General features: G+C 41.8%; 8 protein-coding genes and 1 long non-coding RNA gene across 18 annotated transcripts; 3 read left to right on the forward strand and 6 right to left on the reverse strand.

The window, feature by feature from the left end:
• Positions 1-44,686: 44,686 nt before the first annotated feature.
• mrpl22 (mitochondrial ribosomal protein L22) lies at positions 44,687-49,043 on the reverse strand. The gene is made up of 7 exons (XM_010870968.5): positions 48,928-49,043; positions 48,804-48,846; positions 48,561-48,693; positions 46,682-46,747; positions 46,287-46,364; positions 45,493-45,562; positions 44,687-44,992 (listed from the first exon to the last, which is right to left on the reverse strand). The coding sequence occupies exons 1-7, from the start codon at positions 48,953-48,955 to the stop codon at positions 44,784-44,786; spliced, it is 627 nt and encodes a 208-aa protein (XP_010869270.1). The 5' UTR covers positions 48,956-49,043; the 3' UTR covers positions 44,687-44,783.
• An 836-nt stretch (positions 49,044-49,879) lies between these two features.
• Positions 49,880-75,062, forward strand: gemin5 (gem (nuclear organelle) associated protein 5). Its single transcript, XM_010870969.3, has 28 exons — positions 49,880-50,154; positions 50,259-50,413; positions 52,346-52,527; positions 53,495-53,646; positions 54,296-54,397; positions 54,532-54,664; positions 55,513-55,678; positions 55,824-56,036; positions 56,132-56,217; positions 56,348-56,430; positions 59,176-59,312; positions 63,494-63,567; positions 64,208-64,389; positions 65,206-65,345; positions 66,081-66,252; positions 66,384-66,602; positions 67,855-67,962; positions 68,131-68,253; positions 68,529-68,624; positions 68,839-68,976; positions 69,177-69,324; positions 69,541-69,660; positions 71,776-71,986; positions 72,344-72,601; positions 72,706-72,868; positions 74,020-74,494; positions 74,623-74,707; positions 74,797-75,062. Exons 1-28 carry the CDS (start codon positions 49,992-49,994, stop codon positions 74,959-74,961), a joined length of 4,449 nt encoding a protein of 1,482 aa, XP_010869271.2. The 5' UTR covers positions 49,880-49,991; the 3' UTR covers positions 74,962-75,062.
• A 996-nt stretch (positions 75,063-76,058) lies between these two features.
• Positions 76,059-82,950, reverse strand: cnot8 (CCR4-NOT transcription complex, subunit 8). 2 transcript variants are annotated; one of them, XM_010870970.4, is made up of 7 exons: positions 82,832-82,950; positions 81,867-82,063; positions 81,540-81,733; positions 81,202-81,363; positions 80,889-81,033; positions 78,577-78,687; positions 76,059-76,928 (listed from the first exon to the last, which is right to left on the reverse strand). In XM_010870970.4, exons 2-7 carry the CDS (start codon positions 81,981-81,983, stop codon positions 76,800-76,802), a joined length of 858 nt encoding a protein of 285 aa, XP_010869272.1. In that variant the 5' UTR covers positions 81,984-82,063; positions 82,832-82,950; the 3' UTR covers positions 76,059-76,799. The 2 variants fall into 2 exon arrangements, with proteins under 2 accessions (XP_010869272.1, XP_019904057.1); XM_020048498.2 differs by lacking the exon at positions 82,832-82,950 and adding an exon at positions 82,410-82,429.
• Positions 82,951-85,401: 2,451 nt separating this feature from the next.
• Positions 85,402-96,821, reverse strand: fam114a2 (family with sequence similarity 114 member A2). Of its 2 annotated transcripts, none has more exons than XM_010870971.3 (14): positions 96,736-96,821; positions 94,665-94,967; positions 92,432-92,531; positions 91,498-91,599; positions 90,790-90,893; positions 90,564-90,698; positions 90,291-90,449; positions 89,500-89,623; positions 89,252-89,337; positions 88,904-88,999; positions 88,667-88,806; positions 88,432-88,504; positions 86,582-86,635; positions 85,402-86,483 (listed from the first exon to the last, which is right to left on the reverse strand). In XM_010870971.3, exons 2-14 carry the CDS (start codon positions 94,953-94,955, stop codon positions 86,388-86,390), a joined length of 1,560 nt encoding a protein of 519 aa, XP_010869273.2. In that variant the 5' UTR covers positions 94,956-94,967; positions 96,736-96,821; the 3' UTR covers positions 85,402-86,387. The 2 variants fall into 2 exon arrangements, with proteins under 2 accessions (XP_010869273.2, XP_019903310.2); XM_020047751.3 differs by lacking the exon at positions 96,736-96,821 and adding an exon at positions 96,469-96,723.
• Positions 96,822-98,743: 1,922 nt separating this feature from the next.
• Positions 98,744-101,849, forward strand: LOC105011144 (microfibril associated protein 3). Of its 3 annotated transcripts, none has more exons than XM_010870972.5 (3): positions 98,744-98,945; positions 99,331-99,659; positions 99,783-101,849. In XM_010870972.5, the coding sequence occupies exons 2-3, from the start codon at positions 99,380-99,382 to the stop codon at positions 100,559-100,561; spliced, it is 1,059 nt and encodes a 352-aa protein (XP_010869274.2). In that variant the 5' UTR covers positions 98,744-98,945; positions 99,331-99,379; the 3' UTR covers positions 100,562-101,849. The 3 variants fall into 3 exon arrangements, with proteins under 3 accessions (XP_010869274.2, XP_034148973.1, XP_019903621.2); XM_034293082.1 differs by having other exon boundaries at positions 98,745-98,945; positions 99,468-99,659; XM_020048062.3 differs by lacking the exon at positions 98,744-98,945 and adding an exon at positions 98,979-99,123.
• A 10,760-nt stretch (positions 101,850-112,609) lies between these two features.
• Positions 112,610-114,998, forward strand: LOC109615903. The gene is made up of 5 exons (XR_002196923.3): positions 112,610-113,589; positions 113,795-113,944; positions 114,055-114,099; positions 114,217-114,274; positions 114,752-114,998. It is a non-coding gene; the product is annotated as an uncharacterized LOC109615903 (long non-coding RNA).
• A 6,743-nt stretch (positions 114,999-121,741) lies between these two features.
• On the reverse strand, positions 121,742-131,679 carry LOC105011149 (solute carrier family 46 member 3). 3 transcript variants are annotated; one of them, XM_020048106.3, is made up of 11 exons: positions 131,614-131,679; positions 129,964-130,123; positions 129,604-129,746; positions 128,474-128,655; positions 126,072-126,133; positions 125,695-125,746; positions 123,590-124,516; positions 123,170-123,416; positions 122,846-122,929; positions 122,245-122,401; positions 121,742-122,012 (listed from the first exon to the last, which is right to left on the reverse strand). In XM_020048106.3, the coding sequence occupies exons 4-11, from the start codon at positions 128,648-128,650 to the stop codon at positions 121,895-121,897; spliced, it is 1,824 nt and encodes a 607-aa protein (XP_019903665.2). In that variant the 5' UTR covers positions 128,651-128,655; positions 129,604-129,746; positions 129,964-130,123; positions 131,614-131,679; the 3' UTR covers positions 121,742-121,894. The 3 variants fall into 3 exon arrangements, with proteins under 3 accessions (XP_019903665.2, XP_019903666.2, XP_012990014.2); XM_020048107.3 differs by having other exon boundaries at positions 129,604-130,123; XM_013134560.3 differs by lacking the exon at positions 131,614-131,679 and having other exon boundaries at positions 129,964-130,286.
• Positions 131,680-134,111: 2,432 nt separating this feature from the next.
• mtus2a (microtubule associated tumor suppressor candidate 2a) lies at positions 134,112-229,710 on the reverse strand. 3 transcript variants are annotated; one of them, XM_020048435.3, is made up of 16 exons: positions 229,443-229,710; positions 204,103-206,874; positions 198,961-199,243; positions 180,709-180,954; positions 158,492-158,662; positions 150,367-150,465; positions 149,244-149,425; positions 148,313-148,438; positions 147,151-147,217; positions 146,511-146,725; positions 146,162-146,267; positions 145,398-145,471; positions 144,680-144,778; positions 144,440-144,559; positions 142,875-142,975; positions 134,112-142,777 (listed from the first exon to the last, which is right to left on the reverse strand). In XM_020048435.3, exons 2-16 carry the CDS (start codon positions 206,539-206,541, stop codon positions 142,231-142,233), a joined length of 4,875 nt encoding a protein of 1,624 aa, XP_019903994.2. In that variant the 5' UTR covers positions 206,542-206,874; positions 229,443-229,710; the 3' UTR covers positions 134,112-142,230. The 3 variants fall into 3 exon arrangements, with proteins under 3 accessions (XP_019903994.2, XP_019903993.2, XP_012990002.3); XM_020048434.3 differs by having other exon boundaries at positions 142,875-142,972; positions 158,492-158,665; XM_013134548.4 differs by having other exon boundaries at positions 158,492-158,665.
• Positions 229,711-232,022: 2,312 nt separating this feature from the next.
• LOC105011146 (NLR family CARD domain-containing protein 3-like) lies at positions 232,023-242,230 on the reverse strand. 2 transcript variants are annotated; one of them, XM_020048436.3, is made up of 11 exons: positions 242,135-242,230; positions 241,141-241,246; positions 240,904-240,977; positions 240,489-240,531; positions 237,502-237,586; positions 237,189-237,417; positions 234,925-236,737; positions 233,888-234,061; positions 233,598-233,771; positions 233,393-233,439; positions 232,023-233,096 (listed from the first exon to the last, which is right to left on the reverse strand). In XM_020048436.3, exons 2-11 carry the CDS (start codon positions 241,212-241,214, stop codon positions 232,549-232,551), a joined length of 3,261 nt encoding a protein of 1,086 aa, XP_019903995.2. In that variant the 5' UTR covers positions 241,215-241,246; positions 242,135-242,230; the 3' UTR covers positions 232,023-232,548. The 2 variants fall into 2 exon arrangements, with proteins under 2 accessions (XP_019903995.2, XP_010869276.2); XM_010870974.4 differs by having other exon boundaries at positions 232,332-233,096; positions 240,489-240,602; positions 240,843-240,977.
• Between the last annotated feature and the right edge of the window lie 1,563 nt (positions 242,231-243,793).

A 243,793-nucleotide genomic window follows, 5' to 3' on the forward strand; every position in this document is an offset into this window, starting at 1 on the left:
GTGCATGATGTGTAATGAGGAACAGGTGCAGGTGATTGGAAGGGTGCGTTTGGTTGATGACCGCTAGAAAGCCGGCGAGGTGGAGCGCCTGGGCGGGGTGGGGAGAGCCAACTGTGACATCAGTTCAGTCCTTTGTCCAAACAAACAGTTCAGGTTTTACCTCAGCTGAGCTCAATAATGAGAGGCTGGACATCATTCATCCCCTTACTTGTTCTTGTTGAAAACAGCACTTCCTGAATACCGCACTCAGTGACCTCACACGTGTGAAATTGTATACGTTTTTGATTAAATGAGAACTTGATTCTTTCATTTAATCCCGCAGAGACTTCACAAGCTAAAGAAGTGGTCCATCAATGATATCTTTTCAGAATCCTTTCTGTTCATGAAGCATGTTTTTCAACACTGTGAGGCTGTTGGTAATCTACATATACATGGTAATCTACATATGGATGTGCTGTTTTAAGTTTTCAGAAATTGGAACATTTCCTTTCGACTCCATCTCTGTCTCCCTCTAAAAATCCATGAAATGAGAAGGCCAGTAGTGCATTCCCTAACCTCTGACCCTGTTCTCCAAATGGTATAAAAAAAGTTATTTAATGTGATGGCTAAACCTGAGCAAAATATTAATGTTGTCGCCAGTCGCATTTCCTAAACATATTCTAACAGTGGAATTAACAAATAACTTTCACACACTGTGTGAAATTACAGATCTTAGCTAATTAATGTTTTTACTGTAGATGAACATTTCTGGTCACCTTGCCTACCTTATGCCTCTTGCCTATTATTCAAGTAACCAGCTGGATGCATTTACTTGAATTTGGAAAATGTATGCCCAGATAAGGCAAAGCAGTAAATGTGAGGTGACACACACATCCATAATACTTATGAAAGGTTCTCAAATGAATTGAGACAAATGGTTGTTGAGCTTCATAAATTAGCAAATGTTTATAACAAAACAATTCTACACACCTGAAAATACCCATCTTCACTATTAAGGCAATAATTAAGAAGAGTTAGAGTCAGAGTTTTAACTAGCTACATACTGAAAAATGTGGGCATGTTAGCTACCATATTGTCAGTGTGGGAAGCAACTCATTGTCTGTATCGGTACCAGTTATGTGATCTGAGATGTGCCTTATCTCAGTTTTGGTCCACCTGAACATTATTTACAAGACATGTATCCTATTGTGTTTGGTACAGTATACAACAATGATATGAGCTCCTAGGCTGACAGCTAAGTCTGAGAATTGTGATCTTAACAATGTGTCTTGTGAAAAAGGACCAGTACAATACACTGACAGTTTCTCTCTGAGACATTTCAAACTTGCTCTGTCCTCTCATGCCTCAAATGCACCTAAATGTACACACACACACACAGTCAAACCTAACTATACATATAGACACGAAAATATATTTCCTGAATTACTTGTAATCCTAAACCAAATGTTATACTTTATGGAGACAATAATTTGCTCCCACCTTCATCATCAGTTTGTTTTTAAATCAACTCTCCCCTTAGTACGCACTTGCAATTCACACACATCTCTTCTGGTTTGAACAACTTAAAGTTGTAAAAATAAAATGATGTACGGTTGCATCTTTTTAATTTGACAACAGCTGTCTGGTAGGTTTTACACTAACACAAATGATTTATGTTTAAGCCACTGGTTTAACTGGAAATTAGACACATACACACAATGTGGCATGGCTTACTGCTGTACTTAATCAGATTTCATGCCTGAAGAGTATCTAAATACATAGAGGGAGTCGTCCTTCTGGACAGCAATCAAAGCAATGGTGTCAATGAGCAGTGGTTAGACATAGTAACTGAGAAAATGTTAACATTGAGCCAAGATTAAAAAATACAGTACAGACATAGTATGCTATGTTGGATTTGAAATTGAAAAGTTTAACTAAATAGAATTTTTTGAGAAGCACTGGAGGTTTTAATATATGGGGAATAAAATGTAGTTGGAGTAAATAATTAAGACAGTGCCTGAGGGTATAGACAGCTCTCTCTGGTTCCCATAAATTAAAAAGATGTAATGAAGACAGGCACCTTGGAGTAAAGTAGTGGGCCCATACACATATATGATCTCACTGGAAATACGGTTCATTTTTAAGACCATGGAGGATGTCCGGTGATGCTCTTGTCATAGCCTGGCACTGGAAGACAGGGTTACACCATTGTTGTAAAAAGAGAGTTATTAAGTGAAATGTAGAGTTGCTGATGGGGAAAATGTGAATGAAATATTTTCTCCAATTTGTGACGACCTCAGATTTCTTTCATTTACTACTATCCACAGGTGAATGAGTGACTCTCTGCAGTTTCCATAGGCATTTGCATGCATTTTGTGCAGCGGGGAACAGAAGACTATCTGAGCTTTTCATATTCTCAGCAGTATTGACGGTTATTTACCTTCCCATACGTATGTTTGTATTAATAATTTATAATGATTGATTTCACTTCAAAACTATTTTAGACAGCCTAGTGGTTTTAACTTGAAATATTGTGATCGGAAAAACCGGAGCTTGAAAATACATCACGGCACTTAACCTGAATTGCAGGTATCCCTGTTCTTAAATGTGTAATCTAAAGCAGGAAAGAAGTCCATCACTTGGTGACCATACAAAACAAGGCAAGTTGCAAAACCCTTCAATGCAATAAGTAACTGCCCTATTTCAGCAGAGCATGGTGGTCCCTCAAAGGAAAAAAAACAAGTTTCTATAATAAACACATAGGGAGTTACATACCTATCACTTTTCTTTCCCATTCTGACATTCAGTTTGGAGTTCAGGAGATTGTCTTGACCAGGACCACACCCCTAAATGCATTGAAGCAACTGCAATGTGATTGGTTGTTTAGATAATTGCATTAATGAGAAATTGAACAAGTGTTCCTAATAATCCTTTAGGTGAGTGTATATTGGAAGTGATGATGAGGGCTAAATAGTGTTGTTAAGCCACTTGTGTAGGTGTTTACTTCTTTGCCCTGTTAGTCTCATATAGCCACACCTCAAAAAATTACAGAGCCTACCCTATAGAAAAATTGCAGAAAAAAGGAATAGCCCCCTCGCCATTTTTAATTGCCTCCTCAATCACTTCTTCCTGGAGCCAGGCCTGCACAGCGCCTGGTTCTCAGGGCTAGTTCAGTGTTGATGCCACTTTCTAGCACTACCGCTTAAAGTGCGCCATTTAAAGTTAGAGATTCTTATTTATTTTTGTTCACAGTAGATTCAACCCTTTTTCATCATATAAATAAGTCAAAATAATAACAGGAATAACACAGCGTAGGAGGCACAAACCAAGAATGTTCCAGACAAACAAAATGTTCCAAACAAACAAAATGTCTCACTTACCTCATTCAGTAGAATACTGGTAAATTATTGTTTTTCTTTAAAACAGTTTTCCCGTAACTGAGGTTTCTCAGAGGTGCACCTGTACCTTAAATATATGGAGACACACAGCAATCAATGAGGCCAGCTTTAATCATTTGAGGAGTACTCTGCTTACCAGCCCCCAGGTGAGGTCACTGTTGGCCAGCTTTTCCCGGAAGGCCACTGAACTGTCAAAGTGTAGTTCAATATGTGTACATATTGAACTACGATGAAGCCTAAGATGAAGTAGCTAGTCTGTTTTCACAACTAATGATGGCAGAAAAAATGACAATATCAAATTTTTTGCAAAGACTTTAGTATTTAGACATTTATGTAGAGATGGTTTGGAACATGTTGTACATGTTGTACATGGCTTGTGGAATAAATATTAGAAATTGAACTTGATTGACACAATTCTGTGGGTGATTCTTAGACCCTGAAGGAACTAGAAATGAGCAAGCTAAAAACCAGAGTATCCCTTTAAAGATGCATTCTGTGATTTTGGGCCACTGGTTGTAAAACTGCCCTGTTGAGTCAAAAATGCTCCACAAACATTTTGTACCATCATCAAAACCACAATTGTTTTAACTTTCATGGCTAACTGAGGTATAATACTGATTATATTGACAGATTATACACATTAAATTCCACAACCAGCCCAAAATGGGTGGTTTATACAATAACATATACAGGTGCTGGTCATATAATTAGAATATCATCAAAAAGTGGATTTATGTCAGTAATTCCATTCAAAAAGTGAAACTTGTATGTTATATTCATTCATTACACACAGACTGATATATTTCAAATGTTTATTTATTTTAATTGTGATGATAATAACTGACAACTAATGAAAATCCCAAAAGTATGAGCATGTACAGCACTCAATACTTAGTTGGGGCTCCTTTTGCCTGAATTACTGTGGCAATGCGGCGTGGCATGGAGTCGATCAGTCTGTGGCACTGCTCAAGTGTTATGAGAGCCCAGGTGGCTCTGATAGTGGCCTTCAGCAGTTCTGCATTGTTGGGTCTGGCATATCGCATCTTCCTCTTCACAATACCCCATAGATTTTCTTGAGGGTTAAGGTCAGGCGAGTTTGCTAGCCAATTAAGAACAGGGATTCCATGGTACTTAAACCAGGTACTGGTAGCTTTGGTACTGTGTGCAGGTGCCAATTTCCTTCCCTTCGCCGCTCTATTAATGTGCTTGGACACAGAGCTCTGTGAACAGCCAGCCTCTTTAGCTATGACCTTTTGTGTCTTGCCCTCCTTTTGCAAGGTGTCAATGGTCATCTTTTGGACAGCTGTCAATTCAGCAGTCTTCCCCATGATTGTGTAGCCTACAGATCTAGACTGAGAGACCATTTAAAGGCCTTTGCAGGTGTTTTGAGTAAATTAGCATGTGTCTTCAATATTGAACCTTTTCACAATATGCACATTTTCTGAGATACTGAATTTGGGTTTTTTATTAGTTGTCAGTTATAATCATCAACATTTAAATAAATACACACTTGAAATATATCAGTCTGTGTGGAATGAATGTATACATTATACAAGTTTCACTATAATCAACTTTTTGATGATATTCTAATTATATGACCAGCACCTGTACAGCTCTGGAAAGAAATCAAGAGACCACTCATGTATGGCAGCCATTCTATTCTAGTGACGGTTCCAACACAGGCACACCTAATTTTACTTAATGAGCTTCTGATTAGGTGATTACCTGAACCAAATGTAATTTAATGATGAAAAGTATAAAAACCACTGCTGTGGTCATCACTGTTTGTCCACTTTGGTCAACGAAAGTTGTTTTAAATGTGCTTTATAAATAAAGTTGACATCCTTTTGCAATAGGACCAGCTGGATGGCAAAAACAGTGCAAGTAGTACCTCAAAGGTAATTAGAATTAAATAATGACTATTCAGCATGACAAAATAATTTTAAAGATGGCAGGTCATAAGAACATGGTCAAGCAACAGACATTGTGGACAACAAAGCTACAGACTGGCAGAGGGCGAAAACGACCACTGACCGAGATTACCGTCAACTCATTCAAATGTCACTCAACAACCATAGGATAACATCAAGTGACCTACAAAAAAAATGGCAAACAGCAGCTGGGGTGAAGTGCACGACGAGGACGGTTAGAAACAGCATCCTATGGGCAGGGTACAAGGTTATCCTGGAAGAACATCTGCTTCCTACTGCTCTGACAATGTTCCCCAACTCTGAGATTTGGTTTTTCCAGCAGGACAATGCTCCATGCCACACAGCCAGGTCAGTCAAGGTATGGATGGAAGACCTTTGTGGAAGATGTTTGTACCCTGATGAAGACAGCGTGTCTGTCAAAACGTTGGTCTTATTAAAAACATTTTTTTTATATGCATTTGAGTTTAGAGTGTGCAGCTTTTTCATTGATTTTGTTTCCATTTCGTACCCTTTAGCCAGCCCCTCGTCAACTAAGGTGTGTGTTTCTTCTACCTTTATCATGGATGGAAGACCACCTGATCAAGAAACCGTCATGGCCAGCCCAATCTCCAGACCTGAACCCCATTGAAAACCTCTGGAATTTGATCAAGAGGAAGATGGATGGTCACAGGCCATCAAACAAAGCCGAGCTACTTGACTTTTTGTGCCAGGAGTGGCATGAAGTCACCCAACAGCAATGTGACAGACTGTTGGAGAGCATGCCAAAACGCATGAAAGCTGTGATAAAAAATCAGGGCTATTCCACCAAATACTGATTAAAAAAATACACCGCTCAAAAAAAAAAAGGGAACTCTAAAATCACACATCACAGATGATGCATGTTACCACAATTAAATTCAGATGGCAGTTTGATCAGATGAAAGGCAGGGAGGACAATGATACCGCCCGGAGAGATTGCACGCCTTGCCATCAAAGGAGTACAATGAAAATTAGTCTTTACTTAGACAGCGATGAGCAAGATGCAATGTGAACACTTACAGAATACGGGCCATTGCTGATTGGGTCTCTACCATTGTCGACTGCAGTCAGAAGGGAAGAAAATGGGAGGAAAGTCACCTTTTAAAAGGATGTCTCTTATTATATTCTCTGTGAGGAGGAAAGGACTTCAGGTACCAAAAGTAATGAAAAACCGCATTGCAATTATCTTTCTTGCAAAACTGACAATCTAAGGATCACAGGATGGTCTTAGTGCAGCTGGGTGGATAAATGGTTTTGTTTAAGGAGATGAGGAATGCTGTAGCACATCAATTGCATTTGATATGATTGAGACGCCTCAAACCATTACACAAACAAGACCACAGCTTCCATCAAAGCGTCTCCTTAATTCAGTCCACCATGTTGTTAAGTATTGGTAGGGAAATGATTGTTTGCCTCGTTGTATGGCAAACATAACATACCAACACAGCGCTTACCAGTAAACAATTATGACATTACTACAGAGAGATGCACTGGAATAACCCACTTTCCTCTGCCTCTCAAGCCAAACAAAACAGTATATACTCAGGTAAGCTCAAATGGTTGTTTACTTATATTTTGTCAAATTATCCTAAGAGTTGTCGATCAGACTACATCTTCTGGTTGGTCATAAACATCTTTTGAAATTGGACCTTCAAAAACAGCTATTTTGTTTATCTTATTTTTATTAAAAACCTACCACCAATCTCAATTTTAATATGCAGTACACAATTGTTTTAAAATGTTCATATTGTTTTTTGCTGTTTAAATTAGTATTTAGTCAAGTAGTAACCAACATAAAAATCATAGTATTTTAGTGCTATTTTCAAATTCATTCACTGGTTGATTATTTTACCAATTCCATCTCATAAGAAAATGTACAGTATGTTTGGCATTCTTTATAGGCACAGCAGATAAACATTCTCCATGAAATATTGAGAAAAAGATTATCTTTACATTTTGCAAGTCATTTTATTAGGCTCTATTGTTCCATCAGTAAGAGTCTGGTGCATGTAATGACAGGGCTATTGTTCAATTTCCATAATTGCTCAGGATTAAAGTAGGCCAATGTGATATGATTTCTCATGTTAGGATCTTTGTAAGACAGCATGAATTCGCCCGTTCCCTCTTTATAGACTTTAGGTTTTGCAATCCATCCACAATTTCTGTATTACTGACTATGTCTAATACAGAAATTGGTGTGCGTTGTCACCAATCCTGTTTAGAACTTTTATGGACAGGATATCGAGGCGTAGTCGGGATGGGGGGGGGGGGGTTGCAGTTCGGTGGGCTGGGGATCTCATCGCTGCTTTTTGCGGATGATGTGGTCCTGATGGCATCATCGGTCTGTGACCTTCAACACTCACTGGACCGGTTCGCAGCTGAGAAGTGGTACCTCTAAATCTGAGGCCATGGTTCTCAGCAGGAAACCGATGGAGTGCCTCCTCCGGGTAGGGAATGAGGCGTTACCCCAAGTAAAGTAGTTCAAGTATTTCGGGGTCTTGTTCGCGAGTGAGGGCACAATGGAGCGGGAGATTGGCCGGAGAATCGGAGCGGGGGGGCGGTATTGCATATGCTTTACCGCACCATTGTGACGACAAGAGAGCTGAGCCGGAAGGCAAAGCTCTCGATATACTGGTCAATTTTCGTTCCTACCCTCACCTATGGTCATGAAGGCTGGGTCATTACCGAAAGAACAAGATCGCGAGTGCAAGCGGCTGAAATGGGTTTTCTCAGAAGGGTGGCTGGCTTCTCCCTAAGAGATAGGGTGAGAAGCTCAGTCATCCGTGAGGAACTCGGAGTAGAGCCGCTGCTCCTTTACATCGAAAGGAGCCAGTTGAGGTGGTTCGGGCATTTGGTTAGGATGCCCCCAGGACGTCTCCTAGGGAGGTGTTCCAGGCACGTCCAGCTGGGAGGAGACCTCGGGGTAGGCCCAGGACTAGGTGGAGAGATTATATTTAGACACTGGCCTGGGAACGCCTTGGGATCCCCCAGTCAGAGCTGGCAAATGTGGCTATGGAAAGGGAAGTTTGGGGTCCCCTGCTGGAGCTGCTGTCCCCGCGACCTGATACCGGATAAGCGGATGAAGATGAGATTACTATGTCTACTCAAGATTTCACAGGGAGCATAAATGCAATTCTAAAAGGTTATAGAGTATCCCATGTAATTATCCAGTATATTTTGGACTATTTTTCCATGGCTCCAGTGACATCAGCCATACACATGCGGCCCTCAAGTGAACTTAAAAAAATCTAGGATAGTACAGAATTATTTTAGGAAGTATAGGCAACTACAAAACTTGAAATAAAAAAGCTATGAACTTGTGGAGAGATGTTCTGGAATGTTGTGCATTTTGTGAGTTTGTTTAGGAAGATGGATTATATTTTCTCTAAGAATTTGTGAATAGTACTACATTAAATTCAAAGTACATTTGCTTCAAGACTTTAAGGTAATTTCATAAAAACTCAAGTAAGCTCCATGCAGATATTTTCCTAAAAAGATACTAAAAACCCACTGAATGGAAACGTTTCATCTTTAACAACCAAAGTAACAGCCCAGCAGATGTGCCTGTGAACATATGTCCTCTGGAACTATAACTCCCATTTTTAGTCAGCCTTACCTGTTGGCTGGCATGTTAAACCTAAATACTATCTGTTATAATTTATTTTTATTTTAATGACAGAGGTCTGGCTCCGAAGGTGACTCCATTATATTATACATTATTGCCTCATATATCAAATCTTTGGAGCCACAATTTTAGGCAAGGTTTTTTGGCTGACTGTGAAATTGACTGCTCTCTATTATGAAATAATTAGACTGTCCCACTGGTTCTCCATAAAACAAGTGCAGAGTAGGTGGGCTGGTCTCCTGGGGCAGCTGGCAGAGGATGGATTGCTCCTTATGTTGATGAGGGTGAGGCTTTGGCAGTTTTTTCTTTTAAGGAAGAGTTTATATTTGTAATTATAACGGCAGGTGTTCTTAACCTTAAAAACAAATAATATTGATGTTCTAAAAAATTATGCATTTAGCTAATTTGTTGTTTTGTATCATGACTGGGCCTCAAATGCTTTTCATATTCAGAAAATATAATGGCATTTGTTGCTGAATATGAAATACCTACTTTTATTTATTAGTTTATTTAAGCTACTTAAATATACTACCTATCTAGCCTTATATAACAACCAAAGAAATACTCCACAACTTATGTTTTTGGGCTAGAGGGTATGAATTAGCGTATGCCTAGCTGAAATTTTTAGATATCTTACCTACCTTATTAATTTGATCGAATTTGGGAATCATTTAATAAAGACACAGGTATTTTATTGTGGCCAACCAGCAATCAGGAAAGCTACTGTATGCGAGACCCCACCTGAACACATTTCGAACCTCATTTTAGCCAAAACATCAGAGGACCATACCTTAAAAAGCTTAGGTGTGATTAAATGTTGGATAAAACGCTTTTACAATCAGGAGCTGGCCAACTAAGAGATCTGATTGATGTGTTTTAGACAGCAGCCTAACATCGCTGTAATTGTACAGTACTTGGAGCTTGATCAAGAGCACACTAGTGGGAGAATGGGGAACTATGGGATCAGAAACCAAAACCGTTACAGTACATGGGTTACACATAGATGCTGCCAGTTAGTATGGTCATTTGAGGGTAGATATTCAAGGGCTGACACACTCTAATTCTAATGGACCGACTTGGAAAAAGCCCCTGTTCTGATCTAAGGTCAAGCACAGTCAATAGTACAATAAATCATAGTAGGTCATTAACATCATTTGGGACACATTTGATTAAATGCAATTACTTATTTGAAATGTTTGAAATAATTATATGATTAACTTACCGATATTAACTGGATACCTGCCTCTAATGGGTATCAAAAGTAAAACAAAAATATTGCATTAACTCTAATAGAAAAAAATAAGAAGTCATCTTTCCTGAATGTCAAACTATATATCTTTTTATTGTATGCCCACACGCTTCCAAACACAGGCCCTGCACTCTAAAAACTGAAGGGAACCCCTAGAAAGCTTTTAAGGAAACATGTAAAGGGGTATTGTAAAGAATTACTTATAGGTGTTCCTCAAAGGACCATATGAGAAACCTAACCGCTCAAAAATCTACCCAAAAAGATTGAGGAAAAAAAGAACCAGGTTCTTGGAGAACAGAGTTGCATTTTTACTTTGAAGGAGCCCTAAAGTACCCTCTAAAAATGCATAATGGCTAGCAGAGGAGCTTTTAGAAATGTAATGTTAAGGCACCATCTTCATGATCAATAATAATATTTTATTGATCTTCCTCTACTCTTGAAGTGTTGTTCTTGCATGAATTGGTCACACACCATGACAGGACAGTGCACAAAGAGCTCAGGGATGAAAGACTGGCAAAAGTCAAAGGAAATTGTCTTTGTTTTCCAACACAAATCAACACTTTTCAAAAACAGTTTGTAAACACACCAAGTAAACACAAACACAAGTAAATACAAATTGGGCTTAGGCAAGGCATACTGGGAGGTACCAAATATATAACATAGCTGGGCTTACCAACAAGTTTATATTTACTGCACAATGTTATATCACCGTGCAGACTGAACCAATCTGTTCCTTACCGGGTTTGGTAGGAATACATGTACGTTTACACTCCTCTGTTGAGCATTGTCTAGCAATGTAGGTGGATTGATTTCCTGCCTGTTGGGCCCTGTCCGGGGCCTCCCCCGGGTAGGGCCACAGTGTCGCCGGACCCCCCTGTCTCTCCCTGACCCTCCCTGTCCCAATGTCTTACGCTGCTATACTATTGTGCTGGGGGATTGGGTCAGTTCTCCTTCCTCACTAAGTTCTCCTTCTCCACTACTGCGGAGTACCTGGTTTGAGGGGCCAGTTGCTGTCCCTGTCCTTGTCCATCTGGTCATACTTCTGATTAAAATTAAAATAGACTCTGGATTTAGCCCACATGCATTTATAAATTATTCCAATTGGACTAATATCTCACCCGGCACAGCCAGAAGAGGACTTGTCACCCCTCTGAGCCTGGGTCCTCTCTAGGTTTCTTCCTAAATTTCATCCTTCTTAGGGAGTTTTTCCTAGCCACTGAAATTCAACACTACTGTTGTTTGCTCCTTGGGGTTTAAGGCCGGGTGTTTCTGTAAAAGTGCTGTTGTAAAAAGGGCTTTATAAATACATTTGATTGATTGATTGGTCTACAGCTGGCTCTGCCTATGGTTCAACAAATAAGATAACAATGGGCATCTATTCCTTTGATTGTATTAAACTCTCATAAGGTGCCCTTACTGTATTTTCAATTTTTCCCCCCCAAAGCAGTCAATAAGATTATGAATAGAAGCATTTAGTGTACTCACACAATGTAGCATTGCCATTCAAATTATGTTTAATCGTGCAGGATCTATCGCTGGGTAACTACTTCACGGCTGCTACTCAGAATGCTGGGGCAAGCACTTTTTTGTTCAAACAAATAGAAACTGTCACAACCTCCTCTCCCATCTCTCCCCAGCACTAGACCCACTTCTGAAATTATTCACCCAGAATTCTTGTCACCTTCAGCCCTCTGTCACTCTATCTCCAGCAAGGTGTTCTTGAACCTGTCCTCCTCCCTGTCCATTCTCTTCATTAGACCTTCCTTTCCCAGCTGCGACCTGCGTTCACATGTCAATTGTAAGCACCTGTTCAAAGAGCTGCAGCATCGGTTATAATCTTATGCATATGCACACATAAAACACTCCACTTTAAAATAAAAGCAAGTCACCTACCCCAGTGCATACAGCATTACTAACAGCAAGTCAGGTTAAGCACTTTTCTCTTTGCACTAGCAATGTGTGTGCATTTTGCATAGTATGCATGCTGGTCAGAGTAAGGTTGCGACACTATTTAGATATTATGCACATTTTAGGCAGGACCTTAAAATCAAATTAGTGGATTTATCCTGCTTTTACCGGCACCGACAGTATGCTTGATATGTGCAGGCTAATGTCAGTCTACCAGGGTTGCCCAAACTCTTTTTAAGAATTAGTGCACAATTCTACTCCAAGTGCTGCAGCTACATTGGGTTTACCCAATGTAGACTTGTATAAAGCAAGCTCAGCCTTTGTAAAGGAAATCTCTCTGTTAGTCTATTTTTAAAATAAAATTAAGTTGTTTGACAGGATTATAGTATTCCCTTATAGTCAGGATTCCTTCTGGCTGCCAACCTGGAAGGAGTCTTTGTCCACACTTTGTGCCTCTACCATACATGGTTCAAAAGCTAGATACAATTTATTCCAACACTGTTTCCCAAAACATTGGGACGCTGTGTAATAAAGTGGGGAGAACAAGTATTTGATACACTGCCGATTTGGCAGGTTTTCCTACTTGCAAAGCATGTAGAGGTCTGTCATTTTTATCATAGGTACACTTCAACTGTGAGAGATGGAATCTAAAACAAAAATCCAGAAAATCACATTGTATGATTTTTAAATAATTAATTTGCATTTTATTGCATGACGGCAGTGTATCAAATAAAGATACCATTTTGAATTTGATGCCAGCAACACATTTCAAAAAAGAAGTGACGTCTTCATATATTCTAGATTCATTGCACATAAAATGAAAGTTTTCAAGCCTTTTTTGTTTCAATATTGATGATTACGGCTTACAGCTCATGGAAATAAAAAAATCCAGGATCTCAAAATATTATAATAAAGAATTTATAATTACAGAACTTTTCCAAGCATTTCTTGCCCTTGTCCCAGCTGGCATCAAATGCAATGTGGGGATATATTTTCAAGAAACAATAACATTTCTCAGTTTCAACACTTGATATTTTGTCTTTGTATTATTTTCTACTAAATATAGGGTTTAAATGATCTGCACATTCTGTTGTTCTTTAGATTTTGCACAGCGTCCCAACATTTTTGGAAACAGGGTTATATAATAATTTCTCAAATTTAGAATGAAAAGAACGCCATCCCAGCGACGATGGAAAAGTGGTTATAACTCAGTGGAAAGGAATTCTAGTTTCAGCTCATGCTGGAGCTAGAATGCATCCGAGTGAATGGAAGACAACAAACCAGCTGCCAGCATCAACACTATCTGTGGTGTCATAGTGCATGAAATTGGAAAACCGGTCTATTTTTCTTGCATGTACACTTGCAATTCTGCTTAAATGAGCCGATAAATTGACAGAAATGCTTTTTTTTGTGCAGTGTTACCTATATATTTATGTAAAAAATACTTATAGTGTGGATGGTTTAACTGTCAATGTCAATTTTAAATGTCTATGTTTATTGCAATGCATTGGTAATCACATATAGTCAAGAGATTTCACTGGGTCTTCGTAGATAAATAATAATAAGAAATCCCCATGCAATGCAATCTTACCTATGCCAATTAAAAATATTAGCTATTGTTTTGAATATTGAAAATATTGAAATACTGAATAAGGTTCCAGATGTTTTTGCGCCAAACATACCTTTTGGAATTATGGCCAAAAAGTTCAACCTTGGTTTCATCAGACCATAACACATTTTCCCACGTGCTTTTGGGGGACTTGATGTTTGTTTTTGCAAACTTCAGCCGGGCTTGGATGTTTTTCTTTGTAAGAAAAGGCTTCTGTCTTGCCACCCGACCCCATAGCCCATTTATATGACGAATACGGGAGATTGTTGTCACATGTAGCACACAGCCAATACTTGCCAGAAATTCCTGCAGTTCCTTTAATGTTGCTGTAGGCCTCTTGGAAGCCTCCCTGATGAGTTTTCTTCTTGTCTTTTCATAAAATTTTGGAGGGACGTCCATTTGTTGGTAGTGTCTCTGTTATGCCATATTTTCTCCACTTGATGATGACAATCTTCACTGTGTTCCAGGGTATATCTAATGCTTTGGAAATTATTTTGTACCCTTCTCCTGACTGATATCTTTCAACAATGAGATCCCTCTGATGCTTTGGAAGCTCTCTGCGGACCATGGCTTTTGCTCTGAAATGCAACTAAGTTTATTTGTGCAATAATCAGAGTCACTTTAAATGATGGCAGGTGTGTAATGACTTCTATTTCACGAGTTTGGATGTGATTCGTTAATTCTGAACACAGCCACATCCCCATTTATAAGAGGGTGTGGTGTGCACACTTATGCAACCAGGTTATTGTAAGGTTTTTATTTTTCATTTTTCCCCCTCGAAGATTTCAGTTTGTTTTTCAATTGAAATGTTCACATTATAGGTCACATTAAAAGTTAAAACATTTCGGACATGATTTATCTTTGTCTCATTCTTTTACATCACAATAGAAAAACTGCCATTTTCATAGGGGTGTGTAGACTTTTTATATCCAACTATAAACATGTATATAAACATGTATGAAAGACAATTGTAGATGAGCTAGTTATTGGTAGGTAAACAAAGACCACCATATGCAGAACAGCTGCACGCCTGACATGAACTGACAAGTTTAAACCTATGTGTGCAGTAATGGCACAGTTAACTTTCGCCATTAGTGTTTTTCCAGCTTCAGTTGGGACTGTCACAATGAACAAATAAACACATTATTTACATTAAGCAAAGCCAGTACCTGTGAATATACATTTCCTAACCTGCTGGATTAATTCACCTTTACGCAGGATTGACAGTACAACTGCTGCAGGGAGAGCCCTACAATCAGAGACAAGTGACTGTTTCTGAGGAAAAGCAGCTTGCATGTGATAGTTGAACTCAGCTCCGAAAAAGCGCCAAGGATTTTAAGGGGCAATATGTAAGATTTTGATCATACTAGTAGGTCAATAAAAACAAGCAAAAATGACCAGCAGACATCTGCAGTTAATGTTTTAAATGTTTCAAATGATCTTTTTCTACAAAATGTATCCGAAAGCCTGAGATATTCCCCATTAACCCCCTCGCCAGTTTGCTTGTAATCCATTTATACTCGCTTTAGACACTCACAGAATTATTCTTCCCACCCCTAATCACCTTGGACCAACTCACTTTTTATGTTAGTAAACAGTGATGACTGAAATCTGCCCATGTGCTGCCTCTACACAAGGGTGGAGACACTAGTCTCCACTAGTCTTCTTTTTTCTAGGAACATTGACAGGAGTCTCACTCCTATAGCCTCCCCATGAGATAGGGTGCAGGACAGGCCTCAGGCTGTTAGCCAGCCTGCTAGCATATTGGAGTCTGTCGATATCATAGCCAGAGTAGTTAGTACAGTTTTGCCTATTCCAACTGTGACTCGTTCCAGGCTGAGAAAAGTTAAACATGGTAGTGCTAACAATAGCAACCTTATAAAGCCTTCCTCCACCTTGTTCACAAATAAAAATTACTGTATTACCTCGCATCTCAAAATAGAACTCCTAAATGTTAGATCCCTTGCTCCAAAGGATGTGTAGCAAACTCATTAAAAAACTCATTGAAAAATGTGTTTCCCAACAACTGAATGCCTTCCTGAAGACCAATAACATTTATGAAATCAGACCCCATCGCACTGAGACTGCACTCGTGAAGGTAACAACCTGCTAACGGCCTCAGATAAAGGTCCATCCATCCTGTTGCTTCTTGATCTTAATGCTGCCTTTGACATTATTGATCACTCCCTTAGAGACTGAAAACCCATATTGGGCTACGTGGACATGTTCTAGCCTGGTTTAATATTGATGCTATCCGTAACCGTAGAAGTTAGATGCTTCATTCTCCACGTTAATAGGGATATTCTGCTGCAAATAACAATGTGTACTTTCGTCAACCAGAAGCCCCACAATCGCGATCACAAAAGTTAGTTGACGTGCCGGCGCGTCCAGGTCACACATTTTTATTCATTGCTACGGAACGGTAGAAGTTAGAGTCTTCATTTATTTTCCACGGGAACGACATTCCGCTGCAAATAACGACATCTCCTTTGTGTACTTTCGTAAACCAGAATCCCCGCAATCGTGATCACAAATATTGATCACCTATAGTCCGTCAGGATTTCAGCAGCAGCCCTAACTACTTATACTTGATCTTTTTTTGTTGTTTAGAAGTTTACAATAAATAAACCAATCCAATGTGATGTCAATGCACGTCACCCCCCTCCCCAAAAGAGAGAGGAAGAGCGAGCAAGCACGCCACTTGGATTGCATTGAAGACGCATTGAAGTTGCTACAAAGCAATTATTTTGAGAAAAAAGAAATGGTCAAACGGCGAAAGAAGTGGAATAAATGATTATGGAGAGCGAGGATAGTGAAAATGGGTCTGAACACGATGAAAAGTATCAGGACGGAATCGACCTATTTGTAAAATAGGGTAAGTGTAGCCTAAATGCTATTCTATGATAATGTTAATTATTATTTTGAATTGTTTTAGTGGAATTACTAGGCCTGTATGATAACTTGATATACCAGTACGGTAGCCTGTGGTCAAATGTGCGCCTATGCTGTGTTTCTTTAGAGTGTCACCTGTGGATATAACCATCCAAAGGAAGACTGAACACATCCATGTTCTGATCACCACCACTTCCAGATATGGCACATGTAATTCCAAAGGAAATCAAGGCACCCCCTATTCAAGACACCCCATAAAAATAAAAAAATCTCAGAGATAAAAAAAGAAGGGACTTTTGGAAGTACAATATGACAGAATAAGTTACCAGAATATAAAGCACTTCCTTCTTAGAAGCCAAAATGTTAATATAGTGACAGGTGGATTTGAAAACCCTAGCTGTCAGGAGGTTGAATCTTATTTATCTTAAAGATCTCAGTTCGTATGAATGGATGGCATATCCTCTGACTAATCAAAGGTATGTTTTGGTGTTCCTCAAGGCTAGGTTTTGGGCCCATTATTGTTCTCACTATATATGCTGCCTCTGGGTGATGTAATCCGTAATCACAATGTAAATTTACACTGTTAAATTGATGACACAGTTATGTATTTCGATGAAGCTTGGAGAAGCCCCAAAATGAGCTACTTTAGAAGCATGTATTCTTGCTTTTAAACTCAAGAAAAACAGAAATGCTTGTTTTAGGACCCAAGTAACAAAGAGCATTGTTAGCAGATCTCACTGTGAACCTCAACGGCTGCATGGTCGTATCCCAAAAAAACTGTAAGAAACCTCTGCGTAACCCTTGACCCTGACCTCTCCTTTGATGAACATATAAAATATGTCTCAAGAGTTGCTTATTTTCATCTTCGAAACAGAACTAAAAAATGTGAACAAATTACTTCAGTACTTGCTCTTTACACTGGCTGCCTGTTAGGGTTAGGGCTGATTTTAAAAGTTTTATTATTAACCTATAAATCAATACATGGACTTGCTCCTACTTACCTCGCTGAAATGATCCAGCCATACATATGTACACATAACCTTAAATCGCAAGATGCAGGCCTAGAATTTCTAAACAAACTGCCGGAGGCAGGGCCTTCTCATAGAGCTTCACTACTGTGGAATGATTTGCCAATTAAGACTAATCTCTACAGCATGGTTTATGATTAGGTGAACAGAAAGGCTTGATACTGTCCACCCTTGCTGTCTTGCCAGGTGGGCTCTCATCGCCACTGGGATGCCCTCCCTCCAATGCCGTTCAGGGGCAGAGTCACTGGCTTGTTATTGTCTCTCTGTTGCACACTTGTGCAATTGGGCTGTACTCTGCTGGCAATACTCTGCCCTCATTCAGGGTGGTTGCGGTTGGTGGGTGTCCCTTTGGTTGATACTTGGCAATGTGGTTGGACTGATTTCCTGCCTGTTACTAGACCCCCATCTCAGCCCCAAGGTCTTATATTACTGTGCTTTGGGGAGTAGGGACAGTTCTCCTTCTCCACTATAAATCCTTGTAGATCTAAGGAATGCATTTTCTAAATGTTCCCTGTCTCCTGCCCTATTTAAAACTTAGGAGGACATGAGGTCTTGGCCCATACCTGCGGAGTACCAGGCTTGAAATACTCATTGCTGTCCCTGTTCAAATTCTCCTGGTTGTGTTGCAGATCAAGACGATACCTGACCTGAATTTTTTTATAACTCATCCTTTTAAATTATATTAAGTCTTAAAATTAGAGGGCGTGGCCTATTGAGTGACAGGTGTGGTGCTGGCGCTGTCACTCCTAGTGGTTTGTCCTTTCTGGTATCACCTCGGCTAACTCCAGTCACTAATAAGTAACGTTATAATCAAGTGACATCCAAATAATGACCCGTAACCATAGTCTATGCTCATAACTAAAGTTATGTGAAAATCGAATATCCAATCTGCGTGTCTCGACCTATTATTTCCAGTCAATTGTTTCGACAAAATCTAGAGTTGCAAAATCACCACATTTATATATAAAAAAACACTGACGCCTTTTAATCATTTATGTTTTGTTTTATAGTTTCAGGTTAACTTGCCTTTAAGTATAAGCTGGTAGTGTTACAGTGACTGGCTACCAACCACCGGCTAACAACCGCTAGCAGAGTAGCATACTGGTAACATTTAGCTTAGCTTTTTAGTCTTTGCTAACTTGGTACCTTGGCAAACAGGCACCACAGCTGCACCCACGCCCCACCTCTTTGCCCATTTTTGGTTATTCTGTAGTCAGGGCGAGTGATGCGCTGCCAAAATGGCAACGGCCATATCCGTCAAAAATTACCTTCAAAATGGGTCTTAAGACACTTATAGGTGACAGTTACTATGTCCATATTTTTACAGCCTATAGAGGAGGATATTCCAGTACTGACATTTCTGAGACCCAAACTCAAGTACTGTAAGCACTTCAAGGACCTTGTGTGAAACCGGAATACCGATTGTATACTTGTGAGGAATATTTAAAGCACCATTAAAAAAAGCTATTAACGAATCAATAACCATGAAGTTTTCCAGAATTACCTCTATGAATTCTGGACATGGAATGATATTATAAAGTGTGAATTATGTCATGGGAGTATGCTGTGTACAGAAAATACACAAATGCCATGATTATTATTTTTATAGAACAAAGTCTCAAGTTAATGTAATTTCCTTATACTGTCCTGCTTGTCCTAATGCATTCTGATTCAGTACAAAAAACTGCGTAGTCAGCACATTAGTCCAATAAGATTAGAGGAAGTTATCTACAGTTGTGCTCAAAAGTTTGCATACCCTTGGAGAATTAGTAATATATGTACCATTTGTAAAGAAAACATGAGTGAGCAGGCAAAACATGTCTTTTATTTCTTATGGGATTCACATTCAACTGTACGTCATAACAGAATGGCACAATCATAAAACAAAACATGGCAACTAAGAAAAGAATGAACTGACCCCTGTTCAAAAGTGTGCATACCCTTAGTTCTAAATACTTTGTATTGCCCACTTTAGCATCAATGCCAGTGTCCAGTCTTTTGTAATCAATGTCTATGAAGTGTTGAATTCTGGCAGGTGGTATAGCTCCCCATTCATCTTGGAAAAATGCCTCCAGGCATGCAGTTTTTGGTCGTCTTGCATGAACCGCACATTTGAGATCTCCACAGAGTGGCTCGATCATATTAAGGTCAGGAGACTGTGATGGCCACTCTAGAACCTTCACCTTTTTCTGCTGTTACCACTGGAGTGTCAACTTGGCCTTTTGCTTAGGGTCATTGTCGTGCTGGAAAGTCCAAGATCCTCCCATGCATAGCTTTCGTGCAGAAGAATGCAAATTGTCTGCCATTATTTCTCATAACATGCTGCATTCATCAGTTTTCACAAAATTCCCGTGCCTTTAGAGCTCACACACCCCCAAAACATCAGTGAGCCACCACCATTTTTGTTCAAGTCTCATCGTATTGTGCTCCTTGAAACAACCACACACTCTTTTTCAAGAGCAGCTTGTATTTCTCCTGAGGTTACATGAGGGATCAGTCATATTTTCTAAATCAATGCAAAAATGTCACAATTTCGGCCCAGGTATGCAAACTTATGAACACAACTGTTTTGTGCATTTCTGAAAATCTGTACAATTGCCACAACAGTGAAATGGATCAGGTTTGGCTGTACTCTTAGCCCAGCTTCCATTTCTGTCACTCCATGTATAAGAACGTTATCAAGTACAGTCTCATTAGAGATCATTGTTCTACTTTCCCTGCCTCATCTACCTCTTCTCATTACTCTTTCTCTACCTTTATATATATATATATATTTATTTTTGAATCATGCCAACATCCTGATTGCTTGTTGGTCAAATAAAGCATTATGATTGGTTGAAAGGCATTCTACAGTAAACAACAATAAAAAACAGTTTAACACAGGTAATCCTATTTACTTTTCAAATAAATCACTGGCATCCACTGTCTAATCAGCCTAGCCAGGGCAATTAATAAACACAATCACCTCAGTAATAAACATTTTGGCATTATTTCCCATTGCTTCTAATCTCGCAATTGATACTTTTTGTTTTACAAACACTGCAATGTGCTCACCGCAATGTGCAAAAAACACATCCAAGCTAGCACGTTAAACTTAGTTGCTGATACATTGTGTTCAGAAGCTATTCTTTATCCACATTTTGTTACATTACAACCTAAAATACATTAGAATTATTTATTCTCCATGAATATACACATAGAAGGGGTCTAAATACTTTCCAAATGCATCAGTAAGACAGCCTGATTTCTCATCAGATTTTCACGGCTTCTTAATGTGTACCACACACACAGATTTAGGTGTAGCATATCATTAGTTTAGCACAGTTGCACTCCCCATGTGAAACTTGGTTTGGGTTTGTATACAAAATCACCAGGGAAGTTTAGCTATTTCTCATTCAGAGGTGGCTAGCTTTCTTTGTTAAATAATCACAACACTTGGAAAGAGATGCCAGAATTTGAAGTAGAAGAGGAAGAAAATTTTTAGTGTAATTTCCCTGCTTTAAGAATAGCTGGCTAGTAATTAGTTGTTGATAACAACCAATTGAGCTAACCTAATAATATGCTACCCCTGAACTTTCTTTAAACAACACGCAGAGACATTTAAATGGTATCCAACAATTTATCTAACTCTGGGTAAGTAAGAAAATAAGCCAAATCTCAAAATCCCTTTCAGCTTTTTCTCCTCTATCAATAAAATGCTAAATGCCAAAAACATGATGCACTGAGCAGTGGCCTGCTACTCCAAGTGAGAAATCCAGCCTGGCAGGATTTATGTCCATACACTCTTCAAGCCCAAGGTTGTCATCAGCTGGTTCATGGGCAAAGCTAGGCTGTGATAAAGTGAGCCTGGTATCCCCGCTTTTACCGTATTCAAGCCTTAACCGTATTCACGCTGTAGTGTGTGGAGGTCAAACTCCTGGCAGGGAATCACATTTACAGCTACCTTCATAGTGAACAAAGAGAAGAGTAAACACGTTACCTCACTTGGATTAGAACATGATCATGGTCACAAGCATAAACCATTAGACACACGATCATTGCTCTCCCACAAATCTCAAAATTCTTTTCAGCTTTTTCTACTCTATCAATAAAATACAAAATGCCAAAAACATGATGCACTGAGCAGTGGCCTGATACTCCAAGTGAGACGCCAGCGTGTAGCCTGCTACACCCACACGACGCCATACACGCTGCCTGCCATCTGCCCTGCACAGTGAAAACCGGGATTCATCCATGAATAGAACACCTCTCCAAAGTGCCAGACGCCATCAAATGTGAGCATTTGCCCACTCAAGTCAGTTACGACGACGAACTGCAGTCAGGTCGAGTTCACAATGAGGACGACGAGCATGCAGATGAGCTTCCCTGAGACGGTTTCTGACAGTTTGTGCAGAAATTCTTTAGTTATGCAAACCGATTGTTGCAGCAGCTGTCCAGGTGGCTGGTCACAGACGATTTTGGAGGTGAAGAATCTGGATGTGGAGGTCTTGGGCTGGTGTGGTTACACATGGTCTGTGGTTGTACTGCCAAATTCTCTGAAACACCTTTGGAGACTTATGTTAGAGAAATAAACATTCAATTCACGGGCACAGCTCTGATGGACATTCCTGCAGTCATGCTCCCTCAAAACTTGCGACATATATATATTCTATATATATTAGAGTGGTCTTTTATTGTGGCCAGCCTAAAGCACACCTGTGCAATAATCATGCTGTCTAATCAGCATCTTGATATGTCACCCCTTTGAGGTGGATTAATTATCTCGGCAAAGGAGATGTGCTCACTAACACAGATTTAGACTGATTTGTGAAAACATTTTGAGAGAAATAGGCCTTTAGTGTACATAGAGAAAGTCTTAGATCTTTGAGTTCAGCTCATGATAAATGGGGGCAAAAACAAAAGTGTTGCGTTTATAATTTTGTTTGGTGTATTTTCCAGTGTTCAGTTTACATTAGTGGTGGGGCCGTAAGGGCCAGCAAGGCCTTCTCTGCTGGCCTAAAGATTGTCAAAATCAGAAAATATTATTTAATATATATATTAACTCTATATGTATTTTACATAGTTCTCCCCCTCAGTTATGCTGTTCTAGTGCAGCTCATAAATTAAAGCATCCAATAAATTTTTAACTGTGCTGTCTCCGGGTAAACTGGAGCCCTTCACAATTAGGAGTGAATCCCTACTGTTGTTGAAGCGAACAGAAGCATGTTGATTGTCATATTATTTAACCAATCAGATTGAGTTTGCCGTGCTGGGCGTATTCTTTGACACACGAGAGCCTTCTAGCTGGCCTAGGCTTACGTCAGCGTTTTTGTTGTTGCTGATAGGAGTGGCAGTTAGCTAACTGAAGAAAACTAGCGGACACCTGACCTAGCATTTTCTCCGGTTGTTTGAAACTTTAACTTTATAGCTGTACAGTAGTGCTTTAGATTTGTTGTTTAGATTTTAACTTTTGACAGAATGGCAGATGGAGAAGAAATAGATATGGGTGCGAATTTACAAATTCTATCTATATCCATGTTCTTACAGTAAAAAAAGCAAGACTATTTTAGATGCAATAAAATTGTTTGATACAGACATAATTTTTCTTCCAGGAAATAAACAAGACGGTGCATTACGAGGAAGAAACCAGGCGCCGCAAGCTTTGAGGAACCAATTAGAAGAGGGGTAGGGTTGCCGCGTTCCATTTCCCTCGGAAGTCGGAACTGGGAATGACGTCACACCTGAATGAACTTCAGGCCCAATTTGGACATTTTCACTTAGGGATGTACTCACCTTTGTTGCCAGCGGTTTAGACATTAATGGCTGTGTGTTATTTTGAGTGGACAGCAAATTTACACTACTACACAAGCTGTACACTAACTACTTTACATTGTAGCAAAGTGAAATTTTTTCAGTGTTGTCACGAATATATAATCAAATATTTACAAAAATGTGAGGGAGGGAGATACCTGGCTTTCTCGCTGGAAAACACCTTGCCCTATTCCGCGTTCTCAGGTGGGATGTTGGCTGGAAGGATGCTCTCCGGGCTCTCCACCAACATAGCTCCACACTTGATGGTAAGGTAGGTCTTCCAGCACTCTGTGGACCATCCCAGGATCTTCTGCATGCTTCAGATGATGTTGGGGTTGTGTCACTGGAGCCACAGAAGACCTAGGGGTGTATGGACGTCATCATCACCATCAGTTTCAGTCTCTCTCGATGGCAGCCGATGATGGTGAGAATAAGCGGGCGGGTCATGTAGGTAATTGAACCGGACCCCACGGTACAGCCATCTAAAGCCTGGATGGGCATCGACGATCTCAAACGACTCAATGGCAGCCCGAGAGCAGAGACCAGGGAATGGTTGATGAAGCACCCTGCAGCTCTGGAGTCAATCAGGGCTGTGGATGTATGAGAGGGAAAGTCACCTGACAACATCACGAGCAACAGAAAGGGCTTGCTATGTTATGTAAACGCAATGCACCTACTGTGCCAGCCTGTGCTGCCTGGCTACTTCCTGTTCCGCGCTAGGGCTGAAGCACACCCCTTCCAGAAGTGCCCCTTCTCACCGCAGAACAGACAGAGCCTGAGCCTTGTAATTCTCAGTTCCATGGGCTCAGGTTCCAGCTACACCTGAGAGGAAAGGAGATGGGCACGGCATGTCAAACGGTCACGGTCTCGAAGCAATAGCCCTGGCGACGTAGACATCCAGCGGCATGGCATCGCTGACACGCCCCTCTGTGGGATGGTCAAACACGGCTCGGAGCTGAGAAATGAAACCGGGAAACAACCTCAATTCCCCAGACCCACTGTCCCATAACGCTGTTGCCCATTCAAGGTTGCGCCCAGTTAAGAGGGCGATTGTCATGGTCACCTACTCGTAATCTGTCTAATGTTCATCTCCAAAATACAATTTGCATTGGAGAAGGAAACCACGACAACCCTCCGGTTTACCATCATATTTTTCTGGCAAGGCTCTCTGGAATTCTCTGACCTGGGCGCAGCTAGACTCCAAAGGGCTGACAAGGGGAGGCGCAGCAACAACGGCTGGCTCAATAGGGCTCTCTCCTCCTGACTGTGCTGCCATGTGCGTCATCTTACCTATCCACCGATCTGTCCCTCCATAGCGTGGAGTCTATCCTCTAGCTACGGCGCACGACCCGAGGCTCCAGCCCCACAGCACCACACTGTCACAAACAACATGGACACAATTACCTCTGAGGTGCGGGTGAAAATGAGAAACAGAAATAGACATCATAATTGCTAACTGAAAACAGGTGTGTGGGTGTGATGGATGCGCTGCTGCCATCCGCTCCAGCCAGTGGTTACTACACCGGCGAGGTGGAGCACCGGAGGGGGTGGGAGCACGCAGCGCCACGTGGAGCAGCCATTACACATACAACTAGCCAGGTTAGCCGTTGTTAGCAACACCAGTTGATAAAAGTGCATTAAGTTGTATTTCAGGCAGCAGTTGGAGAGTTCTGTGTATGACAATTTTAATGAAACAAATATTCAGGATTGCAAAAATAAACAGTGAAACTACAGCTTTCAATTACTGTTGATACAAGGTGCTGCCATCTAGGATTATGAGCTCGGGGCTAGTGGGGTTCTTCAGACTTCCCGAGTTGGAATTCCGTCTTGAGGGAGCATTCCAGTTGAAACATCCGATTTGGAACTCGGAAATACAAGTACAACAGGAATGCACCAGGTGTTCTATATGGGCAGAGTTTCCCTGGGTGGATCTTCCTTGCTGCGGGCCGTGGACAGACCTTTCTCGATATTTCAGAAATGCTAATTAATGACACACTACCACTGACGACTTGATCACATTTTTACTCAGTTCAAGAAGATATTTCATAGCTGTTGGCTATGCCAATAATAGGTGGTTCTACTAGGGCTGTTTGGAAAAGAACCGGTAACCTAAATGTCACAAATTATCATTGGTTGTATGGCATGCCTGTAGCCTATAGAATACTGTTTCGTTTTATAAAGACATTTATATTTTCGATGCTGCCCAATACTGTACTTTACTAATTACTACTGGGAATGTAGCTATCTTGCCTTGATCTGCAAATGGAATCAAAGTTGTGTTTTATTAAGTGATGTGAGCACTAAGCTACAAACAATGTGTAACTATTGTAGTTAGTGAATGGTTTCGAGTTTGACAGCTGTGTATTGTGGGGTTATACTGTATATTTATCATCATCAGTTTTGCCACTTACATACAAATAGATCTAACGGAGCTAAGGAAAGGTTGGGAAATCTTAAAGAGTCACAGCTCCTAAAACCCAACTATCTTACCAACATTTCCAAATCCTACTAAATTAGATGCCACTGTCTGACACAACATTATTCACAAAGAGTGTATTCATACATCACCTTTGAAGAAAAGATTTTCTACCTAGTCTTTCATGATAAAAAATGAACTTGATCAAAAACATTTGACTGTAGTGTTCCTAAAAAAAAAAACGGATGCCAATTTTGGCCCACTGACCTCCCATATCCAACTCCTGCTCTCTTATCTAACTGCTTCGCATTCTGCAATATGGTCTGAGTGACTGTCAGATGTGGAGGCACAGCCTTAGTGGAAGATTTTGTATTCACATTATATGACTGAACAAATAAAGATCACACTGATTTCACATCAACCATAGAGAACACCCTACCATTTTCTTTGCAGAAATATTAGCAAAAGAACACTTCATCTCTCCAGTAAATGAAATATTGACTTATATTGTAAGCCTCTGAAAGCTTTAAAGTGCTTAGTGCATTTGCGTTGAGACAATTTCATCTACTTTTCAGTGGTGTACATTCAAAAACTAGAAATTGATCAGTTCCATTTTGACATAATTTCCTTATGTTTTGTTTGAGTGATTAGTGCCATATGCTTAGATTCTGGGGAACACAGAATGTCTATTAAAATATATATGTAGAAGATAAATGAAAATGGCAGTAGACCATCAGACATCCGGTGACGTTCAAATAAATATCCTGTCAGGCCTGGCACTAGAACAAACATGTTGGACGGCCATTTGATTTTCATGGGAGGCTATGTTTATCTTCACAATATTGATTAGTAACTTTAGCACAAGACACGGAAAGAAAATAATTGTATTTCTTGCATGGCTTACTAAGACTATACTGTATATATATATATCTAGTAGTAATGACATGGTATATATTTTGTTTACATTTCCTCAAAGTATTTAGTGCATACACCATCATTCTCCTTTAGCCCTTTATACACACTCAATATTTGCTTCAATTTAAAAGGGGCAGACAGTTTCACGCTTATTTCATCATCCTATTAATCCCTTATACTCTCAAAAGTACATAACATTGTTTTAGGTCTTTGCATAAAGTGCTGCAAACTGTACGTACAACAAAAAAAGCCAAGACAAAGCCTGCTCAACAAAGCTGCATATTCGGTTTTCTTACCGCTATCATATCCATAGCATGGCCATTTGTTATTGAATATATTATGGTACTCAGTTTGACTTAACAGTCTCATTAGCTTGATACTAGCTAAATTGCATGACTATATCTAAAAAACCTGTGTCATTAGTAATGTAAAAAGGCCCGAGCCATGACTTCTCTACCTTTTCTAGACATTGTTGAACTAGCATTTAATTGGTTTAAAGCACGTCCATCACTAGGAACAGAACGGTCAGCCACATCTGATGCCCGGGTGCACACCAATTTATTGTAAAAACATACATTTATGGTATACTACCATAACTTACCAAGATATTTATAAAAATAAAACGCATCTTGCTATGTCTGAAAGGCTTTTGGCAGCATTGCGATTTAGATTAGGGTTTGTGTGACAATTAAATGTATACTACTTGGGTAATTAGGTGGATGGCTAGTTGATCAAACGTAATATGCATGCTAGGTGGTTTGGACAATGTAATTACTCTCTTTAATTAGACATCACGCACAGAACTGTGAGATTTTCCTTCAGATGTATATGGATACATTATGTGTTCAGAACTACATGATTCAGATGGATGGCCTATTTGCTTTAATCTAAATGGCAATTATTGCCAAAATGTGACATGTTTGCATGTCTGGATTCAAGAAATGGATGTAAGTGTGCACTAGTGTTCAGCCCATATGGCTAACATTGGCAGTAGCAGCATACAGCTGGCTTGCCATAATGTGCCATGTGAGTCGGAATAGTGCTTTGTGAAGCACTATGAAGGTGTGAACCAGATATAAGCCAAACCTGACATGCTGGGATGAAGAGCGTGACACACATGCAGACAAAACAAAAGCAGTGGTGTTGCATGGCTTTGGGAGCAAAACCAAAAATGCATCTTCTATATTTTACATAACTTTTCTGTAGATAGAAAACTTAAACCAAAAAGTAGGTTTGCAACATATCTATCACACGCACTGTGACTAGCTACCTATACACATGTGGCATTGGTGCTCAGGTCAAGAGGTAGCAAAGCCTTCTTCCAGCAATACACAACCAACCACCACCTGCTTAACAAACCACAAAATAAATGCCACCCAAACAAAATACCACAACACTGTTTAATTGTAAATATATGCCTTTTGATATGCTAATGCTATGACAACTAATCAGACTACCGCAGTCAATTAAACGGCACATGCTGAAGAATAGCCTTTTTTTCAGAAATGCAGACAGCAACCAATACCCACCGTGGCAAAATGCCCTTTTTGAAGATTCTTAACTTTTCCAGCTTGTTCGGCCGTGGCCAGAAATCCTGGTCCCCCTGAAAACATATGTCTGGGCCCTCTCACTTATTGACAACATTGACATTATTACAATCAGTGGGCCCCTACAAGCCATGGGCCCTGTTAATCATATCCACCTTTCCCCATGTTAGCTATGGCCCTGGCCATACCACCCCACTTGATACGGTAGAGCATTCCATCTTTGTTGCCCGGCAAAAGAGTATTGGGGTCTGTGAGCAGTCTTTGGCCTGGTTCGCTAATTACCTCTTTCAAAGAGTCCAAGATGGAACACCTGTTGTCTGAGCCCCAATCTGTCCCCAAGGGAGTTCCACAAGGCTTTATTTCAGGCTCCATGCTTTTTTCTATTCACATAAATAACACAGCACCGGGAGTAGGAAGTTCACCCATCCATTTAAATGCAGATTGTACAGTGTTATATTCAGCTGGCCCCTCCATAAATGTGTTCAGTGCTCTGTGTAGCGGTCCCAGTTGAAAGGATGGTCTCTTATAACTGATGGTTCATGTAATGTTTAATTCTGGGTTTCGTTCACATAAACACACCATAAGAGCTGAAACTAATGAAATAAAATATCACTAAAAGTGAACCTAGCCATCTATTTCTCCACATGCTAGCATGACATCCACGCTGAGTGACTACACATATCTGGCCCACAACAAATTAAAGAAATTCTTGTTACAAAGGAATACTTCTTAATAAGAACTAGTTTTACCAACCTTGTTCTCCTTACTCAACATAAGGCGCTAAATTAGCAATCTTGTGCATCCTTTTTCTTCTACTCATGAGCCTTTAGAACATTATACATTTTCAATTTTATTTATACTTTGGCTTCAAAATAAAGGTTCTTCACAATGTGAATTTATACAATAACAAAAACTTTTTAATTCACAAATAAATTCTGCCAACAATAATATCCTTTTATATTCCCTTTAAATGTTGTTTACACTCTGCAACAAAGTTTTCTTAGTATCCATCAAGCATTCTCTGCCCTTAACAGTGTTATGCACATCTCTAAAACAGGTTTTGTAGGAAGAATAGCCCCCCTTTTCATGGTGTGATTACCACAGCTGAGGGGTTGGACCTTGAGGAAGGCACCTCATATAAGTCCTTGGGAGTTTGGATAGACACCACACTGACCTTCTCTCATCACAGGCATAGGTGAAAGTTAGACTTGGGTTTAGTCCACTACTTGGCACTACTGGTAGCATGAGTTCATGAGTCCAGTACAACAAATTTGCCTCAGGGACCCACAAAATCCGCCTGGATCGACTTTCCAGCATTTAGAATTTTGTAAGAAACACACAAAACGCTACTCCTCTGGCACTGAATGATCGATTTAAATGATCCCACTGTACATATGCCATCATGTCCAGCATTTCTCTTCCCGCTCATCAACTCTTGCTAACCTGCATGCTATGGGGTTATTTTTCTTCCACTGTTACTGGATCACCAGAATCCCAACACAAGGACATTAGCTAGAAACCCTGCTTCTGTCTGCCTGAAACTTAGTCTAACGTGAAATTATAGCAAAAAAATACAGTATTCTACCTATCGAGAAATAGTTATTTGAGGAACCGCAGCAATTGCTTTTCCTCCTAAACAATACAGTTTGGACCATATCCATAAAGTTAGAAATAAAAATAGATATTTAAATTTTTCCCAGCTTATCTGCTTCAAATGTAAAATCGGAACACTTCTTGAAAATAATTAAAATAAGCCCCATAACTTTACTTGTTACTTTAAGAATATCCTTTTGTATTTAATTAGCTGTGTTAATCAGTTAGAACAGGTAAGCAGATTAATTGGTGTTGTATTGTCATTATTAAAAAAGATTGCACAGACCATACTATTTCTATGTTTTTTGCACTCAAGTAACTGCAACGTAAGCCCAAAACTCACTTTCAACTTTGATTATTCATTTATGCACTTTTTTTCGGGAAGAGGCAACCTTTTGCTTATTCACGAAGACAAAAAAGAAAGACTGTGCTATGACATTGCCTTATTATGTTTTGACCTGTGTAAAGCACTGCTGAAATCCCTCAACCATGGTATCAAAAGGAAAATCTTGTCAGAAGTCACATCATCACAGCTGAATAGACATTTCGGTTTCATCCATCCACTTTGCAAATGTAACAGCCAAATCCCCTTCAAGTCTAGACTCCCCTGACAGTGTCTCGTTTTGGATGACAACAGTAACCAAGCCATTTCCCCATGCTCAATACTGTCACACCAGCTCCCATTTATATGCTCCATTTACTTCTAGATCTGTGACTATTATAAGTGTGGACAGGGCTGTCCTAGGGGCCTGACTACATTTACAAAACGTTGCAAATTGTCTATGCTTTAAAATGAAGTAGAAGCAGTCTGGTATTGAAATGGAATCTTAAAAGATCCAAATGGTAGGCATGAGGTAAATTTGTATTTTTGTAAGCCATTGATTCTAATGTTAACATTGACTTTGCATTCACCTTGACATTTTGACTTTGCTCCATCGCTGTGACAACATTGTTTACACTACCTGAGGGAAATCATCAGCTCGGTCACTGCTGTTTTTAATTGCTCTTTAGTTTTCCAATCCTTATGTTACAGATATGGCCACTCTGTCTGTTCATTCTGTCACTTCATCCTGCCAAAGCCCCTGTCAACTCCAAATGGCTTTGAGTGTATATTCAAGTAAAATGCCATACCCTGGCCCCAATTTCAGTTCATAAGTGCCCTCAATTTCAGGTTAGAGACCAAAACTACTCCTTTGTTCCCAGAGCACAACACTCAGCTGTTACCAAATGCATGGTGGCTGTTTTTGCACCCCTCCCACACAAGCTGTTGTACACCGCAATAAAAAATGCATACATCAGTTTTATGTCTAAAATGTTTTGCCCTGACTGACACATTTGTAAAAGGTGTCTATTTACTTTCTCCTCCATATAGGGTGACTCCTTGCCGCTCAGTTAGTGCAAAAGAAAATGTGTCTTTACCAACTGTCTGGAGAGAGACTCGCATAATGTCTACCCAGTTAACTGATCCTTGTGCTGATGATTGTGTCCATCCACCTACAGAGAAATACCCAATTGCAGGGGGGACTGGGACCAGAAATCATCTCTGGCATTTGTAACACATCTGCCTGCATTTTTGCTTGGGGCCCTCACAACATTTTTTTTTTTTAGAAAGCCCTGTACTGGCCCATTTTACACTGTGAGGGCCCCAATTTCAGCCAGTTAATTAGTTAAATAGGTGTAACAAGTGTGAAATCGCTAGTCACATAGCCTAGTCAGCACACAGAATTTCAATCATTTACGTCACTGGCTGAGTCATTGAGGTAGTTGTTTTTTCTCCTGCTCAAGTGCTGTGGCTTTTATGGGACAACTTTGTGGTTGACCGGGTTACCGTCTGAATGATGTAACCCGGTGGGGGGACAGATTGAATAGAGTTAAGGGTATGATACACACTGCTGCGGAAGTGCACCTCCCATTCATTTCCAAAGAAAAGGTCATGTTGACAAGTGATCTGTGTAGCGTGACGTTGACCTGTGTGATTCAGGCTTGGGAAGCAGTTAACCATTTTATGCAAAGTCGCCAGCTGTGAACGCTCAGCGCTAACAGTCACCGGGTTTCTTCCAGTGTTTTGCTAGAATCTCTTCCCTGTTGTGAAACCAAAGTTTTATCCCAAATCACTCTATAAATGCACAGTACACCGTACTGTGCAAAAGCCTTAGACACCTGAAAGTTGAACTGAGGCCATTTATTTGGGTAGTTAGTGTTGTCTCAAAGATGGCGCCGGCGATGGCTGCCTCTGGATTTTGCTCCTTAGTGCTTTTCGTGTCCTGTTTTCTGCCGTCCGTCTCGGGTCACATTTACCAGAGATGAGCTCTTAAATATTGGACTTTCAGCTGCGCTTACTATTCCACCATTTTTTATCGATCCTGTGACTTTCCCGGAATTGTTTGTTGGAGGTGCAGCTTTGCTGTATGGTCGGAGATGCGGGAAAAAGAGCAGGCGCGCTTGTTAAGCTGAGACAGCCGGGCTTTCGCACAGCACTCCCGTCAATCCACCTGGCGAATATATGCTCTCGGGCCAACAAAGTGGATGAACTGCGGCTCCTCATCAGGACTCTGAGCACATCCAGTACAGCGCAATTCATCTACCGGGATTTAATCTCACCTGCACGGATCGAGTAAAGAGGTAACGGGAAAAAAGAGTGGAGGCGGACTCTTACTCTACATGGTTGGTGCACAGATGTTACAGTGTTGGTAAAATCATGCAGTCCTCACTTAGAGACATTATTCATTAACTGTGAACCGTTTTATTCACCGTGGGAGTTTTCTTCATTCATTCTGGTCGCCGTGTACATCCAGCCTCAGGCTTGTGTTAGTGAGGCATTACAGCTGGCTGATAAGATAACTAATGTGGAGAAAAAACATCCAGACTCCTTGCTTATTATTATTGGGGACTTCAACAGAGCAATCCTCAGCCGTGAACGTCCAAAACACAGACAGCATATTAAGTGCCCCACCAGGGAATCTAACACATTGGACTACTGCTACACAGTATTAAAGGACGCCTATCACTCTGTCCCCCATGCAGCTTTGGGTCTCTCTGATCACTGTTTGGTTAATCTTATCCAGACCTACAGGCAGAAATTAAAATCTGCAAAGCCTGTGGTCAAGTCTTTAAAAAGATGGACCAATGAGTCTAAGGTGGAATTACAAGCCTGCTTCGATTCTACTGATTGGAGTGTCTTTGAGGCTGCAGCCATAGACCTACATGAACTCACTGACACTGTGACATCTTACATCAGTTTCTGTACAATCAGGCCAGAAACACACTGACAAGGGAAGTCAAAGCAGCCAGGAAGAGCTATGCTGAAAAACTGGAAAACAGCTTCACAGCCAATGACCCCTCATCAGTGTGCAAAGGCCTGCAGGTACTCACCAACTACAGGAGATCATCTCCCCACACTGCTGGATCTCAATGACTGGCTGACGAGCTGTAGTTTTGAGCAGCCCCCAGCCACACCTCTTCACCTCTTCAGCACCATCTTCAAACAGTCACCTTCCCCCACTGCTACCATGTCACCTCCACTCAGCGACCCCCCACCTGCACTAACGATCTGTAAAGAGGGTGTACGGCAGTTCTTTCAGAGGCAGAAGACAGAGCCTCAACCTGTCAGTGGATCACAAACTTCCTGACCAACAGGAGTAAGCAGGTGAGGCTGGGGAACACCACATCTAGCCCCCGAACAATCAGTACCGGCACCCCCCATGAGTCTGTGCTCTCCCCACTGCTCTTCTCCCTCTACACCAACGACTGCACCTCAAGAGACCCATCTGTCAAACTACTGAAGTTTGCAGACGTCACTACGGCCATTGGCATCATCTGGGACGGTGATGACTCTGCCTAGAGCCCCCCAACTCTGCCCCCATCACCATTCTCAACAGCCCTGTGTCTGCAGTGGAATCGTTCAGGTTTCTAGGATCCACTATCTCCCAGGATCTAAAGTGGGACCCCAACACAGATGCCATCATTAAAAAGGCCCAGCAGAGGATGTACTTCCTGTCCCAGCTTAAGAAGCTTAACCTGTCCATGAAGCTATTGATCCACTTTTACACAGCCATCATCCAGTCTGTTCTCTGCACATCCAACACTGTTTGGTTTGGATCTGCCACGAAACTGGAAAGGAACAGATTACAATGGACAGTCAGAACTGCAGAAAAGATCATTGGTGCTAACCTGCCCTCCATCCAGGACTTATACAAAACCAGAGTCAGTAAAAGGGCAGGAAACATCACTGCACATCCATCACATCCTGGGTACAACCTGATCCAGCCCCTCCCCTCTTGTAGGTTTTACAGAGCACTGTACACCAAAACAAACAGACACAGGAACAGTTTCTACCCACAGGCCATCACTCTGATGAACAGTCAACTGCCAGGCACAATCCCTATATAACCACCCAATAACTCTGACCCTAAAATCCACCTGTCTACTACTTTTTCTTTTTGTCATCCTGATATTCAGTGCTGTTCATACTGTATATATACTGTATTAATCATATCCACCTACCTCATGTACATTACACCAGCACAAAAATGACGTATTTATTAATTCCAGCATAATTTGCACTCTGCTCCATTACACTAGATAAATATATAGATTATATCCATCGTCCTTATGTAAATAATAATAATACCGGTACAAAAATATTTATTTCCAGCCCCCATTATACCCTGCTCATTGCACTATTGTTTCATCAGTCTTACTATGTTGCTTTGGTTTATTATGTGTATTTATGTGTTCTGTATATTGCAATCGGTAACTCTTGTTAAGTGTCCTTTAAGTTTTTTTATGAGTAAGCACATGAGCGTATATAATCCAGAGTCAAATTCCTTGTATGTGTACACATACCTGGTGAATCAAACTGATTCTTATTCTGATTTGCAACAAGTCATTTGCAACATTTGTAAAAAGTAAATATAATTGAACAAAATATAAGAGGGTAGATTATTCGGGACGGTGGCCGATAATATAGGATCATATTTTTTTAGCTACATTGCTAAGCAACTAGCTCAAAATATTAATATTTTCACTGATATTTCCAATAAGGTCTGCCTGCAGCCCACGGCAGGGAAGATCCACCCAGGAAAGCTCTGTCCATATTGAACACCCTCCCCTTCTAATAAATTCAACTGTGGTCCACGGCAAGGAAGCTCCACCCAGGGACGCTCCGTCAATATAAAACACCCTCCCTCTCTTCCAATTTGTTCTTCACGGTGCCTCAACGCTTATTGTTCTTTTGCACTACCTCCTTGTTCTATGGGTCGCAGTAACAGCCAAAATGACAGGTCAAAGTATTTTGTTTACTTACATGTCCAATTTACATTGCCAGCTTAGATTGTTTATCGACAGCACAGATAGCATATCTAATGGCCTATATCAGTGATTTTCCCTAATATAATAATATAATAGATGGTATCCAAATGGTACAGTACAGATTCGTGTTCCGTTACACCCCAAATGGATATCCGTTTTTTAGTATCCGATTTTTTATTAATTGCCATATTTTGCCTGTTACTGCACGTCTATTCTTGCATTCCAACGTCTTTGTAACAAGAAGAGTTTATCTCACACTTCCTGTGACAGTGCAACTTTTCCGATTTTACATTCCGCAACTCATAACATACCAAAGTCTAGAGAAACATTTACAAACTCAAAAGGACTTTATCATATCGACTGTGCACTACTTGAATTATAAAAAAACTAAATAAATAAAAAGGCTTTTGCTGCTAACAAAGCCAGACGTCATTCAGTTTGAATTCAATCACTGAGTTGGGCCGTGAGGGCCAGCAAGGCCTTCTCTGCTGGCCTAAAGATTGTCAGAATCAGAAAATTATATTTTTATTATTTAATATGTTTTCATTAATGCTATATGTATTTTAGATTCCCATCAGTCTATTCATGTAATTTTAATGCTACTCTCCCCCTCAGTTGTGCTGCTTCTAGTGCAGCTCATATAAATTAAAGAATCCAATCCGATTTTTCAACTGTGCTGTCTCCAGGTTAAACTGGAGGCCTTCAGAATTTGGAATGAGTCCTCACTGCTGTTGAAGCGAATAGGACCATGTTGTTGATTGTCATATTATTGAACCTATCAGATTGAGTTTGCCGTGTTGGGCGTAGACTTGGACACACCAGAGCCTCCTAGATGGCCTAGGCTTACGTCAGCATTTTGTTGCTGCTGATAGGAGTGGCAGTTAGCTAACTGAAGAAAACTAACTGACACCTGACCTAGTGTTATCTCTGGTTGTTTGAAACTATCGCTTTATAGCTGTACAGTAGTGTTTTAGATTTGTTGTTTAGATTTTAACTTTTGGCAGAATGGCAGATGGAGGAGAAGAAATAGATTTGGTGGCAAATTTACAAAAAAATAAAGGAGGGTGGAATTTGTCTTCAAACAATTAAGCAGCTGTGGTAAGTTTGATGGATTTTACTAGCAGGGCCAGCACCATGAGGGGTCTTAAGGGGGCTTAGTGTTTTTGTATTCAGTTGTATTTACGACTGAAACACAGCAGGAGGAGATAGATAAACAGACAAACTTAATCCTGGCAATGGGCCGGTTAATAGCTATTTATTATTATTGCTTGCTTTAGATCGTTGCTGCTGGTATGAAGCATGCTCACTTTCAGTGACCTAGCTGGCTGTGCCTTTGAGTGTGCGTGGTGGCATATGTGTGCTTTCAAGGGAAGGCTTGATTGTGTTGTTCCTCCTGGCATTTTTGCTTGCTTCTTTGTTGTATGAGTAAATGTGACTGGTTGTTACATCTTCTTGTGTATTTGGTAAGGACATTGATTTGGGCTATGCCATGGCTATGTGTGATGATGCAGCATCCTGTCATACTACGTTGTACTGGTACATTCTTAATGGGTTCAGTTACTGTGTATTCATGTCATGTCAATTAGTGTATTGTAAGTCTCATAGGTGTTCAGCCTTGTGTGTAATCAGTTTATTCCACTCGATAAAGGTTACTGTCACTGTGAATATGGGGTGGTCACGCCAAATGTCAATAGCCAGTAGTTTTATATGGTGACGTTATTAGAATGCGGTTTAATCACAGGAAAATTGTGAAGGCCAAAATGCACACCCCGCCACTGGTTTACATATGTCATAAACTTGATTGCAGCAACATGACAAGCCCCTTATTGGGGATTTACATTAGAGACTTATACATTTCTTTACACTGGCACTGTGTCTGTCCCATGAGTCTCTCTCATTACACAGGTAAATAAATTAAGTCAGTAACAGGTTAATAGTGTAACCTACACTTCCCTGCTGTCTGTGCAAGTGAATTCTCTGATCCTCCTAGTAGCTAGCTGTCCTTTTGAGACTGGCGGAAAAAGTGATTTTGACCAGAGTTACGGCACCAGATGAGACCCATTGATTCTAGTCTGCTGTACAAGATAGAATCACATACATACGCAGCATAATGGGTTTAGGCGAGTTTATTGGTGATTGTTGTCATCTGGTAACAATCAGCATTCAAGTTTTTTTTTTTTCAGCCCCATCTTCGCCATCTACAATGATGAAAGGGCCACAGAGATTGTACAAGAACCCTTTTTTCAAACGGTTAATAAAATAAATACCTGGTAAAAATCTTCACACACTACCGTTTCTAAAGTTTGGGGTCACTTAGAAATGGCTTTGTTTTCAAAAGAAAAAGCATTTCTCGTCCATTAAAATAACATTGAATTGATCAGAAATAGAGTCCTGTGTTCCAAGCACCTTGTGTTTGCTAATCCAAGTTTATCATTTCAAAAGACTGTGATCATTAGAAAACTCTTTTGCAATATTGGTAGCACAGCTGAAATGTTTGTGCTGATCAAAGAAGCAATAAAACTGGCCTTTATATTAGTTGAGTATCTGAAGCATCAGCAAATTTGGGTTCAATTATAGGTTCAAACCAGCCCTCTGCACAGTTTAAGAGCCCTCACAGAGACAAATCTTTTATTGTACATTGTAGGCAAGAGAAAGATATTAATCAAATTTCAACACAGCTGCAATACAGGGAGACAGAAGGCCTTCTTCCCTTGTGTTACTCATCCCCTTTTCCTTGAACTTCAGGAAATGAACTGATTACATTTGGAGTGTTCATAATGCCACCTAAAGTGTCTCTGGAGGAGCCAGGCAAATTAAGTCTCCATGCCTCATTCTCAGCCAATTACTTTATCCCTTGATTTATGGAGAAGGGGCATTTAATGGGAACATAAACCATGAGTTTTAAGAGGGGAAAATGTGAATATAACGTTGTTAAAATGCTTTGGAAATTAACAATAGACTAAATTATCATTGTTTGTTGATTAGAATTCATAATTATTGGCGCTGGATCATTCAAGGAGCACTTCACTGTGGGGGGACTTTAGGTGGTCTGTATCAAGTCTGATTGATTTGCAGGATTTAGTCATGTTTTGTTTCATTTTGCAAATACTCCATGTTCTACCAATTGCGCTACAAGTCAACTTTATATGTAGTTGCTGTTGGCCTTGAATGATAGAGCCATCAGATGCATTTCAGCAATGTTCATATCAGCAGATATATTGATGAATGTACAAACCTGATTCCAAGAAAGTTGGGACACTGTACAAATTGTGAGTAAAAAAGTAATAATTTACAAATCTCAAACTTATATGTAATTCACAATATAATATAGATAACATATTGAATGTTGAAAGTGAGACATTTTGTAATGTCATGCCAAATATTGGCTCATTTTGGATTTCATGAGAGCTACACATTCCAAAAAAGTTGGGACAGGTAGCAATAAGAGGCCGGAAAAGTTAAATGTACAGATAAGGAACAGCTGGAGGACCAATTTGCAACTTATTATGTCAATTGGCAACATGATTGGGTATAAAAAGAGCCTCTCAGAGTGGCAGTGTCTCTCAGAAGTCAAGATGGGCAGAGGATCACCAATTCCCCCAATGCTGCGGCGAAAAATCGTGGAGCAATATCAGAAAGTTTCTCAGAGAAAAATTGCAAAGAATTTGAAGTTATCATCATCTACAGTGCATAATATCATCCAAAGATTCAGAGAATCTGGAACAATCTCTGTGCGTAAGGGTCAAGGCTGGAAAACCATACTGGATGCCCATGATCTTCGGGCCCTCAGACGGCACTGCATCACATACAGGAATGATACTGTAATGGAAATCACAACATGGGCTCAGGAATACTTCCAGAAATCATTGTCGATGAACACAATCCACTGTGCCATTCGCCGTTGCTGGCTAAAACTCCATAGGTCAAAGAAGCCGTATCTAAACAGGGTCCAGAAGCGCAGGCGTTTTCTCTGGGCCAAGGATCATTTAAAATGGACTGTGGCAAAGTGTTCTGTGGTCAGACAAATCAAAATTTGAAGTTCATTTTGGAAAACTGGGACGCCATGTCATCTGGACTAAAGAGGACAAGGACAACCCAAGTTGTTATCAGCGCTCAGTTCAGAAGCCTGCTTCTCTGATGGTATGGGGTTGCATGAGTGCGTGTGGCATGGGCAGCCTACACATCTGGAAAGGCACCATCAATGCTGACAGTTATATCCAAGTTCTAGAACAACATATGTTCCCATCCAGACGTCGTCTCTTTCAGGGAAACATGTTGTGCAATCGAAATAACATGGAGGATTTACGAAAACAAAACATGACTTAAACTCACCTAAAGGATTATTAGGAACACCTGTTCAATTTCTCATTAATGCAATTATCTAATCAACCAATCACATGGCAGTTGCTTCAATGCATTTAGGGGTGTGGTCCTGGTCAAGACAATCTCCTGAACTCCAAACTGAATGTCAGAATGGTAAAGGTGATTTAAGCAATTTTGAGCGTGGCATGGTTTTTGGTGCCAGACGGGCCGGTCTGAGTATTTCACAATCTGCTCAGTTACTGGGATTTTCACGCACAACCATTTCTAGGGTTTACAAAGAATGGTGTGAAAAGGGAAAAACATCCAGTATGCGGCAGTCCTGTGGGCGAAAATGCCTTGTTGATGCTAGAGGTCAGAGGAGAATGGGCCGACTGATTCAAGCTGATAGAAGAGCAACTTTGACTGAAATAACCACTTGTTACAACCGAGGTATGTAGCAAAGCATTTGTGAAGCCACAACACGCACAACCTTGAGGCGGATGGGCTACAACAGCAGAAGACCCCACCGGGTACCACTCATCTCCACTACAAATAGGAAAAAGAGGCTACAATTTGCACAAGCTCACCAAAATTGGACAGTTGAAGACTGGAAGAATGTTGCCTGGTCTGATGAGTCTCGATTTCTGATGAGACATTCAGATGGTAGAGTCAGAATTTGGCGTAAACAGAATGAGAACATGGATCCATCATGCCTTGTTACCACTGTGCAGGCTGGTGGTGGTGTCATGGTGTGGGGGATGTTTTCTTGGCACACTTTAGGCCCCTTAGTGCCAATTGGGCATCATTTAAATGCCACAGCCTACCTGAGCATTGTTTCTGACCATGTCCATCCCTTTATGACCACCATGTACCCATCCTCTGATGGCTATTTCCAGCAGGATAATGCACCATGTCACAAAGCTCGAATCATTTCAAATTGGTTTCTTGAACATGACAATGAGTTCACTGTACTGAAATGGCCCCCACATTAACCAGATCTCAACCCAATAGAGCATCTTTGGGATGTGGTGGAACGGGAGTTTCGTGCCCTGGATGTGCATCCCACAAATCTCCATCAACTGCAAGATGCTATCCTATCAATATGGGCCAACATTTCTAAAGAATGCTTTCAGCACCTTGTTGAATCAATGCCACATAGAATTAAGGCAGTTCTGAAGGCGAAAGGGGGTCAAACACAGTATTAGTATGGTGTTCCTAATAATCCTTTAGGTGAGTGTATATCTAGATATATATATATATATATATATATATATATATATATATATATATATATATATATATATATACATATGACAAGTATGCCTATACTTTATAATGACTGATTTGGCACTCTGCACTCTATTTTTAAGTCATTTCAAAGATCTATCATTTAGAAACTAAACCATGGTGAAGCAACATACTTTTCCTTTTAAGAAAAAAAACGATGTATAAAACTATGTATAACTACAATAAAGATAGGATGTCCTCTTAAGTGGGGTTGTGGCAGTGTTGTGTGTTTTAAACAGTTAAAATGTACTTTAATTATTTAAAACATTTCCATTTAAGATTAGGCTAAATCAGTTGGAAATATATAAAATTGCTGCATTGTAGCCCTGTATAGTAAGGCACACAGCGAGAAAAGATCCTGCCCCATCAACATGTTGTATTATATAATGGTGCTGCAGTTACAGGTATACCATTTCACAAAAATAGCTATTAGTGTTCAAATGTTTGCTTCCTGCAACACATGGTCTTTTTTGTACTGGGCCATTACTTATTAAATATGTACATTGTTCGGTGTGCACTGCTCTACCACTGCTCTGCATTGCACTACCACTGCTCTGCACTGCTCTACCACTGCTCTACCACTGCTCTGCACTGCTCTACCATTGATAGTACAAGCCTTTAAATGTGTTTTATTGAAAATGTTGTAACATAGTGCAGTGCAGACACTTTATTCCTGTAGAACACTGAATGCCACAATTTTCTGTATCTGAAAGTGCCGCTGAGGTTATTTATACAAGCCCAGTACAGAATTCTCTCAGTGACAGCCATCACTGAAGTTGGTTACAACTCAAAACTGCAGTCAGATGAAGACCTTGGTGAGGACAACAAGCAAGTAGATGAGGTTCCTTGAGACCGTTTCACCAGCTGTCCAGGTGGCTGATCTCAGGAATTCTCAAAGGGGATGAAGCCAGATCTGGAGGTCCTTGGATTAAATGGTTAGGCATGGTCTGCTGTAGTAAAGCTGGTTGGACATAATGACAAATTCTCTCAAACAACATTAGAGGTGGTAGAGAAATTAACATTCAATTCAGTCATCTCATGGATGGACATTCCTGCAGTCACCATGCCAATTGCACGCTCCCTGATAACTTGAGAATTCTGTGGGTTTGTGTTGTAAGTAGCCTTTTATTGATCGCAGCACAAGGAGCATTTACATAATGATCCTGCTGTTTATCAGCGTCATGATATGCCACAACTGTCAGATGAATGAATAAACAAGTCAACAGTTTATCTTGCTTATGTAAGTATCTTATTTTCTTTACCGCACTACAATGGCACTGTTGACAGCAAATACTGTGTGTAGACAACAAGTTTCCGCATAAGTAAAAATCTTGAGTCCTCAAAGGGAGCTATTGAGTGCTATAACAGGAGCAAAGAAGGTTTACCTTTTGGGACAGCTTAAGCCCTAAAAACGGGTGACTAAGACTAATACAGTAAATCGGGAGCTTACGTAACAGTGGAAAGGAGCAAGTATTTTACAACAGTCCACAATGACAGGTGTGTCACGCCTAAGTCGGCGCTAATCTAGTGGAACAAGTGATAATGAGAGTCCTGGTAGCATGGGGGAACCACCGTCTCCTCCACGTCTGGGCACTTCCATTTCTTCAGAACCAACTGCTCCTAGTAGCATGGAGGGTTACTGTTGTGCTGCAGGTTATATCTGATTGCTCATTACTCATGCTGGGCGGGACTGCTGATAGACTGTGCTACTGAATGAAGCCAACATTATAGCTCCCAAACTGCTCCCAACACTCCCTAGTATTTATATGCTCAAGTTAAGTCACATCCAAGTCATTACAGTATTATCCATTCTTTAAGATACACTAAAAGCTACCCTCAAGAAAATATAGTTTACTTAACTAAATAATCTTTGAAAAAGTAGTTTACTTCAAAGCAAATCAAATTACATCATACAACATTTTAAAATAACTGCAAAAACCGATTGTTATGGACGTTAACAGAATGTGTCCTTTTATTAAACACAAACTGTTTATAAGTGCAAATCGAGAAGGCTATCCTACCGAAACACATCTGAGTTTTTACCAAGTTTGTGGTAGTAGGTTTCTTGAAATGTAACATGTACATTTGTAAAAGCACTTTAACTGCAGATGTCACAAGGGCTTTATAAAATAAATTTGATTAAAGTCCAATAGAAATTTAAGCGCTAGGAGCCTGTGTAATTCAAACAATTTTGTAATAGTTACCAGACCTACAAGGTGGTGTGACGAGTTAAAGGGTTTTGAGATGAGAGACTAACTGAAGGGTAACCAATCACCATCAAAATCACACACCAATTTAATTGGCCACCCAATTCCCATGATTATTGTTCCTCAGTTGGTAAGTCAATTGCCAAGCAAATGCTCAACTATGCAGACAAATGCACTTACAAAAGAACTAAGAGACAAAGTTGTACAAAAATCCAACCTGGTCTCAGAATGATGGTGTAGACTATTTTAAGTACATTTTAGGCAGGGTATTTTGTAAGATATATTGCGTGCAATAAAATAACAAAATAGAGTCAGAATAAAAAATTTTTAAAAGCAGCGGACCGGCGACCTTCCCCATCTTACCCAGGCACGCTACCCACTGCTCCACTGGGGAACCTGTAACTGGTCCTGGCGAGTGGTGTTTTTCTTTGTAATCCTAACCCAAACCATAACCCTAACCTTAACCCCAGTGCTGTGATAGCTAACCTTTATCCAAACCCTAACCTGAACTCCAGAGCTGTGAGACGTAACCTTAAACTAGCCTTTTTTGTTTCCTAAAAATGGTTAGCCCAAACCTTAACCCCGGTGCTGTGAGATCTAACCTTAACCCTAACCCCAGTGCTGTGATGCCTAACGTCAACGTAATGTTGACGATAAAATGCTTTTATAACATATACTAGCGACCTTGCTATTGCTGTTACTCATCCTAAATCCCCATGTCTAGTGTCGGTCAGTGGGTAACATGGCTGCCTTGTAATCCAAACGTCGCCGGTTTGAAATACAGGTCTAACATTTTTGGTCTTACATAGCGTTCGTAAAATATCATATTTTTGTCTTGCATTCTTATTCTATTTTACGTTTTAATAGCGGTCGTAACATTTGATACGTTGTAATATCGTTCGTAAGATATGTTACGTTTGAATAATTTCTTAATGTATCATACGTTTTGGTGGCGCATTGTAATGTAACCTAACGTAACGTCACATATCATACGAAATCGGGTGCCATGGATTTACGTAAAATAGTCTACATAGGTTCCTGAGACCAGGTTGAAAAATCAGGTGATGGTATAAAGATTTCAAAGGCCTCAAATATTCCTTTGGTGTATGGTAAACGATTATTAAGTGGAAAGTCAATGGCATTACCAAGGTCTTGCGTAGATAGTAAAATATTTTATTGTTTGAGGAAACAAAAATTGACATTTTTGGCCCAAATGCAAAGAACCCAAACCTAACATGACATGTCTCCCAAACACCACCATCCCTACTGTGAATAATGGTAGTGGCGCTATCGCAATATGCTGATGTTTCTCATTGCTGGACCATTGTCAAAATTCAGGAGGGTGCAGACTTATACAATTTTTATTTCAGTTCTGTATTTTGTTATTTCACAGTAAAAAAAAATATACCCTAAAGATTGGACTATGGTATCTAGTTAAGTGCGGGACATCATAATTTAAATGCATGAATCTGAGCCACTAGCTCATGCATTTTTATACATTCACAGGAGTAGGCTTTCTGAAGGCACTGTAATTCAAATACCTACAGTAGTACTGCTCCATTTAATTAAGTCATAAATAGGTAATCTGGTATTAATGGTGTATGATGCTTGTGATTTTGCCAAAATGTTAGACTACCACAGCTGTTTGCAACAACATGATAGTGAGAAGACAGGACAAAATAAACTAGCCAGAATTGTAAAAACAACCCAGCAAATATAATTACACAATATTTATTTACAACAGATATCAATTACATACATAGAGAGACATTAGTTGATCTATAGTGAGTGAATGATGGTGCGACTCTTGAGCTGTTCAACATACTCCTTGGCCTGGTCAAAGCCTGTCTTCTGTTCCACCTTAGGTGGGGGCCCCTCCACCAGCTTAACAAAGTAGTGGCAGTGCACTTTATCCATGACTCCGCACATTCCTCTGCCATGGTAACGAATACGTTTCAAGTACTTCCCCTTGTTGGAGAATGATTCCGCTTAAGAGGGAGAAGGCGATAGAGAGAATGAGTGAGCGAACAAGCGATTAAACAATTGTGCAAGAGTTTGAGAGCGAGACAAAACACAGACATGTTTTATTTGAAGGTTAAACATAAGAATAAAAGTGTTTCCATTTATTTATCAAGGAAAACCTGTACACAACATTTGCATAAATCATCCTCAGTCTTGAGGTCTCTAAATAAGTCTTTATTTTCAGGTATTTGAAATGACATCCCTATTGTGATTTCTATGGCCCTCTAAATCTTTTTTGCCTTTTCTATCTGTAACCATCAGGATATAATTAATATGCACTATTTCATTGATCAGCATCACCTTGTGTTAAAACAATTACATCCAAGCTAATGTACTACACATCCAGTAATGAATTAATACAACTTTGGGCAACAATGGACAATTTCTGTCATGTCTTTTATTGTAAGGTCAATCTAATGAAGCAATGTGTAAGATTTCAAGAATATGTATCATAGTTGACACTTACCAACATATAAATTTGACTTGTATTCCACGTTGTGATTTCTGACCGCCATCTCCTGGGCTTCCAAGATAACCTTAAAAATTCAAAAATTTATCACATTATTAAACAAATACAGTGCCCAAATACTGGCTACAATTGTAACTAGTGTATTACTATAGAACTAAACTTGATTAGATTAGACTAAAGCAAACTGCATAATTTTTCAGATAAAATCTATTTACTGTATACTGAACAAAAATATAAAATGCAACATGTAAAGTTTTAGACCCATGTTTTATGAGTTGAAGTAAACACACAAAAATAAGTTGTGCACAAATCTGTGTATGGGGCTTGAACACTACTAGCCAATTAGGCTAGGGTCCCCATGTAGGTGGTGCAATAAGCCAGCACTGGCCTACTGTTGAACGATCAGCATGATATGAACCTGAAACAACACTGAATGTGCTTCAGAAGACATCTCAACATGGACCGTAGTGAATCCACTGGGAGTTGCCGCGATGAACAGTAAGGCGGGTAAAGGTGAAAGAAAAGAGCATTTCTCCTTTGCCAATATACTACACCCACCTGACAAAATATTTTAAAAATGTCATGTGGCATTTAGATTTGTTTAGTGTATGTTCATGTCCAAGGATGTAAACAGTGTAATGTCTAGTGGTACGTGTTGTGATCGTGGAATTTAAGAACCTATTTAGCTGTGTAAGTTAGTAGCACAAATATTTCCTCCCCAAAGGATGGGTGCTATAACATACCTCTTTCATGATGCTATAACATACCTCTTTCATGATGCTATAACATACCTCTTTCATGATTTTTGCACCCTTTTTGTCATTGAACTGAAGCTGTGTAAGGGCCTCATCAATGGTCATTCCTCTGATCTGTTGGACGAATGCAGAAAATATATATTTATTCGGGACTAGGCTTAATGTCTCTGCAAAACCAGCTCCACTGCAGGTTCCTCATATCAATCCCACCTAGCTTCACTTCCTGTTGTGGTAAAAGTCCTGCATGTGGGCCTTGTGTGCAAGCAAGCAAATTATTCTGCGTAAGAATTGGTGGGCTTCCAATATATACAAGAATAAAAACCAGGGTCTACTGGTAAGATGCAAATCCCAGTTTAGACCCTCCCTAAAGAAAGATCTCCTCATACTCCCAATATTATGTACAGGCTGGTTTCATATGTTACTTCACAAACCATTTTTGCTAGATACCACATCTTGTCCTTGCTGTACTTGATTTGTCTCCTGCAGTGGTGGACCTCCTGTGGAACAGACATCTGAATTTAGTACAAAACTACAGAAAAACACTTTTTTAATACAGTTGTGGCAGAAATGAGCTAGACTCGCAGAGGTACAGACATGTTCTGGATTCAGATGTTCCTAACTCATTCAGCTGCAGCCGGAGAGCCACAGACTGATACATCAGATAGTGGTTTAACACAGAGGAATGGTGTTAAAAAGGGGTAACAGAAGAAACTGCCTTTTTATACAGAACTGACTGAAGGATTACCATGCCTTGCTGAGCAGTATCTGACACTGCGTGTCCAAATGGGCCCAGCCCAGAAGACTACACCCAGTTTAGCACTCATAGTAGTCTTGACTGAAGTTGTGAAATGTCCATTTACTTTCTAAACATTTGGTAGTAGGGTGCTACAGAAGGAACCTTATGCCCATGTCCACCTTCTGTATTGTAGTAACCCACCTTAAAATAAGCTCCATGGCGGGATTATTATTTAAAATTTTCCAAATACAAAATACACCCCCCCTCTCTAATTTCAACAACACACTCCACCATAACTACTGTAGTGAACATTTTGTGAACATTCATAAACAGCGTAGTCACCTCCCATTATTGCCATTCTTCAAAAGTTAGCAAGAAAAAAAAAGAGCTTTCATGTAGTAATTTTCCAAAATGTGAAATATATTGTACTACACCTGACTAGAAGGGAATCAAAATAAACAGACCTCTGAAATTATAATGTATTGCCAAAAACATAAATTGGACACCATTGGTATTTTTTTTATTACAGTTCACCCTCCCCTTGTAACATAGTTGAGAGACTTTCCTCTGAACATAATTTTACCCTACTTGGTAGACTTCATGATGCAGTTGACCATAGGACATTGGATACGTAACCTTTCAATGCCACTTTGTTTTGTGACCATAGCACTAAGCTTATTTTGTAGCAATCTTCCCATATGGACTTTGCATGAAGGTGGCATATAAATTGTATATTTATTTGTCTTCACCCATGGTGATAGATTAGGTGTTAACTCATTTTCACATCCCAGTTAAGCAGGAAACCCTGGAAGGTCAAAATATAGTTTTTTAAATGTTTGATGTACTTTAAAAAGTAGGATGTTAATGCAGATTACATTTTGACGCTATTAATAACAATCCTAGGGTGCCAATATTTTTTTACACATCCTGAAAAAGAAATATTACTGGTTAAAATGGTTTTCTCTCCGCAATTAGAATGGTAATAAATATGTTTTCAGATAAATCATCATAGAATAAAGCGCATTATCTGTGTTTTTTATTTTATCCAGTACTTTCAGCTCCATCTTATAGGATGTAAATAATTTAAGTTCTTAACTTTCACAGGAGAGCAGAACCATTGTTGAGGAACTACATAAGCTTCTTTTTTGTGTATCCCATCACTGACCTGGTGTTTCAGGCAGAAAAAAAAGGCCGGTCCCTGATGAAGGCATAAGCTGAACCACATTGTTTTTTGATGATCTAGTCAGCACATTAAAGGCTCTTTGACTTTAAATCCACATGAGTGCATGGAATTCAATGTTTCATACAAAAATCTTTCCTTGCTTTTCATCCATTATGTCCCCTCCAAGTGCACCTGAGGTAGTTTTACAATTCAGGAATTCCTGCCGTGCTCTTGCTACACTTTCTTCTAAAATCATAAAAGCAGCCCAATTGAGAACACATTCACATATAGATAAAATATTTGGTTGTTTGGCTGTCAGAGCCAATCGGTGAATTGGTATGAAAATACCATGTAAGATTCAAACTAAAAGGTAAGCTGTGATGTATAGTATCTCTTGGTTGTAGGAACTCACCGCAGGTCTTTGTGCTTCCCCTGGCTGCTGTGGTGGGAAGACTTGCAGGTTCTTCCTGTCCCAGTTCTTGTTAACGTCTAATGAGACACTGGTGTGGATGAAGTGCTGCTGGGGTTTATGAAAGGCAAATAACCTGCAAGAATAACATGTAAAATAATAGGTACAATATGTAATTTGTCCTAACGTCATTTGATTCCTTGATATGTCCTTTTCACTAACATTCCGTTAGCTGGTGTTCCTTACCTTAAGTGTATCTGCCTTGCAACATTGCTAAATAGTGTAAACCCTGTGAACATATAACCGTTGTTTAGTTCATTCTAACCCAAAGAAGAAGACAATAAAACAAATTAAATATTATTGCACTTACCACCCCTTGACATTACGGAGGTCGCCATGTTGCATATTTTTACGTCGTTGGTGCGTTTTTCTTTACGGTAACTTCATAATCTCGTCGTAGATATTTGAAACTCAGAGGCGCGTCTCCGCTAGCCTTCCGCGAACGTATGCGACACATACTTAAACGGACCGGGTTTAGGGTTTCAATAATTCCTCTTTCTGTTGAAATTTAAATGCAAAACGTAATTCGAGTTAAACATTTGGATGGATAAAACAGCCATTACAAAAACCATGTGAAAATCACACCATTTTCATTTTTGTCAAAATCGACTTTTTATCGAATTAGTGTCTTAGTCGTCTCGTTGAATTAAAATGCATATTATTTATATACAAATACACTCTTATAGGAAACAATCAATACAATAATTATAAAAGCAGAAGAATTAATCAAGTAATAAATATTGTTTTGTTACGCCAGCCAACTGATAACTATATGACCAAGGACATGTATTGATAAGAACAGGGGTTCTAACGATATAATTAGAAATTAGACTAGTATGTTATTTATCAAACCCTTTCAGATCTCCATAGATGCTGGCTTGAACCGTTGCATCTGGCATTTTGGTGTGACTAAATACTTAATTTTCTTATTCCTCCTGAGCAACCGACTGGAATCATATAATACTGGGTCATCATTAAAATAATCTTGTGTTTTAAGAGGACCACATCTGGATAAGCCAAAAACCGTTTATTATGAGAATACACAATAACTATAAAAACCAAACATTATTTTTGGATCCAGGCAGGACTAGACTACACCAGCCGACCAGAAAAAACACAGACATCTCTAGCGTTGGGTCTACCCTTAGTGGGCGAGGCAATAGAAAATGGGGGTGGGTCTTGGATTGTAGAAAGGGACGTCTCACTTTTTGGACTGTCTCTGGTTGAAGCCTTCGCAGTTTCCGTAGTTTTTACGACAATTTGGTGAACCTTACGTTGTTCATTCTGTGTTTATCATGCAACGTGAAAGCTGCAATTGAAGTAGGCATGTGCATCGTTGTAGGTTACATTAATTTCTGTTCATTACGTTTCTGAATGTCGACCACTCCTTTCAGAATGCACGAAAGACTTCTTCCAGCCTCTCCGAACTGGTACTGTTCGCGATGTAGTGACACGAATGACCAGGGTATATTGGGGTTTGGAGCTAAAAACATAATCTACTTGATTGACGTTACAGCAACATCGTCTACAGTTGTTGGTAAAGTATCATAGTTACTCTTGTATCAGCCATTTTGTTGTCAGTCGTTGAACTTCTTTTAATTATATGTTTACGTCTTATTCCTATTCACTTATGTCTTACAGGTGAACTAGTTGGTCACAGAGAGAGAGTCTCTGGCTTCTCATTCTGCCAGCATCCCGGCCAAAGCCATATTTGTGCCAGCTCCTCTGATGATGGGACTGTTAAATTTTGGGACACTAATGAGAAGGTCCTATTAAAGGAGCATAAAGTTCACCAGGTGAGATTCACTGTGGAGTTGAATCCGTCTTGTCGGTCTCGAGGTATACAATACATTTGTTAATGGAAAATGACAGTTATTTTAAGATGCACATGGTCATCCATCTGAAATGTTCTAGCTCAAAAGTTCCAGTTTGCAAACAAATCGTTGGTTTAGAAGACAAAATTAGAGTGACATAGAATTCCAGTCTGTTAAAAACAGAGCAGCACACCCCCTTCCCGAAATAACATCTTACACATCGGGACCTCATTTTAGGCTAGACAGATTACATTTTTAACAATACTTACCAGGTGAAATGTAGTTGATTGCGTTTGTAATGAAGAAAGGTTTCATAATTTTGTTTATGTCCATTCTGCTTGCTGTTGTCTTAAAGTAAAAACAGGCCTTATTTCATGGCTTTTTTGAGCCATTGGTTTCCTATGGAGAGGCCTGCAGGTCTACTAAGGCAAATGTGTAATTATAAGGCAAAAATGTCATTTTAATCAAGAAAATCTCTTTGAAATAAAATATGACTGACCACTCAGAAATTCAGTCATAAATCCCTAGACTGAAAGTAGTGTTTTTTTCTTCTTTTTCTTCTTCCTTGTAAGGCAGATGTAATTGTAATGGAGCAGGTGTTTCCATCATATGCAAGTTTTGTCATGAAAGTAGATTATAGTAGCAAAATAAGGAGACCTTTGTTGGTGCAATTTTGGGCAAATAGAATTATAAGCTTCACTCATGCCGCGAGAGCCCCATAGAAGGTTCATTTCAAATCATTTGCTATGACCTTGCGCCAGAGTTCCAGCTCAGCCAGCATTTCTTGGAGGTTTTACAGTAATGGGTGAATTTATATGCGTTCTATTGTCTAGCCTACTCATTTTGATTGGGATTGTAATTAGTGGTGATTAGGGGTATAACGGTAGGAGTTTTTCATGGTATGAGAACCGTCTCAAAAAATATCAATGTATTATGGTGTAGGCCTATTGCTAATAGTGTTAGCAATTAAATTGTTCATGTTTTAAATATTTGTTCATGTATTAAATATGTTTGATTAACAACATTAGTTAAAACAATGGTGTTAATTTCTTAGCAGAGAATCAATTACTATAACCAAATGTATTATAAGTAGTATTAACCGTGTTGCAATGCACTCCAGCAAATTAACCAATGAACGTACAGTTGGTCAATCGCAACGTTGCCTATGAGTGTAACTCTGTTTGCTGCTGGTGTGTAAGACAGCGTGAATAACGTTAGCTGACCTATAAACATGAGTCATTACAAAACTTGGAAAATGTATTGTATCTGGCTGTGTTATTTATGAAAGGGGATATAATATAATTTGCCTATACAGTATTTTCACTTACATTGATCTCTGCATGTTCCTATCCACTTAAATTCAACACTACTGTTGTTTGCTCTTTGGGGTTAAAGGCCAGGTGTTTTGTAAAATCATTTTGTGACAACTGCTGATGTAAAAAGTGCTTTATAAATACATTTGATTGACATTCTGTGGGATGATGCTCACGGAGATGGAATGTCAGGTTCAAAGTGTTCCCCGCCTGGGCCGACACTTTTTTCTGACATGCTTTGCAAATTGGGTAACCATCAACATTTCACTAGTAAGCCTATGGTGTCATGAGTGTTTTCAAGTACCCCCTGTGGAGAGACCAAGTACCCCCCTGGTTGGGAACCACTGGATTAGAACAAATCAGAACAAATCATGACTTTATATTAATGCAATTCCTTGAATGACAAAATGGCAATAGTATGAGAACTGTTTGTTTTTACAACCAAGGTGCATTGTGAAACCATTATATCAGTATTGATTAGTCTGAGACTGTGAGAATATTTTTTTCAACGTGTGTTTTAGAAGCAGCTTCCCTATTTTAATGGATGGATCATGTGACTGCAGTTCCCCCTTTAAGTATTTGTATGCTCTATTGCCAATAGAACACCATCACAGCCCTCCATTGGTCCCCTGAGGAGAAGAACCTTGTGGTGTCAGCGGATGAGAAAGGCATTCTGGTCTGCCACTGGTACAACACGGGTGAATCTCAAAGCTTTTTCCCCGAACCAAGGAATATCTTCTGCCTGTCCTGCTCCCCTCACAACTGGCACTACATTGCTGTGGGGTAAGATACCTCTGGTGGTGCTAGCCCAAGAGTTACACCTTTTTATTTGATGTATCTATGGAATGAGCTCTATATGACATCATAACTGCTATAAACAGCAAGCAGTATTGTGTGGCTGTTTTTATTGACCTGGCCAAAGCCTTTGACTCTTGTGAATCCACTAATCCTAATGAACAGACATGACTTTTGGTTGAAACGGGTGTTCCTCAGGGTTCAATTCTCAGACCAGTCTTAATCTCGATATAACTACATCCATAATGTTGCACTTGCTACTAGTGACTTTATTTGATTGTGATATGAGGTGCCGGTCCAATTTACAAAAGCCTCTGCCTTAGCCCTTGATGTACCTTCAGCGATTTCACAATTCTATAACTGTTTCACAAGCTGACATTAGCTATGTTTGATTGTGTTTGACACAAAGGTAAGTTAGTACTTAGCCAGTCAGAGCTCTCGACCAATTTCACCACATATATGTTTGTCATATATTTGCTCGTTATATCATGGGAATGTGTTGTTTGCCTTGAATTAACTCTTCATGTAATTATGTCATGTTAATGTAAATATCCTCTGGACCACAGGAGCAAGTCCAAATTGTACATCTTTGAGAACGTTGACTAGAACAAACTCTCCTCAAACCCTCGTGTCAGCTGAGCTGAGAGACACTTTGCATTATGGGAGAATGGAAAAGAAAACAATGTGGTCTGATGAGACCAAAATAGAGCCTAACACAGCAAATCCTGAGAACACCCTCCCTACCATGAAGCGTGGTGATAGCAGCATCATTCTATAGGGATGTTTCTCTGTATCAGTGCCTAGAAAACCTGTCACAATAGAGGCAGAAATGGATGCAGTAAAGTACAGAGGAATTCTTTAAGAAAACATGCTCATGTCTGCTAGAGCTCTGTGATTTGGGAGGAGATTAATCTTCCAGCAGGACAATGATCCCGAACATTTCTTTATTTCTTAGATACAAAGATGGCATGATTGTGCTGATTGACATAAGTAAGAAGGGCGAGGTGGTGCATCGTTTCCGTGGCCACGATGATGAGATCCATGCCCTGGCCTGGGCACCCGTGCCCAATGAGGAAATGCTTTACAACAGGCTGGACGATCACACAGGTGGGTAATGGAAGAGACTGCTGATTCCACTTAACATATTCAGTCAATACAAAATGGCACGATGAGAAGACTGCCAATAACAGGAAATGTTGAGGGACGTGCAATTAAAGGCATCAAAATAAAGACTTATTGACCTTTATGTGACGTCAAGTTAGCAATTACGGCCTTGCTTCGCAAAATCTCCCCAGCAGGTTTGGTGAGGTTGTCCTACCACAGGTGTCCTCATAGCACGACCAGAGGCATCTTGTCCAACAACCAACACGGGATGGTGCAAAGACTATTTTCACTGCCATGTCCAAGACTCCTGTGCACACCAAAATATGACATAAACTCCTACCTGCAGTTATACTGCAATGCGGTGACTTCGCCACCTGAAGTTTGACTACTATTTAATTATTTAATTTAGGATCACCTGGCTTAAACCCTGTTCCACTCAAGGGCTGTTGGTACATGAAAACATAAGCGAAATGTACAGCAGCAAGCTTGTTTGGTGGAAACATCACTGATGAGCAAATAAACATTTTCTTCATGCAGATTGTAGTACTTCCATGAAAATATATTGCCAGTTGGATGGAAACCCAGCTTTTGTGCAGTCAACCAATAAAATCAATAGAGTGAATGTTTCCCCTTTGATTTACATATTTTTCAGAAATGATCAGTGAGGTGACCGAGGGCACAGAGAAGGGATGCTATCTGGCATCTGGGAGCAAGGACCAGACAATAAGAATCTGGAGCATGCTTAAGGGCAAAGGTGAGATGAGCGGAGTTATCAGTCTGAATCATCCATCGTTTTTTGTGCTCATCGTTCTACTATGGAGTCGGTCCTGTATGCTCTTATGGAGCCCCCCATCTCTTGGTGTTCAACATGATTATGTCCCCCCTCAGGTGTGATGACTATGAAACTACCATTCCTGAAGAGGAGAGGGATAGGTGTAGATCCGGCGGTAAAGGAGAGACTGTGGCTCAGTGTGCACTGGCCCAAGGGGAAGCCAACCCAAGTCGTGTCAAGCTGTTTCGGGTAATAACTGTGACCAAAGAATTGAGGGGTAGTATGATTCATTGTAAAGGGTAGGGGTGTAAATAGTACATCTTACGGTACGTATTATGGTTTTAAGGTCACAGTTCAATACGGTTTTGATACAGCGCTGTATTGTCAACAGTTACTGGAGATCAGTTTTTAGTTTATTGCACTCCCATTGCTCTTGTAATTCCTTTAGCCGAATTGGACTGCTGCTACGTGCTGCTTGAAAGCATTGCAAAGGCCAAGTTGTTTTGTTTCTCTGCGTTTCTGTATTGCTCAGTGGATATTGATACTGGGGTGATGTCGGCATAGATGTCAACATGTTTGTGGTGTTAGTAACCTCGTAGGTTCCTGTCATCAAGCAGCGGCAAAATACAGTTGATGTTTCATTTTAAGAAACTGTCTGTCATTTTTGTAGTTTACTGGAATGTCAAAATGCTGCCAAACTAGAGATCTTGACAAAGCTGGATGATTATACAATGTTGATTCATCAATACCACCACTCAGCATTATAGAACTAGCTGTTCCTCCTTAAGTTTGCCTCAAAAAACAACCGTTGGCAAAACACCAACAATTATATAATATTTTTGATTATGGTCTTCCCAAAGTCACACTTTTAAACAGAAAAAAAAATAAAAAGATTCTAGCTCAATCAGATTTCATTTTAAAATGTTTTCATTTGGGTTCACAATTCTTTAAGAGCCCCATATACTGTACTGTACGGTATGGTATGGGTACCAGTACTTGTGCCAATTCAGGCCTAGTGAAGAACATGATTTAGTTGCCAACTTGCTAATACTTGGTCTATTGATCAATCATTTTGCCCAAAATGTACTGTTGTGCAGGGGTGAGCTGATCTTGTGGGACCTCACCAAGGGAGGCAAGCAGAAGTGGTGCCTGTTGGGAACATCGTCAGAAGGGCAGAACCACAGCAGGATTGTGTTTAACATGAGCTCAGTGTGTGTTCTGGACAACAGAGAGCTCTTGATCAGCACTTCCATGGACAGACAGGTGATGTAGGGTTTATCTCACTCAATGCAGTTTTAAAGCAATTTACTCTCGTTTGCAACACTTTCAATTTGAGGACCGTGTGAGTTTGAGAACTTATGTGAAGTTAGTGCATGATTTTTGGGGGATGGCATGTGTTATGTTACAGATAAAATGTTGGGACCTATTGTCATTGGACTGTTGCTGGACCTTGCCCACCCTGGGGGGCTTTGTGTACGCCCTGACCTTCTCTCCTGTGGGGACTGGCTGCCTGGCCTTGGGAGTGGGAGACAGCATGGTCCGTGTGTGGAGCACCCTGTCCATGCAGAACAAATATGACACAAAGACCTTCTGGCAGGGAATCAAGTCCAAAGTCACAGCGGTAAGAGATTCTTAGGGCATATTATTACCAGTTATTTTTTTTATTGTTGTATTGTAGAAGTGAAGATGGCTAGTGCAAATATTTGCTCATTGCAGTTATCCTGGCATCCAACCAAAGAAGGATCCTTAGCTTTTGGAACTGATGATGGCAAAGTTGGTATCTATGATGTTTTTTCTAACAAGTAAGAGAAACTTTTTAAACAAGTTGACGGTTTAATCAAATGTTACCTTTGGTAATTATCATTTCTCAGCAAAATAATTGTATGTGTTTTGTATTATGACGTTATTGAATGGTGTTTTGTGTTGTTCCAGGCCTCCTCATGTATCCAGCACATACCACAGAAAGACTGTGTACACATTAGCCTGGGGTCCCCCAGTCCCACCGCTGTCATTTGGTAAGCTCTTATTAAGTTTATCTAATTGTGTGTACTTTATGCAGTGCACTCTCTTACCCAGCAACTTCTGAAAGTGGGCGTTTTGCCAAAGCCATGAGTCAGCAGAAGCATCTCTTGACGCTTTTGTAATATACTGCATAATTGAATGAGTTCAGAAAACGCTTATCTCTCTCCCTGAGCCATACGTTGGGAAATCAAGATGGTGGAAAGTTAATTTTTACCAGCTACCAGCAGATGACATTTTGATTACCGTATCCGTCATTCCGTTTTTTTAAAGCAGTAAAACATAATTGCCCCTGTGTGATGGATCTGCTGATGGTTTCTAAACCAGAAAAATACCATTTGTTGATTTTACTGGTGTGGCACCTCCTGCTGGTGTTGCAGAGGGGCATGCAGGCATTTGAGATGTGCATTATCTTTACGACTGGTGTTTTCTAACTCTGCAACCGCCACTTTATCAAATAACACTCTAATTTACTTTATACGATGTGCATTTGTGTTTGTGTACAAGTCACGTACGTTATGGAATGTAACCCGGTGTTGCTATGTTGTGTATTGCCATTAAAGGCTGGCTCTTTGTAGTACGCTGATGATTGATGTAGATTTGCACCGCCTTGGAAGATGTGACGCGCTGCTGTATAAGTGCTTGCGAAGTTGTCGTGGCAGTGTTGCTACTTGTTTCTTGATGTATACGGTAGGCTATGCATTATTATAATTTTTTCTCTGTTTATCGATTTCCCAGCATTAACCTAATTCTCTTCAAACAGTAAACATAAAAATATTGTTGACATTATTTTGTTTAAAAATAATATAAAAAATAAGGGATTCTAGTGTGAAATTGTGAAAGGAAACTTATGATGCCACCATCGTCCTTAAGTAAACCTTCCAGGCATTTTTAGAGAACATTCTGGAAATCTATGACTGTGCATGCAGCTTCCAAATGCATTCTCTAGATCAAAAGCTATAGCTTCTGCTGAAAGGGATAATTCCAAGTGGCTTACATTTTCACACTGAGAATTTGACTTAATGTTGGTTTGAGTTGGATGGTGCTGCCAGCCAAAAACAATATACAAACAGAACACAGAATACATTATCGGAACATAAAACTCTGGAGTATAGGCTGATTCATCAGTTTTGCAAGTGAACAAACACATTGAGGAACATGCCATGAAGCATAGGCTGGGCACCATCTCCAAAGCACATAAGAGTCTCTGCTTGAGACCCCTGGGTGCAGTTGATATTTTTTAATTACTTTTCTGTCTGTAAGCATGGAGTTGTAGCGTCAAATGATCTGAGCTCCGAAGGGGGCTTGAATGGTAGCATGTTATGCTGCTTTAATAGTGCTGTGAAAGTAGTCCAGGATTCTATCATGACTTGTTGGATCTTGTTGAAGACTTGTGTGGTTAAAATGTCCTATTATGGCTAATCTGATTGCTAACTTTTAACCTCCGAGATTTGATCACCAGTAGTTGTTGTGCTTTGGACTGAAAATGTAAGCTTAAGCTAAAATGACTGAGGAGAATTTTCCAGTTGAACAGAATGTTTGCAGTTAATGAAAATAGATTTCAGGTATGGAGAGCAGGATGTAGCCACTGTAGTGACATCACTGCACCAACTTTGGTTGACATGAAAACACTAGTTCAGCCTTGGATTGGAAAGACAGCTATTTCCACCGCATCGTCAGTTATGGATTCTTCAGCTGAGATTCCTTAAGGTAGCAAACCGAGGTGAAAGAGAAGTCCTTTTTAGCTTTCATCAGGAGTTGCAGCTCTTTTACTTAGTTAGTGAATGAGTTTACATTTCAAAGAAAGAAGAACTATACAGGGATATCATAATAGTGTGCGAATTACTTTATAGGTGTGGTCCTGATGTTTCTATTGCTGAGTTATTTAACTGGTTTCTTGGTTCTGACAGAAGTGTGTTACTGATATTGGTCGTTTTGAAACTGTAAAAGCAAAATAATGTGTTTGTTTGACAGGGGGTCACTTTGGGGTCACAGAAATGTTCTTGCTTTTGAGGAAAAAAAAATGTCCATAAAAATAACATCACATTGATCAGAAATACAGTGTAGACATTACGTTAATGTTGTATATGACTGTTGTTGCTGGACATTTTTTTTATGGCATATCCTCATAAGCGTACAGAGGCCCATTATCAACAACCATCAGTCCTATGTTCCAATGGCATGATGTGTTTGTTAATAATGGTAATTTTGATCATTAGAAAACCCTTTTGCAATTATGTTAGCACAGCAGAAAACTATTGTGCTGATTAAAGAAGCAATAAAACTGGTCTTCTTTAGACTAGTTGAGTGTCTGGAGCATCAGTAATTGTGGGTTCACATACAGGCTCAAAATGGCCAGAAACAAAGAACTTTCTTCTCGCCAGTTGATTCTTGTTCTGAGAAAGGAAGTCTATTCCATGTGAGAAATTTCCAAGAAACTGAAAATCTTGTAGAACGCTGTGTACTACTCCCTTTGCATAACTGTGCAAACTGACTCTAACCAGAAGAGAAAGAGGAGTGGGAGCCCTTGTTGCACAAATGAGCAAGAGGAAATGTACATTACAGTGTCTGGTTTGAGAAACAGACGCCTCATAGGTCGTCAACTGGTAGCTTCATTAAATAGTACCCGCAAAACACCAGTTTTGTAAATAAAAACCTTACAAAATCTTACAGATTACCTCAACCACACTTATGCACTTAAAGACTAAAACACCATCTAACTATCATTTTGCCTTCTCCAGGTGGGGCAGGCGACCGGCCATCGTACAGCCTGTATAGCTGTGCTGGAGAGGGCCTCATCCTACAGCATGACCCCTGGAAGCTGACAGGAGAGGCCACAGACATTGACAGGCTCATCAAGGACACAAACAGCATCAAGGTGAGGCCTGACATTTATGTATTTTCAGCAGAGACCATTATATCAGGGGTTCCTGGGTTTGCTGTAGTGAAAGATTTTTTTGTGCTATCATTATTGATGTTATGTTATGCAGAAAGTGATTAGATCATTTATATTAGGGCTGCAACAACTAATCAGTAAAATATAATAATGTTGATAACAAAAAATTGTTGCCAACGAATTTCATTACTGATTTGTTGGGTCTATGTAAGACACAAAAAGAAAAAACATTGAAAGATGGAGGACACTTTGTAGCCCAGCAATGTAACTTTGTAGCCCAGCAATGTAACTTTGTCTGCTTTTCATAGACCTCTGTATTAGTTTGGCGTCATTCCATGAGTGAGTTAAAATGAAAAATCTTTCTTCTCAAATGCATTCTTTGGTGCGTTAACGTAACGTTCACAATAGCAACACTTAGTATTCCCCACATTACTAATGTGATGGATCATGCCATGTGTGAGCAAAATGCATCCCTAGTCAACCTTTTGTAAATTAAAGGGATATTGTCTGTGCAGTTCAGGCTATATTTCAGCTATTTGAAGATTTTCAGCAACATCCTGCATTTCCTTATTACTCCTTATTGCAATTCTAGGTGAATATTAACATGTTAAAGTATAACATTTTGAGGTATTTTCAAATACTGTTTTACATTAATTCACTATTTTATTCATTATTTATTAATTTATTGAATTACAAAAAAATCTGAGTCAGTAAAAAGACACAAAGTTCCCATCACTAGCTGACACTCCAGTATAAATATACCCGGAGTAACACGGAAACGCTAAGAAACATCCTACTTTCCCAATTTATTCAAGCAGCTCTTAGCAGCAGTTTGATTGGGCTAACATAATGGCAAGCTATGTGCCCGTACTCCATGGTTGAGAATAGTAAGTTTCAGCATTATTTCAGCAAACCGGTAGTGCCCACACTTTATGATTATATAAAACTGTTTGTGTTCTGTTTGCACATTGCACTGTATTTCATTTTTTAATTAAGAGACAACTGCACTTTTCTTTCCTTTCGAAAAAGTTGAAAAGGAAAGTTTTGATAGAAAAGACATCATCAAAAAGTTGATTTATGTCAGTAATTCCATTCAAAAAGTGAAACTTGTATATTATATTAATTCATTGCACACAGACTGATATACACTCACCTAAAGGATTATTAGGAACACCTGTTCAATTTCTCATTAATGCAATTATCTAATCAACCAATCACATGGCAGTTGCTTCAGTGCATTTAGGGGTGTGGTCCTGGTCAAGACAATCTCCTGAACTCCAAACTGAATGTCAGAATGGTAAAGAAAGGTGATTTAAGCAATTTTGAGCGTGGCATGGTTTTTGGTGCCAGACGGGCCGGTTTGAGTATTTCACAATCTGCTCAGTTACTGGGATTTCCACGCACAACCATTTCTAGGGTTTACAAAAAATGGTGTGAAAACGGCAGTCCTGTGGGCGAAAATGCCTTGTTGATGCTAGAGGTCAGAGGAGAATGGGCCGACTCATTCAAGCTGATAGAAGAGCAACTTTGACTGAAATAACCACTCGTTACAACTGAGGTATGCAGCAAAGCATTTGTGAAGCCACAACACGCACAACCTTGAGCGGATGGGCTACAGCAGCAGAAGACCCCACCGGGTACCACTCATCTCCACTACAAATAGGAAAAAGGGGCTACAATTTATGGTGTTCCTAATAATCCTTTAGGTGAGTGTATTTCAAATGTTTATTTATTTTAATTGTGATGATTATAACTGACAACTAATGAAAATCCCAAATTCAGTGTCTCTGAAAATTAGAATATTACTTAAGATCAATACAATGTTGGCCAACTGAAAAGTTTGAACATGAAAAGTATGAGCATGTACAGCACTCAATACTTAGTTGGGGCTCCTTTTGCCTGGGGCTCCATGTGTTGTTTACTGCAGCAATGCGGCGTGGCATGGAGTCGATCAGTCTGTGGCACTGCTCAGGTGTTATGAGAGCCCAGGTTGCTCTCATAGTTGCTTTCAGCTCTTCTGCATTGTTGGGTCTGGCGTATCGCATCTTCCTCTTCACAATACCCCATAGATTTTCTATAGAGTTAAGGTCAGGCGAGTTTCTTGGCCAATTAAGAACAGGGATACCATGGTCCCTATACCAGGTACTGGTAGCTTTGGCACTGTGTACAGGTGCCAAGTCCTGTTGGAAAATGAAATCTGCATCTCTATAAAGTTGGTCAGCAGCAGGAAGCATGAAGTGCTCTAAAACTTCCTGGTAGATGGCTGCGTTGACCTTGGACCTCAGAAAACACAGTGGACCAACACCAGCAGATGACATGGCACCCCAAACCATCACTGACTGTGGAAACCTTACACTGGACTTTAAGCAACGTGGATTCTGTGCCTCTCCTCTCTTCCTCCAGACTCTGGGACCTTGATTTCCAAAGGAAATGCTAAATTTACTTTCATCAGAGAACATAACTTTGGACCACTCCGCAGCAGTCCACTCTTTGTCTTGTTCAAGAGTGACTTGACACAATGAATGCGACAGCTGAAACCCATGTCTTGCATACGTCTGTGCGTGGTGGTTCTTAAAGCACTGAATCCAGCTGCAGTCCACTCTTTGTGAATCTCCCCCACATTTTTGAATGGGTTTTGTTTCACAATCCTCTCCAGGGTGCAGTTATCCCTATTGCTTGTACACTTTTTTTTTCTACCGCTTCTTTTCCCTCCCTTCGCCTCTCTATTAATGTGCTTGGACACAGAGCTCTGTGAACAGCCAGCCTCTTTAGCAATGACTTTTGACACAAATGGTTGCCTTTGGACAGCTGTCAAGTCAGCAGTCATCCCCATGATTGTGTAGCCTACAGAACTGGACTGAGAGACCATTTAAAGGCCTTTGCAGGTGTTTTGAGTTAATTAGCTGATTAGTGTGGCACCAGGTGTCTTCAATATTGAACCTTTTCACAATATTCACATTTTCTGAGATACTGAATTTGGGGTTTTCATTAGTTGTCAGTTATAATCATCAAAATTAAGATAAATACACACTTGAAATATATCATCTGTGTTGAATGAATGGATACATTATACAAGTTTCACTTTTTGAATGGAATTACTGAAATCAACTTTTTGATGATATTCTAATTATATGACCAGCACCTGTATATATAAATATATATAGATTGGCGCTTTCCAGAAGGATTATATATAAATAAATAAATAAACATAAACAAACATAAACATGGTGGCGGATCCATAATTGTATGGGCAGCCATCTGATGGGAGTCATTGGGTTTGATAATTGGTCTGCACGTTTGTATTAAAAATATATATTATTTATTTTTTTAATATATATTTTTAATACAAACATGCAGACCAATTATCATACCCAATGACTCCCATAAGATGGCTGTCCATACTATTATGGATCCCCCACCATATTTAACAGTTGGCAGCAGACACTGTGGGCTGATGATTAGCTTTCTCCAAATGTAAACTTATCCAGATGTAGGAAATGGTGTGAAAGATGACTTATCAGACAATATAACATTTCCATTGCTCAGGGGTACAGGTTTTTGGTCCTTGGATACAAGTGGTTTCCGAATGGCAGACCTGCCATAAAATCCAGATTTGTGAGGTTCACAACGTACAGTTTTTGTTGAAACTTGTTCGCAAAGGTTGTGATTCAATTCTGTGGTCATTTCAGGGGCTTTGCCAATGCATTATGACGATGTTCAGCAAATGCTGTCTTGATTCCCATTGACACATTATTGAATATAAATTATTTAGCGTTTTTTGTGACCGATGTACTTACCCTCTTTGGAACTGTTATTTGTCTCATTACTTTGAAAACTCACAAAATTTATAATTTTCAGGCTTTTTTTATGCCTGACATATGTACAGTACTGCTCTTAGGCAATCAACCTCATGTGACCTGTGTATTTATAATTGTGATTCAGTCACTTCAAAGTAACAGGCCATTTCCATGTGTTGTTTTTGTTATTTTGTCCACCTGGTGTACAATTACAAATCACAGATTATGAATTATTTTGTCACATTTTACCCCTCAAATCAAGTGTGGTCCCTTTAGTCTGAGAACCCCTGTTCTACATAGCGTAAGCATTTCACCCAGTTGTGGCATTATGCACAGGGTTTGAAGGTCACTTTTTCTTTTTTACAGCACAAGCTGTCACCCCACACAGATCTCAGCTGGAAACCAGATGGAAAATTTCTGGCCATTGGCAATGAGGATGGGTGAGTCAACATTATAAAGTGCCATGAAAACGTGTTCACTCCCCTGACCAATTCTCAAATTTTACAGAAGTACAAATAATAAATAAAACCCTAACCCCCATTTTCTCCTGAATTAGGTGCTATACAATTTGTAATTAAAGCCCTGCTTCATTGTAGAAACACCCAGGTCTATGGGACATTCAATGTCGAAACATCTGATGCTCCTCTGGTTCTTGCGTCGTTGTACTTGAACAGTTAATTCATGGAATGTGCTTTGGAGCATCTCAAAGTTGACCGCAGGTATTTGCTGCATTGAGGCAGGGCCTTAATCACGAACTGAATATCACAAAGTTGTAGAGAAAAACGGGGTAATAAAATAGAGTAAATGTTTTTGTTAACTTTTTTGCCAATAAGCAGATGAATGCAAAAACGATTCTGTCAGAGTTGTCGTGGAGACATTATCCTATTTAAAAGTGATCGGGGGGAAAAAAACAAGAAAACAATTGTCGCTTTGTTTTGATTCCCTTTTCTGTAAGCAACGTATTGAGTTCGTCTCATGGGATAGTAACACAGCTCTTATATTAAAATGAAAGCGGACGTGTGCTCTTTAACTTGGACATAAATGAGTCTTTTTAATTGGCCTTAAATGTTTCTATTAAAGGTCCATTGAGGTGTACCAGGCCCCGAACCTCAAGCTGCTGTGTACCATCCAGCAGCATCATAAGATCATCAACGTGCTGCGCTGGCACCATGACCATGGCTCCCAGCCTGAGCTGCAGTACCTCCTGGCGTCTGGCTCCAGCAACGCTGTGGTCTATGTCCACGACATCCGCACTGTCATAGGTGCGGTTCCTCTAGGGCCGTGGTATTCAGATCTGGCCCTTGAAGCAAGTTCTACTCCAAGATTTGAATTCCACTGCCCCGGGGTGTATGCTTGGGCCAAATCTTGTTTTTCTTGCGGAACAATTTATTTGGTTAACTTAAACCCACTTTTTATAGCCAATACAACAACTAAACCCACATCTAAACACACCCACGTACACACCCTCTTTACAAATAGATTGCTGCTCCTTTTTTTATTTTTTTTGACTGGATATAGTTCTTAAGTCGTAAGTGACATTCAGTTCCCAAATAAGCTTCAGTTTCCAGAACATTCACAAGATGAAAATGCTGAAACTGTAAGAAGAGGAGAGACAGGCACAAATTGCTCACAACAGGGTGACTAAAAGTAATGAACTAATGAACACATTGTTATGTGGCTCTTATAAAAAAATATTTGGCACCTGTTTTTTCCCCCTATAGGAGCCAATGGCTCCTTAATTGATTTTTTTGTTTGGAGACCTGAATATTCAGCTGGCTGTATGTATATACTTTTCTGTTCATTATTAACCCTTCTTTTTCCAAACCCAACTGAAGAAATTAAATCAGTAGACAAATTAAATTATTCAAAAGATGAAATCAATGAAAAAATGCAAAATCATTATAGAAATATGTTTCCCCAAAGTGTGTATATTTAAACAATATGCAGTTAGGGCAAGTAGAGGTGCAGAGGCAGCAATTGGTCACCAGAGAGCGCTTTCGGGAATGATATAACGTAAAGCTAAAGTTCTCATGAGATGTTATCTATTCATAACTTGACAACCGTTTCCCTGTGCTCAGAGTCCCCTCCAGTATGTCCCATTGTGATGACCGAGGCATATCGGAGCCTGGCGGGTCACACAGCCAAGATCACCAGCTTGGCGTGGAGTCCCCACCACGACGGGCGACTGGTCACAGTGTGTTATGATGGTACAGCACAGGTCAGTCCCATATATCCACATCACAGAACCAGCATTCTGTGAACATTTAAAGCTAAAATCAGACTTTATGGGGTCAGTCAGCTTTATTTTGAGGTTATTGTTATCTGAATCCGATGAATTAGAAATTACAGCACGTTCTGAGCACCCCCCCTTTTAGGGTACCAAAGGTATTTGGCCTATTGGCTTCAAAGATGTTTGTTTGTGATTTTGTGCATGCACAAAAAGGAGGACCAAAGAACTGTTAGTTTAAATAACATAATTAATTTGAATTAATCCAAAACATAGACTAAACATAAATCAACTGTTTATAAAAAAAAAAGAAGGCACTGTTGAGCTCCGCAATAGAAAATACCTGTTTAGGGAGACCGGTTGAGCAAAAAACCCGCTTAGGAAGACCTCTAGTAAGAATGACCAAAGAATGCCAAACATGTAAACTTCCTAATGAGACATGGCTTTGAAGCCCATTTTCCAAATACTTTGATCTCTTTATACAGAGATACTATGTACAATATGTGCTGTTTATTTCCAACGGTTCATCTGATTATAGAAAACAAAACATATTAAAGCTGACAGTCTATTTTTGTTACTGTCCAAATACACATGGACTGAACTATGGATTTTTTTCCCCCCATGTTTTCGGAAAAAAACAATGGCACCTTTTTGGCTTCATTTCTTGATACTATACCCTTTTCACATGCTATTAAAATGTTCTGCTGTTCGTTGTGTGGTGCCCAGGTGTGGGATGTCCAAAAGGAGGAGGCTTTGTGCAACTACAGGGGCCACCGGGGCCGCCTGCTGTGTGTCCAGTGGTCACCTGTCGACCCTGATCTGGTCTGGACCGGAGCTGATGACTTTACTGTGCATGAGTGGGCCGTGTCCAAACAGAAGTTTTCAAAGCCCCCCAAAGGTAGAAAACATAGAGCGTGGCTGTGGAACATTTCAGAATTTGAGTGCATGTGATTTTAAAGAACTATAACAGTCAAACGTTGTGCTGATGATACAAATATGCACCCATTATTATTTTATTTTTTTCATCAGCAAAAAAAAATGTTGACCAGAAGTTGAAGGTCAAGGCCAAGAAGAAAAAGAAAGGAACAACCGGGAATGTGGGACTGAAGGTGGAGGAGGGCTTGCCTCTGAATGGAACAGAGGATAGAAGAGGTGTATCCCTGGCACCAGGTGATGGACCGTCTGACAATGAGGATGATGATGATATTGAAGAGGGAAACAAGACCAATAGCGTCTCTTCAGTGACAGGTAGCACTTTGGACATTTCCAGTCTATTACTGCATTGTCTCTCTCAATTCAGCAAAAGGTCGTGCAAAACACTTCTTTCAATGTAGTATCTAAAACAGCATTGCTGTTTGTACTGTAACCACATTATGTACACATGTTGCAGACACCGTCAAGGATCAGCACATATCATATTGCTGTATTTCAAATATGGTATCATGCATATTTTGACGTTCAGAAATATTTGTAAGAATACTGTCAAATGAAAATATGATGCTTGCATACGTATTCAACTCCCACACATTAATATGGTAGAGCCACGTTTTGACGCAAAAGCAGCTTTTTATATGTTCGAACTTTGCACAATGTCCAAGTGATTTTGGCCCACTCATTTTGACAGGTTTGCTCCAGATTTTTCAGGTTGGTTGAACAAACCAAATATTGCTGTAGATATTCAATGGGATTGATATAAGGACCTGGACACTAAAAGTCACTCTGATGTTGCCTTGGCCTCGTGCTTGGAATATTTTGTCCTGCTGAAAGGTGCATTTCTTTAGATGCCTCTGTTTTGTTTATCAGACTAAAGCAGTTTTTCTTGCATAATTTCCCTGTATTTTGCTCCATCCATTCTTCCTTAAATTTTAACAAAATTCGATCCTGATCATCCCTACCAGCAAGATTCTGCATCCCGTATCAATTGGCCTTATGTAAGATTTATACTGTATTACTAGCATAAATAACAGCATTCATTTAGGCCTGTCTTTACATAACCTCCACTGATTCAGATTCAAATTGTTCTTTATTCTCTTCGATCTAATTATATCCACATTTTCTTCAGGATCCCCCTTTTCACATTTCCCTGGCCATTCCACAACAAGTGTTTCTTCTGGAACCAGCCCCTAGCCTGGTTTCCCAAAGCTTTTAAAGAGTAGGCTCTTGTTAGCACCATACATACTGTTAATGCAATAATACTGACTTCTGTTTACAATTCTTCTGAGAAACCTGTCACAGGGTGCTTTTTTTGTGTAATTGGGGAATATTTGCAAGATAGTTTTCAGCAGACATCATTTTGCACAGTGGGTTGACCGCTGCTACACACCAGTAGCACCCTGAAATGGCTAAAGAAACGTATTTTAATTTAGAAAATGAAATTGGTTCTGTAATGTTGGAAATAAAAATGTTCAATTGGGAAGTTTTTAATTCATGCTCAATGTTATTGTAAGGTTACGCCAAACTTTTTTTGGAACATGTTAACAGTCGCCTTGTTTCCTTTCAGACTCTTCATCCAGTTATCAGGTGGACAAACCTGTGTTAGAGAGAGTGCAAAATGGAGGAAAATCATTACAGATTTTAAAGAAAGAAATGAAAAAGGTGGAAAAACCAGGTATGTTGCTGGGTCCTATCAACATAGTCAGGAAGACCATAATTGTTCTTAAAGCCCTTGATGTTCCCTGACCAGTAAACCGAAGCCATTTGTCAGCTAACACTCCGTTACAAGTCTGCATGGTCAGTCTGTATCCACTACAACTCCTGGTATTGTTGTTTCTTCTAGAGTTGTCTCTAAAGAAGCGAAAGCCTCGCTCAATGATGCCCCTCAGTACATCCATGGACCACCGGCCCAGAGAAGACCTCCAGCAGGACTGTCTAAAGCTAGCCACAGTCAGGCACTCTGATGGTGAGATTGTCAATCCATTCTCAGTTGCGTTATATCACAAGACATAGCTGGTGGCCACATCTTTGACCGTTTTTACAATCAACGATTACTCGACTGCTATTCCATGATTAAGTGTTCATGGGATCCAGCATAGAAAAAAGCATAAGCATTTATCCTTAATGAAGTCACCATAAGACTCTCAACACACACGGCCCAGGCATTACTTATTTGAGGTAAACTGTAACTTCATCAAAGAGAAGCGTTTAACATCTGAACATGTTTTCTCCCCTCTTAAGCTCCTCCAGCCCACTTTGTCCCAGGCCTGGGTGATCACATTCAACTAGGCCTCTTTGCAGACCGTGATGCCTTATATAAGATGTTCCATGAGGAGGGTTAGAGCTTTTTTATAATGTTATATAATATGCACTTGGTGTTAATATGCAAACATAAAAAAAAGATTCACACATTTTCTTTCCTAATCCTTACACACTTTGTATAATGCCTCCACAAGACACATTTTATAAATTAAGAAATATGTAAAACTCTGTTATAAAAATGGAAAAGGTTATCCATGTCCTCATTTTGCTGAAACTTTTGGTCCTTCAGAGCAGGCCCATGTGGAGTCAGGCCACTATGAGTCTGTAATGTACCTGAGAATGTGGAAAGGTGACATCGCTGGAGCTCTTCAGGTGGCCACAGAGAAAGGAGAGCTGAGTGATCACCTTCTTTCTGTTGCACCAATGGGTGAGAAGCACTCATGGTTTAGTTTTTTCTTTATTTTCCTCATTCTAGAATACCTGTTTATGATATATTAAGTTGTCCTGATTGATCAAACTAGAATTGCCAATGAGTTGGTCTAAGATTTATAACTGGTTGTTCTTTCTCTTTAACAATGTTGTGTGTTTCATTCAAGTATGAAATTTGTATTTGTAAAACCATTTTAGCTGGTTACCAGGTGTGGCTGAGGACAGTAGAGGCCTATGTGAAGCAGCTGTGCCTTCAGGAGCAGTTCCTCAAGGCTGCTTCTCATCTCCTTTCCATCAACCACATATACGAAGCCATAGATCTCCTAAAGTCCCACCAGCTCTACAGGTTATTAAACAGACACACGCTTGCTCTCTGTCTCGCACAGGAGCAGTCTGTTTATTATATCCATGACATTTTACCTAAATATTGCAAATTGTTGTGGGAAGAGCAACTTGAGGAATTCCCTTCTACATTGTGATATGACTTTGGATTGTTATCTGTAACTGACATCAGTGAAAGTGATTGCTGTAATATGTGACAAAGTTGCCTACCTGTTCTCAGGGAGGCTATAGCCCTGGCAAAGGCTAGGCTGCAGCAAGACGATCCTGTGCTCAAGGAGCTCTACACAACCTGGGCAGCCGTGCTGGAAAAAGATGGCCATTTGTCTACTGCAGCTAAATGGTAAATAACACACTGTAAAACAGCTTTTTTCAAACCCAGGTCCACTGGCCCGAGTGAGAAATCCCATTGAAGTACTCTTCATGGAACAGGTTTTATGCTGTTATCCGCTGATGTCTGCTATTTAGTGGTTGGCATGTAAAGACTGCTATTCATTTCACTGTCTGTTAGCTTGGGCTACACAATCTCATCTTCATCCACTTATCCGGTATTGGGTCGCGGGGAGAGCAGCTCCAGCAGGGGACCCCAAACTTCCCTTTCCCAAGCCACATTTGCCAGCTCTGACTGGGGGATCCCGAGGCGTTCCCAGGCCAGTGTCGAAATATAATCTCTCCACCTAGTCCTGGGCCTACCCCGAGGTCTCCTCCCCGCTGGACGTGCCTGGAACACCTCCCTAGGGAGACGTCCTGGGGGCATCCTTAACAGATGCCCGAACCACCTCAACTGGCTCCTTTTGACGCAAAGGAGCAGCGGCTCTACTCAGAGTTCCTCGCGGATGGCTATCTCTAAGGGAGAAGCCAGCCACCCTTCTGAGAAAACCCATTTCAGCCGCTTGTACTCGCGATCTTGTTCTTTCGGTAATGACCCAGCCTTCATGACCATAGGTGAGGGTAGGAAGGAAAATTGACCGGTATATTGAGAGCTTTGCCTTCCGGCTCAGCTCTCTTTTCGTCACAACGGTGAGCTAAAGCGAATGCAATACCGCCCCCCCCCCCCCCGCTGCTCCTGTTCTCTGGCCAATCTCCCGCTCCATTGTCCCCTCACTTGCGAAAAAGACCCTGAAATACTTGAACTCCTTCACTTGGGGTAACGCCTCATTCCCTACCCGGAGGAGGCACTCCATCGGTTTCCTGCTGAGAACCATGGTCGAACTCTTGCAAGGATCCAGTCTACATGTGTTTTGTGGATCTGGAGAAGGCGTATGACCGGGTTCCCCGGGAGATACTGTGGGAGGTGCTGTGGGAGTACGGGGTGAGGAGGTCCCTTCTGAGGGCTATTCAATCCCTGTACGTCCAACGTGAGAGCTGTGTTCGGGTTCTCGGTAGTAAGTCGGACTCGTTCCAGGTGGGGGTTGGCCTCCGTCAGGGCTGCGCTTTGTCACCAATCCTGTTTGTAACTTTTATGGACAGGATATCGAGGCGTAGTCGGGCTGGGGATCTCATCGCTGCTTTTTGCGGATGATGTGGTCCTGATGGCATCAACGGTCTGTGACCTTCAGCACTCACTGGACTGGTTCGCAGCCAAGTGCTAAATAATATGTGATTAGCTCTTATTAGCTCTGATATTTCTTTGTCTTGGTGAGCTCTTCTCGTGTGGAGTTACGCTTGTTAAAGAAGGGATTATTGACAAGGACTGTGTAAGTAGTTGTGTGGTGCAACACAGTACCCCTGCCTCAACACAGTACCCCTGCCTCAACACAGTACCCCTGCCTCAACACAGTACCCCTGCCTCAACACAGTACCCCTGCCTCAGCTCCTCCTCCAAAAAAATATTGAATTTATAGGATAGCGTCACTATCTTTGTCAATATTTTTTGGGACGCAAGCAGTCCCAAAAGGAAGGTCCCTGGTACAAACATATTTTGATTGAAGGAATAGCTGTTTTTGGCAATTTTTAAAATTATTTAACCTTTATACAGTCAGACTGAAACCTGTGTTACAGCAATTAAAAAAAGAAAAACATGAATATTAAAACACAATTATGAAAGCCTTGTTGGTGTTGAAAATTCACATTCAACAACAGAACAGTAACGTATCAGGTATTTAAATTGCCCTATAGGCAGCAAAACATTCCACGAGTAAATGGAATTGCAGAGGAAAGCTTCCCCTAACTCTGAATAAACCTGTGGTGTCTTTAAGACTAACCAGTCTTGAGGGGGCATTTGATAATTTCTTATTTCCTATTTATTTTTGCATTACTGTAGTTAGGAAGTTTTAAAGTTAAAGCATTATATGCAAAGGTTAACCAGTGTCCGTATGTACAGTACCTTCTTTGCTAAATTAAAGATGATTTTGATTCTTAATTAAACTGCTCTGTCTGCTCTGTGCCTTTTCTGTAGATTAATTCCTCTCAATAGCTGATTTGATATGAATGAATGTGCTTTGTATTTATTTCCCAGTTATCTTGCTGTGGACTCCGGCTTTGATGCTGTCAAAGTCATCGCTAAGAAAAATGACCCTGTCTCACTGAAGACGGCAGCCAGTCTGGCGAAGATCACAGGTGAAAGTGACCTGTCCCACTCCCTCTACCTAAGATGTGCCAAAGACCTGGCATCCTCTCAGGATTGGCTGGGAGCACAGCAACTCCTCAGTGCACAGGAGAGCCTATTGGTTAGTTGCCTATGTCAATAAAACACTGTAAGAATGAGAAATTCACAGGGCCCTGAGTAGATCCCTGCCTCTAAATAATAACATGACTTGTCTCCTCTTACCGAACAAGAACGGTGTAGTAATAGCTAGTCCGGGGTGGTTTCGGGTTGGAAGGACAGTACTGCGATTGTCTAACGTGAGGTGGAGAGGAGATTACAAGTCAATGTAAACTGATGTCAGTCACTATTTGAAACATGAACTTTACAGGTCATTTCTGCTTGATTTTTATGCCAGTAGTACAGTAAAAAAATGTTTGCCCCTTTTAAATAACTATGAAAAAATAATAATAAGCACCCTATCCATTCTGTCCTGCTATAGGTCCACCAGTTACACTTCTGCACCATTGAGCTACTCACTGTGAGTCTAATGGGTACAGTAGTGAATTGGTCCTGTACCTCCTGTCATCCCTGGTCTGCCTCATGCAAGAACCAGGATAGCTTCCTGGTGACCCTTAGGGATGTGTGGGAGAGGGAGTTTGGTTTGTCTTCCAGCGACCAAGAGAAGCTCAAAGCTCTTTACCAACAACTGAAGGCCTTAGACAGTCCTCAGACTGCACCCAATGTTCCAGTGAAACAGGTAGGGAGACGCCAGCGAGTCGTCCGTGGGCCGCTCTGGTGGATAATGTTAACTGCATGTCTTATGCATATGGATCCACTGTAATGGCACTCGTCCCCCTTCAGCTTCTGAGCCATCTGTCCCTTGACGTGACCCTGAGCACTGTGAGCTGGCTGTTAGGTGACTGGGGATCGGCCCTGGAGGAGCTTCTGCATGGCGTGGCCAGAGCGAGTACAGCGGGACATTTCTCTCTGATGTCACAGACGTGCAAGCTGCTGTTTCCTCAAGGTGATGAAAGTAATGTAAACATTTAAAAAGGTCAAAAATATTCTCCCTTGTGAAGGACTACACGTATACTTAAGTAATCAGGCATGAGGGAGTGTGGTATATGGCCAGAATACCACTGCTAAGGCCTCTTCTGGATGCAGCTATTTGTTATTGCTATTATAAACTAGCTGTCAACTTATTAGAACAGTAAAAACACATGGTATTTGGTCTGATATACTACAGCTTTCAGCTGATTAGCAGTCTGGGCTCAAGCCAACAAGTTTGTTTATGAGTCATACGGCATGCAGGTTAGGGTTAGTGGCATATGGCCAACATACCAAAGTGAAGGGCTGTTCTTGCATACAGTCTGTTTCCCAGCTTTCAGCCTATCAGCACTGAGTTTAAACAACACAGTTTATAATCAAGCATTAAGCTCTTTAGATGCCTTATTGCTCTTGTAAACTAGTCTTGTAAACAATGCAATTAGAACAGTGAAAATTATGCAATGTCTTACCCACAGTATATGTTCTCATTCCCCAGCATTCAGGATTTGAACCACCTGGGTTATAATTAAGCAGTAAGGCAGGAGAGACTGTGGTGTATATGGTCAATATACAATGGCTAAGAGCTGCTCTTATACATGACACATCGTAGAGTGCCTGGACAAAGCACTTAGCCATGGTATATACAGTTCCAGAAAAAATTAAGAGACCATTGCACCTTTTTCTTTCCTTTCCAAAAAAGTTGAAAAGGAAGGTTTCACTCAAAACCTTCCTTTTTCGACTTTTTTGAAAAAGAAAAGAAAAAGGTGCAATGGTCTCTTAATTTTTTCTGGAACTGTAGATGCTTTAATGATATTATCTGGTTACCAATTAATTAGAACAGTAAAAAGTGATGTACAATTTCATGCCATGGCTCTCAGAAAATCTGCATTCTGGATTCGTTGCACCTGGTGTATAGTTATAAAATATACAGTGGCTTTGGAAAGCATTCAGACCCCTTCACTCTCTCCAGATTGTGTTGTGTTAGAGTGAATTTAATTTAAATGTCATTACATTTGTAACTGGTGACCCCAAAACTGCACAGACCGATGACAAAAGGGCAATCTGAGCAGCGGTGGAGATCCTTCAGGCCACATGTGACAGCATCTCATATTCATTATATGTTGCTAGGTATTGAGTCCATCTCACAATACAAAAAGATGTTGGAGCCCTTGGATGGGAATGCCTTAGCTGCAGCACAGAGCCTGGAGGCATTTGTGTGTTACCAAGACCTCTACCACACATGGTGGAACTGTAGCACTAAGGCCACGGCAGGAGCACAGGCTAACTTGACTAATGGGCTGCATTCACCCAGCGAGAACCGCAACAAATCAACCAGCCACGCATCTGACACCTCAGAAGGAGATGCTGATACCAGATTGAGTGTGAGCACTTGCCAGCTCTTGCTGTCTGAGCCACATGCAACCTGCCAGGCCACTCAGAAGGCTATAACAGAGATCCAGGAGAGACTGGCCTCCATGGTTCACCAGCACAGCCAAACCCAGGAGGCTGAAACAATATCTTGTGAGGAACAGACTGAAAAGACCTCCTCGGCAGAGGGTTCCACTCCCACAGGCAGCCAAGAGTCCAGTGATGCAGGACAAGGGTAAAGTATATTTTTGTTCATTGTATTTGTACATTGGTTAGCTTTTTAGCTCAGGGGAAGTGCAACTACTAGCTACAGAGTTAGAGATGTTTGCTAATATTACTCTTTGTGTAATCTTTGTTTTTCAGACATGACACTGAATCCCTACCTTCTTTGATTGCCATGGTTTCTGAGCACCACAAAGAGCTTGCTCACATTCCAGACCATGTCAAAGTAAAAGGCTCTCATACTTAAAACATTTACTCTCTTTTTGTCCTGCCACCATACTTTATTTTGTTAATATTTTTTCTCTCCCATTTCAGAAATATCCATACCCAGATGTTTTGGAAGGCTGCTTAGTTCTGCTGTATTTGAGTAAGAGTTCTGCTCTTGTTCCTGATCATCTGCAGGAAGAAGCAATGGCCTTGCTCCGCAAGTTTGGAACTACCAGCTCTCTCTGCAAAGCCTCCAAGCGATTCCTATCTTAATTTCTATTTTCTTTAGTCTTGTTTTTGTTAAGTGTAATTACACTTAGCCAGAATGGCAAGTGTATAATTTGTAAATCAATAAACTTTTCAATAAAGGGCAATCTCTGACCTACATTGGATTAGGATTTCTGAACACCAGCCATCAAATACAGTGCCTTCCAGAATACCTGGCACCCTCGGTAAAGATTGGCACAAAAAAATGGTAATCAAGAAATATCTTCCTATTGATATCTAGATTTCAGTTTCAGCTTTTCATTGCCTTTTTCTCTTTGGGCATTTGCCAACTCAGACAGGTGTTTAGGGGCAAACTGATATGCTAGTATTCCAATCCTGGCTGATTTCTATGTGATAAAGACAACTTACATACTTACCTCATGAACGTTTGCCTCACAGTGCAGCTGCATCATTGTGGCTAGGAGGTTAGTTCACGGTTGAGTGAGCAGTGTGAAAGAAAGCAGAACGGCTTGGAGAGACCTGTGGACATCTCTCCTGAGCCTGCTGTGGACTTGTGATTACGCAGAGCCAAAATCACAAGTTGCAGAAGAGCAAAAGGTTGAAAACAGACAGAACGTCAGACCCTCCCCTGACAAAGATGAGCAAAGTCTATGAAAGTGCAATTATCAACCTGATCTTACAGTCAAAATGGAGAAAGTTTCTCAAAATCAAAGTAATTGGCACCTCTAAAAATGCTTATAAACCAAATAGAAGTTAAGTTATAACTTATCCTTACTGTATAGCCAAAACTTGCTCTGGGAAGGAATGCACACCAGTCTAGGAACAATAAAAAAGTGGATACAATATGCATGAAAGGTTGCTGTGTTATAGAAGTGTACTGTAACTATAAAAGACGATTAAACCAGGGATACAGAATAGGTTCAGTAGCATTACATTTGATTAAAACTACTTGAGTAGGATGTACTCACTAGAAAGTTGCATAGTTGTTCCACCTAATTATCTTAATGTATGCACTAAGTAGCTCCGGAGAGGAGTGCTAAAAAGAAAGGTAAAGCATGCTATGATGTCCCTTAACGGAGTATAAAAACAGGAAATACAGATACTGCTTAGGGCATACCCGAAAGATGACAAAATACAAAAAATAACATTGAAAATAGAAAATGTTTTAATATACAACTGTTTCAAACAATGCATGTTGTAAAAACAATAGCAACCACAAACATCTGTTTAAACGGAGCAGTGAACAAATTAAAAGCAAATGTTACACTGCAGAACTGCAGTGTGCCCCTGTAAGACATTCATACTTACAGATCTGCCTGTCACCCATCTAAAAGTCTCTTTCCTCAAAGGAAATTGCTAAAACATGACAGCTTCAGTGAAATTTTACATTTTAATTTACATACCTTTCCAGCATAATTAAAAATGTTACAATCCCTACAAGCATGAACTACTTGGGGAATGATACCTATCGATGCTTTAGTTGGTTGGGCCAAAATATAGTTTGTTTTGAAAATCAGGAGTGCAAAGATTTGCTGTTGAGCACTTTAAAATGCTACACTTCTTATTTGCAGTACCAAACACAAAAGCTGGTCCCATGCCTTAGAAAGGGTTGATACTGCAATGCTGTAAAACAAAGATAAAAGGTTTCCAAATACTGGTCCTGGGTGAGAGGCTCAATAGTGGTACAACAGGGAATTTGAATGGTGACAATATGCAGTAAAATCCACTGTGACAGAACAGAATGGGTTAAAGAAAAGTCAATGTCCTTTTTGCAACTGGTGAAGTTGGATACAAATGCATCATGTTTTCTTCTGGGGGTGGAGGAGAAAAACATCAGTTGGATGGGTTAAAAGAAGTCTTCCACTTGATAGCCTTGCGATCGGTCAGTGCTTGTTGTTGGTTTCCTCTTGGGAAGAGCTTGAGATGCCATTCTGATTTTGAGTGGACCCGGAGCCCAAGCCATACAATCGCCCACAATATTTTGCATCATCAATGTTGTCTTCAAAGAAAAGCTGCAAAAGAAGAGAACAGCATATTTCTGATGTTTTAAGTAACAGAAAGTCAAATTTAATTGCAAGAAATTCTTCAAATGTTGTTGACACAGAACTGTTTTTTTTAGTTGAGAATTTAAAATTTCAAGAATTATGCCACCATAAGTTTACACTGAACACTGACACTAAATCCGCCAAGTTAGTTTCCGACAGTAGCACACACGCCTAGCAGAGTGCTCAACCAACAAATCCATTAGGGAAAAAATCCCAAAACCTTCCCAAAGAAATAGCATAGTGTTTATTGTATAAGGTCAACATTCTAAACAAATTATTAATAAATTACAAAATGTCAATTTGACAGTGACACCATGTGTCTTAAAGGTGACTAAATGAATTTCATCTGATGCAAGAAACAACTCCACTAAAACAAAAATCCATTACAACCACCATTGGGCAGGGATAATAATGGGTAGCCAATCAATCTGAATCACCAAGGGAAATCCCATTAAGCTGCTAAAAAGGCCACATATCAGCTATTTCACTGTAGATACCTGATTTTATCATTAACATTTATTTACTGGGCCTAAACTTTACCTGCCAAATGCTGGTGTATTTTGGCATTGGCACGTAGAATGTTTTCCACCAGTCACACTTGCAATGGTCCCTTTTTAAAGTTTCACTCGCTTTTGAGACATGAAAATAGTATGAGTATATGTTATTATTTATAGAATAAGAAATCAATGATCAATGTATTTGAAGTACTTTCTGACATCGACCACACTCAGCAATGGCAGCAAGTGTCCACACACTGTAGTCTAACATGGGTACTTTTAAAAGATTATTCCCAGTACGAGATTTTTACAGTAAAGTTTTTAACAAAAATCTACTGTAAACATACAGTTTTTAAACAGAAATCCAGATCTTCATGTTGTGTGGTTCCATTTACTATTATGGCTTAGACTCGGATCAAAAGATTTTTTAAACGCTCCTGGCCATGGCCCTTTTCGCCCACATAGTTAGTTTTCAACACGAAGAACAAAGCCAAGACAACACTGGAGCGGCTTTGGGACCTGTCGGAATGTCCTTGAGTGCCCCAGAAAAAGTCCTATTGAATATCTGTGGGAAGACTTGAAGATCACAGTTCACTGACGCTCTCCATCTAATCTGACAAAGAACTAGAGGATATGCAAGGAAAAACAGAAGAAACTGTCCAAATCCAGGTGTGCAAAGTTGGTAGAGGCAAACCAAAGAAGAGTTGAAGGTGTGAATCCTGCCAACAGCACTTCCATAAAAAACTACTTTGTATGTGGCTAACATTTCTAAAACAGTTTTCGCTTTGTCTTTACGGGATGTTGTGTAGATTGATGACAAAAAAAACTTGTATTTGGAAAATTGGCTTCACAGCTGTTTCTTATTAAGTAGGTGATTGTTTCAACAAAAAGCTAATGTTTGGTACATTAAAAAAGCATGCACTGGTGAGATCAGCAATGGCAAACATTCTGGTACAACAAGGAGGACCAGTGAATAACTGGAGAATACTTTCACTTTCCCTACAAACTCACCACAAAGATTATCCTTATTAAAAGGTATTGTCAAAGCACTCCAAAAAAGGCAGTTAAAAGCTGGGGACAACACAAAAGAAAGGTGACATTAGTCATACAATAGTTACCTCTTTCATCCTAAAGAACGCCATCCCTGTGAGCAGTGAATCTGAGCCGGCCTGGTGTTGTCTCCCGATCCTTTTCAGTTCCAACTGGTCCGCCACCTCCTGGAGCCCTCCCTGAAAGCACACCACTGGAGCGTTAGACCAGGGGCTTAGGCATAAGGCCATAGACCATCAGCCAGGGCAATCAGGCAAAACAGACAATTCAGCAGCTTCAGAACGTGAACAACACTACGGTTATCAAATAATTCATAAATGAGAACAATGAACGCACCATCAGAAAACTATACAGTAGGGACACAAAACATTTTGGTCCATAAGGCGCCGTGCCAGGTAGACAAAAAAAAAAATCTACCAGCAAAAACAAATGAGGTTCAAGCCATTTAAATAGGGAGTTGATTTTCACTGGAACGTTCAACACAAAGCTGATTTCAGCCCCATGGTCAAGTGTGTAGTCTATACCTACATCCTTCAAACTCTACTGGACCTCAAAGCCAGGTTAGTGTAATTAAATAAAAATGTTGTAAGGATTAAGTTGTGATGTGGCATCGGGCGCATCAAACCAGTGAGAATGTGTATACATTTCACAAACAATTGGACCATTTGCCTTACTTAATGATACCTGGGACTGCAGTGTACAGTTAGGTTTTAGTGCACTTAAGGCTTTATTACCAGCAATTTATTTTGGTTAAACGGACCACAGGTGGCTGAAAACTGCTAGCTCATTTGAAATTACATTAGTTCCATACGACTCCAATTTGGTTAATTCCTCAATCATGCCATAGAATTGTATAATGCAAAATACATTTTCAACTCAACTTGAAATATAGGCATTCAGGAAGAAGTGTGTAAAACCAGATTGAGAAAAGCTGGTGTAGGCTAAAAATTTATGGTGCAGCATTGTATTGTAAATGTGTTTTAAAAATACAGCTCCGGAAACAATTAAAAGACCACTGCACCTTTTTGAGTGAGGAACAGAAGCGTTCAACTTGCAGTGGTCTTTTAATTTGAACCCTTCTGTTCCTCACTCAAAACCTTCCTTTTCAACTTTTTTGGAAAAGAAAGTGGTCAGCGCAGTGGTCAATTTTTTTTCCAGAGCTGTACATAGTGGACTTAATGAACTAATAAAATCTCAATAACCTGACACCCTTTTATTTTATTTATTCACAGTACAGATCATATTTTAAGACTGTTAGGTTTTGGCTGAAGTGTTGGATCAGGAGTCACAAATTGTTTACACATCGACCCAGCCTAAAAATGCAGAAGAGCAAGCAACAACTAGACATTAATAAACAACCTCTTTGGCAGTGTAAGAACTGACCAATGACAAGCATCTGTGGACTAGCCAATGGCATGCACTAATGGGCGTTTCCTGACACCAACTTAATCAATGGACGTTATCAACAAATTGACCAATGGTGGGCTCTAATGGACATCAAAGAATGATATCAAAGAACGCCCATATAAAGTAATGGCCCTAAAAAGTGCTCGGCTATTACATCATAAAGGTTTAGAACTACTAATCTTGTTCCTAGACACTTCCACACAATTTCACAGAAGGTCAGAGGATTCCCCCTGAATAGCTGTTAGACATAAACATTTCAAAACGCATTTTTGATGATGCTCAGTCACAAGTGTGTGAACTGCACACAGTAACAGCAATTAAGGATACACAGTAAATTTCTTTGAGAAAGCTTTTCAGCTACTCATGGATTGGTGCAATCTACTACAACTAGATAGCTAACGTTATACTGCATCTAAAATCAATCTGGTAAAATTTAAATGACGACAAAGGATTCCTTAAAAGAAAGCAACATGTTTCAATCCTCCATAATGCACTTAAACAATCATCAGCACTCACTGACCATGCAGTAAAATGCTCTGTTAGAAATCCATCAAACAGTGCAATATTCAACCCATATAGAGACATGTTTGCTTTTTGCCTACTAATTATGGTAAAGTTGCAGTCTACAAGCATGGCCAATATTGTGCACCTCAATAGCCATTGCTATGTTAATTATATGGTTACATTCATCTTTTTATTCCTCTATGCAGCCTATAGACTAATGTAATGCATTTTGACGGTAGGCTAATCATACTAAACGTCAAAATAAATAACTAGGCAAAACAATTCAAAGGGGTGATTTGGCCATTCAGTCTTGAAATAGTGTTCCAAGTAAGCACAGCATCTGTCATATTATGACAAAACATTACTTAGTAAAGTCCCTCCCACAGGATTTTTATGACTGCGCAGACCCGAAGGCAATCACTATAACAAAAATGGGCTAATGAATAAAGGTTAACAGGGAGGTCCTTACCTTTAGGTTTTTGCAGCTCTTCATCAGATATTTTACGTCATAGATCGCAGGGAAGAAGAGATTGAGAATCTGGAAGAACTCATGCTCCTCCTCAGGTAGTCGAGTGTCTGTTAACAGCTTCACCAGGTAGCCAAAATCATACCCACTGCAGAAAAGCCACAGCACTGTGATTAATTATAATTTGATTTCTTAAATGAGGGTCACTGTTTGTAGTGTTCATGACTAGGGCCCAGAATTCATTCAGTAGGCCTAGAGTTTTTCTGGTCATCCAGAAAAACTCTAGGTCTACTGACCACTTTCACTGCATTCCTACCTGTGAAAAGACAGCCATTTGACATTTTCACACAACACTAAGCCAGAAGTCATCAGAAGCTCAGCAAAGTAGAGTGTGTCAATCCCCTCTTCCTCATGCTTTTTAAATTGAAGACCAGAGTTCTGCAGTAAGTCTATCGAGTCCTGGGAATACATATCCTCTCTATTAACAAAAGAAAATTAGATTAGATTCTAGATCCAAACAGTGAAAATACATTTCAAACATAGAAACTTTGAGTAAAATTGAGGCAGAAAACGCTACCCCAAAATGTACAGCATGCCATATCATCTCTTTGCTGGTTAGCAGGATTTTACAAAGAATACAAAAATAATACCCACGTTAAATTAAATTTGAAATTGAACTGCCATGTTGTCGTCCCGGGGGGATAATCGCCATCCTCATTCATAAACGACAGTCCAAGTTGGATGATTTTCAGAAGGTCCACGTTGCACCTCAAAAGCTGGTATTGGTAATCTACCGTGCTGCGAAACTCACCAATCGGTCTAACCACCACTCCAGGGAACTCTGTGTCCTGGTGGCACAAGGGCATCTTTAATCATTCTTAGAAAATGTATTAATTTATGCAATCCAAAGCAAGACCAGCAGAGCTATTCTACCATTTTAATGACACTGGCATTGGAGGCATATATAGGAGGACAGGTTACCATGGCAATGAAGTTATAACTTTGAATTATCTGTCGGATTTTCCTCATTTCCTCTTCCACATTGCTTGCCCAGACCTCACAGATAATCTGACTGGTATCTGCAAGCGCGGCTGGCATTTTTGCAGGTTAAAGAAAAGACTGAACCCCCGACAATTCGGCAGCACTTTCAGGAAACAGTCAGTTGAAAATAATGTACTCTGTTGGCAAGAAAGAGGTTGAAAGTTATCTGTACCATTCAGCTAATTGATTTCATGCGACACCGTTAAAATAACGATCACTTGTGTTACATGGAATCAGCAAATGCCTGAAACACATGTAGCAGCAAAATACACGGTTGGGCGCCTAAATCAAAACCCATCTGGGTTGAATCCCATCGACAGTGCAGAAGCAGGTAACGTTAGCAAAAGTCAACAAGGTGGTCTGAATAAACGGCTCCGGTATTGGTTTCCTACAATCGATATTCTAGAACTTGATAAGACGAACAACATGATATCTCGCAAGTATCCATTAACAACAACTAACGTTACAGGACATTACACCTACTTAGTCAACGTTAGCTATTCCTGAAGTTAAACGAAAAACAACCTCAGGTTAATAAAACGCTAGCTATTGCGCTAAATAATGTCGTGGCTACCTAAACAAAATTTCTTTTTTTATTTAAGCCGCACAGTGGCCAAGTAAAATACACACAGAGTATGATACCGTACATGTTTGTGTAGCTAACGTTGCCTGCTATAACAACCCCAGTCCGTCTTCAATACTTATTCAACCTGAGCTTCCAATTCCGAAACGCAAGCTACTGCGTTAGCTCGGTTTGCTAGAATTGCTAATGTTTGGCTCTTGTTTGATCATCATTATGACGATGGCAAGCTTGCTACTGACTAGGAAGCTACAAGCAACATTGACTATACAATTACTTAGGGAACGTCAAAAAGAAATGCATAAACTAAAAATACAACATTCACCTAGTCTTTTGAAATTCTTGTGTTTGGGGCTAATGCCAGTCCTTGCTAACGTTGCTGATAACGTTGGCTTCCTACTTGCTCTTCTTCGGTGGGGTTTACGGTAGTTGGAATCCAGTAATTTGGGTTGCATTACCGCCATCTACTGTGCTGGGGTGTGAGACAAAGTTAGAGAGTATGGAGGACCAAACCTGGCAATATTTGAAATAAATAAATGTATCAATAAATATATTTATACATACAAATATAATAGTAAATGTATAAATCAATATTATTTCCATATTTATTTAATTCATTGATCATTCATTTCTGGATTTATTTATTTTTATATTAATTTCCATATTCTTATATTTCTGTATATATTTATTTCTGGATTTATTTATTACTGTATCCTTTTATTTTTGAATTTATTTATTTTTATATTAATTTCCATAATCTTATATTTCTGTATATATTTATTTCTGGATTTATTTATTACTGTATCCTTTTATTTTTGTATTTATTTATTTCCGTATTATTTTTTTTCTGGATTTATTTATTTTCGTATTTACTTGTCCTTAAGCTAATGAGGGGGCAGGACTAACAGTCATAGCAATCAAGCCCAGAGCTGCTGATTGAATCAGACTGTAAAGATGGTGAGTGCTGTTTTAGATCTTTGGCACGTCCTCATGTTGTCAGTCACTATTCCTAGTTTAAGCATGTGCATCGTTTGAACTGCAGCTGCCTACCAAGCTTTCTAACAATTTTTGCAGTCCGCATTGTAAGACAAATGTTACTGCTCACGCGTGCTTCCTCGCTACTACCGGTAAACGCTGCCTTGTGTACATTAGGATACTCTTGAGTCTTGAGTCCGCGTGGTATTAAAGCCTGCAGTTAATTATGAAATGATGTACCTTTTACTCGGGATGGAGGGGTTATGTAGGTTGTTTTAAATGTTTTGGTGTTGAGTGTTTAAATGTATACACTTAAATCTAACAGAACATTGCACCCTGCCATGCAGGATTTACGTTCGTCCGCAAATTTCGGCTTTTTCCTGGTATCAGGTGTATTTGTCCAGCAGATGAAAATATCAATGGCCAAAATGTCCGGTGGGAAATATGCCAAATTAATAAATACATAGATTAATGGCATATTAAATAGACTAATAGTGTGTGACCTATATGCTCTAGCTGTTACCAAGAAAACAACGAGCCTCCGCTAGCTCTTACAGTAAGACTTAAGGCTACTGAGTGTTTGGTTATGATTGGTTATGTAAGCTTGGCGTCAGATTCAAAAGCCACACACTCTCGCAGCAGCTCCAGCAGACGACTCGAAAATGTCAAAGGCGAAGCAGACATCCCCGGGCCAGTTGAAATATTATTATTTTTTTTTTTAAAAGCAATGGGTGCCGCTGAGACCAGCAAGACTCCAGAAAAGCGTGGTTATTTGAAATAGCCTTCCTTTCAAAACATGTTTCAATGTTTAATATGCAATGGGACAACATATTTATATACATACATTTTAATGTGCATGATCTAATTAGGAAATATGGTTGGAAATGACAATTATACGTTTCATCAAAAAAACAGGAGTCAGGGCTCTACCTTATTAACAGCATCCTGTACCTCCCTTAATGTGTTGAAAGTTTCTCTTTTCTGTAAGACCCCACCATTAGCAAAAAAGGACCTGCCAATATTCAGTTCTGCCTCACTGCATACATCACTATGCTGTGATTTAAAAATCAAGCACTGGTTTTAATTATTATAGCCACTGTGCAGTTTGGCGGGTGCTCCGTGGTCGATTGGAAGGACCTGCAACGGGTGGTGAAAACCGCCCAGCACATCACGGGTACCCAGCTTCCAACCATCATAGACCTCCTGCGCAAACGTCTACATGGGGCGCGTGGCATCATCAGGGACACAATAACAAAATGTTTGCCCTCCTACCATCAGGCAGGCGGTACAGGTCTCTTCGTTCCGGCACCAGCAGGCTCAGGAATAGTTTCTTCCCAGCTACTGTAACCCTGCTGTACTCTGTACCCATCACTAACCACACCCACCCGCTCACCGCTTAGTACCGCCTCTCAGAGTGTCCTTTTACTACTCTCTTTGAACATCATTGCTGCTATCCCTGCATTACAGTTGCACATGCAACCTTCAATATGCCTTCTTTGCACATTTAGAATTGACATTTGTACTTGGATTTGCCTTCATTGCACATCTTTACATCCCACTTGTAACATACATTATAATTAATACATTTTCTGCTGTCTTCCAGTTACATGCTGACTGTATTTATGTCCTTGTATTTTACTGCTCAATGACAAATCTGAATCTAATCTTCTCCTATATCCACACAGGATCTCTGTCAGTGGCTATTAAGTTCCTAATTGGCCAGGAGGACTTTGCCATTCCCAATTGTCTAATCAATTGAATTTACCCCAGGTTAATTTAAAATAGGTTAGGAACATATCTCAAGGATGATCAATGGAAACTGGATGCACCCGAAACTGACTTAATACATTATACATCATTTAGAAATTTAAAGTTACCAATTTGGTTTGTTTCATAGCTTTATATATAATATGAAAATAATTTGTTGAAGAAATCTTTTATTACAAAAGCATAAAATACCTGACAGTTTTGCACAGGGGTAATAGAGTTTGGGACACGTTATGCATTTTCTGTATTTCTGTGTAAATTTGATCTAAATTCTTACCAGATCTTTAAGTCCCAATAATCCCCAAATAATCACACAAACCAGACTTTTGAATGTCAACATAAAGAATTTTAAAACAAATATTAAACTTTTGACTGCTTCAATGCATTTTGAGCTGAGTAACATAGAAGTTTATACTTCAACAAAAAAGGTAATGTTCTATGAATTTGGCTCCCCAATTCTTTTTAAAATCAGTCTGTGTAATTTGGTGGATCACGTTCACTTATTATTTGGACTTAAATGAATATCTGATTAAATTTTAGGCCACACAAAAATACATTACATGCCTTACATACAGTTCCTATAAAGATAACTACAAAAACTGTTCTAGCTAAGACACATTGGAAGTTGTTTTTATTTAATTACTAATATTCTGGTCATATATTCACACTTGCAGATAAACAGTGAGGCATGTCAAAGTATAATATTCATTGGTAAAGACAGGGATTGAGGAAATCCTAAAGTCCTGATGGTATGAATAATGCATTTAATCAAGGTAAACGTGAAATATCCTCAGACATAACGCATGTACTTTATATTCAAAATATCCAAATGAATGTCAGCACATAAGCAGAGTATTTGGATGGGAAATACACCATAATCATACACCACGTCTCTCTTATTCAAACATGTAAAACTCCTCAAATACTGAAACAACTGTGCTATACAACAGCAGTATTACATAAACAACAAATAATAAACACTGTCAGAAGTACATTTTGTATCTGAGGTGTGCCACTTTAGTTAAGCTCCAAACTAAATCGTTGAGGAAGTATTTGTTTTTAAAACTGCAATGATATGTCAAGGCTTTTGTTTGTTAGTGTTCCTTGTTGGCACAGGTGGGAAGGGAATGTGGTCACTGTTAGGTAAAGTCAGCACTTCTCTGAACATGGGACACCTCCAATACAGGCATGAGGAGCTGGAAGGCATCCTGGATGTATGATGCACTGTTGGAAGCCTGAAGACAAGAGACACACCCAGATTGTTATGATTCAACTTTCCGACAGGTCTGTGATCTGATATGAAGCAATATACAATAATAAATTAGATACAAACTTCCAAAAATACTCCCGTTATGAGTGGGTTGAGGACATCTCCTTTTTCATATGACTGAAAAACAAAATGTTTTAGTTTTATTACTCTGGATTTAGTGAACCACAAATCTTATATACTTACAACCAAGAATGATGTACACTACTCTGTATGGCTTTAATTAACTACTGGCATCTGCATTAAAATCCTTCATGTCAGCATACAAAGGAATTACAAAGGAATTACATTTGTCAACAAACACCTTGCAATTAGTTATTAAATGAATCTGCACTGTTTAAAGTTAGGTGGATTACTTTGTGGAACTTAAAGTACATTTTATTCATTGCCGGACCGCGTAACCAGAACCGGCCTAGAAGAATGAATGTCACTGACTCACTCACTCACTGACTGACTGACTGACTGACTGACCCTTGTTAAATAGCGTAGTGGTTAGAGATGTGGACTACGGAATTATGGTACAGGTCCCACGTTCGACTCCTGTCAGTCAAAACACATTATGCCTTAGGATTTGTTCAGGACAGACAAAAGCTTCGCTAGATACAACCTTTAGTAGCTACATAATAGGAAGCCAAAAATAAAACAGTTCAGATGGATATTAGGCTGTTCAGGATAGACAAACACACAATTATTGTGACCTATTTTGATAGATACTATATCAGTGTCATTCACAAATGGCTAACTAGCTGTTAAAATGGCCAGTGGCAAAATAGGATTTGTTCAGGATAGGCAAAAACTTTGCTGGCTACAACCTTCGGTAGCTATGTAATAGGGAGCCTAAAATAAAACTGTTTACTGTTACATTGCGACTATTTCTGGTGGATTTTCGAATTATGTATTAGGACAAAAACTTTGCTGACTACCCAATTCTCTTGTCTTTTCACTTGACGAAAAAGTCAGTTATCGTCACCTATATTGATAGTTATTGTATCAATATCATTCACAAATGGCTAATAAGCTATTAAAACAGCCAGTGGCAAAAGCCATACAGTTCATAGATGCTATTTGTGGTGGAGGTAAACTTAATAAGAAATGTTACTCAGTTTAACACAATGCTAAATGGTGTCTAACGAAATATTCTAACTTGGCGTGATGTTACACCAACTGAATGTATGTCTCTATGGTGTAGTAAAGACACAGCCTCTCACGTGGGCAACCTGGGTTCGAATCCTGGGAGGGCAATAACGAACATCACTTTTTATTGTGGGCTAGCTGAACTAGGTTGAACCTAACTAGGCTGAACCTGGTTTCTTGTTTTCATAGCTGAACTAGGTTGAACCTAACTAGGCTGAACCTGGTTTCTTGTTTTCATAGTGATGCAGTGAAATTAAGTTCCATTATGAAAGTTTAAGTGAATGTACAGAACTGTGCAATATTCTTAAGCCATCAATAACTGTAGAGAGTTAAAAGAAATCCAGTGAAGTGGTTGCTCAGCATCTGGCAGAGTCACCTGGCATCAAAGTTAATGCTTTGACAATAAGAAGTCTTTGAAGAAACGGCCATCCTTGACTGAGGGAAAAATTATATTTGAAAATGATAAGGATCCCAAACACAATTAAGACCTGCTTGGGAATGGAAGTCAAATAACTTTTACAGTATTAGATTTACCACCTCAGAGCAACATAAAACAATGTTTTTTTTAAACTTTCATTGTATTAACGTTTCTTTGTATTTATTTCAATGTTATAGTGTTATTTTTTCTCAAACAAAAAAACACTGCTCAGATAAATGGCTTTTGAACCATTTCCTCGGGTGGCTTAAACATTTTTACACAGAACTGTAGCTATAAATACTTCAAGTGAAATTACAGCTCACAAACAGGTTTTCAAATAGTTTGTACAGAGTATATGTCTTACCCCTATTGTAGTCAAACAGGTGGTGAACTTCTTGGAAAGTAGTGATATCATTTTGCACAACACAATTGTTACTCTGGAACAAGATAACAAAATGAGTCAGAGCACAAACCCCTAGGACATGAAAACAATGATAGCATAGACACACAATGCCTGAAGGTTGGGGGAACGTGGGAAATAAAGTTCCATCGATAACTATTAACGTAACACTGTAAATAGCTGGAGTGTAGGAACTCACTGTGAAAGGATTTTCGCTTGCTCCAGAGTGGTGACCTTCTGCGTGGTACAGAAGAGTATCATCTCAGCCACTTTGTGGAATTGCTCTATGGATCTGGCAGTGAGCTCAGCCAGGCTTCTGATAGCAGACAAGTGGACATCCTGAGGGGAATAAGCAAAACATCAGAAGACATAGAAGTACAACATCCATCCAATACTCCCGTAATTTAATGATTTAAAAAAAAAAATATTTTCATACCTCAACAGTATAGGTCTTTTCCACGCCGACTTCATTCCCTTCTTCCTTCATGGGGTTGGTCATTTGGGCAATTTGGTCAAAAGAATTCTTACTTGCCTGATGGGTATTGGTATAGAAAAACAGGTTAGATATATACCAAGTGACGCAGAATCCACAAATTAAATGAGAAATTGCTGCAGGCACAATGATGAAGAAAAGGCCAGTTTGATAAAAGAAATCAGCCTTTTTAAAATGTTGTCCTACCAAAAGTTTCCAGAAGATGGCAACAAACACTGCTATATTATCTGGCTACTGGCCTGAAAAGGTAAGACAGAAGATGGCCTGCATATCAAAACATATTGTTGCAACCTTTTCAAGTTTGACAGCTGTTGTGGATATGTGCAGTCTTTCTAGGGCCTCAGTCAATTCCCTTACAAATTCAGCAGCATAGTCATCTGAAAAAAACATAAATAAAACAAAATGTATTGCTTTAGTTAATTGCGTTTATCGCAGAAACACTGTGTTCAACCTATTCTTTTTCTGTTGCGATTGCTAAAACTGTAAATGTATTATTGTAATATGAGACTTTATGAGACAGTTCTGTGATGATAGGCTACCTTTCTTTTCATCCACCTCCTCGTCGTCAAACTCTACCAGAGAGAAGGGTTCCTTGATGAGCTCCAGGTCCTCTTTGAGTTCGGTCAGTTTCTCTCCAGACAAAGTGGTCAGAACAGACTTCACCTACACAACATCAACAGATTCAATCATATACAGTGCCTTACCAAAGTATTTAAACCCCAGAGCAATCCTGTGATTTTACTGAATTACAAATGGTATACTTTTTGAGTAAATGCTTCTTTCTTGCCACGTTCCAAAACAAGACAGTTTTATGCAGACCTTTTTATAGGACTGATCAATACACCATTACCACTCCCAACCACTGATCTCTGTAGCTCCTTCAAAAGAAGAAGTCTACTTCTTGTTTGGATAGGAGTTTTTTGAGGAACAGCTAGATCTTTCATATCTGTAAACTTGGAGCTTCCACAGAACAAGTGTTAGATATTTCATGAAAGCAACATATTTAAATGTTTAATGTTTCTTGGTTTTACATTTTCCAAAATAAAACCAATGTCCCCATACAATAATTGACTGTTACAGATTGAAAAAGAAAGCATCAAACAGAATGATATTCCCAATGTACCATTTGTAATTCAGTTAAATGAGAGAATTGGCCTATATAAGGTTTGAGTATTTTTGATAGGCAGTGTATTATCAACTAAAACGTTAACTGATATCGATCTATTTCTTCATCAATATGTTGTGATTCTAGATGGTTCTCTTTCTAGCAAAAGTTAAACTGATTGATAAAAAAAAATAAAAAAAAGAACTTGCTCATGCTCAGTAATACCTTTGACTCACTTTCCCTAGAGAGAATCTCCAGAGCTTCCAGGTGGGATAGGCCCTGGAATTCATCAAACAACATTCCATAATGGGCCTTGTTTTCTGTGTCAGAAGAAACCTCTTCTGCTGTTTGCTGCTCCTCTCTCTCCTTAGCCTCACGTAAAACCTGTAGCCAAAACAAAGACCTGAAATTAAATCTTGGTCGGAAAGTTTTCAAACTAAAATAATGTCAGCAAAACAGTAGAGATGGCTTCTCTAACATCCCTTCAAAAACATTAACCTGAGAGAGAGTGTTAGTCTTGATCATCAGACCCTTTGTTTTCTTGAAGCCTGGATCTCCCTCTGCTATGACATCCATGGTCTTCTTGCCAATGAACTCCAAAGCATCCAAACCCCCTGTTAGGACTGTTTTCCCCTGGAAAATATATTTCGGTCAGCAAGCATATTGGCATTGCCCGTAAATAAAAATAAGATAATAAAAATCCTAAAAAAGCTGAGGCACTTACGGTGCTTTGAACAGCAGTGCTGAGAGATGAGAACATTCCCATTGCGCTTCCCATGGCTGATGCGCTATCTCCTTCCTCTTTATCAGTCTCAGATCTGGTTTCACCTAGAAGTATACAAGGTTACTGGGTATTCAAACCCCTCACCATTCCTCCACTGAATTACAAATTATACTTTGACAATTAGTTCTGTTATATATTGTATTTTAAAACACACTCAAGATCAACTGTTGAATGGTGACAACAGTGATATTTGTTTCGTGTTCGAAAAAAGTAATCTGAAACGTGTTGCTTGCATAAGGATTGAATGACTGTGCTGCGGAATGTCTGAGTTTACACAGATGAAAGGTTTTGCCCTATCGAGGACACAATTAGCTTACCACAGGCCACCACCTGTGCACCACTGAATTCACATTTTCTGGATAAAAACCTGACTGTTAAAGGATCATTGGTCAGGCTATGAATCTTAAGGAAAATCACCTAAAAGCATTCTACAGACGTTAGAGATACAGTAAAACAAATGAAACGATTTGAGTTTTGACAGCCTAATGGTCAAAATTGCATAAATAATCAGGACCACGGAGGCAAAGCCAAGAAAAGTCTGTCTCTCAAAACTCGGTGATCAAAAAAGGAGACTTGTGAGAGCACCTGTGATGCTAAATCCAGAATGACGACTCATGAGTGGATCATGTTGATGACCAGTGTCCTTACCCTCTTGTTTGCCATCATCTCCAATCTGTGCAGATAGCTCTGTGGGGCTTGGGATTCCCAGCGAAGTCTCTGCTTTCTCAATGGCTTGGGTGATCCCATGCCCTGAAACGCATGGAGTACATTTATTTTAAGGTTGTTGCAAGTTTGGTTTGTTAAATCTAATTTCAGCAAGCCATGAGACATTATGTTCTGAAATGGTTTGTGTAGTAAGAAACATTTTCTGAACATTTTATTTGAGCTCTGAGAAATTACATTAATTTATTGCATCCAAGATTTGGCATATTAATTGATTAGACTCACATAACATTAAATAAATCTTGTACCCAAAATCTGATGTGTTATTCCAGGTGTGTGTGTGAGTGTGTGTGTATTTGGCCAGGTCCTCGAAATTAGAATTTGTGACTTAAGTCAATCAAATGTATTTATAAAGCCCTTTTTACAACAGCAGTTGTCACAAAGTGCTTTACAGAGACACCCAGCCTTAAACCCCAAGGAGCAAACAACAGTAGTGTTGAACAAGTGACTTATCTGGTTAAATAAATATACGTAATTATTTGTACTAATTTAGCCCCAACAAACTTTGGCAATTTATTACATTTTCCAGAAAGTTTTTGTATTATGTTGTACCTTACCAATTCAGTAATATCCAATTTTTGATTAAGACCCTGCTTCACTGGAGCAACTTGCAGCAGACTCAGGACAGCTCATGTCAAAACATGTGTATCCTGAAGCATATCCAATGCTGTTCTGTTACTTACCATGCTGCTCGCTCAATCAGGAAGTTTAGACTAGAATCCTAATGTGCAGGAAAGTACTCAAAACTGTGGCAATTTCACATAGTGTTATTAACTTTTGAATTTGGGGAGCACCAGTGCTAACAATGCTTTTAAACGTGTTAAGTGCTACATGTCCTTTAATTAATGAATCTCCTCACCTACAGTTGCAACTGTGGCTGAGGCCGTTGACATGATGGACTTTCCCCAGCTTCCCCAGTAACCCCATCCTCCCTGGGCTACCGTCGACTTACTAGATACCTGGGCGAGAAATACATAAAGGGAGAGAAAGTTTGTACCTGACTAGATAGATAGATTGAAAGAACTGTATTTATCCACTATGGGAAATTCATAGAGTCACAACAGCAACTTGCTGTACATTTAAGCAACTGAGTAAAACACAGTCAAGCAATAAAAACAATGTAAACATGGATATGTATAAACTGGCACTGTACACGCTGGCAAGTATACATGGAATAAATATCCATATGTAAACACAATATAGGTGTGCACTAGCCCTTGAAATGATGTCCAATGTACAGGATGGTAAAAATGAGCTTCTGTAACGTTCTCTAGCGCGTCGCAGCAGGATAAATCTCCTGCTGAAGATGTTCCTCTGTCTAGCCAGGGTGTCATAGTGTGGGGGTGTGCTGTACTGTCCACTACTCCTAAAATGTCTAGATAAAAAAGTATTTAGAAATTATAATGGACCAGTATTAAGGGGCCCATAATTATTTTTAATTTTTTTGGCCAATTCTGTTATCTTTTTCAGATTCTGAATATCAGGTTTATTTTTTTGTGATTCCGTTTTTAATAGCACAAAGTGAAATTCTGAAGCCCCCATCTGACCCTCAAACGGCAAATATAGAAAAGTCTGCTGTAAAATACTGTTTGCTTAGTGTTCAGATAAAGCGCTTCACGTTGTTATGCCCATAACACAGCTACAAGCCGCAAATTGACCACATAGTTAAGCCCTAACAACACAGTGACCTCCATCATTCTTAAATCTGGGGAGAAGGGCCTTGGTCATGAAGGTAATCAAGAAACTGATGATCACTCTGACAGAACTACAGTGTTCCTGTGTGGGGATGGGAGAACATTCTAAAAGGACAACCATCTCTGCAGCACTCCACCAATCAGGCATGTATGGTAGAGTGGCCAGATGGAAGACATGACAGCCCGTTGGGGCCGTTTGTGCAAAGGAACCTACAGAACATTCGGTCTGGTTAGAGCTCTCCACCACTAAAGAACATTCAGACTGGTTAGAGCTCTCCCCCACTAAAGAACATTCAGTCGGGTTAGAGCTCTCCCCCACTAAAGAACATTCAGTCTGGTTAGAGCTCTCCCCCACTAAAGAACATTCAGTCTGGTTAGAGCTCTCCCCCACTAAAGAACATTCAGTCTGGTTAGAGCTCTCCCCCACTAAAGAACACTCAGTCTGGTTAGAGCTCTCCCCCACTAAAGAACATTCAGTCTTGTTAGAGCTCTCCCCCACTAAAGAACATTCAGTCTTGTTAGAGCTCTCCCCCACTAAAGAACACTCAGTCTCCACTAAAGAACACTCAGTCTGGTTAGAGCTCTCCCCCACTAAAGAACACTCAGTTTGGTTAGAGCTCTCCCCCACTAATGCGATTTGATAAAACTTATTGAGATAACGTTTGTCTACGTGAATTTTCTTTTCTGTCACAACAAAAATAAAAAATAGGGGGAATCCCAATCGACTGCAGTATATACCATATATACTTTATGTAATAAAGGTTTTAAAGTTCACCTTTTGTAACATGTCTTCTATAGACAGAAAAAAATTTTAATCTCGGTCCACCCCCAAAAATCTTGGTCAGAGACAGCCCTAGCTAAATACATATGCAAGCAACAAACTAAAAAGACAATGTGACCTTCCCATTATTTATTTATAATAGGTTCAGAGTTAAAAATATCAAAGAGAACAATATGTTAATGGAGCATTGGCAAGTCAGTCATTTGATCTGGGGTCTGAACATTTTTTGCAAAGCAATTGTATTTTCAAATAACGAGCCCCACATTCTTATTTTAAATATATTGTATGGGATCTAAGATTTTTTTTCTCAGTACGGTAGAAAGCAGAGGTTAGGGAGAGGGATCAAGAGTACAGTTGGTTGAGTCAAGGCTCGAACACTGTTGTGAGGTAGAAACCTAGACCGCTACACTGCAAATCACTTTTGAAAAACAGATCACTTTCCCAGAAAACATGCACACAACCTTGGAATTTCAAAATCTTGCTGAGGCCCAAAAGGTTTGCACACCCTGCTCGTTTTCCTACGCCCTTCTCGACAATTACTAAACCATATTTAGGTCGTAAGACTAGAGAAAAAGCTTGTTTAATATTTCACAATGCCGTAACAGCGTATGTATTACCTTGGCTGGCTCTTCCTCTACTTTGGGTTTTTCCTCTTGTGTCTCCAGGACTTGAACTGGATCTGGTCTCTGCCTGGTCTTCCTACCCTTTCTGGTTGGAGCAACATCGGTGGCATTACCTCTGGTGCAGTCCCCAGGGGGTGTCTCTAGGGCAATGTCTGCTGTCTGTGAATCACTGTCTGGTGGTGTCAGAAAGGTGTTCTTCTGTGGTGGGGCCTCCATTTCTGACACAACTGTCTCGGCAACCTCTGAACTCCTAGCAGGGTCAATGGAGGCTTCGCTGTCCGACATCTTAACACATACCTGTAATTATTAATAAAAAGAAATTTGAGGTTTTTGTGCGCATGTATAATGTAAACCACACATTGTGTTAAAAGGACTCTGACCCTATCAAAAATCTGGAATCTTCTTGCAGATTATTTCTATTGTCTGGCAGGGCATGGAAAGATCACAGACTACAAAGAGACACCCAACCACAAGCTACAGGGAGGGAAATAATTATTTGATCCCCTGCTGATTTTGTACATTTGCCCACTGACAAAGAAATTAGCAGTCTATAATTTTAATGGTAGGTTTATTTGAACAGTGAAAGACAGAATAACAACAGAAAAATCCAGAAAAATGCTTATATTTTGATTTGCATTTTAATGAGTGCAATAAGTATTTGATCCCTAAATCAAACATCTGAATGATTCAGAGGAGAACTGGGTGAAAGTGTTGTGGTCAGATGAGACCGAAATCAAGCTCTTTGGCATCAACTCAACTCGCCATGTTTGGAGGAGGAGGAATGCTGCCTATGACCCCAAGAACACCATCCCCACCGTCAAACATGGAGGTGGAAACATTATGCTTTGGGGGAGTATTCTGCTAAGGGGACAGGACAACTTCACTGCATCAAAGGGACGATGGACAGTGTCGTCAAATCTTGGGTGAGGACCTCCTTCCCTCAGCCAGGGCATTGAAAATGGGTCGTGGATGGGTATTCCAGCATGACAGTGACCCAAAACACATGGCCAAAGTAACAAAGGAGTGGCTCAAGAAGAAGCACATTAAGGTCCTGGAGTGGCCTAGACAGTCTCCAGACCTTAATCCCATAGAAAATCTGTGGAGGGAGCTGAAGGTTCGAGTTGCCAAATCTTAAGGATCTGCAAAGAGTATTGGGACAAAAACCCTCCTGAGATGTTCACAAACCTGGTGGCCAACTACAAGAAATGTTTTGCCACGGTGATTACCAACAAGGGTTTTGCCACCAAGTACTAAGTCATGTTTTGAAGAGGGGCATTAAAATGCAAATCAATTTATAAAAATGTTGACGTGTTTTTCCGTCTCTCGCTGTTCAAATAAACCTACCATTAAAATTATAGACTGATCATTTCTTTGTCAGTGGGCAAATGTACAAAATCAGCAGGATATCAAATAGTTTTTTCCGTCATTGTACATGCTTTTCATGCAAATTTTAAGGCCAATAACATTGAATCGTGCTTAAGAACACCTGCTTTTACAAACCATGCTAGTACCGTCCGGTGCTACTTGATCACCAACCACACACAACTACATCACCATCATCAAGTTTAATAACAACAAGCACTGCAATGATGGGCTTGATCACAGATCACAGTCTTGGGCACTCAAGCCCCAATCGCTACGTTGTACATTGGATGTGGGGCAGCTGAGCATTTAGTACAGCTTAGCTGTCTTGACAAGATACTCAGCATTAATTTGGGGCAGAGCAATACACCCCTGTAGCCATAATGTAATTAACAATGTCTATAATGAAGATGTATAATTAATTTGATGTTCTTACGATCAGTAGCTGTACATTCTGGTCTTACAAAAAGTTAAGATGACAAGATACCCAGCGTTAGTATGTCCAAAAACAGAGTACATCTATGGTTACAGTACACCTGAAACTTTCCATAGCAGTGACAGTACTGTTGCTAGCTTGCTAGCAGCGTTCTATCATTAAATGTATCTCTACCAAATCTCCCAGGAAGCTAATATATAATGTATATGAAGGAAATTAACTACAGTATGGTTTTAATAAATTCAGCCATCTAGTGGCTTTACAAACCGATTGAATTCCAGATTTCGTATAGATAATCTTATCTACTGCACTTCTTGGAACGTCCCGTACGATTAGCCACGTCACACGATGAATTGTTTGGGTATGCGTTTGCAATAACAACTAGTCTACACTGCCACCTACTGAGCTGGAGTGCTATTAGCTAGCGCAGAGTTTCTACAAGACAACGGTCACACTTTGCTTCTCCAGCTTTTGGATACTATTTGAGGTTGTTTTTATTTTCTGTAATGAGGCCAAAAAACTATATATATAATCAATACTTAAAATTTAAATTTTGAAAATAGAGCACCCGATAATGGTTGGGAAATTATGATACACTGTTCTGGAGTAGCTAACAAAGATCCAGATCCAAATCAAAATAATATTGATATCCTATGCAGATGGTGGATGTCACCGGTCCAACAGTTATGTATCAAAAAACATATTGACCCCCTCATCACTCTATGAAAATAGCCCACTAGTTTTGACAGAAACACATCAGCAATGGAGGGCATTCCGAGGAAAGCTGTTTGGTGAGAGGTGCTGGTTGGAATTGATAGTTCCATCCACTCCTTGAAGGAGTGCACTCCCTTGTGCACAATGTGACAGCAGGGACAACTACGATAAAGTATTTAGTAGGTCACGTCTATCACAACTACAAAAGTATTTGAATAGTGACGTATTTTAGGGTTGTATATTCCAGAACTTCGGATTTGAAATTACATTTATATGAGATGAACCAGGTTTAATACATAGTCCATTTCAAATATTTTGTATTAAACACAAAGGCACAAACAGAGCTTTCTCCATGTATAAATGACTAATAAATTAGGCCTACCAATCCCTTTCTCCCACCACTGCTTGGACAGAGAGTCAGCCACACTGAAATCTGTCATGAAGTTGAGACCCACCTTTGGTTGACTTGCGGGACACAGCCAGGCAATTGAACAGAGGCCTGGCACTCTCAAATGCAGGAAGATGTTTTCTAACGTAGGCTGTGATAAATGTTGCCTAATGGGATGGTTTCTTACCCAAATGGTCTATTATTTAATGGCAATATGTGGGCAAAAATGTGCTTGGGCCGGTCGATTTAGATTGGATTGAATAGTGGAGTACGTGGATGTTTGTTCAGTATCCTGACAATAAAATCTGGCAACCTGTAATCTAGCTTTCTGGCAAGGTACGTTTCCTGAAGCAACTCAAAATGTTAACCGGAATTCCCTTTATGTAGCTACAGGTCTCCTCTGGTAGGGAATTATTATCAGTAGGCCTACCTCTGGTACAACACTTGCTTACATTTTTATTATAAAGCCCCTTTAGTGACCTAGTACAAACAAGAAACCAGGAAAGCCTAGTTCAGCCGGCCCGCAATAAATAGCATTGATCGTTGTTGGCCCACGAGAACCCGGGTCATCCACGTAAAGAAAGACGGTGTGAACTACTACGCCACCAAGCTCTACAATTTCCGTGTCGGTATAGCCTCTTGACATTATATAATTTTGTCACGCATTAACATCACGTCGTTTGAATATTTCTTTAGAAACCACTAACCATTTAAACTGAGTAAAGTTTCTTATTAAGTTTTCATAGGAACTTCATGGCTTTTGACACTGGCCCTTTTAACAGCTTATTAGCCATTCGTGAATGACATTGATACAATAACTAGTACTGTATCAATAGGTGACAATAACGGACTTTTTCGTCAAGTGAAAAGACGAAAGAATCGCCTAGTCAGCAAAGTTTGAACAATTCCTCTTTTGCAACTGGCCGTTTTAACAACTAAGTAGCCATTCGTGAATGACATTGATACAGTATCTATCAATATAGGTGACGATAGTGATGGCCATTCGAAGCTTCATTACCGTACTTCTAGCAGCATGATATTGTGTTTGTAGCGCTAACTCAGATTTTATTTTTCAAAATAAAAGCCATCATTGAAATATACAAGGTAATATAGTTAACAATCTATAGTTAACACATCATAACAATCCATCACTCTACCGTTCAGGAACGGAAGTAGGTGTTTGAATATTGTTGTGATACTACGTGAGACCCTTCTCTCCACCAGATAGTGCTCGCTCTAGGAGTCCCGACAGCGAAACGCAGTGAATTTAACGCGCTGAGATTTTCACGCACCATATATACAATCAACCAGGTCATGTTATTTACTAATAACGCCCACTGCTGAACGCGGAACTCACGATTTGCTGTTGAGGAAGGTAGTCAACTACGATTGTGTAATTGTTCAGTTGATTACGTTTTCTAATGTAGTGCTTATTATTTTTATCGATTTCGTTGAAGTTGTATTTTATACTGAATAGTTTATAATTATTATTTAATTGCTACTGTTAACTGAGCAGGTATCTACTGTAGCTACGCTACACCTAGGTACAATAGGTAACTTTACCTGTTAACGTACCTTTCATCAATACCATCGTTTTTTGACTTGTAATTTCTTAGTTGTTTTTCAAATAGGCCTACTGTCTTTATCTATTTATAATCCATTATTCGTTTAGTAGATAAGGTTTAGAGGTGTAGGTGATTGAACGTTGAATGCAATAACTTGTATCTTGACACCTGTTCCTACCCACACCTGTTCTACAGGTTTTTGAGATTGCTTTTATGCAAACTGAAGAGAACTCTACTTCCCAAGATGTCACCAACGCAGCCACAGTGTTACGCGCTGCTTACAAATTGTGTGTGCTCTATAATCACAGTACTTATTGTCTGTGGCCAAGCAGATAAAGTAACCACAGATGGAAGACAGAACCGTTCACTGGGGTCCGCGCACCGCCTTGCCAGTTTACCTACTCTCCATGTTATTGTAGTAAAAGAGGGGGCCAGCACGCTAATTGAGTGCAACATCACTGGACCCCGAGAAAACATTCAGTGGTACAATTCCAAAGGACACATGCTTGATGAGCAAGAGGGAGGTAATACATATAGCTAACTCTAACAAGTTCTAGTTAAGCAGTCTGAAACCTTAACACCATCTTACAACTTGCCTTACATTGTATATTTGAGAGCAAGTTTAACTTTTGTTCTGTTTCTTCAAGGTGGAAAATGGCTGATTCAGGATCGGGGTGTTTTAAATATCACAGCAATCAGTTTTGAAGACAGAGGCCGTTACACTTGCATCTCCTCCAGCTCTGCCGGAACCTCCAACTACACCGTAATCTTACGCGTGGCCTACACCAACAGCGGCTTGGGCCTGTACTATGTCATTGTGTGCCTCATTGCCTTCACCATCACCATGATCCTCAATGTCACACGCCTCTGCATGGTTAGCAGTCACCTGAAGAAGACAGAAAAGGCCATCAATGAGTTCTTCCGCACAGAGGGAGTCGAGAAGCTCCAGAAGGCCCACGAGATAGCCAAGCGCATCCCCATCATCACCTCAGCCAAGACCATGGAGTGGGCCAAGGTCACCCAGCTCAAGACCAAGGAGTTTGCCCGCCACATGGAGGAGCTGGCTCGCAGTGTGCCACTTCCCCCACACATCCTCAGCTGCAAGGCCTTTGTGGGGGAGGTAATAGAGACAGTGAACCCTTCAGTGGGGGTGACCTGTCTTCAGCAGGCAGTGCCAGTCAGTCCAGAGGGGCAATATGAGTCCTGTGATGTCATGATGCCAGTAGAGCAGGAGGGCCCAACAGCACAAAGCTTGATGTACGGTGTTGATGGTACCGGTGAAAACAGCCTGAATATATCGGTGAGCGTCCACCCTACATCAGAGTGTTATGGTAAGAATGAGAAGTGCTCTGAAGTGGCTAAGGTGTCTGCGCCCCTGCTGGCGCTGGGATCCCACGGCAGTGTGGCCTATGAGAGTAACATCTAGTTGGGCTAGTCAGGAGGGATAGAACACCATTCAGCCAAGGCCATAGCATATGATTCACATAATTTTCATACTCATCAAACCATTCAGTGACCCCTCGTGCCCTCTGGATGAGGCCATTGCCATCCTAGAAGAGATCCAATAATGAACCCTCTTTCCTCTTGCCATCTTGATCTAAAATCGAGGTGAGGCCAACTGGGCCGGCTCTGCATTTTTATACATGCCAAGCTCATGATAGGAATTTGAATTGCTTAATTGTATCATTAATGTACTTTTGTATGGAAACATCTGCATTAAGTTTGTCCACTCATTTATTCAGGGCTTGGTGAAGGGTGAAGAATATTATTTTAAATCCATGAGCTGTGGTGATATGAAATATTGTTGACACAGTACAGCAAAACAGTCTAAATGTTGGTGTAGTGCCCATCAGTTATGAATGTTTCAATATCTGTATTTACAAATGATTTTTACGGTTTGTTACTTAGAATATGAAAGAGCACCAAAAATGATGCTAACCATGAGCCTTACAGTCTGTATAGTCCTATCAGGGCCACAAGAAATCATTGTTTGCTAACAGGCTACTTGTCACGCATCTGCTCTCTATTTGCACAATATAAACCGCAATGTATGGAATAAGTTTGTTATGGCTTTGTTGGATTCTGAAGGTTTATATTAGAAAATACCCTTGTATGGTATGTTCCAACCTATGGTCCATGGGCCTATTCTTAGAGCCTATGACTGTCACATGGACAACTCCTATCAGGAGGTATGGACAGGATGTATGGATTGGATGTGTGGGGGCCTGTCAGTAACGGGCATCACGTCTTATCTATTATCCTTTGTTCAGAGTTAGTCAGCACTTATGCATTGTGTCAAGTTTCTCATGGCCATAATCTCTCAGCTTCCAATTCCTATATGGCCTCTGCTGCTAGATGCCTATACAGGGAGGGTTTGGGTACCTGTTGGACATTTGGAGCATTGTTGAAACATCAGAGGGGAGTGTTGATTGTTGAAGCTAAAGGGTAACCATGGAACTTTGGAAGGTTTATACATAAATGTGTACACTATTTACTTTGACGTTTAAAGTCACATTGAAATAACTACTTTAATAATTTCTCGAACACTGCTGTTTATTTTATTTTTTTAATCTGAAATGCATATATTCCTTTTTTGTACTGGATCTTGGGAGATTGACTCAAAGTCATCCAAAATCATGCGGTTTCATTACTCTGAATATTAATCTGCAAATAAAATAAACTGTGAATGTTTTAATAAATGTATTTAAATAATCCCTCTTCGTTCATCTTTTAATGGCCAATTTGTGGAAGAATGGTGGTGAGAAAAAGGACTTGCAGTGCTTCTAATGTTCTCAAATGGAACATGGCAACGCAGCCGAACTTTGATGCGCACAGTTTAGACATATTACTTTAATAATGTATGTGTTAGTTTATTTTAGAACACTTCTGCTTGAGGTGTGGCTGGTCTAAATGCGATGTCTGATTAGGTGGGCATTAGAAAACATATTTAAATACACTGTAGTCCAGCTCCTCCAGGGTAAATACACTGTAGTCCAGCTACAATCGGCGCTGTTACATGAGGCGAGCTGGACAGGGCCATAGAAGGGCATCAATCCAGCAGCAGGACCGGTATCTGCTCCTTTGTGCGAGGAGGAACAGGTGGAGCACTTCCAGAGCCCTACAAAATGACCTCCAGTGGGCTACTGGTGTGCATGTTTCTGACCAAACTATCAGAAACAGACTCCATGAGGGTGGCATGAGGGCCCAACACCCTCTAGTGGGGCATATGCTTACAGCCTAGCACCGATTGGCATTCGCCAGAGAACACCAGAATTGGCAGTTAGTGATTTTGGTTTCTATGAAACATTACGCCACTTTGTTCTAAACTAATTACACAATGTAATGTGATTTTGTAATCTTAAATATTATGATTTGGTTCATCGAGTCCCAATGTGTGATTTTAGTGTTCTCATAATTATTTTGAGCAGTGTACTTACAAATACACATCCCTGTATTTTCAAAAGTACCATCGCGCCCAAGAAAGCTGTTGTTCCAGGTGTCCTTCTCAAACAGCTTTTACACAAAAAGGGCATTAGAACCTCTTTCGACCTCATAAACATTGTAGTGGCTTTTCACAGTTTTGAGGGGGGAAATGACAGACCCTTATTGGTGACTGCAATTATCCTTATTTTTCATATCCTCTTTATGTACCTAATCTTCTTTTGAAGGATGTTTGAGTTATCCTTCATAAAATAATCTGTCTCAGTCTGGAATTAGATGGAAGCATGACTGGCTGCTGGAATTGTCAGGTATTGTCATGATCTGCAACACAGCCAGGAGGATTTTGGACAGAGGCAGCAACAAGTCTTTAGAGCCTGGTACTCGGGAGGTGTAGGCCAAGACCTCATGTGTTCCAAAGTTTAAATTGTTTCCTTATATTTACAAAGATGCATTCCTTATATTTACAAGGATTTGGTCATCCTTGTAAACCTATGGTCTCTCAAGGCTGTGGTCATCCCTGTTGCTTGTGCACCTTTTCCTACCACAGTTGAATATGCTGATTATGCTTTGATACGGCACAGAACAGCCAGTCCTTTCAGCAATGACCTTTTGTGGCATAATAAGTGTCAATAAGTGTCTTCTGGACAACTGTCAAGTCAGCATTCTTCCCCATGATTGTGGTTGTGTGTACTGAATCAGACTGAGGGATAGAAGGCTTAGGGAGTTAATTAGCTGATTAGAACTCTTCTGAGGTCAACATCTCTGTATTGTAAATTTTTTATTCTAATATTTTCAGATACTGGGTTTTTGATTTCCATTAAATGTAAGCCGCAATCATCAAAATTTAAACAAAAAAGGCTTGGAATCTTTCACTTTGTGTAAAGATTCTAGAATAAATTAAGGTGTCACTTTTTGATTTGAATTTCAAAAAATAAAAAAAACGTTTCCACGATATTCTTTTATTTTTTTTTAGATATACCTGTAAACTGAGTGGTGTAGGAGGTGGCATACGCTGGCATTATGTATAGGCCTAAACACTGAGTAATAAATGGTTCATTGTTAACAATTAACAGTTAAGCAGCGTTGGTCACGATATCTACTCATGGAACATATCACAAATGTTTAGCTAACGATGTTATTAAATGAGCAGTAACATCTTAAGTGCAGCTATGTGCATGGTGGAAGATGCACACAAGGATTCCTAAATCTGAAAATGCACACTGCATTGGAGCGTTTGCATGTGAGTAGGAATTTAAACAGGAAATATTCATCTGTGATATTTGCTTAAGTCTGCACCAATTGAAAATGTCCATGCTCTTTCATCCTTCTCTGGCACATCTTCTTGCTCGCTATCTGCTACAAGTCAGATCCCTCTACATGCATGAAGCATAAAGTATGAAGCATGAAGTCTAGGCCTAATTGACATAGGCCTAGACTATAGCCAAATCTCAAATCGCATACCACATACTATGTACTACAAGTACAGTACGTACTTCGTGGATTATGGTAAAGTATGTACTGTTTAGTATATAGTTATTTAGTATGCCAGTATTGGGTCTGATTGGGACCTACATTGTCATAATATTGTGTCTGAACATAAAATTTTGTCACACATTAACATCACACCAAGTTTGAGTATTTTGCTAGACACCATTAAGCATTGTATTAAACTGACTAACATTTCTTATGAAGTTGACTTCCACCACAAATAGCATCTGTGAACTGTATGCCTTTTGCCACTGGCTGTTTTAAAAGCTTATAAGCCAGTAATACTAGTATCTTAGTATTTGGAATAGTCATAAGAATTGAGCAATTGCTAGCGAGACTAAAGATGATCTTTACACTGCCAAACCTACTTCATTTCAGGGCACAACAATGTTCGACATTGATGCAGTAACTATCAATATAGGTAACAATAACTGACTTTTTCATCAAGAGAAAAGACGAGAGAATTGTAGAAATTCTCCCCCTCCTCTTTCACATTTCAAGTAGTTGTGGTCTATATTACACCCAACACCATGCATGGGTGCATACTTCGAAAAAAACACCAGAGATAGTAGACCATCTGGGAACATTTGGCATACTATTTTCAGCAGACAATGGTTTGAGACATACTAATCTTCTCGCATACTATTCTGGCATACTATATAGTATGCAAGTATGTGATTTGAGATTCAGCCTATATAAGCAGTGCATCTAAAGACCAGCGAGTTGCAACCAAATATGGCATGTCCATTCCTCAACAACCCTGTGGATGAAGGTGCTCAGATTCTACACAGAGCGTTTACACCACCAGCCCCAAGGGTCTTCAGAGACAGAAGTGTTCTCCACTGGGCTTCCCTCACGAGTACCTGTGGGAGAGGTTTAGTAGGCCCAGCAAAGTTTACCTATGCAGTCTGCTGGAACCACACATAAGGCAACACACTCAACGTAGCCATGCCTTGACCTCTGTTCAATCTGTCTGTATAGTTCTGCGTTTCTTTGCATGTGGGACATTCTTGTACAGTGTTGGTGATGTAGAAGGTATTGCGAAGGCAACTGCACAATGGGAAATAAGAGTATGTCTTGCTCTAAAGCAGTTCTTGAATATTTTCATCACTTTCCCTGTTCATCTTGAAACACAAAGAATCAAGGAGGTGTTTTCTTATAAGTGGTACATGTGTTTGAATCTAAGTCTTTGAATTGTCGTGTTTATATAATCACAATGGTACAAGTCTTGAACGTTGTTTTTTGCCGGGCCGCGTAAGCGAATGTAGTATTTTTAACTGGAATTATAAACCTGTGGCTTTTGGGCCCTGCCATTCCAAGATGCTCTGGTGGGGGCGCATGTAACTTCATGTTAGAGTAGCTCAATTAATAGAAAAACATATTGACAGAAATTCTGTCAAACACAGGGTATGGCATTGCCCACCTACTAACAGAAAGGGATTTTCCAAAACATAACTACACTAGAACTGGTCCCTGCAGAATTTGAACCAATAACATCTGGCAGTAAAGGCACACGGCATAACATGCTGCGCTACCAAGGGAATGATGCCAACAGCAGAAATATTTGGTGCCTTTATGGAAAATGTCTTGAGATGTGTCCTGTTACTTCTTCACCAACACTTTCAACATGTTAACCTAATTTCAGAGTAGATTGCAATAAAATAAAAAAGATTGTATTTCTGTCAAACACAGGGAAGGACTTTTCCCACATATTAATAGATAGAGATTCTGCAAAAATAATGAAACTAACAGTGGCTCCATTGGGAATTGCACCACCAACCCCTGGGAGTAAAAGCTCACAATTTTATTATTTTTTTTTCATTCAGATCAAGATCAAGAATACAAGAAACACAAAATCAAACCATAATCAACCAACAGTGCATCTCATAGTCTCAAAAATTTAACAAATGTCTACCACTTGGCAGAATGGATATTGAACTACTTCCATCAACAAAATATTTCTCAAAGTCCATATCAACCCATTTAAGTACAAGAGATACATCTCGCTTTACCACTGGTACAAAAATCTACCAGAAATCCTTTATTTTACCTTCAAAATGGGCGATGTTCCTCCTTAAATGCACTCCATATCTTGCATGACTTAATACATAGTTTATCAAGTTCACATCAGGTTTATTTGTTTTACATACACCAAACAATATAATTTATTCCCAATTGTTATTCCCAAGAACACCAGCGTCCCAACTATCTTTAATTAGACTTTTTAACTTATCATAAAAATTGAAGAGACACCCGCAATACAAATATATATGAAGGAGATTCTGTACATCCCTCCCACAAATATCACAATTGCGACACATCCTTATTAACCTGGTGCAATATTACATTTGTGTATATCTGTGTATACCTATTGTGTATACCTATTGTGACGTAACTGAAAATCATTATGTTCACATTCAAAGCTATTCTACTTGACATTCAGTGTAGCCCAAATCTTTTTTTCATCCAAATTTGGAAATACTGCCCTCCAAACTCTCTCAGAACCTTTTAACAACCTTTAACAAGATCTTCTAAAAGAGTTTCACAGAGCACCCAGAAAAGTTGATCGTTTTACCACTTTCCCCAATAAACAAATTTGGAAAAACAAATAAATCCTCTCTGTCACCCCCCTTGTTGATTAATTCCGTCCAGACATTGTGTATGCTCTTCTAAACTTTTTACAAAAAGAATATGTACTGCACCTCTACTAAAGTCTTCATTACAATCACAAATAATTTCCACTATAGCCTGTAAGGGCAAAACCCCCAGAATGATCTCATAGGCAAAATCCTTTATTAGTCCCAGACCTGCACACAGAAAGAGATCACTGTATAAGAATCTCCCATTACTCAGAATATTGTGATTCAAGAAAACAGGTTGATTCATAACCAAATCAATGTGATTACACTCATATGAAATGTCTGGTAAGAAGTCGACCCACGCCTCAAATACCTCCCTATAAAACTCTGGAACATCCTTAAACATGCCCTTCCTCATGCTCATCAATAAGCTATTGTCTTCACATTCACCACTGTGATGCAAAAAAGCTCTCATAAAATGCTTCCACCCCTGATCATCAATACCATATAGATATGCTGAACCACATCTCTTATAGTGCAAATAGTGTCTGTAATGTCCCAGCCAGGAACCCCATAAGCCTGTGTATATGCCACAATGCTGCCAACCACATTTTTCATTCTGTTTGCCAGCACCTTAGTCATTATCTTATAATCACAATTTAGCAATGTTAGCGGTCAATCATTTTCTAATTTCAACTTAATCCCTTTGTTCTTATGGAAAATAATTATTATGCCAGTGGTCATATTTTCTGGAACCTCTGCATGTTCCTGCATGTACAAGAAAACCTTCAAAAATATCAGTGCCAATATGTCAGTGAATGCATTATAGAACTCGCTAGTAAGTCCATCCAAACCTGGACTCTTACTGCACAGAGAAGTCTCAATAGCTTTGACAATCTCCCCAACCAAAATATTTGCGTGACACGTCTCACTCCATCTCTGCAGTTTCAACAGGTTAACCTAATTTCAGAATAGATTGTAATAAAAACAAAATAATGTAGAGAGTGTATTTCTGTCAAACAGGTGGAAGGACTGTTCCCACATATTAATAGAAAGGGATTTTCCAAAAGATAATTTAACTAAATTATTCTACTAGAACCACCAACCTGGGCAGCGAAAGAACACTGCTTTTGTTTTCTTTCTCTCTTTTATTATAAAAAAACAAATCATCCAATACAGTTTACATCGACAAAACACCCATCCTTCCACACTGCTTAACCCTCTGACCTACCCAAGCACAAGTGCCAGGGTTGAAATATTTAGCGCCTTTATTGATTACATAGGGGACCCGAAATATGGCAGGCGCTGCCCGCCATATTTCGTGTCCCTGTCAATCAACAGTGTTTTTTTCAGATAATGTCTTGAGATTTTTCATCAAAACTTTCAACAGGTTAAACTCATTTTACTCCCACATATTCATGGAAAGAGATTCTCCCAAAAAATTCTAAAATAACAGAGGCTCCAGTGGGAACCGAACCCCCAAACCCTAGGAGTGAAGGCTCACAGCGCAACCCCCTTATTTTATTTTATTTTTATCAAAAATTCTTAATTTACAATATGTACCGTCTAGTCATTGTTTTTGCTCAAACTCAATACAAACACAACGGTGATCAGATACATAATTCACCTACTGCATTTGAACTTCACACATTTCTCCTTTATCCAACCTTCCTTCATTACACTAATCGAACATTTCTGTAATGATGCACCCCATTTCACCAGAAATAGAAAGAAAAATACCTCCAATAATTATTATCAAAAAGAATAAGTAATCCTACCACCCTCCCTTCTCAATATTAATCCACTCCCTTCAACAAACGCCTCATCAAAATTCCCCATATCACTTTCGCTCAACATATCTCTGTTTCTGAAACATTGACACAAAAATTCTCCACACGTCAACTCGAATATTCATAATTCTTTCTACAGAAAACAGCATACCTAACAAAGCTCAACACAACATTTAACAGATAAACGTTTACCCCAGCCATTTTCACCGTCGTAACTTAAAATCATGATTTTCGCACTCCAATTTATTCTCGGGCAATTGTAAATTACCCCACAAATGTGCAATGTTCAGCTCTGGAAACATCTTAACCCACATCTTCTCAGCTGCAGGTCTATTTGTAGCCAGCAACATCTTATATCATTGTTTTGTGCACACACTAGATAATAATTTCTTGCTTTCCCTATTACAAATATACAGATTAGGAAACACATACAGATCTTCCCCCACCCCTTCTCCATTAATAACTGTGCCCCTGTCTTCTAGAATGCTGTTTTTAATCTTTTCAAACCCATTCAATATAGTTTCTGTACAGACTTTGTCATGTACTTCTCTCACAGTATCAATTATTGCTTGACCACTTAAAAACCCAGGAATAACTTCATAAGCAAAGTCCTTAAAAAGCCATAATACATTGTCTTTTTCCATGCCATGAACAACCCACTCTCATACACCACATACATATACAGGTATTTCTAAAAAAAACATTTCCATACTCTTCTAACCCATACCAAAAGGTTTTCACAATTTTCATCTGGAACGCTTTCCTCTTTGCTTCCATGTCCACCAACTTAAGTCCTCCATCTTTATACTCTGCAGCAAGTGTAGACCTAGAAATCCTTGCATGTTTTCCATGCCACAAAGAGTCAGATATGACAGCGCGCAGATCTCGTAAAACCCATTCAGGCAACTCCGTCACTCCCAGGACAAACACACATTTTGATCACAATAGAGAATTAGTCACCACCACTTTCCCCTTTTCATTTCAGTCACCTCATCTTCCATACCGTCAGTGTTTGTTTGATTTGATTTAAAACCCCCGTCCAAGTCATGTTGCATGCTCCAATCTCGTCAATACCCAGGAAAACTCCAAGTGTTTTAATATAGCCGTCTGCCCTTTTAAATTGGTAGTTACAACCAATGTCAGTGACCATTCCTACCACCAACACACATTTCTGTCTTATCAACATTTATTTTTGCACCTGAGGCCTTCCCAAACAGTTCAAGGCACTCCACAATCCTATTAACACTGTTCATATCTTTTAGCGCACACGTGTCCTCGGCATACTGATGCAGCACACTGACAGCTCCCCCTGGGATCACAATACCCTGTATTTGAGAATCCGCTTTAAGAAGCGCTGCTAATGGCTCTACTGACAAACAGTATAACGCAGCTGACAATGGGCAGCCCTGCCTCACTGACCTTCCTAGGGGAAATGAATCCGTTAGCAATCCATTACATTTCACCCTGCTAGTTGCAGATCAATACAACAGCTCTATCCAGTCTACCATCCGCTTCCCAAACCCAAATGTCTGAAGTGTCTGCATGAGAAAAGTATACTCCACTCTATCGAATGCTTTATTCATATCTATGCTCGATACAATACCTCCCTCCACAGCCATGCGTCTCATCACATCTCTAACTGTACATATTATGTCTGCCACATCTCTCCCTGGGGGGGCAACTGTAAGCCTGTGTCTCTGCTATCAGTCCTCCCATGACTCGGTTTATTCTCGTCACTAGAACCGTGGCTAAAATCTTATAATACACATTTAATAGGCATAATGGCCTTTAATACTCCAGCTTTGCCTTACTTCCCTTATTCTTATACATCATAGTTATTAGCCCTGTGGCCAATGACCCTGGGACTTCTTGGTTCAGCTCCATATTTCTATAAAGCACTAATAAAACAGGTGCCAGTATATCTGCAAAGGTTTTGTAGAATTCACTTGTTAATCCATCAGAGCCCGGACTTTTATTACTCTGCATAGATGATATGGCCTCTCGGCAACTGTTATATCTGCGTCACACATCCTTTTATCTTCTTCAGATAACTTAGCATCAACATAGCTTAGCACTTCTGCTATGGAGTTTTGCTCAGGAGTACCTCTTTTATAGAGATCTCGATAAAAACATTTGACAGTATCTAGAATAGCCACCAGGTCCTCAACTTTCTTTCCCTTCACATCTTCAAGCTCAACTATTTGATGACTAACCTGTTTTCTCTTTTCCAACCCTAAAAAGAAAGCAGTACATTTCTCCCCTTCTAAGGCATATTGCACTTCTCACCACTGCCCCCCCCCCTGCATCTCTCCTTTTCAAATTTGTTTACTGCCTCTTGAGCTTTAATTAGACTTGCTATATCATACTCGCCCTCCCTTTCTGCTTGGTCAATCTCGAGGTCCAGTTTCCTACCTAATTCAATACCTTCCCTCTGTAAGAAAAAGTTCCTTTGTTTAGCATATCTCATACTTGACTTTTTGATATTACACTTCAGCCCCTCCCACCATACCCTGATATTTAGTTGTTTTAAAGGATTTGTAAGTTTGTTTCTAATCAGCTCAATAACCAAATCAATATTTATCCTCTTTCAATAATCTTGCATTTAAACACCATACCCCGCCTCCTCTGCTAGATAAGACTATAACCCAACTAAAAATTATAGCAGCATGGTCACTTAGGGGATTTAACTTGTATCTCATTTCCTGTACCTGTTTTAAAACATTGTCACTAGTTAAACAATAGTCTATCCGGCTCTGCTTAATCGTGTTAAGAACAATCTGCCTTCTAGAAAACTGTCTCTTGACTGGACAGTAGGGGCTACATCCCTCAGAGCACATTTGATAACCTTTCTGTTTTCAGCGTCTGTCTTTCAGTACTCAATACGTTGTTCATGGGGGAGGGGGGCGAGGGAGCCGCAAATATGCCACTCAAACACTGCGCACAAATCTCACTATCCCGATGACAATTTCTTACGGTAATATACGGCTAGACGTCGCTTGCTTGTTTCTAGACTACATTTCTTCTTTATATCAAAATAATTGCCAGTTGTTTTCTTTCAAATGACACAACAAATGGGTGAGTGTTACAGCAAATTAAATCTAGATGTACTCCAAAATGTACTTTGCGTGTTTCGAAAATATGCGTCTCGTCTACATTAGCTTGTGTAAGCAGCCAAAGAAGCGGCGAGGTGCTTTGGCTACCATTTATCGGGAGTTACATTTAGCTTATTTAAAATGTGTAAATTGACGTGGCTTTAAAGGATACATATTCATTATATTGTGTTATGATACAGTGACAACAACAAAAAGTATACAGAAGTGATTACAGTAGTCGACTGTTCTTCAACATTGACAACTATGTAATTTATTGAACGACAGCATTCAAAAACATTTCATATTTTAAACAGAGCAAACATTTTCCTCTGAGAAGGATTTCTACAAGAAATCAGTCGACGGCCTCGACTGTGCTTATTGTATTGTTTCCTCATGTGGCAAAGACTTAAGGAGATCATAGCAACAGGAATTTGCAGCGGTAAAACTAGTGTAAAATACATTTTTGGTTTCAATTCAATATTCCAACAATATCCTTTCTCAGATGTATTTTTACTTCAGTTTCAGGTACAAGATCACCCAATCCCTTCTCTAATCAGTTGTCTGACTCAGACTTTGCACCCTGGATGGGTGCACAGACAAGAGCCAGCAATGTGCTTCCAAAAACTGAGCTTTTAAAAGGGTTTTCAAAAAAAGTGAGCCATCAGAAAACAACCACCGCTTCAGCAGCAGTGAATGAGGACATTAATCTGGAGCTATTACAGAAGAAAAAGGTAATAATGAAAAATTCCTTGAAAGAGAAAGCAAACTACATGGTTGAAATGATTCAGTAGAAATATTGGACAGTTGCTGTGAAATGTTGTAATATAATCCATTCTTCTTACACTCGAGCAAGACAGAACTGAGTTCTTTGTGTGAGGAATTGGGGGTTTCATCTGAAGGAACCAGAGAGGACATAATTAACCAACAGAGAGCTAATGCTCTACAATAGAGGTCTCAAACCGGTTCCACAGAAGGCCATGTGTCTGCAGGTTTTTGGGTTTTCCTTTAAATTGGTTCCCAGTTCAGATCTAAACAACAAGGCGGGGGTAGAAACTAACCAATTAGTGACCTAATTAGTCAATCAAGTACAAGGAGAGAGCGAAAACCTGCAGACATTCGGCCCTCCGTGGAACCGGTTTGAGAGCTCTGCTCTACAAGGACATATATCCCAAGATATATTCATGAAAACTGGAGGTAGGGCGTGTCAGATGACTAACTTCTAGTAAGAAATGACTGGTGCATTTACCAAATGACTATGAAAAATCCTTATGCCTGTTTTTGATTGTTAGGTGGAGTATTGCATTTTTCCTGTCCCCTCTCTGTGGTTTACTACTCTTCAACACTTTGGTGGCAAGAGATCAGCCCTACTGAGTTTTAAACACAGACCTAATGTCCACATATCAGACATTGCTGGACGGGTGGCTCGTCACACAAACAACAGAACTGAGTAGACCTTCTTCTCTCCCAATGATGGAAGGCTGTGTGAACCCACACAAAAGAATATAGAAAAGGCCAAGCTCAACGAGCTCAGAGTTAAACTACCATGGCTGAAGAAAGGATGAGAAGGCAAGTAAGACATCACTCACTTTGGCATGGCACATCCCATCACTGGTTCTTCCCCCCACTATTCACTATACGATAGATTCCACCATAAGAACCAGAAAAGAGATGAGGAAACTGCATAGTTTAAACTTAGTTCCTAAGTTAGCAGCAATAGTAAATTCATCGGTGGCTGAGCAAATAAATAGAGAGCTGTCATCAAGCAGGTACTTCCTGTGCTCCATGAAGGACAGCCATTTCATGTTTTCACTAAGGCTCATCTTCCACCTGCACAACCGGAATGTTAACAAGTATGAAGAGAGTATAAAAAGGATGACAGAGGATGTACTACAGATTGGTCCAGATGGACGACTCTGGCTATCTGGATCAGGTACTGAACTGTTTGTCAGACTCTGTTCTGAATAGTAACATTATCAAGAAAGTGGAGGCGGCTACACCAACAGTTGGCGGGGATAATACATCGGGTGATCAAGGAGTTTGTTTCCGGTGGTTGATGGACTTGAGGTTTGTTTTTGTTTTGGCCAAATGCTAATGTTTTACTAGGTAAACATACAACATTGTACACATTTCTGTACTTTTGCCTCACTGCTAAAGCTACATCACACAAAACAATATAGCAAATGGAATACAAATACAAAGGTATAAACATGCTGAACAGTTATTAGTTGTAATCATGCAAATGTGGTACCCCTAATAAATTATTTTTTAGGCAAAACTTGCTGAACAGGACAACCAAACAGTCCTACTGATGGTAGGCAACAACCATGCAACTGTGAGTGACCTGAAAAGGATCTGTCCACTGGCACTTTTGGTTTCTGACACATCTACAACGTCCACCTCACCATGGGTACATGACAATGTAAGTTGAAATGTAACCGAAAGATCTAATGTGCCCGAAAGTAAATGACACATTTACATTCCATAACAGCAATGCTGTAACAGGTTTTTTGTACATGTTGACGTTTACAGGGGTTCAACACCAGAATTGCACAACTCGCTGAAAATGTCCAGAACGTGAGTGTGAATATGAATTTCTAATGACATTTTGATGAAAGCATTTGTTGTTATATTTCTCTATCGATATCTCATTGACTAGGTAACAGTCATCCCATCCTTCATGTTCCCTTACAGGTGGCGGGATTGGAGAGCCCACCACACAGTTGGGGACACGAACCTGTCCTGCATAAAGGTAAATGCATGTTTTACATTTTCCATTATAGCACATCATCATAGTCTTCAAAGAGTGTACGACTCCCTGGCCCTGTACAAAACAATTATAAAAAATGACATGCAGTTGCTGAGGTACTTTAATTTGCATTTTATAAACAAAATGTATATGTAATTATTCTTGTTCTGGTTGATCACTGACAGTAAATACACTAGTAACTGAAAATCCAAATGTTCATTACCTGACAATTTTGTATGCACAATATTTCAAGTTTCATTATTAGAGTGGCTTACTTTCATCTCTGAAAGCATGCAATATTCTCCTTTCCTTGCTTTCTAGTAAGATAAATAATTGGTTGGGATATTTACTGTCATTTTCCAGTCAAAAAAGACACATTGAATTTGTAATGCGTCAGAAACATGAAGCTGCCGTAAGTGTGCCGTGTTTACAGTTTGAAATCTTTTGAAATGGACACTTAACATGTAATACATCTAACAGGTCGGTCTGCACCGTGCTGCACGTCCACATCGCTAAGAGGGATGTAGCGGCCTCCCATCGCCGTCGGTCTCAACATCTGTTGTCGCTCGTCCGTCCTGCTGAACATCCACTCGAGGGCTCCCCCTAGCGAGGACGTCCATGTGACCGTGCTGGACGTCCAGGTCGCTAAGAGGGATGTAGCTGCCTCTCTGCCTGGATTCATGTCTCGCCACACGTCACACAGCTGTCTTGTAACCATAAAATTCAACATAGCACTCTTGATTTGCTGATCACCAACTCCATCTCCATCAGCAATCTCTCAGTGTACGATTTGGGCGTGTCCGACCATAAGGCCATTTCAATGGAGCTACCCATTCTGTCCTCCGTCAGAAATTCTAGCAGACAAATCAGTTTCAGGAACCTTAAAAACATCGACCCAGTCGCTCTAACTACTGACCTCCGTCATCTCTCTGCTGTCAACCCCCTTTCAGTCACTAAATCTGTGGATTTCTATAATTCGTCACTCAGCGTCATCCTGGACCGTCATGCCCCAGTCAAGTCCAAAACCGTCACCTTCACACGCTCAGCCCCCTGGTATACCAGTGAGCTGCGACTACAGAAGAGAAAAGGGCGTGTCCTTGAACGGCGGTTCAAGGACTGAGGACTTGCTGTTCATAAGCTAGCGTACCGGGAACATCAGAGGGCCTACAGCAAGTCTCTCAGTGACACACGGGCCCAGTTCTACTCCAACATAATCAACAAGAGCCCTGGTAACTCAAAGCAACTTTTTTCAACCATAAATCAGCTTCTCAAACCCCAGATCCCCTTACACTCAGATAACACGCAGGAGCGTTGCAACAACTTCATCTCCTTTTTCAAAAGAAAGGTTGAAAACATCCGCTCCATGCTCTCCAGTACCCCTGTCCTCCAGCCACCCGCTGTACCTGCTCTGTTGCACCCGACCACTCTTCTCCCAAGTCCTTCTGCCTCCCCTGTTACATCCACTGAATCCCATGGGACTACCCAGCTCCTCAGTTGTTTCATGGATACTAATCAACATGAGATTGATGTTCTCCTGAGGAAGATGAAGCCCTCCACCTGTGAACTGGACCCTTTTCCCTCAATTTTAATTAAAAGTCACTCTTCTGTGGTAAGTCCCATGATCACCAAGATCATAAATCAGTCTCTTCGGTCTGGCCAAGTCCCTGCATCTTTGAAAACTGCGGTCATCAAACCTCTGCTCAAAAAGCCCAGCCTTGACCCCGAAGTATTTGCCAACTACCGACCCATCTCCAACCTCCCTTTTTTGTCAAAGGTGTTGGAAAAGGTAGTTTCTGCGCAACTTCACAATCACCTCATTACAAACAGTCTTTACGAGAAGTTCCAGTCTGGCTTTCGCTCTGGCCACAGTACAGAAACTGCCTTGGTCAGGGTCACCAACGACCTGTTGATGGCGGCTGATGCTGGATCTCCATCACTTCTCATCCTTCTAGATCTCACTGCAGCATTTGACACTGTGGACCACCATATCCTTTTAAACCGCCTTCACTCTTCCATTGGACTTTGACACTGCTCTGGCTTGGTTTACTTCATATCTCACGGACAGAACAGAATATGTATCTTTGGGTGGTGCTAAATCGGACACACACTCTGTCACTTGTGGTGTCCCTCAAGGATCAGTCCTTGGCCCCACCCTTTTTACACTGTATATGCTCCCCCTGGGTCATGTCATTACCCGGCATGGAATATCTTTCCATTGCTACGCTGATGACACGCAACTGTACATCAAAACAAACCCAACCCCGGCTACAGCTCTCTCCACACTTTCCATCTGCTTGGAGGAGATAGAGACATGGATGGCGGATAATTTTCTGCAACTAAACAGTTCAAAAACTGAAGCCATTCTTGTTGGCACTCCACACCAAACCCGGTCATCTACCATCACCAGCATCACCTTCTCTGGTCACGATATCCACCTCTCATCCTCAGTCACAAACCTCGGTGTTAGAATGGATCCCCATTTGACTTATGACGCTCATATTAAACATCTGTGCAAAACCTCCTTCTTTCACCTCAGGAACATTGCAAAACTCCGCCCTACACTTACTCTCCCAGATGCTGAGAAACTTGTCCATGCCTTTATCTCCTCCAGGTTGGACTACTGCAATTCACTCCTCATCGGGATCCCAAGCAAGAATATCCAGCCGTTGCAGTACGTTCAGAACTGTGCTGCTAGGACCCTGATGGGGGTGCGGAAGCACCACCACATCACTCCCATCCTTAAATCGCTTCACTGGCTTCCTGTCCAATACAGGATTGAATTCAAAGTTTCCCTTCTGTCCCATCAGTGTCTCTATGGCACTGCACCATTATACCTCAAACAAATCATCACTCCCCTTTCTGCCTCACGCCATCTCCGCTCTGGACAGGCTAACCTCCTACAGCCTCTGAGGACAAGGCTGCGAACAATGGGTGACCGTGCCTTCGGCTCAGTTGCACCAGCTCTGTGGAATGCTCTTCCTGTTCATCTAAGGGCCCCACAGACTGTGGACTCTTTTAAAAAGGGCCTGAAAACCCACCTTTTTAGAAAAGCCTTTTTTTGTTTAATTGTGTTATTTTAATGTCGCTGTTCTATGCTTTTAGGCTAGTGCATTGTAGCACTTTGAGGTCATTTAATTGATATAAAGTGCATTATAAATACAATTTATTATTATTATTATTATTATTATTATTATTATTAGATGGACCATAACGAAATTGAGCGTTGTGTGAAGCATCAATCCTCGTCAGCCATACATTCAAATCACCCACAATTACACAATTCCCCACGCATATTTGTGCATTAAAAAAAACTTAGCACGCTCATAGTCAGCATTCGGGGCACATACATTTATCAATCTATTCACAATATCCTGCCATTCGAATTCCAACACCCTCCCCCCATCATCAGCACACACTTGTCCAACGTTGTGTACTTTTTTTTTTAAAGCAAAATCGCTACACCGCATGATCGCCCACTCCTATGATTATTTTGAAAATTAAATCAGTCCCATCTGCTCCCAATGTCCCTCATCTTTGCGTCAGTCCAATGTGTTTCTTGGAAACACAAAATATCCGCTTGAAATAAAACTAAAGCCTGCTCAAACTTATACATGTTCCCTAATCCATTAACATTGACAGACGTTACACTCACCATTGTAAGGAGGAAGAGGAGTATCCAGCCACTCATCATAGGTCCGGCACTGTCTTTCTACCCCGCTCTTGATAAATAAATGTCCCCACATCCTCCCATATGCCACCTTTTCCCGAGCCTTTCCTCTTTGCTGATCCGTCTGTACTTGTCGGGACTGTAGTGCTGTCATCTTGAACATCTTCCGTAGCAGGGCCTGCGCTAGGCACTTTACCAGTACCCCTCGCCGGCTCCGCGTCTTCACCCGGGTTTCCTTCCAAAATACACCGTCCAGACTCGCCCCGATGTCACTTGAGGGATCCACAGCACTTCTCCATGGAGGGACCGTCGTATGCATCCTCTCCCTGAGATAATTCTCCATCGCTGTCTCCTTCTTCCGACTCGTCAACTTCACTTTCTTCTACGACATTCTCCTTCGGGGGAGATCCAGCTTCTCCTCGAGTTCCCGGCGCACACGTGCACCGCTCTTCTCTTTCCCCGCATCCAGCACAACGTCTGCCCACAACATAGTTACACTCTCTTGCATAGTGTCCTTGCTCTTTGCATCGGTGACATATCAATTCTGGACATTCCCGCACTACATGGCCCGGTTGGATGCATTCTCTACACACTTACTTGCTTATCGTGTATCACACGAAAGTATTCCGCTCCCTCCAGTGTGTCAAACTTAGCCGAATACGGAAGAAAGCGTACTGTGTCCGTGAACTTCACTGTACAGAAGCGTGTCCCGTCTGCCACATCAGTTGAAGGCCACATTCTCCTTTTGATTGGAGAAATAGCTGCAACACCCCAGCCCCTCAATTTATCGTAAATGGCGTAATCTCCGATGTAAACCGACAGGTTCCAAAAGGACACCATCATTTCGTCAAACGAGATAACTTTTACCGTTACCCTGCATGACTTTATTTTCAGTTTCTCCTTCCCGCGTATATGCGATATTGTGATCTCATACTTCTGGTTAGCTTTAAAACGACATCCATTTACCATTCCACAGGCCTCTTTAATACCTCTCAGGAGTTCCATCATTGTGAGTTTTTATTCTCCTATAATCTCCACCGCAACAGTTACACGTTTTTCATAAACCTTCTCTGCCTGTGTCGTTATAGCAGGTCCTGTATTATAATTCCCCGTAGTTGTCTTCGCAGTGGTCGTCAACGCCATTGTACTCATTCCAGTAGGCAATTGTGCTGGGAAAGCGTCCCCCAACCGGCAACAAGCCGTGGAACACCTTTATCAAACTCAGTCAGGAACACCTGTGTCAAACTCCCAACCACCAGAGGGCGTTCTCACAGCACAATCCCCTGACCTACCCAAGCACAAGTAAGATGTCTTGAAATATTTGGCGCCTTTATGGATCATATAGGGGACACGAAATATGGCAGGCACTGCCTGCCATATTTCGTGTCCCTGTCAATCAACAGTGTTTTTTTTCAGATAATGTCTTGATGTGTCCTGTCACTTTTACATCAACACTTTCAACAGGTTAACCTCATTTCAGAGTAGATTGTAATAAAAAAAAATAAGAGTATTTCTGTCAAACACAGGGAAGGACTTTGTCCACATTAATGGAAAGAGATTCTCCAAAAAAAGAACCCTGCTAACATATCACTAGCATAGTTAGTAATTATTTCATGCGTTTGCCAGCCTAAACTAAGCATTAATGTAATCACCAGTCAAGTTTCCGCACAAACATATTCTAATAGCAGAATTAGCAAACAACTTCCATGTTGTGCATAAATTATAGAACTCTCTTTATTAATGATTGTAGATAAACATATCTAGCCACTTTGAATACATTGTCTTTGCATATTATTCAAGTAGCCTATCTTTTTTATGTGGTTGAACTTGGGAATCATTTAATAAAGACATGTATTCAGCGATAACCGATCCATCAGGAATGCTGTTGTCTGCAAAACCCCACCTGAACCCCATTCTAACCACATTTTCAAGGACAAGACTATGAAAAGTGAGATTCAAAATTGGATCAGCCTGCAGCTCTCCAGATAGGAAGGGCTGATGTGTTTTTACAGTATCCTAACATAGCACTGTCCAGTTTACAATAAGACAAATTATGTCTTTATCATGTTCAAAAAGAAAATGGAACTTGGGCCAAATGTAAACACAAAACAAATTATTAATTGCAATTAGCTATGCAAGATTGAGTAATTGCAATAAATTGTTTCAACTGTTTGACAACACAGAATTGAATATAATAAAGTTTATTGGTACATAATGGGAAATCTCAATTGATCTCAGAAAGGACATGTAACGAAGACATTTATTTCAAAGCTATTGTAAGTGCAGAACCTTTGGTTACACTTTTGGAATTCATGATGTTTTCATCTATGTAATACTGTAAATTACATACGATAGGTCTATGACACTCACTCATTAACTAGGCTATGATCTCTGTGGTCCTAGCCTATGATCTCCGTGGTCCTAGCCCATGGTCTCCGTGGGTCTAGCCCATGGTCTCCGTGGGTCTAGCCCATGGTCTCCGTGGGTCTAGCCCATGGTCTCCGTGGGTCTAGCCCATGGTCTCCGTGGGTCTAGCCCATGATCTCCGTGGGTCTAGCCCATGGTCTCTGTGGGTCTAGCCCATGGTCTCCGTGGGTCTAGCCCATAATCTCTGTGGGCCTAGCCTATAATCTCTGTGGGCCTAGCCTATAATCTCTGTGGGCCTAGCCTATAATCTCTGTGGGGCTAGCCTATACCATGAGCCTTTAATTTCTGTGGGTCGAGCCAGTGATCTTTGTGGGTCTAGCCTATGATCTTTGTGGATCTAGCCTGTGATCTCTGTGGGTCTAGCCCATGATCACCATGAGCCATTCATTTCTGTGGGTCTAGCCTGTGATCTCTGTGGGTCAAGCCCATGATCGCCATGAGCCTTTAATTTCTGTGGGTCTAGCCCATGATCTCCATGAGCCTTTCATTTCTGTGGGTCTAGCCTATGATCTCCATGGGCCCAGTCATTTTTTTAAATTCTCTACTACCAATGACTGGAACAAACTGCAAAATACTCCTAACATATTACACTTCGATCACTCCTTACTCCTTACAAAAGCAAATTGATCTCAGCTGCTATCTGGTTGCCATGTTCTCAAAATGAAAGATGACATTTCAGGAAAAACATATCATGTAAAAGTAATACTAACCATAATTCATTTTGCATTAAATGAAAAATAGTTTTGGTGAAGTTTGATTTTCAATGGATTTCTTATTACATTTTACAGTATTTTATAACCAAATTGCCATGGATTGTCCAGTAAAATGACTTCCCTTTGGACTAGTCAAGGGCAGAAATGTTGTAAAAAAAAAAAAAATTATAACATATTCCTCTACAAATGATGTTAATAAAAACAAGGTGATATAATATGGGTCAAAAGGGTGTCTGGTTGGCCTCTTGAAGGGTATTTCATCAAAGCAAGAGCAAAAGTTCCTTCAATACATTTATTTGCCTTTAGGTCATTCTGACAGCCGGCTAAGAAGAGCGAATGTCTCTTACTGTCTGACTGAACTTTACTGCATCGGTTCATTCTTTTTAGGTCAGGATAGACAAAAACTTTGCTGGCTACAACCTGGAGTAGCAACATTATAGTAAGCCTAAACTAAATAAAACTAAATAAGTTATATTACGACTATGTATGGTGAAACGGATAGAGGAGAGGACAGGGTATAGAAGGGGTAGAGGAGGGGACAGGGTATAGAACGGGTAGAGGAGGGGACAGGGTATAGAACGGGTAGAGGAGAGGACAGGGTATAGAACGGGTAGAGGAGAGGACAGGGTATAGAACGGGTAGAGGAGAGGACAGGGTATAGAACGGGTAGAGGAGAGGACAGGGTATAGAACGGGTAGAGGAGAGGACAGGGTATAGAAAGGGTAGAGGAGAGGACAGGGTATAGAACGGGTAGAGGAGGGGACAGGGTATAGAATGGGTGGACAGGGAAGGGGTTATTGCAGTCAAGAGAGGATATCAGCTAGCTGCTGTTCCAGTGTGTTCCAGCTGTAGTGACTGGCCACTGCTCCCATCCTCCTCAGCTGTCAGCCGCCTGGCCTCTTCCTCCTTGTCCAGACGCAGACACATTACGACCCTGCAGAGAGAGTTCAGTCACACTCTATTTTGCGGGTACATCACAGCCCAGTGCACTACAACAGCCTGCGTGGTGAATGATGGTTCCGCCTACATCCGCAGTGTTTACTGCAATGTGTGTAGATCATGGAGGCTACAAGTTTCCCATTTGTGCTGCTAAAGTCCTGACCGATCAAACTGTTTATTTCCTGAATAACCCAGCCATTCAGAGTGGTCGGTGCTGACCAACTCACCCAATTAGAATGGCAGGTATGAGGGTCAAGGCTGAAGCCAGCAGGAAGCTGAATCCAGAGAACCAGGAAACGGTGGCAGCATAGACGCTACTGGACACAGTGAAGCCGACTCCAACACTCAGCATCTCCACGAAGGCCACACATGCGAACAAGGCACCTGGGAAGGGACGCGCACACACACACACACGTTATGGAATTATTGCTGCTTTTAGTTAGCAGCTTTCTGTTTCTATGTGCACTTGTCTTTCGTTATGCACACATTTTTACTAATAGCTGTTTCTTTCAAGCTCACAATGTGTGTGATTAAATGTAATTCTGGGCAAGAGCGGAGGTTGGGGTTGCACAAGCTAATAGTAACTTATTATATCTGAAAGACAAATGTTGGTTCAACACAACATCTTAAGTAGATAACTATATAACCCTGTGACACTGACACAATAAAAACCAAACTACTGCTCAAGACCAGTTTAGCGTAACACATCTGTGATTCCACGTTTCTAGTTGCCATTGCCATGAAATCACCTGAAGGTGTATTTTGGTGTATATATCTAAAACTAATGTAACTAATATTAATGCAGCCTAGTCTGGTATAGTATCTTACCCTGTTCAGAGCTCAGTACTATCTTTGACATCATGGACCTGAGGACAGGAGTGGGCATGATGGACAGAAGAAGCGGCAGTCGCACTGAGGAACACACACACAGGGGACAACTGGTTTACACACGCGCACACACACAAACTCCGAAGCATACATACGTCTAATAAAGGACAATTCACCTATTTTGTTTTAAACCTTTATCCTTTTTAATTTCAGTCAGGTCTGTCGATCAACCAACTATAGACCATTCATTTTACAAATCAATCAAATAACAGACCAGCAAAATTAACCGATCAACCCATTAACCGATCAATAAGACAGTCTCACCGAGGAACATGAGCAGGGTGTCTTTGGCAAAGACAGCCATCAGCAAACCTGAGGCCACAGACAGCAGCCCCAGTAGAATGGTGTATCCGTCCCTGAGCCAGCGGGACAGCAGCAAGACCCCAGCAAAGCTAGCCAGGTAGATGAGGGTAGTCAGGGCTGAACCGTAGCCCACCAACACCTCGCTCCAACACAGAGGGGCATTCAGCTCATACAGGATGAAAATGGACATTCCACCCAGCAGAGACACCTGGTGGGAGGGGGAGAGAGGGAGACAGAGAGGGGTGGGAAAGGGGAAGGAAGAAAGTGTTTAGTGTTGAAGTACTGTTAGACACACTCACACACCAACCATATAGAGGGAGGAGGAGAGAGGAGGGGAGGTTCAGTTCTAACGTATTGTTAGGCGTGCTCACACACACCGACCTTATAGAGGGAGAAGGCTGCCAGCATCAGAACCAGGACCGTGTTTCTTCTCTGCGACGACGCAGCGAATAGCAGGTACACACCCTGCAACCGACCAATCAGTGCATCTCGCTGGAGCATGTAGCCTGACCTGCCCTCAAAAGGTGTGGGTGCTGATGAGGACAGGGAGGTTGATGAAGGTGTAACCACAGTTTCCTGAAGCACCCCCGCCGTGTACAGCAGATTCATCAGATGCAGCACCCCAGCAGTGATGAATGGCAAGGTAAACCCAGCTGCCTGGATGTAGAACCCGGTACAGAGAGATGCCAGGCCCGACAGAACCCCCAACAGCATGTCCAGGCCCGCCATGCGCACAGTACGACCTCCACCCTTACCCCACCCTGCAGCCTCTTCGTCTCTTTTTCCATCGCTCTCTAGGTCTCTGGCTAAACGGCCCCCTCTAACCTCTAGGTCTCTGGCTAAACGGCCCCCTCTAACCTCTAGGTCTCTGGCTAAATGGCCCCCTCTAACCTCTAGGTCTCTGGCTAAACGGCCCCCTCTAACCTCTAGGTCTCTGGCTAAACGGCCCCCTCTAACCTCTAGATCTCTCTCTCTCATTCCTCCAACTGTCCCTTCGTCTCCCCCCATACCCCCTCCACGCTTCTGATACCAGTCTTCCCCATTCCCATCTTCCTCACATTGGTAACGCCTCCCACCTCCATCTCCAGCCCTCCTCCCGTCCCCACCCCCCTTGGCACCCTCCTCCTTCCCCTCACACAGGTCAGCTATGTAGGCGAAGCTGGCCCCCATCAGAGCTGGAGGTCCCCCCAGAACCCCGGTCATGAAGGAGGCCACCAGCAGGTAACTCAGGCTAAGCGAAAGGTGGGAAACCGTGGCGTAGCTCATTGCAAAGAAGAGCTCACCCACCAGGGGGGGCAACAGAGCCACCTGGAGAGGAAGGGTTTAGGGAGGGAGAGGGGAGAGAGGGGGCAGACAGAGAGAGACAATAGGGGAGAGGAGAGAGAGATAGAGAGGGAAACAGCGGGGAGAGAGAGAGGAGGGAGGGACAGAGAGGAAGAGGGATGGAGGGGAAAAGAGTGTCAGGTGAGCGGGACCTCAGTTAGTTTCCAGGTGTTACATACACTCACCTAAAGGATTATTAGGAACACCATACTAATACTGTGTTTGACCCACTTTCACCTTCAGAACTGCCTTAATTCTACGTGGCATTGATTCAACAAGGTGCTGAAAGCATTCTTTAGAAATGTTGGCCCATATTGATAGGATAGCATCTTGCAGTTGATGGAGATTTGTGGGATGCACATCCAGGGCACCAAGCTCCCGTTCCACCCCATCCCAAAGATGCTCTATTGGGTTGAGATCTGGTGACTGTGGGGGCCATTTCAGTACAGTGAACTCACTGTCATGTTCAAGAAACGAGCTTTGTGACATGTGCCAAGAAAACATCCCCCACACCATTACACCACCACCACCAGCAACTGCCATGTTATTGGTTGATTAGATAATTGCATTAATGAGAAATTGAACAGGTGTTCCTAATAATCCTTTAGGTGAGTGTATATACAACCAGGTTAAGGTAAGGTTTTTATTTTTTTATTTTCCCCCCTCGAAACTTTCTGCTTGTTTTTCTATTGAATTGTTCACATTATAGGTCACATTAAAAGTGGAAAAACTTCTGACATGATTTATCTTTCTTTAACATTACAAAAACCTGGCATTTTCACAGGGGTGTGTATACTTTTTATATCCACTGTATGTCAGTAAGCTTAAGTTAAAGAAGAATTTCCCCTTTTAACATTCCAAGCACACTGCAAAAAAGGAATTATTTGCAAAAAGGAAGACCCAATGCCCCAGAATGGTAGAGGTCAGGAAAATACTTTAGATAAACAAAAGCTGCATTTTAAAAGGGGTAAACCTTTCATATCCATTGTATGTTGTTTATATTCCAATTGACACATTACTTATAATGTACAGCACTATGTTTGACGGGTAGCAAAACAAAGGAAATAACATTTAGGATGTAGTAACTGTAAGTATAAAATCTGTAAATGTATGTTCTTGCCTTCAAACCTTTAAAAAATGTAATCAAATATTTAATGCATTACCTTTCTGCCTTTGTGGTCACTATAGGAGACAAGGAACAGGGAGGAAAGGAGACTGGAGAAAAGGACACATATGTCAGAGAGTCTCCTGCTAACCTGCTGCTACAGAAAAATAACCGTAGTGTCTACAAACACACAGTAATACAGTAAAATAACAGTAGTGTCTACAAACACAGTAATACAGTAAAATAACATTATTGTCTACAAACAGATGGTAATACAGTAAAATAACATTAGTGTCTACAAACACACAGTAATACAGTAAAATAACATTAGTGTCTACAAACACGCAGTAATACAGTAAAATAACATTATTGTCTACAAACAAATGGTAATAGAGTCAAATAACTGAAATAACAATTTAAAGAATGTGCTTCTACCTGGGGAAGAGGAAGCACAGCTCACTGTAGAGAAGGAACAGAGTCGCCTCCTTCTGGACCACCTGGACGAGATGGAGAGAGAAGGAGTGACAGGAGAAGGAAAGCAGAGAGAGAGGGGAGGAGAGGGGGGAGGAAGGAGAAAGGGAAGTAGAGGGAAAAATAGGAGGAAAAATGGGCATGAGAGAGAAAAAGAGAGAGGGGTAACAGAAAAGGAGAAGAGAGTGGGAGAAGAGGAGAAAGGGGAGGAGAAAGGACAGAGAGAGAGAGATGGAGGAGAAATGGTGAAGAGAGGTGGCAGTCAGGGGAGAAAAAGAAAATACAGTTTTTAAATAGGTTTCCTTCTTAAAGCTGAAGAAAAACATAATTAAGTAAAAATACAAGAAAGAAAAACTAGACATGCCTAGTAGGGCCGGGCCACGAGTAGAAGTGATTGTGGTGAACAAGGGAGCGGGTTTGAAGAGCAGGTGTTTATGGGCCAATAGCCAGCTTTGTTGTGATGTAGATGGCTAGCTAATAGCTATATCTATACCACTGGAAAGCTATAATGAAAACACTGACCATCAATTAGTTATTTAAAACCTCTTCGATGTAAATGGACTAACACGTTTTCAGCCATAACTGTCCTCCCAATACAACTGAACTGTACAGTCAGTTAAACCGTTGCATGCAAAAGCCTGTCAAGCTCCCCTTATCCCTCCAAAACATTTATAAATAATAATACAGAAACTACAGCACATTGAAAGTGTACGGTAATTACTGTGGTTTAGGAGTTGTTTCTGTTTTTCAGGGGGGGGGTGTATCCATTGTAAAATACAAGGCCCTGGTGAAACAAAACCCTGATCTACTATTTTAATGATTCAGAGGTATACTGTACACACAATGATCCCAATTAATCCTGTAATAGGTTATGTGTAATAACAACATGGTAGATGTATATGCTAGTGAGTCACACCAAGATTGGAAGGCACCGCAGGAAAGACAAGACTGTCAGCTTTCAACAGACTCCCTGGATACCCAGATAGGGCCGACCATTCTCGTATAAGACTGAATTTAAATTAGTAACAGAAGTACCCCAAATATGGGGTACTTACATTCAGGAAGTTAAAACAGTTGAACTTATAGAAGATATATATATAATAGAAGATATATAGAATATGTATACTACTTATTTGTCAATCAAAATAATATACTTAGTATTTCACAGTTAATGTAATTATTCAAGTTCTATCAAAAGATCTTGGGAAAGAGCAATATGTTTTGTTGCCCTCACTCTAACCTGCTCTTCCTGAGTGACAGAGCATTGAAGTTTTAGTTTATCCTCAACTAGTCCTAATTAGTTTTGTCCCTGGCCAGATTCAATACCCAGTTTCCTGTGTGGAAGACAGCATCTCTAACTAAAACACTATTTCACAATAGGTACTCAGTCAGTCAGGCAGTCAGTCAGTCATGGGCAATGGCATTTCTGTGCTTGTATGTTAGTCTAATGACTAGTTATTATATCCAAGGCTCCCTGCCAAACCACAATCATTTTACACACCTCAATGATGACATCTCTCTTGCTCCATCCCTCCATCTCTCCCTCCCTCCACAAGGAGAAATTCAAGCTAAAAAAGCATTTTTGTAAGTAATGACTGCTCTTCTGTTTGGAATGGCGTCCTATTCTGAAAGGGTCCTGCATGTCTCCCAGGTGGGAAACGAGCAGGTAAAACCCTTCCCACTCTGGTCACTCACTGTTCCAAAAACCCTCCTCTGGCAAGTGAAGGGCAGGCGGGACCCAAAATACATTAACTTTATTTTCACGTGGTCGTTTAATGGGTCTTCTCCTGTTGCTTGTCACATATCCGTGTTTTTTATCAGAAGGGTCTTCTTGACCTTCTCCCGAGGGTTGGTGTCTAGGATTTTAAAAAGCAAGTTACTAGTAGTCCTTTTATGGCTGAGTTTTAGGTAACTTGTGAAGCTGTTTTAGTTTAGCTGCCTAACTCAGTTCTGTCATTACTGATCCACCTTCAGTTTTATAGCTTTTGTACGCAAAGGGTTGTGCCAGCTGAGGTTTGTTGGCTTTAATAATTAATGCAAATAGCAGGCAAACATTTCCGTCTCAATGCACACCCAGGTGGGAAACGAGCAGGTAAAACCCTTCCCACTCTGGTCACTCACTGTTCCAAAAACCCTCCTCTGGCAAGTGAAGGGCAGGCGGGACCCAAAATACATTAACTTTATTTTCACGTGGTCGTTTAGTGGCCCACACAATGAGTCCTTTTCCACAGAAAATAATTAAAAAGTAAGATGTTATGTTTTAGTAACTTAACAAAATACTTGCATTGTACTACACTCAGAACCTACTGATCCCACCCCCCCACGTCACCTTCTCTCAACCCTCCAGCCTCTCCCCTCTTTTTCACCTGGTGAATGGAGCTGACGTTGTTGCTGCTGTCGGAGCAGTGAGTGTGGTTCAGCTGGGCAGGGTAGGGGGCGCCGGTGAGCCTCCTGTAGACATACTGCTGGATCAGTGGGTAGAGCATGAACATGGAGAAGGCGTACACCCCAACCACTGGCTCTATCAGGAACACACGAACCATTGCACCTAGAGACAGAGGGATGAGGGACAGACAGAGGGATGAGGAAGAGATGGTGGGATGAGAGAGTGGCGGGGGATGGGATGTTCGAGGTAGAGGAGAGGGAGAGAGAGGAAATGGACAAATGCAGAGTAGAGGAATAAAAAATGGGTTGAGAGGGAGAGACCACTATTTTTTAAAACACATTCTCAATAAAAATCTTTGCTATAATTCTGAAATGCACGTGAAAAGCATGTGTGACAATGCTGGTCCTTCACTATTGGATCCCCAAAGTCGTCACCAAGCTCAGAGTTCTGGGTCTAGACATCATCTGATGCTACTGGATGCAGAATTTTCTAAATGGCGGATTTCAGACTGTGAGGACTAGTAATATCACCACCTCCTCCCTGACTGTTAACACTGCCCCCCCATGGGTGTGTTCTAAGCCCTCTGTTTTACTCCCTGCCTGTTAACAGGAGTCAGGTAGAACAGCTAGCAGTAGAGAGAGGGCTGCAGGAGAGTGAGGGCTGCAGGAGAGAGAGGGCTGCAGGAGAGTGAGGGCTGCAGTAGAAAGAGGGCTGCAGGAGAGAGAGGGCTGCAGTAGAAAGAGGGCTGCAGGAGAGTGAGGGCTGCAGGAGAGAGAGGGCTGCAGGAGAGAGAGGGCTGCAGTAGAAATGGGGCTGCAGGAGAGAGAGGGCTGCATTAGAAAGGGTCAGCAGTTCCAGTGTCCAAATAGCTAAGACCATTTTGCCGGACCATCAATACCACTAGTGAATCTACTCCTCTAGGAAATCCAGAGAAAGAACATTCCAGCCTCAGTCCTCTCCAAATCCCACCACTTCTCCATTCACAGCATCCTAAACAGCTGCATCATGGCCAAATATGAAGGACATCCATCCGAAACGATGCTTGGCAAAAGCCTGCCGCCTCATCAAGGACCCTTTCCCACCCATGCCAGGCACTGTTGATTCACTGACCTGTCCTCTTGACAGTCAACTGTTAGTTCTGTTGCTTGTCACATATCCGTGGTTTTTATCAGATGGGTCTTCTCCTGTTGCTTGTCACATATCCGTGTTTTTTATCAGAAGGGTCTTCTTGACCTTCTCCCGAGGGTTGGTGTCTAGGATTTTAAAAAGCAAGTTACTAGTAGTCCTTTTATGGCTGAGTTTTAGGTAACTTGTGAAGCTGTTTTAGTTTAGCTGCCTAACTCAGTTCTGTCATTACTGATCCACCTTCAGTTTTATAGCTTTTGTACGCAAAGGGTTGTGCCAGCTGAGGTTTGTTGGCTTTAATAATTAATGCAAATAGCAGGCAAACATTTCCGTCTCAATGCACACCCCTCAACACCACCATGCAATTCCCACACAGCGGTCTTGTTTCCACACTCCTGGACGGTTTCCACACTCCTGGACGGTTTCCACACTCCTGGACGGTTTCCACACTCCAGGACGATTTCACCACACCTGTCCTCCCCGTACTTGACAACTCCTTGAAAAACTAAGAAAACAATAACATTAGATATTTTTTTATGATGCAACATGGACCACATTATCCCTCTGAAATCTGGAACTATGTAACTCTGTAAAATGAACCAAACAGATAATATGGGGTACATAAATATAGTGATACAAATATGTATTGGTTGCATTTTCAGTCAAAACTGAACTAATTCATTAATGGATTTAGATACCGTAGTAACAAGATGCATTGTTTTCAAATAATCCAAAGAAAACAAATTCATATGCATTTTTCAACAACAAAATACTAACTTTGAAATCAATACTAATTCAGAAATCAATATTTGGTGGAATAACCCAGATTTTTTATCACAGCTTTAATGTTTCTTGGCATGCTCTCCACCAGTCTGTTACATTGCTGTTGGGTGACTTTATGCCAATCCTGGCACAAAAATTACATAAATGTAAATACATACGTCACAAAACCATGTTTTGGTTATAGAAAAAAATTGACATTTATAATACTTGTAAGTGCTTTGCAATGGTGGGAAGGGATTTGAAGCATGTTCAGTCAGACAGGAAGATGTTTTCACCATTCTGGCTCACTTCATGCATGTCTCATCCAGGCAGCGTTCCATCGAGGTTTTCCATGAACAGTTGAAATAGTAGAGATCAGTTCTACTACATATTGTTATTATCTCTTTTATTTGCTCTGTGATAACAATGACAGTTCAAACAACACAACTGCAGGATTGCCGTCCGCACACACACACATACACACACAGAGACAGATATAGGTGCACTGACCAGCTGTTGCCATTAACAAGATTTTAGACGTACAGTCATGCTGAAATATTAGAAGTGACTTACACTTTAGATAATGTTTGGGGAAACTAAGGCCCAGGGGGTGATAAAATGTGCACTCCCAGCTCTTGGTAAATGTAAGTATAACATTTCAAAAAACTGTTTGCCCTGAAGCATGTAAGATGTGGCTCTTCAGCCCAAATCTTCACCACCCATAAGAGACCGAGGGCTTGTTTACATCACACAACATTATCCGAGATATATCGAAAAAGCCTCCAGACACTACATTATTTTGTTGTACAAACATCTCTAGCCCCAGACAGCACCATCCGAGCTAGCGCGCCACAGTTTTGATAGAGCCCGCAGGTTTGCAAGTGTGAAGACAATGGTGTTGGAACTGTATCAGGTTTCTGGGCAGTGCACATGTTTTTCCTCAGTTGACGGCCCCAAGCCTGCGTAGTACATCTCAAAAATGCTGGTGTAAATTCAAACACTATGGAGACGGCTATGCAAACCAAAATAGCGTCACATTTTATTTTCTCTCTGTTAATGTAATGAAGCCCTAACCTTGTATTAGTATGAAACACACTATCCACCTCCTATCAGACATCCTAGTCACTGGAATTAGCTCTATCTTGCACCAGAAAGACCACTACATTAAATATTCCATTAAAAGTAGGGCGCTCGAAAAGAAATACTAGAAAAGTAATGATTTAAAGGTTTTACCTTCACAGAGGTGTGCTCCTGATCTAGTTGACATCCGGACAGACAGCATTTATACTGTTGTTTGTAACAACTGGCGCCAGACTGAAACACACCTCTTTCTCCCACACACACACACACACACACACACACACACACACACACAGTCAGAGTCACAGAACTACCCAGTGGCACTCTAGTGTACACACAATGTGTGTTGCTAAGCTGCAGGCTTTGTTATGGATTCTTAATCCTCCTGGGGAGACACCCTCAGAGGTGTGGTCAATGTGGGGATGTGTGCGTGCGGGGGACAGAGAGAGAGAGAGAGAGAGAGAGAGAGAGAAAGATGGTGGGAAAGAGCAGATGGAAAGAGAGGAGGGAGAGAGAGAGGAGGGAGGGAGAGAGAGGATGGTAAAGAAAGGGAGAGCAATGGGGGAATGGGTGAGATAAAGGAGCACTTTATTTGGAGTCCTAATTTCCACCTGCACATGATCTATAGATAATGATTCCCTAAACAAACTTGTGGGGTCCACGTATCACACACAGGCTGGAAAATATGTTTGCACTAGTATGACATTTGGGGTAAAATATTGGTTGATAAGCAACTGCTTCCTAAGGTTAGAATTACAGAGTTAGGGGGACAGGGCCAGAGTGTTGGGGGTTAGGGGGACAGGGTCAGAGTGTTGGGGGTTAGGAGGACAGGGCCAGAGTGTTGGGGGTTAGGGGGACAGGGTCAGAGTGTTGGGGGTTAGGGGGACAGGGTCAGAGTGTTGGGGGTTAGGGGGACAGGGTCAGAGTGTTGGGATTAGGGGGACAGGGTCAGAGTGTTGGGGGTTAGGGGGACAGGGTCAGAGTGTTGGGGGTTAGGGGGACAGGGTCAGAGTGTTGGGGGTTAGGGGGACAGGGTCAGAGTGTTGGGGGTTAGGGGGAAATAAAATCTAATCTGGATCCAGATATATAAAAAAATTTGAGGCCAATATCGAACCTCCCGTTCCTCTCAAAAATGTCCCAACAACTGAATGCTTTCTTGAAGACAAATAATATATATGAAATGCTCCAGTCCGGTTTCAGTCCGGTTACGCAGGTGGCTGGCCGACGAAGAGAGGGGGTGTGCTGTAATTTGCTGGGTCTGCTTGTGTTGCCATTTTCTTCCCGCAGAGATGCTATTGTACCCCTTTTATTCTTGTACTGATTATTTGTATGAACTTTATTTTAATATTGTTAAACTTTGTGTACAGAATTTTGGTCAACATTGGTAGTTCATAAATAAAATAGACTTGGACTTTTGCTTGTGTAAAGGACCTTTGTGTAGATATGTACAGTAAACACATCTCGCCATTGCTTACCATAATATTTTCCCTAACTAATGGCCATTTTCCACTGCGTGGTACCGACTCAATTACTCGCCTATAGCCTCGACTTTAATGCTTCATTGGGGACAGTTCTTTACTGTGTTTAAACACTGCAGTATCCGTAGATGGCGCTATAGCGAATGTAAATTGCACGGAAGGCAAGACAATTGCCATTTTGAAAGCCGGGAATCCCACGCAGTAGTACTGTGAAAACTGGTAGGAATATTTTAGTGACTTGGTTCTTTCGTTCAGGAACAGGAACAATTCTTGTTCAAAGTGTGTCAGGTATAAGCTATATCCTCTGAATTAGACAATACAACATGTGGATTATGACTCCCAAAACAAACGAAGATCAAGATTTCTTTGGACATTGGACTGAAATGTATTGAACGGCGAGTCACCTACATGGCTATGGAGAGTTCTGTTCTGCGCTATTATAAATAACTAGCATTAAGTGTTGTTAGGTTACTGAGAAAGAACGTAATTACTGTTCTGTATTAAACAATGACTGTTAGCAATATTCTATAAACATTCAGATTCTTTAGTCAAGTTACTGGTAGCTGAACGCAAGTTCTAAACCATTGGTGGGAAAACAAGTTATAGAAACTGAGCTTGAAAAAAACAGCGTTGGCGTGAGATTAAATAACTACAGTAACCCTTGTTTCTTCGTGTGTCCACAAGTTTGGTTGCTTACTATTTTTTGTTTCTTCATTTATCCTCAAGTTCGGATGTTTAGTGCTTCTTCGCATATCAACAGTTGAACAGGTATGTTAACAACGTTAGCTAACTTGTCTAAATCGTGTTTCTTAGTGTATCAACAAGTTAGAATGTTATAATATGTGCTTATTCCTTGTAAAATTCCTTGTAATAGTCAGTCAAACAGTAAAAGATCATTTTGGAATCTGGTCAGGGGGTGCCAAGTCCGCATCAGGATGTGCCGAGACCCCATCAGGGGGTGCCAAGGTCAAGTGAAGGGGTGCTGAGGCTACGACATGAGGTCTGCAACACCCCCAGCACCCCTACTTCCTGTGCCTATGATGTACAGCACTCTTCAGGTCTTAGCCCCTGCACTGTATCTTTGACTAAGGTCATTGTTGACTGTGAACTGACCAAAGGTGCTTTGAACAGAAAAACACTGTTGGGAAATATACAACCATCACGACACCATTCTCACATTTTATAGTCATTTTTAATACCTTAATCTTCCAGGAAAAAGTGCTAATACAGGCATTGACGTACAGTTTACAAATGTGTTTATCATTTGACATACTGTGAACCTACTGTGCATGTTCTGTATTCCATTCCATGTTGGTTTCCAGTCCTTTCTACTCTAAAATGTCAGATGACTATTTCCAGAAGGAGTAGCCACTGCCTCAGTTGCAGCTAGTGGGTATACTAATACAACACTTAATACCATTACAATGCAAAGAGGGTAGAGAAGAAAAAGGAACAATAGAAGGTGGGAGGAAAGGGCCCAGCTATGACAAAAACATGCTGCTGTTAAGTTGTGTGCTAAGACACCAACCGACTCATGTAGTGAATGTATTTACACTCAAATATACAGAGTTGGAGTAAAACAACAGGTAAAAGACAAATTGACATGTCATAAAACACCTGTTCACTCTCCAGGTTTAAAATTGTAGAGCTCTATTCATTTAAAGCCACATAACAGTATTTAGGCAGTAGCTCCTGGTTGAATCACAAACTGGTCTTGGGTGAAAACATACAGCAACTGAAAATATGGTGACCCCCCCCTTTTAAGTAAGCTTTGATTTTTCTAAATAAGTGTATGGATTATGCAATTGAAGACACTGTGCTAACATTGCTAAGGCAGTTTGGAATTAATAAAAGCCTTAACAAGTTGACAGAGAATAATCAAAGCCTTAAGAGTTAGAGAATCAGAGGACCTTTTAAAAGATGTACAGATTTACAAAACCAGAGGACCTTTAATTAAAAGACTGGAAACATGGCAAGGTCTAAATGATCATAGTGCCATCACTTATAAACACAGATAGCTTATGCTATACCATTTGAAAAAAAGCACCAGTTCATTTTACTACATTTTTGCAGCTGGCTGTTTTGCTAACAATTCATATCAGTGCTGGGGTTTCAAGATTTTATGTTTTAAAGTTTAAAATTAGCTAACTTTTCTTGAAAATCTTTTCTATACATTACAAATACATTCTTTGATTTTTGCATCCTGTACTATTACACAGAAAGAGCAATCACATAATTTTACAATTGATTTGTACAGTAAACCACCCATATCCACAGTAGTAATATTACTGTAGAGGCATTAGTATCAACACATTCCACCCCAAAATACATGAAAGAGTATTAAAAAGTTTTAACAAACATACTGACCAAATATAAAAACAACATGCAAACATTTGAAAGGAAAAGGGAAATGCAGACTAACTGGGATTTAAACAAATTTGCATTCAAAATCTGAGAGAACTTTCTATGTGTGTGAAAACATTTTGCGATCTTCTATTTCAACCCTTGAAATAGTGGACCAACATTACATGTTGTGTATATATTTTCTGTTCAGGACAGTTAACCTTTAGCATATTTGACTGACTGACATAAACATTCTTAGAGCAGGCCTAGTTGAGAACAATTCATAGATATCAGCAAGTATGGAAAGACAGTGTGCATATTGGAAGGGGTACTTGTGACATCGTATTGACCCGGTGTCAGATCAGCTTCTTTGTGTAGGAGTCCAAAGGGTTACAGAGTAAAAATCCTCATCATTGTCTTTTTAATTCATATAATCTAGCCATTGATAATGAAGGCAATGCGCACCGCTGGTTGGATATCCCCATTTAAAATTGAAGAAATTGCGGTCAATGCTTTACTAAAGCACCGTCCCACTGTTAATTCCAAAATATGTGGTGTAGAGAACTGATGAGGAAGATAAGCAAGTAACTTGTAAATAAGAACCAATCAAAACATTATTGCGGTTAGTAGGTAGGCTCTTGTCCAGACCAGCGAGTCTCGTAGGTTGTGTCAGTCAGGGTAGTATAAGAGACTGATACTAAACACAGAAAAAGTGCCTGAAAAATAATATACACTAGAATTTGGAAGCCTTCAAAACAATGGAACTACTGTCTATAGCAGAGAAATGCTAACCTGTTTTATTGTATATGACATGTGGGTCTAGAGACATCTTAACCTGGTTTACCGTATATGTCATGTGGGACTAGAGGCATCCTAAGCTGGTTTACTGCATATGTCATGTAGGCCTAGAGACATCCTAACCTGGTTAAATGTATGTATTGTGGTCTAGAGACATCCAAACAAGGTTAACTGTCATAAGTCATGTAGACAGAAGCGGAAATAGCATAGGTGGGATGGGGCATAGGCACGGGGGTGATGAGTTTAGACACGGGGGTCATGGGTAAAGACACAGGGGTGATGGGTACAGACACAGGGGTGATGGGTACAGACACAGGAGTGATGGGGTATAGGCACGGGGGTGATGGGTACAGACACGGGGGTGATGGGTACAGACACGGGGGTGATGGGTACAGACACGGGGGTGATGGGTATAGACACAGGGGTGATGGGTACAGACACAGGGGTGATGGGTACAGACACGAGGGTGATTGGTACAGACACAAGGGTGATGGGTATAGACACAGGGGTCATGGGTACGGACACGAGAGTATGGGTATAGACACCAGGGCGATGGGGTATATATACAGGGATGATTGGTGTAGACACAGGGGTGATGGGTACAGACACGAGGGTGATCGGTATAGACACGGGGGTGATGGGTACAGACACCAGGGCGATGGGGTATATCCAGTGTTCCACTTACTACTTTGTTTTTTCTTTACTTACGATTCTACATAGAATATACAAACCCATCCACATCAGCATTGCCAGTGCCGAGTGAGTTTTCAGCTGGCTGAAACACATCAAGAGCAATTTACGTGCATGTATGGATGAGGCCTAGCAATCCAGACTCACTTTGCTTTGTATCGAGCGTGACATTTACAAAGCCAAAGTGGTTGGCAGGTTTGCCCACATGAAGCAGAGGAAGATGCCATTTTAAATTGGGACCTTGATTTGTAAATAGTTTATTTGTCAACTTTTGGGGATTTTACTTTGTTCTATGGAGTGCACGGAATTAATAAATGTATAACATTACAATACAACATGGCTAAATCGGCTGAGCAGAGACAACCTGGTGAGTGAATTGTCTTTTGTTCTTTATTAATAGGTCTTTATTTAGTGGAAATAAGTCAATGTTATTACAGGCCCTCTTGACCATCACCTATCAGCACGGAGGGAAGAAAGTATAGCCTACGTTCTGTGTTGTGCTTAAACTGTTTCTTACACGCTGTCTTGTTCACATGAACATCTATGAATCTACGTCTATTTGTGTGCCTAACAGGTGCTTTAGGTGCTTCCGGCGATGAATGGTTGATGGGCATTGCTATCCATGGTTTTGACTACCTGAGGAGCTTTAAGACGCTGCGTTAAGATTGATGTGTGTTGTCCTTTGTGGAGTGAGCTTACAGTATGCTTTTAACTATGATAATCTGGCAAAAAATAAAGTGTTATATCTCTGCTGCGGACTACCTGGAGGTCGAGGACCCCGCAGTTGTAGGCCTGAGAGGTGGTGGCTGGGGCCCACGAGAGCAACCCGACCCCTCAGGGCTTAGAGTCAGTTCCACAGCTGCATGTGGGTCTAGAGACAGCCTAACCTGGTTTACTCTGTATGTTATTTGGGTCAATCCTAGAGGCATCCTAACCAGGTTAACTATCATTAGGTAATGTGGTCTAGAGACATCCTAAACAGGTTCACTGTCATAAGTCGTGGTCTAGAGACATCCTAACCTGGTTCACTGTCATAAGTTGTGGTCTAGAAAACATCCTTAACAGGTTCACTGTCATAAGTTGTGGTCTAGAAAACATCCTTAACAGGTTCACTGTCATAAGTCGTGGTCTAGAGACATCCTAACCAGGTTCACTGTCATAAGTTGTGGTCTAGAAAACATCCTTAACAGGTTCACTGTCATAAGTCGTGGTCTAGAGACATCCTAACCAGGTTCACTGTCATAAGTCGTGGTCTAGAGACATCCTAACCAGGTTCACTGTCATAAGTTGTGGTCTAGAAAACATCCTTAACAGGTTCACTGTCATAAGTCGTGGTCTAGAGACATCCTAACCATGTTCACTGTCATAAGTTGTGGTCTAGAAAACATCCTAACCAGGTTCACTGTCATAAATTGTGGTCTAGAGACATCCTAACCAGGTTAACTGTCATAAGTCGTGGTCTAGAGACATCCAAACCAGGTTAACTATCATATGTCATGTGGTCCAGAGATATCCTAATGCTTCTTATTTCCAATTCTGTGAACACAGTGTCACCCATGTCACGAGGAAGACAATCCATTTCTTCCTCACTGCAGAAGAAAGTAAACATGGTGTTCTCTAGTAACACAAGGGTCTAAACTAGCACTGGCAGCACAAGAAGAAACCTGATCAGTGGGGTTGATAAACACCCCCAGTATCTCTTTATCTACACTATAGTATACAAATCTATGTACACAGTCCATACTACAGTCCTCACTATTATAGCTATATCTAGGTAAAATAGGTATGGGCCGAATCCTCCAATTCATCCAAAGGGAAAAGCTTGAACAATAAAGTTTTGAAACAGGCTCTGAGGGCATATCCCTTTTTCACTATTTTTCAGAAAAGATTCTCCTGTTTTGTCTACACACTTAAGATAACTATTGACAAAGCATTAACAGAAAACTTGTCTTATTCTTACAAAACGGTGCTTCATGCTCTTAGAAATTTTGAGTTTGCCTGGATTAGAAAATGTTTCGGTTAAAAAATTGGCACAATGTTAAAATATTCACTAAGGGATGACAGTAGTTCACCCAGCATTACTTGTTGAACAAATTCCTTCGTATTCCAGGAAACCTTTACTTTTAAGGATTTCAGGATAACCTGGGAAGTAGAATGTGGAAGAACCCGGACACCTGCTAAAAACAGAGAGAGGTAGAGAATGGAACAATGTCACAGTAAATAACATGCTTGTTGAAGTAGATAAAGTGTAAAAAGATCCAATAAATAAGTTTACAAATATCACTTTTACAAAACGACATCAACAATCACAACGACAATTCCTGTGGTCGGTATTTTGAAACATTCCAGCAACTGATTCCCAAATGGCACATTGTATACAATGTAGTGAACTTCACTCAACCACAGTTGAACGTAATAGTGTCCCATGAAGGACGCAGGGTGCCATTTTAGGACTAGAGTGGTGAATGAGAGCCACCTGTACAGTGTACTTGTTGATTACAGAGAGTAAGAAAAGGGTTCCCTCTGTATCTGACAGTACCAATAGACGGATTTTTTGTGTGCAAGTCAACCTGAGAGATACCCAGAGTACAAGAGCTCAATGTTGCCGTTAACCAAGTATCTAGGATCAGATTAACTCTAGAACCAAACCATTGCGTCAGCAAAATGCAGTCCTTTGCGGACTGACTGATCGACAAATCACCTCACATCATAAATAACAAACTGTTATTTGTAGATCAGTAAGTTGAATTTGCTGCTGATGCTCCTAAACATAGCTGACAGTCATGTTACCCAGCTCAGACATTGTGTGCATCCGTCAGTGGTTATAAACCATGCCATCCACTTTGCCATTGACTGTCATATTGCTGTAACTTATGTATCTTAGCTGATGTTTACATGCCAATTCCAGGCATTCTCTGAGCAGAGTAATGTGCTTATTATCTGATCCTGATTCAGAGACTAGGAGATACATCTAAATCCCCAATGCAGAAGTACATGTAGAGTAAGAGATTGGAAGACTAGCGAAATTGGATTCAGTCTGCATTGGAAGCACTTCTGTTATTGTGTTGTTGCTGGTAAAACAGAAACTGTGGAGCGTCTCAGGCCGGCACATATATTAAACAGTTTAACAAACATCAATCAATGTTAAAAATTGTCTGTAAAATTGTAGCATCTGAAGACTGTTGAACATTATTTGCTGGTTAGTGGTCTTTCAGAAAACGAAAACCTGGACTCTAAGGCGTTTGGGAGAATCCAGCTAATGTTTGATTTCTTTTGGATCCCTGGTTCCATATGTTTTTTTGTCAGTGCTTGAACAGAAATGTTCCTGGGAGTTAAGATGAACAGGGCATGGGCCGGTGTAGAAAAGCCTTGGCTGATTTCTGGTCCCAGACCACCCCTGATAACTGAGCAGAGATCTCACATTTCCATCTGGGGGTACTCCTTGTCTATTTGTCAGTTTGTTTCTCTCCTTTTCCATTCACTGTCTTCACTGTAATAAGAGGCCTATCAGTTCCATGTAAAATACAAAAAGAGTGGAATTCAGTTCAGATCAGTTGGTCTTCATTTGAAATTGTAATTCCGTTTCAGAGGTGCATTCTACAATCTACATTTCATGAGTCTACATTTCACTGCCCATGGTTCGTTGCACTATATCCTAACATTCTGCATTTGTATAACAATGTGAGGTTGTGGGATCCAGCCAAATAGTAGCAAGTCAATGTGCTACAAATCCAGGGCAAAAATGGGATGCCTAAAGAAAGAGATGTCTCCAGCATTCTTTAGTGTTTTGGTGTTGAATGGTGACATACATTATTCATTTTGGAGATGCTAGTACAGTTAGCTATCTTGATGCTATTTGAGTCAACCATGAAGATGCAAGTAGAGTAAGCCATGAAGATGCTAGTGGAGGTAACAATCAAAATGCTAGTGGAGTTAACCTCGAAATCCCAATCCAGATCCATGTCCTAATTTTAATAAAGGCATCTATTTCAGAATGATGCAATTCATTAATAAAACATTTTCAAAGAAATGAACATAATTTTTCATATACGTAGGAGGTATATTGTTTTGAATATGTGTCAGCTCTTGAAATCTTGAAAATAAACAAATGCTGGTGTCATATATTCAGGCACGCCTATCCATTCCTTCGTGTGACATTGTGCAAGCAAAAAAATTATGCAGTGCCTTGTGGGATTCCACTTTGCTCGTGGAAAGCACAGTGTTGCTCAATTCCTGGAAGGGGTTTAGGAGCCCAGTTAGCCACTGCAACCATGACCATTTTTAGCTCCCTCCTTTGGACCACTTGCGCACATGGTGGAGACGTGTGAATGTGAAAATCGAGGGCCGAGAGTGGAGCGTAGGACAGAGGGCTTCATTTGGCTTTTCCCTAACCATTGGGATGCTAGTGGAGTTCGGCATTGTGATGCTAATTGAGTTAACCATTGAGATGCTGGTGGGGTTAGGCAACATGCTGCTAGTGGAGTTAACCTTTGAGATGCTGCTGGAAATAGTCAACATGATGCCTGTAGAGTGAGCCAACAAAATGCTAGTGACGTTAGTCAACACGCTGCTAGTGGAGTTAACCTTGGAGATGCTGCTGGAAATAGTTAACATGATGCCTGTGGAGTTAGCCAACAAAATGCTAGTGACATTAGTCAACACACTGCTAGTGAAGTTAACCATTAAGATGTTGGTGGAGTTAGCCAACAAGATGCAAGTGGAGTTAACCATTGAGATGCTGGTGGAGTTAGCCAAAACAATGCTAGTGGAGGTAACCATTGAGATGCTGGGGAAGTTTGCCAAAACAATGCTAGTGGAGTTAACCGTTAAGATGCTGGTGGAGTTAGTCAACAAGATGCAGAGATGTAAAAGTACAAAGTAAAAGTACTTAGTTGTGTTCACCAGTTCCTAATTAAGACTTAAATAAGCAGGTAAAGGTAGTTCGTAAATAACCAGTGACCTAAACTGATCTTTTTCACTCTTCATTTTTATTGTATTACCCACTGGTTAACTCTCTTTACCTGGTAATGTAGGTCTTAACTACATGTGGTGAACACAGCTGTACCCAGCCAAGTACTTTTACTTTGTACTTTTTACACCTCTGACAAGATGCTAGTGAAGTAGACTAAAAAGATGCTAATGGAGTTAACCATTGAGATGCTGGTGGAGTTAGCCAACAAGATACTAGTGGAGTTAACTATTGAGATGCTAGTGGAGAGCAAACAGGATGCTAGGGGTGTTAACCATTCAGATGCTTGTGGAGTTAGCCAACAAGATGCTAGTGGAGTTCTCCTCTGTCCTTAATCAGTCATCGAAGCTGGAGAAAACGTCATCTTATCTATCACAAAAATCTTGTAATACACATGCTGCCATCATATCATATGGAAAAGAAGGGTGAGATTGACAGAGAACAGAAAGGAAGAAAGACAGAGAAGAAGAAAGAGAGCAAGAGAAAGAGAGCTCATCTCATTAGGGGATTGAGCCGAGCAGGAGAGTGACAGTGACTGGGTGATGCTCGGTGCGTAGGCGTTGTCGGTCCTAATGTCGGATTCTGATTGGATAATCCTCTATGAGTGGGCATGGCCGGTCCTTGAGATTGATTCTGATTGGAGAATTCTCTGTGAGTGGGCGTAGCCGGCCCGGGAGACTGATTCTGGTTGGAGAACGCCCTATGAGTGGGTGTGGCCAGGCCTGGAGACTGATTCTGATTGGTTTTGTGACTCGGGGAGTGGCAGTATGTAGGCGTGGGAGGAGGGTATCCTTCACAGCATGGAATGGGGTAGTCGATGCCCTGCCCTCCCCCTGTCCCAGGGGAGGATGAGAAAAGGGAGCAAGAAGGGAGTGGGGAGGTGGAAAAGGATTGATGGAGGGGTGAGGAGCAAGGGGAGCAGAGAGGAGAGGTCTGGAGGCGCCAGAGGAGCTCCTCGTTGTTCCGGCTCAGACGTTTCTTCTCACTGCTCTCTTTCTCCACGTTTTCCTGGAGGTTGGCGTTCTCCTCTGAGAGCTGTCTGTTGGGAGAACACAAAATTGCAGGGAGGACATTTGAGATACTAAGAACAAGAGAGTATTACAAGTGTATGTGTGTGCACAGATAAGGTGTGATACCTGGATAGTGCCAGGTTATTGTCTATCCGTGCCATTAGGTCTTCGTTTTGTTGCTGCAGCACATGGATCCGTTCCTCCAACACCACGTTCTTCTGGGCCTGCTCAAAAATGCACAGGAATAGAGACGCACCTTCACCTGCATGTGTGTCAGTCTGCCTGTCAGCCTGGCTGTCTGTCTACCTGTCTGTCTGTGATAGAGTTCCCTGTTTTGCTGTGTCTGTTTAGAACAAACGTGACCTCGAATGAGCTGGCAACCAGAAGCCTGCTGATATCAGATCCTAGATGCATGCCGTTGTGAACAAGACATTTAACACAACAGCTTACCAGACAGCAAGTGAAATACATATCGGTCTTTCTGTATCAGGGGTAATATCAGTTTCAAGGTTTATTTGTCAAATGCAATGAACAGCACAGCGTCATCCTGTACAATGAAATTCTTATCACATAGCACCCGACAAACTATGTAGTTAGAGTTAAGAAGAAGAGTATATCAGCAAAAATATATCTAGATGGAAAATATAGAAAAAATAAAGCAACAATATACACTCACCTAAAGGATTATTAGGAACACCATACTAATACTGTGTTTGACCCCCTTTCGCCTTCAGAACTGCCTTAATTCTACGTGGCATTGATTAAACAAGGTGCTGAAAGCATTCTTTAGAAATGTTGGCCCATATTGATAGGATAGCATCTTGCTTGTTGATGGAGATTTGTGGGATGCACATCCAGGGCACCAAGCTCCCGTTCCACCACATCCCAAAGATGCTTTATTGGGTTGAGATCTGGTGACTGTCGGGGCCATTTCAGTACAGTGAACTCATTGTCATGTTCAAGAAACCAATTTGAAATGATTCGAGCTTTGTGACATGGTGCATTATCCTGCTGGAAGTAGCCATCAGAGGATGGGTACATGGTGGTCATAAAGGGATGGACATGGTCAGAAACAATGCTCAGGTAGGCCGTGGCATTTAAACAATGCCCAATTGGCACTAAGGGGCCTAAAGTGTGCCAAGAAAACATCTTGAATCAGTCGGCCCATTCTCCTCTGACCTCTAGCATCAACAAGGCATTTTCGCCCACAGGACTGCCGCATACTGGATGTTTTTCCCTTTTCACACCATTCTTTGTAAACCCTAGGAATGGTTGTGCGTGAAAATCCCAGTAACTGAGCAGATTGTGAAATACTCAGACCGGCCCGTCTGGCACCAACAATTGCTTAAATCACCTTTCTTTCCCATTCTGACATTCAGTTTGGAGTTCAGGAGATTGTCTTGACCAGGACCACACCCCTAAATGCATTGAAGCAACTGCCATGTGATTGGTTGATTAGATAATTGCATTAATGAGAAATTGAACAGGTGTTCCTAATAATCCTTTAGGTGAGTGTATATCAGTCTATACTGTATGTCAGTCAGAGGGGTGAAAGTTAATGTTTCATTTGGAACTTGTGTGTGAATAAACAAGTGATAATCATATTCACTAGAGGTACATGTGTGACCCAGGTTCTTCTCAGCCTGCTTAAGGGACACTATGTTGTGTGTCTACAGGCTTGTTGAGCTTACCACTCTCTCTAGGTCTGAGATCTTCTTCTCCTGCTGGTGTATCTGTGTGTTCTTCATCACCACAACGTCCTTTAAGCTCTTCAGATCCTCCTCAATGTGCTGGTAGGGGGCCAGGGCCTCCTACGCACAGGAAGACAGTGTTAGCCCGCAGAGTTAAATCCTGGGCATTACCAGGTACCTTAACACTCAGCAAAAACAGTGGTATTTGTATTATGTGTGTGGGTTCGGGTAGGTCCGTACCTGTATCTTTTCATCTGTGCTTTTCCTCAAGGCCTCCTCAAAGCGCTTAGCCTTATCTCGCAGACTGCGATTCTGGAACGTCAATGTGTCCACTTGGTCCTGGACACAGAGGAAACCAGAATTACTCATTAATGTGCCAACGTATGTGTGGTCAGCTGTCTCTCATCAGTCCAATCAGCTGTCTCTCATCAGTCCAATCAGCTGTCTCTCATCAGTCCAATCAGCTGTCTCTCATCAGTCCAGTCAGCTGTCTCTCATCAGTCCAGTCAGCTGTCTCTCATCAGTCCAATCAGCTGTCTCTCACCAGTCCAATCAGCTGTCTCTCACCAGTCCAATCAGCTGTCTCTCAACAGTCCAATCAGCTGTCTCTCAACAGTCCAATCAGCTGTCTCTCAACAGTCCAATCAGCTGTCTCTCAACAGTCCAATCAGCTATCTCTCAACAGTCCTATCAGCTGCTCTCTGTCTTTGTGTATTCTGATCTGCCCTTAGCTACAAATCCTTTTTGGGTTTTGAACCCTCTTCTAATTCAAAGGATTATCCTACTGAAACAGTCAAATAATGTTCTTAGGTTCTACATAGTACCTTCACTTCTAGGAGTGTAGCATCAACACTGAGCTTCAGAGAAATCCATCAATATATAATATTAATTTAATATTGAGATCTGTAAAAACTACGCTGAGACGGATTGAAGTCTGTCTTGTTTACTGTTTGTTTACCTGTAAAGAGAGTCTGAGTTTCTCAAAGTTTTCTTCCAGATTCGCCTTCTGCTGCTCAAAGGACTTCCTCAGGTCTAAAAACAGAAAGAAAGAGATCAAGAGATTGATAGAGATAAATGTTGATAAATGTTGGCTAAAGTATTTGGTTTACACACCTTTTTATTTCACTGATAATATTACAGAACTGAATTTACTGTATCTTTTTAAATAGCTAATAAACAGAAATGGTTTTGACAGAATTATGGATAACCTAGTTTGGCCAAACCGGTAGAGAACTTTGTGATAACATTACATACAGTGGAAAAACAAACATCATGGTCTCTGGAGGTATACTTGTAGCCTTAAGTCTCTCCATGCTTGACCACAATCTTGTATTTGATCTCCTCCGACAATTCTCAGGGTTTGTTTCTTTTCTCCATACTCATTGCAGTTCACAGTGACACAAAACATGAGAACGAGTCCTTTTCTCTATTCAGACTGATTTTTTATACTGCAGGCACCAGCAACTTACCATAGGTAAGTTAAATTCTAAAATAAAAGACAATCACTTGCTTGAAATCAAATTATATTTAACAACTAATCGAACATACCAATAACATTGTCAGGACCAGAAAGGTCACAACCCCTTTAACTTTTTGCACATTTTGTCACTAAGAGTTCTATACATTTAAATAAAAAATTTGAATGTAACTGGTTATAACTGAATGTAAAGCAAGAAAGTTCACAGCACTTTAAGTGTGTGCATCAATCATTAACCCTGTGACCTCTCATGGTGCGTGCGTGTTCCTCGTGCAGCGTTGTCATGGTGATGTTGTGCATGTCCCTCAGCTCCTGAATAGCCACCTCATGGTTCACCATCAGCTCCTCTATCTGCTTTGTTGAATGATAGATAAAAAAAATTCACTGGTTCAAAGGTTGATTAATTAAATAATGTATTCATTGCATCGTTTCTGTAAGTAAAGTTGCATTCACATTCTTCCAATTAAAGAACCATTACCCATGGAGAGCTCTATTTCCCACCCTACCTCTCACACATGGAAATAATTCATTTCCATCACGTCTATCACCAATTATTACAATAACTACATTTCCCATGACGCCCATGTCTATGACCTGCTCCTGCTGCTGGGCCCTGATCTCCTCCACTTCTTCCTGATGCTCCGCCCTCAGGTGTTGTGTCTCTTTCGAGTTACACGCCCTCAGCTCCGCCTCCACTGCTGCTAGCTCTTTCTCCTGCTGCAGCTGCAGTTCCTGAAATTCACGTTCAAACCCCACCTCCAGCTCCGCCTTGTCCCTCTGCAGCCTTCGCCATTCGGCGGTGTTAGAAGCTGGGTGCAGAGAGGATATGATTCTGAGTATTACAGTTCAACATTTTATATAGAAGATGCATGGTTGAATAAACACTGCAAATTAAATCAACTAAATAGTAAAACTACGGATTGCTCTGTGAAATGTACATTTTGCAACCATAGTGATACGTTGGTAAGTGCTCTGAGGACATGGTCATGACATTTGAAACATGTCGGTCACCTTTAACCTTCCACCTTTATTGTAGTCATTCTGACAATGGATTAACGCTGAGAGGAACACATTTCATACCTGCCTTTTTTTTGTTGAACTCCATTTCATTGAGAATGGAACCAGTGTACATTAGTAATTGGCACAGAACAATGGAACCTAGCAATAATATGGTGGCTGTAGTTTACTGAGGTAACTAGACTCTGATATACAGTGATTGGTGTTGGTCACTCACCCACTTCCTCTTTGATCCTATGAATCTCCAGAAAGAGGTCTTTCTCTTTTTCTTCCGCACTCTCATTCTGAAACACACACACATATTTGTTCTGATCTAAATGGGGACACCAAATTTGTTTGCCCTGTAAAAAAACTACCTAACCCTTAAATTTTTTTTTGTTACCCTAAACGTCATCAGAACCCTTCTCATAGCCTAACCCTAACCCAAATCTCAATAAACTCACTTTAATGCCTTCAAAAAGCTGAACCCTAACCCTTAACATAACCCGTAACATCTAACCCAATTTGTAACTTTTGCCCTGAACCTACCATTTATGCCGAAAAATAGAATGTTCTCCTAGGTACAGATCAATTTTCATCTAGGTACTGATCTCGGATCAGTTTACTCTGGGTACAGATCTAGGATCAGTTACCAAGTCATAACCGTTACTTGAAAGATTGCGAAGAGGACCCCTGATCATCAACTATGACAGTGAGAGTAGGACTGCAATGACACACAGGCAGACACCAGAGGGCACAATAAATACATGAACATTTTGACACAAACAGACAATCACAGTTATATGACTACATTCCATGCAAGAGTTGCGGTATACGACTAGTAATAACTAGAGACCCGGCTTTAATAGCATCAGGCGAAGTTTAAGGCACATTTAACAGAAAAGATAACGCACAGAACATCAGCACATTCTTTGGGGAGTTGTGTTCATTTGTTTCTCAAAACACAGACAGGTCCCCAATTCGGACCCACATTTTTTCTTTTACCCTCGCTACAGACTCAAAAAGAGGAGCTCCTGTAATGACGTTGGGCCACGTCAGTCTTACGTAACATCTCTTCCGTGTGGCCTGACAGCATTTAGAGGGACACAGAAACCGGACCTGACCCACTCAGCCGCGTGACCCACTAAAAGCTTTGGCACGCTATATATGGTGGCACGCAACCCAACATGGCACTTTGCTCACACTATGCACTCAACCCAGCATGCATTTGGAGTGTGTGTGTGTGTGTTACCTGCAGACAGTAATGCTGGGTAGTGATGATGAAGGCTTGTAGTCCCAGGTTAGTATGTGTGTGGTGTGTGTTACCTGCAGACAGTAATGCTGGGTAGTGATGATGAAGGCTTGTAGTCCCAGGTTAGTATGTGTGTGGTGTGTGTTACCTGCAGACAGTAATGCTGGGTAGTGATGATGAAGGCTTGTAGTCCCAGGTTGGTTGCTTTCAGTTCGTTTCTCAGGTTCCTCAGCTGCTCGTCCTGCTCCTCACAGCGACTCTGCAACCTCTGCACCTAGGCACAAAGCAAGGCAAAATGCACATCCGTCTGTCCTGACCTGATAGCAATAACTGCTCTAGTAAGTCACTCTGGATTAGAGAGTCGGCTAAATGACTAAAATGTAAATGAAAAAAAATTATATTATACAACAACAGTTAAATTAGATCCCGTGAGAGAAGAGTTTAATAGCATTCATTAAAAGCCTTGTTTGCAAAGTGGTCCTTCCTGAGAAGAAAACGTATAAACAACAACCATTCCATTTTAGTCATTTAAGAGACGTATTCAGAGCAGTTCAACCATGTCCAAAAACCCTGGTGGTGCAAGCTACCAACTTACTACTACAACTGGTGACGAGAGAGAAGAGGGGTGGTTTGGTGGACCGCTTTTATAATAGCTAACCCTTCCTCTGACAAGAACACTCCCAGAGATAATGCCTGAGATCTCGTGACTTGTTTAATACATAATGCTTGTGACTAAATGACTCACGTTAGCACCCAGAGATAATGTCAGATACTTGGTGACTTGGGTTAGCTTCCAGAGATAATGCCTGAGATCTCGTGACTTGTTTAATACATAATGCTTGTGACTAAATGACTCACGTTAGCACCCAGAGATAATGTCAGATACTTGGTGACTTGGGTTAGCTTCCAGAGATAATGCCTGAGATCTCATGACTTGTTTAATACATAATGCTTGTGACTAAATGACTCATGTTAGCACCCAGAGATAATGTCAAATACTTGGTGACTTGCGTTAGCTTCCAGAGATAATGCCTAGGATTCTATCAGACACATCTGGCCTCGAGACAATTATCACAAACCTCCTCTCTCTGCTTCTCCCGCTCTCTATTTCTCTCCTCCTGCTCCCTCTCTCTTTCCTTCCTCTGCGCCTCCTCCTTCTCCTTCTGCATGTTCTCCTGCTGATCCTGCTGTGGCCTGAAGGGGGCGACACGGCGAGGAGACCCGGTGGGCACTGTCCCTGCTGGACGCTGCCTGGAGAGGACTGGGGAGAGACCGAAGAAGGAGTAGGAGAGAGGGGAGGAATGAGGAGAGAGGGAAAATAGAAAGGAAGGACGAAGGGACAGAGGATGGGGGAGAGACAGAAGAGGGAGTAGTAGAGATGGGAGGGATGAGGAAAGAGAGAGGGTGAAATAGAAAGGAAGGATGAGGGGACAGAGGATTGGGGAGAGCATTTAAAAGAAAGAGGGATAGCTGGGTATGAATCTGTGCGGCCACAGATTGGAGACAAACACACCATCAAATACCCTGAAGACAGCTGTGTCAATGGATGATTTAGACAGATATTAGAATCACCGGCAGGTCAAATGTGATTTACAGAAAGGTTCATCTGAGCCTCTGTGTTTCAACTACGTTACTGTGCCCTTTTCTCTTCCTATCTCCCTCGCTGTTTCTTTCAGTGTACCAGTGTCCAAACTTCAGCTGATTACATCAGACTCTGTTATGGTTGTTCATCCTGTCCCCATAAAAACAACATGACTTAACCGAGGTACATCTTCATTATCCTGCTGTAGGGACATGACCCTTGACCATATAATCTCCTTACAAATTACCTTACCGTGAACCATTTCATTACATTAAATCAGTCTTTCGATATGTGGTGTCTACCTAAACAGGCTCAGAGTGCTCCATCATCTCATACAAACACACAGCCCACACTATTATCAAACAGCATCTATTCTACACACCTTCAGCCCCCACCTACATACTGTATACAGATCAGCCTTCTGCCTATATATTCTATACAGATCTACCCTCCATCTATATATTCTATACAGATCTACCCTCCATCTATATATTCTATACAGATCTACCCTCCATCTATATATTCTATACAGATCTACCCCCCATCATTATATTCTATACAGATCAACACTCCTATATATACTATACAGATCCAGCCTCCACCAATTTAATGTGTCTCACCAGGGGACTGTGGTTTAGGAGGAACCACAGCCAGCCTCTTGGGAGAGGAGGGGAGGGACCTGGTGATCTCAGAACTCCTCTGGAACTCCTTCCTCACACCTGTCAATCAAACACAGCAACCAATCAAAACCACAAAATTAAGCATTCAAACAATCAGAGACAATCAACAACACATTCATTAAATGATGGATACATTGACATAGGCAATCAACCCAATTAAGTCATCAGTAACTAATCTTATTTTCTGCATTTCCTGATTATTATATCTGGGATAAAAACAACAACAATCTTTTTAATCGGCTGTGTGGCTGTAAAAGCACTTTGTGAAACAATTAACATTAACAATGAACAACAACGTTTCAGGGAACCAGGGAAACCTATATGAGGGGCAAACGGGGCACAGGTGTATGCAATCAACAAAGGGGATTCACACAGAAGCAGAACAACTAGAAATAATACAGCCGACACAATAGCTATCTTAAACTTACTATGTTTGTTATGTCTTATAATATTTTGTAAAGTCGGGAAGATGGGGGAATTGTCATCTCATCTGTCATCTTCTTCCGCTTATCCGGGGCCGGGTCGCGGGGGCAGCAGTCTAAGCAGGGATGCCCAGACTTCCCTCTCCCCAGACACTTCCTCTAGCTCTTCCGGGGGGACACCGAGGCGTTCCCAGGCCAGCCGGGAGACATAGTCCCTCCAGCGAGTCCTAGGTCTTCCCCGGGGTCTCCTCCCGGTGGGACGGGACCGGAACACCTTCCCAGGAAGGCGTTCCGGAGGCATCCGAAAAAGATGCCCAAGCCACCTCAGCTGACCCCTCTCGATGTGGAGGAGCAGCGGCTCTACTCTGAGCTCCTCCCGGGTGACCGAGCTTCTCACCCTATCTCTAAGGGATCGCCCGGCCACCCTGCGGAGAAAGCTCATTTCGGCCCCCTGTATCCGGGATCTTGTCCTTTCGGTCATGACCCAAAGCTCATGACCATAGGTGAGAGTAGGAACGTAGATTGACTGGTAAATCGAGAGCTTCGCCTTGCGGCTCAGCTCTTTCTTCACCACGACAGACCGATACATCGACTGCATTACTGCAGAAGCTGCACCGATCCGTCTGTCAATCTCCCGTTCCATCCTTCCCTCACTCGTGAACAAGACCCCTAGATACTTAAACTCCTCCACTTGAGGCAGGCACTCTCCACCAACCTGAAGCGGGCAAGCCACCCTTTTCCGACTGAGGACCATGGCCTCGGATTTGGAGGTACTGATTTTCATCCCCACCGCTTCACACTCGGCTGCAAACCGTCCCAGCGCATGCTGAAGGTCCTGGTTAGAAGGGGCCAACACGACAACATCATCTGCAAAAAGCAGAGACGAAATTGTGTGGTCCCCAAACCTGACACCCTCCGGCCCCTGGCTGCGCCTAGAAATTCTGTCCATAAAAATTACGAACAGAACCGGTGACAAAGGGCAGCCCTGGGAACAAGTCTGACTTACTGCCGGCAATGCGGACCAAGCTCCTGCTTCGGTTGTACAGGGACCTGACAGCCCTTAGCAAAGGACCCAGGACCCCATATTCCCCAAGCACCCTCCACAAGATGCCGCGAGGGACACAGTCGAATGCCTTCTCCAAATCCACAAAACACATGTGGATTGGTTGGGCAAACTCCCATGAACCCTCCAACACCCCGTAGAGGGTATAGAGCTGGTCCAGTGTTCCACGGCCCGGACGAAAACCACACTGTTCCTCCTGAATCCGAGGTTCTACTATCGGCCGTATTCTCCTCTCCAGTACCCTGGCATAGACTTTCCCGGGGAGGCTGAGAAGTGTGATCCCCCTATAGTTGGAACACACCCTCCGGGCCCCCTTCTTAAAAAGAGGGACCACCACACCGGTCTGCCATCCCAGAGGCACTGTCCCCGACCGCCACGCGATGTTGCACAGGCGTGTCAACCAAGACAGCCCCACAACATCCAGAGACTTGAGGTACTCAGGGCGGATTTCATCCACCCCCGGTGCCTTGCCACCGAGGAGTTTCTTGACCACCTCAGTGACTTCAGCCCGGGTGATGGACGAGTCCACCTCTGAGCCCTCATCCTCTGCTTCCTCAATGGAAGAAGTGACAGCGGGATTGAGGAGATCCTCGAAGTATTCCTTCCACCGCCCGACGACATCCTCAGTTGAGGTCAACAGCTGCCCACCTCTACTGTAAACAGCGTTGGTAGGGCACTGTTTCCCTCTCCTGAGGCGCCGGATGGTTTGCCAGAATCTCTTCGAGGCCAGCCGATAGTCCTTCTCCATGGCCTCACCGAACTCCTCCCAGGCCCGAGTTTTTGCCTCCACAACCACCCGGGCTGCAGCCCGCTTGGCCTGTCGGTACCCGTCAGCTGCGTCAGGAGTCCCACAAGCCAACCAGGCCTGATAGGACTCCTTCTTCAGCTTGACGGCATCCCTTACTTCCGGTGTCCACCACCGGGTTCGGGGATTGCCGCCTCGACAGGCACCGGAGACCTTACGGCCACAGCTCCGAGCGGCCGCTTCGACAATGGCGGTGGAGAACATGGTCCACTCGGACTCAATATCTCCAACCTCCCTCGGGATCCAGTCGAAACTCTGCCGGAGGTGGGAGTTAAAGATCTCTCTGACAGGAGACTCGGCCAGACGTTCCCAGCAGACCCTTACAGTTCGCTTGGGCCTGCCGAGTCTGTCCAGCTTTCTCCCCCGCCATCGGATCCAACTCACCACCAGGTGGTGATCAGTTGACAGCTCCGCCCCTCTCTTCACCCGAGTGTCCAAGACATACGGCCGCAGGTCAGATGAGACGACAACAAAGTCGATCATCGACCTGCGGCCTAGGGTGTCCTGGTGCCACGTGCACTGATGGACACCCTTATGCTTGAACATGGTGTTCGTTATGGACAAACTGTGACTAGCACAGAAGTCCAATAACTGAACACCACTCGGGTTCAGATCAGGGGGGCCGTTCCTCCCAATCACGCCCCTCCAGGTGTCACTGTCGTTGCCCACGTGGGCGTTGAAGTCCCCCAGTAGAACAATAGACTCCCCAGTCGGAGCACTTTCCAGTACCCCTCCCAGAGACTCCAAGAAGGGTACTCTGCACTGCCGTTCGGCCCGTAGGCACAAACAACAGTGAGAGACCTATCCCCGACCCGTAGGCGCAGGGAAACGACCCTCTCGTTCACCGGGGTAAACTCCAACACATGGCGGCAGAGCTGGGGAGCTTTAAGCAAACCCACACCAGCCCGCCGCCTCTCACCATGGGCAACTCCAGAGTGGTGAAGAGTCCATCCTCTCTCAAGGAGTTTGGTTCCAGAGCCCAAGCCGTGCGTAGAGGTGATCCCGACTACCTCTAATCGGAACCTCTCAACCTCACGCACTAGCTCAGGCTCCTTCCCCGCCAGCGAGGTGACATTCCACGTCCCTAGAGCTAGTTTCTGTGTCCAGAGATCGGGTTGTCTAGGCCCCTGCCTTCGACTGCCGCCCGATCCTCTTCGCACCGGCCCCTTATGGTCCCTCCTGTGGGTGGTGAGCCCACGGGAGGGCGGCCCCACGTCACCCGTTCGGGCTGAGCCCGGCCGGGCCCCATGGGGGAAGGCCCGGCCACCAGGCGCTCGCATACGAGCCCCAACCCCGGGCCTGGCTCCAGGGTGGGGCCCCGGCTGCGCCATACCGGGCGACGTCACGGTACTCATAATGTTGTTCTTCATTAAGGGGGGTTTGAATGGGGGAATTTCTTATTGAAATACGATCATGTTTAAATTAAAGAAATACATACATAATATTTTTAATGTTCCATTTCTATCAGTATCCTGATGTTGAAACGGCACGTTTGTTACTTTCTGTGGAGCTTAGGAGTCCTTCATGACCATACAGTATCTCACAGAAGTGAGTACACCCCTCACATTTTTGTAAATATTTGATTATATCTTTTCATGTGACAACACTCAAGAAATGATACTTTGCTACAATGTAAAGTAGTGAGTGTACAGCTTGTATAACAGTGTAAATTTGCAGTCCCGTAAAAAACACAAAAAACACAGCCATTAATGTCTAAACCGCTGGCAACAAAAGTGAGTACACCCCTAAGTTAAAATGTCCAAATTGGGCCCAAAGTGTCAATATTTTGTGTGGCCACCATTATTTTCCAGCACTGCCTTAACCCTCTTGGGCATGGAGTTCACCAGAGCTTCACAGGTTGCCACTGGAGTCCTCTTCCACACCTCCATGACGACATCATGGAGCTGGTGGATGTTAGAGACCTTGCGCTCCTCCACCTTCCATTTGAGGATGCCCCACAGATGCTCAACAGAGTTTAGGTCTGGAGACATGCTTGGCCAGTCCTTCACCTTTACCCATCACCAGCCCCAGAACATGACACTCCCACCACCATGCTTGTCTGTAGGCAAGACACACTTGTCTTTTTACTCCTCACCTTGTTGCCGCCACACACGCTTGACACCATCTGAAACAAATAAGTTTATCTTTGTCTCATCAGACCACAGGACATGGTTTCAGTAATCCATGTCCTTAGTCTGCTTGTCTTCAGCAAACTGTTTGCGGGCTTTCTTGTGCATTATCTTTAGAACAGGCTTCCTTCTGGGACGACAGCCATGCAGAGCAATTTGATGCAGTGTGGCATATGGTCTGAGCTCTGACAGGCTGACCCCCCACCCCTTCAACCTCTGCAGCAATGTTGGCAGCACTCATACGTCTATTTCCCAAAGACAACCTCTGGATATGACGCTGAGCATGTGCAATCAACTTCTTTGGTCAACCATAATGAGGCCTGTTCTGAGTGGAACCTGTCCTGTCAAACCGCTGTATGGTCTTGGCCACCGTGCTGAAGCTCAGTTTCAGGGTCTTGGAAATCTTCTTATAGCCTAGGCCATCTTTATATAGAGCAAAAATTATTTTTTTCAGATCCTCAGAGAGGTCTTTGCCATGAGGTGCCATGTTGAACTTCCAGTGACCAGTATGAGGGAGTGTGAGAAAGATGACACCAAATTTAACACATCTGCTCCCCATTCACACCTGAGACCTTGTAACGCTAATGAGTCACATGACACCGGGGAGGGAAAATTGCTAATTGGGCCCAATTTGGTCGTTTTCACTGGGTGTACTCACTTTGGTTGCCAGCGTTTTAGACATTAATGGCTGTGTGTTGTGTTATTTTGAGGGGACAGCAAATTTACACTGTTATACAAGCTGTACACTCACTACTTTACATCGTAGCAACGTGCCATTTCTTCAGTAATAAAATATTTACAAAAATGTGAGGGGTGTACAAAAATGTGAGATACTGTACATATGCTTGCTGTATTTCAAAGTAATTATGAACAATAATTTTAATTCATCCCAGTAACACACATTTCTTATTGTTCTATTGCCATGGTGGATGGGAGTTATTAGTAATCAGTAAATAGTTATTTTCAAGACCCTGGGTCCTGTCCCCAGGTTAAAGTGGGTTTTTATGTTTCACTGAATTAAATAAATCTTTATTGAATCACAAATGCTTGCCTTTAAAAATGTTAATTTCAGTTTTACATGAATACATGGATTGGCTTGTGTAATGTGGTGTTGTCACAATCACGGAACTTCCCTTGGCAACAAGAGAGGAAATGACCAACAACCTGGATTGTAGATGTTCTTATTCAAATTTTGTAAAAGCACTTTGTTACAACTGCTTATGTAAAAAGGGCTTTATAGATTACACATGAAGGAATTTTTTTGCACAAAAATAGAGCTCCACCTGTCAAGGTCCCACATCTCCAGGAAGACCCGCGCACTTGGACCACGCCTCCGATCTACCTGGCCTCTAAACACCTGGCTGTCCCTGTCAACATCCCACCTGGCTGTCCCTGTCAACATCCCACCTGGCTGTCCCTGTCAACATCCCACCTGGCTGTCCCTGTCAACATCCCACCTGGCTGTCCCTGTCAACATCCCACCTGGCTGTCCCTGTCAACATCCCACCAGGCTGTCCCTGTCAACATCCCACCAGGCTGTCCCTGTCAACATCCCACCTGGCTGTCCCTGTCAACATCCCACCTGGCTGTCCCTGTCAACATCCCACCAGGCTGTCCCTGTCAACATCCCACCAGGCTGTCCCTGTCAACATCCCACCTGGCTGTCCCTGTCAACATCCCACCTGGCTGTCCCTGTCAACATCCCACCTGGCTGTCCCTGTCAACATCCCACCTGGCTGTCCCTGTCAACATCCCACCTGGCTGTCCCTGTCAACATCCCACCTGGCTGTCCCTGTCAACATCTCACCTGGCTGTCCCTGTCAACATCCCACCTGGCTGTCCCTGTCAACATCCCACCTGGCTGTCCCTGTCAACATCCCACCTGGCTGTCCCTGTCAACATCCCACCTGGCTGTCCCTGTCAACATCCCACCTAGCTGTCCCTGTCAACATCCCACCTAGCTGTCCCTGTCAACATCCCACCAGGCTGTCCCTGTCAACATCCCACCAGGTTGTGCTACTTTTCCAGTTTCTGTCTCTTTCAGACCTCATTCTTGACCTGAATGTTTGGTCATGATGTTTCCCTCGACAAGCTCTCACCTAACGGGCCATTATGTTCATTCTGCTGGTTGGCCCATACATGTTAAATATCTAGCCTTTCTGCAGGTGCTTCTTTGGGGTGTTTATTTTAAAGAGTTTTGATTGGCTGGCTGATGTCAGATGAGAGAAGGTGAAATGAAAAGACGATTGAAAAATTGGAAGACGTGATTATAGAATGAATCTTCTGATCCAGAACTAATCTCCATGTAACTCTGGAGATGAGCTTTTGTGTGTGTGTGTGTGAGGGTGTGTGTGTGAGAGTGTGTGTGTGACAGTGTGTGTTGGGGAACACGAGAGCACCTGCTTTTCCCAAAGGGACTCATTACTATTATTAACTTACCCTCACCCCTCCCCCCTCTATCAGAGTTCACATCAGATACACTTCAATGTTTGACGTTTGATCACGTCTTTTAAAACGTTGAGAGATTACTTCAATATTGTCCATTAGAAGCAATGCTTCATACAATCTACTAAGAGTTCTATACAGAATATTTTTGCTATAAAGACATGGTTTAAGAATGCTTTACCTAACCGATATCCATATCTACAAATATATACAGTGATGATTCTATCCCCACTCAAATGTGTTACGGTAAAGCTAGCATAAAGCAGCAATCAAAAGCTAACTCCGTCACATTGCACTCTAAAAATAATAACTAGCTTGCTACCTTTTAATTTGTTTTAGATTTGCCTGGTCCAAAAAAATGGTCCAATCCACCTCATTAAAGCAAGAGGGAGATCAAGAAGTATTCGGAGGGGGCAAACAGCATTGCTCACGAAATAATTTATGAACTGTACTCCAAAATAAATCATAGACTCACTCTTAGAAGTGGTTCTTCTAATAGAAAAATATTTACTGCCAAAGCTCATTTACACTGTCCAGCTCATTTACACTGTCCAGCTCATTTACACTGTCCAGCTCATTTACATGGTCCACATTATCCTGTCATTGAGGAAGGGTGAGATGTTGCATGAGAGAGGAGAGGTAGGAGAGGTAGTAGACACTCATCTGCCATCTTCCTGCAGAGTTCTACTGGTCAATGGGGGTCTTCATCTGTGGTATTCAGCAGGGTCTTCATCTGTGATTCTCTCCCTTTCTATCTCACTCAACCCCCCCCCCCCCGTCCCTCTCCCATCTCATATCGGGGAACTGGCCTACTTCAGTGACCTTGGGTATAGTGACAGAGTTTCTTCTCCTCATCATCATAATTTCATTCTGTTCTTTCTCACCTCCCTTTCCTTCGCAATGTGGATCTGTCTCATCTATCACTTCAACCTTCTCTTAATTGAGTGTGATACCTTTATAGGAATATACCTTCACAGGAGTATACGTTCACAGGAATATACCTTCACAGGAGTATACCTTCACAGGAATGTAGCTTCACAGCAGTATACCTTCACAGGAGTGTAGCTTCACAGGAGTATGCCTTCACAGGAGTGTAGCTTCACAGGAGTATACCTTCAAAGGAGTGTAGCTTCACAGGAGTATACCTTCACAGGAGTGTACCTTCACAGGTGTGTACCTCCATATGAGTGGTGTGACTCACCAACTGGCGAGCCTCTGGGCTGGGCAGGTAGGTATCTGCGAGGCAGGGCAGGGGTAGAGGGGGGCTGGAGACCATGAGGGCTATAGTTTCGGGGTCCTCCTGGTCGTTGGAGGTCTGTAGAGGGGGGGTCGGTCCCTCTGTGGTGGGGGGGGTCATCACCCACACTGGGCCCTGCTGGAGACAGAGAAACACACTAGACGTCTGGTACCGGGGGAACCAAATGGCGCTTTTCCACTGCATAGTACCAGCTCGACTCTACTCACCTCGCCTCAACTCTTTGGGAGCTTTTCCTCCACAAAGTACCAGCTCGACTCTACTCACCTCGCCTCGACTCTTTGGGAGCCTTTCCTCCACATAGTACCAGCTCGACTCTACTCACCTCGCTTCGACTCTTTGGGAGCTTTTCCTCCACAAAGTACCAGCTCGACTCGACTCTACACACCTCACCTTGGTTTGTTTTCCACTGCAGATAGTACCCTGTACCCAGCCATAATGACATCACAGGAAAACTGCAGTGACACCACCTCCAACGTGACAAGGGAACAATAATGGAGATATCTTACACCTGATTCCGGTGAAAAGCCAGCATTTGCCAACTAACGAAAACCCCGCAGTGAATGGAAAAAATCTATTGAATGAACTCCATCAATTTTCTTTTAAATTGACAAGCTTAGAACGTAAAGTGGGAAATCAAAAGTAAACTAAATCTGGATAACATGGTCACAGAACCGGTTTGAAAAACAGTGATGAAGTAGAATAGAATTATCGCCTAACAACTGAACACCAATTTTATAAATTAAAAGGTATAAATAATTGCCTTATTAATTGCCGGCTTTAATATCACGCCGACTGACTCAAGAGTATCCTAATGTACACAAGGCAGCGTTTACACTGGTAGTATCAAGGAAGCACGTGTGAGCTGTAACTTTGGTCTTAATACATTGCAGACAGCAAAAATGGTAATAAAGCTTGGTAGGCTGCTTATATTTGACTTGACATTACTACTTTGACCAGTGCAATGTATGGCAGATTGCCTAAAAAACCCAGACGAGGAAAAAGACAAGGTCCTTTTGTAGGCTACAAAAACAGTGCGTCTTTTTGTGGGTCTCTTACAAGGATAACGAGTTGATTGCAATGCCAATGCATAGGTCCAAACCAAAAGGAGTTTTGGTAGAATACGATTGCTTAAATTACGAGTTCTGTCCTATGAACTGGCACTGAAATTAACCCATTTCAATGCAAGGACTCCTGGGACAGACCTGCAAAAGACGCACCGTTCTCATCTCATAGAACAATTTTCTGACACTGGACGGCTAACAGCAGAATGGCTGGTTTCACTTTGCTGCACGCTTTGAGCCACTCTTGTCCAATCAGAAGTCTTCCTTGTTTTGACGTCACGTTTTAGTATCACCTAAGCTCGCTTGGAACCTCGACAGAGCAGGTATCTGGTACCAGGTACTATCCTAACTTTCGGCCAGTGGAAAAGCCAAAAATGCGAGGCGTGTAGAGCAGAGTCGAGCTGGTACCTTGCAGTGGAAAACCTCCCAAAGCGAGTATAGTCGAGCTGGTACCATGCAGTGGTTGAAGATATACTAAATTTGGTTTAGAAACTGAAATGTGTCCCCATATTGTTCCCCATGTCCAGGATTGAGAACCCCATCAGGGATGACACCCTGACAGTAACACTCAGTCCCATTCACTACACAGCACACTGCATTAAGTCACTTTTATTATGACTGTATGCTCAGAACTTCATGATGAAGGAGGAAAGATAGGAGAGCGACTTTTTCCATGTACAAACTGAGAAACAAATCTGGAAATTCTCATTAACACAGTGGAACACTAACGCAATGTTGCACACACACACAAGGGAAACCACCTGTGTTAATTCCAGCAAAGTCAATTCTTCTCCAGACAGCTCCTATTGAATATTGGGATGCATTCCAAATGGCAGACAACTTCCTACCTCGCAGACTCCTTCTGCCCAGGAGCCACAGGGCTCTATTCAGACACAATGGTCTACCTTGGTGATGGAATGCAAAATGGGACGTAGCCTTGAACGCTCACTATTTGAAGGTAATGAAGACAAATCCACAGAAACATTCTGCTGAAACAGCTCTCTACAATGCACTGTCTCTGAGTGTGTCTGTGGGTCTGTGTGTCTGTGTGTGTGCTGAAACATATAACATTGATTTATGCTGAGTCTGATAAGTTTAAAGCCAGCTTTCAGCTCTGACTGGTCAGTGGTTTTACAGGAGTCTAGCATAAGGAGTTTACAACAGCAGTCCCCAAGGAACTGACAGGGAAGACTGCTGATTTCTCCAAGAATTACCCACAAGGCTTTGATTCAAGGTCATGGGCTACATACGTCCATTACATGCATTTCAGGTAGAAACAAATTTGAAGAAACGCATCCAACCAGATTTGCAAAGGTCCATTGATGTTTCACAGCAATTGTTGGACTGTCCCCAAATTAATCCAGTTGGTTCAAAGCCTTAAGGTAATTGACCTGCGTGCTGTGATCGATGGCTTACTCAAAGTGTTAAGCTTATTAACACCATGTCTTAGAATCAATCTTGAATCTGGTGCACTTTTGCTGGGCTGCAACAATGTTCGGCTCTTTAATGGTTTTGAGTCATTCTTTATTTGTCCCATGAACACTATTTCATCAGCCGATAACATGACAAAGAACGACTGCAGAGAGGAGGGAGAGAGGAAGATCGAGAGGAAGAAAGAGACAGAGGGGGGTGTGACAGAGAGGAGGTTAGAGAGGGGGAAGGATATATTTCGTTAACAGGGAAGACGAGGTGCTACGCACCACTGATTGGCAAACTGCCAAGCAATGATGGATAGAGCAGAGAGGAAGGCAAATGAGGAGAGTGTGGGGGTGGCCAAGTCTACCCAGACTGAAGGAGGAATGGTCTACACTGAGGGAGGGAGGCTGGGCAAAATAGAGAAAGACAGACAGAGTGAAAAAGAGGGTAAGAGAAAGACAAAGATGGGGACAAACAGAAAGGCAGAGAGCAAATGAGGGCAAGACGGAGAGGGTTACATAGTGAATAGGACAAAAAAAGGAGATAAGACAGCACACTCCACAGTCAAAGAGACACGGAGAGAGAAAAAGAGAAGGAACAGAGAGACAGAGCGGAGGATGAGGAGTGTGTGTTTCCACACACAGCGGGGGGTGATTTCCCAGTCAGCCAGAATACTAATAGCGGGCAGAAAGCATCCGTTACGGCACCAACTGTGTGTGACCGTGTGTGTGTGTGTGGGTGCGTTGGTAACGTTTTTTGTGACAGATGTCATCGTCAGGGTAAGAGAACCCCACACCACAACAGAAGACGGTTGACAGTATAAACTAGCACTGTAGTCCCACTGCTATTCAAAGCGTGAATACCCCCTGTCATAGATCCAAAAGCAAAGGAAGAAGAAGTTCTGGGTGACAGGAGTACGTGGAATCACATGGGATCAGAATCAGAAATGGCAAAGACAAGTTCAGGGCTTGATCCTGTCTGTTACGTGCAGATTAAGTTGTTATTTAAGATACTCTTAAAAGATGTGCATTTTTGGGTAAATGTGCAGGAACTCTGCATTTCTAGCCTCCAGGGGAAGCTGGTTCTACCACTGGTGCTCTGACTAAGGAGCCCTCCATGGAGTAGGACGGCCAAAGACCAAAGTGGCAGAAAAAAGATCTTGGATAAAACAGATCTAAGGATGAGCAGTACCCCTTCATACTCAGTAGGCAATTACAATTGTCTTGTAGTGAACACAAGCTTCAAATGGAAGCCAGTGGAATCTGCAGAGGAGCGGGTGACATGTGACAACTTAGGAAGGTTGAATAAAAACCCATCAATCAAAAAAGATTTCACTGCATTCTGCATCACCTCCATTATCATAAACACCATCCCCACCACCATCATCATTACCACCATCATAATCAACACTATTATCATCACCATCATCACCACCATTATCATTACCACCATCATAATCAACACTATTATCATCACCATCATCACCAACATTATCATAAACACCATCCTCAACACCATCATCATTACCACCATCATCATCAAAACCATCATAATCAACACTATTATCATCACCACCATCATTATCAACACCATTATCATAAACTTTCATTATCACCACCATCATCATCAACACCATCATCATCAGCACAGCGTCACCATAATCATCAGCACTGTCACCATTATCAACACCATCATCATCAACAGCATCATGGCTTCAGGTTACATAAATCAACCATCACAGCAGAATGACACTCAAGTTTTCTGGGTCAGAAATAAACAACATGAACAGTATTTAGACTGTATTTAGACAGAAAACCACAATGTAGGTTTCTGGGACAGAAATTCCTAAGGAAGTAAAATACACCAGATAACACAGATTCTCTCTGGATCAAATTGAGGCAGAGATAAATAAGGAGAGAGGCTGAGACCAGAGGGGTAGAAGGACCAGAGGTGCAGCAGGGCCAGACCAACAGCAGACCAGACCAACACCAAGACCAAACACCAGACCAGAATAGACCTAAAACCTTGTGACCCAGAAAAGGAATCCCCAGGCATTTGTAAGGAGTAGATGAGACCAGGGGAACACAGCAGAGGAGGGATTACACACCTAATAGACGGTCACAATAGAAAATAAACACACACACAAACACTCAGACACAGAGTGAACAAGAGAGGTGGGGGTTAAGAGGGTGTCGTGGCAGAGAGGTAGGGGGTGAGGTGGGGAAAGAGGGGGGAGATGAGGAGAGAGAGAGGCAGGTATACAACGGCTGTCTGTAGAGGCACTGTGATAGTCAAGGTCAGAGTTGCATACATAAACACACTGTTATTAAGACCCTGGAAAGAGCCACACACAAACACACACACACACACGCACACACACACACACACACACACACGCACACACAAACACACACACACAAACACACCCACACACACAAACACACACGCATGCACACACACACACGCACACACACACACATAGTGCAAAACAGACAGGACCAGCAGACGACTGACTGTGTGAGTGGCAGGTAGATTATCTTCCAGATAAAGGGAATGACAGGAAGTGAAACAGTCAGACTATGGACTTTGGTCCCCAGTGCCAGTCAATCCCCTATAAAGTGCACTACTGTTGAATATTCTCCAGTCAAAACGGGTGCACTATATTGGGAATAGACTGTCATTGATGACACAGGGATGGAGTAGAACCTCTGTTCTCTGTGAATGACTATTTGACCAGAGAGGCTTGATTATATTAGTCACAGCTACCACATTGCTTAACAAACCAACAGACTGTGGGTAGTGCAAAACATGTGGTAATTTTGAAATGGTTCATCCTACATGGACAGAAATTCCCTGAAGATAAAGCTCATAGGCGACAAAATGACATTTTAGCCATTGTGAAAATGTGTGACAGAGTGACGGAACACAGTGCCGGAATACAGAGTGCCAGAATACAGATTGACAAAATACAGAGGGCCGGAATACAAAGTGCCGGAATACAGAGTGACAGAATACAGAGTGCTGCAATACAGCGGCGAAATAAAGAGTGGTTGGAATACAGAGTTTCAGAATACAGAGTGGTGGAATACAGAGTGGCGGAATACAGAGTGATAGAAGACAGAAAAACTGATTACAGTGACAGAATACAGAGTGCTGGAATACAGAGTGCCGGAACACGAAGTGGAGGAATACAGAGTGCCAGAATACTGAGTGGCGGAGTACAGAGTGACAGAATACAGAGTGCTGGAATACAGAGTGATGGAAGATAGAGTGATGGAATACGGAGTGGAGGAATACAGAGTGCCAGAATACAGAGTGCCGGAATACAGAGTGGCGGAATACAGAGTGATGGAAGACAGAGTGCCGGAATACGGAGTGGAGGAATACAGAGTGCCGGAATACAGAGTGCCAGAATACAGAGTGGCGGAATACAGAGTGCCAGAATACTTAGTGCCAGAATACAGAGTGCCAGAATACAGAGCGCTGGAATATAGAGTGCCAGAATACAGACTGCCGAAATACAGAGTGCAAGAATACAGAGCGCTGGAATACAGATTGCCAGAATACAGAGTGCCGTAAATATCGAGTGGTGAAATACAGAGTGACGGAAAACAGAGTGCCGGAAGACAGAGTGACAAAATACAGAGTACCAGAATACAGAGCGCTGGAATACAGAGTGCCAAAATACAGAGTGCAAGAATACAGAGCGCTTGAATACAGATTGCCAGAATACAGAGTGCCGTAAATACAGAGTGGTGAAATACAGAGTGACAGAAAACAGTGTGCCGGAAGACAGAGTGACAAAATACAGAGTGACAAAATACAGAGTGACAAAATACAGAGTGATGGAATGCAGAGTGCCGGAATGCAGAGTGCCAATATACAGGCATGTGATTGGCTAAGGACAAAAAAGCAGGAAAATATACCGAGAGACCCCCCCCCCCCACACACACACACACACACACACACGCCGATCAAACTGGTGGCGGATCTACATGGATAGTAAAGAATGACCCATAACAACTTATTTGAACAATAACCATGACAAAAAAATATATATTTTAACTTATTTTTGTTTTACATTTTTACCCAACTCTTTAGCCTTTGTAGCAAGCTTTTTTTAGAGCCTCTACACGTTTCTTTAGGAATTTGCGCCTGGCACTCACAGCTGCTGCCACAATGGCATCTTTTGACATTGTCTTGCTGGCCGTTGGCTTCGCAGAGTGATAAGGCCTTTTGTTCAGTTCTTCTTTATTTCTGAGCAGAGCTCTGTACCTTTGGCTTGATAGTTTTACATTTCTGCACAGCTTTACATTAACAGGACTCTCCTTTGTCTTCCGGGAGTAGTGCTGAATGGCCGACACCTGCATGGCCTTCAGGTTGTATTTGACCACTTGATAGGACTCATATGTCTCAACACTTAGGTTGGAAGCATGGTTGTGACGTGACTGCAAATATGAATTGACAGAGCGATCCCCGCGGATCCAAGCCGTCTAAAACGCCTTTACATAAAAAAAAAACATGCACAAGAAATTAATTTATAAGTTGCTAAAACCTTGAAAACGATTTGCTATATAATACAACGATTCATACAGCAAAGTTTTAAGGGTGGCTAGTTAACGTTAGTAGCTAACTTAGCTAACGTTATCTTATTATTATATAAGTTAGCTAGCAAATACAAAAGCTAGCAAATACAAATAATGTTAATGAAGCTTAACCTACGTGAATAAAACATCCTGCCATAGTGGAAAATCAATCAAAATCGATTTTCGACATCTAATCAACCGACAACAAAGTTAAATTAGTAACTATAGGTTATATTAAGACACAAGCAATAATACATACTCAGATCATCCGATCCAGCGATGTTCTTGTCACTGTAGTCGAGCGAGAGCGACTGAGGTAAATTACTACTCAGCAGAGAAATTGAGCAGGTGAACAAGCTGTACGCAAATACGTGATCATCGCAAATATTCCGACATTGACGGAGCAGTGACAGACCAATTGGCTCAGATGAACACACACGCACACGCACACACACGCACGCACGCACACACGCACGCACACACACACACACACCCTCTGCTCAGCGACGCTGCCGGTTAAAGAAAGATGAAGATTGCGGTGATGGCTGTGAGGTCCCCCCTCCCATTTTTTTTTACAGATCTGCATGATTCACGTAAGTCACATTTTCAGGTCGGAAAATCCGGAATTCCGGATTAATCCGGAAAAATCACATCCCTGAATATATGATTCTCCTACAACAATATCTGACAAAAACTATATGAGCTCATTTTAAGATTTCATGAAGCAGTTTAGCCACATGAAAAATAAAGATGCCAAGTGTATTTGGTCTACTGAAAGCCTTCTCAATAAATGTAATTCGTTTTTTTATTTTTACTATTTTAATACAATTTCCGAATTAATTAAAACAAGAATTGAGAACTCCTTAGGCTGGTGGTTGTTGAACTTTTTACACTGCATACACTCACTTAGTCAAGTAGGATCCTTTTGGATTCCACGTAGAATCCTCAGTGGAAAGGGTTGTTCAATGGGAACAGAAGAGTATCCCGTTCAAGTTCCAGATACCACCTTCTTCACTAAAAGTGTGGGAACAGATTATAAACTACGCTTCCAAATCAACAAGTAGTGTAAATTAGTAATAATGCTAATTTTTCAGAAGCACTCCTAAAACAATGTTAGGAATGTATAAGGGTTAATGTGCTAAAATAGTTCATACAGGCTATGCTGATGTGTACCCTAAAGGTTAAAGGTCAAAGCTTTGTCGACCTGAACATTCCAGAAATGGGATAACCGGTCATACTGCACATGAGAAATGCTTTGCAGCATCCTGACCTAGTTTGTCATTGGGTAGAACTCCACAGGGACAAATGTATGGGACGGAGAGAGGAAACTAAGAGTGAAAATCATCTCTCCAGATGGACCTGAAAGCCCAGGGGTCTGGCCCATGGACTATATTCTACGCACCAAACATGTATGGACTTTAAGAGTGTGATGCCTCAGCATAATGGACTGTCAGAGGTTTTACATAATATCTAAACAGTGATCAGGGGGATTTGCATATATTTACATAACCAATCTAATTTTGAACTCTAATTTTGAACTGAAAATATTGAAATACCATAAGCATGCAGTTCCTGCAGATCATCCAGCCAGTGGCAGCTTTAATGTTGCTGTCTACCTGACTATAAAGATGATAATGGTCAAATGCTGGGGAAGGTCTAATTTTGGGGAAAGGTCTCAAGTTGGTGAAGGTTGAGTGCTGGTCAAGGTCTGACGTCAGTGAAGGTCAAATGTTGGGGAAGGTCAAATGTTGGCCAGAATGTCGTCTTTGTCCACCTGGTTGTCCCTATCTTTGTCCACATTGTTGTCCTTGTCTTTGTCCAACTGGTCGTCCCTGTCTTTGTCCACTTGCTTGTGCAGCTGATTCTGCCTAATGACTCTGAACACAGTCCATCTGAATATATTGACCTGCTGGTCATCTGAACATGCATTTTCCCCATAAAAGGTATTTTTCTGAGAGCCAGAAGAGGACTGGCCACAACACTGAGTGCTGATCCTCTCTAGGTTTCTTTATAGGATTTTACCCTACTAGGTACTGTGCATCAACTCATGTTGTTGCTTGCTCTTTGGGGTTTCTAGGCTGGTATCTGCATAAGCACTTTGTAATAACTGCTGATCTAAAAAGGGCTTAATAAAATGGATTTTGATTGATGGTTGGTGAAGGTCTAGTGTCAGTGAAGGTCTAGTGTCGGTGAAGGTCTGGTGTTGTTGTGTCAGTCTAATTCAGAAGACAGCTCCTCCACTGGTGGCAGGTCAAATGCAGGGCCACGTGTAGGGGGTTTATTCTGTAATGAACAGGCAGAGAGTCCACCCACTGAGGAGCATCTCTGGTGATGTGGGTCCTGTCATGTTGGTCTCCTGGGCCGCGGTACTGAAGACGGACGGTGGCCTTATCCAATCACCTGCTATAATTAGCTGTTACAGTGTGTAATGTTTGGTGTGTGTTTCTGTCACACCTCTTTTCCTCTCTCCCCTAGCTCTCTCCTTCTCCCTCTTTCCCCTTCTAAAGCTGATTCTCCCTCTCCCATCTCCACCGCTCTCTCCTCCCTCTCCCATCTCTCCCTATCTGCTGTCTCACCATCTGTTCCTGCAGTGTGAGTTCCAGGCCAGATCTGAGCCATGACACCTGGGCTCCTCCACCACCTGCCTGTATAACAACACTCACCCTCCATCCCTCCATCTCTCTCCCTCCATCTCTCTCCCTCCATCCCTCTATTTCTCTCCCTCCATCTCTATCTCCATCACTTTCTCTCTCCCTCCAACCCTTTCCCGCTATCTCTCTCCCTCTAACTCTACCTCCACCTGTCTCTCTCCCTCTAACTCTACCTCCACCTGTCTCTCTCCCTCTAACTCTACCTCCACCTGTCTCTCTCCCTTACTCTCGCTCCTTCTCTCTACCTGCATCTCTTCATCATTCTCATTCTACCTGCACCTCTTCATCACTCTCATTCTACCTGTATCTCTTCATCACTCTCATTCTACCTGCACCTCTTCATCACTCTCATTCTACCTGCACCTCTTCATGACTCTCATTCTACCTGTATCTCTTCATCACTCTCATTCTACCTGGACCTCTTCATCACTCTCATTCTACCTGCACGTCTTCATCACTCTCATTCTACCTGGACCTCTTCATCACTCTCATTCTACCTGCACGTCTTCATCACTCTCATTCTACCTGGACCTCTTCATCACTCTCATTCTACCTGCATCTCTTCATCACTCTCATTCTACCTGCACCTCTTCATCACTCTCATTCTACCTGCACCTCTTCATCACTCTCATTCTACCTGCACCTCTTCATCACTCTTATTCTACCTGCACGTCTTCATCACTCTCATTCTACCTGGACCTCTTCATCACTCTCATTCTACCTGCATCTCTTCATCACTCTCATTCTACCTGCACTTCTTCATCACTCTCATACTACCTGGACCTCATCATCACTCTCATTCTACCTGCACGTCTTCATCACTCTCATTCTACCTGGACCTCTTCATCACTCTCATTCTACCTGCACGTCTTCATCACTCTCATTCTACCTGGACCTCTTCATCACTCTCATTCTACCTGCATCTCTTCATCACTCTCATTCTACCTGCACTTCTTCATCACTCTCATACTACCTGGACCTCATCATCACTCTCATTCTACCTGGACCTCTTCATCACTCTCATTCTACCTGCACCTCTTCATTACTCTCATTCTACCTGGACCTCTTCATCACTCTCATTCTACCTGCACTAATCTCGGCTTTTTAATCATCCCATCCTCTCTCCATGCATTCTTCTTTATCTCTCTTCTCCCATCCTGAAACATCATATAATTTAGAGACTTTACACTGTTTAGTCAAATATAATGACTCTCTATTAGCCTAACTACCTGTGTGTGTGTGTTGGGGGTGTGTATGTGTGATCCAAAGTTCAGCTGAAGGTGTCAGAAGCTGTCTGTCCATCAGAAGCCTAAATTAATATTTCATACAGCGCGCGCATGCGAACACACACACACATACACTGCTGTAATGCTCTCTGAGAATCAATTACGCTGGCACCAGGTTGTGTCAAGGTCACCTTCCACTCTGCTTCTCAGCATGTCTGTATGTGTGGTGAAGGTGTGTGTGTGTATGTGTCTAGGTGTGTGCTCCATGGGAGTGACTTTTTAAAATTGTTTATGTAAGTGTGTCTTCCACCAGCTGTAGCAGGAGGGTTAAAATGCTGCAATATTACCGCCATTGTCAACACACACACGTGTCACAGCAGTAAAGCTCTGCATATTGTCTCAAACTCTAAGACTGTTTTTATAACTCCCTCTTTTCCTGTCTGCATTTCCCTCTCTCTCTATTGATCGCTGAGTTCTCCAGCTGTATAGCACCTCTTCGCCAGATCTCAAGGCCCTACAGAGGGTGTTGTGACAGACAGAGGTCAACAGCCAGAGGTCAACAGCCAGAGGTCAACACATCCTAGCTCCCTGTCACCCATGTTACCAGAGCATAGAACTGACGGGACCCGTTGCAGCTTCTACCCTCTAGCCATTAAAATGTAATTGACTGGACCCTGTACAGCATCTACCCACTAGTCATTAAACTATAATGGACGGGACCATGTACAGCTTCTACCCTCTAGCCATTAAAGTGTAACTGATGGAACCATGTACAGCTTCTACCCCAAAGCAATAAGACTGTTAAACATGACAATCATCTGTATTGTCCCAGTTGTGAAATGTGTTGAGCAATCAGGGAACAACTGTAAAAACAAACAACAACAACATTGAAAACTGAGACACAATATAACAGACATGCAAACCACATTTAGAAAGAAATAATGCAGTCGGCTGCAGTCTACTAACACTATGTATCACAATTTTTGTTCCTGGGTAGTAAGTGTTATTTCGTAATTGCTTGAACTGATGGGCTTATGGAGAAATTTACTCAGCACTGAATCTATCTGGAATTTTCTGGAAAATAGGTACATTTCAAAATATCACTGTCCGGGTCACAAAAGCAAAGTTTTGGGGGAATAATAGCAATTTTCAATACTTGGCTTGAGCATTTAGGAACAACAACAAAGAAAGTGGCTACATGGTGCAAACACTCACAGTGCAAAAGGGTCAAGTGAAAATTATGCATTATTTCAATGTGCATGTATGGAAAGTGTACTGTATAGCCAGTGGAATAAAATAGTTATTATATCTGTCACAGGACAATCTAGGATAATACAACCTCTAAATATCCTTACCCATGACCACAGCGGGCGAGGGCTTCTATGACAGCTATCTCAAGTCAGTAGTCATGTCTTTGGTTTTAGAGACGTTTTCACACCATGACACAAAGGGATCCTCCACAGGCCCATGCTCAGACTGCCCATCCTGCTGTGAACTGACGATGACAGAGTCATCAGCTAACATAATGATGTGTCTGCTTTTGTAATCGCCGGGAAAGTTGTTAGGGTACAGCAAGTAGAGGAACGAGTATGCATCCGTAGGGATCCGGCAGAAGAGCCACGCTGCTTTGACAGGACGCCATTCACTGACACCTGTTGGGACCGGTCAATAATGAAGTCCATCATCCAGTTGGAGACGAGCTTGTCGGCTAGATAGTGTTAATTTAGACTAAAAATCAGTCTGGCAGGCGTTTTTTGCCCCTTCAAGTGCTTATAGTGGTTTATAGCAGAGTCATTGCAGCATCCTCCTCTTTCAACCTTTTATGCAAATTGCAGATGGCCTAGGTAGTTGTCCACATGACCTCCGACTTGATGAACGTCTCAAAGGACATCACCAGGGATGTCAAATCTAAGTCATATAGCATCTCGTGAGAATTGCATTTGGCCAGTGGAACTACAGCAGCATACTTCCAGAGATTTGGTACATTATGCGATATGTTAAAGATATAACATGTCGAGTGACTACTGCTGAGTGATTACTAATGAATGACAACGACAGGAATGCGCTGCACTGTCCCCTCTTTATACTAACCCTTGACTTCATCGGAACATACTGGATTCGATCTAAACAGGCTTATTCACGTAAAACAAATGTATACATATAGATCTTTACTGGTTACTCAAATAGATGTTATGTTACATACACAAACACACACACACACAGAATATGTCATATGGTTGTTATGTAATTGTCAATAACTATTGTGATTTGTTACTCGGTTTTTATTGTGTTACTATATTTTGAATCTTCAATATTTTCTATTCCTGTCTCCTTCCCTTAAGTTGTAAATCTGCATTGTTAGAGAAGCGCCTGTATGTTAGCATTTCACTGTTAGTCTGCTGTTTACGAAGCATCTGACAAATATAATTTGATGTGATTTAATGTAAGGGGATGAGGAGCCGTGTCGGTCTCAGAGGTTAACCTCCTGGGATGATCACTAACCCACTTACAGCTGTTCTGACACAAACACACACACACACACACATATGCATACATAAAAAGGCATGACACATGCAGACTGAAAGAGCCAAGCTCCCGAAGTGGAATGAGTCAGACAAAAGAGGAACCAGAAATACCTTCAGCAGGAAGAAAGGATATGAACACTATTAGAGAAGACAACGCGAGGGAAAAAAGGGAGGGAGAGGGAGGGGGAAAGAAAAGCAGAGAAAGGAGGAACAGAGCAGAGACAATGAAATGTGCCAAGATGACTAAAACATGTGATTACATGTGACAAGCCTGTGCGTCTCAAAGAATCCTTTAGAAACTGCACACCTTTGTCTTTGTCGTGTTTCCTTTGTTGTTCTTTCCTCTCTCATTCTCTCTCACATGTACTCTATTTAACCTTTATTTAACTAAAGAACAGCTCACTGAATGAGGCAACGCAGTGAATCTTAGTCACAATAGCGCTCTCCTCGATCTGAAATGAACTGTTGAAGATAAACTGGAGAAACTGAACTAGTGATAATAAACTGGAAAATCTGAACTGGTCAAAATGAACTAGAGACAAACGTATTTTTTTGGTCAATTTGAGATCCAGGGCTATTGCATAAAAGATTCGGGGATACTCATAAAAGATCCGGGGCTATTCATAAAAGATCCGGGGCTATAGCCCTGGATGCCCATGCCTAACTACGCCACTGCAGTATAGGCAGTAATTTAGCTAAAGTATTACCTGACAACTACTGAATCCAACCCTGTAGTGAATATTGTGTGTTCACTGAAGATGAGAAGAGACCACGTCTGACAACTGAGATGCATATTGTTGTTCACTATGTAAGTAAAATAGAATAAATCTCCATAGATCTTCAAAACAGTGACACAGGAAATGTGGGATGTAGTGGACAAGGGTGGTTGTGTTTGTGTGTAGGGTTGTGTTTGTGTGTATGTTTATGACTGTATGTGGGGTTTCAGTGGTGTGTAACATTGTGGTTGTGCGTAGGGTTGTGGCTGTGCGTAGGGTTTAGGTTGTGTTCAGTGTTGTGATTCTGTGTAGAGTTGTTGTTGTGTTTAGGGCTATGTTTGTGTATAGAGTTACGGATGTGTGTAGGGTTGTGGTTGGGTCTGGGATTTTGGTTGTGTGGAGGGTTGTGGTTGTGTGTAGGGTTATGGTGGTGTAGAAGGTTGTGGGGTTGATGTATGGCTGTGGTTGTGTGTGGGGTTGTGGTTGTGTGTGGGGTTATGGTGGTGTGTAGGGTTATGGTTATGTGTAGGGTTGTGGTGGTGTATAGGGTTGTTTTTGTGTGTGGGGTTGTGGTTGTGTGTGGGGTTGTGGTTGTGTGTGGGGTTATGGTGGTGTGTAGGGTTGTGGTGATGTGTAGGGTTGTGGTGATGTGTAGGGTTGTTTTTGTGTGGGGGGTTGTGGTTGTGTGTGGGATTATGGTGGTGTGTAGGGTTGTGGTTGTGTGTTGGGTTGTTTTTGTGTGTGGGGTTGTGGTTGTGTGTGGGATTATGGTGGTGTGTAGGGTTGTGGTTGTGTGTTGGGTTGTTTTTGTGTGTGGGGTTGTGGTTGTGTGTGGGGTTATGGTGGTAGGATTGTGATGTGTAGGGCTGTGGTTGCGGGTGGGGTTGTGGTTGTGTGTAGGGTTGTGTTTGTGAGTAGGATTGTGATGTGTAGGGTTTTGTGTAGGATTGTGATGTGTAGGGTTGTGGTTGTAGGTGGGGTATTGGTTGTGTGTAGGGTTATGGTTGTGTGTAGGGTTGTTGTTGTGTGTAGGGTTGTTGTTGTGTGTAGGATTGTGATGTGTAGGGTTGTGGGTGGAGTATTGGTTTTGTGTAGGGTTATGGTTGTGTGTAGGGTTGTGGTTGTGGGTGGGGTTGTTGTTGTGGGTAGGATTGTGATGTGTAGGGTTGTGGTTGTGGGTGGGGGTGGGGTATTGGTTGTGTGTAGGGTTGTGGTTGTGGGTGGGGTATTGGTTGTGTGTAGGGTTATGGTTGTGTGTAGGGTTCAATGGGATTTCCGGAAGGTCAAATGGTGGGTGTATCTTTTGATGTTTCACAGTAAGAGGTCAGCAGCAACACACAGAGACCTTCAAAAGAGACGGAAATAAACCATACTAACACATACACAGTTTCTCTCTCTCACACACACACACACACACACACACACTGAAATAAAATAGAAGATCAAAGGGTCTTGAACTTCTGCTTCTCATATGTGTCTCTATGCTTTATTTTGATTATTTATTCATTTATTTATGTAGTTTTTTGGCTAGTTAGTTCATTTAAAAATTCATAAAGTATGTCATTATTTTTTATATAGTCAACTTGTAGTCTCAGCCTCTACCATGATGAGAACTATACAGTATATACAGAGTCATTGTTCTATGGTGGAATATATTACAACAGCCTATTGTATTCTACGATATAGTAGATAAGTAAAGACTAGTTCTTTTCTACTATATAGCAGAGTGGTATGGAATAGCTGTTTTCTACTCTATAGTAGATGCATATAAACTAGATGTTTTCTACTCTATAGTAGATGTATATAAACTAGTTGTTTTCTACGGTATAGTAGATTAACATACACAAATTGTTTTCTACTGTATAGTAGATTAACATACACAAATTGTTTTCTACTGTATAGTAGATTAGCATACACAAATTGTTTTCTACTGTATAGTAGATTAAATACACAAATTGTTTTCTACTGTATAGTAGATTAACATAGACACATTTTTTACACTGTATAGTAGATTAACATAGACAAATTGTTTTCTACTGTATAGTAGATTAACATAGTAAGTGGGAAAACCTGCAAAATTGGCAGTGTATCAAATACTTGTTCTCCCGACTGTATATATTGTTCAGCATTAATAGTACCTTCAGAGATGTGCAAGTCACCCCATATCATCACGGATGCTGGCTTTTGAACTGTGCGCTGATAACAAGCCGAATGGTCCCTCTCCATTATTCCCAAAAATTTCACTTTTTTTTATGTCAGACCACAGGACAGTTTTCCACTTCACCTCAGTCCATCTTAAATGGGCTTGGCCCCAGAAAACATGACGGTTTTTCTGGATCTTGTTTATATCTGGTTTCTTCTTTGCATGGTCGTTTTAACTTGCATTTGTGGATGCAGTGTTCACAGACAATGGTTTTCAGAAGTGTTCCTGAGCCCATTATATTCAACTTTATTGTAACTGAACAGTATGAGTACAGTGCAACGAAATGTAGTCAGCATCTAAACAGAAGTGCAAACAAAAGAGGGCAGGCTATTTACAAGAATAAAGGATAGTATAAGTTACAAGCGGAATGTATAGATGTGCAATGAAGGCAAATAAGTACAAATGGCAATTCTAAATGTGCAATGAAGGCAAACAGGGGAGGACAGCAAACAGGGGAGGACAGAAAAGTATAATGTGTGTACAAGTGGTAAATTAATAGTTGTGTGATGAGGCAAATGCAAGTGCAAATGGCAATTCTGACTGCACAATTGAGCGAATTGGAGGTGTAATATAGAATGTGCAACTGAAATGCAGGAATTGCATCAATGAGGTCCCTGAGGTAGACATATAAATGCAACAACTGAAAAATGCAAGTACAATGGCAATTCTAAATGTGCAGTTCAAGCAAATTGAAGGTGCAAGGCGGTATGTGCAACTGAAATGCAGGGATAGCAGCAATGAGGTTCCCGAGGTAGACATGTACTTGTAACAACTGAAAACGTCCTTATCAGACTTTGCAAGGCAGTGTCAGAGTCCAGTATTACCAAGGAGTAGTGCAAACAAGGTCCCTGAGAGGCAGTACTAAGCGGTGGGCGGGTCGGTATGTTTAGTGTTGGGTCACAGAGTTCAGCAAGGTTACGGTAGATGGGAAGAAGTGTCCCTGAGCCCATGCAGTGATGTCCACTACAGAATCCTGTCTGTTTTTAATGCAGTGCCATTTGAGGGCCCAAAGATCACAGCCATCCAAAACGTTATTCTTAAATTGTTTATTAGCCCACGCAGTCTTTCACAGAGTGATGAACCACTCCCAATCTTTACTTCTGAAAGGCAATTTTTATACCCAATCATGTCCCTGACCTGTTGCCAATTAACCTAATTAAATGCGAGATGTGAGACCTGTTTTTTATTGCATTACACAACTTTTCCAGTCTTTTGTTACTCCTTTCCCAGCTTTTTTGTAACGTGTTGCTGGCATCAAATTCAAAGAGGACATACATTTTTCAACAAACAATAACATTTCTCAACATTTAATATGTTGTCTTTGTACTAGTTTCTATTGAATAATGGCTCAAATGTTTTGCACATCATTGCATTCTGTTTTTCTTTACATTTTAGACAGCGTCCCAACTTTCTTTGGAAACATGGTGGTAGATTAGCATAGACAAGTTATAGATTAGAACAGACAAGCCTTTTCTACTGTATAGTAGATTATTATAGACTAGTTGTTTTACGGTACAGTAAATTTGCATGGACTAATTGTTTTCTACAGTACAGCAGATTCATATAGACAAGTTGTTTTCTACTGTATAGTAGATTAATATAGACAAGTTGTTTTCTACTGTATAGTAGATTAATATAGACAAGTTGTTTTCTACTGTATAGTAGATTAGTATAGACTAGTTGTTTTCTACTGTACAGTAGATTAGTATAGACTAGTTGTTTCAACTGTATAATAGATTAGTATAGACTAGTTGTTTCAACTGTATAATAGATTAGTAAATATAAGTTGTTTCTGCCGTATGGTAGATTAGTATAGACTAGTTGATTTACTGTATTGCAGATTACCATAGACAAGTTGTTTTCTACTGTATAGTAGATTAGTGTGAACTAATTGTGTATGGTAGATCAGTATAGACTGGTTGTGTATGGTAGATTAGTATAGACTGGTTGTGTATGGTAGATTAGTATAGACTGGTTGTGTATGGTAGATTAGTAAAGCTCTGGTTGTCCATGTGAAGGTACTATCCACTAAACAAGACAGCGTGTTGGAGTGCAGATTGGCTCACAATCTAGTCTGTGTTAAGGTATTGTCAACTAGAGAGAAGAAACTATTGATTAAATAGATCTGTTTACCTACATCTCCTAGCATTGACCTCTTCATTTCATCATCTGATATTCTCACCACTCACACTCTCCTCCTATCCAAACCTAATTACCTAATTAAACACACTCTCATGAAAAAACACCAAAGCTTTCCTATACCCAACCAAACCTATTCATCTAATTGGAGGTGATAGGGTTCGGTTAAGGCATTGATTATACAAACACACACACACACAGAACAATTACAGCATTGACCCCTTAAGGCCAGCCTCATTTATTACCCCTGACTGGACCAATACCACTGTTCCACCAACACCCATTATCTGACCCCTGTGTGTGTGTGTGTGTGGGTGTGTGGGTGTGTGTGTGTGCCTTCCATTAGTATTTCTCCATACCATACCGAAACAGCTACTGGACTGGCTTCAAGCTCAAATCTAAATGCTCTGACCACTGTGGATCACCTGATATAACAAAACTGCTTTAACAATCTTAAATACCAGGACAGGTTGGTCTGAGTCAGTTGACCATGTTGCAAATGGACTCTGTCAACAAGAGGGCCGTTTCATTTGAAACGTTCATAGCTACTGGAGGTATGATAATGATTCTACTGAAAGTTAAGGCACATACAAACGACACATTACACATCCAGCACCAAAATGACATTTAAACAGTTAATTTATCGCAATGTACCAGACCGCCTCTTTAAGTACCAGCCACTCACATCACACCAGAACAGACTTGTCATTGGTGCAAACAAGCAATAATGTTGTTTGTGGGTCTGGTCCGTGTTCTGAGACTGTCAGGGTGTTCCTCCACATTACAGGCCTACACAAATACAGCAGAGGCATGTTGTTTGGGGGTCTGGTCCATGTTCTGAGACTTTCAGGGTGTTGCTTCACATTACAGGCCTACATAAATACAGCAGAGGCATGTTGTTTGGGGGTCTGGTCCGTGTTCTGAGACTGTCAGGGTGTGGCTTCAAATTACAGGCCTACATAAATACAGCAGAAGCATGTTGTTTGGGGGTCTGGTCCGTATTCTGAGACTGTCAGGGTGTTGCTTCACATTACAGGCCTACATAAATACAGCAGAGGCTTGTTGTTTGGGGGTCTGGTCCGTGTTCTGAGACTGTCAGGGTGTTGCTTCAAATTACAGGCCTACATAAATACAGCAGAGGCATGATGTTTGGGGGTCTGGTCCGTATTCTGAGACTGTCAGGGTGTTACTTCACATTACAGGCCTACATAAATACAGCAGAGGCGTGTTGTTTGGGGGTCTGGTCCGTGTTCTGAGACTGTCAGGGTGTTGCTTCAAATTACAGGCCTACATAAATACAGCAGAGGCATGATGTTTGGGGGTCTGGTCCGTATTCTGAGACTGTCAGGGTGTTGCTTCACATTACAGGCCTACATAAATACAGCAGAGGCGTGTTGTTTGGGGATCTGTCAGCCTAGCAGTGTGCAGAGGGAGGTGATATCCGAACCCTGCGTTTCCCCACATACAGAGAGTGCTTTTGAATTGTATTGAATAGTTTGATTTATTGGAACAAATAGAGCATTCAAACTGTGTGTGTGTGTGTGTTATATAAAACCTCCAAAAAGTTCATTTTACCTTTCATCTTGGTCTCCCAATCATAAAGTATATTTCATTTTTGCTCTCGCCCCCTCTTCTCTCCCTGTCTCTCCCCAGCTCCCACCCCTTTACTTCATCCCAATCCCAATCCCTCCTGCAACCCCCCCCAGTCTTCTGATCCCTCTCTTACTCTGTCCCCCCTTCTTCTCTCTCTTTCTTACCCCCTCACTCTCTTTCTCTGATTGGATGTTGAGGGATCCCTGTCTTGCCCAGCGACTGGTGAGGGGATGAAAAGAGGAAAGGATGAGTGGAAAGAGAAATAAAGGAGGGATGCAAGGAAGGAGGAATGACAGGAGGGAAGGGATGAGAGTACAGAATAGAGGATGGAATGGATGAGAGAAGGGATGAGAGATGATAGCAGAGGATGGATGAATGGATGAAAGGACAAAGGGATGAGTAGAGGGATAAGATCAGAGGAATAAAGAGTGAAGGAAGGATAAGAAGAGAGGAGGGATGAGAGGAAGAGAGGATGAGTCGAAAAGGATGATGTAACAAGGTTTGTTGGCGTGTGCAGATCAGGGAGGGTGGGTGTGTTTTTGTGTATGGGTGGTTGAGGGTGGGTGTGTGTTTGCGTATTTGTGTGTATGTGTGTGTGTGTGTGTGCGTCAACTGTAACTAGGGGAATAGGGGTAGCATAGCTATCTAGGTCACATTAAAAACACATGCCTCCCCGCGCCGAGAAGGCAGTCTGCAGCTGTGTGTGTGTGTGTGTGTGTCTAGGATGGAGTCAGCAGCTTAACCAGCCCTAGTTAGAGTCAGAGAAAATAGAATATAAATAGTTGACTAAAGTTCAGGTCATACTGGGTAGGTTAAGTGAAGAAATTTAGTTCCATTTAGCTCCATTTGACACGGTTTTAAGAAGTTCAATACTTTTTCAGGGGTTGGCAACTATGTTAAAGGCAGGACAATGTTATTTTAGAACAGAATGCTAATAGTGGGAGGAGCTGAGAACAGAATGCTAATAGTGGGAGGAGCTGAGAACAGAATGCTAATAGTGGGAGGGGCTGAGAACAAAATGCTAATAGTGGGAGGAGCTGAGAACAGAATGCTAATAGTGGGAGGAGCTGAGAACAGAATGCTAATAGTGGGAGGAGCTGAGAACAGAATGCTAATAGTGGGAGGAGCTGAGAACAGAATGTTAATAATGGAAGCAGTTGAGAACTGAATACTAAAAGTTCAAAAATAAAGGTTGAACTAATGTTGTTCAAATGCACTCACAACACACCCACACAGAATCCAATTAAGGCACAGACTGTAAGAATGTTAGACACACTGAGAATAGGGATGATAGTGGCTGTTGAGAGACTCAATACATCACATCACACTTACAGAGAGAGAGAATGATGAAGAGAAAGAAACAGAAGGATGGAGTCTGAAGTATCTCTGAGGTGTAGTTTGCCTCATATAGTCGAGCAATAAGAAATGAAAGACAATGTTATGGCATTGTTATTATTACTGTGAATGATCATAGCCACAATATGAATTCCTAAACTTTTTACATTTTAGCATTCTCTGGTTGTTAGTTCTATTCATGTAGACTGCTATGTAAAGCAAAACAAATAAAGCACTGGTAGAGGGTTGACTATTCCATAACTCTGGCTTCTAGGTAGAGACATGTAATGCATCTGTGGTAGTACTGTTCATATGTATACTAAAACCGCTGGCCGGATATCTCAAGTATCAAAAATGTTGGATGATGAGCTCAGGCTATCTGTGTTAGGGCAGACAGAAAAACTGCACATACGAATAATGATGAGATCTTATTGTCTTTGCCAAACAATGGAAGCTGTTTTCCTGAAGGCAGAATTTTAAGCTCTTAGAAACGCCTCAGACATATTTTGGACAGATTTTGGTTTTGGAGAACGCTCTTGCTTTGCCTCTTCCTTTGTGAAAACAGACAGAAAGTCACATGATCAGGAAATGGCAGACCCACACGGTCTGCCAAAGGGCTTTACCAATGGGCTCTGCTAACAGACAGACAGAGAAAGACACAGAGACAGACAGAGACAGGAAGACAGACAGAGACAGGAGAAGTACTTACGTCGACAAGGCTCTGACTGGGTGCTGTCCACAGACTGAAGAGAGGAGACTGATGAAACACTGGAGGTCCGTACAAAGCTGAATCCAGCTAAACGGCCAGGCCCAGGCAATCCAGAGGAACCAGGAGAAAGACGGGCAGAACTGAACCCAGGGGCACGCAGGCCAGTCTGGCCGGACTTAGGAAGCAGAGTCCTGGAGGTGTGGGCAGAGGCCGTGGATGGAGTGGTGGAAGGCCTTCGATAGCCGCCTGGAGAGCACAGAGAGAACCAGGCCATAACGTTAAGTGTCTGACCCCAGAAAGACCAGAGGGTGCAACGGGTAGCTAATGGATAATCAAAAACAATGTATGTACATTACCAAATATATTACAATTAATAAATGTTAAATATTTAAAGAATGTCTTCTTCTGAGTTCTGAACTGAATGATTGGGAGAGGAGCTGAGAGAGTCAGTCGTCTCAGAACTGGTGGCCTACTGTCTCTCTTTCAGAGACAACGTGTTGTCATCTACAGGGAAGTGTTGGCCAATTAAAAAACACCAGCACACTCCCACACACTGGTAGGACAGGAGAGGCTCATGTTCCCAGGGGTGGAGAAGAGGTGCAAGACAAGGAGAGCAGAACAACAAGGAGTGGGAGGAGGAGAGGAGCATGGGAAAGTAAGGCTTTAAATCCTTACAACATTTGATCCCTGTACAGGGATATGTTTAATATCAGAGAGATAAAGCGGGGTGGGGGTGGGGTGGGGGGGAATTGCTAATAACCTAACATTCAGAAGGCCTTCATCCATTTGAACTTGTGTATACTAACTGTTAGTTTTCAGAGTCAGTTCAGTATTTTTGCCTTCACTTTTGTCATTTACTCTATCTGGCTTGCTTCCCCTTTGAAATGGCAATGTAAATAAAGGCTTAACAGGGCAATAAGATTATATTAAAACTTGAATTCAGAGATACAAAAAGAGAGAAAGAGGGAGAGAAAAGTAGTGAAAGAAAGAGGGGAGACTGACAGCATGTTCCAGGGGACATCGTGAGTCACCATTACTGAACATCGTGAGTCACCATACCTGAGCCCAAAATATCACCCTATATCCTTAACAGCTACTGTTGACCAGGTAATATTGCAGTTATGTATTAATAAAATATGTCAAACATTTAAAATAAATCCCCTCAAAACTGTATAAAACGTTTGGTCGGTAAGTGGGGAAAAGAATAAATGCATGAAACTCAGAGGCACTGAAAGAACAAGATATGAAACAGTTCACCAGGGCATAGACTTTAACTTCATAGAAAACCAAGGACATGGACAACCAATGGGCAAGACTCAATCAAGAACATGGACAACCAATGGGCAAGACTCTCCTGTCGCTCCTTGAGTGTCTGTAATCCCCTCTTATAGCCCACACTCTTACTGTCTCTCTGTCTATCTCTCTGAGCTGGTGGGTGATTGTATAGGCCTCAGTCAGACCCACCTCTCGCCAGCCAAACACCCAAAGTCGGAGTTAGTGATCCTGGGCACAGAGAGAACATTATCCCCCTGCTACCCAGAGATAAGGCAGACAGCCCTCTGGTCTCTGCGTGTGTGTGTGGGGTGGGGACGTGTTTCTCCCATTGGCATGGAGGTACAGTTGTGCTCATAAATTTGCATACCCTGGCAGAAATGGTGAAATTTGGCATTGATATTGAAAATGTGACTGATCATGCTTTTTTTAAGGATAGTGATCAAATCACTGTTATAGACACACAAGGTGACACACACAGATGAAAATGGTAATTAAAGTTGAATTTTCCACACCTGTGGCTTTTTAAATTGCAATTAGTGTCTGTGTATAAATAGTCAATTAGTTTGTTAGCTCTCACATGGATCTACTGAGCAGGCTAGTAACTGAGCCATGTCAAAAGACATGTGTAACAAGGTAATGGAACTTTATAAAGATGGAAAAGGATATCAAAAGATATCCAAAGCCATGCAAATGCAAGTCAGTACTGTTCAATCACTTATTAAGAAGTGGAAAATTCAGGGATCTCTTGATACCAAGCCAAGGTCAGGTACACCAAGAAAGATTTAAGCCAAAACTGCAAGAAGAATTGTTTGGGATACAAAGAAAAACATACAGGTAACCTCAGGAGAAATACAGGCTGCTCTGGAAGTAGGTGCTGTGCTTGTTTCAAGGAACACAATACGGCAATACTTGAAAAGAAAATTGCTGCATGGTTGAGTTGCCAGAAAGAAGCCTTTACTGCGCCAATGCCACAAAAAAGCACAGTTACAATATTCCCAACCAACACCTTGACATGCACTCACAGCTTCTGACACACTGTAATTGGGAGTGACGAGACCAAAATAGAGCTTATGGTCACAACCATATATTTATTTTTATTTAAACTATATCTCTTTTTTGGCTGTGCCCTGTGTAAACATGTTGACAAGTACAGTTTGAGGCACACAAACAAAACATTTAGAGCACTATGTTTGGAGAGGGGTCCACAAGGCCTATAGTGAACAGAATACCATCCCCACTGTGAAGCATGGTGGTGGCTCACTGATGTTTTGGGGGGGGGGTGAGCTCTAAACACTAGGGGAATCTTGTGAAAATTGATGGCAAGATGAATGCAGCATGTTATCACAAAATACTGGTAGACAATTTGCATTATTTTGCACGAAAGCTACGCATGGGACGTTCTTGGACTTTCCAGCACGACAATGACCCTAAGCACAAGGCCAAGTTAAAATCACTGACCCACTCTGGGGAGATCTCAAACGTGTGATTCATCCAAGAGGATTCATGCATGACCTGGAGGCATTTTGCCAAGATGAATGGGCAGCTATACCACCTGCAAGAATGATGCTAAAGAAATGGATGTGACTGAGAACACTCAGACAAGAATCAGAAGTATACCTAAAGAATAGGGATATCAGAGCATATAGAGAATAATCAGAAGTATACCTAAAGGAAAGAGATGTGACTTGTTGCACATAGAGATTAATCAGAAGCATAAGTAAAGGAAAGGGATGTGACTTATTGAATGTAAAGAAGAATCACCTAAAGGAAAGCGAAGCCCAAACCCTCTCTGACAAAGCCGAAACCTGCAAGGAGAAACATCTACGGAGGAGGCCCCTGTTTGGATTTGAGATCTTCTTCAAATGTATCTGCTTGCAAGTCCCAGGACATCAATACAATTAGTAACCAACCCCCCCCCACATCCACCCAACACACTCCAGCATAGACCCAACACACCCCCAGCATACACCCAACACCCCCCCACATCCACCCAACCCCCCCACATCCACCCAACACCCCCCCACATCCACCCAACACACTCCAGCATAGACCCAACACACCCCCACATCCACCCAACACCCCCCAGCATACACCCAACACCCCCCAGCATACACCCAACACACCCCAGCATACACCCAACACACCCCAGCATACACCCAACACACCCCCGCATACACCCAACACACCCCTTATCCCTGTGTGCCCTTTTCTCCCTCTGGCGGCCTTCCACTCTGCGTCAGCTCTGTCAGGGGGGTTCAATAAATACATCGCCCCGTTGTCTGATTGAGGGTGAGCATCATTAAAAATAAATGTTCCTTGCTCCTTCACTCCCTTCCCTATTTTTCCTCCTCTCTACTCTCATCCACTCATCTCCCCAACAGTGAGATAGAGGGAGAGAGACTTGAGAGAGGGATCAAATTGAGAAGAGAGATTTAGAAAAGAGAAATTGTAGGGCTGAGAGAGTATAGATTGAGAGAGGAGTGAGGGAGAGGATGGAGATTGAGAGAAGAGATATTGATAGAGGAGTGATTAAGGAAGGAGAGATGAGAGAGATTTAGAAAGAAGAGACAGGGGAAAGAGACTGTCTAAGAAACATCCAATCAGAGGATAACTTTTAGCACACACCCCGCCTCCTCACTCCTGCTGAATAAAACACTTTCCTATGTTCTCTTTTTTAGCTCTCTACCTCCTTTTATCCATCAGTCCTTATTTTAGTTTCCCACTTTTCTCCTCTCCAATTTCACTCCATCCTGTCCTCCTAGTTTAATACAGGTCCAATAAGCACATTGTGCTAGTTTACTCTCAGCCTCCACACTCATCCTCCGCGCTCAGCCTCCACGCTCAGACTCCGTGCTCAGCCTCCACACTCATTCTCCACACTCAGCCTCTGTCTTTAGCCTCCTCGGTCAGCCTCCACACTCAGCCTCCACACTCAGCCTCTATGTTTAGCCTTCACACTCAGCCTCTGTCTTTAGCCTCCTCGGTCAGCCTCCGCACACAGCCTCCACAATCCATGTTCAGCCTCCATGGTTGACAGAGGCTGTGTCACCATTCTCCAACGAGACATCCCTCTGACGTCGCTCTGCTTCTCCTCCTCCCTCTCTATTGGCTCGGTCTCATTTATTTTCATTCTTCCTTCCTAAGGACCTGGCTCATCACAACAACTCCCAAGTCATTTGGAACAGTTGAAGACAACAGTGTATTTCCTTACTGCTTCCTTACTTTCCTTACTGCTCCCAGCCAGGAAGTGACAGAGGTAAAATTAGCTTTGCAGGCCCGAGTCGGCCTGTGTACTGAGGGAATCCCTGCTGATGGAGACTATCCGCTCTGCAGGCGATGCTGGCCAATTTGCGTGACCAACGGGAATTCTCAGCTACAGGGCCTGTCACATAGTGGTACAATCCGGGGCTCAAACCTAGACTGTGGTGGTCAGCTTGGTGCAACCTTTGTGCCATCTGGGAGACCCTGGGAACTCTATTTCCTTTGCTTCAGAGTAAATCGTCAAATGTGCTGAAACACAAGTCTGTTCTCATCCCCTCCCCCCTCTCTTCTATCTCCATCAATTTTTCTCTTCCATCTTTCTCTCTAATAAGGCATCAAACTGCCAGGGATCTCACATTATATATGCAATATTATCACATTACAATATATCCCAGTACAATATTATCACAGAACAATATTGTTGCAATACTTAGGTGCCTGTAACATTGGTGTTGCAATTAACACATTTCCAGATAATATAGTTATTGTGATATGCTGTTTGGACGTTTCCAGACAAACTGGTCACCATATAACTGCTGCAGAGGGAGAGAGCCATTAGAGGATCGGTTTGGATCAGTCCTTTAAATGAAAGAGTTGAAAACTATTTTAGTCCTTAGAAGGAATATGTATATTACAGTCAAAAATGAAAAACACTATAAATAAAGCTCCGGGAAAAATGAAGAGACCACTGCATCTTTTTCTTTCCTTTCCAAAAAAGGTGCAGTGGTCTCTTAATTTTAACCCTTCTGTTCCTCACTCAAAACCTTCCTTTTCGACTATTTTGGAAAGGAAGGAAAAAGGTGCATTGGTCTCTTAATCTTTAATACATACAACCCCTTTTCCAAAAAAGTTGGGATGCCGCAAATGCAAATAAAAACAAATGACAAGAATGTAATGACGTACAAATCATTTAATCCCTATACTTAATGGAAAATAGTACCAAGACAACATATCAAAACTGAGAAAGAGTTTTTGAAAAATATATACCCATTTTGAATTTGATGCCAGCAACACGTTTCAATAAACCTGTGACAGGGGCATGTTCATTACTGAATTTATTGCCCCTTCTTTTCACAACACTCTGTAAGCATTTGCAAACTGAGGAGACACATTTCTGTAGTTTTGAAAAAAGTGAGTACACCCCTATGTGAAAATGTCCAAATTGGTCCCAATTAGCCATTTTCCCTCATGTGACTCATTAGTGTTACAAGGTCTCACGTGTGAATGGGGAGCAGGTGTGTTCAATTTGGTGTTATCGCTCTCACACTCCCTCATACTGGTCACTGGAAGTTCAACATGGCACCTCATGGCAAAGAACTCTCTGAGGATCTGAAAAAAAGAATTGTTGCTCTACATTAAGATGGCCTAGGCTATAAGAAGATTGCCAAGACCCTGAAACTGAGCTGCAGCAAGGTGGCCAAGACCATACAGCGGTTTAACAGGACAGGTTCCACTCAGAACAACCCTCGCCATGGTCGACCAAAGAAGTTGAGTGCACATGCTCAGCGTCATATCCAGAGGTTGTCTTTGGGAAATAGACGTATGAGTGCTGCCAGCATTGCTGCAGAGGTTGAAGGGGTGGTGTTCAGACCATACACCGCTTACTGCATCAAATTGTTCTGCATGGCTGTCATCCCAGAAGGAAGCCTCTTCAAAAGATGATGCACAACAAAGCCCGCAAACAGTTTGCTGAAGACAAGCAGAGTAAGGACATGGATTACTGGAACCATGTCCTATGGTCTGATGAGACCTAGATAAACTTATTTTGTTCAAATGGTGTCAAGCGTGTGTGGCGGGAACCAGGTGAAGAGTACAAAGACAAGTGTGTCTTGCCTACAGTCAAGCATGATGGTGGGAGTATCATGGTCTGGGGCTGCATGAGTGCTGCCGGCACTGGGGAGCTACAGTTCATTGAGGGAAACATGAATGCCAACATGTACTGTGACATACTGAAGTAGAGCATGATCCCCTCCCTTCGGAGACTGGGCCACAGGGCAGTATTCCAACATGATAACGACCCCAAACACACCTCCAAGACGACTGCCTTGCTAAAGAAGCTGAGGGTAAAGGTGATGGACTAGCCAAGCATGTTTCCAGACCAAAACCCAATTTAGCATCTGTGGGGCATCCTCAAATGGAAGGTGGAGGAGCGCAAGGTCTCTAACATCCACCTGCTCCGGGATGTCGTCAAGGAGGAGTGGAAGAGGACTCTAGCTCTGGTGAACTCCATGCCCAAGAGGGTTAAGGCAGTGCTGGAAAATAATGGTGGCCACACAAAATATTGACACTTTGGGCCCAATATGGACACTTTGGGCCCATTTTCTCCTCCCTTCTCCATTTATAACTTTCCTCAAGTTGAAATTTACAATATTGAAAAAAAGATCCTCTCCTTTAAAACACATTTACAGCAATAAAGTGAAACCTCCTCTCTTTTAAAACACATTTTAATTATAGAGCTGATAGAAGTGATTGTTGGGAGACGACTTGTATTGATTCTGTCCTACAAAGCGTTAAATTGCATGTTAAATCCATTACAGTTGGGTACACAGAGCACACTGCAGTAGACACACACACACCATCATACGAACACACATACAACTAAAAACATACACACACGCGCACACACACAGTACCATCCCCACCGAAATGTTGTAACAGTAAGGCATAGTTAATTGCATTGAAAGGAGGAGGAAGAGAATATTGACACTTTAATGATTAATTTAGTAAGCTAATGGGAAAGGAGGTACCCTACGGCCGGTTAGGGTAAAAATATTGAAGTTAATAAAGTACCACCATTATAACTACTGCTTCACTGACAATTATTTTCACCAGCCTTTAAAATCACACCCAGGTACTGTTGAACTATCCAACAACACTGATGCAAATATGCTGTAAGATAATCAAAACCTAGAGAAAAACACAGCACACTAAACTACAAACTTGCTGACTGGATCATCGGAGCACTTCGGAGAGCCTACAACTGTATCTTCGGGGTACAAATACACCAACCATGAGCCAGAGACAGGAAGAGAGAGGGGAGAAGAAGGAAGAGGGGGGAGAGAGAGAGATAAAGTGACAGAGAAGAGGCAAGGAGGGAGAGGCAAGGAGGGAGAGGCAAGGAGGGAGAGGCAAGGGAGCTAGGAAAAGGAGAGAGGGGAGGAAAGGAAGGAAGAATGGAGAGAAAGGGAAAGGGAGACAGAGATTGAGCCTCTAATTATGGAGAGAGAAAGATAAAGGGGGGGACAGGGAGAGGGAGGAGAGAGGGAGGATAGAAAGAGAGCGGGAAAGAGAGAGAGAGAGCATAAAGCCACCCTGAAAGTCCTGGAACACAGTTCCTCGTCCCCTCCTCTTTCTACCCAGGATCCAGGCCCTGTGCTGGGCCACCAGCTGCACTCCAGCCTCATGTCTGGCACAGGCCATGTCTGCTGTAGGTGCACTGCCACAGACACACACACACACAATACTGACACGCACACTGGTAAGCACTGACTCACTCTTTCAAACACACACACTCCTACTCGCACACGCGCACACACGATGCATGTTATAGGTATCGGGATGAGAGGACCGCAGTAGTGTGTTCAGCTGCCTGTGAGCATATGTGAGGGTCACTTAAAGGGAGAAGACGCAGCTGCTCTTTTCATGTCCATTTGTACACTAATAATGACATGTTTTTTTTTGTTTTTTATAAAACACAGATTTCCTCACCATACATAAATATGGGTGTTTCAGCCTCTTGCTGGTAGAATTTCAGGAACGAGTACATGGCCCAGATACAGGAGGATCTGGTTGAGAGAGTGGGTGTTGACAGGATGCTAGCTACAGTAGGCTGCACAGCTCTAGACTAAATTGGAAATGGACCCGAAGTTCCAGCTGATGTGTTCATAACGGCTGCCAAATTTGAAAATGTATGCTAGAGAAGGCATGTGATGAGACTTAATCAGGGGCCCTGCAGAATGGGAGCTGCCTGAGGTAACATAACGTTAGCAAGCTAACTTGCTAACAAAGCAGCTAGAAACTAGCTAAAACCTATTGAATGACCTAATGTCCGTTTCATTTGTTTGTCTAACCCAAATCTTTCTATGACTCCATGACGACCAAATAAATGAGTTAGCCGTAAACATGATCAATGTCTCGTCATAATCAGTATGTTTACAAGTATCCAATCGGAATGCAGTTAGGACCTGAAGTGGGCAGTACGCTACATGCTAGACACCCCTCAAACCTCTCTCAATTGGCTGAGTTCTGTAAAGAGGAGTGTGCAAAAATCCCCCCTCCAAAAATTCAGACACTGATTAGTGGCTGTACTGTAGGCATTTACTACAATTATTGCTGCTAATGGAGGAACCACAAGCTATTATAAGGGGTCTACATATTTTTGCACACATAAAATCTTTTTTGTCAGGGAAACCACTTTTGTTAAATAAATATTTCAAATATATAATATTACTTTGTTTACATCCTTCAATTAGATTTTTTTATTACATATTGGGGTATAATTTTTTATACCACAATATGTACACATTTATGAGTTCATTTGAAGATATACATCCATCATCTTCCGCTTTATCCGGGGCCGGGTCGCGGGGGCAGCAGTCTAAGCAGGGATGCCCAGACTTCCCTCTCCCCAGACACTTCCTCTAGCTCTTCCGGGGGGACACCGAGGCGTTCCCAGGCCAGCCGGGAGACATAGTCCCTCCAGTGTGTCCTAGGTCTTCCCCGGGGTCTCCTCCCGGTGGGACGGGACCGGAACACCTTCCCAGGAAGGCGTTCTGGAGGCATCTGAAACAGATGCCCAAGCCACTTCAGCTGACCCCTCTTGATGTGGAGGAGCAGCGGTTCTACTCTGAGCTCCTCCCGGGTGACCGAGCTTCTCACCCTATCTCTAAGGGATCACCCAGCCACCCTGCGGAGAAAGCTCATTTCGGCCACCTGTATCCGGGATCTTGTCCTTTCGGTCATGACCCAAAGCTCATGACCATAGGTGAGAGTAGGAATGTAGATTGACCGGTAAATCGAGAGCTTTGCCTTGCGGCTCAGCTCTTTCTTCACCACGACAGACCGATACATTGACCGCATTACTGCAGAAGCTGTACCGATCCGTCTGTCAATCTCCGTTCCATCCTTCCCTCACTCGTGAACAAGACCCCTAGATACTTAAACTCCTCCACTTGAGGCAGGCACTCTCCACCAACCTGAAATGGGCAAGCCACCCTTTTCCGACTGAGGACCATGGCCTCGGATTTGGAGGTGCTGATTTTCATCCCCACCGCTTCACACTCGGCTGCAAACCATCCCAGTGCATGCTGAAGGTCCTGGTTTGAAGGGGCCAACACGACAACATCATCCGCAAAGAGCAGAGACGAAATTGTGTGATCCCCAAACCTGATACCCTCCAGACCCTGGCTGCGCCTAGAAATTCTGTCCATAAAAATTACGAATAGAACCGGTGACAAAGGGCAGCCCTGCCGGAGTCCAACATGCACTGGGAACAAGTCTGACTTACTGCCGGCAATGCGGACCAAGCTCCTGCTTCGGTCGTACAGGGACCTGACAGCCCTTAGCAAAGGACCCAGGACCCCATATTCCCGAAGCACTCTCCACAGGATGCCGCGAGGGACACAGTCGAATGCCTTCTCCAAATCCACAAAACACATGTGGATTGGTTGGGCAAACTCCCATGAACCCTCCATCACCCCGTAGAGGGTATAGAGCTGGTCCAGTGTTCCACGGCCCGGACGAAAACCACACTGTTCCTCCTGAATCCGAGGTTCATTTGAAAATATAAAAAAAAAAAATGAATCATGACAAGTTCAGATACTTTCAAGCAGCTCTGTATGTTTTTCTGTTTACTATCTCAGCTTGCCACTGAAAATAAGAGTTGATTCTTATTAATGGCTAAATAACAGCTAAATAAAAATCAATAAAGAATAAAGCATATAGCCTATGACGCTCTTGTTGGCAATTGTCACGGTACGGTGAGGATCAGTGCACTCCCAGTTCCCGTGACTCCATGAACTCACCCCGGACTCATTCATGGTCTTGTCTCCCATCATCACTCACACCAGGTCCCAATTATGTTATTAGTATGTGTTTAAATGTTTCTCCTCTGCTCCCCTCAATTGTCAATCATTGTTGATGCTTGTATGTGGCACGTAACGGGTGAGTGTTTCGGTCTTGCTGCTGAAGCCAGCACTTTACTTTCTTTCAGTTTATTTTGTATTCAGTGTTTGTTCCAATTAAAAAAGTCACACTCGAATGCAATCCGCCTGCGCCTGGTTCCTCTTCTCCACCACCACCACCGTTATAGCAGTGCATGTCTACTAACACAATATAACATTAGACTGTCTACAAGTGAAGCACTGTTACAACGTACTACTCACATATTAGATAAGAGCCCAGGTCAGTGTCCTTTCATGAACTCAGAGTTTAACAAAACACACCAGTCCTCCATGAAAAACATGGTTTACAAATGAACACAGTTTTGCATTACCATTACCAGTCTTGATGTTTTTTTTATCATTATCATTCTTGATGTGTTTTTAACATTACCGGTCTTTATATATTTTTAACATTATCGGTTTTGGTGTATTTTTTACCATTATCAGTCATGATGTGTTTTTATCATTATCAGTATTGATGTGTTTTTAACATTACCGGTCTTTATATATTTTTAACATTATCGGTCTTGGTGTATTTTTACCATTATCAGTCATGATGTGTTTTTACCATTATCAGTCTTGATGTGTTTTTAACATTACCGGTCTTTATATATTTTTAACATTATCGGTCTTGGTGTATTTTTACCATTATCAGTCATGATGTGTTTTTACCATTATCAGTCTTGATGTCTTTTTACCATTACCGGTCTTTATATATTTTTACCATTATCGGTCTTGATGTTTTTTCCGGTCTGGTGGGATCCGAGGTTTGTGGAAACATTCTGTAGTTTATTATAAAATGTGTGGTTTGAGCCCAGAATGCTTCGCTGAAAGCTTTGTTATCAAACTATACACCACAGGCTCACTTCCACTATGTAACATTTAAAAAACCAAATACTACAGTGCATGTGTTGCCTGGAAAACCTCTAAGTCTATCAGAATGATGTTGGGCAACTGGGAGAAATGCTCAGTGTGTAAATCTGTGAACTTTCCCTTTAAGTGTTAATTGCTTTCCACTTCAAAGTCTCTCCAGGCCCCGAGGGGCATTCACAGCAGACACACACACATCCACACACGCGTCCAAACACACACATCCACACTGATAGAGGGGCAGTACATACATTTGCATTAACAAGGATTAGAAACCGGACCCATGATAGCATCCAGATGGCCCAGAGAGTCGCAGAATGACTCAAGAACAGCACTTCACTTAGAATGTCGCAACAGTTAATCCACTTCACTTAACTAGAACATTGTAACAGTTAATCCACTTCACTAAACTAAAACATTGTAACAGTTAATCCACTTCACTAAACTAGAACATTGTAACGTTTAATCCAGTTCACACAGATGTTTGGACGTTAGTGACTGTAAGTTATCGGTACCATTAAAATTCAACTCTTAAAAAGACTCTGGTTCTAAAGTTAGCTGGGTCATTGCAAGATGAGATTTCAAATCATGATTGTGGACAGGGTGATGCAATTAGCCGACATAGTCAGGGTGACATCCAGATTGAATCTCACCAAGTTCAGGTATGGAATGTGGACCAATTTAAAGTATGGAAGTTAATGCCTGAACTCATCTGTCCAAAATTTTAGTTTACGATCACATTGTGATAGACAGTTGGAAGTTAATGCCTAAACATCAAAAATCTACATTTTTCTTTGTGTGTACATACGTTCTTGTATCACTTTACATTTTTACTTTAAAAATGTTAATATCCCCTCAACAAACATTGATTTTGAAAGTGAGACTGAGGTCGTGTCATAACTACATTGGTATTATTTGACACCTCAAGGGCTCGATGAATCATGTGCGCTAGCTCTGGTATATCTACAATAAACAACTGGGGTCCCTGAGGAGAGGAGGGGAGGTTTGAGCACTAGTCCATGACTAAACAGAATTGAATTAGGTGCGCTAGCTCTGGAATATCTACAATAAACAAATGGGGTCCCTGAGGAGAGGAGGGGAGGTTTGAGCACTAGTCCCTGAGGAGAGGAGGGGAGGTTTGAGCACTAGTGCCTGAGGAGAGGAGGGGAGGTTTGAGCACTAGTGCCTGAGGAGAGGAGGGGAGGTTTGAGCACTAGTGCCTGAGGAGAGGAGGGGAGGTTTGAGCACTAGTCCCTGAGGAGAGGAGGAGTGGTTTGAGCACTAGTCCCTGAAGAAAGGAGGAGTGGTTTGAGCACTAGTGCCTGAGTAGAGGAGGAGTGGTTTGAGCACAAGTGCCTGAGGAGAGGAGGGGAGGTTTGAGCACTAGTCCCCGAGGAGAGGAGGAGTGGTTTGAGCACTAGTGCCTGAGGAGAGGAGGGGAGGTTTGAGCACTAGTCCCTGAAGAAAGGAGGAGTGGTTTGAGCACTAGTGCCTGAGGAGAGGAGGAGTGGTTTGAGCACTAGTCCCTGAAGAAAGGAGGAGTGGTTTGAGCACAAGTGCCTGAGGAGAGGAGGGGAGGTTTGAGCACTAGTTCATGACTAAACAAAGAATTGAATCAGGTGAGAAATCAAAACAAAAATCTTGCTAAATATTTGAGGGTCCCAGACTAGAGGTGTTAGAATTGGTCTCCATTATCACAGGTCTCGAGTGGCGCAGCCTGGGTGAGTTCCAGTGTCCAATCAGTTCAGCAATGTCCAGGTAAGGGGAGGGGTAGGCACGACAGGGTTTGGCTCATTGACTTTTGACAGAGGGCCATTGTTTCCCCCAACACATTTTTTGTCATCCTGATTAAATCAAAGGTTCGCTTAGAAGCAAATGGGATATGTTCTAGGAGGAGGCATGTCGTGGTCTACAAATTGGATTCCACAGAATCAGAAGAAAATTGGGTCAAACTTTATGAGTCATAAATGCAATATATCTCTCCCTCGTATCGTTGGATTCTGGCAAAGACAGACATGTGAGAAACAGCCCTGGAGGTGCCAACCAACATGCACATCATGTGCAATATGTCTGTGTGTGTTTTGTGTGTGTGTGTTTTATGTGTGTGTGTGTGTGATTTATGAGTGTGTGTGTGTTTGGCACACATCTCATGACAACTGAGTTTCAGAAAGAACTTCCAGGACTAAAGAAGGGATACAGGATTTCCTGTTTCTGTCAACACATACACTAAATTAGCAATAGCCGCTAAACCATCCAGATCTATTGGATCCTATTCCTACTTCCTTTTTGAAGGAAAACACAATAAATTATTTTGTCCTAGTCCTTGTGTGTCTTGGCCTGTGCTGTCAACAATATCTATCAATTCAAGTAAGGGCTGAGTGTATATCTTTCCTACTTAGTTTCGGGCTGGTATCAAGCCTTCCCTGCGAACCTACAACGAATTACCACCAACGTGCATCTCCTTTGTATAGCTTGCAACTGGAATGTTATCCTGCATCTGTCAGTTTTTGACAACTGTAAAAGGGGCTTCATAAAGTAAATCTGATTGATATGGACAGTGACAAATTTAAAATGCCTCTCTCTTCAACAGATTGTAAACACAATGTGCCTGCAGTGCTGCCACACACACACACACACACACACACATACATTCATACACACACACACACACACACAAACAGAATCTCTGAGTAGATAAATGGAGTTTATCTATTCAATTACAGATACAGCTGATGGGCAGTGGAGAAGGCTAGATAAAATGAAAGGAGAGGAGATAGGAGAGATAGGAGAGGGGGGAGAAACAATAAGGAGAGTTTGGAAGGAGAAGATAAGGGATTGGGGGAGGATGAGAGAGGAGATTAGTGGGAACGGAGGAGAGAAGTCTCAAACACATTCACCCACTACAGAATAGGAACAGATATGCTACATGGTGTTTGTTTTTTACAATTGCTAACAACTTTTTGTCCAACCGGTAGTCATATTCTCAGAACATCTCAACACAATAAGCACAACATCCGTCTGATTTGGACCATACCATTACAGTTTTTCCCAATTGCTAACAAGCATCGGTCAATACTGAAACCACAGTTGCAAAACACTTCACACACACTGTATTTCTAACATGCATCTTGGCCAAACAGTTATTCTCACCTCCAAAACAAACTAAAACCACCAAAACACTTTATACATGTCTCAAAATAAGCTTGTTCAACCATAAAACTGGCAACAATTCTCACTCAAAAACACACATTGTCACTCATAACACACTGACCTAAAAAACCCTATTGGAGCATTACATAAATTATTAACTTTAATCTTTCAAGTTTTTTTTTAATTATTTTTCACATGAATCAGTATTTTAATATAAAATATGAAAAACACCTCCCTTTATTGTCTTTACTAATGTATACGGAACAAGAAGGAATCAGAAACGCAGCAATTTGAAGGAATATCCTGAATCTTTTCTATATCTTTGCATATAGTAAATTATACTTCAGAAAAATAAAATGTTCAAACAAAATTCTAGGGCTGCAATAATAACAAACAAACATCAACATGTATAGTATAATCACTAGTCTCTCTGTATTGTAGGGGCCAATGAGTGGATTGTATAACAGCAAACCATCATTGGACAGTGCTGCACACATTGTGATGTTCGCTCCTCTCTGGGCTGGGACATCCACGGTGGCTCTCTGACCAATCATATTTCTTCCCCTGTGGTGTGTTTTTGCCAGGTTGAATCCAGCTTAATCCACAAAGATGAATTTATGTCCAGTTTGACTGCCTTCCTTCTCCATTACTTTCTAAAAACAATCGTGAATCCACAGTTTTACAGTACTTTACATTATGCCTTGATGTGTATATACCCTGTTTGGTTATTGAACAGACATCTTACCTGGATATATTGATACTGGAGTTCTTTCACCGTTTCTCTCAAAGGGTACAGTGTACAATGCTTGGATTGTTTTTCAGTTGAAACTGCAAGCAGCTGTGTTTGGAATGGTTAAATATTCTGCTATGTTATGCTAACATTTTCTTTATATTTCAATCTGGTTACTGCAGAAATGCACAACAGTTGCCATTATTCTGTTTTGAATGTGTTTTTACCAGTTTTGGTAACAGTGTGTAGGCATTTGAAAAAAACAAGTGCTGCTAATATATTTTTTTGCAGGTGGTGGAGTATGAATGAAAAAAGGGTAAATGGATTTTGGTTAATTGAATTCAAGTGTTCATTGAATGCATTTTGTGTGAAGGCAATGAAAAATTATTCCCAGTTTGGTCCACATACACTTCTGTTTTGCAGATTGTGTGAAGAGTTTTGACAATGTGACTTCAGTATTGACCAATGCTTGTTAGCAATTGGGAAAAACAGTAACACAGTTCATGTTGTTTTCAAAGAATATGCAGTCAATTAACACATTTCTAAAATGTTTACATTTTCTTTATACACTAGCTTACTCAGTACCAGAAAAATGGATCTTTCTTCTTATTTACAGATGCTTGTACACCGAATGCCAGAAATTAAGACCTAATGTTCAAAACCTTACAGAATAAAGCCTCAACTTCTGCAATTACAGCAGCTCAAAAGCTATATTGACAGCTGATTAGCATTTTCAAATGAACAGATCATTGAAACATTGAAAAATAGCTGATTTACTGTATGTTGTTTCATTTTTATTCATTTGACTACAGTTAGTTCCAGAAATAATTGGACTCTGACACAAGTTTTGTTATTTTGGCTGTTTACCAAAATATATTCAAGTTACAGTAAAATATTGAATGCAGTCTCTCAGCTTTAGTTTGAGGGTATTCACATCCAAAATGGAGGAAGGGTTTAGGAATTACATCTCTTTAATATGTAGCCCCCTCTATTTTAAGGAACCAAAAGTAATCGGACAATTGACTCAAAAGCTGTTTTATGGACAGGTGTGGGCTATTCCTTTGTTATTTCTTTATCAATAAAGCAAGTAAAATGTCTGGAGTTGATTCCAGATGTGGCATTCGCATTTGGAAGCTGTTGCTGTGAACCTACAATATGCAGTCAAAGGAGCTCTCAATGTAAGTGTAACAGACCATCCTTAGGCTGCAAAAAAATCCATCAGGGAGATAGCAGGAACATTAGGAGTGGCCAAATCAACAGTTTGGTACATTTTGAGAATAAAAGACTGCACTGGTGAGCTCTGCAACACCAAAAAGGCCTGGACGTCCACAGAAGACAACAGTGGTGGATGATCGTAGGATCCTTTCCATAGTAAAGAATAACCCCTTCACAACATCCAGCCAAGTGTAGAACATTCTCCAGGAGGTAGGCATATCATTATCCAAGTGTACCATAAAGAGAAGACTTCATGAGAGCAAATACAGAGGGTTCACCACAAGGTGCAAACCATTCATATGCCTCAAGAATAGAAAGGCCAGATTTTGCTAAAAAAACATCTACAAAAGCCAGCCCAGTTCTGGAACAGCATTCTTTGGACAGATAAACTAAGATCAATCCGTAACAGAATGATGGGAAGAACAGTTTATGATCCGAAGCATACCACATCATTTGTAAAACATGGTGGAGACAGTGTGATGGCATGGGAATGCATGGCTTCCAATGGCATTGGGTCACAAGTGCTTATTGATGATTTGACAAAAGACAGAAAGAAGCATCCGGGTGAATGCTGAAATGTATAGAGATATATCGCCTGCTCAGATTCAGCCAAATTCAGCGATGTTGAACTGGATGTAATCAGAAAGTAATCAGAAAGCATGGAATCATAAAGTTAACTATTGGGCTAAATGTGTGATGTAGGTGTTTTCTTGTGTTAAGAGTTTAGAAAAAGCATCTTAAAGGAAAGGTTCGCTATGTTTTCATCCTGGGGCCTTTTTTTCAGATTATCTAGCCTAATCCTGGACTGTGGAGACATTCTTTTTTGGACTTAATAGTTCTGAGAGTTTACGATATTTTAAAAGGAGACTCTCCCGGCTACAGTAAAAGTGAACAGTGCAACAGACACAGCGTGCAAAATGATATCATACATTTGGTTTTCCAAAGTGGGAAGGCCACAGTGTATTGATGTATCTCCATATGCTCTCCGGAACAAAATGTGCCATAACGAGCATTGGTTTACCCCACACATGCCCACTTGTCGAGAATATGGAGAAGGACGATTCATCCGACCATGTCACCTTTCTCTCTATAGACCAGTTAGATCATCTCTGTTGACCAAATGCCTATGGTTTTTGCACTGGCAAACTCTCAAATGTGTATTTGTCTGTGTAATGAGGGATTTACAGGCACTGCAAACCTAGTATAATATAACACTCTGTTTAGTTCTCGACAGATTGTTCTTGCTGACACGGTCTGATCTCATCCTGCATTGACATTCTCAGTCATCTGTTTTTTCTTACATATAACAGTAATGCACGAGCATCACGGTCATTGAATATGCACATTCCACCAACATTTTTGATTACATTTACTGACGTCTTTCCCATAAATCTAAATGCAAATGTAACTTTAGTCACTGTTCCAGTTGAAACACTAGCCAGTTGAGCAGTCTTTGTGAGTTACTCCTCTGTTGTCCTACTGGAGTAATTGGCTTTAAACACATGTCTCTGCAGCTAAGATTAAACCTGGGGTTGGAGAAAGTAGCGAGTTACACAACCAAAACATAGCAGAGTAACACTCTCCTCTCACCTGTGATTTCATGTCCATTCTGATTGGTTGCTGGGCTGACGGCCTGCACCGGTTGGCTAAATCCTAATGCTGACCTCTGACTCTGAACCATCATCTGGCTCTTGGTTGCTGTGACAACACCAGACCCAGGGTTTCCCCGGGCAACGGCTCCCAACCCCAGTTGTGGCCGCAGCCCTCTGCTGGAGCGGAGCAGACTGCAACTGCTGTATGCGTCAGCAGCCTGGGACACCATTCTGGAGCTTGTGGGTTCCTCACGGCTGGGGCTGCCCAGTTTTCTGCCCTTCTGAAAAATAAGAATGGAAGCTGAAAATTGAGCAATAAATTGACAGTGTTGTCTCATTTCACCACTACATTTTCTAAATCTTAGACAGGTCATGCAGTGAAAACCTATTTACACCAGTATAGTTTACCATTTTTAGATTGCCCATGCAGTGGACCTGTTAGTATGTTCATTATTACAAAAGTAACTGCCCTGTGAAAAATTTACATTTATCCTGAAATCAAGTAATGTCTGGAGTAATTTTTTATCTCAGGGAAATCATTTTGATGACTAATCCTATTCATGGGGAACACCTACATCACAATTGCTTTCAATTTTATTGTGTCTGCTATCTTTGGAACCAGAAATTATCTGTGCACACTCAAATATGGCAAGTCACATCAAGATCGATGTTCTAACTGCTCTTTATAAAAAAGGAATGTTGACAATATTGAAATACATATACAGTTGTGCTCATAAGTTTTGATATTGAAACTATGATCATGCAAAAAATATGTATTTAATTTAATGAAGCCATCTATTATCACAAAGTTGTTTGGCTCCTTTTTAAATCATAATGATAACAGAAGTCACCCAAATGGCCCTGATCAAAAGTTCACATACCCTTGAATGTTTGATCTTGTTACAGACACACAAGGTGACACACACAGATGAAAATGGTAATTCAAGTTGAATTTCCCACACCTGTGGCTTTTTAAATTGCAATTAGTGTCTGTCTATAAATAGTCAAAGAGCTTGGTAGCTCTCACTTGGATGCAATGAGCAGGCTAGATACTGAGCCATGTGGAGCAGAGAAGAACTGTCAAAAAACCTGCATAACAAGGTAATGGAACTTTATAAAGATGGAAAAGGATATCCTCCAAATCCGAGGCCATGGTCCTCAGTCAGAAAAGGGTGGATTGCCCACTTCAGGTTGGTGGAGAGTGCCTGCCTCAAGTGGAGCAGTTTAAGTATCTAGGGGTCTTGTTCACGAGTGAGGGAAGGATGGAACAGGAGATTGATAGACGGATCGGTACAGCTTCTGCAGTAATGTGGTCGATGTATCCGTCTGTCGTGGTGAAGAAAGAGCTGAGCCGCAAGGCAAAGCTCTCGATTTACCGGTCAATCTACATTCCTACTCTCACCTATGGTCATGAGCTTTGGGTCATGACCGAAAGGACAAGATACCGGATACAGGTGGCCGAAATGAGCTTTCTCCGCAGGGTGGCTGGGGATCCCTTAGAGATAGGGTGAAAAGCTCAGTCACCCGGGAGGAGCTCAGAGTAGAGCCGCTGCTCCTTCACATCGAGAGGGGTCAGCTGAGGTGGCTTGGGCATCTGTTCCAGATGCCTCCTGAACGCCTTCCCGGGAAGGTGTTCCGGGCCCGTCCCACCGTGAGGAGACCCCGGGGAAGACCTAGGACTGGAGGGACTATGTCTCCCGGCTGGCCTGGGAACGCCTCGGTGTCCCCCCGGAAGAGCTGGAGGAAGTGTCTAGGGAGAGGGAAGTCTGGGCATCACTGCTTAGACTGCTGCCCCCGCGACCTGGCCCCAGATAAGCGGAAGAAGATGGATGGATGGATGGAAAAGGATATCCAAAGCCTTGCAAATGCCAGTCAGTACTGCAAATGCCAGGTCAGGTATCAGAAAGAAGCCTTTACTGCGCCAATGCCACAAAAAAGCACACTGGCACACTGTAATTTGGAGTGACAAGACCAAAATAGAGCTTTATGGTCACAAATATAAGCTCTATGTTTGGGGAAGGGTCAACAATCCCTATAGTGAACAGAATACCATCCCCACTGTGAAGCATGGTGGTGGCTCACGGATGTTTTGGGGGGGGGGGGGGTGAGCTCTAAAGGTTAGGGGAATCTTGTGAAAATGTATGGCAAGATGAATGCAGCATGTAATCCGAAAATACTGGTAGACAATTTGTATTCTTCTTCACGAAGGCTGCGCATGGGACATTCTTGGACTTGCCAGAATGACAATGATCCTAAGCACAAGGCCAAGTTGACCCTCCAGTGGTAACAGCAGAAAAAGGGGAAGGTTCTGGAGTGGCCATCACAGTCTCCTGTCCTTAATATCATTGAGCCACTCTGGGGAGATCTCAAACGTGCGGTTCATGCAAGACAACCAAAGTCTTTGCATGACCTTGAGACATTTTGCCAAGATGAATGGGCAGCTATGCCACCTGCAAGAATCCCAGGCCTCATAGAAAACTATAACAAAAGACTGCACGCTGTCATTGATGCTAAAAGGGGCGACACACAGTATTAAGAACTAAGGTTATGCAGACTTTTGAACAAAGGTCAGCTAATTTCTTTCTTTGTTGCCATGTTTTGTTTTATGATTGTGCCATTCTGTTATGACAGTTGAAAGTGAATCCCATGAGAAATAAAAGACATTTACAAATGGTACATATATTACCAATTCGCCATGGGTATGCAAACTTTTGAGCACAACTGTACTTATTATAAAAAATATCTTGTGCCTAGCAAGTTCATCACGCAACTTAAATTAGTAAACAGAGCCACCCAAGTCAGGTAGCGTTAGCCAATATACTAAATTAGAAATCAGCCCAACTTCACTCAATCTACACCAACAGCCCATAGGATCTGGTCTGCATAGATTTCCATTCCCTATCGCCTGATCGACAAGACATAGCCAACCTCTTAGTGGTGACAGACCACTTTACCCAGTATGCTCAGATTTTCCCAACAAAGGATCAGAAGGCAACTACAGTTACTTGAGTACTGAGAGATGTCTTCACAGACTCCCATGGCTTTCCGTCCAAAGTTCATTCCGACCAAGGAATAAACTTTGAAAGTAAACTCTTAAAGGAGCTCCTGGGAATGTTGGGAATAAAAAAGTCTCTAACCACTTCCTGTCACCCACAAAGTGACCCTGAACCTGAGAGGTTCAACAGAACGCTACTGAACATGTTGAGTCAGAAAACAAAGACGTACAGTCATGTCAAGTCCGTGGTGCATGCCTACACTCGGAACGATGCAACCGGATTGTCCCCGTATCTGTTGATGTTCAGGACAGATGCAAAGCTGCCCATTGACCTCTGCTTTGGTGTCTCCCACCAAGAGACAAAATCAGCCACACCACCAGCTAAAAAAAGGGCTTAAGGAAGCATATCAGAAGGCTTCTCAGACAGCTGAGAAAGTCCAAGAAGAAAACAAATGACGCTATGACAAGCGGGTATGCGACCAAGTTTTGAGTGGGTGCTTCTCCATAATTGGACAGCAAACAACAAGATTGCTGACAGATGGAAACCAGAGCCATACGTGGTCCAGGCAAAGCTGACAGATTTGCCAGTCTATAGAGAGAAGCAGGAAAATGGAAGAAGTAAAGACCATGCACAGAAAAATCTGCTACCCATTGGTCATCTAATCATGTTGGCTAGAGAACCCAAAGCCTTGCAGACTGACTCGCTTCTGGATGTTTTTCTTTACAAAGAAAAAGGAAGACAGCTGACCAAACTAAAAGACTGCAGAATCCTACCACAAACTTACCTGACAAAGAGGATGAGGAGGAGGAATGCATGTTTTCTGAATGATCAGACATATGTAGTTTTTCCTCTGCAAACCACTACATCTCGGCAAAAAAAACGGAAAAGAGGCAACCAGATGGCAGCACATCTTTTTTTCTCTTCTAATACCCCACCTCAGATCATAGAGACTATGATGTCACACTCGTGAGAAGGTTCAGGAAAATGAATTCATATTTTAATATACAGTGCATTCAGAAGGTAGTCAGACCTCTTCACTTTTCCATATTTTGTTACATTACAGCCTTATTTTATTTTTTTCATCTAATCATTTTACACATAATACCCCATAATGAACAACCAAAAAAAGTGTCTCAGAAATGTGTGCAATAAAAAAAAACACACATAAAATATTATATTTACATAAGTATTAAGAACCTTTGCTACAATACTTGAAATTGAGCTCAGGAGCAACAAGCTCCCATTAATCACCATTGAGATGTCTCTACAACTTGATTGGAAATACATTGGTTGGATATGATTTGGAAAGGCACACACTTGTCTATATAAGGTCCCATAGACAGTGCATGCAATAGCAAAAACCAAACCAGGCTGAAGGAACTGGAGAAGAATGGGAGAAACTCATTACAGGTGTGCCAAGCTTCCCAAGAGGGCTGTAATTGCTTTAAAAGGTGCTTCAACAAAGTGCTGAGTGAAGGGGTTTAAATACTTATGTAAATGTGATATTTCCAGAGATTATATATTTTCTTTTGGTAGATATTTAGGTTGTGTCTGATGCGCTTCTTCACTTGTGGAAACATCTGTTTATACTGCTCTTTTATTTCTACTGATTTTATTTGTATTAATTTAGCCAAACACAACAAAGATGTTATTATCAGCCTGAGCAAATGTGTGAAACTAAACTATTTTAATTGAGATCTTGGACAATAAACGAAAACGTATCGACACTAACAAGACCATGCTTATCATACGTTGATTTTGACAGTATATCGTGTATCAAAATGAGTAGCCCTTAACAGAGAAATCAGACACTTGAAAGGAAATTTGTTTGCTTACATTATAATCAATGGGACACCTAATTGGGTCAAAAGTAATACACTCCCATTTCCTCTATCCACTGCATGCTCACCAATAGCTGTGTGTAATACACTCTCAAAAAGCATCGGCTAAACATCTACAATGTAGACATGTAAATACAGAATGCAAATCGAAATTTAAATTAATCAGATGGATTTCAAAGTGAATCAGAGCGTAAACGTTTAAATTGAAGTTATTCGTTTGTTTCTCCCTCGCAATACCTCTCTCCTTCTCTCCCTCTCCCCGTTTCTCCCTCGCAATACCTCTCTCCCTTACTCTCTCGTTACCTCTGTCAGCAGAAACTTGTCCACCGGCGGTCCACAGACGCTCTCTGCCTTGCTGGCCAGCTTCGGAGGGGCTGTGCAGCTGTGAGTTTGTGCATTGGTTCCAGAGTGTTGGTCGGGGGGAGAGTGTGTGTGTGTCGGGGGGAGAGTGTGTGTGTGTCCAGGTGGCCGTAATCCTGGCCCCATCGGCCCAGAACTGAGCAGACGGTTCCTCTGCATCTCCTGACGGTATTTGTCGTAGAGCAGGTTGGAGGCACTCAGCACTGGAGGGTTTCTGGACTCTGCTACAACACAAGACTTCACATTGGTGTGTGTGTCGGGGCTTGAGGAGCATGTCCGGGGTGTGGGTGTGGTAGCGGGATGTATTGCGGGGCGCGGGGAGTGTGTGTGCGTGTAGGCCGATAGCCTGGAAGGCAGGGTGGAGACCTGGTATGGCCCATCGGAGGCCTGGGGTTTGAGTTGAGGGCCCTTTCGGACGTAGGTAATGATCTTGGGCCGTACACCTTTAGGCTTCGGGGGGCACTTGGGAGGAGGGGACCTGTCAGTGGTACCTGGGTTTAGTGCCGGTTGATGGTGGAGAGGGGGTTTAGGTATTCCAGATGTGAGGTTAGATTTGAGCGGTGGTCGGAGCCCACTACTGCCACAGCCCTGAGGGTACCTGGCTGTACCTGTGATGATCCTCGATGGAGACATGAGCTGCTGCTGTTGTTGCTGTCTCCACGGTGACCCCTGTGGGGTTCGGAGTGGAGAGGGAGGGGGTGTGTGTGATTGAGTGGTAGGGGTAGCCCCGTGGCGGTTGGGACTAGAGCAGGCAGACCTACAGTACGTAAACTGGGACTGGGCCTTGTACTGGCGTCTCCTCTCCAGACTGGAGCTGGGGCTGGTGGGGCTGGTGGGGCTGGAATTACGTCCCACACTGCTCACTTGTCTACCCAGGGATCTGGCTTCTCTCAGTGCTGGACGACTGGCCTGGCTGGGTTGGAAATCTCCTGGGCTGGAGCTTGGCTGAGAGTTGGAGAGGTTGTGGGAATAATTGCTATTGTTGACCCTTGCACTTTTAATCTCTAGAATCTCTTGAGTGTGCCCATCATTGACCCCGCCATGACCCAAGTCCATGACCATAGGATCTGCATCTGAAGACTGGGAGGGGGAGGAGTGCCTCCATGTGTTTGGCTCAGCTACGGCCCTCCCTTTTCCAGGCTCCGACTGACAGAGAGGTCGCACTAGCTGTTGTCTGCGTGGAAGAGGAAGGACCTTCTCTCCGTCCATCTTCTTTTGACCCATCCTTCTATCTGAGGAGAAATGTATGCTTCCCTGGGAATACCTCAACTCCTGTCTTTGAGTAACAATATCCTGATTGGACCCCTGCTCCTGTGTTGTACTTTGACCCCCCAACAGTTCGAGTGACGGGGTAGGTGTCTCCTGGTTCTGATTATGTACTCCCTGGTCCGCTGACCGCTGGTATTGATGTACTTCAGAGTCCGGAGTTTCCTGAGACTGTGCTGCTGCTGATGAGTTCCTGTTCTGGTCAACAAGGGGAGCCCTTTTCTTGAACCGACCTGGGTTTAGGGCTGAGGTAGTGACGTAAGAGTTAGCCATGGGTTTGCGGTTGTGGTTGGGGTCAAGGTTAGGGTTGGGGTTAAAGTTGGGGAGAAGTGTACAAGAGAGAGGGTCCAGAGCTTTGTCCAGACTGACACAGAAAGGGGACACAGCAGACATGGAGAGACTTGTGTCAGAAACCTTGTTTTCAGAGAGACACTGTGCCTCTTTCAGATGGTCTATGATTCTATCAACCTTCTTCCTCTGCTCTCCACTCGTTCTCTCTTTCCCTCCTTCTGACCCTGGGTTGCCATCATCCAGGTCCTCTGAACTACGAAGAAGCACATCTCTCTCATTCCCTCCGATTTTCTCCCTCTCTTCTCCTTTTTCTACCTCTGTCTCTCTTGCTCTGTCCATTCCTCTCTCCTGGTCTATTTCTCCATCTTTGCCATTGCTGTCGTTATCATTCCTGTAAGCAGAAACAGAGCTTGCTGTTGAGCTGGAAGACATGGACATTAAACCATCATCTCCTCCTCCATTTGAATCCTCTCCTCCATCCTCCTTTTCCTCCTCTCCATCTTCATGGCAATTGTGTATCTCACAGCAGTCTAGCAGTTCGAAATGGCGTAGGTCACGGCCCACACTTTGCTTCTCCCTATCCCAAATCATGAGCTTGTCCTGGGCTTCCCTCTGGGCCACCAGGGGGAGTAGAGGGCTGGACGCCACGTGGCCTTGGGTCTCGACCAACACCTCCCTCGTCCCTTCCCCATCCTCCCTCGTTAGCGCTAGCTGGTTAGCATTGGCATCTCCAATAGGACGGGTGGGGGGGGGCTGTGATTTGTTGTTGTTTTTCATCTCTCGACCATTGACAGACATACTCTGGAGATTAGCTGGGACACTCATAGTAGAAGAGGGGGCCTTCAGGCAATCTCAGAGACACCTCTCGGGTCCTGTTGCCATGAATACAATTATTGGTGTCCTCTGTTAATCTCTTTCCTTTTACTTCCTTTTCCACTCAGGGTGCATTCTGGACTTTGTTTCAACTAGGGAAAATGGCAAATGGGATTTCATCTCAGATCATTTAAGTTTTCTCGTTTTACTCCTTGCTGTCTTACGTGACCTTAGTTTGACATTGACCTTGCTGGGTAGAATATTTTGATGACGTTACTCGATGGAATGGTTTTACAGTGTGCTGGGAAGTGTCTGGAAACTCGTAGCTTCTGTCCCTGAGTCAATCTGAAAGAAATAAGGATAAAGCCATAATATTTTTAAATAAAAGTTAGTATTTCCAGAGTGTTTTACCTTACAGGGAATTTCTAGCAGGTTTAATATTACATATATAAACTCAGAGCAGATTTACAGCAGGATGGGTAAGTAATGACATTTCAAATCCCTATCACCTAGAGAAACCCTCTACCACAAGAGGAAAGGATGAAAGACTGATGTGGAGGAGAGGAAATGAAAGAAAAAAAGAGGTGAGAGTATAATAAATATTTCTATGTAAGCAAGGGAGCAAGGGAACTTCCCTAAGGGAGGAATAACGAACAACATGAGAGGCAGTCAAGAGAAAGAGAAATAGGAGTGATGGAGTAAGGGATGTTTTGCAATTAGCACATCCCCTCAAGAGGTGCTTAGTAAAAGAGGGAGAGGGTGAAAGATGTGTGAAAAAGAGAAATTAACAGAAAACAGACAAACTGTTAGAAAGCAATTTCAAGCCACTTTTTGTAACAAAAATACACCAACGCCTCCCTGTCTCTCTCTGCCTTTATCCTTTTTTCATCTGCCTTATTAAGTCTGATAAGAGGTAGGTGGGTGAGTCAATGTGGGCCGACGGTGTATATAAGGCTGTGTTTGTGTGTGGATTTGTGTGTGTGTAGTTCCCCTGCAGAGGGAGACAGGCAGTCACACATACATTTTCTTGACATTTAAGTATTCCCTTTTTTTATTTGTTCAAAAAAAAAATTCCCACACCTTTAACCCTAACCCATATCCTAAACCTAACCAAAACCCTAACCTTTACCCTTACCCTAACCTTAACCCTATCTAACCCTAACCAAGGGTAACCAAAATTGTAAGCCTAAACCATACTCATAAAACTCATAAACCTACAAACGCACACACACACACCTCCTTGTGGGGAACTTTATTTCCATTTAAATTCTACACCGTAACCCTATTCCCCAAATCCCTAGATCGTACCTCTGTCCTTCATTTTAATGTTGACCTTAAAGCTAAACTTTGAGCTGGACAAATGTTTATTGTGGTGACCTGGTTTTCTTTCCCCCGTGAGGATTTTGTGTCCTGACCAGGTTAGCAATACTTACACACATGCACCCTTTAATACACCACGCTAACATTGACCTATCACACTCAACATGACTGCTGTAGACAATGCTTCAAACACACACCGACACACAGACACAAACCACATTGAAATACAAACACACACAGAACTATACCATGCGCACAAAGGGAGATTTAAGCAATGATCCGGGAGACCGAACTACACTGTCAGGGTTAAACAATGCCCATGCCGCAACAAACATCACCCCTACAGTGAAGTATAGTGGTGACAGCAATCATGTTGTGGGGAAGCTTTTCAAAGACTGGGACTGGGCAACAAATTACACAGAAATACTGCAAGAGAAAATGTTTCAGTCTGCTAAAATGCTTGGGTGGCAATTCACCTTTCAGTAGGACAGTGAATGCAAGGACCAAAGCAACATTTGAGTGGCTCAAGAACAAAACGGTGAATGCCCTACAGTGCTTCAAGTCAAAGTCTTGATCTCAATCCCTTTATGAAACTATGGCACTATTTTTAAATATCATCCAACCAACCGGAACGACGTGGAACCATTCATCATTTGCAACTTAGTAAAATCAGGGAATTGTCCTGGGGTCTGGATATTTATGTAAGGTGATGTATATACTCATACCTGGATCTGTGTCTAGAAATGTCTCTGTCCTCACAAACATCTCTCTCCATATTGGCCTCATCACATAGACTTCAAGATTAAATAATGAATATTCCACAATATGTTAAATCAGTCTATGGGCTGACACATATTCTATTTGTGTGTGTGTGTGGGTAAATGAGTGAGAGAGTGTGGGTTTGTGTGTGTGTGCGCGCGCGCGTGTTTCCAGAGCTAGATTTAGCTGGTGGTTGTGAATGATGGGAATACCACTACATCACAGCACCAGTGGAACTGGGTCAAGGGCAAGGATAGGAGCAAAGAAAGGACAAAGGGAGATGAGAGAGACGATGGGAGAGAGGAGGAGAGAGGATGGGTGAAAGGAGGAGAGAGGATGGGTGAAATGAGGAGAGAGGATGGATGAGAGGAGGAGAGGATGGGAGAGAGGAGGAAAGAGGATGGGAGAGAGGAGGAAAGAGGATGGGAGAGAGGAGAGAGGATGGGTGAGAGGATGGGTGAGAGGAGGAGAGAGGATGGGTGAGAGGAGGAAAGAGGATGGGTGAGAGGAGGAGAGGATGGGAGAGAGGAGGAGAGAGGATGGGTGAGAGGAGGAGAGAGGATGGGAGAGAGGAGACAGGATGGGTGAGAGGAGGAGAGGTGAAGGAGTGATGCAGAGGAGAGGAAAGAAAGTGTGAGATGAGGAGAAAGTGGATTGAAGACAGCTCTTCAAAGGTGTGTGTGTGTGTGTGAGCACATGTTTGTGTGTGTGTCTGTATAATTAGTGATGTTCTGGTCTATAGCAGCAGTCATGGTGCTAGAAATCACACCGGATTAACAACTATATTAAAGTGTCTGTTCAGAAGGACAAACCGTTTCTATATGACATGAAAAACAGCCCCCGAGGGCAGTGTGGAGCCCTGTTAGAGTTCAAGGAAAGATTCATTCAAAAACAGCCTTTTGGTATTTCTTTCCTTGTCCTACAGTTGATTCAGTCATAACATACATAACTCTGGCAGTTCTCTCCATTTTATAACCTGCATATGAAAAATATTTACAAATAATAAATTGTGATTCCCAAATGTAACCATTAACTGAATCCCTGGTAAAATGATGCATTGATTAAACGTTTATAAATGATATGCTTGTACAGTATTTGATTCAAAACCTACAGACAATATCTCTCAGAGAAATTAGCAGGTTAAGTCCAAACTGAATGTCATCACAGCCATGATTCAAAATTGGTCACTGTCACTGTTCCGTGGCAGAGCCCAGATGGATGAGAACATCAGCAGATTTGAGTGTGAAAATGTGGCCCTATCAAAACAGGGCTCATATATATATACACGTATTTGTCACTATTATATAGCCCCTACTGTCTCGTAGTATCCGGTACGATCCCCTTTTGCCTCCATCCACTTTGTGATTCACTAATTGCAGTAACAAGCAGATGTATCTAATAAAGTGTCCTATGAGCATCTGTATGTCTGTATGTATAGTGGGATGAAAGCACCTTCCCCATATACCCAACGGGCAACACCCCAGGGAGAACCCCTGGGCTATAAAACGTAGCCCAGTTGAAACGTCTGAACGCAAAGCGAATTTGTGATACTTCATGAACTTTAAATTGAGGGAGGTGCTTTCTGGACACAGTGCTTAGGTATTCATGAACTTCAAATTGAGGGAGGGGCTTTCTGGACCCAGTGCTTAGGTATTCATGAACTTTAAATTGAGGAAGGGGCTTCCTGGACCCAGTGCCCAGGTATTCATGCAATTTAAATTGAGGGAGGGGCTTTGTGGACCTTGTGCTTAGGTATTCATGAAATTTAAATTGAGGGAGTGGCTTCCTGTAAATAGTGCTTGGGTATTCATGAAATTTAAATTGAGGGAGGGTCTTCATGGACCTAGTGCTTAGCTATTCATGAAATGTAAATTCAGGGAGGGGCTTCCTGGACCTAGTGCTTAGGTATTCATGAACTTTATATTGTTTGAATCCATTTCATCTGCATTGTGATATCTGGATTAAATTGAAGGATTTCAAACACACACCTGCCTTGTCTTCCGGGGCATACAGGAGCACATGGGTGTCACTGCAGCCTTGCCTCTTTGTCCTTTATCCCATCTTTATTGGCTCTCTCTCTCTGTACACATTTTTCCCTTTTCCTCTACTCCCCCCAAACAATCTCCTTCTCCTCCTCCACTCTCTCCCTCAACCAAACCGAGACAAGACACCTCAACGCCCTAGTACTCCTTTGGGGATAATACCCAGACACAGTTACACACAAACACAGATGCAGACACACTCTCTTACCCCCCCCCCCCCCCCCACACACACACACACTTCAGACACACACACTTTAGTCACACAAACACAAATATATACACTTAAAACATACACTCTTCAGATAAATACATGTACACTTCAAACACACCCAGTTCCCACACACAGAGACACACACACACACACACTTCTGAGACAGACAGATTTCAGAGATACACACAAAGATCAGAGACACACAAATGTCAGAGATACAGCCATTGGAGCACACAGATTTCTGGGACAGACCCACTAGCAGACACAGATACACATCAGAGACACACACATCTGAGACACACAGACAGCAGAACAACAACAGGAAATGTCTCCTGTCAGCTGTCATAACATGACATCATTAGATATTCAGATGATTTACATTAATTTACTGCAGAGATTATAGTGATTCAAACCTGTTCACACACAGTATTCTGCCTAACCTAACCAACCTAACCCAATTAAGGATAACCTAGTCCTAACCCCATTCCTGATAACATAGTCCCAACAAATTCATGATAACCTAGTCCCAACCCATTTATGATCACCTAGCCCCAACCCCATTAACGATAACCTAGTCCCAAACCCATTCATGACAAGCTAGTCCCAATCCCATTAACCCATTCATCATAACCTAGTTACAACCCCATTTAACCCATTCATAAAAACCTAGTCCCAACCCCATTACTGATAACCTAGTACCACCCACATTCATGATAACCTAGTCTCAACCACATTTATGATAACCTAGTCCCAACCCCATTCATGACAAGCTAGTCCCAATCCCATTAACCCATTCATGACAGCCTAGTCCCAACCCCATTCATGATAACCTAGTCCCAACCCAATTTCATAAAGTCTAACATCCATCCATCCATCCATCATCTTCCGCTTATCCGGGGCCGGGTCGCGGGGGCAGCAGTCTAAGCAGGGATGCCCAGACTTCCCTCTCCCCAGACACTTCCTCTAGCTCTTCCGGGGGGACACCGAGGCGTTCCCAGGTCAGCCGGGAGACATAGTCCCTCCAGCGTGTCCTAGGTCTTCCCCGGGGTCTCCTCCCGGTGGGACGGGACCGGAACACCTTCCCAGGAAGGCGTTCAGGAGGCATCTGAAACAGATGTCCAAGCCACCTCAGCTGACCCTTCTCGATGTGGAGGAGCAGCGGCTCTACTCTGAGCTCCTCCTGGGTGACCGAGCTTCTCACCCTATCTCTAAGGGATCGCCCAGCCACCCTGCGGAGAAAGCTCATTTCGGCCGCCTGTATCCAGGATCTTGTCCTTTCGGTCATGACCCAGAGCTCATGACCATAGGTGAGAGTAGGAACGTAGATTGACCGGTAAATCGAGAGCTTCGCCTTGCGGCTCAGCTCTTTCTTCACCACGACAGACCGATACATCGACCGCATTACTGCAGAAGCTGCACCGATCCGTCTGTCAATCTCTCGTTCCATCCTTCCCTCACTCGTGAACAGGACCCCTAGATACTTAAACTCCTCAACTTGAGGCAGGCACTCTCCACCAACCTGAAGTGGGCAAGCCACCCTTTTCCGACTGAGGACCATGGCCTCGGATTTGGAGGTACTGATTTTCATCCCCACCGCTTCACACTCGGCTGCAAACCGTCCCAGCGCATGCTGAAGGTCCTGGTTAGAAGGGGCCAACACGACAACATCATCTGCAAAGAGCAGAGACGAAATTGTGTGGTCCCCAAACCTGACACCCTCCGGCCGCTGGCTGCGCCTAGAAATTCTGTCCATAAAAATTATGAACAGAACCGGTGACAAAGGGCAGCCCTGCCGGAGTCCAACATGCACTGGGAACAAGTCTGACTTACTGCCGGCAATGCGGACCAAGCTCCTGCTTCGGTTGTACAGGGACCTGACAGCCCTTAGCAAAGGACCCAGGACCCCATATTCCCGAAGCACCCTCCACAAGATGCCGTGAGGGACACAGTCGAATGCCTTCTCCACATGTGGATTGGTTGGGCAAACTCCCATGAACCCTCCAACACCTCGTAGAGGGTATAGAGCTGGTCCAGTGTTCCACGGCCCGGACGAAAACCACACTGTTCCTCCTGAATCCAAGGTTCTACTATCGGACGTATTCTCCTCTCCAGAACCCTGGCATAGACTTTCCCGGGGAGGCTGAGAAGTGTGATCCCCCTATAGTTGGAACACACCCTCCGGTCCCCCTTCTTAAAAAGAGGGACCACCACCCCGGTCTGCCATCCCAGAGGCACTGTCCCCGACTGCCACGCGATGTTGCACAGGCGTGTCAACCAAGACAGCCCCACAACATCCAGAGACTTGAGGTACTCAGGGCGGATCTCATCCACCCCCGGTGCCTTGCCACCGAGGAGTTTCTTGACCACCTCTGTGACTTCAGCCCGGGTGATGGACGAGTCCACCTCTGAGCCCTCATCCTCTGCTTCCTCAATGGAAGATGTGACAGCGGGATTGAGGAGATCCTCGAAGTACTCCTTCCACCGCCCAACGACATCCTCAGTTGAGGTCAACAGCTGCCCACCTCTACTGTAAACAGCATTGGTAGGGCACTGTTTCCCTCTCCTGAGGCGCCGGATGGTTTGCCAGAATCTCTTCGAGGCCAGCCGATAGTCCTTCTCCATGGCCTCCCCGAACTCCTCCCAGGCCCGAGTTTTTGCCTCCACAACCACCCGGGCTGCAGCCCGCTTGGCCTGTCGGTACCCGTCAGCTGCCTCAGGAGTCCCACAAGCCAACCAGGCCTGATAGGACTCCTTCTTCAGCTTGACGGCATCCCTTACTTCCGGTGTCCACCACCGGGTTCAGGGATTGCCGCCTCGACAGGCACCGGAGAACTTACGGCCACAGCTCAGAGCAGCCGCTTCGACAATGGCGGTGGAGAACATGGTCCACTTGGACTCAATATCTCCAGCCTCCCTCGGGATCCAGTCGAAGCTCTGCCGGAGGTGGGAGTTAAAGATCTCTCTGACAGGAGACTCAGCCAGACGTTCCCAGCAGCCCTTACAGTACGCTTGGGCCTGCCGAGTCTGTCCAGCTTCCTCCCCCGCCATCGGATCCAACTCACCACCAGGTGGTGATCAGTTGACAGCTCCGCCCCTCTCTTCACAGAGTCTAACAGGGAATAATATTTTGATAAAACATAATTTAAGGAAATGCTAAAATTCTCGAACAACGTCAGAGTTGGTCCGGATGTGACCCGATATAAAGGTGCTGCTAGTGTGTTGTGTGTCTGTGTGTCTGTGTGTCTGTGAGTGAGTTGTTTGTGTAAAAGATGTCATCGTCAGGGTAACAGAACCTCACACCAGAACAGAAGACGGCTGACAGTATAAGCGAGCACTGTAGTCCCACTGCCTTGATATTCAAAGTGTGTATCCCCACATCATGGATCCAAAAACAACGAAGAGTGAACAAGTTGTGGGTGACAGGAGTATGTGGCATGGTATGACAACCCCGAAATACGGGGGGGGGGGGTGGGAGTGGTTGATTCCCTTCCAACAGTAAGTTGTAGTAGTCCAGACGTAACAGAAGAAAATGTATTTTTTGTAAGGAGAAAAACGGAGACAGTAGACTTAGCAACTGAAGATGTCCAGGCTAGTCATCATAACAGAGAAAATGGCCTTGTGAAAACTGAAGGCCATGCCCCCAGTGGGGGAAAAGAGTAGGTCGCTGCCATTGACACACCGTCACAAATCTAACCAAGTTAATACTTGTCAAATCCCTTGTGATTGTATTATTTACTATAACAACCTCATAGCATAAAACATTAGTTCGATCTTGATATACTTGGTAGTTTTCACTGCTGAACCTTTGACAACTGTTTGTTTTAGTTTGATAAAAACGCACTGTGGCTACACGCATTTGAACCAGCTGGTAGCATAGCTAGCATTAAGGAATCGTAGGTGTAGTAAAAGTTGATTTTTCTCGATAACGCATTCGACTGTTGACAATGACCATAGCCTCTGTTGGAGTTCAAATCCATACAAGCATCATACTCCTGTTTAACCCAAATAAAGTGTGAAATACACTTTCAAATAATAGCCTAGACTGTGGGTTAATAGTAAAATTCCCAAGCTTTCCCTAACGGAATGTTTCACTATGGTGTTCTGGAGTGAGATGATGATGGTGAGGTGTGTACACCATGAGGCTCAGTGTCTACACAGCTTTGGAAATTAGCAGTAATTTACACATTCTGTAGCAGTGTTTCACAACCATGCTCCTTGAGGCTCCTAGCCCTGCATGTTTTAGATCTCCCTCTGCCCAAACATACCTGACGTAGCTCATCAAGGACTTGATAATGAGCTGATCATTTGAATCAGGTGTGATAGGAGAGATCTAAAACATGCAGGGAGTTTACATCTATTGTGGTTACTGCAGTCTACATACCCCCAGATGCTAATGCTAAACTAGAAAAGAAAGACCTGGCTGCCATTAGCAAACAGCAGAAGGAACAACCGGATGGTGTTTTTGTGATTGCAGGGGATTTCAACCATTCAAATCTCAAGCCACCCTTGACTCACATACGGACCTTGAAACATATGCTTCCTCCATTCTGGATTACATCAACATCAACAATGTCACCACTCATAAACTAATAAAAACCTTCCCCAACCAGAAGCCATGGATTACCAGAGAGGTCCGACAACAGCTAAAGGCACACCACATTGCTTTCAGATCCAGCGATGCGGAGGCCTACAGCTCATCCAGGGCCAACCTGAAAAGGGGCATCAAGATGGCTAAAAATGACTACAAACTGTGGATTGAGGAGCACCTCAACAATAACTCCGAACCCAGACGCATGTGGCAGGGCATCCAAGTCATCACAGACTACCGGCGAGTTAAACAGGTTCTACACTCGCTTCAACAGGGCCAACGAAGAACCAGCCATTAAAGCTGAAATACACTGAAAAATCTATATCAATGGCGACACTTTATTATTTGAAAGTGTATTTCACACTTTCAGGACAACCCGCCCTCAGACTATTCACTGCAGATGTGTTGTCTGCACTGAGCAGGGTGAATGCACGCAAGGCTTCTGGTCCTGATGGCGTCCCTGGGCATGTGCTCAGAGCATGTGCTCGGCAGCTGGCCGAGGTCTTTACTGACATTTTCAACCTGTCACTGGCACAGGCGGTTGTCCCAATGTGCTTCAAGACTGCAACCATTGTGCCAATGCCAAAGCAGTCGACTGCATCTAGCATGAATCCCTTACGACCTGTCGCACCCCCACAATCATGAAGTGCTTCGAAAGACTAGTTCTGGGCCACTTTGAGTCCTGCCTCCCACCAACTCTGGATCCCTACCAGTTTGCCTACCGGTCGAACAGGTCTACAGAGGACGCCATCTCCACGGCTTTACACTCAGCCCTGACCCACCTGGACAAAACCAACACCTATATGAGAATGCTATTTATAGACTTCAGCTCAGTATTCAAAACTGTCATCCCCTCTAGGGGACCTGGGGATCAGCCCCTATTTCTGCAACTGAACATTGGACTTCCTAACCAACAGACTGTTAGGTTAAACAACGTCACCTCCTCCACCCTGATCCTGAATACTGGTGTTCCACAAGGCTGTGTGCTGAGCCCCCTCCTGTACTCCCCCTTCAACCACGACTGCATTTCTGCCCACAGTTCCAACACCATCGTCAAGTTCGCAGACAACTCCATGGTGGTAGGGTTAGGGTTAGGGTCAGTGACAACGACGAGTCAGCCTACAGGGAGGAGGTAAAGTGCTTGGCGGCATGGTGCGCTGACAACAACCTGGCCCTCAATGCAAAGAAAACCAAGGAGCTCATTGTGGACTGCAGGAAGTATAAAGGCTGCAGTCACACCCCAGTTCTCATCGATGCCACTGAGGTTGAGCTTTTGTCCAGCTTCCACATTTCCGTGGACCTCTCCTGGACACTCAACACCTCAGCCTTGGTCAAAAAGGTGCAGCAGCGCCAGTACTTTTTGAGCAGGCTGAAGAAGGCCCGCTTGTCCTCGATCCTTGTGAACGTTTACCACCACACAATCGAGAGCATTCTGACTAACTGCTCCGTAGCCGACCGGAAAGCCCTGCAAAGGGTGGGGAAACCACCCAGCACATCAATGCTGGCCAGCTTCCAGCCATTGTAGACCTCCAGCGCATGCAGTGTCTGCACAGTGTGTGCAGCATCATCGGGGACCCTTCACACCCATGCCACACACTGTTCACCCTCCTACAATCAGGCAGGTGGTACAGGTCTCTTCATTCCCGCACCAGCAGGCTCAGGAACAGTTTCCTTCCATCTACCGTAACCCTGCTGAAATCCGTGACTCATCATTAACCGCCTCTCACGGACCTTGTTGCACTACTCCCTTTGTACTACTCCGACACTGACTGCATTTCAGTTGCACATGCACATGCTACTCCTTCAATTTGCCTCAATTGCACATCTAGAATGCCATTTAGAGTACCATTTGTACAATTCTACCCGCACAACTATTTATCCCACTTGTAACATACACTATACTTGCACATTTCCTACCCTCCTTTATTTGCCTTAATTGCACATTTAGTATTGCCACTTGCACTGCATTTGCCTTCATAGCACATCTATACATTCCACTTGTAATATGCATGTACTTATTACTAGTACATTTTCTGCCCTCTTCTATTTGCACTTCTGCTGAGATGCTTACTGTATTTCGTTATACTGTACTTGTTCAATGACAATTAAGTTGAATCTAATCAAATCGGAAAAAAAAAAGACAGCAAATCTGCTGTTGGGAGTTCGCACAAGGTTACCTCACACAGCTGCACTGTTTTTGATTCCTTTAGTTGGTCAGCACGAAAAAGCACAACATTGGTTGTTAGCCGCATTGCTCTCCTGAATGGGTGTCAGGTACCCCTGAGTGAGGTTGCTGTTCAACCTCAATGGCTGATCCACCCTGATGACCCTACTGGAATCATGTCTGGACACATCATCAGGAAGAATCAGCCAATCGTGATGAAGGGAATTCAATTGAAAAATTTAGATTCTCGATGGAGCTGCAACTTTGTTCACAGGCACTATTGTGGGAGGATTCTCTATTGCTTGGTGTTATGGGATGATTTCTCTATCCCTTTTTATTGTTCTGAGTAACTGACAGCAGGGATCAGGCATCCATCCCATTTACTTCCTTAGTGATCTTCAGGGTCAACTGAACCAATGGAACTAACTGAATCACACACAAACACACAAATAAACAGACACACACATAGACACACAAAGAAAGACATACATACACAAAAACACACCCATGGATTATTTTCTCGTCATCTGTTGCTGTTCCACTGCCACAAATAAATCGTCCATGGACATCATTAATCACAACAGAGATCAGGTGTGTGCCTGTTTGCCTGTATATATGTGCGTCTGCATTAATGTGTGTGTGTGTGTGTTTGTGTGTCCCAGAAGGGAAAAGTGCTTATTGAAGGGAGAAATATGTTTGGTTGTCAGCAAAATAACAGAAACTCAAACCAATGGATCAGCTTAAACTACACTGGTCAAACAGCCACTATGAAGCTAATCTTTTAGTGCTCTAATACTTCAATTTTACACTTTGCTGTAATGTTTTGTAAATCAAGGCCAGCAAACAAAACACAAACAAAAAATGCATTTATAAATGTCATTTCTGATCTTACATTTGATCTTAATGTTGCTCTTTAAAAATCAGCCCAGCGTGTCTCATCCACCAGCCTGCTATGTCTCTGTAAACCATCCAGTTTCACAGCAGCACACAATGGAAGTTAATTAAACAACAACTGGTTTTAATTGGCTGGTTCCTCAGTTCATCACAATCTAGCATAACCAACAGATCATAAACTAACTGGTGGAATTCAAAACATGACCGACTGATTTAAACTAGAAAATCAAAAAAGAATGCATCTTAATGAAAAATAAATGTTAAAAGATGAATGACAAAGCGTCTGAAATCATTTTTGACTGACAGACTGACTGACTGACTGACCGACTGACTGGCTGACTGTCTGACATTCTGACTGAAAGACAGAGCATCTGAAAGAATTGTTGACTGTCTGACTGGCTGACAGACTTACTATCTGACTGACTTACAGACTGGCTGACAGACAGACTAAATGGCTGTCCGACTGAATTGCTGACTGGCTGACTGACTAAAATGGTTGTTCATTTTGGCCATATTAGAGACACCTACCAGATCTCCCAATGCCTGGCTAGGTGTTAATCAGATCTCCCAACGCCTGGTTAGTTGTTAAACAGATCTCCCAACACCAGCCTAGGTGTAAAGCAGATCTTCCAACGCCTGGCTAGATGTTAAACAGATCTCCCAACACCTGCCTAGGTGTTAAACAGATCTCCCAACACCTGCCTAGGTGTAAAGCAGATCTTCCAACGCCTAGATGTTAAACAGTTCTACATATTGCTATAGGAAACCATGTCTGCATTGTATAGTGGCTCAGAGACTGTAATCAGTGGAGCTGTGTTCGGGCACGAGGCCAGTTAGGCACCCCCTTTGTTTAGCTAGCTATTCCAATGAAGCACCCCCCCCCCACCCCCACCCGCCGAAGTCACACGCCGAGCTCACGGACAAAGGAATGAACACACAACAGGGTAACCAACAATCCCACCAACGCTGTCCCTGGAGAAGACACATGAAAGACCCCCGTCACATTGGTGTGTGTGACTGTGTCGGATATGTGATATCCATTACACTTCCGAACGAATGCACACACACACACACACACACCCTCTCATTTGTGCATTAACAGGCAGACTAATTAATCCTACCATCAGTCTTTCTCTCTCTCTCTCTCTCTATCTATCTTTCTCGCTCTCTCCATCTCTTTCCATCTCTCTCTCCCCCATCTCTCTCCCACACCCTCCATCTCTCTCTAAAACACAGAGGTAAAGAGGAAAAAAATCACAACCCTTCCAAAAAAACAACCCCCAACACTCACACCCGGACCCTTTGTTACGCCCTCCCCCTCTCTGTCTTCAATCTCTCCTGTCCTGTAAAACCTATTTCTCCTTCACAACTCTCCCTTTCCCTCACCTTCCTCCTTTTCTTTCCCCACTGCTACTCATCTTCCTCACCCACAATCCCTCTCTACCTCTCAGCCTTCAATCTCCCTCTATCCCATCCCCCTACCTCCCTCTCCTCCCCCTGCCTCCCTCTCCTCCTCAGCCTCTCTCTCCCATCTCCCTACCTCCCTCTCCTCTCCAGCATCTCTCGCCCATCCCCCTACCTCCCTCTCCTCCCCCTGCCTCCCTCTCCTCCCCAGCCTCTCTCTCCCATCTCCCTACCTCCCTCTCCTCCCCAGCCTCTCTCTCCCATCTCCTTACCTCCCTCTCCTCTCCAGCCTCCCTCTCCTCCCCCTACCTCCCTCTCCTCTCCAGCATCTCTCTCCAACATCTCTCTCCCATCCCCCTACCTCCCTCTCCTCCCCAGTCTCACTCTCACCTTGCCAGGTTTTCAGAGTGATGTCTCTGGTAATCACTGTGTCCCAGATAGGCATTGTATTCCCTGTTCAGTGCACCATCCATCCGACTCTGGTCAGGAGTAGTGCACTGTGGAGGGAATAGGGTGTCACTTGGGAATCAGCCCCTGCGTGGCTCCATAGAGGAATCTACACCAGACTCAACACTGGAGACAAAGACATAAAGCCAGAGAGAGAGAGAGAGGGATGGGGAAAGGGAGAGCCAGAGAAGGACAGAGAGAGAAAAAAAGAGAGAAAAAGAGAGAGGGGGGAAAGAGAGAGAAGGACAGAAAGAGCGGGGGACATAGAGAAGGACAGAGAGAGAGGGAGGCAGAGAGGGAGGGACAGTGAGAGGGACAGAGAGAAGACAGGGCCTAAAAAGCCTGTCCATACTAGAAATAATTGTAGCATCTCTGTATTAAAGCAAAGAATATTTAGCAATTAGAAAGACACTGTATAATTGTAACTGAAATATAACAGCTGGAATATGGGAAAAATATTCCTCATTATAAAATACATTTCTCAAACAGATCTTGGAAGATTCCGTTTAGGACTCCATGTCCGCCACCAATTCTGGACTCACCTACCACACTGAGCAAATCCAACAGAGACCAGTACCAGAACTGAAACGAATTAAAACCTTGATCTTTTTTAATGGAATACATTAATGTCTAGACTTACTGGTCATAGCCTGGCAATAGCTATAAAGCCATAAAAACGTCCTTTTTTTTAAATGGACGGTCACAGAAGATCACTGAAAGGACAAAGAAGATTGAACAAAGAACAGCATTTTCCACTGCATTGTTTCAGAAATGCAACACCTTCATTTGTTAAGAATACTGACACATACCCAGAACTGGAATTGCTTAAATGACGTGGCTGGTGAAAGACAACACACAGGGACAGAATACACCTGATTATATCAGAGGCATTCATTTCTTTACATTTAAATGAAAAATTGCAGGATTGAGAGAAAGATCAGAGACAGCAAAACTTACTATTAGGTCAAAATGTCATGTACATTACATTGCTCTGTACTTTCTTCTCTATTATTACTAAAGATGCCGAAACATGTTTTGTAGTAGCACCCATTCATTCCTGGCCAAAAATCATCCACTGAACTAAATGGAAAGCAGATTTCAACGCATCCTACATTAACCAACATACAGCTACCTGCTCTTCCTCACATCCATCCATCATTGGATCCTCCTTTCTGTAAACGAACTCTCCTCCCTTTCCTCCTTTCCTCCTCCCACCTCCTCTTTGTCCTCACTCCCATGTCTGTCGTGTAAAGGGTTAACTCTCTGCACTCTGATGGGGATGTCAGAGCCTCAGCCAATTACAGTGCAATGTCTACCATGCATAAGCTCACTTCCCTTTCTCCTTTATTCTCCATTACTATTTTCAATAAAAACAATATTTAGGAAATACTTTTTATATCGGCATGGGTTACAAAGAGCTTGTACAGTCTGAAACCACAAAGACCAAGCCACAACAAGATTTAATGCACAGTGGCAGTAGGTTGGAATTTAGGAAGTAATCAAGAGAGGAACCAGACTCTAAGGGGTGACTCATCCTCTTCTAGCTGTCCCGGCTGAACATTTCAAGAGTACGTGACCTTTTGGGCCACATCAATATTTTTGCTGATATTTCCCACGCCAATAAAGTTGCTTTTCATTTTCTTAACAGCCCCCACCGCCTCTCTTCTCACCTGTCTCCCCTTTCTCTCCTCCCTCTCTTTCTCTCCTCCCTCTCTCTCTCTCCTCCCTCTCTCTCTCTCCTCCCTCTCTCTCTCTCCTCCCTCTCTTTCTCTCCTCCCTCTCTCATTCTCATTCCCCTTCCAGCTTCTCTCTTTTATTCTCTCATCCAGTCTTCTCTCTGTCCTCCTCCCTCTCTTCTCCTTCTCTTTCTTTATCTGAATGTTTCATCTCTCTGTCTGAACTATCGATATATTTATAACAGCCAAGCCACACCCCCTGGGGTCATCATAGTGGTCAGGCATTAGGGGGAGGACCCTGAGATGTCATGTTGTACTGGGGTCATCATAGTGGTCAGGCATTAGGGGGAGGACCCTGAGATGTCATGTTGTACTGGGGTCATCATAGTGGTCAGGCATTAGGGGGAGGACCCTGAGATGTCATGTTGTACTGGGGTCATCATAGTGGTCAGGCATTAGGGGGAGGACCCTGAGATGTCATAATGTACTGGGGTCATCATAGTGGTCAGGCATTAGGGGGAGGACCCTGAGATGTCATAATGTACTGGGGTAATCAGCGTCACCACTCTCTTTCTGCCTCTCTCCACTCTTTCTGCCTCTGTCTTCCCGTTTCTCTGTCTCTCTCTGCCTCTGTCTCTCCCTGTCTCTTTGCCTCTCTGTCTCTCTCCACTCTCTCTCTCTGTCTCTCTCTCACACACATACACACACCGTCCCAATTCATCCGTATCTTCCTCAACTACAGTGCTGTCTGTGTGTATCACACACACAATTTTAACACCACCTCCCTCTCATCTTCTTCTGTCTGCCTGTCTGTCTGCCTGTCTGTCTGACTTCCTGTCTGTCTGTCTTCCTGTCTGTCTAGTAATGAGATGACTGCTGACCTTTGTGTGTGTGTGTGGGGGGGGGGAAGGGGGGGGGACTTGAGTAAATGCCAATGAGATTAATGTAGTGTTGAAGTATCGACCAGTGATTTGATTCCACTTGTCTCAAACATTGGAAGACAATGAACTTCTCTCTGATATTCACACACCCATACACCCCCACACACCCACACACACACACAAATGAGGGGTAGGCACAACAACAACTGATCTTGCTTAAACAATGCAGTCTGTGTGGTAACTTAAGACTAGGCTAACAGCAGATCTGCCTTCTAAATGGATAGCTCAGGTTCACCATCAGCAATAACATAAATGATAAAGTTCCCCTTTAAACAATAGATTGACTGTACATGGTCAACAGCCTTTATCAGGGGCTAATCTTGTCATCTTTATTAGCGGGTAACCTTGTCATCTTGTCATCTATTGGTTTCTTCAGCCTGTACAAAAGCTGAAACCTCCTAATGTGAGACCTTCAGCTCCTGCTGTAGGTGAGCAGGACAAGTTATGTAATGTTACTGATCATATATATATATGTATATATATATTCATGATTTTGGCCTGACCTTTTTAAGGGTCTAAGTGCCACACACACACACACACACACACACACAAACAAACTGTTAATAAGGATCCTGCCCCTTTAAGAAAGAACCTTGGCTGCAACTCATCAGACACACTAAGTCAGTCTGATTGGTTGTGATGGTCATGGCTCAGTTCATTAGAGGTGAAGGCCATGGCCTGTCCACATGAATGACACGGACAGGACAGAGACAGAGGGAGGGAGACAGTGAGACACCAAGAGAAAGAGGAGACACAGAGAGAGGGAGTGAGGGAGACAGTGAGACACCAAGGGAAAGAGGAGACACAGAGAGAGGGAGTGAGGGAGACAGTGAGACACCAAGGGAAAGAGGAGACAGAGGGGTGAGTGAGGGAGACAGTGAGACACCAAGGGAAAGAGGAGACAGAGGGAGGGAGTGAGGGAGACAGTGACACACCAAGAGAAAGAGGAGACAGAGGGAGGGAGTGAGGGAGACAGTGAGACACCAAGGGAAAGAGGAGACAGAGGGAGGGAGTGAGGGAGACAGTGAGACACCAAGAGAAAGAGGAGACACAGAGAGATGTAGAAAGGGAGGGGTACAGAGACAGACAGAGACTAACGGGGAGAGACAGAGAGAGAGATACAAAGAGAAAGACAGAAAGAGCAGAACAGGGAGGGAGTTAGAGGAGGAGAGATGGAGGGAGTTAGAGAAGCAGTGAGGGAGGGAGTTAGAGGAGGAGAGAGGGAGTTAGATGAGGAGTGAGGTTGGGAGCAATAAATAAAGAAAACAGTGACAGAGAGGAGACAGAGAGGATAGAGAGACAAGAGAGCAGGATGGAGAAGGAGAGAGCAATTAAAGCACGTCTCTACATGTCTCTCTACATCTCTCTCTTTCCATCACTTACACCATTTCTCTCTCTCCATCTCCCACCCCATATCTCTCTCTTTCTCTCCATCTCCCACCCCATATCTCTCTCTCTCTCTCTCCATCTCCCACCCCATATCTCTCTCTCTCTCTCTCTCTCCATCTCCCACCCCATATCTCTCTCTCTCTCTCTCTCTCCATCTCCCACCCCATATCTCTCTCTCTCTCTCTCTCCATCTCCCACCCCATATCTCTCTCTTTCTCTCCATCTCCCACCCCATATCTCTCTCTCTTTCTCTCCATCTCCCACCCCATATCTCTCTCTCTTTCTCTCCATCTCCCACCCCATATCTCTCTCTTTCTATAGATGACTTATTTAGTGCTTAACTGAATCAAACCTCTGTTTTGGAAGGTGCGTTCATGAGCAACTGGGAAAGCTCCAACCTCTGAGTGGGAAAATACACAAATAAGTCAATTATTTGTTTATTTATGTCGTACTCATTAGCGCAGATGATTGTGATGTTAAAAGATACTTCACGGTTTACTTTTGGGTAACAGGCTAGCTAGCCTTAACGTAACTTAACTGTCAATAGATGTAGTTTCAAGGATTAAAACATGATCATTTAAATTTGTATGTGGAAAAACTGTATCATTTATAATAAGTTATTATTCAAAGTATGACATTAAAAATGTGAATAATGTGTGTTTTAATGTTTTTTTCTAATCAGAAACTCAAGTTGTATATTTGTAAACTCCAAATACCCTTATTTCACTCAATGGCCTTGGTACCCTCATCATTTTTGTGACACCCAAGGCCAAATGGCCTTGCCCCTAAAATGACAGAATTCCAAGCCATTGCTGATGTTTTTTCTTTGTAACCCATGCCAAATTCCAAGGCGTTATTATTTAATAGACAATTATTTCTTTGTCGCACCAACTCTGATCGACAAAAGAAAAAACACATTTGTCTATTAACGCAGCGTGTGTAATTCTAAGTCCACTTTTGTCATTTCCATCCATGTTTCATAATTATTTAATGCGCACTAAAATGCATGGAAAGAAATATGTTGTACCACTGCATATTAACGTTTGGAAATAAAATACATTTTCCTTGTACATAATTTTGAACTGAATTTATTACCTGAGCGTTAAAACACATTTTGCCACGTGATGAAGGCTATTTCAAATAACTAGGCTATAATATTCGTTAGCAGCAGAATGTGATCACAGTGTGCAGGGAAATGTAATTGTCATTGCTTTGCAGTTGCGTTTTGTGAAGAGCAATAATGAACACTGATTTACTGGTAGTTCCAAGCCAAACGCATCTGCACCGCCCTGGGCACATTTTGGTTTTAAGCCAAATGAAAGAGGTGAGCCCAGCAAAAGAGGCGAACTGCCGGATTTGCACCACAAAGGTGGTGCTCAAAAGCGCAAACACCACAAATCTGACGAACCATATCTGGATCCATCACATGTACTTTTCAGTGGGGAACCGTCCAGGCCCTCTGCGCCTTCAGAGAGGGCCTAAGTATAGATACAAATCTGTATATAGTTTTATATATTATAATTAGAAATTTTGTTTTCATTGATTTAATCTTTTTTGGTCTTAATTGTAATGATCGTGCTATTGAATTTCTTCAGTTGGTGTTAAAAAAAAGAAGGGTTAATATCTAAGAGAAAAAAATATCCAATCAGAATTTTTGGTAGGAATGATCTTGCTGTGGTCATTGGCTAGGCCCTCAGGCTTTGAATAGAAGGCACGAGCCAACTTAATTGACATTGACTTCAATTCGAGCTGCATTTTGGAATGACAGTAGAGTCAACCAATCACAAATTGTCTTGCAATAGGTGGGACAACTGTATGATGCCTCAAGGCCCACTAGGGAGCCTATGTATACATCACTATTTCAGAGCCTTACCTTATTTTCTCACGCTTGAGCCTAGCTAGCTGGCTAGCTTTTTGCAGTGAGCAGAGGCATGGCTAAGATCACAATACATTCAGGGCTTAGGGCTTTTTTTTATTGTTGCATGCTAGTCGATTATAGCACAACTTTTTTCTCTCTGACAGCATATGATGTTGAAATAATGTGAGTAGTTGTGTGGTAGAATTTTTTTTCCCACTATTTGAGTGACTGTTTTGGCAAATTTTTGAAACGACACAACCATATTTTCTTCTAACGTGGTTCCTGCTATCGATATTTGCAACCGTACATTTGCTGCTTCTATGAGCCACAGCCGAGGCGTGGCATAGGACCATTTGAGTCTGTCATGAAAGAATTGCTCCACCTACATAGGTTTGCAAAAGAAAGGTTTCAAGTCATGCTCTGTATACACAGGCATCCGAGTTCACTATCTATATGGATGATGTCAGATCTTTTTACGCTACTGAGTGCCTAGCCCCAAAAGTCACGGTTCGCCACTGGTACTTTTAGGCCTACAATATTATTTGGCATACAAGTTACAATATAAAAAATGAAATTGTTAATCGGCAATTATTTGTTCAACAATTAATCATCAACTAAAATGTCATAATCATGACAGTCCTAGTCTATGATTTTCACAGTTGACTTTCACCCATATCAAAACATTGGAATTATATACGGACAATGCATACATAGTAGACATAACCCTCACCTTAACCCTAACCCTCAACCTAATCTCAAGTAGACTCGGAGGACTCTCTGGAATACACCGGTGTCCACTGGTTTTTAAGCACACATGCTGAAGAACCATCTGAACGTGGGCAAACACTGGTGCGAAACAATGATGAAAAGAGCAGGGCCGCAATTACAGATAAAACCAAGAACACAGACAACTTGTGAACTGGAGTAGAGCTTTCAAGGTCTGGCAAGAGAACAGTACAGGACAGAAGAACTTAGAAAACATCAAAAGTCTCTGAAAAACGGACTTAAAATGAAATAAGCAAAATCCTCCTTTTATACAAGCAGCCTAATCCTGAACGTTTAACACTAATTGGTATTTTCACATCACATCACAGAACAGCACAACACATCACAACACATCACAACACATCACAACATAACCCAACAAATCATAGCATAATTCAAAAACACAACCCAGAGCACAAACAACCATACAAAACAAAACCTTGCAATACCACACACTGTAACAGAAAACAACACAGCACAAAAAACAACACAAAAAAACAACAACAAAGCACAAAACAATGACAAAACAACAATACAACACAAAACAACAACATAGCACAAAAAATAACACAGCACTAAACAATGACACAAAACAACAACAAAAACAAACAACATAGCACAAAACAACAACACAGAACAAAACTACAACTCAAGACAGCACAAAGCAACAACACAGCACCGTCATGTTCCTCCATCACCATCTCCATTCATCTTCCTCCTTCAACACCTTTTCTTCATCTTCCTCTAGAATATTATCTCTCCATTTTATCTTCATACCCCCCTCCTCTATCTCCCTCTTCCATTTCCATCTCATCTCTCTATCTCCATCCATCCCTCATTTTCCCTTCACAGACTAACTATTTGAGTCATAAAGGTCAAACCACTGACATTATTGTCCCTTCACAGACTAACTTCCTCGGTCATAAAGGTCAAATCACTGAAATGATTGTCCATCCACAGACAACTACCTGGGTCATAAAGGTCCAGACCTCTTAGCAGAAGATGGACACAAACAGAAAGTCTACATTTCACTTCATATACTCCATTATTCTTCAGTTGTTGCTCTGAAGGAATTGGTCAGTTTGCAGTCTAATGCTCCATGACACAGCAGGAGAAAAGGCTGTCCTTCAGCCCTTGAGCAAGGCAGTTAAGCCTAGTTGATTGAAGGTTCTTGTCAAAACCGTAGAGTGGAACATTCAAAAAGCGCACTTCCAGTTCACAAACACGCATAATACACTCTGTATAGTTTCTTGTGTGAAATTGGACAAATATTAACACTGAATTAGTACATTCACATTGTCCAGAGTGAATACATTTCAAATGTTTCGTCCAGGTCCCTGGTGAGAATCAAACCCAGAACCCTGGCATACCAAGGTGCATGCACCGCCAAGGGACCTAATATAACTATAATTATACATGACTGATAACATGTCTCCTCACCCCCGATCGATCTCTGTGTCTCCCCCTCTTTCTCTTCTCTCTTTTCTTTCTCTCTTTCTTTTTCCCTTCTCCCTCTCTCTCTTCCAGTCCCCCCCCCCCTCTCTCTGTTTCAGTATTGAGGATTAGGTTTGAGTCAGGTCTAAAGCCCTGATAATCTACCACTGATCATTAACACTCCTTTCCTGCTATCACTCTATTGCTCCTTCCGTTTTCCCCCTCTTCTCCTTTTAAACATACATATTCATGAGCACACATACACAGCTCTAACCCCTCTCTCAGGTTCACATGCAGGTTAAGGCAGCGGTGGTTTATGCCCTGAGCTCTTTTTACCCGGATAGCTTCCTCTAAACCACGGGAGGGGTAGAGGCAGAGTATGCGCTTTGGTGCATAGGATAACTTTCACTCATAGTTTCCAGCTCAATTTATACCCAAGTATTACTGTTAATTGCCTGGATGGACTAATAGCTGATCAACGGTTGATCGGTTATTTGAGAAATAATGGAATCGACGTCTAAGATATCGCACTCATATATTTAGGACACAACTCCAGTCATGAAATTAAATAACAATACGAATGATACACACGCGCGCTGTACACACATTTGAATGTTATTGTTATTCTGTCTGAATCTGATTAACGTCTGTTTTCATTTTAAAACATACATGTAGGCTAAAACACATTGTTGCAAAAATATATATGTAATAATAATAAAACACAAGAATTTTAAAACAGTAATGATATTGTCTCAGAAAAGCCTTAAACCGCCTGCTATAATAACATGTAATAGTCTAATAGCGAACAAACAAAATGTTAGTTATCACAACAAAAGGTAGCAAGGGTAGTCTTTTTGTAGCGTGTCACCACGCTTTTCTTTCCACCTGCCCGGAAAGCATGTGGTCTCTGTCGATACCAAATAACAACCAGTAAGTCTCATTCTCAAAATAATAAATAATGCATTTTTTTTTTACTAACTAGGACACTCAAAACAAACACTTTTTGTCAAAAGGCTCCTACCGTTTATTCTTTAGGAGATTCCGTCCTGGGCAGGTGTTGTCGCTGTGGTATGGATGGTAGCCTGGCGGAGCCGTCTCGCCTACTCCGAGCAGAGATGGAGGGGAATGCGATGCCAAGTAGAGAACAGAAGAAAAGAGAGGAGAGTCCGACCGACGCTGCGGACAGAAAGAGCGAGAGAGCCGAAGTACGCGAAACACCACGGTTCTGAAAGTATAGTTGCGTCCTCTGCTGGGAGTCTATGTGGCTACACAAGCTTACACATAAGCCAAACCTAATACTTCCAGGACTGGTTTATTGGAGGTAGAATCTGGACTGCAAATGTTCTCGAAGGGTAGCAGCTAAGCTCACAAGTCAAATATGTTTATTTAACGTTGGCATTATTCCTAACTTCTCAACAGGTGTAGTGAATAAAACATAAACTTCTCAGGGGTGACTTATCAGGATCAGGGCCCAGGTAAACTTGACACAATTCCTAATGAATATTTTAAAAATATATATATAATTTATTTATTAGTGTATATCCGCTCGAGGCCGCAATAATCATCTGCTTGACGCGCATTCCAGACGAACGTAACGACCCACTATCCTGCTCTTATTTTGTGACATTCACGCAGGTAGGCTACTAATTTACGATTTTCGACTCGAAACACCCTTCTTAGAGACTCAAAAGCCATGGTTTGTTTCAATGTAGGGCCTACCCTGCAGTACCAATGCTACACTATGATGACAGGATCACTGCGTTGGCATGTTGATTTTCCTTAGGACTGTGTGGCTACACCACCCATAAAAAAATATTTCCCCACCAATAAAATAATTTAAGGACCCTACTGAAATCTAACGTAATGGAAATATTTATCTTGCATTATGTTGAATGTCTTTTTTTTAAAGGCGAGTCTACAAAACGCACACGTATTAAGATTGGGCCTATTAGGATGTTATGAATGCTGTATTCTATTCATGGCAATACCTTCGTGTACATTTGATGTTACAGATGCTTTTATGCAAAGAGATCCTAGCTACATATTAAGATGCTAGTTGGAACAACCACACAGTAGTAGTAAGTACACCTTACGCAATGAAGCAGTTTTGTGCAAAATCTTTTATGTACATATTGCATTATATTTTCGTAAATGATACAGATTTGATTACTTTGGTTTCAAAATTAATGATTTAGGATTTACAATGAAGTTCCATATTTATGCTGAGAATAGAGAACATTTTCATGCTTGGATGGGACTTTGAAGATGAGCTAAGCTAAATTGTTGGGAAAAAAGGCTATTCTACACTGCAAAAAGTAATCAGTAAAGCTAACTAAAATATTTTGTTACAAATCATTAGTGTAACCCAACTCAATGTATTTCAGTTATAATACTTAAAATAATAAAGACATCGCCATCCTAACAACACATCTTTTTAAGTTATAATACTCAACTTTTCTGTGTTATGAACAATAGTATTTGTTGATAACACATTAGTATAGGTCTTGACCATATAAATGATTTGCCCCCATTAGTCACTTGTTTTGTGTCATTTGTTAACAGTAAACATTTTATTTGTTGACATTCTGTTCCCTAAATCCACGATTGCAGCTTAATACTATTTAAAAAATAATAATTAAAATCATCCTTCAGAAATGCATTTAAAGTATTGTGAAAAAATATCATAAAGACAAAAATGAATAACCAACAAGATTCTAACATCCGAGTCTCATGGCACAAAGGGGGGTGATACAATGGGGGTAGACTGCATACACACCGATGAGCCAAAACATTTTGACCACCTGCCTAATATGCTGTTGGTCCTCGACGTTCCGCCAAAACAGCGCCGACCTGTTGAAGTATGGACTCTACAATACCCCTGAAGGTGTGCTGTGGTATCTGGCACCAAGACATTAGCAGCAGATCCTTCAAGTCCTATAAGTCACAACCCATAGATGCTCAATCGGAACGGAGATCTGGAGAATTTGGAGGCCAGGGCAACACCTTGAACCAGAGCATCACACTCCCTCCACCGGCTTGTCGTCTTCCCACAGTGCATCCTGGTGCCATCACTTCCCCTGGTAATCGGTGCATTAATACATGGCCGTCCACATGAGGTCAAAGAAAACGGGACTCATCGGCTCAGGCAACCTTTTTCCACTGCTCCCCGGTTCAGTTACGACACCCGCTTGTCCATTGTAGGCACTTATGACAGTGGACAGGGGTCATCCCAGGCACTCTGATCCATCTGCATCTACGAGCCCCACACGCAGCAGGGTGTGATGCCCTGTGTGTTGTGACACTTTCCTCCCGTAACCATCATTAACATTGTCGGTGACTTGTGCCACAGTGGACCCTGTGTCAGTTTGGACCAGACAGGATAGCCTTGGTTGCCCTCGTGCATTGATGAGCCTTGGGAGCCCAACACCCTGTGGATGGTTTGTGGTTTGTCCCTCCTCGGACCACTGTCGGTAGGTACTCACCACTGCTGACCGGGAACACCCCACAAGTCTTGCCGTTTCAGAGATGCTCTGACCCCGTTGTCTGGCCATAATTTGGCCTTTGTCAAAGTCACTCAGGTCTTTACTCCTGTCCATTTCTCCTGCATCCTGCATCCTTACTATGAGAACTGATTGTTCGCTTTGCATCTAATCTACCCAGACCTTGACATGTGCCCTCGTTAGGAGATAATCAACATTATTTGCTTCACCTTGTAAGTGGTCATAATGTTTTGGCTCATTAGTGTAAGTACTCTTAATAATTATAAAGTAAAACACAGATAAATCAAGTGTATTTTACTCAAATATCAACATGTCTGACTATTACTTAACGAGAATAAGTAAAAAACAAAATATCAAGTAAGAATAGGTCATTTATTAAATGTTAGATAAATCTATAAATTAAATATTAAATAATAACTTATAAATTAAAAACAAATTTCATATTAGCAGAATACAAATACATAGTTACATTTACACAATAACCTAATATTTTTGAACTTCATTCAAAAACATTAAATTATGTGAAATATTACTGACATATTTGTCAGGGCCACTTTTATGATACGAGTTCTACTGACCTTGGAAGTTTGTTTAGTCATTATTCAAATCTTTTAATGGGTTAGGCATTTACGTTTTACAGTGTACCGTGCACAGGGATACTGCAGATTCGTGACACCAAAGCCGAATTCCTAGATAGAGGGGCTCAGTGAATTTGGTGTGGAATGTATGCAGGTGGGTCAATGTGTCAGAAGAGACTGTGTAGAAGGACAGGGTGCCGGCCGGCCAGTCCAGATACACTCCTACTCTGTTGGTGCTGGAAGGGGGAATAGGAATGGTGGTGGGAGTCTTATCATGCCTGGTAGTAAAGTAGTTTTTATAACAGCTGAGAGCCCAGGACTTGTCATTGTATCCCAGGCCACTCTCATCACCCCGTCCGTGTCTGTCAAGTCCATGGTAGGTCAATCCTATATGAGCCTCGAGGCCAATCCACTCCATCTCCCAGTAACAGCGCCCAGTCAGATTCTCTCTGCTCAGCACTTGTTTCCAGAAAAGAAACCTCTCTGGGTGATAAGGATAAGACTGTTCATCTTCTAACCGTGTGACTTTCCTATTTTCCTCAGACAGAGTCATATCATTATGGGCTGTGTTGGGATCCAGGGTCAACTCACAGGCATCTGATGGGACACAAAAATACATTTTCAGCTTTTTCATAACGTTTTCCCTCAAATCCGGCTAGGTACTGTAAAACAAGAACTGGATGACCTAACTTTCCATGGACATGGAGTATAATTCAGCAAAGAGTTTCGTTTCGTTTTTTTTTTTTTTTGCTCAAACATGAGACAAATTTATTCAGACTAAGTTGTTTAAACGTGATACAAAGTCATGTAAATTAGATATATAGAATCTCAGCAAATATAGAAAAAAATAATGAAATACTGCGTACTCATTGTTCACAGCAACCAAGACTTACATTTCTTAAGTGCAGATTTTAAATAACATTCTTCATTATGGTCCACACTGTAAAGAAATAAAACAGTATATTTTAGGGTTTGACGATTAGAATAATGAATAAAATATGTATTTCAGTATCATACAATTATTTAAATAATTATTTCAAAAAGGTACATTTGTTCACTTCGGTTTAATGAATGGCATCAATTATATACTGTGGGTACCAGAGTTTCTTCAGTCTGCAGTGTGGATCCGCTCGTAAAGCAGAGAGTAGTTTCACTCCGCGGTCCCCTGGGTGATTGTAGCTCAAGTCGAGCTCTCTCAGATGGGAGGGATTTGACCTCAGAGATGAACACAGCGAAGCACAGCCTTCCTCTGTGATCACACAGAATGACAACCTGTAAAAGAAGTCTCACTCTTAGAGGGACGATTGGTGCCCCAGCATCACCTGTATTATCCAGATGTGAATTACCATTATGAATCCAGGGTTGGCACAAATAACACATGTATTAACCTCAGTTTCTGTAGTTTACAGTTTGGACTCTCCAGTCCAGCAGAGAGCATGTTCACTCCTGAATCCTTCAGGTTGTTGTCGGCCAAGTCAAGCACTCTCAGCTGTGAAGAGCTCGAGCTGAGAATGGAGGCTAGTGGTTCACAGCATCGCTCTGTCAGGTTGCACCCATTCAACCTGGACAATGGGAATAGAGAATAATAGGTTCACAGTATACACATTTTGAAGTTCCTGTCAGTTCTTTAGTCTACTGGCTGTATTGCTTTCCATGTCCTCAACAAACAGTCATACAAATGATTTTATCATTACACTGGGATCCAATTATTATTAAGTATTATGAATGTCCTTAATTGTTTTTATCATTTCCATCAGTCTTTATATATTCCTAATCACCACACCAAGAGGGAGATCAAGGAAACTATTTTTCTTACAGAATAATGATTTTTCTGTACCAAACATTGGTGTTTCACTTACTCAAACATTCTTAAGTTAGAAATTAATATGCCTTGTAGACTCAATGGAGAGAGGAGTGTTCAAATTGGTTCATACCCAAAGGTTAAAATTGTACATACACAAAACCCTAACATTACTCTGACCCAAACCTTAATCTTTTTTCTTAAACATAACGTTAACCCTAATGGTTTTCAAATGAAACTTGAATTGATGGATTTCAGATGTTGGAACATAAGCTCCGTCCTCTCTTCTGAGTCAACCAATTCATTGTCCAATTCATGATCCAAGAAACAGGCTGCATGTGATGCAGGCATATACAGCTCCGGAATAAATTAAGAGACCACTGCAACTTTGTCTTTACTTTCCAAAAAAGTTGAAAAGGAAAGTTTTGAGTGAGGAACAGAAGAGTTGAATTTGCAGTGACTCTTAATTTGAACCCTTCTGTTCCTCATTCAAAACCTTCCTTTTCAACTTTTTTGGAAAGGAAAGAAAAAGGTGCAGTGATCTCTTAATGTTTTCCAGAGCTGTATTTATATACAGTTGCTATGTTTTATTTTGCTACCTTACAGAAAACAATGCGTACTTACAGAGCAGTACTGGAAGCTTTGATCACTGGCAGCAGCCTCAAAAGACCTTCTTCTGTTTTGGAGTATTTCCTCAGGTCAAACACCTCCAGCTCCTCTTCTGATGTCAACAACAAAAAGACCAGAGCTGACCACTGTGCAGGGGACAGTTCTGTTTCAGAAAGGTTTCCTGAACTCAGGTAGCTTTGGATCTCCTCAACTAGAGAATGGTCATTCAGCTCATTCAGACAGTGGAACAGATTAATACACCTCTCTGGAGAGAGATTCTCCCTGATCTTCTCCTTAATGTAGCTGACTGTTTCCTCCATTGTCTCAGAGTTGCTTTCTGGCTTTCCCAATAGGTCTAGTAAGAGAGTGTCATTGGTTTCCAGTGAGAGACCCAGAAGGAAGCGGAGGAAGAGGTCCAGGTGTCCATTCTCACTCTGTAAGGTCTTGTCCACAGCACTCTTATGGAGGACGGTTAATGGGGTTTCTTCGGATATTGGGAGTTTTCTGGCGGTGGCTTTTGGTTTGGCCATTAGATTTTCATTGTCATTCCTAAATGTGACATATACATACATAGCAGCCAGAAACTCCTGGATGCTCAGATGAACAAAGCAGTACACCTTCTCCTGGTACAGCCCACACTCCTCTCTGAAGATCTGTGTGCAAACTCCTGAGTACACCGAGGCTTCTTTGACATCAATGTCACACTCCCTCAAGTCTCCCTCATAGAATATTAGATTGCCGTTCACCAGTTGTTGAAAGGCTAGTTTTCCCAGTTTTAGAATCATACCGGCATACGTTTTTACCTCTGAATCAGTCTCCACTGTCTCTTGTCCCCTTGAATATTTCTGTGTTTTGCGCAGTAAGTTGCACTTCAGAAAGTATTTATACATTTGAGTTAGAGTCTTGGGCATCTCCCCCTTTTCTGCTGTACCCAACAGACTCTCTAGAACTGTGGCTGAAATCCAACAGAAGACTGGAATGTGGCACATGATGTAGAGGCTCCTTGACATCTTTATGTGTGTGATGATTTTGCAGGCAAGGATCTCATCACTGATTCTTTTTCTGAAATACTCCTCCTTCTGTGGGTCATTAAACCCCCGCACCTCTGTCACCTGGTCAACACACTCGGGAGGGATCTGATTGGCTGCTGCAGGTCTGGAGGTTATCCAGAGGAGAGCAGAGGGAAGCAGGTTCCCCTTGATGAGGTTTGTGAGCAGCACATCCACTGAGGTTGACTTTGTGACATCACAACAGCTCTCGTTGTTCTTGAAGTCTAGAGGAAGTCTGCACTCGTCAAGACCATCAAAAGCAAACAAAACATTGTACATGTCAAAGCTGGAAATTCCTGATTCTTTAGTTTCCATGAAAAAATGATGAAGAAGTTCAATTAAGCTGTAATTCTTTCTTCTCATCAGATTCAGCTCCCGAAACGGTAGAGGAAAGATTAATTGAATTTTGTGATTAGCTCTTCCTTCAGCCCAGTCCAGGATAAACTTCTGCACAGAGATTGTTTTTCCAATGCCAGCAACTCCCATAGTCAGTACAGTTCTGATGTGTTTGTCTTGGCCAGGTAAGGGTTCAAAGATATCATTGCATTTGATTGCTATTTCTTGGGTTGCTGGTCTCTTGGCCACTGTCTCAATCTGTCTCACCTCATGTTCATTGTTGACCTCTCCAAATCCACCATCTGTGATGTAAAGCTCTGTGTAGATCTTGTTGAGAAGGGTTGGGTTACCTTGGTTTGCTATGCCCTCAAAGACTTGTTCACACTTCTTCTTTAGATTGTATTTCAGTTTATCTTCACACACAGCAAGCTCGCCTAGAAGATCTGACAATTCAAAAACACTGACTTGTTACCGCAGAAAAGGTCAAGGTTCAAGTAGGAATTTGTGACACTCTATTCCCTTCCCAGTTAAGAACACAATGAGAGAAAAAGAAAATAGAACATTAAAAAGGATATTTCAGGATGTTGGCAGTCTGATGAAGCATTTCATAAGAATTAGCTAAATAGTGCAATTCAACTAAGGGTAGCATAATGCCTGGTACTGTATCTAACGCAATGACTGGACATCAATGACATCGGCTAGCAAGCATGCTAGCAGTCATTATTGCGCTTTGGCTATTAAGCAATGGCTTTGTGAAAACACGTAGGACTTCATACTTTGTATGCAGGTACATACAAATGGTGTCCACATGTTATTTAATCACTGAGGAAGTGAAAAAAGTCTTACTGCTAAAATCCTGAAGAATCTCTTTGAGGACAGATAATAAGCTCTTACAGTTCTCTAGTGTGTCCGCTAGAGCCTTCTGGTTCATGCTCCTTAAAACGTACAATGTTATCCTTAGAGCCCCCTCTCTGACACTGCTTTCCTGCTCCTCAGCTTCAGCTTCCACCTTGTTATCATCTTCTCTCTGACTCTTAAAGCCTTCTGGGAGATCTGGACACAGAAACGTCTTGAACTTCTTCAGCTCCCGTCTTACTGTAGAGATGACTTTATCTTCAACCAACTGAAATGGATCAAAGGATGTGAAAAACCCTCACACAACACTTGCAAAATAGTCAAGTAGAGAAAATAGAATATAAAAGTGTACCTCAAATATGGAATGTAGGTCTGTGTGGCTCCCCTGAATAAGCGTCCCACTGGAAATCTCTGATTCTGATCGCTCCTGTTGGTCTCTGTGGACAAAAAAGGACATGTCACTATTTTGTATACGTCTTATAAATCTATATAACGGGGGATGTGTTGCATGAACGTGCCTTCGCCAATTGTATCATACGCACAATAATCCTTTATTTAGGCTACAGAGAAAGACAATTAAAGAGAGAAATACAGTTGCTTCTGACAATAGACCTATTAAAGCTGTTGTCATAGGTGATTTGTCTAAAATACTTAGAAATTGTTTATGTGAGCTGTTTCATTACTCAGTGGAGCCAGGTTTCGCCTTGGTGGCGCTGTTGAAAACATTAACCAGTGCTCTTAAAACTCAACTACGTTAACAGAATGGCAACAAGACAATAATTAACATGCCAATCCACAGTCCTCTCCATGTATGGTCCATGTTCCTTTTGGTTATTGGATTCTTTTGTACAATGGAAAAACGGAATAACAAAAAAACGTTCATTCTTTGATACTTGATTTCAGTAATTTGATTTCCAATTCAAAACGAATATTGGCAAAACAAGAAATGGATCTTTCTTTGTTTATGAATTTGAAAATAAAAATGATTTGATTTTAATTTCATCTTTAGAAATTGGACATGGATTATCAGTAAAAAACTAAAACTACAAAGTGTCACTATCTTTCTGTTTCAGACATTCATAACAAGAGGTGCACGCGTACTTATGGAATATTCATCGGGTCCTCATAGAATATCTATAGGGCTTAGTATTGTTTGCAGCACTTAGACATATTATAGATTGTGTGTGACATGAAGATAGCAATGTTGATGTCAGCTAATTTTCAGGATTTATCTTGAAGTAAGAATCCCTACATTGAAACCCTAACAACTGAGCTAAGTTACCTTGCACTAGATTTACAGGAACAGGAATCAATGGAAATCAAAGAAAGAACCGTTTTGTCCTTTGTACATAATCCAATTACCAAAAGGTACACAAACAATGCAGAAATTGTATAATAAAAAAAGAGTTCCTTCCTTGAAATGTAATTTTCTTACATTATTATATTGATATCCAATTAAGAACTAATATTGACGAAAGAGAAAATGTCACTTGTGCAACCCTGTTTACAAAAATGTTGGGACACTGTGAAAATGGAAATAAAACAGATTGCAATGATGTGCAAATCATTTAAACCCTATATTTAATAGAAAATAGTACAAAGACAACATATTAAATGTTGAAACTGGGAAATTTTATTTTTTCTATAAAGGCCCAATTTCAATTTGATGCCAGCAACACGTTTAAAAAAAGCAACAAAAGATGGAAAAGTTGTGTAATGCTTAATAAAAACCTAGTGGAACATCTAACCACTAATTAGGTTAATTGGCAACAGTTCAATAACATGATTGGTTATAAAAAGAGCATCCCAGAGAGGATGAGTCTTTCAGAAGTAAAGGTGGAGGGGTTCACCACTCAGTGCCGGCAAATAGTGCAACCACTTAAGAATACAATTTCTCAACGTAAAATTGCAAAGAGTTTGCGGCTCTCTCATCATCTACGCTATACAATATCATTAAACGATTCAGATAATCTGGAGAAATCTATGTATGCAGGGCTGAAAACCAATATTGAATGGCTGTGAACTTCAGGCCCTCAGGCGGCACTGCATTAAAAACAGGCACAATTCAATAGTGGAAATCACTGCATGGGCTCAGGAACACTTCTGAAAAACATTGTGAACACAGTTTGTCGCTGCATCCATAAATGCAAGTTAAAACTCTACCATGCAAAGATGAAACCAGATATAAACAAGATCCATAAATGCTGCTGTATTCTCTGGGCCCGAGCTCATTTAAGATTAACTGAGGTGAAGTGGAAAACTGTCCTGTGGGCTGACAAATCATTTTGGGAATCATTTATGTAGCATCCTCTGGGTTAAAAAGGAAAGGGACCATCCAGCTCCTTTTCAGTGCACCGTTCAAAAGCCAACATCTGTGATGTTACGGGGGTGCACATGGCATGGGTGACTTGCACATTTGTGCCATTAATGCTGAACAATATATACAGATTTTGGACCCACAAATGTTGCCAACATATTTTTTAGGGAAGGCATTGCTTATTTCAGCAATACAATGCCAAACCACATTCTGCACCTATTACAACAGCATGGCTCTGTAGTAAAAGAGTCACCCACTGAAAAAATGTGTCCCATTATGAAATGAAAAATTCAACAAAGGGGACCCTGAACTGTTGAGCAGCTGAAATCCTATATCAAGCAAAAATGGGAAGACATTTCACTTTCAAAACTACAGCAATGGGTCTCCACAGTTTCCATACACTAACATAGTATTGTTAAAAGAAGAGATAAGGCAACACAGAGGTAAAGATGCCCCTCTCCCAAATGTTTTGAAACGTGTTGCTGGAAATCAAATTCAAAATGGGCATGTATTTTTCCAAAAACAATAAAATGTCTCAGTTTCAACATTTGATAGGTTGTCTTTAAACTATTTTAAATAGGGATAAATGAGTTTTACATCATTGCATTCTGTTTTTATTAGCATTTTATGCAGCGTCACAACTTTTCTGGAAACGGGGTTGTACATGGAATAACAGAAAGAAAACAGCCTAGTCTGGCAGCACAAGACAAGATAAAACTGTGTGTGTCACAGGAAGATACAAATAACGTTATTTCTTTAACCATTCATGACACAGCTAACTGAGAGACAGAGACTTTACCACTGCACCATTCAGGTTGTTTTTCTTTTTTCTTTACAGTTAGTTCTTATCCAAGAGCAACAGAAGATTCCATTTTTTTATTTTTAAATGAAAAATGTGCACTTTTCTGTTCAGTACATTTGCTTTGAATCGGTAATCAAATGAAAAAGAAATAATTGTTTTTTCCATTATACAAAATCCCCAAAAGACCAAAAGGTACACAAACCATTCTTGAAAAACAAACCTGTGTTCTGTTGAGACAGCTCCTCTCTGGAACTCTATTGGATGTCCCATAGACTGCTGACTCTTCATTGACAGACAGCTGGGTACAGAGGAGTCTGGTCTCTCCTGATGAACCCTGTTGAAACCAGAACTACATTCATTTATATAATTCAGCTAATGCTTTTATCCAGACTGAGTGCATTCATTTTCATATACAGTAGGTCCCCTGTGGTAATTGAACCTACAACCCTGACATTACAAGTGATATTGCCTACAAATTAACCTACATCAGACCCTTTGCCCAGAAGTAGGCCATTATTTTACTAAATATACAATACAGGAAGAAGAGTGTTAAAGGAATCCATAAAAGTCAAACCTGTGATCAGAAGACACGTCTTGGAATTCATCCAATCTGGAACTCTGGAACTCTATTGGATGCCCCATAGACTGGTGACTCTTCATTGACAGACAGCTGGGTACAGAGGAGTCTGGTCTCTCCTGCTGGATTGGTCTTCAATATAACAAGTACATATCTTTATACAAGCTGGTTTTGCTCATTTTCTTTTACCCTAGTACAAACATAACGTCAAGCTAACTGGCTAAACGTATTCCCATCCTTATTTAGCATCACTGAGCTATAAGATGCACCAGATACCACAATCTGTTTCACTCACCTTTCTGTTGCATTGGCAAGGTCAGGTTCTCCAGAGAGACCTACACCCTTTTCTCTGTTACCCGAAAGACTCATTTTAGAGGCAGTGGTGCCTTCCTCTCTCCCACCTGGAATGTAAGAAGTAAGAAGATAATTAGTTCAGCCCGGAAAGAAAACATTTAAGGCTTTATTGTTTTTATATAAACCTATATTGTATAGTTTTAAGCAATGCCTGTGCTTGAAGTAAATTCTGCATGGACACCTAGACACGTGTGACATTTTGCCATTGGTATAACAGTGTTCTGATAGGGTGTGTTAAGATGTGTAGCATGACAATTCACATAAGCCTTCATAACCCTAGGGAAATAAATACAAAAGGAAACAAAAAATGATTTGACAAAATCTGTTTTCTCTGGACAAAATAATGCACCATTCTGTAGTATTACTGGTCCAGTTCAAATTAGTCCAGTAAATTACCTTTGATATGTATAGTTACTGTAGTTACTGAAAGCCATTAGTTAACTACCCATATTGTATAATGTTGTAGCTACCAAAAACATACTGTAAGGAGACACAGAAAAACTGGTTTGCAGTGGAGCCATGTCCCAACATATAAATATGGTTGCAGGCCTTATCTGATGTTCTGATGACTCCAGTGTATGCAGGTGCTACTTCGTATGCTACTTCGGGTGACTAAATCCGTCCCTTTTTACCACGACATTTTGTAGCCTCCAAACGGATACAAGAGATTATCATTTCTAAATGATACGTTTACTGATATAAACGGAATATCTTCAACCAAACTAGTTAATGTAATAATAGAAAATAATTTGTGGTGCCCTTCAATGTTACAAACGTATGGTGACATACAGATATTTCCGCATCAAATCAGGCACTATATTTCACAATTTGCCTATATTAGTTACATATTTTACCCAGTCTATATGCAATAACGATGAGCGTATCGGTCATCAGTATATAGTTTCAACATGAAAAGTTATTATTTCAAAACATACCTCGAACGAAGATGTGTCTCGATTGTATAGAGAGGATATGAAGTTTCACTTTCCAAACGGCGGGTTTCCATGGACGTCCTAAAACAAGCCTCAAGATGTTGGTGGAACGGACGGAACCCAGACGCTGCTTGTTTAAAAGTACACTTGCGTCCTCTGCTGGTGTATAGTCATTCAGCTGAGCTTACATATAGGCCAAACCTGCTTTCAGTACTGCATTCTTGAAGCCAGATTCTGGACTGAGACACTTTAGAAGCGTTAGCATTAATTAGTTTAATTTCGACTCCTTTGGTCCTCCATCCCCAGAAACAGATAACAATAATACGTTTAGAACCGAAACCACAAACCACAAACTCAATGTTGTAAATCCTAGAACTTCAATATTGTTTGGTTCATATTATCAAATGCTAGAGCAAGGTAAATATATGCTAGATGACACAAGTCAACGGTTAAACCTGTTACCTTTATTGTGGGTATTGTATGTAAGTTCATTGGGGGGGGGGGTCTCTGTTCCATACTTCCCTTTGTGATTTCTCTACAAAGGTATTAGTTTAACTGTTTATTATATAGATGTATATTTTAGGGCAGTTTATGCTTCATTGGGAAAGAGAGTTTTGTTCAAAGAAATTCTCCAGAGTTACATGTGCAGTGGAGGCAGCAGGTTATGCCGTAGGGACCTGACTAGGCCAGTGTTCATCAGCTGTAACAATGGGTTTAATTAACCCCTAGAACGTTTTATTTTGTTCATGTTTGGCCACCTGGATATTTGAACTAAATTCCAACCACATTCATTATTAACCATCTTCAGTGCTGGCATGAACATATCCACCTGCCACCTGTTATAGCATTACACCTACAGTATTTTGTCGTTTGTTATTGTCTAGATGTGATGGGGGAAAAAATCATTTTGGTGGCACTGGCCATTTTACAGACACAATAACTAGGTTTTGAAGCATGGATTACAATTTTACATAATCGTTTTGGCTCATTATTTGAAACCATCTTAAGATTCTCTAAACTGTAAGTACAGTCGTCACAACTGTTTCATGGGACATCACAACTCTATGGCATGTCTGCAAAATGTAGTAACTCACCCAAAACATGTAATTCATGCTTCAAAACCTAGTTATATTGTCAGTAAATCAAAATAAATAAAAAATTATCATTGTGTGAACCGAACTGGTCAAAATGTTTCAATGTTTTTTTACCAAGACAGTCAACCCTGGAAATGTTTGTTATATATACATTTCAGTTTTGTTCTACTTTTTTTTCCAGTGTATCACACTGAGTTTTTTCAATCCCAGTTTCAAGAGTGGGAAAAGTTTACTGGGAAAAGTTATGTTTAGATAAGAAAATCTGTTTATTCGTACACAGGAAGTCACGTTCATTCTAAGTGTGACAGGAATTAGCCAATGGGCTTACAGTACTGGGATATGTATTCTGTTTGGGATGTCTATAAAGCTGAGGTACGACTGGCAGTTCTTTGAGATTGAAAGAGATAAGATTGAGTTCATAAGACATTGTGTATGAAGACAAAGTCTGTAACTGTCATGGGCTGGAGTGTGGAAGGACACAGGTGCAGACTTGAGATCACAAGGATAATCCATGTTTAATGAAACAAAAAAGGACTCCAACAAAACAAAAAGCAGCAACCAGTGACGT

Source organism: Esox lucius, chromosome 7, assembly GCF_011004845.1.
Source record: "Esox lucius isolate fEsoLuc1 chromosome 7, fEsoLuc1.pri, whole genome shotgun sequence".
Classification (NCBI taxonomy): domain Eukaryota; kingdom Metazoa; phylum Chordata; class Actinopteri; order Esociformes; family Esocidae; genus Esox; species Esox lucius.

Bases quoted from the DNA above. Each gene is read 5' to 3' on its own strand.
- cnot8 (XM_010870970.4), bottom strand. From the start codon at position 81,983: ATGCCAGCCGCGCTTGCAGATACCAGTCAGATTATCTGTGAGGTCTGG. The intron at 81,034-81,201 runs GTAGGAATGCAG...GCTTTTCTGCAG, and splicing joins AAATGGCTGTCTTTTCACAG to TGGGTATGATTTTGGCTACC. The intron at 78,688-80,888 runs GTAAGGACCTCC...GTGTGCTTTCAG, and splicing joins AGAGCTGCAAAAACCTAAAG to GGAGGGCTCCAGGAGGTGGC.
- LOC105011149 (XM_020048106.3), bottom strand. From the start codon at position 128,650: ATGGTTCGTGTGTTCCTGATAGAGCCAGTGGTTGGGGTGTACGCCTTC. The intron at 124,517-125,694 runs GTAATGCATTAA...CTTCCTCTCCAG, and splicing joins GTGACCACAAAGGCAGAAAG to GTGGCTCTGTTGCCCCCCCT. The intron at 123,417-123,589 runs GTCGGTGTGTGT...CCCTCCCACCAG, and splicing joins CAGCCTTCTCCCTCTATAAG to GTGTCTCTGCTGGGTGGAAT.
- fam114a2 (XM_010870971.3), bottom strand. From the start codon at position 94,955: ATGTCGGACAGCGAAGCCTCCATTGACCCTGCTAGGAGTTCAGAGGTT. The intron at 90,699-90,789 runs GTAAGTGCCTCA...TATATTTTCCAG, and splicing joins GCACTGCTGTTCAAAGCACC to GGGAAAACAGTCCTAACAGG. The intron at 90,450-90,563 runs GTTAATGTTTTT...TTTTGGCTACAG, and splicing joins AGACTAACACTCTCTCTCAG to GTTTTACGTGAGGCTAAGGA.
- LOC105011144 (XM_010870972.5), top strand. From the start codon at position 99,380: ATGTCACCAACGCAGCCACAGTGTTACGCGCTGCTTACAAATTGTGTG. The intron at 99,660-99,782 runs GTAATACATATA...TGTTTCTTCAAG, and splicing joins GCTTGATGAGCAAGAGGGAG to GTGGAAAATGGCTGATTCAG.
- gemin5 (XM_010870969.3), top strand. From the start codon at position 49,992: ATGTCGACCACTCCTTTCAGAATGCACGAAAGACTTCTTCCAGCCTCT. The intron at 55,679-55,823 runs GTGATGTAGGGT...GTTATGTTACAG, and splicing joins GCACTTCCATGGACAGACAG to ATAAAATGTTGGGACCTATT. The intron at 56,431-59,175 runs GTAAGCTCTTAT...TGCCTTCTCCAG, and splicing joins AGTCCCACCGCTGTCATTTG to GTGGGGCAGGCGACCGGCCA.
- mrpl22 (XM_010870968.5), bottom strand. From the start codon at position 48,955: ATGGCGACCTCCGTAATGTCAAGGGGTG. The intron at 48,694-48,803 runs GTAAGGAACACC...TTATTCTTGCAG, and splicing joins GCAAGGCAGATACACTTAAG to GTTATTTGCCTTTCATAAAC. The intron at 45,563-46,286 runs GTATGTTATAGC...TGAATTTTTAAG, and splicing joins GTGCAAAAATCATGAAAGAG to GTTATCTTGGAAGCCCAGGA.
- mtus2a (XM_013134548.4), bottom strand. From the start codon at position 206,541: ATGAGTGTCCCAGCTAATCTCCAGAGTATGTCTGTCAATGGTCGAGAG. The intron at 144,779-145,397 runs GTAAACAAACAG...CTCTGTGTCCAG, and splicing joins AACTCAGACTCTCTTTACAG to GACCAAGTGGACACATTGAC. The intron at 144,560-144,679 runs GTACGGACCTAC...TCCTGTGCGTAG, and splicing joins GCACAGATGAAAAGATACAG to GAGGCCCTGGCCCCCTACCA.
- LOC105011146 (XM_010870974.4), bottom strand. From the start codon at position 241,214: ATGAGTCTTTCGGGTAACAGAGAAAAGGGTGTAGGTCTCTCTGGAGAA. The intron at 237,418-237,501 runs GTACACTTTTAT...GATCCATTTCAG, and splicing joins ACCTACATTCCATATTTGAG to TTGGTTGAAGATAAAGTCAT. The intron at 233,440-233,597 runs GTACCCACAGTA...ATTTCTTTACAG, and splicing joins TGCAGACTGAAGAAACTCTG to TGTGGACCATAATGAAGAAT.